Consider the following 228,345-nt stretch of genomic DNA (forward strand, 5'->3'; position numbering starts at 1 on the left):
CATAACTGGTATATAAACAGTTTATAAATGCAATAAAACATACTATCACATAGTTCCAATCATAATGAATTGCCTTCATTAGTTTTAGACCACAGTAAATAATTAGTGCTCGTGAATAAACAGTTAACAAATGCTATTCAACATTGTAACATTATTGTGTGTAATCATATTTCATTATTAATGATTGTAATGACATGGTGTAAAGGTGTACATATCTGTGTCTGTAAGGATTGGCAGAGAAGTCTGGCATCCACCCTCTGAGATGACAGCAAGACTTTCTCATGTGTAAATTTAACTCCCCTCTCTGAGACCAAGCCTTCATCTTCTGACTAATAACGCAACTTGCGTGTGCTTCTAAAATTGGATTAAGGCTTGTAAGCAGTGAAAGGATATCGGTGCCCGGCATTTTAAAAAAAACTGTTGCTCAAGCATCAGTATTAAGCAGATCCCCTTTCCATGCCTTGCATAGCTAGCTTAGCTTAGCATCACTCCATCAGTCATAAAACCATAAACCTATCACTCATCTAAAGTAAACAATTATAAAGAAGACATGCAGTTTTTTTGTCACGTGCTAATGATTCCACAAGTCATTTTTGATACAGTAAGACTTGTCATGTCCTGTTTATCTAACAATATGTGAGCTCCGGTGAGGGTTTTGTCATAGGGGTCTGTAGGGTGAGTCATCTAGTTCAAACAAACAACACGGTGCATTGGCCTCAAGCCATTGAGAGTAAATGCTTGTCAGGTCCATTTATCTGTCTGTTATGCCATTTGAGGCGTTCATTCTGAATGGACAATACACTAACACTGTTTTGGAGAAAACAAACACGTAAATGGTCATCCTATGACTTTGTAAGTATTTTTCATGCATCATTCTCTGCGTATGACTTAGTATTATGTGCAAAACATAAATTTGTGGCTTTTAATATTCATTGTATTACAACGTGCGTTGGTAATGACAATCATAACAACATCGCTGCGGTAAGAGACACAGGTGGGAACAACGAGGAAGCAAAGGTGACGACAATCAGACAAATCAGGAGACATGCACAAGGAACAAGGCACACAGGGGCAGGAAGTGCAGAGACACATAGGATAAACTACAAAACGAAACCGGAAGCCACCCAACACCGTGACAATGTCTGCGAACAGCTCTGCTATCTGGGTATCTATTTATCCAATAAATTATTGATCAAGTGTCACTTTTTTGTTAAGTTGTCACTGTTAGAGCACTTTTGAGGTGCCACTGTCAACAGTCAGTTTCTAACATTCCTAAACTATTGAATGATTTGACAATTTGTCAGATGTTATGTCCATGCAGTAATCACACATGACAGGTGTATTTGCGTAGTGAGTCAGTGTTCAAACTATATCACCAAATTATATTCCTGTATGTGGTGTTGTGATAGCAACGGTAGCTGATGCGCTTCAGCATGTCTGAACCTGAAATCACGCAATAAAGCCAGAGTCTCATGTGTCTTTTTTCACATTATGCCACAATATAAAGACAGTTGTTTTGTCTTTGTAAAGACACCCTGCACATGAACCGAATTCCTTTATACAAAAATAAAAGCAGAGCTCTTTTAAATGAATACACATTCTCAATTGCATTAAATGTAGTCATTTTACCTTTTCTCCAGTGAGATATAACGGTTTCTGAAGTGCCATGGGCTGCTGATGAGGCTCCTCCTTTGCAAAGGATCCTGAGATTGGGAGCAACACGAGGGATTGCAGGGCACTGTGACTCGCTGCAGGCAAAAGGGACAGTCCCCTCAAATCCATTGTGACAGGCCTTTCCCTCTTTTCAGAAAAGATATGCCCAAAGACATTTCTCCCCCATCTTTCCCTACAATGACTTCTGACCTGGTTTCATTAAGGGGCTCTTCGGCTAAGCTATTGTTCTGTTCTTAAATGATCCTGTGTATTCACATTTGACCAACTCATACTGAAAGTGGTGGTAAAAAGAAGTGGACAATTAGGTAGTCAAGTTATTGTAAGGCTTGGTCTACATATCTACCATACTTTACCCACCTTTACATAAGGGTTTATCTTTAATGATGAGAGAGCTTAAACCACATATGAACATCAATTTATGAGTATGTTTTAAAGCCAAAAGGAATGAAAACCATGCTGAATGTGAGACATTTGACTGTCTAAGATGTTAAGACTGTCTAACGTCACCAGGTAATTAGACTACCAAGCATAAAGATGGACAGGTGCCTTTTCTAGCAAGTTAACTGCTTCCCACCATTTCAGGATGGTCTGGATGCAAGAAAGTGTGATCTGAGAGAGTATAGTCGATGTGTTAAAGAGATGGATGATATCCCTTGGCGTGGCATGATCATTTTAATGTATTGTATTGTGTGTGTGTGTGTGTGTGTGTGTGTGTGTGTGTGTGTGTGTGTGTGTGTGTGTGTTTGTTAAGAAAGCCCTGTTCTAAGGGCCCACAGCAGCCTCCCCAAAATAGAGCTGAGAGCAGCTGCAGCGGGGTGAGTCGTATCATAGACACATCAAAGTGCCTGCCGCCACCCGCACGCTCTGATCATAAGCACTAATGGTGTAATGGGGGACTGGAAGGTCAGTGATTGTTTTTGGTTGTGTGTGTGAGTGTCTGCGTGTGCATGTGCGTGTGTGTGTGTGTGTGTGTGTGTGTGTGTGTGTGTGTGTGTGTGTGTGTGTGTAGAAGAGAGTCAACAGGCAACACTGGCAGTCAACAGGCAGGAGGCTACTGGAACTTTCTAGAACATAAACTGACAGCATAGCTAAGCCTGGTATTACTGTAAGACAAATATCAGGTCAGGTGTCACCTCTGCAGAAGTCACCATTGACATCTGTTGTAGCATTGAGCACAGTCAATTGAACCAGTCTGGGAAACAAATTCTCGTTTCTCCCACCAGGTGCAGAACCTTAATATCTGTGTGTAAATGAGCAGCAACAGTATAAGGAATTCCTTACCATCTTCCATGAGGAGCATTAACTTTGCTGGTCTGCTCTTAGCGTCACAGCTCAGATAACTCTGAGTACATATAGAAGTCTCAGATTTCAACAGTCATCACTTTTCCCCCCACGGACAGAACTCCAGGCAGGATCAGGGCAAAGTCACATTCTGAATCTGACCGTGAATACAGTATGTGCCCAACTGCCTCTGATCTTTCGCAGACACACCGTACCGACTTTATGAACTGTAATGGTTGTCTGTAACAACACACTTTATCATTTAGTTTAGAAAATGGGGGCCTTTGAGTGGCACTGTGAGTTGAATACTTTAATTATGGAAAATGTATTGAGTTATAATAACTGGACTTTAGAAAGTATATGATAGTGCAGTGCTTGCCATCTCTCTCTCTCTCTCTCTCTCTCTCTCTCTCTCTCTCTCTCTCTCTCTCTCTCTCTCTCTCTCTCTCTCTCTCTCTCTCTCTCTCTCTCTCTCTCTCTCTCTCTCTCTCTCTCTCTCTCTCTCTCTCTCTCTCTCGCATTCCTTTTTGAATCCAGATTTATGGGCCCGAAAAATGTCTCTGTCATGTCCAATCAGCACCTGCTCTCCCCCATCATAGCTAATGGAGACAGTCAGTGAGGGTAATCTGAAACACAGGCGCCCCCCATAGGCGTAATAGGACAGGATCTCAACTCTTACCAGTGCAAATTTGACAAGTAATTTCTGCTCTTCATTAAATTAAAACATGTATAATCTTATTTCCTCACTCTTATCTAAACGTATTATCTAGTGACACTGACTTATATTGTGCGCAGGACGTGTATATATTAATTATTTAGAAATAGTCTGGGTGTTACACATTATTCTATCACTTATCCATTTTGTGATTAGCGTTACAACAAACGTTTTTATCTTTAAAAAAATGTAAGATGGGTACTAAACAAAACATGTTTAATTGTGTTGTTATTGTATTGCATTGTAATTTTGAACAGGACATGTTTGCGTTGGCAGGATTTATACGGTAAGGGGTCCGTTTCCCTCGAATATCAATTCTACGGAAGACATTTATCGCGGACGAGTGTTCCCACAAACTAGTTCCGGGTAACAGCCTGGTGGCTAACGTTAGCTGAAACCGAAACGCAGTCCTTCGCTCTACATTCTACAACAGGGTGGTAAGAGACAGTGATTTGTTTGTGATTAAATATTTTGTGTTGGAGTGTTTCTGACTGTTTTCTGATATTAATTCTAAACACCAAATCATCGATGACATGAATTATAACGTTATCCTTAGTTTGGCAAGGCGTTAGCTCGCAGGCTAACACCGACAGCTGCGGAGTCACTTTAAAAAAAAAATAGATCGAGAAAGAAATTACCACTAATCCAATTTTAGAGTAGATAAATTAGCACTGTACGTTAGTAGTTGCGGTTGATTGAAATGATACCCAAGTTACATTGTGGTGCATTACTGATGACGTTAACTTCAGCTGTACGTTTGATCCCTCTCAACATTAACACTGATTGTCAGAAATTCTCAAAATAAACAAGACCTAACGTTAGGCAGCGAAAACGATCATTTAAGAGTAATTATTCCACATTTAAACATTAAAACCTTAAAAATTAAAATTATATTAATTAAAACACGTTAACTTAACTTAATTAAAACACATTAAAACCTTACAGCCAGTGACCAGCCTCAGGTCACTTTATATCGTGTGTTTGAGGGTCTTTGTGTCCTTTATTAGGAGTCGTTCATACGAGTGATATCTTTGTAACTTATTTTTTTCCGTGTTTCCTTTCAGGGTTGACAAACTACGAAACAGGATGGGTAAGTGATCAATGAAACAAAGCTTTATTTATTGTCCCGCACCTTCCCAGAGATTCATAGCGTATGTTCCAAATCATGGTGTAATTTGTTAACGTTTCTCTTCAATAGTATAATAGCTGGCTGTTCTAAGTAAAATATTTGCGTGGCGATAAAGCACATGGTTTCCACCTTTTTTGAGATTATCAGTGTGTGTCGTCCACAGACGGGGAAGAGAGAACCTACGGTGGCTGTGAGGGGCCAGATGCCATGTATGTAAAATTGATCTCTTCAGATGGCCATGAATTTATTGTGAAAAGAGAACATGCTTTGACATCTGGGACTATCAAAGCCATGTTAAGCGGACCAGGTGAGGATTTTTCTAACTATACTTCCTTCATACAGTGGTTTTATACCTCCTAATGTTTTGTGCATTTGTATGTCCATGTCTAGCATTTTGAATTAAACAGTTTGATAGCTATATCTAGGATAGAATACTCCTAGTTGTATTTCTTATGTTGCATAAATTCAGTTCTGTCATAAGTTTATTGAGTCTCGCTCATGACACCTTCTGTAACTATCCATCTACAGGGCAGTTTGCTGAAAATGAAACCAACGAAGTGAACTTCAGGGAGATTCCCTCTCACGTCCTGTCCAAGGTCTGCATGTACTTCACCTACAAGGTCCGTTACACCAACAGCTCCACAGAAATACCTGAATTCCCCATCGCTCCGGAGATTGCACTGGAGCTACTCATGGCTGCAAACTTTTTGGATTGCTAAAGTTACAGAAACAATGTTGCAGCTTAAAACAGTTTTAGATTTTTTTTGAATATTTAAATTGTTTTGCCATTTACTTATATGAAACCTGAGTATAAGTATGTATGTCACTTTTTTTTTCTTTTTTTGCACCTGGCGTTCTGTCATAATTTTATTAGTATTAATAAAGGATTCATTTTAATGTAATACATGGATATGGCAGGCTGCATCACTTGCCCAAGAATGTGATAAATGTGTCCCCACCCGATAAATGTTTCCTCACCTCTCCAGATTAATAAAGACCTGTTTGGTGAGCACAGTTTATTGCAAGTTCCTGCCTCACTATGCACGTTCCATGAAGTACTGCTGACTTTACCCTTTTTACAAAAACGGGCATCATACTTTTAATTTTATATTTTGTTCTAGCTCAAGTAAAACAATACAAAATGTTTGAAATACCACGAAGAACTGCAGGCATATTTATAACATGAAAATACATAATTCTGTATTGCACATGAGGGGTTAGGCATAACAGAAAATGGTCTGTATACTCACTTGGTTGAAAGATGAGATGATACCTTGTAGAATGTGTAAAATTCTCTGTTAGGACAATAATGTGATTACAGCAGGTTCAAACTTAAATGTACATCTGTTTTGAATGCATTACTTTTTGATTGCAAACTGTTAATTAGGAGACCAGTGTAATCATTCAATACGGTTGTACACTTACGATTATTGAAAAAAAAAGGATTATGGTTGTTGCATACATTTTCCGTATTGCATTGCAATAGCCAGTTTAAAGTGATCATTCACCAAACAAAAAAATAATGCTCATACTGTAGGCTAGTAGATTAAGGAGTGATGCTGCAGTACAGTACATCCTTTGATTTCTCTAAATTTGGTGGGAATGGTCATTTAGTCAACAATGTGGGTACATTCTGACCCGATGGGCTGGTTAGAAGGTAAATGGAACATATTTCAGTTGTGCCTTTTTCTAATTTACACTAGAGAAAGCGAGAAAAAAAACACTGTCTATGTGATCAAATAAAATGACACATGCAAGTGGATGGAGATGACCCTATACTTCAGAATTCAAATACGGAGCTGCAAACATACACGTATGACCTTAAGCAAACATCAGCAAATTGTCAATGTGATATGTTACTACATAATGTATTGTCACATTATTGCTGATGACCTTAAGCAAACATCAGCAAATTGTCAATGTGATATGTTACTACATAATGTATTGTCACATTATTGCTGATAATGAATGTGGAGAGTTTCTTTTATATCATGTCTTATTCAGACGCTCCATAGGGTAAACCATATCCGATGGGAGCTCATACAGTCAACAACAGTTGTTATTTTACGGAAACCTGAAGAGGTATACTCAAATTACAATTAAGTTCAATACATTGCTGAATTTTGCTGACTTAGTGACATTGAAGTACTTCTTTATTTCATAAAAAAGCTGATATAAGAAAATATGATTAATGTATTTTATATAAAAGGACACGCTATGATAAAAGGCTTAATCCATGTGTATGATTTAAGATAAATAATATTACAAATTCGAGTGTGTTTTCAATATCTCAAATAACTAAATGACAAACCAGAACACTTTTTGTATAACTCTGGATAAGGGATATCGGACAGGTCGTCGCACGATATGCAAAGGTCATTGACTCACCTGGCCATAGTGGATTTTACCGCCTCATTTATTTTGCAATTTAATTATATCCTTTGATAAACGCCCCTTATATAGCCAGTTAACGACTAAATGAGTCAGGTGACCTGACGGTGCACATCGCTGGATTGCAGTCTCTGTCAAAACAACCTCTGCCACGTGACCGCCTGACGTACAGTCCTCCCCTCTGCGCTGAAGCAGGGGGGGTTTCCATCATGGCGTCGATGCAGGTAGGAATACATTGACAGCGATCGCATATTTATAATTCACCTGACCTTCAGTCTGGTCTGTCCTTGTAGTTTATTCACCACTTATTATGCGTACACGTATCTGTTCGAAGTCGTGAAGATATCAAAGTAAAAGCGACGATATTTATGGTCAACTGTTCCGATGTAGCGCCGAGTGTTTGCTAGCAACACAACTAGCTTAGCTATAGCATCATCACCACCAGCACCACCGTCGAGGCGAGGGCAGAAAGCAAGCTTCCTGAGAATACGTTGATGACTGTCGACGCGTTTGTTTCGCTGTAACACGTGGACGATAACTCGAGGAATATGATGTTATGAGTTTTAGTTGGGTTTTAAATATTTAAAATCGATCTCCGGTGGCCGTTGCTCCGTCGTTGACGTCAGCTCGCTCACGAGACAGTACGCAGCAGATTGAGCGTTTCTCGTCCCCTCTCTGGCTGAGGAAGGTGCATCGCTATCCTGAGATAGCTGGGTCGAGATGTTTGCCTTATTTCAGAAAACACGAAGCTGATTTTGTGGTTGCTTATGTGGCATCACGTTTTTTTCTCTTCATACTTAGTTTGACTTACGGAGCTCCACGGAAAATCATCCACACATCACGTCACATTGTTTAGGTTATTAATCTCTTCCTAAAATAAAGGGCGACAGTACTTGCTTTGCGATCATATTTTTCTTTACCCCATACTTCTTTTTAAATATTGTGGTTTGTATATTGTTGTGATTCTGTGTTTCAACATTGAGATGGGTGTGGTAGAAAACAAAACACATTATCTCCCGACAGAAGAGGCTTCAAAAGGAATTATTAGCCATGCAAAATGATCCACCCCCTGGAATGACGCTCAATGAAAAAAGTGTACAGAACACCATCACGCAGTAAGTATTCTCTAGTTTTTAATGTTTTGTTTCTATGTGGCAGCATTTACCAACACCGTTAACATCGGGCAACTATCCAATAGTCATTGAACAAGGTTGCCATCCATAATGAACACAAGTCCAACAGGGCTTTTTGAAGGGTCATGTTTTGATCTCCATGATAAGCTAGTGTGATGAACATGTCTGATACCACATTTGCAACAAAGGGTAACTTTTGCAATAACAGTGGCATGAGGTATGAAGACGTGATGCTGTTGGAGCCCCTGCGGCGACTGGGGGTGAGAAGGGATTGGGATCATTCCAGTGATTGTCAGATCTGCCACACAGTAGAGTGTTTCTATGTACGCTGTCACTTATTATTCATCCCGATAAAATATTTACCGGTTGGCATGCAGGTTGTGCTAGGGTAGCAAGAAACCGAGGTCGCTTTGCTGACCTTTCTGTCTGGGTGTTTCCTTAAACGCCCATGATTGTGTCATCGAAGTGAATTACATTGTTTTTGACAGAAGCAGTGATTTAATTGACATACGCAGTGAGGAATGATGGACTGACTTTTGGTCCTGTAAATGGTGTTAAGACCAATTTTGAGTCTTCAATCAAATGCTTCATGTGATAGCAATTGCTAACAATGAATGTATTTTGATTTGCACGACTGACAAGTCTACGAACCAGTTCTGCTAGCTTCCATGTCTATGCATCCCTGGTTTGAGACACTATGTATGGGTGTGCCTTTTTGTCTGTAACTCTGATCAAGGTTTGTTTACCCTGGGTTTATTTTTGTCATAGTGACAGACTGTGACTTACCTGTTTTTGTGTCCTAGTGGAGTAAGTTGCAAATAGTCATGTCCGGCTTGACATTCAAGTGAGCTGTATCCTTTTTTTATAACAGACATAATGGAAGAAAAACCCACTAGTGACAATTGTGTGTGTGTGTGTGTGTGTGTGTGTGTGTGTGTGTGTGTGTGTGTGTGTGTGTGTGTGTGTGTGTGTGTGTGTGTGTGTGTGTGTGTGTGTGTGTGTGCCAGTGATAAGGTGACTGTGTGTGTTATAGCTTTTGTTTATAGTACACTTCGGCTCTCTCTGCTGCTCATTAGATTACATTGTCTTTCAGCTTGCTGTGTGCTGTTACCATAATGAGTCAGTTGTCATTTCAAACAAGGATACTAATGCGTTAAAGCACTGAAAAATGTCTCTTACTCTCAATAAATGGCCTAGAGTTGTTTTTGTTGACTTGATTATATGATCACCAGGAAATTGAAAAATGTGAGTGAGTTGAGCATAATGTCCTTGGAGTCGCTGCCTCTGATCAGCGTGGGTTGCATCAGGGTTAACTCTGCGTCATCTACAATGGTACTGCCTCCCTCTAAGCTTTACTTCCTGATGAAAAAATGGAGCTCCTTTCAGATGCTTTGATCATTTTTCTCTAAGGGCTGACCTCATATATAGGCCTGAATGGTCATAGGCTCAAGGCGAGATCTAAAAGAGACAAGGCTATAAACCCGAACAATAACCACAAGTCTCTTTGTTGACCTATTTGTACTGCTTGCCTGAAATAAATTAGGCCAGAGATTGTGACGCTGCCATCAGGGTTCCATTTCCTTCTCTAATGCTCAAGCAATCCCAATTAATGATCTGGATCTTTTGCCATACAGGTATATTAAGCAGATAGACTGACCTTCATCCCAATGACTCAGGATCAAGCCACTGTGTTTGCGGTCATCTTCCATTCTTAACAAGTCATTGAATCCCTCCCAGCTCAGTCAGCACAGTTCTGACGCCAGGCTACATAGGCGAAAATGGATTTTGTCCAGTAGATCAATAGCGTATCACATTATTACTAAACCGCTATCAAAACCCAGCTAAATATTCAATGTCACTTGAATAAGGCCGAGTCATAGCGTTCGATTACACAGTTTCTGTAGCATTCGCTGCTCACATTTCGTGCGATGCTTTTCTAATGATCCATGCAATTCATTCTAGAGCTTTCCAACTAATCTACTCTAGAATGATAAGATATAACATACATCATGTTATTTATTATAACTAAATAACATGCTAGCAGCTCTGTGAAGCTTATGGCGAAGGCCATACTCACCATCTTAACGTATACTAGTGTTTGGTAATTAGCAGTTGGACTGTCAACAATATTCTACGTTTGAATATTTAGGTGAATATTAATAGAAAATAGACACTCAAATCTAAAAATCAATCTTTGATTGTGGATAAAAGAAGACCTACAGGAAGCAGAAAACTTTCAGGCGATGTCCATCCAGTCAGCTACCACCTTACTGAAGTTTTTTGTAATGAAGTGAGCAAGTATTGTACAGATCAGTTGAACTTCACCAATCGGGTGTTTCTCGTCCATTGCAGCGCTTTCAAAGTGAGCAACAAAAATAAATAGAAACAGGGGACGATCTGGTCAAATTCAAATTTTAACCTGATGTTAGGCTATTATTTTAAGGCCTACGATGTTTTTTTTTCCAAACTAAGTAGCTATTGTGTCTAAGTTAGTGCAGCTGTTACTGTTGTTTTGTTGACTAAACCGGACCTCTTCTTGTAACTTTGTAGTGCTTAGTAGCACGTATAAATCACACAAAAAGCCTCAAATGTATTCTTATGGACATGTGAAATGTTGTGCTATTTCAACGCTCTCCCATGAGATTGGGTCAGACAAACAGATATTGTCATCTAGCATGGAAAACCTGTATTGCTTTGCCTCAACCCATTTCCTCCCAAAGTATAGTTGAGGTTTGTTGTTAAAGGAAGTGTTGAACCGATGACAAAGCTTGACAGGAGGAATTTAAGCGTTTCTCACTCCATTTTCTTAGACATGTTTGAAAACCGCCTTAAAGTTGTTTGAAGGTTCAGAAAATGAAAAATAACATTGGAAAATTGTCATTCTCTCTTAGTTGGTCTTTTCACACTGCTGGATGCTTTGGTGTTTTAAATGCCTGAGTGAAAAACGCACGTCAAACAACATTTTAAATTTAAAACAAATCTAAATGCTAGGATGTACCAGTTACCAAAGGTAACTATGCTTTGGGTTTGGGACTAAAAACAGAACTATGAGGTCATAAACCGTAATCTAGACTGTTTTAATTTAACACTACATGTATATTTGTTGGGTGATCACTAACTTTTTTGAGTGAAAATGTTTGAGTATTGTGTTTTTCTTTCAGGTGGATTGTAGACATGGAGGGAGCATCTGGCACACTGTATGAAGGAGAGAAATTTCAGCTGCTTTTCAAATTTAGTGGTAGATATCCATTTGATTCACCTCAGGTAAGCACAAGTTACTCCACAGCCATCAATGCATGTTTGTATGTGGGTACATGTGAGGCTCTTTGTCTTCAAAAAGTCATTTTCTGCTTCACCTGTCCTGTTGGCCTTCCTGACTTAATGTCCAATATCCATTTTCCATGATTGTTTGGTGAAAGAATGAAGTTACTATTAAAGTAAACAAAATTGCCCCACTGTTGGAACTCTTGAGGCCCCTCAAGGATCTTCAGTCTTGACTGCTACAGCGTATTAGTGGTTGTGTGAGGAGCTTCAGTGGTCATTCAAACTAAACAAACATTGTGACCACTGGCCTACTGGAACTCAGTTGATAACTTTTGCTTTCACAGCCTGTAGAGATATGATATGTATTATCAAACTATTGTCTATTGTTAATATTTTACTCTATTGTTTCCATTGGGGTGAGGGGTGGGGGAGGATTCAGTAAATATTTGAACACTCTGTAAGCGAGGAGCTTTCAGTTGTCACGATGTTTTGAGTGTAGTGCCGGCTTTACTTTCTGCTCCTATCTGTAACACTCATCCCGGCACCCCCTCTAGCCCTGTGATGCACTCTCCTGTGAGGCCCTGTCTGGTGCCAGACGGCCTCAAACCATTGTTAGCCTCCATTACCCTCTTTGGCCACCCTTTTTTTTGGCTCCCACTTCTCTCTACTCCAGCACCTCTTGTCTTCTCTTCACACACTTCCTGTATCTCCCTGTTTAGCATGACCCTTGTACCCTTCTACTGGCTATTACCCACTTGCCCTTTTTTTTCATAGAGCATGTCTTTATTTTGTAAAACTTGTCTCCTCTCTTAGTCCCCCATGCTTTGTTGCTCTCTCACACCATCCTGGACCCTCTGTCCTAATCCCAGAGCCTCATGTTGCTGTAGAAGGCAAAGTCTAAGCATATACGGCAATCCTCATTATTTTCTGTCGTTAATGAAAAAAAATCTAAACTTTTTCCCAGACAAGAGACTCTCTCAGGTTGTTTCTTTGACAACTGTGTAAATGTTTTAAAAATAGGTTAAGGTGTCCATGTTTTTGTCTTTTTGGAGCGGCAAGTGAAATAACTTCTCTGACTCCCGTGCTTTTTCCAACTATGGGGTCTCTCTCCTGTCACTCCTGTGTGAATATCTCACTTAAGTTAAGGGTGGTGCTCATAGGACAACACGCATGTGATTGGGCGAGTAGGGTCCTGTGAGGTGATTTACAACGTGTGCAATTGGTCAGTGTTTCCTGGACCGCTGAACGCGAACTGCAAAGGCTAGAAAAGCTGCGCCGGTTAAATCAAAGTTATCCATGAAAATGTAATGATTATCAATCCAGAGACAACGACGTCTGGTTCCACCTGTTAGTCACCCCTATTTTATAGGCTTTTTAAAATGTCATATTCAGTGATTAATCTTAATAACTTTTGATTTGTTGTTCTTTGTTTTCCTCTTGCAGGTAATGTTCACAGGTGAGAATATACCTGTACACCCTCATGTGTATAGTAACGGTCACATCTGTCTATCTATTCTAACGGAGGATTGGTCGCCAGCCCTCTCAGTGCAATCAGTTTGTCTTAGCATTATCAGCATGTTGTCCAGCTGCAAAGAAAAGGTAGGGAACCTGTCGGAGGGGAGACTTGTATGTCAATCATATGCTCGTTAAACGTAAAATCTAAATGCTGGTTTGTTTTTTCTGCAGAGACGACCGCCTGATAACTCCTTTTATGTAAGAACGTGTAACAAAAATCCAAAGAAGACAAAATGGTGGTATCATGGTGAGTATTTCCAGCCTCAGGGGGAGGACACATGTAGAAGTAGTTGCTCGTAACGGTGATTTAATTTGAATTATTTTTGTTTGCCTCCACAGATGATACATGCTAGTAAACAAACTTTGTAATAAACGTAGAAGAAAGAAGTCCTACTGACCTACGTAAAGCACTTTTTAATCATTCAGTCTTTGAACTCTGACCTTTGACTGGAACAATGGACACCATACGCTGGATGCTCTTGACTGTATCTTTCCCCTCCTCCCACCCACCCTCCCTCTCCATGTGGGCAGTTGGATGCATGTTTTAGTCAAATGTAATATAGAGAACGAAAATAATGGAACGTTTTAGATGCACCCAAGATGGATAGTTTTTGGCAAAATGGTAGTAAAGCAGCGAGCAAGCAAGGCGGATTTGTAGTGGGATGATTATAATTCCAGTTTTAAGATTATTGTTACTTTTTGTTTGTGTGTGGGTGCATTTTAAGGTCCTTGTGTTGTGCAATAATAACTGATGGATGCATGCTTGGGCCTACAAAGAGAAATCCAAATCTGCTCAAATTCTGGAAGGGATCTGACCATCATAACCCAGAGGAAATGCTTCATTTGTTTTTTGTTTTTTTTTTAAAATTATATGCACTGTGAAAGTATCTAGTTCATAAAAGCACTATTTGTATGTTAACCCCAGCTTGCAGTTGTACTGCAAGCAGTCCTCCACATATTTATCAGGTTAAAGGGTTTTAGTTTGTAACCGCTCTATATCAAGAGTAAACCGTTTTCTTCTTCATCTTCCAACTTGAGACCCCGGTTGCAGCTCTTTCTGCCGTTGGACAACATGTCGATACAGAGATGAATCAGGCGGCTATGACGATGGATCAGCAGGTAGCAGCAGGTGACCTGGGAGTGCACCGCCTCGTAAAGTTGGGCTGAACTTGTGTAGTGTTCACTAGTCCAGCCTTGAAGATGTGCAGCGGCCTCGCTTCCGTTTTAAAGAATGTCTGTAAGAGAACCTTGTTGCATGATCCATTTTTATTTGTACGATACTGATTTATAAATTCATGCGTTAATCTTCTAAAATCTTTAATTTTAATTGAGTTCTTTTTTCTTTTCTTTTTTACTTTTCAACTAGCTCATACTTTGAAAGGGGGTTATTTTGATGGGCCAGTATATTTTGGATTTTTGTTTTGTGTGTGTGTGTTGTATTTGTTATTTAATTTCAATCTTCATTTTGATCTCCAGAATGGTAATGAATGGCGAAATGGAGAGTCTCGATAGAAGCCTTAAGGATGAGGCTTTTGTGATTCCCCCTGGTCAGAGTTTTGGCTCAGGTACTTTTTTCAATGAAGAGATCACCTCTAAAAAAAAAAAAACAATACCTATCAGATATTTTGAATTTAACTATATTTTCACCAAAAGAGACTGTTATGTTGTAAACGTATAACATGTCTGAAACTATTGTATATAAGTCTTTAAACAGTTGGATGATGTGAACGAAAATGAGCAGACAATGCATTTACTTAATAGCAGAATGATGATAGGAGTGCTTTATTTCATTGGAAGTTAGTCTGCATCTTTTGCTAATTAGGATGTGTACAGTCGGCAACAAACACTACTGTTGGTAAAAAAATAAAATAAAACAAAAAAGTTTAGTAGTTTTACAGTGGGGATGCATGCAATTTTAAACCCTACGTTTTCTTATTGGCATCAGACATTGTGACAACTTTTAGTCTTTCCATAGGTAATCGTTTATGTGATGGATACCCAGAGGCTGTGTGGCTCTTTGTCATTTCAGAAGGTCGTCACGTCATTCCTAAAGAAATGTTTATCACCATTCAGTCAGAGATACTTGAATTTTCCATCTTGGGTTGTTTGTATTGCATTTTGCTTTTTTTCCAGGGTCTAGCTGAGTTTCTTGAATGAACTTGAGTGAATGTTATGATACTCTATACTGTAGAGGAGATTACCACGGCACACCGCTATCTCAGAAACTATATTGATAACTTAAAGACATTTATTCAACCAATGATTTTTTTTATTTTTAAGCTTCATTGTACTGGTCTTGTCTGTTTTCACCATGCTGTGAGGAAACGACGATGGTCCTGAACATGATTGTGTAAATGCAGTCACAACAGCATTTGAGTGGGGGGTCAAGAAACCTTCGCTCAGTTTGGCAGTAGATCAGAGGAGATTTAATAAAACATGCGAGTGAAAGTGTTACACGGTTTTGGATATAACATGTTTTTATTTTTCTTCCTCTTTTTTTTCCTTTTCAATGTGGTTTGAACTCTTAGCTTGCAGGTTGTTGTGAGTGTTCAACACTAATGAGGGTGTGTTATTTATATTTGAAATTTTGTTCTGGGATGTGCAAGCTCCATGTAAAAGGTGCCTGTTCATTTTCATAATCAATAATAAAACGCAAAGATTAACTTTTATTCAACCTCTGTTTGCAGCCTCAAAGTCTTTTGTGATTCTATGCTCGTATGCCGGAAAACTGAATAGCCCCATTTTAAAGGGACTGGTGGGTGGGGTTGATCACTGGAGTCCAGGAAGAGGAAAAACATAGTCATGTCATGACACTTTAAAGCGTAGCAAAAACAAGTTTGTTTCAGTGTCAACGCTCAGTCACTTGGTAATGGTCAAATGATAAGATCTCGGCACTGCAACACATTAAAAACATGGACAACTCTTCAGATCAGCGATTAATAACCATGTTCCAAACATCGCCCAAACCAAATAGGTTAACACTGTTTACTTTTATTTATTTTTTTTGTTAATTTGTAATAATTATTATGCTTGCTATGGCACGTTGCTATTGTTTGCCTTCATGATTTGTAAAATTTATTTCATGAGTAAGATGATAGCATTTCATGTGTACAATTTCAGTAAGCTAAAGGTATTAGAAAACGTTTTTCAGAAATATTCATTGTTGTACTTATGTACCAAGGTTAAAAATGCATTTCTTACCTGCCAGCATTTTTTCAACATTGGCCAAACGTCATGCATTTTTTCCTTTTATTTTGTTTCGCATATGCTATTGGCTAAAGTGTTTATCACCAGTTGGTCTTTATACACATTGAACTTTGTGTATGTTAAAATGATCTCAGAACAATCAGATGCTCGATAAAATGCTCAAGAAAAGTGGGCTAGTGGCGCCATCTCGTGTTTACCTGTCGATGCACGCTATTCATGTCAAGTCTCTGATTCACACTTCATTTTTTGGAACCCTCTCCCACACTTGGAACTACAAGATTCACACTATGAGTAATGTAGGGGCCCTCTCCAGCTTTGGGACCCCGGAACCCTCTCCTATCATCTGGCTGGATGTGTTTTTTTGCACCAAGAACTTGGAGGTAAAGGGTCCAGATGGTGGTCTTGTTCTTTGTGAAACACTTAATGTTAGGCCTCGTCAAATTCAAGACCAAGGTAAACCGGTGTCCTCCGAAGAGCCCTTGGGAAAAGGCCATAAATCCTACCAGCAACAGGGAATCCTGTTCTTTGGGTTGTTAGGTGCTCTCTAAAAAATACTTTTCTAATTACCTTTTAATTAAAGTCAATGAAGAAGCTTCTCTGAGAACACAAATAGGCCAAAGCATTATGTTTATAAGCTTTATATCTTTGTGCCTTGGAAATTCATAACATAAAAGTAAAACAATTCAACCAAATCAACCTGCATGCGTGATGTGTGCAGAAAACAAGTTTGCAAAGGTACATTTTTGTTCTCAATCAAAGTTGCACTGCTTCAGGCTCTGAGGAAGCGAACCAGGACTAAACCATTCATATGGTCGCGGGGGTGGCTGATACAGTGTACGATTCATTCAAGATTCGCCTCAAACTGCAATGATGGTACGTTAGAAACAAGCAATGCTTAACACTGACTACATAAACGCAACACAAACTGAATGCGAGAAATATCAAAATGACCAGTCATTTCCTTCTTACCGGACATATTTAAAAACATTTACCCAGACAAATAACGTGGTCTGTTCCCTCTTCCATCCAGTTCTCTTTAGTGTTTGCCAATGTCGGAGGTGTAACTGGGGTCTGGCCCTGGACAAAGGTAAAAAATACACTCTGATATTTGTCCCTTTGTTGTTAGATGGTCTCTGGATGATTTCTCACGCTGTCGTCAGTCCACATATCATGTTGCGGGGGACTGAAACCCCCCAGACTTTCGTGGAGGATGGGGCGGTATGGAGATGCTAGCGAGAGGGGTGCTCGGCCGATCAGCCATGATGAGCGTTAACCGGCTAAACTAGCGTTACTGGAGGTGGCTAGATAGTGTATATTCATCAGGGGAGACCGCAACGATATAATTACAACAGCATGTGTGTCTGGCAGTTATGTTGGTTTGTTCTGAGGAGCTGACATTTGCAGGAAATGCCGTTTTCTCGTTGGCAACGTTAGCTTCGTGCTAAGCTGGGCACAGTAGGAGCTGTACTGTAGGTTCAGGGGTTGCAGACAGCCCTGTAGCTTCTGTCAGTCAACCCCAACGTAACACCGCATACTGTGCGGGACGAGCCCGCAGTCCCGGCTGCTTTCGTGCATGTTACTGTAAAAAGAGGTACAGGACGAGCAAGAAAGGATCGGGACCCCGAGAAACCTCAGGGGCAAGCAGGCAGGATGCACTGACAACTATAAACAGATTGCATGCAATTAATTAACGTCAGAGATCAGAGTGCAACATACCATTTTATTTCGTGGAAGCAGTCGATGTCAGTTGTTTTATAGACGTACCGCTGCTCTGTTGTTTGCACCAATCAAATCATGGCCATTAACTGTAAACAGTGGACACAGGTAGGATAACACCTGTATTCACGATTTCAGGGTAAAGCCCATCACAACCCAGATTTTTTTTTCAGTCTTGCAGCTTTTTTCAAGTTGATTGGATATATTGTCCATCATTTACAGGTGTCAGGTCTAAAGCCAGCATTTCATAAAGTGTCCCCAAGTGCAAGGCGCTGGATTTCTCCACACCCCAGGGGTTCAGTTCTGTCTCTGACCCTTTGCTCTGACCTCTGTGGGGAAGTGAATGCATGTCCCTCATTTCCCTTCAGTGCCTGCCACATATTAATGTGAACCAGTAGTGGAGCCATCTTGGCAGAATGTTGTAATACTAATTAATTTATTACAGTTTACTATCTCTATCTAAATCTTTTGTTGAGGAAAAACACATGGTCGCATATTATGTTACCTGTGGTACATAGCCGGAGTGTAGTTGCATTCACCAAAATATTGCATGCATAAAGATAACAAGGTTAATGTGTTTTTTGTTCTGCAGGATTGTTGGACCCCCTCCGCTATGTTAACCTATGTCTAATTCATGTACCTCACTTTAGTCTCAAATAAAATGTGATTTAACTTCCTTTGTCTTTTTCTGGATGCTATCACAGGATTCTCTCCTTTTTCCGGGGAGCTTAGCAGCAGTAACATGAGCAAAGCTCCTTCAAATAGAGGTTCATTGTCTGGGTGTATTAGCTGCCAGAGGATCAGAATGTGAGATAGGCCTAGGGCTGCTCAGTTTGAAGTCAGTTCTAATGGCTTTGCACGCAGAAATCTGTCAAGTGACAGTGAACAGATCGAAATTGTGCACCAACTGGTGTGTAATAATGATGCACATCTCTTTTTTTTTTTCATTAAACGTTTCAAAGCGCTAGTCTAATATATATGCATCACGTTGGTAATGATCGGTGTGTTTCTACAAAATGTTAAAGTTGCCATTTGGTTTCAGGAATAGAGCATGGCTCAAGTGAAAGTACAGACCTCAGCACCCCTGGCTGGTCCTGGCCTCTCCCCTGGAGTTTCCCCGACGGCCATGGCCAGCCCAGGATCCTTGGGTCTGCAGCCCTCCGTCAACGGCACAGGCCCGGCCCCCACACCCGCCTGCCCTGCTCCTGCAGTCGGATATGGGGACGCCCCTGTGTCTACATCGCCAGGTAAAGCTCCAACAGAATACTTTTTTATTCATGATAATTACTTGATTTTATTTCTACATAGGTCTGTCTCTGGTACTGTTAGCAAGTTACTTAATATGCTGTGTATTGTGCTGTGCTCTGTTTTAGGCCCTCCCCAGGAGAACATGGCAAACCCTAAAGAGAAAACTCCAATGTGTTTGGTGAATGAGTTAGCCCGTTTCAATAGAATCCAACCACAGTACAAGCTCCTCAATGAGAGAGGCCCTGCACATGCTAAGGTAAGGAAGGGGAACATGACACTGGAGATTAATTGTGCAAGATGAAAAAGGTTTTACTAACTTAAAGAAATCTCTGATTGTCTTTCATCTTTCGTAATACCCATTCATTTTTTAAAAAAAAAAGAAGATTAGTCAGTGAACAGTTCCCTTGTTTAACTTAATTTCATGCTGAGGTAATACATACTTCTTTATGGCATTTCTTCATGGCATCATAATTTCGTATCAGTCATGCAGCGAATAGCTCTTGCTATAAGGGATCCAGAGGGATGTTGGTAAAGAAATATAGCTTCTGTCGGGTAATTTCTCTCCCTCCGGGTGTCACTGGTTCAGATCTTCACGGTGCAGCTGACTCTTGGGGAGCAGCTGTGGGAGGCTGAGGGCACCAGCATTAAAAAGGCTCAGCACTCCACAGCCGACAAAGCGCTGGACGAGAGTGTCCTTCCCAGGCCGGCGCCCCGCTCACCTAAAGTGGACATCAACAGCAACCCAGGTACTACAACCACAACAAAATGTCATTGTACTGTTTACTACGAATGTGTGTGAAGGCTAACGTTTAAATCCACGTGCTAGTACCATGTTGGGCCCGGAACAGCTGATGTTATTCAAGCGCAAAATGGCTATTTTAAGTGAGGCAAAATCATTTGATGAAAGCAACAAAGAAAGTTAATGTCAGTCATCGGCCCTAAATGGTAAAAAAATAAATAAATCACCAACAGAAATATCCTGCAATCAATATCTAATTTATGTTTAATACTTTTTAAATTGAATGAAAATTGAACCACTTTTTTTTTACTTTGGCCGTGCCTCAGCTTCACAAGCAGATAACATATGCTGGCTGTAAGATGGAACCTATGCTCATTTATTTTAGAGAAAAACAGCTTGGTTGTGCCTCCTCCTATTTGTCCTGTATTTTACCTTTTCTGAGAATGTATTATATTTGCAGTAAGATGGTGTTTTTAATGAGAATTTGCTCTCAAGTTTAACTTTTTTTCCTTAATAAGTTACCCTTAAGCACCACACCCAGTTCCCATTTGATGTCAAACTACATCTGTCAGGTAATTTACAAAAACGTTCAATCCTCTATACCTGACAGTTAAATTAATGAGCATGTTTGTGTTTTTGTTTCAATGATATTCTAAATTGAACATGGAGCACATCATTTATTTCGTAGTGCCGTATAAATGTCAAAGTAAATAAACTCTGTAATTAGACAAGTTCTCACATGTTTGCTGCTTTAAAATGGACGTCAGTCCAAAGTATCCCAGCATGCCTGGAGCCTGTCAGACAGGACATTTAACAATGACATCTGAAAACAAAATAAAAAGGTGTTCAGCAGCCAACACACAATACAGTGTTTTTAGTGTAGTTCTAATTCTCCATTCACGTCAGACCTCTCTGTGTTATGTAACTGTTCAAGAAAGTATCCGATGGAGGGAGTTATCAGACGGAGAAAAACAGCATCAAAGTTCACTTAAGATCTTAAATTTCCAATGCTGTGCTGTGTTTTTAAAAGAATGTTTTTAGATATTCTGTTTTCAAGAACAGAAGGTCCTTCCATGGACACCACTACCAGTGAAGTTGTAGTGCCCTCTTGTGGTCATCTTCTTTCTGGAGCTGAGTGTATTAGTGAAATATGGACTGTCCATTCGGAGGGAGAGAGAGGCCTCATAAAGTCAGAGGTTATGTCACAACATTTCATGTGTGAGTGTAATCATAAGGAAGAGGGCTGAGTTTAAAGGTAAAGGGGGAAACGTCACAAAGTATTTGCATCACGCTATTGTATTAATGGGAAGTTTCAATATTTAGTTTTTACACCTGCAGGAGTTTGACTTCCAGGTGTACCTCTCAAGCCACTGGATATATTTATTAAAGCCATGTTTAAAAACAGTGAAATAACAAGACAGTTATTTCACTCGATAAAGCCTAAGTGCAGCCTTGTGTTTTTATCTCTGGCCAAATTAATACCAAATTAATACCACTAGCCCCTCTTACCTCCGCTGCCCTCTGTGGCGTTGTAGTAGTGGAAGACCTTAAAGCCAGCTCTTTATTCCTTTTGTTAAGGAAACAAGGGATAGTCTATGTAGCATCAGTGGGAACATGTGGGATTAGATTTGCACGCATCATACTCTCAGAGAGGTCGGAAAGTTCTCCAGTTTTTAGGTCGTATGCAGACATCCTCTTGTGTTAACATGTTAATCGGAGTACAACTCTAAAAGTCGCTTAGTGCTCATGTGACATACTCAAAAAACTGAATTTGTTTTATTTGCTGATTTAATTATTTTTTTGGCTTGGTTTTAATCACTCGGATTTACTGTCATATACAGGCAGTATAACACCTACGGTGGAGCTGAATGGTCTGGCTATGAAGAGAGGGGAGCCAGCTATCTACAGGCCTTTGGACCCTAAACCCATGCCCAACTACAGAGCTAACTACAACTTCAGAGGGATGTTCAACCAAAGGTGAGCTCAAACTGAACTATTTCAGTCCTGAAGCTGTGTAGTGACACTTATCGCCTCAACAATGGGGGAGATATCATGATGAGCTATCCCCAGGAAATCAAATCCAGTGTATTTTTTTTGTTAACTCATTCTTTAAACTCGTCAATTCCCCATATGCTATTTCCACTCTTATGTGGATATATATCTACAAATACAATTTAAATAAACAATCGACAAATAGATATTTCGTTATTCCTCCTCTTTCAGTTGACACACAAACATTTAAAGCATCATTTGTTGGTAATTTAGATCGACACAGCCTGGTAATTCACCTGGATCTCAGCAGGTTGAACATGTAGTTCACATTCAGTGCAGTTCTGCAGCAACATATCCATAAACACAAAACACCTGTACGACCTGATCACCGATATTGGAGTTCAATGCTGAAACTATAAATGTAGCTTTAGAGAGGAGAGAAGTTAGTTGTCTTGTTCACATTACTGCCAAACACCACATAACTATCAAATGGAATCATGTTGTTCTGAAAGCTTTATTTTCTCATTCAGAGAGACAAGTGTTTTTTTTTTTATTTCACCACTTTGGAAAAGCTTAATTTTGGGCTTAATTTAAAGAATGGATATGTGGCAAAAATGCTGTGTAAAAGGTGAACTTTGAGATTTATCTGACTTGGTGTGGACATGTTCTTGATATATTATGGATTGCGTCAAACGGTGTAGTCTCTTTGATCCCACTGGCTCAGATGTGTGGCAGACGTGGCCCTCCACTTCATATGTTTTCTGCACTGACGAATGTGTTGCCCTCATGGGGTCCCTTAGCACTCCATCTTTGTCATCCTTCTTTCTTCCCTTCATTTTCTTTTGCTTTACGGGAGCCATTGAGCCATTTCCAAAACTCCATAAAAATGCCACAGAGGTGCAATTAATGATCACCTCTCCCTCGGTGAGAGAATGTTATGTGGAAAGTGTTTGACTTGCCTGACATTAAATCCAGGTACACTGTGATACTCTCAGTTCACAAAGGGCAGGTTGCCACTTTTTTGGGTTTAGTAGACAATATCAAGAATTAATGAACCAAGAAAGGAACAAAACATTAGAAATTGGTCCTATGTTTAAAAGGCAAGGCATAAACGTTGGCGGTGTATGTCTATAAATAGTAGTATTTGTTTTTGTTAATTTTTTTTCCTGGAATGTCAGATCTTTGTAAATATTTAACCATAATAGTTTATGGTGTTATTGATGTTCCTAATATAATTACATTATTTCAAATAGGTGATACAAGTTATATGGCTCCAGATAGTTTGATACGCATCGGGTCATTTTCATGATCCCCTCCAGATGGCAGTGTTCCCTCATTTGAAAAATCCTGAAGCACTGCTTTTATAAGGTGATTGAGCACCCATTTTGTAACAGGCAAGATAGGAATGTGGTGAATTAATATAGGTTTTTATAGGTACAGATCTCTGCAGTGTAATCTTTAGTGTTTTTTGTGCAATAACTTTCCTATTAATGCACTAAGCATAGAAAACCATAACAGATAAGAGAACCTGTCTGTTTTTCTTGCTGCATAAAGTTTGCCTCATTAAAGTCCGATGGTAAGGTATTCTGATGCCAACAGTGTGGGATTTATTTTTTAAATGTGGATACATTGCCAGAAAAAAGTCTGTGATTCGGTCGCAGTGTTGGGTAACTGAGTGTAGTAGTCAGCAGACAGTCTAGCATCTGGCTCACATCTTCTCCTATTTGATCCATGCAGGAACAAACAGAAGGGGAAAGACAAATGTCTGTGGGGTAGAGGAGAAAATCTGTTTCCCAGCATCTGTCTGTCAATGTCATATGTCACAGGGATGAGTTTCTAAGAGACGGCTGTATCCATCCCTCATGGTCTGTTTTATTTTCTTATGTCGTTGTGTAAGGGAGAGAGTGGGTGAGGGGATGTGTGCGTCTGAAGCACAGAGAAAACGTGGGAGTATATATTATCCCAAGGTCACTTATGTTTTCATTAGGTCTCTTTCTTTCAGTGTAGTCGAGCCCTGGATTAATGAAAGCGAGACCTTCTGAATATGAATTCTCTTCATCAGATGACTGACTATGTGGCGGAGTGACAGGCCATATTCACAATCCGTCACCTTAATGATGCTGCGGTGAAACGAAGGTTTCTATATGCCCATGTCCTTACCTATTATGATGAATAAGAGCGATCCGGAGTCATGTTGATGGAAAATCTTACCATTAAAAGGGCAGCTTGGCTCTGATCCATCAGCGCTCTAATCACCACCAAGACCAGTATTGATTCATTCAGAAAGTGCCCTGATGAGAAAAGATGGCAATAATATGAAATGTGCATTTATCAGCGTCTTAATGAATCTTATTTATGGTGAAGGGCCTGTGCATAATTTCTTACCATCCAAATCCACGTTTAAATAATGGATTCCTCTCTGTTATCCTGCCGTCATAACCACAGCATTGTTCATTCTGAAATACTGAACGCACTCCGACGTGTTTATCAGCTTATTCTATCAGTGACTCAGCTGCTGTGAAACATTATATGGAAATTTAGCCCAAATGATTCAATTGTTGAATCAGGGAAAATATTTTTGTTATCAAGAAATATATGACATCAACCTTTTTCATGGACAATCCCGGACTCGCGTGTTATCATTGGAACACCTGTTTCCAGTGACTCATACTGGACTCCTCCAGTCTATCCGCGGCGCTCCCAGCTTTCCTCCTGCTGCTGTGGTCCTGTGGGGGGGCGGGGTCGCCCGCATCCTGAGTTGGAATTTGGATAGGATTTTCCCTGTTAAAGCAAAGCGGAGCAGTCAGAAGCCGCCCTCCTCCTCCCGGCCCTCCTTTGGTTAGGATACTAACATCATGTTCGCTGGAAGAACAGCGGGTTGAATGACTGGGGGGCTCTGTGACATTTCCTCCTGTGGTTATGATGATATTCAGATACTGAGCTGGCCGTGACTACTTTTTCTGTCGGAAACGGAGAGGAAGAACGGGTCACCTGTGCTGCAGAGCATTCGGTACCCACAGTAATGTTGTATCAGCCAGTCTGGAATTTCACACAAATTGAAGTGTAAATAGGTTTTTGTTTTGTCTTTATTTTAAAGCTTTATATATTGGTTGAGTGAAACAATGATTGTTAGTTATGGGGTCATTTGTAATGACGAACTCTAATATAATTATCACCAAACTCGGCTCGGGTCTCTACGAAGCATTTTTGTCATCATCCAGATCGTAGATTTGATGTTTCGGCTGATATCTTTTACTGTTTTGTTTCATATTGCTCTTATCAACCTTGTTTCCTGCGCCCAGCAGGCAGCAGATCTCACTGAAAAGCTAATAAACCTGCTGTAAGCTACCTGCCCAGCAAGCGGCAGACAGACACAGTTGGTGACTAGCTGGTGAACATAGCGGGTGCATCCCAAGTATCTTAATTGCATCCATGTTTCCTGTCACGTGCGTCTTTTCCTTGCATCTCTCCATACATCCCTGGTGGGAGGGACTAAAACTAGGAAACCATGCAAAGAGAGTGGAAACAAGGAAATATGTTGAAAGAGAAATGAGACATCCCTTCCTTTGTAGCATTACGTGAAGCGACATCTGTTTCTGATGATGCTGATCGATCGGCTTTAACAGCTGGAGAGACTTTTGACGGCGTTTGTATTTGCACAAATAGATCACTGAATTTATACTAATAAAGACACAGTTATTATCCCTGCCAGATGTTTGCTCTCTGTTGCCAGTTACCTGTTAAACAAACTGCATCGAGTATTTAAACACGGTGTGTGGTATTTATACTGTGTTCTCTGTCATTTCTAGACGGCAAAATGCATTTGTCTTATTTATTAATTCTTTGAGTCTGTATGTTTTTCATTGCGACGTCATTGGTAAATACTCCAGAATATGATTTCTGATTTCTCTTGGAACTTGGAATTAATTTATTAAACTGGGAGGGGAATCGAAACGACAAAACTCATCAAACCCGGCGCTCAGGAATGATCAGCCTCGCGTGACTGAATAGAAATGACGACAAATGATGTAAAAAGTGTTTCTTGCTGACAAACTCTCTGACTTTAATTTTATCCATAATAAAAGTTATTGAGGGAAATAACAGATCATGAAAAGACAATTGTTCCAAATGGTGAATCAGAAAAACAAATCAAATACGTAACTTGAGTTTAATCTGTGATCTGTTTTCGCTCTGGTTTGAAACTCCAGTGATGCTGAGAAAATCAGATGAGTCCGATCGGCTGCAGCCTCCAATTAAATAACTGATGAGTGATGCCGCGGGGCGTGTCGGCCTTTAAAACACTTCCTAGGAGCCCGCTCTCGAGCATCCTCGCTCATGGCTCCTCCGAAATCGCTCCTCAGAGCAGAAATAAGAGTTTTGGGACGGCCGTCAATATGGCGGCGCAGAACAACACTCCGGGTTCAAGCGAGGAGCGAGGAAATTACAAAAAAGAGCCTTGTGATGTACCCAGTGTCAGCTAAAGAGACAGATATCACCCTCAGGAGTTGGTGGAGACCAAACTAGAGATCAAATGAGAGTAAATATTAGACTTAGCCGCGAGGTGGCCAGAGACGTGAAACCAAATGTATTTTAATGTTCTTAGGTGTGTAAATAGGCAAGTTTTTCCCAACACTTTGGCACTGTAAGTAGAACATGTGTCAATCTTGTGGTTGCAGTTCATCCACTTGTGACCAAAAAGTAAAATAATGGAGATTTGAAAGAAGTGAATCACCGCTTCGGGTTAAGCCTTTGAATTTTGAGAGTGAGTGAAAACTGGAATTCATCTAATTGAAATTAGGATTTTGCTTCCACAACACGCTGTGACTATTTGCCTTTTATGATACGCAGCTTATTTGCATTTCCTCCCTATTAGTTTGATACTATTACCAGAGGCCATTGATAATCAAGAGAACCTACAAGAATGTAAATTCAGCACAACATATGAATATCAATAGCATTAGATACTTGAGTGCTGAGCTTGGCTTTTGATTTTGGATTCCAGACTTAAAAGTACATAACTGTGTCCTTGTAAAATCAAGCCGATAGGCCCAGGTGATGCTGTGTGTATGTCTATATGCTCATGTAAGAAATATAAAGAGACAGTTGCCATGGAAAGATAGTTATCCTTGAAATATGACTGCCCTTCTCACACAAAAGAGCACACATTCACAGGTGTACTTTGTCATCTACATCTCTAATTGGGCCAACCCGGCTCGCTGAAAAGACAAATCTGCCCACAAGCGTGTTTCTATATTCAACATTTCCTCTCATCCTATCCTTCCTACGTGGACGTATCTGATATCCTCTGAGGTCCTCCACACACACACACACACACACGCACACGCACACGCACACGCCATTCTTTTTCTCGCTCACTTTCTCCCATCCAAGTAAAGTCTTTTTTTTCATACGGCCTACTGGCCTGTTGGGCCTTCGGATCTTAAAAAGCCTCAACGGGACGCTGTGTGCTCTTTCGTCCATTCGGACGTTCCACAGATAGGATTTCTCTTACTCTTATCCATCCCATCATCACTGCTGTCCAAAAAACAAAAAAGAGCTGCCAAAGCCCACATGGTGCATTTATTGCATTATGTTTATTTTACTTTTTTTCAAAATCATCTTGGATCTTTGACGATCAGTAAATCAGAGGCATTCACTCAGACAGTTCATAAGTTTCCATGGGTGACGTGCCAGAACAAAGGACAATCTGTCCAAATTGTAAAAATGGGTGTAAACTCATAAAGCAGCGTTTTATAGAGGAGACTACGGGGGTGGAGGTGGGGAATACAGGTCCAACATAAACAAATGCTTCGAATGATTTGTGCTCAACAGACTTGATGAAAAAGAAGTCTTGTCTGTTCTTTCATCTTCTCTCCTCTGAGTGGAGTTTTGTGTTGTCCATCGCCGTGTGTCCTCCTCTTTTGCCTTGATGTATTGAATGTTAAAACAAACTCGAGACCACTATGTACAAAGCAGGTTACGTCAGTAGAAATACCTTTTGTGATTCTGCCATCGGCATGTTTCGCAGGCAGAGTCGGGCGACTTCAGTGGCCTTCCTCTCAAGAGCTCACGTCAGTATTTTCATACAAATACACACCATGTGTTCCTTTTCCCGGGACATTGCATCCGCCTTTTGCTAGTTGTCAAGGTCATTTTTGTTATGGCTCAATGGCTTATAAGGGCATGTCATCTTGTTGGACCACACCACTTTTCTATTTCTTCTGTGAAATGCCACAGCTTTGTGATCTCGTTTCAACTCGCCCTACAATTTCATTTCATCACATGTGCAATTTTATCCTGCGTGCCCATTTTTCTCCTATGTGCGATGCCATTTTGTTTTGCAGTGCACTTGCTCTGAATAGAAAATTATAGTTCATCTTTAATATTATGCATTGCCACCCAGGATGCTGATCCATAGAAGCATCATGCTGCACATTTAAGTCTTTCAAACCGTTCAGAAATCTCTAAACAAGCCTTTTTCTGTCTCCACAAATAGGCACTTCGGTGTTTCTATTTGTAACCGTGTTTGAACTTTCTCCACATCAGTTCCTGTAATTCTGACAGGAAAGACGGCATCCTTTGCTGTTGGAGGAAAATTGATTCTTGAGTTTTACCTACATAACAATCAACAATCACTCTCCTGTGGTTGGATGTGTGACAAAAAGATGTAATGAGGAAAACAGAAATATCACAAATCTATTACAAATTTACACTGTGTTTACTTTGAATCTTCCCAACGTTTGACACACCGTTGGATAAGATGTCTCTTGCAGTGCCATACAACTGTTAGCGGTCCTGTCTTCCTGCATCATCTTAAAAACTTTCGATGCAGGGAAAGTCAAAACAGAGTTTGTTCTGTTAAGTGATGCTGCACTTCTTCTTTGGTGGTCCTGCCACTTGAGTGCCTACCAGAAAAACAGAGGAATCTGAGCAACTGTATTTTGCATCCTGTAATTGGTTCGCTCTCAGCATAAGCAAACCACACTTCAACTCAAAAATGCAGAGAGTAATGGTGTCAGCATGCTGGCTTGTTTCAACGCCACTGTTCGCACCTGAATCATTTAAAGTGAAGAGAACTGCACCAAAATAACTAGAATGTCCACTTTCTTGATAAATTAACCAATTGGCTGATTCATAAGTTGCAGACTAATTTGTTTCCTATGTAAGGTGTTCCCAGAAGATTACATAAACACTATAGAAATAAAATATGAGGGTTTGCATTCTTCTCTGCTACACATTTTTTCTGGATGTCGGACAATTAAGAAGAAGAATTTATCGGTCAGTAAATATTGTTGCCTGAAAGATGCCTGACGAAGAAAGATCAGAAAGGGTTGCATAGAAACCAAGTCGAAACAATATGGCCAGAACAAATTCATGTTATTTCTTTTTTAGATTATGGTACAAGAGATCTTCCTTCACAAAGCAATTCATTTTCCTCTCTTAATGACAATGAACATAAACCAGCAGGTCACAGGGCAATGTTCTTAATGAGGACAGCAGGGTTTGATTTTAGACTGATCCCCTGCCAGCCTTTCCTCTCAGCCAGCCAAGTCTTACAAGTTGGCACTAGAAGGGCATGAAGGTTAAGAAGTGTGTTTTTAATTATTTTTTTGCCATGTCACATAAATGCACACATGGTGTAATTACTTTGCACTCACTGGCAAGTCTTCTATATGCTTTTATTACTGGCATTACATCAGCCCTTTTTTTCAAATCTAGTAAGCCTCTTTGCATACTTTCTTCTGTAGTGTGTTACCTGCCAGTTACAATGCTGTTAAGCTATCGTGTTTGGAAACAATACTTGATTTTCATCTCTGACTCGGCAATTAAGTGTGACAGGAGAGTCGGGGTCAGTTTACATGGGGCCGTGACTTCCTGTGAGCCAGGCATGGAAGGAGGGCCCGCTGATTACACAGCTCGCACAAAGACGGCTTTAATCTCTTGTTCAAAATTGAAACCACAACAAACAGTAAAAACAATGAACACTGTCAGATTGGACAATTTAATCAAAATGGGTTATGAAACCTTTGTTTTATAAACTACGTCTGTTAGCAATTCTTGATGAAAAGCTGTTGTCTGTAAAGGCAGTGATATGAGTAGTCTGTATGAGACACCAGCTGTCCGCTGCACCCGAGACACAGCAGTACATTACACCGGAGGGATCTGAGGTAAAAAAAGACATTGCTTCCACGACGGACTTAAATGAAAGAAGGTTTGGTGATATTAAACTATTAAAATAGGGCTGCATGTACCCGGATGAAAGCTTTGGATGGTGAGCCAACGCACACATGTACTTCACGTTGACACTTTTAGCATTTCACACCCAACTGATGTGGTGCGTCGTGTTGATAACAATGTCCATTTAAACGTTCAAAGTTTTTATACTGAGCTTCCATCACAAGATTCACATCCGAACGCTGCAACACAGAAACTGTTTACATTCTTCACCTTCACAGTGCATAAGTGTAACATCTCTGAGTCAGAAATGCCTTGGGGACATCTGACTGAAGAACTAGTTGTGGCTTCTCTGAGACCACCACAAGTCTCTCTCTTACACTCACTCACTCACACTCACGCACACACACTCGCACACCACAGTCTCTCAGTATGACTTTAGACCTGTTTGGTTTCACTTTTCAAACACATATTTACACCTACCCCCTCCTCCGTAAACACCCTGAAAATTAACATTGTTTTAAATTAACCTTCTAAATTAGCCATCTTAAAAACATTTAACTTAAAGTGTAGGTTTTGTTTGTTTATAGTTTATGAGTTGTCACACACTCATAAGTCAAGTTGTGTGAGTGTGTGCATCGTTGACCAAGTGACACTATAAAGGCTCTCGGAGTGCAATGGAGAGTATCCACAGTGTCCTCTGAATTAAAGCTCCCAAAGCTTTTGTAGACTGAAAAAAAACGTAATACCAGCAGGTCTCATTAGGCTAAAGGGCCAACGAACGAACAAATTAATTTAGGCACAAAGTTGATACATTCCACTGATGTCGTGTCAATTGATCAAGCAAAAATGTAAAACACAGCTTACAATACAGTCATCAAATGTGATACTGATCCTTTCACTGTTGGCATCATGCTTAGAAATATGTTCTGTTTGTTTCTGTCTTTTTTATTTTAAACATTATTACATTGTTTTTGTGAAGACTCTGGATGAGCTATTAGTTGTCTTTGTGTTTCATGCTGCTTAATTAGCAATGACCTCAAATACATAATTTCATGCGAACCCACAGCGCTGCCATCGCAGTGAAGGTTTCTAACCTTTTGAGAACAATGTTAACTTGACATATAGGCTATCTAACACTACTGTGGATTTTTTTTTTTTTTTTTACATTAGCAATTGCGTGAGGCAGCAGGGGAGGAAAGCAATCAATGATGGACACGGACTGAAGTACGGAAGTGGGAGGGAGAGAAAACAACAAGTACAAGTCTTACAACAGATTGGAAGAAAGTGCAGCTGGTGGACGAGTGAGCCTGTCCAAGTTTTTGCATTCTTTTCTCCCCCCAAATATCTGTCACCCTTTTAATCACAGCACAGCCCCGTAGCCCTTTGCAAGGTTCTGAGTTAGTTGTGTGCGTGTGTGTGTATAATTTTGGGTTAATCCATACTAAACTATTTGTGTTTGCATGTGTGGCCAGTAGATCTCTGTGATGCCTCAAGACAAAGTGTCCACTCCCTCATTCATGTCTTATTTGTTTGTTTGGCCCACTTTGTCCTGTCTGCTGTAGTTGAATACATGTGTTCCCATCCTTCAAGAAGCTTTTCACCGCTGGGAAGATGGTCTTTTCATTAAACTAGGATGAAGTTGAAAGGCACACATGTTTTTTTTCAAGTTGGTGTGGCATGACAAGCAAAAACAGAAATGGGGGCTTTGATTTTTTAATTTTAAACGGAAGAGAAGAGTAAACATCATAGCACAAGCAGGTAAGACAAAATCAACAGAACCCGATGACACAGACCAACCAAAATGAGTGAATATTGTCACAGCAGCAGTCCAAGGAAGACTCACAAAATATATGCAGAAATCAGCAACAAACTATCCTACTCAATTATAAAAGCAAGAGCCCAACCATACAAATATCACATACATATTAGATATTCTTGTGCTACATTATCAAAACAGTGAGGCTCCTATAGATCAAAAACAGTCTTCTATAGCGTAATGAGCATTTTATTGCATTTCTAATGACTAATGAGTAGTTTAGGTGACCACTAATGGGGTTTCTAACTACCACTTGTTGACTGGGCTGATTACAGGAAGCAATATATTCTAAACAAAATTGAATTTAATGTGTTCTCATGGGCAAAATGGCAGGTTTATGGCTAAAAGGAAGTGCTGCATTTGGTTTTGATTCCTGCGGTCTTCACAAGTTTGCAAGCTAAAGCGGCCTTCTCTACACTGCTGCCATCTGCAAATGGTCATGTGTTAAGTTGTAGGCTAAATATTTTCAGTTAACTTAACAAACTACACAGGCTCTTTCTTGCCATCACTGTATTTCGTTTTATAAATTCTACTAAATTCATCTAGCGTGGTCAGTATGAAATACATTCACTGTTGTACATCACTGTAAATGATGCAAGATTTCTCTTGTGGTACACGTGACCATGGTGCTTTCCTATTTGTGAGTTGTTTTTTTTTTTAATTTATACATACAGATGTATTTATCTCTTAGAATATTATATATTACTTACGGGCTATCAGAAAAAATAGTCTAATCTGGTGCTTTTAATGTTCCAATGTAATATAGATGGTGGTTGAGAGGTAACACATGCAGTGTATGTAACAGTGTACGTGTATGCAGTGAGGGAAAATCAGCTTTTTCTACACAGGCAATTAGAAAGGAAATTGTTGTCCATGCCAGAAGAGGAAATAGTTTCCAGCCGAAATGTCATCCTGTCAATTAATAATTGCAATGCCATATCTCCCATTTCCCAGTATTTGACTGTGTGTGGGCTCATAACCTCCGATGTCTGTGAATGGGACTGTGTGTGTTCACACATGAGTCTTTGAAGGATTAAAGACGAAACGGTAACCTTAACTAATGCTGGCCACATTAAAGAGAGCTGCAGGGAAGCTTTCTTCCTCAAAGTCAAATTCATTACTCACCACTAAACGCAGATGAGTTATCATTTGATTGAGTTGTGTTGTGGTCCCTGAGTCACAGCAGATGCACATACGAACATTCACATCATCACACAGACACCGTGGTGTTTTTTTTGGTTCTTTTTTTCTTTCCCTTTCAGCGGTCTCCACACCCTCCCTACAGGTGTCCCGGTCCAATTCCCTCTCTGTAGTAATAATAATAACAATAATAGTTGATAACACAGAACAGGCAGATATCCAGCCAACATGTGCTGATTTTTGTACTGGCCAGAGAGCGCTGACGTGATTTTCCTGCCTTTTTTTTTGTTTGCATGATTTTTGTCGTGTGTGCGTGTGCTCGCCTGTGCTCTTGGCTGACTCGCTTGTGTGTAAGCCACTACTTTCCCACGTTGTGGAGTAGGGTCTCCCACAGGCCTGCCTCCATGTCCCTCTCTCTCTCTTTCTTTCTTCCTTCAGCCTCTCTCTCTCTCTCTCGCTCTCTCGCTCTCTCTCTCTCTCGCTCATCCCTCTCTCTCCTCCTCTCTGCACCTGTACTCGGCGCTCCAGCCCCAGCTGCTTCCATCTCGGCTCAGCGCTGTTGGCTGGAGCCCATGTTGCACTTGGCATGTCCTCTGAGACCCTGGGGCCACACTTGACGTGCGAGGGCCAGGCAGGCCCCCGCCCAGGGAAGGCTCCCGTGGCCAGGAGGAGCTGGGAGCAGACTGTTGTGAGGAGGGCTGTGGGCTGGAGAAAGACCTGCTGGAATTCTGGGAGTAAAGATGCTGACTCATTGTTAGTCTTGCTGGGCAGGAGATTTAGGGAAGACGTGAACAGAGGGGGAAGAAGAGGGGCGATATTCAGAGGAATCACAAATGTGTTAGGAGTTATCTCAGTTACTGTTAGTGAGTAGGCAGCATTTCCTGTGTTTGGGTTTTAAGAAAATGTCAAAAATGCGTCGTAAAAAGTAAACTCAAGTTCAAGGTTATTTCCAGTTTAATTGCAACTTGGGTCATATTTTCAGAGTTCTGGCTGTAGTCTCAATCGGTTGTGATAAGACTGAGACCTGGAAATGTGACATTAGGTTGACATTGTTGTTTTTCCAGTAAAATGTCTCAACAGCTGTGGATCTACTTCCATGATATTAAGTGCAGATATCCACGGTGCCTCAACGATTAACCAACAACTTAGTTGAACCCTTGTTTTTTCATATGAAGCCATCAACAAGTCAAAGCTTTCAACATCTCCAAATTTTGCACAGACATGCATGGCTCTGAGTGAATCACTACCAAAGTCTTTGTTGACCCTGTGACTTCTATTTTCAGCTCCACTATGATGTTCATATTTCTATTTTCGAATGCAATTTCCCAACAGCTATTGGATAGATTGCAATAAAAGACATGATGAATGGTAAGATAACTTTGGTGATAAAGTGACTTTCACATCATCAGGTCAAACTTAAATTTGTCCAATACTTTGTTTAATGCCCAAATACATGTAAAGCTAATGACATTTCCATCAGCTTCAGCTGTACTTTGAGTTGATTTAGCCTGCTTTTATGATTAAATAAGATAAACATTATACCTGCTCAACTTCACGATGCTAAAGTTAGCATTTCGTGCTAAACACAACTGTGTCTTAAGTACAGCCACAGGCCTGCGAGCATGGCTGTAGACGCTTAGTCCCAGTATACTTTGAAGAACATTTAATCTCTGTCATTTAAAATATTAGCATACACTTTATACGGGGAAGTGTTTACAGATAGGGCTTGTTTGGCTCTAGTTCAATCTCGCCCTACAATTTGAGACCTCTTTATTTAATGACGTGTTTGTGTGCAGTGTTGAAAGAAACCGTGAAAGTTTCCAGTGCACACAGGTTTTTCTATCCTCTTGGGTTTTCTAACTTCTTGGGTTCCCCAAATTCCAATCAAGTATTAAATCTCACATCTCACTGCTGCTGCATTGCCAAGTAGGATGTTTTGCTACAGCTGAAAATTAACAGATATGCGATTGCCACATTTGTGAAAGGCTTGTTTTGATTAACTCCACCACATTCAGGAACTACTCAGTCTTTACAAGCTCAATGATTTGGCCAAACATGAAAATATTGAGCATGTTTGGCACTGGACTCTCGTCAAGACACAGTATCATGAATCTCATCTGCAGCAATCCATGTGTGTCTACCACATATGGTGGCTGTATGTCCTTGTGAATATAAGTGTATACTGGCAGAGAAGAAAGAGGACAGGGAGACGGATATTAAAAAGTTTGGATTCCTCTCCTCTCTTGTTAGCTTTCCCACTATTTCTCATTCCTTGTCCTCGATCCGGCAGACTTTCTCAGCCCTTCTCACCCTGACCCAGGAGGGGGTATCACACACGCGGACTCGCAGACCTCTAAATCTGCCCGTTGACAGCTCAGTCCCGCTCTGTCAAGACCCGAAGAAAGAGAGGAAAATCTATGTTCGGGGCTAGAAGAAAGAGGAGAGGATATATGTCCCTGTGCTTTGTTTGCCATCCCTGTGCTGAGATTCAATAGCAAGACATCAGTCAAGTGGTTAGCCAGCAGGCCATTGTGTAGTAATTGACCCTGATGAAGTGGTGGGACTTTAATTTGGGAACGGTGTAAACGGTGTGAATTGATAGCTTGGCTCATAATGTCGGAGCTACTCCCGTTTCTTGTTTTTCATATATTTATGGATACATGTTTATTTATATGATGTTTTCTGTTTCGCTCATTCCAGGTACCATTATCCTGTTCCTAAGATCTTCTATGTGCAGCTGTCTGTGGGGAGTCATGAGTTTGTTGGTGAAGGACGCACCCGCCAAGCAGCCAGACACAATGCTGCCATGAAGGCCTTGCAATCCTTGCGCAACGAACCCATCCCAGAACGGCCACCGCAGGTAAACATACACACAAGCACTTAAAAAACAGAACGGCTTACACTAACAGTGCAGACCAGCAGTTGTTTAACAAGTGCTGTCTCCCCCTCTAAGAATCCCTGCCGACATCTTCTACACAGTCCAATTACTTCTAAAGTTTAAATGGACTTATAAAATAGACCATATTAGTCCAATGAAAGATATTCTATTTCTCGCTGGTCTAAACTAAATCCTAGTTTTTCACCTCTACCCTGCATTGTACTAGTTACATTTTGCAGCTTGTTAGTTTTGGCACTACTGCAATGGTCTTTTTTCATTTAGTTTTTAGACTAAATACATATTGTGTTATTGCTGCTGTGCCAAGTTGCTGTATTTTATTGCATTAATACTATGCAGAGAAAAGAAATGATATATGAATCATGACTTCTTATTAACAATGCATGTTGGACCCGCTAAAAGAAAACCTATGCGTTACACTCTGTTTCTTATTGTCTATAAATCCTATAAATAGACTAAAACCAACCATGCTCTCTCCAACTGTGCTGCTCGCCAATCTGTGCGACTCATTCATACGTACTGAAGAGGATGTTTCATAATGTGTTGCATAAAAAAAGAGAGGCCGGTAATTCAATCAAACAGCTGGGCTGTGCAGGTTTTAGCTATAGTTACTGGAGTACATAGTACATAATACATTTATTTAGGATTACTTTTAGGAGAAGATCGATCCAGATTTTAGTATTGACAGCAGCAGCACGATGTATATGGGATAATATGTGCATCAGTATCATCGGTTGTAGAAATCCAAGATAACACCAATTAGCAATAAAGAAATGCATTTGGCCTATGAAATGTCAAAAGCGGTAAAAAAAAAAATGCCTGCGCTCAAGTATATTCAATCAACACATTAGACAAAAAAATACTCAAAATACACATGTTCGAGAGGCAGTAACAGGACATTTGTGATATATTTGTTTTGAAAATAGTTTAAACAGTTTGTTGCTCCTCAAGTGAAAGAAAATGAATCGGAGCAAATATATTTACGTTATCGATTTTTATACATGCTTAGTTGTGCTGTTTGCACACTTTTCAATCTCATGAAACATCTCGCCCCCCCACCTCACTGCTTTAACTTTGGGTGGTTGTCGATCTGCTTGACCACGCCCCCCCTCACCCTCCACCCCCACCTCCCTCGCACTTGAACACTCTTGCTTTAATGAAAAGTCAACAAATTTGTGCTGCTGATCTGTTAATGTTGTCCCCTCAGAGATTCTATTAAGAGTGTTACACGGTGTTTTTTGCAGGTGCTCAGATGAATGCGTAACCACCTTTCATCCGATTGAATTCAAATCCACTTCAGCTCTAATTATTCTAATGTAAATGTAAGCCTGCAGTCTCCATGGTTCAGTTTGTACCTGGCATGAGTGTAGTTTCTCTTTTTTCACTTTGCCCCTTTGCTTTCTGCCTCCTCCCTATGTCATTTTACCATTCCAGAGTTTCCCCTTAGGCATAGCTGTTAACTGTTGTTATCAGCTCCCACCGGAAATCAAATTACCCCTATCCTCACCGTCTGGCATCGCTGATGGTTATTCAAACCGCTTTGGCTCCTCTCACTTGCCTGACTCGCTGTCTTGTGGCGTCGGCCTCCATAAATGTGCTCTTTGTTTGCTGCTGCTTCTGAGTCTTGCTTTACAAATTGAGGCACATTGTGTCTCCAGTACATGTCTGTCACTATGTCCAAGCGAGTGTGTGTGCTCTCGCATGTGTAAATGTGTGGATGCCCTAAAGCTAAAGGTTTTTATCTTTAACTATTGTATGTCAAACCTTTTATTTTGTGGAAAGCCACGGGTAAATATCAGTAACAATCTAATTGTGTTGTGTTTTTATACACATGTAGAGCAAGAATATGTAACTATAGGAAACACAAAGACCTCCTCCAACTTAACAGGGCTTCAGGCAACAAAGATTATATAATACAACTGCTGACTTGACGCGTAAATCCCTGCCAGTTGGTTTAGATGCTGACAATATTAATACAATGATGGTGTCTGCTGCTAAACAAGTGAGCTTCTTATCTTTACAAAAAAACTTCACAATCACTAGCTTGACTGGGGAATCATGTGTGGAAATCTGTATAATTCTTTTCCAAGAGAAAAGTTGCACATGGGTGGTGTGAAAGAAGATTTATTTAGATCTGTGAAATGATCACCTTTTGTGATAAACAGTGACTTCTTTTCAGAATGAAGTTGTTCTGGCTATTGGGAGCCTCTCAACCTTTGATGTGGAATCCTTTGTCCTGATTAAAAATAAATCAATTGCCCGTGAGCGCACATGTGAATGTGAAGCATTTTGTTCTCCCACAAACACTGTTCATTCAAACAGCTCCTTCCCTGTGAGAGTTAATGTCTCAAAACAAGTCGTGAACTCGCACACTGTATCTTCTCTTGTTTACACGTTTCCCAGGACTCCCTGTCCAGTACATCCATAAGTAGAGGCAGCACCAAAGTCAGATTTAGCCTTCTATTTGTCTTCGTCACAGGAAGGTCTCTGATCTACTTGGTCATTCCGGCTCGTACACACCCACAGACAGATGCAGACGCTTAGACCCGGTGGCTTGTTAATGCAGCCTTGAGAGGGGATTCACATTATTATGCACACACATTAAGAATGCTTGGAGGAAGTGGCAGGGGGATATGTAACCATGAACACCATGAATACATATTGGAATTTTTGTGAAGACACATTTTGGCCTTGTGCATACATAACAAGATGCAGAACATCTATGTCTGAGCACACACACACACACACACAACAAAGCACACAATCACGCGTCGCTCCCCTCACCGGTGTGAGGTCTTTCGCCCGGTGCGGTAGGTGCATTGTACCACGTGACTGTTTTCTATGAAATCCAAGCGATCTCACAGTATGAATCATGCGTCATATCATATCGCACAATGAGGCAGGCGAAAAGGAAGAAGCCCAAAGGGAAAGAGAGCAGACATTCATACATAATCAGACAAAGAGCTGGACATGAGACGATAAAGATCGAGACAGCACTCTGCATTCCCAGAGACAATTGGCACCAAAAAGCTTCTTGTTGTACGTTGTATGGCTTAAGATATCATCGCCATAGCATAAACTACATTTCCTGATCAGTAGAAGGGACCAATAGAAACTGTATTAAGCCATCATTCTTGTAGCGTCTGTCTTCTCCATATTTCAACAATTTAAAAATCTCTGAAGGCTCCAACTGGGGTCATTTAGTATTAATTACTTCATAGTATAATGGGCAGTAAATGTTAATTAATTTAGACATATTTGATCCGTCTAGATCTAAAAAATCCAAATCCAAATTGTGGTTATTCCACAGAAATCCATTGGTGTTTTCCCATAAATCTTTACGTCATCCGTCTTATTCACATCCAGTAGATCAACCGTGTTTCATGCCTGATGAAAACACTAATTTGGGTCTTGTGTCCTTTCGGGGGGTTTTCTTACGGGGAGAGGCTGTTCTTAATGTTCATAAATAATACTTTTGCTATCAAGAACAGGGAATGAATAAACACAAAATATAATATTTAATGGACCCCTTTCAAGAGGCCTTCCTGTGCAGACAGCGGACCACCAGTCATGTCCTGGAATACTGAATCCCATATCAGATCAGGATCTTAGCCAGAAAACAGACACAGCTTCTCGTTGCAGCAGCTTGGCAGGCTGTGTGTGTATGCGTGTGTGTGTGCGTGTGCATGCGTTCCTTGGTTTAATATGTGCCACAGTTTTGGGGTCACAGTTTGGTGTTTTTCTGCTATATATATATATATATATATATATATATATATATATATATATATATATATATATATATATAATTATTAATTATGAAAAACATCATCATTATTGATAAAAAGCGTTTCAAAAGTTAAAGAACTCAGACATTTGCATCAGATCAGTAAGTCAGCTAAGTATAACAAAAGATAATCCAAACAGGAATGTAAATGATGTGAGCTCTTTCAGCGTTGGTTTTTATTTCAAGTTCACCAAATCAGTGAAGTTTGTAATGTCAACCCTAAAAAATATGTATTTTTCTTTATACCAGTCAACAAATGAAAATAGCTCTCCAGGTGACATTTTTCAACATACTGAACAGTTCATGCATTATAGATCTACATTACTTAAACTAGTTTCTACTAAACAATAGACCATTGGAAACGTATAACTTAAAAGTGGCTCAAGTATGAGCAGCAACAATGAGTTTGTCCTCTTTAACCATTTTGACGTGATATTTTCTTTCTTTTTAAGAGCCCAGAGGAAAAAGGGGAGACTGAAGAAGGCACTGACGCCAGCAAATCAGAGATCAGCCTGGTCTACGAAATTGCCCTGAAGAGAAACTTATCTGTCAACTTTGAGGTAAGAGAAAAAATAACAAATATGGCCATTTGGTGCAATTATTATGAGAATAAGGCCTAGCACAATTCATGAGTAGTCCTGATTTACAGTAAGTATTACAAAACTGAAATGACTTATTAGAAACTGAAGGAGTTACGCTGATGATACGCAAATCCTGTGATAAGGAAAAAGAATCCTCTCAAGGACATGCATGTTTCCCATCACTTATCTTAAAAAGAGTACAAACAAATATGTGCACAGAGACAGCTCACTGCCTTGTAACGCTAGTGGAAAGTCTTCTGGTATCAAGTTCCAAGTGTTTCTGGGCTGATCTAGGACATCGGTATGGCTCGAGTCACTTGGTCTCAGTGTATTTTGTGGTGACTCAGCTGATGATGTGCAAATGAGGGTTGATCATTCGCTACTGGAGGATCAATTCCTTTAGTAGTCAGCTTTGTGTACTAAATTAGACAGGCTTATATTCATTTTTATATTTTTAACCAATATTTAACGTCCAGTTTTCTTTTAATTATATTATTTTGATAAAACATTTACACGTACGTAAGGTATATTTGATGCTCACACTTGAGACATATTCTTTTAGGGTGTCAATGCTATCTTGTGTATTTTTTTTTTTCACAAATGTCTGTTTAATTTAAAATGACATGTGAACCTTGGGATTTTGACTCAAATTCAAAATTTGGTGGGCTTGAACAGTGCGCAGCTTCACATCCTAACCAATATGTGTCTGTGTTGCTGAACCCAGGAAAGGTATGAAGCTATTCGGAAATTAAAGAAATTGAATATGAGCCCCGTAATTATTTAAAAAAACATGTAAAGCATATTTTTCTTTCTGACACTGACTGACACTGGCATTGGGTCCCACACAGTTTAGAGGATCACAATATGATTGAATCTAATCAAAATTAGGTACATTTAAATTGTTTGTTTCCTTCATATAGATTATGTTCCAGCTATGTGATCGATTGTGGTAGAAAACCACAGACAGCTGTTGTCTTGTGCTCATCGTCATAAGGCAATCAATACAGAGCTATTGACATCCAGTTGATGTCAAGATGCTCAATATGAAGCATCAAATCACTTAATTTCAATGCATTGCATAATGACTATTTCCCGCTTGAGATTGTCAGTCAAAACCAACTGCTTTGTGAAAGAACACCCCTGCTCTTTTTTTAACACTATATATTTCTGAAAACTTCAGCAAAGTGGAGGTGAACATCTGCAGAAAAAGCTAGTGTTTGTTGAAAAAAAAGTGTATTTGGGATTTTCCTTTTCACGTCAGAACATTCTTTGTTGGTTTAACACCCAGCATGAAGTGAACATTAGAGGAAATTAATCTTAAAACGTCTCTGCATTGGTTTGCGTATGGCTCATTCACAGCTGTGTCGAATAAAAAATATGTTTGCTGCAGAGTGTGTGATCTTGATAAATTCACCTGGTAGCTGCCCAGTGCTGCTGCAGTCTCCCACTAGACCGAGGGCTACCTGCATTCATTGCTCAGTGTTTTAGTTTTGCTGAACAATTTTCGCCATTGCTCGCCTACCACAGCTTTTCTAAACATTGACGTTATTGTCCCCAACTTTTCTAAATCCACAAGGAACTCTAGGTTGTCCTTAAACGACCTACAGGGTCTGTTCTCTTTGGCTTCCACCATATCTCATCTGACTCATCCAATATCCACTCCCCGGTTCTCTTCTTCTTCTACTGCTCTCTAAAAGTTGCCAAAAACAAGGGAGGCTCAGTTTACTCTGTGTGCCCCCTCCCTTCCTCCACAGAATCCCTGCCTTCTACCTCCTTCCATCACTCCCAAAAATCACACAGAGGGTGGTTGCCTGTTGAGGGGGATAGGCGGATTGGGGTGAGAGGAAATGGAGAGACAGGGATGGAAGGAAGGAAGGGAGACGCTTCTCACTCTGTTGACTTTGCTTGCTAATACGAGTTTACACAACATTAGAAAAATTATCTGGAAAGCTGTCCGGTCCTCCCTTTTGTACCCACCCCCTCAAAAAAGCGCTTCTGCTCATCAGAGCATGACATGACTGTCCTTCCTGGAACGACTATTAATAATTTCAGCCAGCTAAATCTGGATTGATGTAATTTGTTATCTGTCATGTCTTTCACCGTCAGCAATTACTTAACTTTAATTTTCTGCCCCCTCAAATTGGACGCCGACAGCGGCGTTTTTTCTAGCAGACCACAGCCTCATTTCTGCAAACCGTTTCTGTTCCACTCACTGAGGCGAGGCTCTCTTCATTACTGCCGTCTGAGGAGCAGAAAACCTGTAACCTCTCTCCACGTTGTCTTCATTTTAATTATCTATTCACATCTCCATCAACAGCTATTTGCCTATTTCAAAAATTGTGATTTGTGGTCCCACTTCGACGGCAGTGCTTAGCTTGGTTCGTTCAACCTTTTCTGTACGACAAATGCATTATTTAAACCACTGGAAACATGTCGGGCTACCATTGTGTTTACTTTAAGGGTAGTACCTTAATTTTCTTCTTTTCCGTTTTGTTTTCCATTTCTGCACATCCGTCAGACTATATTTGTTTTCCTGTGCTATGTCAAAGTAAACTCAACTAAAGGCAAATATCCTCTCCCTCTCCTGGCATAACGCACCTTTCTCTCCCCCTCATAGTCCCGGTGGTTCTCCAGCAGATTCACTTTCATCCTCAATCAGCATGTTGCATGCATACGCTGCGGCTAGAGACCAAATTTAAATTACACATGCATCAATGTTTTCTTTTTGCCCACTGGGTCCATTACATTATAACTCATTAGATGAGGTTTGGCCTCATCTCTCTCCCTGCCATGTCCCTTCCCCTTTGCCGCATTGTCTTTGATGCACTAAGATGAAATGGTACACTCTTGCATGCACAGTTACACATTCATGGATCCTACACAAAACCGTAACGGTCATCTCTCATGTGAACGCCTTTCATAGCAGCCATGTTTTCACATCTTCTCATCCCTGCCCTCACTGGGGCATGAAATTACCCGTGAGTCACTGCTAGCGAGTGTCTGCTTTCCCATCTCTTTGCAATGATGAGGGTCGCCGCCACCCTGAGAGCCAGTTGGCTCATTTAATCCCCCTGTCAGGCAATATCAAACAGATGTCAGCATCAAAGAGGAACCAATCTATAAATCACAGCTTGTGTGTTGGATCTTAGACACAAGAGAAGAGGGTCCTGGCCAAGAACCACCCATCCTACAAGAAGCAGCTTCCCTCAGGGCTTGTCCATCCACCGCTCGTCACAAAAGAGCCTTTCTTCCCTCCACCAGTCCCCACCATTGTCCTGCCCTGCTCCCATAGCCTCCTCTTCCAGAGTACCTGAAGTCTCACATGCACAGATCCTCAGACTGCTCCTGGTATTAATGTCTCTATGAGAAGCCGACGAAAAGTCGCCCCGTGTTAGAGAAAAGATGAAGCGACAAGAAGAGAAAAAAACAACTCAACATTGAATTACCAAGTGTTTCCTGTGTACAACCTGATCCTTGTGATTAGGTGGTAGACGGGTGTGTTGGTGTGTTTGTTTGCGTGTGTGTGTGTGTGCGTGTAACTGAATAGAAGTGCTGAAATCCCATCGGTGTGGCGCAGATCCCGTGTCGTCTGCCAGGAGACTGACTGCAGCTCGTCTGCCGCCACCATGGGCCAAGAGTGTGTGACATGTGTGCACAGATACACACTTTGTCTCATCCTCTTTGTTGACTGTGCCATATACATATACAGGCCACATTTCATCTTTTGCCCCCTGTTAGCAACTGCATGTTTGAACTTTTAGACAGCACAAGTGACTTATCTTATCAGTGCAACACTTGTCTTCTGAAGTTCTGAACCCAAAGACCATCTGGCTCTGTCCACAGATAACACAATTAACTTGCCAGCAACCTCAAATAGTCAACTATTAACACTATATAACTCAATTGTTAAATCGGTACAAACACCAAAGTGTAACACAATAAATAATAATCACACCAGGACCGTTGCCATCGCATCGTCTTGGCCACAAACTCACAAGGATAAAACAAAAAATGTATTTCTGTGATGGACCACAAGACAGAGACAGCTTAAAATAGTGATTGAGTGCAGCTATAAAATTGTCCTCCACATGTCATCATTCACTTCAACAGCATCAGACCCTTTCCGACTGCTGGTCTGTAACTAAACACCAATCGCATCCGCATTCTGTAAGTAGCTCAAGTGACATAGTCTCAGCTGACCAGGGCCAGTGATCCATCATCAACACCAGCGATTGAAGAAGAAAGTTTAGAAATTGGATGTGTCTAGTCCCATTGACTGTCTTATCGTACAAGAAGCTGCCATGTTACGTTTCCTTTTTCTGGTGATGAGCAAGACCAGAGCAGGTCCCCTGAGCGGGAGTGAGTTTGGGTGTTAGCTTGGGCCGCTAGTGCTCCAAGGCAGCCCCTCAACACACATCCTCACTGTACAGTTAAACTCATTGTGCAGGAATACTGATAGGCTAACGGGTACATTGACAGCAAACACGGGGCCAGTGTCGGCCCGCTTAACAAGAATGTCCTTCAGTTACCTCCTTTTTTTAGCCTGTATTTAATACAGTTTAAATTAAATTTCACAGCAAGTCAGTTACTTTAACTACTTCATGTACGTCATATGTTTTTGCAGGAATAAGCTGAGTGTTTTGTCAATGTTTTGGGTGTAGTTTTATCAAATTCTGAACCTTTAATAACTATTTAGGCGTTCTTTCCTTGTTTGGTTTTCATGGGCCAGTCTTACATTGTCATTTATTTTTGTCAATTGAACGAAGCACAAGTCTGTGCCTGTGTGTATAGTTGAGAATACTGGGTATGCACACATTATTCTTTGTTCTCCTCAAGGTCTGGTATTAGTCTGTGTTGATGTGTGAAGCATTCGAGGAATGCTCAAGGTTCCTCTTATCAGTTTAATCTGTTTTATCGGTCACAAGGTTCAAATGGACTGTTTCTAGATTGTATCTGATTGCTGCAATTTGCGCTGTCTGCACCACTAATTGAGCTCAAATAAAGGAGAGCAGAGAAGAGGGGGGTGGGATAGGCTGGTTCTGAGAAAGTCCAACTGGACTTTTACATACAGCAGCTACAGCTTTAGGGAGAGCGAGAGCGAAAGACAGCTATGAATCCAAAAGGTGTCTACATGAGCCGAACATGTACTGCTCGGCTCCGTTAGTGTGTGAAACCTTGTTCTTCCTCCAGCGTGTTTTCCTAAATCAGATTGGGAGTACCCCACCTGCTACACACACACACACACACACACACACACACACACACACACACACACACACACACACACACACACACACACACACACACACACACTTGGACTTCACAGGAAGTGGATGTGATTGCAGAAGCATGACCTAACGCCAGCCGGTGTTTGTTTTAGGTCTCCCAGGTGACCAGAGGCTAGAGGAAGGAAACTGAGCCCTCATCACTAGAGACTGTCATCTAGGAACACGTTCCTCTTTGTGTGTGTGTGTGTGTGTGTGTGTGTGTGTGTGTGTGTGTGTGTGTGTGTGTCTGTGTGTCTGTGTGTGTGATGTGCACGCATATGGGTGGGTAGTATCGTGACCATTGAGAACAGATGTTTTGGACCACCTGGTGTAGCTGCTTGCAGTTTGTACACACACTTTTCACACATCATGCACAACAATAAGACAAATATTTTTTTTTTATCAGTATTCCATAAAACATCTTGTGACAAACTTATCTGGAAGTTTTATTCACATACTCTTTTCCTACCTGTTCCAGGTGTTGAAGGAGAGCGGCCCCCCGCACATGAAAAGCTTCCTGACCCGCGTCAGTGTGGGGGAGTTCTCTGCCGAGGGCGAGGGCAACAGCAAGAAGCTGTCCAAGAAGCGTGCTGCTCTGTCCATCCTGCAGGACCTGAAGAAGCTGCCCTTCATCCCCATCGTGGAGAAACCCAAGACGCACTACAAGAAACGTACCAAGACCATCCTCAAGGTACTGCGGCTGGGCCGGGGGGAGCTGTGGCCTTTGTGTCCAGACATGCGATGATTTCATCCGGAGAATTCACAAGGTCATACATTGTCTGAACATTTTTTATTTTTGTATGTACTAGAGGCATTTGTCAAGGTACAGTCAACTTTAAAGTGTTGCTTCTGGTCAGTCATAAAACATTTTCGCAAGTCATAATTATTCATCGTAACTATTTCAATTACTCCACTGCAAAATGGTTGAAAGTGTGAAATAGGATATTGTGAGACCCTTTTTCCCAATTAATTTCCTGTGTTCTGTTTCTTTATCTTTTGCATCTATTTGTTGCAGATGACTGTGATGTAATTTCCATTTACTTATAGACACAATAATGTTGTATAATACAAAATAAGACACATACACACTGAACTAAGCTCTACAGACTGCAGATATACACACACGCAGACCTGCATTTACTTTGACAGATAGGCGTGTCACAGAGAGACGATAACACATTCACACAGGCTTCATCGAGCCTTACACTGGACAAAATTACCTGCTGATTCCCGTAACCATAGTAACCCCTCCTGTCTGTGTGCACACAGCATGAGAGGAGAGGTGTGGATGCCATATTGCGTTTTGTCTTACCCATTTTGGTAGTCTTTTGTGGGACAGATTTAAAGTTGTGATTGTGTCAGCCTGGAGTCAATTAAGAAAACCAAACTATAGGTCAATCTACTATGGGCCATCGGACAAAAAGGAAAACACACAGGGAAAATGACCATTATGCCAGCCCACCCCTGAATCGTTGGATGACTGGAATTGATCACCCTGTGTCTCCTCCTTTGCTCCCAGACAGGACCAGACTATGGCCAGGGCATGAACCCGATCAGCCGTCTGGCCCAGATTCAGCAGGCCAAGAAGGAGAAGGAGCCAGAGTACCTGCTGCTCTCTGAAAGGGGGATGCCCCGACGCCGGGAGTTCATCATGCAGGTAAACAAGGGTTTTGTTTCATCAAGGTGGAGAAGGGCAAATGGATGGGGGCTATGTATAAAAGCCAAACTATCACCTGCTTAATTTTCCCAAAGACACTGCGTCTACCCAGGAGATGCGTTTTGAGCGGCAGGTCAGCAAAGAAGCAGTAGCTTCAGGGCTCTGTTAGTGTCTCTCAAAGGAAAGGGTTATGAGTTGGTGGATAAGGAAAATGCTCGAGAAGATGCTCTGTAAACTTGTTGAGGGGGGTCTTGAACCAAAGTGCAGGTACAAACTGCCTGTATTTATCAAGAAGGGGAAAGACAGACCAGTTGCAGAACAAGAATGCACCCTCTCTGTCTGGCCAAAGGCAGCCAGCAGCAGCGTTATGTAATCTCTTTACACGAGAACATGAGTGTCTTGGTTTTCTATTTCTGTCATGTGTGTAGTAGTTTTAAAAATTCAAAGCTGTAAAACAGAAAGATATTAGAATGAGCGCTGACTTTTATTCCGAGGCCAAACCCCTAAGGTAACGTCTCACTGGTCCACTTTGGATTTTGGATCATTGCCGAAAATATGCTCTGATACTATGATTTTTATGCTCATGGCCCGAAGCAAAAAACTAATATTAGTCTATAAACGAACATCACAATCTCATGACCACGATTATATACAACAAGGCTAATTTAACCACTTGTCAGTAGCCGGTTCAAATTCCCGAGAGGTATATTTACTGACACATATATTTTTAATAAAACATTTCAAATCCATTGAGCGTGTGTCCCAAAAGAAACAAAAATCATTCAATAAAATCGCATACTTAGAGACGGGAGAACCAGAAGTACAGAAATGTGAACTAATTTCCTGGTTTCAGGGCTCATTCCTGCAGCACTTTCTGTGGTTTGTGTAGTAAGGAAGCAGTATTCATTAACAGAATGAAATGTCATGATCTTGCTGCAGCAACGACCTTTGACCCTTAACTAAGTTATGGATGATTTTCTGTTCATCACTAATCCAGTAAACAGAGCAGGGACTTTGCATGGATGGGGAATCTCATGAGAAACCACGGTTACTCTATTTAGAGTTACTTTAATTACTTGAGGCCACGCATTAAGATAAAGCCACGTTATTACTACATAGGCTCATTCCTCTAAGTTACCCTTAAATTAGATCTTCCTTGTTTTGAAGGGAAGCTGGCATTGTCTCCTTTTTTTTATCGCCTTACCATTCCCATATTTCCGAGTGAAAACTGCCATTTCTCTAGTACACTCACAGCCGTAGTATCTAAATGACGAAATTATTATGAAAAACATCTTCCAGATATCAATGATTACTCCGAAAACAGAACTTGTGATTTGATTATTCTATTAAATTGTGTTTTCATGCTCCCCAGCTTCCTGTGAATCTGAGTTACTGTCTCAGAGAAACTCCTGAATTGAAGGAACTCACAATCAGGTTGTGTTGTCCATGCAGATGTATTGAACCTGTCAGGATTATTGATAAACTATGTTCCAGTGTTTCTCGGCAGGGAGGGCGAAAAAGGGAAAGACAGTAGCACCATTTAGATTTCGCTGAGTTGCGGTTTAAGTTAATACTCTGTCTCTTGTCCTTTGGTTGTTGTTGCTACAATCTGTGAGCATCTACAACCCCAGTCAACAGTCTGTTTCGAGGATGTAAAAAAAACTGGCAACGCCACTGTAGTCCATTTTTAATTCATGCGCAACATTTTAACTGCAGCTCTCTTTGTCTCACGCTTCCTGTTCGTCTTTCTGTGTCTGTCTCTCTCAGTCAAACTCTCGCTCTTTGTCTCTCTTTTCCGTAATCCTCTTCTTTCATAGGAAGAACAGAGCTTCTCTTAGCATCAGGCAGTAATTCAGCCTCAAACCTATTCTCCGGGCCTCTTTGATACACACATTAGGCCCTGCGAGTGTGTGCGTGTTCCCTTTTGTGCAGTCCACTCGCTCTTCTAAAATTTCCACATTGTTTCCTGTGGTAAGTGGCAGGGCTCAAATGAGTCTCTGCTTTCGCATCTTTTTTTTCTGAACCCATCACTCTTTAAAAAAAAGGCACCAGCTTGTGTCGGATGCCTTTTTGGGTGGGTGACAATTTCTTTTAATTTGATTAAAAAAAAAAGCAATTGTGTTTATTTTAGCAATTTGGTAATTTTTTTTCCGGCTTTCATCCTCATTGTATGTTGTGTCCTACTTGATGCATTCAGACGAGAACTTAGAGAGCATTTCAGACCACTTTGAGTGAGTGCACTGAAGTCTGGCTGTTCACAGGCTTTGGCTCCCAGAATGTTATTTGTACAGTGTAATTGTCTGTTTGCATAACATAACAATGTCTGATATTCTCTTGGAAATCTCTCTGCTGACATTCTGTGTAGACAGATTTAATGTTTTAGGATCACTGAAAAACAAACACTTCACTCGCAGCATTTTTGTGTGATGTAAATTACTCGGCCGACTCGACTCAGTGAGCGAGGCGATGTTACGGCCTCAAAGTGAATAAAAGTGTGACAGGAAGTGGAAGGTCATGAGAAAAGACTTTTTAGCCCATTTAATACTGTTTTAGCAAGTCATACTGGGATTCGTTATCGCAGTGTGTATCTGTACGGCCGGAACATTTAATTATGAATCTGAAAATGATGTAATTGTGTGTGTGTCTGTGTGTGTCTGTGTGTCTCTGCATTTGCTTGCAGGTGAAGGTGAATAGCGAGGTTGCCACAGGAACAGGACCCAACAAGAAGGTGGCCAAGAGGAACGCAGCAGAGGCGATGCTCCTGCAGCTGGGATACAAAGCCTCCACAGTCCCTCAGAACAGCCCCGAGGTGATCCCTCTACTCATCTTCTTGTGGTTCATATTGTTCCCATTGTGCCCATATTGTTTGGCAGCTGTATTTTCTTTATCTATTTAAGGGGACGTCAGTGAGTGATAAACATCATACATCAATTAACAATTTAATTATTTGAAAATTGCTCATTTATAACCAGTTTTGTAACCTCACAATACGGGTAGTTATTGTTTAACTTCCCTCCGGCTGTTGTTGAAACGGGGAAAAAGGATCAACACTGTGGAGCCAGAAAGATGTGTCACTTGGTGGTTTTTTGTTGGAAAATGAGAGGGAAGTTCTGGCTGCCAGCAGCGTGGTCGGGAAGTTAAACATTGTCATTTGCATATTCTACCCACATGTATGGATACAAAACTGGTTGAATATCAGCAAAGTTTTAATTATACATTAGAATATTACACATGAGAAATAAACAACTACATTATCAATTAATCCGTCAAACATGTTTTCGATTTACTGTTTAAAATGTCAGTAAAACTAGTTTACTTCATTAATTAATAAATTATAAAATATAATTTAAGCATTATGTGTCCATGTGCCTTTTCCAGAAAAGCAGACACACTGAGATGTATACAGGGTGTCTTACCCTTGGTATTACAGCCACAGCAGCAGCAGGGCTGCTGTGGTAGTGATCTTGGTTGGTGGGTCAGTGATCTTGGTTGGGATCCATCAGCCGTATGCTGATGGATCACAGAAAGAAATTCTGTGCACCAATTCCATTTTGTCTTTACACTCTGGAGAGCACTGTGCAGAATTCAAGACATCCTGATACTCAGTCGATTCTCTGATTCATCACGAGTCCCAGTGCAGCCGACGTGGTCAACCTATTATGTAACCTGCTCAGCTCCCCTGAACCGAATGTGTTTCTGCAAGCAACCATTGATCACATCATCTTTATTCACCTCGTTGGTTCCTTAAACTCAAGAGAGCAGATTAGGATAGAGATGAGGTTACATAACCAGACTCTCTGTAAATATTCATCATTCCCCAGACAGCTCATTAGTTAGATATGTGCTGCAGTATATATAACGTATTCAGACAGCCATACCATACAGCTCGAGGATGACACTTGCTCTTATCAGAGTGTCTGTCAGATTGCCTCGTTTTCTCCACAGAAACCACAATCCGTGCAGTTTGCAGTCAATATTCCCCTGCTTCTTCCTCCTCCTACTCAACAGTCAAGCTCTGCCATTTTTCTTTGACAAACGTCTAAACCTTAAGCATATTAGTCCAGTGCTGAAGTGTTAAAGCATCTGCACACTGGACGCGCTCCAGTTGCATGTGTCGACATGAAATGTCAAATGTTGCACCCAAGGTTTTGAATTTCTGTTTGCATCATTGCGTTTGTGTTGTTTTATGTGTCAGCCCTAGAAACTACTATGTTTTGATGTCTAAGGTTTCAGATTTTTTTTTCAGGCTGCTGCACTGGAAATGAGCAGTCTATTGAGTCTCACTGTTTAAACTAATTCCTGGCAGGAGGGAAGACCTTTCTGGTAACACTCAAGGCAGAATATTTAGACAGAATAAAGTTAGTGGCTGATACATGGCTGTGCATTAGCCTGACAACTCTGAAAACATCTCTATAAGAATGAGTTGGACGGCCTACTTCTCATTAGATCCTCAGACAACCCAGAGCTCTATGGAATGATTGAACCGTGTTTGCCAAGCTCCTGTTTTGTAGGATAGGATGTCTCTCTTTAGATCTCTCTCTCTCTCTGTTTCTCTGTCCTCCCTCGACTCCCCTTCTTTTGGGTGCTCTGTTGCACTACATTCCCACCGTGGGATTGTGGGTGATCTGTGCAAAAGTGTGAAGAGACTTGGGAGGGGTGTTAAAGAGGGATGCATTTGTTTACAACCATGTCATCTCCTCAGCTCTCGCACGCATCAGAAATGATTTGTTTTTCTGTTTCACACACGTGTGTTTGTGGCCGTTTGGGTTTGGTTTGTGAAGGCAATGCGCATACCATAGCAGAAATAACACTGAAAAGGGAGCTTTTTAAAAATAATCAACACTGACAACCCCCCTAATTAAGTAGATGGCCTAGACAGACACTAGGTTCTTAAGCATCCACTCCTGTGAGCGCTTGTCTCTTTGTGGCCCAAACAGTAGGAAGGAACTTGTCTGACATGCGTGAAGAAGCTGTCTGTTCAAGAATTTACATCTCTCTTACCTCCCCCTTCACTCCTTCTCTCCAAATCACTACAGATGGACAACAAAGGCTGGAATGGACAAAAGGCGTCATTTACCGAAGCGACGAGTAACAGTGAGTACCCGCACGTCTCTCTATGTCTCTATCCATTTCCTTCTCCTCCTCCTCTCCGGCTCTCCATCCCTCCCTCCATCCCGCAGGTGGTTTTAGCTGCCGAGATGGCCCGGCGTTTAATCTCTGTGACTGGTCAATGGGCTTCTGACTGTCAGCTTAATCGGCCGTGCGTCCTCGTGGGGAGCCTGCGAATTCAGGCTCATTCACACAGGCTTACGGGCTAGGCACACTGAGGCCCTCCGGGGAGTCCCCCCACTGCCTTCCTGTGCAGAAGAAACTAGCCTTTCACTCAGGATTAACACACAAGCACACTGGAGCACAGATGCACACACACAATCCTAGACACACGGACACAAAACGTTGAAGCAGGCTCTATGATGATATGAAGATATACCACATACCAGCTGGAGATAGCATGCGCTAAAGACCTCATGAAAAAGCACTGCAGCTTTTAAGTTTGAACTTAATCATCATTACAAACAATGCAACAAAGGAAGCTCATGTTAATCATTTACTAATATATATATATAGAGAGAGAGAGAGAGAGAGAGAGAGAGAGAGAGAGAGAGAGAGAGAGAGAGAGAGAGAGAGAGAGAGAGAGAGAGAGAGAGAGAGAGAGAGAGAGAGAGAGAGAGAGAGAGAGAGAGAGAGAGAGAGAGAGAGAGAGAGAGACTTGAAATATCTAGTAAACTAAGCTATTGGTTGGATTGCAATTTGAAAAATTGCAGAGACAATGGAACACATTTAACTGTAGACAAATACAAAATATTTTTGACAGTATTTATGTATGCATTTACATGGGAATGTGATTTTTTTTTAAATTATTTTTTTTATTCGTAGAGGGGTGACCCTTCTCTGAAAGGCTTAAAGATGCAATTTTGTCTGAAACAGCTGGCGTCTCTCACTCGACTGTATCTGTTGAGTTGGCTGACTTGTCTGCAATCAAAATAAAAACAATGAAAAATCCCTCCTCAACAAAGTCAGACACCATTTCAAGACATCGCATTCTATTTTCAGTTGTTTTCCTGGCCTCTAATCCGGCAACAAAGTTGTTTTTCCCATTTATACCACATGGTGTGGTAGTTAAATAGGTTAATATTCGTTCCAGGTTTAATCAGTTATGCAAAGAATTCATAGTCACAATGTTGTTAAACAGATCAACGTGCATTGGATTATATGAGCCTGATTTGTTGTGATGCAATGTGTGGAGTTTCACCCTAGGTGCTAGCAAAGTAAATGTCAACAGCTTGAGAAAGAGCAGTTTACAGGACAAATGAACAGTGTGTGAGATGTAGAGCAGCAGAGCAGAAAACAAACAGATATTATTATTAGATTTGAATGTACTGTCGTCACTTGGGTCTAATGGAGGGATTTGGCAGTGCTCTAACACGGGTATCCAGCTCTAGTTCAGAGAGGGGAATGAGATTTCAGCGTTCTTGTGTTAAAAAGTACAAAGCAGATTGTATTTGCCCATTGCTGGTCCGGACTTGATTTACACAATCCAGATGAGACCTGAGCTCCTGCCACAACTTTTATAGCACTCGTATGTGTAATTTAGTCCAATTCTCTGAAAGATATATCATCTAAATTATGTTTATAGATAAATGGTTGTTTTCTTGCATAAACTATTTTGGTGATTGTGGTTTCTATGGTAGCCCAAGCTCAAGCATTGCCCAATACCTCCAGAGCAGAGCCCCGTGGGAAACAAAGTCTTCCTTATTTGGTGATTATTCCTATTGTTGGTTTGGAGCGTGTCTGTGGTCCCATGCCATTCCCACTCATAGTTTATCTCAGACTCAGCATGAGGCGTAACTATCTGCTAATTATCTCTTTAAAGTTGCCCAAACCGCACAACACTCATACAACGCTAATGACTGAATAATGTTTATTGCATAAACACCATTTACAACTCATTCAAACAGATTCCGCAGGTCTCCGGTTTTTTTTTTCTGTCTATGATTGCTGAAAGGAAGAAGTTTCAGGTTCGTCTGGTGTTTAGATTGACTTTGGAATAACTAGATCAGTTTGCAGAATTGCAACATACACCATAAAAATAAGCTCTGGCATCAGAATGATTGTAACATTTTTTTATATGATAAACAGTGGTCATTTGTGCTTTAGTGTTGTTTTGGAGAAGACAAATGGCAGAACATTGTTTGTCAGCTCTTTACAAACTTTACAAGTGTTTAAATTTCACAGATAAGTTCCTTCTCACTATTAAATATAATTTTACAGAAACTTTAAAGTTCACATTAAAACAGGTGACCATCTTGTTTTTGACTTCATCTTGCTGCAGGAGTGTAAAGTGCACTCCTGGGCGTGCCGGTACACTGACATCTTTGTCGGGTGTGCTTACAGTTTCAGTATTGCACACTTCGGACCACACTTTGTAGTTTATTCTTATTTTTTTTAAATTTCGCATTCCCAATTTTAACTTGTATGTGCAGGTCTATTACATGAATACAAATCAAGTTTACTTTCAGGTTGTAGTACAACGAAATAGGAAAATTGCAAAAGGGTGTGAATACTTGTGCACGGCACTGTTCTCTGTCAGAAAACAGAAAAGAAATAGGAACATGTGTGTGTGTTCTGTTTCACTGACGTATTCAGAAAGCAGGATATTATTTAGCTGCTTCTCTCATAAACAAGGATTTAATGGGTGCCATCTTTGAGTGTGACATCCGGTTGTCTTCTGGTTTGTGTGTATCCTTTGTGCCTGGGTATGTGACTCAAATCCTGCACTGGAAAGGCGGACTCTGCTTGTAACACTGAACACTAGAATAAAATAATGTGTGACAGAATGCAATGCACAAAGGCTATTTCAAGGAAATTAAAAATATCATTTGTAAATAGTATAACAAATGGGTGTGATGTGATGAAAGTATTTAGGTTTATTATAGTGTGGTATATTTACATCAAGAATCGATTAATTGTATCACAGTGGTTGGTTGTACCTGAGCTAACATACAAACTGTTCCCTACACAGCTGCCATTGAGCAGCTATGCTCCACATGAAGCACATTGCTGCATTATGTCAAGCAAAGTGTCCTTTGCCTTGAGTGATCTGAGGGATGCAGTTCTTTAACGAACAGGGTGGCTTGAGAGTCAGGAAGGGAGTGTAAAAAGAAAGAAGAAAAAGAAGTTGGAAGAGTGATTTTTCTCCCTTCTAGTCCCATGGGTGTTGCAGCAGGGCTTTTCAGTCGAGTTGCCACATTTCATTTCCTGCCGTGTGTGTGTGTGTGTGTGTGTGTGTGTGTGTGTGTGTGTGTGCGCGTGTGTGTGTGTGTGTGTGTGTGTGTGTGTGTGTGTGTGTGTGTGTGTGTGTGTGTGCATTTGTGCATGTGTGAACTATGTGAAGGTCTTGCTCCACCGTGGTGATTTATAGCGGCGGGCTCTGGCCCTATCTGTTTTCGATCAGTCTCATGCTTGGCTCTGGCTTCCCTCCAGCTCTCCCCTGGCCCACCGGACGTCGAGTCTGGGTGGGACCCCTCCAATGCTGCCTGGATCCAGCACCACAAACACACATCTCCCTTATGGGTTCGTTCCCCAACTTCACTGTGCTTCTCCCCCTGCTCTCCTCTTTCTCCAACTGGCTCCCACTTCATGTACACAGTTTCACAATCTTTACCCAACGAACACACGAACACACTCCGTCACTCTCACTTATTCTCCCGCTAACTGTCTCTCCTCCTTTGTCTCACTCTTGCTCTTTCTTGCTCTCACGCTCTTGCTTGCCATCAGACACCAGCCTCAAGCACTCAATCACATGCAAACATGCAAACATCCTCACAGGCACGCCCACGCACACTTAGGCAGACAATCACACACACTCACATGGCTTACATTCACTGCCCCTTCCCAACAACCCCCCCCCCCCTCCTCCCTCCAAAAAAACCCACAATTTTCTTTGTCCACAGCTGATGTCATGTTGGCTAACACCTTTAAAAAATTTTGAAACATGCAGAATGTGCAGGCCTGCGAGTTTTACTTGCGTACATTCTAATTAAAGTTGTCATCAGGATAGGGAGGGGGGAAACATCTTAACAGTTGTGTCATTGCTGGCGTGGGGCAGTTTGTTGTAGTATGAGTAATACGTCCTGGACTTCATTGCCGTTTCCTTCAGCTTTTCTGCTCCTCTGCAACGCAAACTTCATTGTTCCTAGTGGGAAATTCTCGTCTAAGAAACCTTAGACGAGAGTAAGCTATAAGTGAGCAAAACTCTTTCTTTGTATGTGTGACGGTAATGTTAACTCAAACAGGAAGTGGCCTGTCAGTCATGCGCTCACTCCAGCGCTTTCTCCCAGCTGTTGGCAAGTACGCACACGCACAAACAAGCACACATGGATGTACGCACAGACACAGACACAGACACAGCTGGTCTTCCTGTCTCTGGTGACCTTGGTGGAGCATCGGAGGCTCCGCGTGGTTTTCACATCCATTCATCCCCACCTCCTTCTCCATCTGCACTGGCTCCTAGCTCATCCTTCTCTTTTATCCTTCCTCTTCCTTCAGATCTCTTCTCCTTCCTTCACATCTAATGTTCCTTCATCTCACAAAGTGTTAGTGTTTCCCCTTCCACCTGTCACGATCATTTCAGGACAGTCATAGCAAACCAGCATAACTGAGGGAGATCCTTACAGTCTTAAATAGTCTGGGTCGGAACATAGTCTTGGACCGCTGTTGTGCTCGGCTCAAGGTGTGTCCTATTAAAGCGGAGCTGGTCAGAGTTGCCTTGGCCTCTTGGATCAAAGTTTGCTCGGGTCGTTTATCCGAGCCATCGAAGTATTCTCACAAGAACTTTGATCTGAGACCGAACCAGCTTCCGAGTTCTGTCAGATCCGCTTTTGAAGAGACGTCATAAGTGAAGCTGGATGTCGAGGAGCTGACAGCGCTGTTTCCCATCAGTGAAGAAGTCATAGCCGCTCTGTTGATATTGGTGGATGCTCCGTTTGTGTCTGTGTGTTTGTGTTTGAGAGTGAGGAAGAAAGAGGCTGTGTGTGTTTCCCAGCAGACACTTTGATAGTGCTCGGAACTGCCAAACCACATGAAACTGTCATCTACGTTCGGTGATGGAATGTCAGTTGTGAAGCCAACACACACACACACACACACACACACACACACACACACACACACACACACACACACACACACACACACACACACACAGAGCGACAGACACACAGCGACAGACAGACACACAGACACAATTGGACACCGTTAGGTACACACATACATACACAGACACAATTGGACAGTGTTAGGTTCACACACACACACACACACACACACACACACACACACACACACACACACACACACACAGTCTGGTAGTGAGTGACAGATGAATGTGTGTGCAGATGATTTCAATGGTTAAATCCAATTTCATTTTTTCTCTCATTTGTCCCCAATCTCCTACCATCATTCCTTTCTGCTCCTTTATAAACCATGTGACCTTATCTCTACTTAAACAATATTTCTGCCCATTCCATCTCTATGTGCTCTTCCTCTCTCACTCTCACTCTCCTCATTTCGGTCCATTCATCCATCCCTTATTGTCTTCTTCTTTTCTCTTCTTCTCTCCTCATTATCTCAATCTTCATCCTCCATCCATCCTTCCTCCCAAATCTCTTGATCCCTGCAGCCCCGAAAGGTCTGCTCCACCTCAGCCCTGACGTCTACCAGGAGATGGAGGCCAGCAGGAAACAAGGGGGCAGTTCTCCGGGCCTTGGCGGCAACGGTGGCGGCAACTACATGACATCCAAAGACATGGGGCCCTGCTCTGCCCCGCTGCCCCCAGGACACCCTCCATACTACAGCAGCTCAGGCTCCTCACCCAGCCCGACCGCTACCATGGCAAGGGAGCTGCTGCTTAATGGTCAGTCACCCACAGGCGACGCCTCCCTGCCAATGAAGGGAAAGAACTCGGCCCTGCCATGCGGCGTCTCGGTGCAGCCTGCACAGCAGCTGGACTACCTGGCTCGTATCCAGGGCTTCCAGGTGAGACACGCCACTTAGAGGGTATCTGTTGTTGAAGAAAAAAGTATAAAATGTGTAGAGTACATGGAAATGATGTTGCATCATACAACCATAGTCTTAATACTTTACTTTAGTTGTTTTTTTAGAGCTACAACAAAGTGCATGTTAGGCAAGCTGTACATTGTAAACACCGGTCAGACTTTACAAACTGACTCCTTTGTTTAAATTTGAGCAATATTTCTTACATAGGGTTTCCCTCCATTTGAGACCTTTGTTGTGCAATCTTCCCTAAAACTTTAACAACTCAATTTGATGTCTCACAAAAATGAGTCGTTTACTTTGCTGGCGATTTCTTTTTTTTAAACATTTTTTTAATTATTTTTTCAGGCAAGCAGGGGCCACTATTACATTTTGCGGAAATCCTGCTTCCTGTAGTCGTCATTCACACAGTTTGCGCAATTGCGGCTTTACTTTGTGTTCAAAACCATTCTGATTGTCTCACTGGTTGTGTTTCATGCTCCATTCGACTGGGCCATGTTTTCAGATCTCAGTCTTCACCAAAGTAATCAGCAGTTACTTTGGAGAGTATAATGTTATTATAACTAATAGAAATGATGACCACAATTAGGTAAGTGAGGCCTTTCTTCTGAGTAAAAGACCCAACGAGAAGCCCCAGTGATGATAAACGTGCAATTGTTTCCAATTTCACATTTATTCCATATGTGGAATGTAGGAATTGTATTTCATTTTAACTACCATAAATTAGATCATAAAAGACTTGATTTAAACTTGCTGCAGTTATCTTCCGCTACAGTTGTACAATATGCGGACATGCTGATGTGATGGCACAGATGTTAGCATGACCATGCATAAATATTACCCCCCCCCACATGCACACACACACACACATGCTTTCCTGCCCTGATTCTCCTCCCTTTGGGCCTTTGCTGTAAATAAGAGTGTGGTCTTGGTCAACCTGTGTGGTTATGAAGAAGAAAAGTTGCACACAGGCGCTTACACACACACACACACACACACACACACACACACACACACACCACTTAAAACCCCACAAGACAGGCTTTCTGTATTGATGTGCATACACTCTCCACAAACAAACATGTAGCAGTTACAGGTGATTCACGGTGGAGACTTTCTATGAAGAAAAGAGTGGTGCTTCTACAGGAAAAGTGGAGTGCAGAACTGCTCAAAACCACACTACCCGTTTCCTGTTTCTTACAGTGGACATTATTGGCAGGCTATGGATTTAGAGCTGGAACTAAACCTCACAGGTGCTTCTGTCATTACCAGACTGGACACACACAGAACAGAAACACACACTTGCTCTTGGCACTCGGTGTGTGTTTTAAAGAGAGACAGCCCGGTGTCTGTTTTAATCAGTGCCGGCCAATCTGTGTGCATACCGTGCCACCGATACCAGCGCTTGTTCATTTAAGCTGCAGATGCTTTTTATCAGTTTGAGTGAAAACATTTTATCTTAACCTGCTGAGGGTTCCTTTGAAAGGCCTTTGTTATTGCTCTGAGCCTTCCTGTGTGTGTGTAACCTGAGAGAGCTCTGCTGCCTGGCCAAGCCCAAATACACTTGTACATATGCACACACACACACACGCATACACACACAGCAGGTTCTATTTAGTGGAAATTGAGGAGTTGGGCTAAGCCCGCGTGTGAAGATTATGCCCTTGTCGTTCTCATACTGCACAAACTATATCTCACTTTGGATAAATATAAGTACATCTATTGTTTGATGCATCTTCATCTGCATTGATCTTATCAATCGACAAATACACACACTTATTTTTGCATATTTCCATGTGCGTTCTTAAGCGAGGAATTCGGGCTGCAATTAAGACATGCAGACAATATGTGTTGTATTGAGGGGATGTTTCATATCATGTGGGTTTGTAATGAGAGCCTCTGGTTGCCTACCGAGGCCATGTTAGGCAGACTATGAGGCTTATGTGTTTTTGTGGGCTAAACCACGACATATTTTTTTTAGGTTTATGCCAAAAAGTGCACTTGACTGCTTTTCCACTGGAGATGTAATGTTCAGCTTTGTGTTGCGTCGCCTTCCTCTCGACCGCACTGTTCAACAAGCTAGCTCAGATCTTTTTGTTTTGTAATTTGATAATAATCGCCTTGATTGATTAGTAACTTTTGTTTTTGTAATGTAATTATGTTATCCAAGTGAGTGGATTACAGGGACCGCCCAACATTGAATTAAAGCAACTAAGAAAGCGGTGAGGACGTTCTCATAGTGTCTGTTTCATCCATCCAGCTACACAGACAAAGACCCGGGCCTACCTGCTAAGCCCTTCTTTTGATTTGATTGGAAAATAGCCTCTGGTGGAAGCTCTGACTGGATAAGCAACAGTGTGTTGTACTCACGCCAGCTTGGAGCAAGGATGCTGGCACTCACTCCAGTGTGTTTGTGTGTGTGTGTTCGTGTGTGTGTATTTCCTATTAATTTGGCTGGCGTGTTGTTGGCACAACGGGTATGTGCGCTGGAAGTAGGGCAGAAACAAAGAAGCAGGAGGTAATAGACAACACATGGACCAGGGATGAAGGACTGAGTAAGAGCCACGTAACAGATTCTCCCTCTTTCTCTTTGTCCCTGTATTTCTCTCTCTCTTTGCTTTCTTGTTATGATTATGTCTTGATCTTTCTGCACGTTCATCATAATCGCTTCCTCTTATTTATTTTTCTTACCTTTTTGCTTCCACAAATTTACTCTCTCTCTCTAATACTTTATTTTTACGGCATTGTTTGCCTCGACGCTCACTGGATTCTTTCATTTGCACCCAAACAGAAGGATGTCTGCACTTTCTCAGTTGTACGTTGGCGAGTGTTGGAGGATGCCAATTTTTTTATATCTGTGAAGAAAAATAAATTGCGCTCACAATTGACGGACAGCTTTGATATTTAAAAATGTCCTGATTCTGCAGGATGTTCAGTGCGACGTCGCGCTGGTGATGATTCTCTGTCTCTTTCTGATCGATCAGTGGTTTTCAGTAGTTTCACTCCAGCTTTTATGATCAGTTCAGCCCGCTTGCGATCACAAAAATGTACCAGCTCCTATTCACAACTTTTTTTGAATGGAAAACCAAAAATAGAACGGTTCCATGCGGGTCCATTAGAGCCGAACCGTGATGTGTAATGGGACGGCATAATTGCTGTCGCTGTTTGTGTAGTTTGAAGAAGTTGAGGGGTTTGAACCCGGCATTGCAGTCACCAGCTGCCCATTTACTCTGCCGTCACATTACTTAATAGAGTCATCACAAACTGCCACAACATTAGATTATTAACTGTTACCTCCCTTTTAAAGTGAGTCGAAGATTTTTCATATAGAAGTCCAATGATTGATGGAAAGTGGATTTTTTCTTTCTTCTCTCTATTGAATGGAGTGGTGATACACACGTGGATTAAGAAAACATATACTGCTTCTGAGCAGATATTCTCTGTCAGCCTTCGTCAGAGTGTTCGTCAGAGCGTTCGTCAGAGCTGCCGTTTTCGTTTATCCATGTCTAAATGTGGACTGGCAGTGGTTTTATTTAGTGGTTAAGCAAGTTGATAAAGAAGAAAGGAGTGAAAGGGGCAGAGAGGAAGGACGAGAGAGAGAGGAAGTGTGGATGAAAGACTTGTCTGTGTCTGTCTGTCTGTCTCATAACAAGCTGCTTTTTGGACCAATAGAGAGAGCAAGTCCTCAGACATGAGTGAGACAGACATTTGTGCGACTGGATGCAATTATTTATTTCTATATAGTTAGTAGCTGTGACCTCTGCTCATGCGGACAAATTGGGTACGTAATTCCTAGAACCAGCACCATTTACAGAGATATTTTAAACTAGATTAATTAATAAGCAGGATTAAGGATAATTGAGCACAGAATGTACCATTTCAGTTCTTTGGTTGATGTAATTTATTGTTTATGATAATTCTGTTGTCTCTTTTATCTGAATGATTTTATTTGTATGTTAGTAATCTTATCTCTTTTTTTAAGTTATTTGGGCATTTCTGCATGGTGGTGAGCGTGTGTGAAGCTGCCATCTTGACCAACACGCCCATGGAAATGAGATTCTAAATCTCAATGGAGTTATCCTGGATAAAGAAAGGTTGAATAAAATAAAAAGATCATGAACACAGGATACCCTGATCCACTCGTCTCACTGGGTAATTTCCTGAGCATGCGCTCCTTCTGAAGCACCGCGTTGGCCCGTAGTGGTCATAGTGGTCATAGTGGCTCCAAGGCCTCCAGTCCGTCAAAACAATGGGCAGACTTTTTCCGTCATTGTGAAAACAAATCCAATCAATGACGGAATATATTTGGTTTACTCAGCCTCTCTCGTATTTCACATTGAACCAACTAACTAACTATTCTACTTTTCATTTGTGAGAGGAAGAATGTATTGTTTCATAGTCCTGCATTAAATCACGTCCAATAAGACGACCAGTTGATTTGACATGTACATTGTATGTCATCACCATTTGGTTATACTGTGTAGAGGTTCGATGCATCATGTTAAACCAAAGGTGCATAAAAACAATATGACACAGAACAGGAAGCAGAGATCTCATTATTTTTGCTGTGCATATAACAGAAAGCCGCAATCCTAAGTAACTGGCATGTACAGTTAATGTAGCACCTTTTTCAGTACGAATTACAAATTACACCCCTCCTGAGGTTGTGTTTTGGTTGTGCAAATGGAAAATATGACAGAACCACTTTGTGTATTGTAGCAGATATTTTAGGCAGCCTGTAGAGTTTTTGATAGCTCGCATAAAGTGTAACTTGATAGTCCAGGTTGTGTAATTTGTGTGCATGTGATGCGTGCACAGTCTCAAATCTGTAGTGCGGGCTCACTCTTGCACTGTGAAAAGTTCCCTAAAAAAAAAACATTCATTGTCTTATAAAGAAGAACTATAGTGCAGAACTTTATGTGCAGTATAACTTAAACGGAAGACAAAGATCCACATGTGCACAGTCGCGATCAGGAGCATCACCATCAGGCCTGACTGTCTGATCTACACTCTTTAATTAAATTACTTTTGTTTATGTTGATGAATTGTAGATGAATGGCGATGATAAACTTAAGTTGTGTTTCAGGAAAGGGACCTTTTTTTCGTATTTAATTTGTCAGGCCTGGTAGAGGAGGCAGAATATTCTGTTGAAAGCCGAGCGGTGAAGTAAACTGAAGCGTAATGAAATGAGTGTCCACTGCAGCTGCATTTTTGGTGTTTTATGAACCCATGAGGGTTGGGCAAGGCATGTGCATGACACATAAATAAAGAAATCCATCAATCATTCATTCATACGCATCAGATGTTAAGTCTTAGTGACACAGGATATTGGACTGTTTCCGAAATTGTTAATATCCTCCTGCATAAGGCGATCAACTAGTCCGCTGTATTGTAACATTCCATGTTGTGTCTAGGAGACTTTGATGGGATCTACTGTACCTCTCAGCTCTGTCCACCTGCTAAATCCATACTCGATAACACCACAGAGATAGCGATCAGCTGAGCTATGCTATCTAGCCCGGGCGGGTTTCAGTTGGGAGATGGATTTAGAGAGGAGGGAGGGCCCGGACTCTTTGCCGTGCTGGAATCAGAACTTCCATGTTGGAAATCCCATGTTAATGAAAACACTATCCTTGGCGGGTGGCTGGTGTTGATATCCATTCAGTGCAGTTCCCAGGATTTCTCACACTTTCACGTTGTTTGCTCTTCCCTCGCTCCGCTTCCTTCTTTGGCTGTGTAGAAAAACCACTTCAAATGGTGCCGGCTACACTTTGTACCCTGCCTGGCACTTACTACGCTCTTTTTTTTTTCTTTCTTCCTCCCTCATTTATCCTCCTCCTCCTCTCCTGATCTCCGTTGCTGACTCTCATCTCTGTATCAACATCAAACCCCTGATCTGGTACAAACGTTCAAAGACTCTAACAGTTTGTTTCCAACATCTTTGTCATCGTCTCATTCCTCTACTCTCTGTTTACTCTGGGATTTGTGTTAGAAAATGCATTTCGGGATGGCTAATCCCACCATGTTTGATTTCTGCGGCAGTGTGATGGCTTCCAGCTGTGCTCTGCGGCATATTTGTGTGAAGAGCGATCTTCGAAAACAAGTTTTGTCTGTGGTATAAATCAGACCGTTAATGCTGTGCTGGCTCGGCGCACGGTCTCTCTGCTTACATGGTGGCCCTGTGTGCGTGTCGGTGCGTGTGTCTGTGTGTGTTTGGCAAAACTGAGTGATGATGTTTTTACACCACAATCAAGCCTGTTTGCAAAACTTTAAATCAAATATCGTCAAGTGCCAACAAAGCATATTGCAAATTTGAGTATGCAGCATAACCTTTTTATTTTTTTTATTTATTTTTTACTTTTGTTCTCTGTATTTTGATAGTATTGATCATATTTAATTCATTCTGGACACTAGGCAGTGCTCGCAGCTGTGTGCCAGCACAGGCCCAGCATGGGGAGATCGGGGTGTGTTAACCTGCCGCTTTTTAAAGAATCTAAACAGTGTTCTTCATTATCTGCACAACAGTCGCTGTAGAAACAGCGAGCGTGGCTCTGTCCAGAGATAACAAAAAGAAAACCTGTCTACCTTAGCAACCTCACAGAAACCTAGAAACTTGCTAGAAATCACTGCGCCCAGCAGAGAAATAGACAAACCCAGACGAGCTCTCTCCCACTGTTTTTCCATTCTTTATGCTGAGCTGAAGGCTGATTTATACTCGGGTTTTACACAGAGACGCAAGCCCGCAAGACACGCATGGCCGCCCTTGCGTGGTCAAATCGGCCATTTTGCGTGCTTGCGTGCTTCACCCCAAATTTCTGACTATCCGTCAAAGCAACGCAAGGCTGTGATTGGTCCGCTAACCACATCCTTTCTGAGTCTCGCATTTCCGTTTCATAGCATAATACCGCTGTTTTTAAAAGCCACAGCAGAAACCCGAACAATAGATCCGGTTGAAGAACGTTTGGCTGAAGAGGTCCACAAATATGAGCAGTGATATAACCCGTCTGATGGAGTATAAGGACACGCGGATGGCGGTGAATTCCTGGAGGGAGATATCGGTGAACGTCGGTGTGCAGGTCGACTCTAAACGGTCGTTGCGTCACCTGCTGTTCTGGAGTATGGAAAACGCACGGGAACTATAAACCAAAACGAGTGCGTCAATCTGACTGCGTGGCCAGCCGCAGTTGTAGTATAGAGTATAATTCACCCTTAAGATGGGACAGCAAAAAGTAGCTTATAACTATATATGGCTTCATATTTAATGTTTGGGTCATCCTTCACCTGCTGTTGATGAAATGGTGTCTGTTTTTCTGGTGATTTGGAGTATTTGTTTTTAACATGTCTTTTTCCATGGAGAAGTTCATGGAACAGATTTTCTAGTGAACTGGCATTCTTCAAACTCTCTGTATCTCATTGTCTGAAAGCTTCTCTCAGCAATTCAGGCAAAGGGCTCTCAGAGTTTCTAGAGTGGCAGCTTTGTTTGTCCTTAGGCCCCTGCCATTAGGAGAAGTGAAACGTATATTAACAGTGTTCTTTAAACACTCTTGACCCCTGATGTCCCCACTGAAGTGGCTCGACTCGGACCCCTAATTGCTTCTCACCAACAATGACAGCGTTCCTCAGCTGAGAGGGCTTGTTTATTATAGTAAAGTCAAAGTTATTTCCGTGCTCTTTGATTCTCCACAGCCTGCAGTCGGCTTAGTCTGGAAACAAGCTCTTAGTCCTGCGGTGCTTGTGTTCTGTGGCTTTAACTGGGATTTATGACAACACGCATAACAAGTGTTTGTTTTCTGCAGTTACCTTGACAGTATTTTGTAACACAGTCCTAATGGCGTGGACTTGTGCATGTGTCTGTGTCCTCAACACGTCTGTTTGGTTTCCTGTTTGTCGGTGTGCGCATGCATATTTGTGCACTTAACATACATTTAGGCACGGCTGCATGCCCACCATGACTGTGATTTCTTTTTAGTTTGTGCATATGTTCGTGTTTGTTCGAGGAGCTTTTCAAGAGGAGCCATCCAGCTTTAGGAGCCAGATGTCAGAGGTCGTTCCACGTTAGTGCCATCTATCAATCGCAGGTCTTGCGTAACTCTCCTGCTTCTTTGTCTCTAAAGGAAGTGGATTAGAGGCCGTTTTCTGAGTTGGGACCTGAGATGATTAGTTAGGCCTGTTTAGAATGCATGCGCTCACAGATGCATACAAACATGCACTCAAAACAGACATCCTGGCTGGGAGAATAGACAGTTTGTTTTTAAGAGGCTCGTTATGTCAGTCTCTGACAAATCATCGCAAATGAGATAATCCCATAATGTTCTTTGTTTGATGCTGGCACATCAGGCAACACTCTTTCCTACCTGCAGGTCAGAGTTGCTGGGACGTACTCAAAGTAACCAGGAACTTTGACTGTTCCATCAAAACACCACCAAGAAAGTATAAGACCTCCAGGTGGCGTTTAGTGATCTGCCAAATGTGCTGTTTTGACCAGAATTTGCTGGTGTTTGGAGCAAGTTATGTTTATTTATATAGTCCAATATTACATACGATGTACCAATAGAGAATGTAGTCCAGATCCAGCTTAAAATTTCAAAGATGAGGGGAAAGAAACGTTGCTTAAGCACAAAATAAACAAGTCAAAGAGTCTGCAGCCTCATGCTAGGGATGCGTGAGTGTGGACTTGTTACGCTCCACAGTGGAATGAGATGTTTTGCGGGTATTTTGTCAAAATACAAAGGTTCAAATGTTGACCTGGAGATGGCACTGGCGGGAAAGTCAAGGGATCAACAAATTCTTTAGGATCTCTTGTCATTTCCAAGACTAAAAAATGGAGAAAGCATCAAGAGGAAATTCACAAAACCCACCACTCTCCATAGAGAGCTTCGAGGGTGAATGTCAAGACCGAAGAATGAATGGAATGTGCAACCGTTGGTCGATATTTAAAATACAATGATCATTAACCCGCACTCTCTTGGTTAGGAATCCTCTTGGTTAGAAAGTTTGTTTACTCTAGTCAATAGCCTCTTCTCTTTTGATTTCCAATCCTTAACTCTGCCAAACAAACATTGAACACAGACTCATTGTCCTCTTTGTGGAGAAACTCTGTTTTTACAAATCTGTTGATTAATACAAGTAATCGATTAGTCGTCAAAACCATACTAGTCTTAGAATTTCATTGGTTTAGGACAACCAATTATTGACATCAATCATTGTACTCCTAAAGCTTTAAAAACACATTTCTCAGTATTCGGTCATTAAATGGTTGATAGAACAAGTTAATTTATTTAATAATGTATGTGTCATCACAACCAACCAACGGAGAACTTTCATGCCTATTTGGTTCCACAAACTTTACCCTGAACTTTGCCACCTCGCGGTCAAAGATACATATAGTAATTGGTAGTTTCCATCAACTGAACATACACATTTGTGTGCATATACACTCACAGACAATGTCAGAAGTTGGAAATTATTAGAAATTTGATATATGCAGGCATATATCTCTTTACAAGGAAAGACTGAGAGAGAGAGCGTCTGTTTCCTCCAGCGCCATCAAAGGGCCTCACCCTCGGCTGGAGGCCTGACAGCTCGCAATGGATGAACCGAGCGGAGTGCCTGCTGATCAGACAGCATGATTACACCATACATCACGTGCTCCCAACCACAGGCCTTTTTGCTGCCCAAATGAACCAGCATACCGGACCATTACACACACACACACACACGCACACACAAAAGTTAATATCTATTCAAGCACAAGCAGTCCTTCACTCACAGTTTGAAAGAGATTATGAAAGAAGCTGTGTTTTCATCACATGTACTCATTTTCAAACTTCTGAAACAGGATTCTTGTTTCCAAACAATGATATTCTCACCCTTTAAAAGCCCCTCCTCTTTCTTTCTTTCTCTCCTTAATGTTGAAGTCTGGAAAATTTATTGGAGATTAACTTGTCAGAGAAGGCTTTTTCCACGGCTAACTTTACTACATCCATCATTCATACACATAACAGATTGCATTCCACAATTTATCACTGTGGGCCCATCTCCTCACCAGCAGGTGGGTGGCTGGGTGTGTGTGTGCGTGTGTGTGTGTGTGTGCATGTACACGCATCAGTAAGTGTGTCTTCTTGCGTACAGAACATCACATTTGTGCATATCTTTGCATGCACAGGTTCATACGTCTGTATGTTTGCACATGTTATGATGGGCCTGTGTCGTAATGGGCAGAAAGACAATGTGTCTGGCAGGCCGTAGCACGCACGCATGCACACGCACACCCACTTTTCCACACATGTTCATAACTCACAGAGAGATGCACACAACTTGCTCTGGAAGCTTTCAGTCACAGGCCATAGACAGCTGCCTGTATGCCTGTGTGTGCATGTGCATATCAGCGTGTATTGCCAACAAATTGTCAGGTATTGTTGACTTGGTCCGGTGAGAAAAGTTACTATGCTCAAAGGAAAATACACACACGGACACATGCTTTTGTGTTGACACATGAATATGTTGTTGCTCAGTAGAAGGTAGGAACTTCTTGCCCCTCAGAAAAGCAAAAACACACAGTCAAACCAACACCCCCCCCCATTATACAAAAATTCAACAGACATCAAAATTGAAATGTCTTCCACACATTTTTCTGTGTTAGCTGTTATGGAAATAATTAATTGATCAACAAAAGTATGTAAAAATGCATTCATCATTTATCATGGTTACATCATGGTATTTCTTTTGTTTATTTTGGGTGTAACAAATTCCACTAGTCATGGCTCAGAAGCATTTTATATGCCTGACTTGTCTGAGAATATTAGAGTGTTGTCCATTTGTAAAGAAGTAGCTGGAAGCTGTGTCACGTCCAGAGCTATATGCTTCTATACCTGCCAGCTTACGTCTTCCATTTGCTCTTTGATGTGTAATATGTGTGATGTGTCTTTGCTCTTGTTCCTTCGGTCCTTTGTGTTTCTGCATCAGTCAGATATTTTTCTTCTTTCAGTTCTCATAGTTATTTTTGCCATTTATTAAGATGCCTGCAGCTGTCCTGGGCATAAGTAGGCCAGGCAAACGCATGCACTCGCATACACAGGCGAGTGAGAGCCAGTGAGAAGTAGGGCAGACAAGCAGGCAATCTTACCAAAGCCCTTGGATCTCAGGAGCAGTCTGTCCCAAAGGAGCATCATGTCATAACAGTCCTGATTGCACAGCATTTAGGAATGCCTGCAGAGTTAACCTCTCAATGATGAGGGGTCGGCAGTGATGTCATCACTACCCCCTCTGGTGTCCCCCCCTCCTCCCCAATCACACATACACACCCTTACATTCATTCCCCTCCATTGCCAACTCTGTATAGTGTGGGGTAATTGTCCACAAATGCTCTGTGGTGGCAATTAGACATGCAAGATTTACTCTCAAGCCAACCACTTCCAAAAACACAAGACTGTATCCCAATGAAAACTTTACACGCTTCAGTTCTCTTGTCTTAAGTGCTTTGATCGATCTTTTCCTGTATTTACTTTTGAGGTTACTCAGTTTGGCCACCTTTGCCCCCTCTTCCAGGTGCAGTACAGTGATGCGCAGAGTGGGAAGGATTTCGTGACCTATCTGACCCTCTCCCCTGTGCAAATGACTTTCCACGGTACCGGGAGCACCCTCCAAGCCAGCCATGACCAGGTGTGTGTGTGTGTGTGTGTGTGTGTGTGTGTGTGTGTGTGTGTGTGTGTGTGTGTGTGTGTGTGTGTGTGTGTGTGTGTGTAGGTGTGTGTGTGTGTGTGTGTGTGTAGGTGTAGGTGTGTGTGTAGGTGTAGGTGTGTGTGTAGGTGTAGGTGTGTGTGTGTGTGTGTGTGTGTGTGTACTATTGAAGGGAGGGTGAGTGTCACACTTGTTCAATGCACTATTGTGATCGATATCAGATATAGATCAAAGTGGATGTTACTCCAGCATAAGATGATCTGAAAATCAAAAGATATAAAGGTATCAGCAATTTCAATGGCTGTGCATGAAGCTGGCTGCAAACACGTCATACAGTTTCTGATTAATACATAAATGCATAACATTATTCAGCTGCCAATCAATTAGACCTGATGATTGTCCCATACCATTTATTTGTCTGACATAAATATGTGCAATAAATTAATGTTTTGTAATAAAGTTATATAAAGATAAAGGTACTTAACAGATGAATAACTGCATTATTATTTTGGATGCAAGTACAGAAGTGTATTGGTAAAAAAAACATCGATGCACTTGAAAATGAAAACGCATAAAACTGAAAAATGAAATTGCCATCTAGAAATAATGTATTGCTGCAGCGTACTGCACGGCCGTTTCTTTTTCCCAGCATCAGTACAGTAAACAACGCCGCCCATATGTCTGCGGCAACCCAACGATGGCCGATTGTATCAGGCGGGCTTTAGTTCTGCTTATCCTTGTTCAGTGAAGTGTAACATGTAGTGTATATAGTGTAGTGTATAGGGTATGTTGTGTCTCTGTGGGATCTCATCCTCTAATTAACAGAGAAGCCTCAGCTCTGTGGCTTTATTATTAATCACCAGGGCGTCAGAACCACCTGTGATAATTACCACTTATTGCATTTCTCCTTGAAAAGCCTCTCCCGCCAGTTCTCTATGATTTTCAATCCATCAAAGTAATCTGTATTCTAAAAAAAATTGTGGCGTACCCTTCTTTCTCTCTCCCTCCCTCTCTAGTTTCCTCAGTCACTCACTTACTCTCACGTACTCCTCATATTCAGAAGGAGGCTCTTTGTCTTGTGTAGACCAAGCAGAAAACCAGTTGCTTACATTCTATCACCTAAACATGGGACACCCCTTTATTTAACAGTCTTCAAAGCTTTAATAAAGAGCTGGCCCAGCCCTGAATGGGACAGCTGACAGGGGGCTAGTGCCGCCACCACTAACTGAGAGCCAATATAGGCCAGGCAGGTCTGCGTCCTCGGGACCTGTTGTTGCCAGGAGCACTGGGGCATGACCGACTGTTGGAGAAGGCCTTTCTTTTACTCTTCTTAGTACAGTGAGGAGTATGACCACAAAGGGAACAACTAACAATAAGGGGTCACCCTCAGCAGCCCCCAAACCCCAACACTTGTTGAACAAAGTACGCCTGAAGCCGTCACACATTTGGTCAACTTTGCAATGATGCTGCATGGATACCGCTGGTTGGGAGGATGGGCATGTTGTCGACGTACTAACACAGCATGTGGAGTTACCTCTGATTTTATTGTGTCGGTTGCCTCTGATCAGATCGATCTCTCGTGTCCCTGAGTTGCCAATTCATAGTTGGCTGGAGATGCACATGATTCTCATTCCTCATGTTCGCCTTGGCACACACAGACACACCTTTTTTTTGTGTAATTTTGTCAATCTGATAAGATGGAGCAGGGGATTGTGTGAAAGTGATAAAAAAAAAAAACCTTTACTGGGGCCTTTCGGTGTTGCTGTACACCCATACACAGTAGTGACTCCGCTGAGTTTTTATTGTACGTCTTTGTGGGAATTTCCTGCTGTGTTATCTGCGCTGCCATAGAGGTTTATGTCAGGTAGACCGAAGCAATTGATTAAGATCAACAGCCGAAGGGAAATCCTCTTCACACCTCTCTCCCCATGATGAATACAGTAAAGATGTGATGGTTCTTAGTGTTCTTGTGTTTGCTTATGGTTTTGTCTTTCTGTGGCAACACAAGCAAGTCCTTACTGGTTGTTAAGTCTTTGTTTTGGCGTCAGAGGTACAACAAAAACATGTTGGGCTGTACATGTACCTATAAGAGTATTAGCAATTGATTATCACACTTGATTAGCCGCCCTGTGAAATGAGTATACAACAATAACAAGAACACACACGGTGTAATCTGATCAGGTAATATGCATGTCTTCAAATTGTGTTGTTTTAGTTCATGGGTCACTCCCACCCCTGGGTGCTCCGTTCTCCTTCTCGGCCCCTGTATGGGTTGCACGAGGTATTCTTATATCCATTATTAAATGTGTGTTGGGTCGCCAGTCATCTCATCATTCGGGTGAATTCTTCATAACCTCAACAGCCACCTTTTGACACCCTCTCTTGCTGCATGTCTTACCCCACTCCCTCTCTCTATGTTTCTAATATCGTAAATTTAATGAATAATAAAGTATAAATAAATTACAAGTCTTAAGTAAAAAAGGAATGCAAGTTCCCAGTAACTCTTTGCTAGTTTCAAACCGGTGATTCACTAAATTGGGTTGCACCATTAATACTTAAAAAATTTAATGAATATATCTATTGCATCATGGAGAGCTATCTAATCAAAAGCAACCAGCTGTGTGAAAACAAAATATCTGCCCTCTGCTGGGTGCGCCTCTCTTTTTTATTTATATATATATATATATATATATATATATATATATATATATATATATATATATATATATATATATATATATATATATATATATATATATATATATATAAATGATGTTTCAATTTCAATGTTTCAGTTGGTTTAGTGTATCTGTGTGTAAGAAGTGTTCGGTGTGAAGCAACCCATTTTTGTTTATTTATATGTACATTTACACTTGAATTATAACTAAGTTTAAACTCCAGAAAAAAGTAAAAGCAACTAGCTACAGACAAACCAGGTCAGGTCCCCAGTTAGCGCGGTGTTAAATAACACTTCAAGTGAGTCTTGACATAAATGGAGGTGTATAACTTTAACATAAAGGATCAGATGTTAAAGCTACAGAGGTGGTGAACTGAGAGTAAAACCGCCGTACGGCCTCCTGTTGAACAGCAAACATTACTGATCGAGAGCAGAGGTGTCGTCGGTGTAATTCTTTCGATGGCCTGCTCTTTATCAGCAAGTGCAAATACACACAGAAGCACCGCCACCGAAACACACACCGCAGTGCCATAATCCTTGGCCTTGTGTAGACATTCCTGGAGGGCCTGTATGTGTGAGAGATATACAGCTGAGTGCTCTTTCTGACCTTCTGTGCCATCCATTCGGTGCCATCTGCCAAACACATGTGAGCCCGCAGGCTGCTGGGCTCGCTGGAAGTCGCCTGGAGCCAAAGATGTTTGTCAATATGTTCTACACTTTGACTCAAACTTATTTTGCTGATAGTTTCAGCCTGAAGTCGCAGTATGTTTAATTACTATCTCAAACCAAATGGATGAGCGGGAAGAATATACAGCGTTGGCAGCTTTTTGACCAATTAAAAGCACTGTGCAAACGACGTGTAACTCAGCTTTTTGAATGCTTTGTCTAAAGCCTGTCTCGTGTTTTCAGTTCCCATATTTAGCTGCTGGTTTATTTTTAGGTAATCTCTTGTTTGAAGCGCCTTTCAAACTAACAACTAATTAGTTACTCCGTGACCGCAAACGTCCAGCTTGTCTCCCTCTGCTCAAACTCTCTGAAGGTCGTATCAGTTTTGCTCAGTTAAATACTCACTCACTCAATTGATATCTGCCATGAAAGGCCATGGCATTGGGATATATTTAGACATTTTTTCGCCAGCGCTAGATGCTTTTTCGACAGACTTTTTTCTGTTTGTTCTGCGGAGCTGAAGTAACTCTCTGGCAGTCCCTCTGTGGCGGCAGTGGGACACCAGGGGGGCCGAGGCCCACTGCGCTGTGTGTAAGGTGTCGCTGGTCCAACATGAGCGGCCTGCAATCGAAGATGACAGGGTGACTGTTGTCTGCCACCAGACTCTGTGTGTGTTTGTCTCTGTGTGTGTGTCTGTGTGTGTCTGTGTGTGTGGGTGTGTGTGGGGTAGCTTTGCGTGCAGTAATGTCCTCAGCTGAGCCACCCCGCGTCCCAGGGGCCCTGTCTCCCACATTTTCAGCTGTGGCTGCTTGGGTTTTCTGCAGCAAGAGCACATCTTTGCTGATTTGATGTGACATGTTGGACGTAGTGTATCGGGATTAAAATGTGTTTTAGACATGCTTTCAGGTAATGAGGCCCACTTTCTGAAATGTCTTAAAATGTCTGCTCTTTGGTGTGCCTCTGGTGTGCTTGTAAATGATATTTTTCCTTCTTCTCCTTGTAGTTTGGAGTCTCGCTAAGCAAAATTCAAGTTTTCACATGCTTGCTCAGCATTTTATAATGCCAGATTCACAAACATTCACCCTGTACCATGCCGTCAATCTCCACAATCCTCCCTACAGGAAAACAACACTCAACAGCTCTGCTGAAATTAATTGGGCATCTGACCTTGTCCCTGGTATGTGGACTCTTGCTGCCAGCAGAGTTACGATGAGGACACAGAGGATGAAGGAACAGGACCAGAGGGGAGTGAAAATGAGGACCACTAGTGAGGAGTCCAATTATTGATATGTTGAACACATTCCTGCCTTCATTCAACAATTGTCTTGTTGAAAATAAATAAGAAATGACACAAAAAAGAATAGACAGTAGGAGAGTGCGTTGGCAGCAAGAAGACAGACATAGCTGGTTCATGGCGTGGTGACTGCTGGGATGGTCTTCAGAGATCCCCCATGGAGCTTAGGAGAACAGCAGGAGAGGGAGCTGCAGAGGGGTGGAGGTTGTGCAGGCCTTGTGTTTGAAGTCTTCCTTCCCGACTGGGGCGCAGACGTTACCCCAGGCTGGGCTTCCTCTCAGGGGGTCCGGCAGGAGTGTTACCCAACCAGGCAGCTGTCGGACAGCCTCTCCTCCCTTCTTATCTGTCTTGGCCGTCTCCTCTTTATGTGCCAGTGTTGTGAAGCCAAACACAGCACCTGGACGTATCCTAAATCACTGTATGTGGGGGACCTAATCTGCATTGACATGGCCTGAAGGTTTTCAATGAATATGGAGCAGACGTTTGTGACGACACTGAAGACTTCAGGGATGTTTAAACCTCCTGGTGTGTCAGAATTTAATGTTAAATTAGGACACAGGCTTCATCAAGGCAACTAGAAGCTCAAACCTAAGACTTGTTCGAGTTTATCAGTAGCTGTATGTCCGTAGTTTTAGTTTTCCCCCTGAACTCCCACTTCTTCAGGGGGTAACGTACCAAAAGCTTCAAAAAATATGGTACATATTTGACAGTAATAAAGTCACAGTAAAGTTGATGATCCTAAGCTTTGGTCTGCATTCATCTGTTTAGCTGAGCATGTTTAAAAGATCCTAAGCTACATGGCATCAGGTCCAAAATAACAGTTAAAGCTCAGCCTGCAAACAATTGTCTTCATGTAGATTGAAATTTAGCATTTAGAGTAAATGTATTGCACATGTTTAATTGCTTCAGTTAATATACATTTTAGGAAGATGACTATAGATCCTAAACCTGTTGCTGTTAGTGTTGTATTCGTGTGTACAGCTCACCTCGCATTCACCCCCTCAAAGATAGTAGCTTTTGTAGGGATTTTTAATTTAAATATTGCACATTAAAAAGGGAAGTGTGCTGTCAAGTGTAAAAGCAAAGCATGTACTATTTAACTTGAGAGGCCTTCGTTCTGTGAGTTGAGGCTGGAACAGTTAGAAATGAATCCCTATTTGAGCTTGAGCTCTTCTTTAAGTGAAACATGAATATTGTAAGGCCAAATGCGTGCCAGAATATAGCTTGTAGTTTTGAACATTTTTGGAAAATTGTCTGATATAAATAATTTTTGGGATATTTACCACTTTAGTTCACGGTTTTGAAATTACTTAAATATAATCAGATGGGTTTGATGCACATGTTTGCAGAGCTCTCATTCTTCACTTAAATGAGCGAGCTCACATCATAAAGAACCAGGAGTCCGCCAGTCACAGAGACCTCCCCTGCTACCCCTCAACACCACCTTTTGAAGGGCGCTTGTGCCTTGCTTCCCTCCCCAACACCACCTCACCCAGCACTCCCACTGTCAGACCCACCCGACCCCTGCTGCTCCTCTTACCCAAACCCACCCGGTTTCCGCCCCGGAGAGGACAGAGTGAAGCATCCACAGAGCGATCCATCACTCCCGTCTGTCTTCCCGTATGCCCTCCTCAGGAAACACCTTTCAGACCAGGAGATTAGAGTGTGACGAGAGAGGAGAGGAGCAGTGAAAGAATGATAAAGGAGGAGGCCGAGGTGGTAAACGATCCAGAGCGGCAGCGAGAGAGAAAGAGAGAGAGAGAGAGAGGGGCCACTGGAGAAGACGAACTGAAGAGAAATTGATTGAGTGGGGATACATGAGATTGATGAGGACAGGGAATGAGAAAATGGGAGATAGATGTGACTATCTTTTTTTTTCGTCTTCTTCTTAGCGCACTAGGGGAAGCAGCGTCCAGTGGGGAGAGAATAAACATGAACTTGCCCATTAGCGGACGTGTCGATAGCTCCAAGTGGCCCCTTGGAACATCAGCATGTCTATTAAGGGCTGACATAGTGTGGAACTGAACACACACACACATGCCAACACTCTTCGGCATATTTACTTTTAACATGATCTGAAAGAAAAGCAACAAACTAGAAGGAGTCGTTGGGTTGTACTGTTTTAGAACACGGCGTCATGGCTCCTTTTAAAACATGCGATTGTTTACGTTAATGTGATGTCAATTTAACATGTTAGTCTTGTGTCTGAAAAAGCACTCGGATCACTTTTACGGGAGGGGGGGAGAATGACGGCAATGTTACGAGGTCAGACCTTGACACATTTTCATATCGCTTACGACACAATTGAGTCAAATTCTGAAGTAAAGGCCGTCAGATTAACTGCAGCAGCACTAACTAAAACATGAAGACAAGCATCAGTTGAATAGACACTGTGCAGGAGATCTTTTTATGTTGTTGGTGTCTTTCTTCTCATATCTGTATCATATTTTCCCATTGTGGTGCGACTGTCACAGTCAAATTTTCAGTGTTCATTCATGCCAGTCTTTTCTTACTATTGATTACACAATCTACTTAATGTATTATTCATATGAGGATATTTCATTTATAATTATACAAAATGGAGAAAATTCAGTAAATCTTTAATCTTAAAAAGCTGTAAGCATCAATTAAATATACATATTTTTTAACTTAACGGTCAAAAATTAAAATAGGCATTGAAAACATTTCTGTCACTTTTATTAACAAATAGTTTTTGCATTAGGTAAAGGGTCGGTTCAATAAAATTACAAAAATAACGTAGTTTTAGTAGTAGTTTCTAGCCATGCAGATCATTGTATCTGCTTTAACCCCAGTACAACAGAGATGAATAGAGTTGTGTTTGTGGTGCCCAAAGCAATGGAATTTGACATTTAAAATATTCAATAGCAAAATTTCTTTCCTGATATATATTAATATAATAACCCAGAGCATTCTGTTCACATTTGCTAAAGGGAACTGTTTATACTGTGTGAAAACATAGAGAGTAGTGTCATGCTGCATGAACAGTGTGACCTAAGTCTGACGTGTCGTACACATAAATACATGACTTTACTCTTTGAGGTCCAGATGCACTCAACAAGCATCAAAGAACTAGCAGCAACGAAGACCGCCTTTGTCTTGGCAAAAAGTTGCACTTGAACACACCATAAAGCCAACAGTCAACTGACGTTTAGCTTCTTGAAAAGGAGAAGAGCCCTCTGTCTGTTTTGTGTTCTCCTTTGCGTGCTTTTCTTGCTTCAGTTTGTCTTCTCGCTTAAGCTGAGCAGCCAACCGGAGTTATTTCTCTCCGTCGGTCGATCCAATCAATCGTTGCAGGTCAAGGCCGCGTAGCGCCAACGATCCCGTATAAAAGCTAGGACCACAAACGTTTCCCAATGGTCCACATCGGCCGACTGTCGACCAAGTATGTCAGAGCCTAGTGGCCTGCAGGTACTCCCCTGCTTACCAATGCTTACCATACTGTGTAGTCAACACTTTATAACTTAATAGGTGACTTATTAAAGAACTTAACCCACTTTAAAGGATGATTCAGCAGGTTGCCTCACAAGAATGTGCTGGCTAAGCAGATGATAACAGATGATAACTTCTGTCCTGCCTAAAACAAAACTGAAATGTCTGCGTCTGCTCTCCTGGCTGTTGGCATGCGTTTGTAAAATATGCGTTAGAAAGTAACTTGACCCTTTTAAGTTGTCAGAGATGAGTTAAATTGTCAGACACTCAAATATATGGTGAGCATGACGGATAGTGTTACACTACGTGCCAATTTAGATTAAAATCCTTAACGTGGCGTTTCTCTGAAAGCTGCATTGAGATGTGACGCACGTGTCCACCATACACTCAAGTGATGGTTTTATTTTATATTTGTGGCTTTATCATCATTCTAATGAGATGTTATGTTTTTTTATTTTATTTTGTGTAAATAGCTAGATCTGTTAAGGACTAGAAGTGATGACAGGAAATGTAATTTGTATCTATATTTATGTGTCTACACATGAATTGCTTTCTGGCTCCTGTCAGACCAAGATGATTGCTCTGAGGCAACCAAAGGTGTTACCTTCATTATCACCTCCATGCTAAGAGGAGCAAGATGTTTTAGCAGTGGCCTTGCAACCTTCAGTGCTGTTAGGCGCTGTGTGTGATTTCCCACACACACAAATTTGGCATGGATAAAGGTTTCCTAACTAATCACACCTCTTTTCACTCATCACCCCCGTGGGAGGCATAAGCGAGCCCGTTTGCTAATTCGCTACCTCCCGCTCTTTTGTAGCGTCTTGGGCTCATTATCTTAATGTCATTTGATACTGAGTGATAGTTCGCCTCGCTGAAAAGGTCCGCAAGATAAGGGCCAGATATCTCATGTGAGATATGTCACCTGTGGAGAAAACACCTTTTCTGACACCAACGCAGTTAAGTTTTCACTCCGCAAAGGTCGACATTTACCTTTTTGTTTCATAATCAACATTATGCAAACAGTTTTTCTCTGTCTCCTTTTGTATTTTATTGTCCTAATATACACACTCTACTGCCTTGGAAGAATGTTAAAGCTGTATTTTGAGAGGTTTTGCTTCGAAGTATATAAAAGTGAGCAGTAATGAATATTTCTTTTTATGAGCGTTGAGGAAACACTCTGTTTAACATGCGTAGAATATGTGTCAAGCTGCTTAATCCCTAATTCCACAGCTCCTTAGGTCACCGTCGTAGGGTATTGATAAAACAGAGGGAGGCAAACCAACACGGGTGCTTTAAGTCTTGTCCTACTTTTAAAATTGCACAATGCATCAAACATCGATTGTGCAACTCTCCGAGGGAAAAGCTCTGGATTTTAAAAAGCCCTTTAACTTGATATGTGACACACGTCTTGCGGTTAAAAACATCTTAGAATTAATCATCATAGAGTGCTCCAAAAGCAAATCACACACTGACAGTAATTGCAGGGATACCTCCGGGGCATAAAAATAACCACACGTACACACACACACACACGTACACACACACACACACACACACACACACACACACACACACACACATTCTGCACAATGACCTGTATTGTTGGTTGTAATTATACTCTTTTGTTGCTTCCCTGTCTTAATGAAATCCAATCCCTCAGATGCTTAGAGACTATTTATTTGTAAAAGTTGTTTTTGATTCCCACTGTACACAAAATGATTACGGTACACCTTTTAGTTTAGTTTAAAGTTTCTGTAATTACAATCTATCAACTCAGATTTCACTGACAGGTCCATAGCCGTGCAAGACGAGGCTCCTCCTGCCTGATACGGAGTTACGAGAAGTGATTTATTTAAACCTAACTGCAACCATGAGGCAAAAAGATGAGGCTTTCAAAAACGAGAACCTTTCTTTCACGGCAGTCACAAATTGGGCCCTAAATGACCCTTACTGTTCACCGGCAGGTAACGACGCTTTCAGCGGTGGGGGTCGGGTCGTTAATGTCCCATGTTGGGATCAGTGCTCTGTGGCTGCGTACTGAGTTATGGAGATGAGCGTAGCGACTGGGGAATGTTTTTCTGTCTGTCTGAGCCCCCCACACCCACTAACTGCCCCTCACCTACACCACAACCACCTTCCTCTCATCTGGATGTTAACGCATTTTCAGGCCTCAAACAGCAGACATTTTGAAACACTCAAAACAACAGCCACATCGGGGGTTAACACCAGTTACATCTAAGGTGTCACACACTCCTGTGGTTTAAGTAAACTGTGTGTGTGTGTGTGTGTGTGTGTGTGTGTGTGTGTGTGTGCGCGTGTGCGTGCCCACCTCATAACAGTGTCTTCCAAATCCTCTGTAAATAAAGTCACAAGTGACAGCTTGTGTTCTGTTTTACATGGAAATTCAGCCCAACCCTTTGCATTTAAAGGAGATAAGGAAAGATTAGGCAAACCACACTGTCACTAGGTAAATGTGAGAGGAAGAAATTGCAGCGGCAAGGGAAACAAGAGATGAAGAGCCTTTTTTTTCTTTTTTTTAAGGAAGATTGACTCCTTTTGCATGTCGCAGCTCGCCGAGCAAAAGGCCGTCCTGCTTGCTCTCCTGTTGCATCTGACAGCTTTCACAGGCTCAGAGGCCTGCAGTGATGCATCAAGCATTTATCTGGAATATGATCTGTGATGAGACAAATTATACTACATTGTACTCTCAGCTGCACAGTTTAAGTTGCATGTATTTTTTATTTGAATCTAGACCCTTTTGAAGGAGGAACCAACATGTAAAAAGACAGGTTTTACAGGGACTTACCAGTGACTTGAAACAGCTCTTTTTACACTTTATATACATATATATATATATATATATATATATATATATATATATATATAAATATGTTTCAGCTTTCTACATTCAACATAATATAAATGTGTTTTGTGTTTATTTATTTAAATTTGATAAAGACATCTACTTTTTGTCTTTTTTATTTCACACAATTTCAATTAACTTGCATGACCTTACAAAATAGTAAAAGATACCATGCACTGGGGGACCAAAGTTCAACACAATGATAATTGATAAAGGTGTCCCTCAAGGTTTCATTTAAGGATTCCCGATAGATTTCCTGCATCAACCTTTGGCTTTTTTTTTCTAATTTATACTGATTGCATCAAAATGTCTTCTTTTCTTTTCCCTTTTGTTGTCCATGGTTTTGATTAAATGCTTTCAGCATCATTTGGATAATGTGTGTTGGAAGACTGAAACAAAACCTGATCTCAGAAAAACATTTATTTTCAGTTTATATCTAACTTATCTGGCAATGATATGAATGCATCGACTACAAGAAACTCCAGAACGGCATTATCTCAACAATCTCTAAATTTACCATGAAGGGAAGGAAAGGGTTTTGATTGCACTTCTCTAGATGTTTCGTAAACTGAACATGTGCACCAGAGGAAGACCTATCACATGTGCCCATTTGCACACACTGTGTTGGAGTGATGTTGTAATGACTTTCCCAATATGATGTGATTTATTGTCCATGCTTTCAAGTGAGAGGTCTAATGCAGCATAGTTACTAAATAAACATTTGTTTTAGAAGCCCCGTTTTCCTCCGGGACATCTTCTCTATTCCTTAATACTTCTCTTCTAACCCGAACACATTCTCTTTCTCTACCCTATGCTTTGCTGTGCGTCTTTCTTTGGGTCTCGCACTCACCCCCACATGCACATCTCCCTTGTGCCCAGTGAGTAAACGTGGAACCGTGTGAGCCTTCAGGAGGACTTTGAAATGAGACATGGCTGGGACATCAGAGGACTCTGCCACTCTCAATGAAGCCTGCTTGATTTATAAGAGAGCAGGGAGTGGGGGGTTGTTTCCAGAGGCACACAAGGCCATGGGGTCCTCCATTAGTCCCCTGACCCCTGTTTCATGGGACCAACCACTGCATAAGAGGAGAGGGAGGAGAAGAATGGAGGAATGGATGGATGGTGGACATGGGGGGGCTTGTGTGTGAGGGGGCGTCTTTTCTTTTTTACCATACAAAGTCTGCTATTTACATTTTCACCGCAGAGAAGGCAGCAGAAATGAGAAACCTTAGCTCGGTCATTTGTCAGTGGCCTGTGGTGTCCTGACTTAAATGTCTGCTTGTTGTACCTGATCCCTCGCTCAGGCCTGTCCATGCTCCCTCTTTTACGATTCTCCTCACAGTTTTACTGTCCACAATCTAATTAGCTGTGTCTTAATCACGTGTTAAAGCGCACCGCCTTCCTGGTGTTTACTGTCTGTTTGCCATGCTGTTAAAATGTGTGAGGTGGCTTGTAAAAACTTGCCCACAGAGGTTTGAGTACTCTCTCTCCTTTTGTGGATAAAATCCCGGCATCACTGCTTGATAATGGGTTGTAGCCTCTGTACTGCACCCGGCAGAAAACTGTAGCTCTGATGCATTGCGCATATGTTTTTGAGAATGTAAGGGATTGACATTGCCATATTTTTTTCAATACTTTGGACACTTGACGCAAACTACACCATTCTGGAAAGTATTGAATTCAACATATCAGTTCAACTTATCTCATTTTAATCTATGCAGTTTAGTTTTTCCTGCAGTCTATGACATAATGGAGAAATATTACATTAAATGGTTTCTTATCTGGCTTAAATAGTGGCCTACATTACTTGCATTACAAACTTTGGAGAAGATCATGTATTAGTGCTTTTTTTTTTTTACATTACGTTTGCATTACGTCAATCTATGTTTGCTCATCACGTCAGCCATTTTGTGTTCACAGACTGAGTCCAAAACATGGCTTTGTTCCACTTGAGATCCGTTCGTGTTGTTTTTTTAACACTTTGTGACAGGCCTGCCGGCTTTCAACTAACTCGGTAATGGCACGATGGTAATGGCATGATGCGTTTTAAACAGACATATGTTTCCAGTGTGCATTACGCTACGTTTTTCCCCATCGCGTTCCATCTTTGCCTAGTTAGTGTGGCCCCTGGACCTTTTCATCAGAGAACCAGCCTGGTTGGATGAGCCTTATCCAGCAAGGACTGCCTCTTGATGTAAGCATGCTGGAATTTATTGTTTTCAGTAAACATGCCTTATACATAATCTGTCTTCATAGTACACACTCCCAGTTGTCATAGGAACATAGTAGGGTTTTCATAACACTTCAAGGGCTCCCATAGGCATAATGGGTCTTATTCGACCCCTCTAACACACAAACTTGAAGACCCACTAAGTATTTTGGGGGATTTAGGTGTAAGACAAAATGTTCATCCATATCTTATAGGCCCAGCGAGCCTGCTAGGTAATGAGAAACAGTCACGGGCCTTGTGGGGATCCATAGCAAATTATAAAACACAGCAACAGGTTTTACTGGCGTGTCCCTTATGTGTTTGAGGTGATTAAAAGTCAACGCCGAAAAGAGCTTAGGGAGCTACAAGGAGGAAGAGACAAGAGGAAAAAGGTGTAAAACGCTGTCTGACTGTGGGTCCTCTCTTGTTACTGGACGTTGTCCAACAGCCATGCTCTCTCTCATACACACTGCTGTGTCTGACAAGGAAATATAAAGGGCTCTTGATGGAGAGTTGGGGATTATTGCATGCAGCTGGCGGCTGTCACAGTAAGACACTTAGCCCCTCACCCTTTATCTTAACCCTTTCATATACTACATCCCCATGTTCCTCTTTTCTTCCTCTCCACACCTGTAAGTCTGCGCTGTAAATCTAGTCACCCTTTTTTGTTGGTCTAAAGGGGTAAGTTTTCAGCAAAGTGCTTATGTGAACACTATGCAGTGTCTGAAACCTCCCTCCCCCAGATCTTTCTGATGTAGGAATTATATTCGGACAACATGTTGGAAGCTGCTTCGTTTCAAGTATATCTCCACCCTGAGGTTCTGAGCGCAAGACATCTAGCAGCTGTTGTCAGTATGAGGGCATCGGAGGCTTTAAAAACTACTCTGTAATGTGAAGTTGCTGCTCTGATGACTCATCAGCTCTGTCTCTTCATTTGTGAGGACCATTTTTAATCCAAATGGTATTTTAGCTTCCATCCCTGAAGAAAATGATGAAGAAATAATTGGATTCCAATTTTAAAGGAAGTGCTGATAACGGCCAAAAAGGCTCTTTGACATCCAGGCTGATATCCTCACAAGTGATTGATACGGCCCACTGCTGTATCTTTTCCTAAGTTTATTATCTATGCAAATAGGGGGCAAGTGATTGATTTACCCTGGATCCCAGCTCCGCAGTGGGCTGCCCATGCTTCCACGCTGTAGACAGACAAGGTCATTGCCTCTGGTTGTGCAGCAGCCAGGCAGCAACCACAGCCATCGCGTTATCATCCCCACCCAACGTCTGCTTGTACCACTGCTCACTTTAACTACGCTGTGCACTCCATCACCAAGCAAACAGTATGAGTTTGTCATTTTGAAATCAGAACAATGAAAAAAGAACAGTTAAAAAGATCATGTGGTCGATCTTTGACACCGACAGAAAAGTGGAAAGGATTAGGAGAAAGAGAAGAGCAGAGAAGAGAGAAATGGGACGCCCCTCGGGACCGATGACTATCACTCGGCTGATAAGAGAGCGAGTGCCTGAAGGCTGGCTTTTCTTCCCACCGCTTTTTGTGCCTCCCCTAAAGCAACTCGAGTCCAATTGTTCAGGATTATAGAAGCTTCTCCCTCTGGCATAGAAACGAGGATCTCTGCAGGTGGAGATGAGGTGATGTAACACTGCCGTGGAGTCACTGGGGAAACTTCAAGGAAGCAGACATTAACCATAGAGGACAGTCAGAAGGATGTTTCCCAAATCTCCCACCATGACTTTACTATTAGCCCAGGAGGTGAATTTCCAGTACATCATTTAATGATCTTTTTGACCATCCCTATTTGTGCAGCATCTTTAATCTTTTCCATGACTTACACAATAATTTCAACAAGGCAACATTATTTCTGTTGATGTCATCTATACAGGAGAAGAATACATTGTGAATGAAATAGTTGTGGTTCGTAAGATGAGTCATAAGGGAATAGTCCACCCAGCCTCTCGTCCTTCAGGCTGCGTCTGTGTATGTTGGTCAGCAGTCATGCTGGTGAGTCACTGGCCTCGAGACGGTCTTCTCTTCCCCACTATCTTCACAGGCAGTAGTCCCATTACCAATGCATTCTTCATGCCCACGTATCTCATCTCGTGCTGTATTTAGTCACTCATTCTTCAGAAACCTCAGAGTTAGCCATATTGAGGATGGACGGTCATAGGCTCTTTGTGGGTGGCAGATTCCTTTTGAAAAAGGAGTTTGAAGATGATACAAATGTGTCATCGTCTCTATTTTAGATCAAAGGGAATCTGAACAAGAGGAGAAAGTATGACAAAAAAATGTGTAATGTTGCCACTGTTTACTCATTTTCAACCTCGATGGTTTTACTGCTTACACAGATACAGCAGCCAAACAGAGCTCACTGATAGCAGTCCTTTAAAAGGAAGAGCAACTCTTTAACCTCCTCTGCTATTTGTTAGTACTATCCTGACTGTAGTTTTAATTGTCAATAATAATAATATATTGGCTTATAAAGACATTGAAGTGTTTTAATAAGTTTTGGGCGTAATACAAAAATGTACAAATCATTCACAGAGTTTTAAAATTGTTTTATTTGTTCTTTTTAAACTGTTTAAGACAATCATTATGAATGATCGCAACTCTTACATTGTGTTATAAGCATTCATTATTGTTCATACAATAAGCCATGTGATAAACTAATAAACACTTAACTCTTTATTGCTTATATACTGGTCATAAATACCAAATAGCGGTATCAGTTAAACTTGCTCACTTTTCATTGCTGTTATTCAACAATAAATAATGATATCCTATAAGTGTCATGTGATGTTATAACATCAAACCACCATAACCACGCTCACCAATCTGTTTCTTGACAAAGTTTGAATGTGGCATACTGCTCGTATGTTATCATAGAGGCTGTATCTGCTTTTCCTCCGAGAAGCTTTGCTGACAGGGCAGGACTAAGGTATGCTGAGGTGCTTCTGCTCCTCGCCCTTTGCCCATATGTTTTGTATTACGCCCTAGGAGGTGCCATGCTCAGCCGCTCGGTGATGGGAGGGGATAAAGCAGGCCTCTCCGGCCCAAATGACGCATGACATGGCGCTGCGCCCTGGGCCCTTATTTATGGCTTCCCATGTCAGCGAAGGCTTGCTCCCCTGGGGAGCCCTACAGCCGTTACCCGCTAACTTAGCTCAGCCAGCCTCCAGTGCTCATCTCGGGCCTGAATACACACACGATCCACTGTAGGAATTCCGATCACTGTGATGTGGCAGCATGCACACATGACTGAGAAGTATGCAGAAATCAAATAGATTTGCTCATAGAGAAGTTTATTTAGCTGTGCGGCGGTCATAGTTGCTACGCTGTTTCACAAGAACGGAAACTTCAGAAGAATTAACGTAATGTCAGGCTGCAGCTCGTCCACACACTGCCTCTTTTATCAATGCCTCTGATGTGGAAGAGGATGTGAAATCTGGAGAGAGAGTGAGGAAGAGATTTGGTGAGAGGATCTAAATACATTTTCTCTGTAGTTACTCTAGAATCCATGTACATATCGCACCGCATTAACAAATAAGACGCATAGACTGCCAGCCCTCATGCACACACAGGTGTTCTCCACGAGCTATGCAGGAATATTCCAGTGATCCCTGTCCAGAGTTTTGATGTGGGGAGAAGGAAAATTAGAAGAATTTAGAAGAAACGAAAGCCAAAGGATGAGAAGAAGTTAGAGCGTAGTTGACAGAAGAAGAAAAAAGAGAAGGGGAAAATCTGCAATAGATAACGTTTGAAATACTTTAATGAACATCAGAGAAAGATGTGACGTGACAACCGGGTTAACACAGGACAAAAAGATGGGCTGGGGTGTTCTCCTCCCTGGATCTCATGTTTCTTTCTGCTTTGGGGAGTGAGCGCAGAAAGAGGGAGCACTGTCAAGGTTTTTATGTGGCCTTTTGAAAACAGAACAAGCGCTCTCCAGAACAATATATCAGCTTCAGAACTTCTCTGACAACAGAGCATTCATTTTTCCAACTTCCCAGGTTTCCGGACTGTAAAACACCCCGTTTGAAATCCACTCTGGTCATTGTTTAGTCTAGTGGAAGTCCCTTAGATCATCCTCATCAGCAGCCGTCCTGCATCCCCTTCATGTCCCAAGTCCCCCCTCACCTCGAAGCAGCTCAGAGCCAGCCACTCGCCTCTAATCTGACTCTTTCTATTATTATTATTATTATTATTAAGTCAAGACAGCCAGCATGTTATTACAAAATAGGAGGATTAATAGTGATTGTACAATTGAGGAAATAAAAGCAGCTTGTGTGGGTTACGGTCGGTCCACCCCAGAGGCCTCTCTGGTTCTAAAAATCCACTGTTCATGAAGTATTTGTGAAGCAGTGCGATGGTTTGTGTTTATATGGTGTCAACAATGCAATGCTGCATTGTGTAGCATAGCAGTGTCCACTGACTCGTCAGGCAGAGATGACTTGCATGCTACAACATAACCCCACACATTCTGAGCTTTTACAACGTTATCTCTTTAACGGTTTTCATTTCACATTTGTATATATGCCCATATGTATCTATCTTAGTGCACCTGTGGAGCTGTTGAGAGGCGGTTTCCAGTCCTGCTAAACTGAACAAGAAAAATTAGTCTGAGGAAGGAACCGAGCATTCCCTCTCTCCTGCGTCTTGCTGCCTCAGATAATGTGGACGTCCAGACACACGACTTAGACAATGGTGCAGGATCAAGACAACGATGGGAGGCTGCCACTGATGCTTGTAGCCTGGACTCAAGATTAGAGCAGAGTCCAGCTGGTAAAGGGAGAAATACCACACTGTACGACTGAGATTGGGTCATTGGGTTAAATCTTTAGCTGGTGTCTGTGCTTTCAAGTTGCTTCCAGCAGAGCAGAGGCAGCATCCGTTCTGATAAAGCGAAGAGAACGTTCAAAAGTTCGACGAACATTTCTCTTTCTTCTACTTCTCTGAAGATTCAGAGTGGGAGGAGAGACAGAGATGCAAGTATGTGAGAGTGAATGATGTGCTGGTGGTCTTCCCCTCATTAGGACCTCCCTGGTGTCTTTGATGGCTGCTTAGGGCCAGAGGGTGAAGTGATGGAGATCGAAGATTTGAAGCCTCCTTCCCCTCGTCGCTCGGCTTCCTTTCCCACCAAACATTTCATTTGTCTGCTCCTTTTCCATCCGTAACCTCTCCTGTCTCTTCCCCCTTGTTCTTTTTCTTTTTTCTTTTTTTTTTACACCTTTACCTCAGCCCGCCTCCCATTCCCCATAATGTCTTCATTAATGCTCTACAACCCAGTAGTCCAGCAGTGAGAGCTGACTCAGGGGTCTGATTTGTCAGGGTCAGTGTGATCCAACGATCCATCAGATCCATCAGGCCGGTGCCAGGAACTCCTGGGGGACCGGATCCTTTGTTTGGCTAAGCCGCTGACGGAAGCGAAGCCTCTGTTGGGGAAGCCATTAACAGCGCAGCAGGCCCAGAAAAATGAGCCGGCCTTGTCAATCCACATCAGGAGCTCGGCCACGGTCGCAGATCCTCCTCAGACGCCGTCGCATTCGACCGCTGTTTGTCCGAGCCTTTGAACTCGGGACAGCGAGATAGATAGATGAATGTGTCAAGTGGCTGTGGGGTGCTTCAGGTTTGCTTCCAGTCTTGGATTGATGGAGAGTGCTGGGTTGTTATCTAACGTTGTGTTGAGGAATGATGGGTGAAGGAGTGATGAGGGTGACTTTAGTACTCTATAGGAAATCGCAGGTAGTATGGGCCTGCTCTCAAAGGTTCTGGCGAGAAGATGAAAAGATGATCCATAAAATCCAGTTTCAGTCGATTGCTCGGTGAAAAAAATCACAATGCTGTTTTTAATATGCACGTGTTTGCATTTTCTTGATGCCAATGAATTGTGTTGCAGCAAAAGGTTTAATATTTTTTTGCTAAACAACCCTGCCCTTTGTTGTTTGAGCCCCCCGCGTCAGCCCCCCCGCTGAGCCAATGCAGTGGTTTCATTGAAGTGAATGAGGCACTGTTTTGTTTTTTGGCGCAATGCTAATGTTGGTCAGAAGCCTCCGCTCTACTCCACGAGAATATGAGAAGTACTCGTCGGACGGTCGGTCAGCTTTTTTTTATTCTCTCACAACTGTAGGCATACTTCCAGGAGAGACTGAAAACGTGTTATTAGACCCATGTTTAAAACGATTAACGGGTCTTGCAGCTCAATGACAGATAGCTTTTTTAAGTGTGGCCACTTCAGACATGATGAGAGGAAACAAAACTTTTCTCGCTCAACCCAACCCATTTAGTAGAACCCTTTGTGGCTAATTCAACATGTTTTCAGAAATTTCCAAAGCCTCACTTATTTGTGAATGACTCTGCATCCTCTCTACACATTGTCTCCTCACGCAGCTTCTACTCTCTCCCTGTCCCATGGCAGAGATGAACACCTCCACCTTGCGTAACTCGGCCTCAGACTAAACATACTCCTCTGGTGTTGATGCGTCAGAGTAGCGGCTGCCTTTAACGATAGCCAACTTATCTCATTAGAAAAATAATGATTTCACTGGCTGCCATTTCCACAGATAGCCCCAGTATTTGTCTTAGGTTCTGTGTCCTTCGCTGAGCTGCCGGGCCCAGGGATTGGCTGCCACGGCCCTCATGCCTGCCTGTCGTATATCAGCAGCGCTGCCACCGCCAAACCTCTGATTTATGGCTGTTTGTCTCCAGTCAGCGCCCCCCACCACCACCCCTCCAACAGATGGGCTCTAACTATTTACTCAGGGAGAGAAAGATCCCAAACCGAATAAATACAACAAACAAAAGGTAATTATGGGGTAGTTGGTTGTGATTACAATTTATTGGTCACCAGAGAAAACGGAGATTGATCTGTGCCTGTTGTTTATCAGGTGTGACCTGATCATGTGTCCTGGATTAATCTGGCTGCGTTAGATTTCCCTCTTAGCTTAATTACTTTTTCCGCTTCAGCGTGTGTGTGGACGGTCCTGGTCATTGTGAGATGACGCCTTATACATATAAATAAGCGGTTATATCAGGAGTCGCGATATGATTTATGATTATGAACAGTGTAATTGTGAAAACATTCCTTCAGCTGTCATGTTCTGCAGGGTTGTCGCCTTAAATCTCTGCAAGTATATCCAAGCTCTAAATCTCACTGGCTGTCAGATCTTCGCAGAGAAAAAAAAACACATTGCACCATAAATTGTCTGTTACAGACTTACAAGGGGCTACAGTTGATTTCTGAGTCTCTGGAGAAAAGCCTTCAGTATTAACCCAACAGTATCAATTTTTCAAACCAGTCCTGCTATATTGTTGCACATTTTTCAGTACCTGTAAGCATCCGTCTTTTTTTTTTTTTTTCCCCTCTCAATTTGATGGATTCAAACCAGATTTTGACCCTTGCACCTGTCAGTTATAAATTATGAATCCTGGTTTATGTTACTCATAATCTGAAGTTAAATGAATTTGGACGTGAGCACACAGGTGATAAAGTGTAACATCCTCCTCTACATATTACATTCCACGGAGACACATTGATACGCTGTGCAGTGGGATTTATATTTTCTCAGGATTGAAGCGTGATATATGCATCCCCTTAAGTGCTTATTAACTTAAATACAGACAGTTTTTCACTTGGAGACGTCTCTGTCTGTGAGAGGAACAGAAAAATGTCCGCCATTCAGATATTCTTGTGGAGAGAATTTAATTCGTCAGCAGCAGCTGAATAAAGCTCAGATTGACGTTGGTGGGCTCCGTAATGAGGTAAACTCAGCCAGTCGTCACATCTCACTCATCTACTGAGCAGAGCCACGTTTGCCTTATCTTGCCCCTGATTAACTAGTGATGGAGTGTAAGAGATCCCGGCTGGGTCTGATTCCAGATGTAAAATAATAAAGTGAAGCTTTAGGAGGTGATGTCATTTGTTTTTTTAATGAGGTTTTTTTTTGTGAAGTTTGTCTTTTGCAACAGTAATGTTCAGTTTATGTAAAGTACTATTTATCCATACTCCTACCTTATTTTGTGTAGTACTAGTACTTTATTTACTATGTAGATAGACCATACAGTATGTTTAGGAACTGCTGTTGGAGGACCCGACATTTAAGCATCAGAGTGTTTCACTCAGTGCAGTTCATCAAAATATGCACCCCAGTATAATGACTTCTAAATCTACAATAATGATGGAATGCATCTATACATTCAACATGACTAACCCTAGAAAGATCTGTGATATGAAACGTGCAAACAAAAATAAATCATTTGCATGTACAAACAATAGGTAATTATGCAAATGACTTTGCTGGATATTCACCCACACTAAATCACACTGATATGGGTCCACCAGTGTAAACTGGTGTGCTTTAGAACATCCTGTTTTATATATTGTTAATTGTTCCCAGAAGGAATTATCTACCATTTAAAAGCATTTGTAAGCATGCAATTAAAACAGTTGGGGGTGCTTTGAAAGGGCGATTAAATCCTTGTTAGACAGCATGATAGCGCAATAACAGAGTTCTTATTACACTGGTACTGAAATGAGAAATAAGCTGTATTTAAACAGCGATCACTCATGATGGTTCGTATGGAGATCTGCAGTGCCAGATCCAGTAGTGTCGGTTCTGGTGGGGGGTGTAATCCCCAGCGACCACGGCTGCTCCAACATCGAGAGACGGAGGGAAAGGGAGAGAGGGCAAACACATCTGGAGGCAATCTTTAGGCCGGAGAAAGGATCTGTGTCAGGATCGGAACTGCAACCTGGTTAAGATCTCTTAAACAGCTCTTCTCTGGAAGTGGTCTGCAAGTGGTTTCTTCTCGTGACATTAATTGGCGGTCTTTACGGTGACGATGGGTTTAGCTCGGTGGTTGTCAGCGGTGTCACTACTTGTGTGGATCACCACTCAGAAGTTACAAAATGTCCAGAGGATTCCACTAAAACACCTCTGCCTCCTCAGGTTTCATTTGTTATTTTGTTTATCTTCCAGTCCCACTTAACATAGCATGTGTGTCAGTCTGCACTGCACCTCTCGACTCCCACACATGTTGCGTATATTGTGATAGCAGGCTGGACCCTCCTCGTATCACCAGCAGCCCCTCTCGCTGGCACAGGCAGGCGGGCGAGGATCAGGAAGGAAATGACCTCATGGCATTTCTGATGGAGGCTTGGCACAAAGCTTCAGTGAATTCTTCAAGTAGCGTGAATTCATGCATATATAGATAGGAGGTAGTTTTTTAATGACATGGCATTAGATTGCTCCACATGGCTGGTTGTGATTAGGAAACTAAATCTGCGACAAATAATCAAATAAAAGCTATTTCCTTGATAGTGTGAGCTTGTGAAAGTCTCATTTAGCACTGAACACTTCCCTTCTCAACCACAAATTGAACATAATTAAATTATTAGACAATTAGCAATACAAATGTTACACACACCTGTATATTTTCACTTGTTTTGTGTGAGTTTTGGGGTGGATTATGTGTGTTGTGTTACCTTTATTATTGATCGGTATTTCAGACCTGATGCTATTTGTTTAGCTGTGGTCACAGAGAATACAGATGTCACTCAGACTGACTGAGGAAAATGCAGAGCAGCCAAAACATAAAGTGGAAATGTTAACCCAATAACGCTAGATAAACAGTCAGCGGAGAGGAGCCAAAAACAACAGAGAACGAAGGGAAAGTGTCCTGCTGGCATCAGGTTTCCCAGAGTAAGTGTTATTTGAAAAGCAGCTGAAGGGTGACACTCACTCTCCTCCCACCCAATCTCCCCGTCTCCCTCCTCCCTCACTCAATCAACCATCTGTTGTTCCCTCTCTTCTCAGGCTGCTCTAAGTGCCTTGAAACAGCTGTCGGAGCAGGGACTGGACCCGGTGGATGGCCCCATCAAGGTACGGTCGGACACGCATCGCGCTAAACGCAGCGCTCAGCGTTGGATGTTTAATCAATCGACCAATCAGGCTGGGCAGATGCTTGTTTAGTGAGGAGCCAGATGTGCGTGTGCGTCTGTGCCAATCTGGCTTCATGCAAATCCTCACCGCTGCCGACTGGTCCATCATCGGCTCCCTCCCCACGCGCACAAACACACACACACACACACACATACAATAACACGTCCAACATTTCCGTCCAGCATTTCTCTTCCATAGGGAAGCAAGAAAAGGCGTCTATATTTATATACACTACACTCCTCCCAGTGCTCAGTGCTTTGCATGATGGCTATCGTGACCAAGGCTCAGTCATGGCAGAAAGGTTGTCTTTTCTTCACGTAACTTCCCTCCACAATGAGCAACAGAGGGGGGGGAAGCCTGAGGAGGAAATTACTGTCAAGCATTTCTGGAGTATTTTCATATTAGGTGTGCCCTGGGAAAAAAAGTTTTTTTGCAGCCCTGAGTCTCCTTTAGAAAGAAAGAGGAAAGAAACAAAGAGAGGAAAGACGATGGGAGCGTTACAACAACTTCATGTATGTCATCATCAGCAGTTAATCATTCATTTTTAGCTCCAGTATTTCCCCTCTTGGGCTCTAAAACTCATCAAGTTGGCCTTGTTGTTAACAGATTTTTGGTCATTAGGCTTCAGATGACCGCAGTTATCAACATGAAAATACACCCATTTCCTCCAAATCGGCTGCTTTTCTTTGCAATCTCACACATGAATATTTTTACAGTCCTTTCTGAGAAAAGCCACAGAACAGGAGACATTTGGTGTGAAACAGACTGAGGTCAAGGACTTCTGAAGTGTCGAGAGTAACAGTGGCAACACTTTTGGTTTTCTTTGACAGGGAATTACGTCCTGAGGTCTTCCCGAGGAACATTACTAACCAAACAAATTACCAACCGTGTGACTGATTATTAACAGCATTGCTCGAGGTCTCTGAGAAAAACCTTCCCTAACCCAGCTCTATTTGTGTTTTCAGACCAGTGAACCATGTGGGAGGGAGGATGGACATTAAACAGACTAACTCAGGCACCACCACTCAGGTCTGCAAGGATTCAAAGGCTGTCGTCTAGGAGCTGACAACCCCGAACCTCTCCTTCGGCATACACCAACCTGACAAAGCCCACCCACCCAACACCCCAAAGCCCCATAACCTACAACCCACAGTGTCCCCACTACCCACAATTCCCCCCACCCTCTCTACCAACCCCCACCCCACGATTGCCACTGTATCCTGCAAAACCTGTCAACACGCAATAGGGTGGATGTGCACCGAGAAATGACCGACTAAAACACCATTACCTGAGTCTATGTGAAGACAACGCTATGTTAACACGTTTATTGATGATTTCAGTCAAAATTTAGAGGACAAAAAAATATAAGAAATGAAACACAAACTAATGAGATAAATGCATGGTACTGTATGAAATTAAGGGAAATCCAAAGTGATACACTGCATAGACAATTTTCCCTTTGGATAAATGTCTTTTGGTATGGTTAAGAACAAATATGTACATCATGCCATTGAAACACAAAAGAAACATTTTAGGGGAGAAACCAACTTGCGTACAGTAGCTTATTTTTTCGGGGGTATTATGTTTCCGTTTTTTTATTTTTTTTTTATTTTACTAATCTAACAATGCTTGAGTACTGTATTTAAAATTAACCAATGCCAGTGCTGTGAAAGTTGTAGTTGTTGTCTTCATATATAGTCACCCAGCTTACCTTGTATGCTGACATTAAAAAAAAAAAAGAGTTCATCTATCTATATGGATGTGTATGACTTGCAAGAGTATCATATTCCGAAAAATAACACAGACAAGTTTTTTTTCATGTGGACAAAAAGAACAAACCTGGTGTTAGCAGTAATCAGTAGAAGTATCGACCACCCACGAGGGAAGGTTGGACTAACCTTTACTTCCTAAAGGGTCTAACTTTCCCGTTTAACATGGCCCCACACTGGCATAGCATCACTGGAGCATCAACTGACCAACAGTGGAGGCAACGGGCCACTGCAGTGTCACTTTTTATCTAGAAATAGAGGCCAGTGGTTAGTATTTTGCGCATATTCTCTGCTACCAGTAAACGTCCAAACTCCAGAGAGTTTTTACGGGCGTGACTGCATGTCCTCCAGTGATTGAAAAGTCCTCTTCATTCCAGTGATTTTGTGTCAGTGGATTGTCCCCCTCTCCCCCCACAGTTTTGTCGATCACATCTACACCCATTGTGTGTGTTGTATTGACCCGCCAACCCATCAACTGGGTGCTTTTAATGCCTGCATTCTGTCTGGAGTGCGTCTTTTGAGCGGAGGGAGTCTGTGTCCGATTCAGACTCCCTTCCCCGAAGCCCACTTTGTTCACTGACATTGAGGACGTGTCTTCTTCTTCGCTGTGAGTACAATGTGTAATAAGGCTGTTTCTGTTACTGAAATGCAGTAAAAACACCTCAGTTCATGTGAAAAAAAAGAACAGCTTCTGTGTGTCTCATTTTCTCCTTTTAAACGCGTAAAAAGACATCTTGCTCCAACACCGTTTCTGAAATGAATCTACTTTTACACAAATGTTCAAAGTGCATCAGCTCAAACCCAAATTACATTCAAGTGAAAATGAGAAACTGGGTGATTTCATTAACAGCATATATTGTAGTGTTGATGAATAAACAGGCTGCTGTTGAACAACCTTCACTCAAGGCCCCCTTACCAGCACTTCCTGGTACTTTTAACCACATCTGCAGCTGTGGATACATGTTTCTCATTTGTCATGAAGGTTTAGTTGTCTCCACATGATGCGATTGAAAGCTCTGGAAAAAGCGAGTAAGGGGACCTAGAGTCAAGATCATATTGTAAAACAAAAAAAAAGTTGCACCTGACACCAAGCCCCGCCTTTGCTTTTGAGTGAAAGAATAAACAACATAAAGTACTTAAAAAATGTCTCAAAGAGAAAAAGACAGAAATAACGTGTATTATCGTTTACCTCCTAAATGCCTAAGCTACTGCATCCATTAGCCATAATGACTACTCAGATTTAATAAGCACATAACAACAAATTAGGTTGTGCTCCAAAAAAAAATGCACTAAAGATTTTTATTGTGTTGTTATTCCAACTTTCTTCATAAAAGAGTATAAGTTATCTCATGCCAGAGCCTATAAATAATGACTCCAAGCACACTCGCTGTGGTTCCTCATCTCCTCTGTACAGGTATCCCTAATCTGAGAGATCAGTCTACCTCCTGTCAATACATCCTGTGAAAAGACCAAAACTAGCATTGCATTAGTCCGTTTCACACTACTTTCTGACTGTTCTACAAGGTCTTTGGCTCTCAGCCCCAAACACACTGATTCCTACAGAAAATTCAACTCTTATTATATATACATATTATTTTTTAAAGGTTTAGTAATTTGTAAAACAGTTAGGCATTGTAGTTGTTAAAAAAATGTGGTTTGACTTAAAATGACCGACAGTGCCTGTTGATCATAATACATTTGGATAAAAGCGTCAGCTAAATGAAATGTAATGTAATAATGAAGGAACATATTGCCCACTGAGGGAAGAAGCTTTGGCTTCAGCAACCAGACTTGTGAGTCGGGTCAATTATTGTTTATTTGTGTTGGTCTTTTCTTGGAATAAGTTGACAATAGGAAAATATAGAACATCCCCAGACTTAAAGCCCTGTGCGGCATTCTCTGGACAACCTGCTGGTTTACCGCTAGTTTCTCAGTTGAGTGTGTGGACATGAAGCCCAGAATATCAAATTACTTTCCGAGGACAAAGACACAGTTTCATGTTGTCCTTTACTCGTGCTATTTGAGCTTTACAAATGAATCACGACAACTTTTGTAATGTCATGACATCCTGTTAATTCATACTGGAGACACATGTCATCCCGGAGTCAAAGTCCACTGTTTGTTGGTGTTTTCCAAATAGAGAGACTCAATCTTTGACTTTATGAGTGTGTGCGCCTCATCTGTCACGTGCTGGTGTTGCATCATTCCATCACTTTTACTTGTGCACGTCGCTCCACCACCTGTGCTGTCCTCCAGCACGCAGGCCGCCTCTGCACCACCAAACCCACTCTGCTCTCTCCCATTAGCGAGATGAATGAGCGAGCGGGACAGCGGCGTTCCAATTCAACCTCGCTGACTAATGGACTCAGCTGGCAGCTACATCTGCTAGCCATTGAGGAGCGCCAAGGCTGTTCACACACATTAGCAGCAGATCTCTATTCCAGAAGCTTGTTCAGGTAGTGGCAGACCAGCTTGGGGCCGTGTTAGACCCCAGATGAATTGCCTTGCTCTGACCAGCCAATATTGGAGGTGAAGCTTGCTGCCCAAAATAGAACAAAATCAATGGGCCCGTGGAGCTTGTCCGTGCGATGCAAAAGCAAACGCCTGAGTCATCGATTTTTCCATCTGAATGATGTGCCATCGACCGAAGTCCTCTAAATTAGAGCTGTATTAACAGGAGGATAAAAGAGTGCAGGGAATCCTATAGATGTAGATTAATGTCCAACCAATGCTTCAAGCCAAAATCCTAATAGTGTTCTTTCTTAGATGAGTCAAGTGTGTGTGTGTGTGTGTGTGTGTGTGTGTGTGTGTGTGTGTGTGTGTGTGTGTGTGTGTGTGTGTGTGTGTGTGTGTGTGTGTGTGTGTGTCTTACATAAAGGGCTATTTCACACAAGGAGGCCGTTTTGATCTACACGGGGTCCCAACAGGAGCTGGAAGTGGCTGCACTTGGTGCTGATTGCTTCGGTACACAGAGGGATTGAAGCTGTCAGTACAACTCTCCTTCATATTAGGACTAATCTGCCACTGAGCAAACTTTATCCAGCCCCGATTAGTCACGGCAGAGGAGCGCTGTGCGCTGAAGCCCTGACATCTCCGCGCTTCTTTGTAATCCACCGAGGAGCTCGCAGCGAGCAATCAGAGTCTGGAGGATGGGTGTATTCTCTGACACTGACCAAGAAATCAATTGGTTCTGTGGAGAGATGAGTGTCTGCTACTTGTAGATGTGTGGAGGAGCACTCGATTCATTTTGGATTCAACAGCTTTAAAGATCCAGTAGAACTTTGTTCAGATCAATTAGTTTAGTTCCAATGTAAGAAACATTCAAAATCGATGAAGAAACCTCATTTACTCTCATGTGCTGGTTGTGTGACCGTCATGCTGGTGGCTAACAGTGTGCTCAGAGGTTCAACAGCTCAAACTAGCTTCGAGAAAACTTTTTTTTGTATTAAAACAAATGCATGAATTGACATTTATAATCTTTCAGCTCTGAATTTCCTGCGTTATCAGTGTTTGATTCAATTTTAATGGCGTGTAGAATTTATCTTGTGGTTCAGGGATCAGGTGATAAGGAAAGGTAAACAGGACTCAAAAAGCTTTAAAGACACGTCTGTTTGTCTGACCCAGACTAAGATCTACAAAGTTCAAGCATTTTTAGCTCATGACATTCATAGGACATCAATTTTTATAATTCATTTAACGGCAGTTGTTTTCCTCAGAGTTTAAAAGACGTCAGCACACTAACAGGAAGCCATGTCCGCAGAATAAATATGATTTGTTCTATTGTTGTAACAGTAATTGGCCTGAAAATAATCAAATAGGATCTTTCTTTTATTAAAAACTATGTCAGCTATCAATTACTGTTCAAACATGAATATTTTTATGTGTCTAAATAAATGCCTGGAGGAGATCTTTAAGGATACTAAGTCTACAAATGTTATAAAACTAGCAGGATTACATGCTCCTCTCCTCTTACATGAGCAACCCCTTTGAAATGTGTAAAAAGGGGGCCTTTAATTAGGCTTGACAAATACCAAAGACGTGACCTTTGAAGGCAACTGTAGCCATGTACAAACAAATCAGCTGTTTGAACACGAGAGTCCAAACCCAGCTCATGACATCTTAATGTGATGCTGACACCAATTAGGACATTTTGCTTTTCTCTTGCCTTCATTGAGGAAAGTAAAAGTTCAGGGTCAGCTGCATAACAGCTCCGTTGGAAATGGTAGGAATTTCATTGTTGTTGCTCCCAGAAGGACAGACCGTTGCCAAAACACGGTTTTAAGTAGTACCATTAATGAGTATTTCCGCTCATGCATTACTTTTATTCTGTATCTAAGTTAAAACGAACAAAAGGCGAGCTGTTGCTAATCTTTCTGGAACATAACTTTGTGTATCTTATCATTTTATGGACTTTGACTTCCCATATTTGCTTGTCCTGTATGTACTTTCAAAGGCAAATGGCTCTTGACCTCTTTAGCCAACACCCATATCTAAAGGCTGCCTGAGTCACGGCGTGCCACAATGTGGGAGGACAGTGACACTGATACCAGTCAAAAGAGGAGCGCGAACGAGGAGAAAAGGCCGGGTGGGTGTCATACTAACAATTCAGTTCATCATCATTGCAGAAGATCCTCTTTCCCGTCACTTGATTCATAGAATAACATACGAGCCACTATTGTGAGCGGCGACGGGAATTTTACGCAAGTGTATGTGTAGAAAGACTGAAAGCCAGGAGTAGATGTTTTCCTTCCAATACCAATTCAGGTTGAGATTTCACATGCTGACTACAGCTGGTAATAACGACACACCATTTAATAATCTAAATCACTTTTATTAATTTAAGTTAGGTAGAGACACTAAACATTGGAACCACATTTGCTCTGCTATAGAGCAGTCTCTAAATTACAAAAAAAAGAGGCTTATGTCATACTGTCAAAAAAAGAAAATGGCAAAAAATTAAGAGGTAGAGAATTTAGGCTCGTCGCTGTGACTGAAGGGATGAAGCCTATTGGAATGTAGTTGAAATTCAAAAACTCTTGTCATCCCAAAGTTTATATAAAATATTCATACATCAAATATGGTGGACACAGTCATTTGGGATATTGGGGTATTCACAACATTTAAACATTTACATTTTACTTTAACTGGACAATGAATAGGAGTTAAAGTTTTACTTTGGAAAGAATAATGGAAAGCTAGTGTCTTTAATACATTTCCCTCAACCACACGTCAGTGTTGGGACAGAGGTTTGCCCGAAGTTACAGCCTACGTTGTTGTTTTTTTAACAAATAATATTGGTAACATAAATGTACAATATAAACACCACAGATCTTGAAAATAAAGACAAATGAGAGAAATACAAATTTATTTCCTCTCCGTTTCTCCCAAAGCAGTACATTCTGAATGTCACACATGCTTGTTCAACCCAGGACGCCGACCCCCTCGTGCACCTTTTTCATTCGAGAGGTTAGTCAATGCAGACCTGAAATAACAGGACAACGTTGAGTCCCATTACACTGGAAACTCCCGTGAAGATTTAACTCGGCCACAATCTGGCCTTTAAATGTCCCGGTCGGAATGCGTGCACTTCATCATCAACACACCGTATCTGCTACGTGTCTGTAACTTAAGTATTTAACAACAACAACAGAATATGCTCAACTTTAATAGTGACATTTATCTTGCTTCATTTTAAATGGCACAAGCTATAATCAGAGCCTTGTTAAGCTGCAAACCGATTTCCTGACTGCCTGAAGAAGAGCCTCTGCTTGGGGAGACGTTGGATGGTTTGAAATGCTGCGTTGAACCTTCCTACACACAGAATGCTGGCAGTGTAGCGAAAAAAAATCTGAAATTACAGTGCATGTCTACAAAAATTAAATAAAAGTGAAAAACATTTTTTTACTGTTTGTACAGTAACATACTGTATATTTCCACAATGACACTAGATAAGGCTGGTGACTACATTACGTAAATAGTTAATTATAGGATAGCTTTTCTGTATGATTTCAAAAACTAGTGACATAGTATATAGATGTTGGTTTCCTTAAACAAACTTAAAAAAAAAAAGACAAAACAAAGTCAAATAAATCCTTTGTGTAGTACACAGCTTTCTTTGTTCCAGAGGAACCAATATGGTAAACCTTTGCATTTGCTCAATGCAAGTGCACCAGTCTAGATTCAGTCTTTTCTTCTTTTCTTCCTTCCCATGTTCATCCTCAGTGGTTGTTTCCTCATGCTTGCAGGTTTATGTGCCTCTATTCGTGATACAAACAGCGCCCCCTAGATCCCATTCTTTGCCTCATTGTTGTTCATGGCCTCCTTTCTCTGAGCTAGGAAGGGGTACATGCACTTGTCGGCGCCTAGGAACCGGTACATGCACACAATAGCCTCGAAGGGCAGGATGCTGCAGAGACAGGACAGAGATAAGATTAATGACACGAGATACTCCTGTACAGTTTACTGAGAGCCGACACAGTAAGGAGGGGGGAGGTTTGTATAGGAGGATACAGTTTAGGAAGCTGCTCACCTTTTCATGAAGTTGACCATATAGACGATGCGAGGTGTACAGATCATAGGCTGGTCAGTGAGGATGGCCCTCATAACCTGTTTCACACAGAACTCTGGCTTCAGGGGAGGCAGGAAAGGCTCGATCTCCTTCCTTAATGGAAAGAAACATGGTTATTTATAGATCAAAGATGTCAGGGAATTTGCAAAACAATGGACAAAATCCGTAATGTCTTTCTTTTTTGTCGATGAGTGAATAAAGTGATACTGGTTTAAAAAGGTTGTGAGGTTGCACACAGTCATGGTGATTGCTCCAAAGTGGAGGCGCAGCAGAGAAGAACGTGCCACCTGCTGACTGCAGACATCAAACAAAGTGAGGACTATTAGAGCAGGAGAAGGGGGGAGTTAGCCCAGGTGCACCTGTTGGTGAGCTTTTTCCCTGGGAAAATCTTTGTATAAGCGGAGTGCCAACCAATGTCCTACAAGGACTTTAGAATATCTCTGTTACACAACACAAACCATCAGCTGCTGCTGCTGCTGCTGCTTTGATCTCCGAAATGTGTTTGCGAGGCAATTTAATAAGGTGCAAATTATAGATGACAAGCTCATCCCAGGTGCTAGAAAGCTTTTGAAGAAATAACTGCGCACACAAACACAATCACAGCGGCCAGTGTGTGCAGAAGCTAACCTTATCCTGCAGCCTTTGAACATTCCCGTGTCAACCAGGTAAGGGCACACCAGAGTCATGTTGATGCCATCCTTCTCGGAGGCCTTCAGCTCATGGCTCAGTGACTCGTGGAACCCAATGGCACCGAACTTACTGGCGCAGTAATCCTGTGGGAATAAAGAGAGAACAGGTTAGCCCTGTAAAACTCTGCCCTTGCCCGCACCCAGGGACCACAGAGAACATTATCAAACATGCCCCTCGGGCGCAGAGGTCTCTCCTTGCCGTTAATGATACAGCCACAAAAACCTGAGCGAGCCCGTCCGCTGTTCTACGGTTTCATTAGCATTCTTCTCCAGTGCATCAGGAGACCGCTCGGCTTGGCGGGACGGTTTTGATGTGGTTCGCCATGGAAATAATCTTTTTAAAGGCTTGGGCAAACACAGATGCATGTCGATAAACATGGGGAGGATAAAGAGATTTGACTGTACCCACATGACAGATGAGGGCTTTGGTTCCCTGGAATTAATGTGCACGTCTGAAATCACAGCAGATGCATTTCCAGGAGACATAATAGCTTAACAAAAACTGACTAAACGTCAGTCCCTTTGAAGGGCGGCTTAATCATTATGGATGAATGCTTGTGCAAAAAAAGCAAACATGCAGCTATAAAAACAAAAAGGCATATGAAGTAGTAGTCCCTAAAGACCATCTGAAAATGACACCATTTTCAGCCCGTTTCGCGGAAATACCAAAATAAAACCTTCTCGGAGGCCTATCAGTTTACTCCCTCTGTGCGTATAAAGATAAATGACTCCACTTAATATTTTAATATGCATTACCATGCCAAAAGTAATCTGTACAGGGGGAGAAAAAAGAAAACTATAGTCAAGAAAAACGAAAACTTTATCCATTGAAAGCTTGCGTGAGCTGAATACTGAGTGAGCGCAAAGTTGTTCACAAAGCAGTGATGAAGATGTCTCCGTCCCTTGGGGAGCTGTCAGCTCGTTCTGGCCCTGGGGCCAGAGCCCAATAGGGGCCCCACACCCCCACTGCTGCAAATAGAGAAATCTATAAGAGGCTCCCCAATGCTCATCTGTGTCCCTTAATTTAACGGGTGGAGGGACAACTAGAGAAAGGGGGCCTAACCTCCCCCGGCGCAGTGTGCTAGCTGGCACGCTGAGGGCTTCGGAGGAAAAACACTGGTTTCGGATGGTGGGAACGATGGGATGTGTATGTGTTGTTGTGTATGATACTAACCTCCACTCCAGCTGTGCTGAATAAACCCAGGGAGCTGGCAACCGTCACAATGTGACCATGATTCAGCTCCAGCATCTTGGGGAGAAACGCCTTGGTGGTCTGGGGGAAGGACAGAAGAGACAGAAGGGCAAAGAGAAAAAAAGGAGGAAGGTTAGTTCACTTGTGCAGTTTGTCTGTGCCAAAGCCCTTTGATCCTCTCTGTCTCCCTCTTATTCCCCCTCTCCATCAGTTTCCCCCTTTTCTCCATGGTGATGCAGAGAGAGGCATCTGAATGGGAATTCATAACATGCATAAAAAAAAAAAAGTTTGAAAAATCTGACAGCCTTCGAACGTTTTTAAAGTTGTTTTTTTCCTTTGTGGTAGGTGTGAATTTGATGTCGAGGGAAGAGAAGGATGAGGGTTTTCCCCTCTTAGGTATTCAATGAACAAACAGGTGTGTGGTGTGCGCGCTGCTGTACAATCTGTTCTTTTCCCACACGGATCTGGTGCCCATCGTTGGGCCTGGCTCTAAAGACTTGGTGACAACACCAATCATAGGCCTCCGTTCACTCAACAACAATACAATTCAGCCTCTCGTCTACCCGCGCAGCCTTGCGTCCTGCCCGAGCAGCAGTCAGCAGAACAATTGGCAGCGAGGTGAGCGCAGAGATGAAAGAGTTTCACCGGAGTGCCACGTGAGAGCCTGAGTGGTTTCACCGGCCAGCCCATTGAGAGTTAGTGAGGTGGTGAGAAGCGCAACCCAGCGGAGGAGATACGAGGAGAGTTAGCGGTTGATTGACCTATGGATCCATTCCTCATTCTGCCCGTCTGCTGACTTTGGTCTCAGCATGAGCCAATCAGCAGGTGTGACATGTGACGGCAATGACAGGAACTGACCAATCACTCTCCCACTAGGAGGTCTACAAACAACCAGCAGGCCTTTTGTTGGGAGCACTGCAAGATCAGAAGGGAGATGTGCGCTGCCATAGAGAAGAACTATGCATGGAGACTACAACACCCTGTTAAAATGACAATGAGGCAAATCAAAAATGCAGAGGCCACCTTAAAATCACAACGACATGCTACATACAGTATGTAATGTAACAAAACAATTGGTACCTCTGGGTTTTTGTAAGAAGACTCACTTTGGGTTCAGCAAAATTGGGGCTGAACATTTGTTATTACTTTTGACAGTTTAATTCGGAGTTTCCAATCATTCTGCAGTCATATAAATGAACGGTAACAGTTTCATTGGTTGGTACAGTATGTAAGCCTGGCCAGAGAAATGATTCAGCCTCCTTTGTAAACATTTGCTGGAGGGGAGCACAGAGCCAGAGAGCGCGTGGTACCAGGTAGTACAGCCATGAAACCACTGGCAGGGGAGGAAAAGCCTCATTAAAACTGCTCCCAGAGATTAACTGCATTGGACCTACTGACTTCTCGTGTAATCTCTGCCATTTAAACATTGTTGTCCTTGTGTGCCGTAAATGAAACCGGAAGCAATGAGTCCGATCCACGCAGAGAAAGCCTGGGGTAAGGAAGATGACGTCACCGTTTTATTCTACAGCGGGCTACAGTCTGACTCCGCTCCAAACATCTGTGCCTTTCCAGGACATAAATCTTCAAGTTGCGGCAATATTCGACTCATCAAATGACGGGGCCCAAAGAGAGGGAGCGAGAGAACACGAGGCCTGGGCAAAAGCTGAGAAAGCCTTCTGCAAGCCAGAGTAGCAGTGGACGAGGGAGAGAGTTGCGTGCAAATGAAGCATTAACTTAAGATATGCCCGTACCTGACTTATGCCAAAGTTCTCCACTCCCACAGCAACTTTCAGAGAGCAGGGAATTACTTGATCTGGCACAATACTCTATGACCAAAGCCAACACTACGATGCAAGTGGACAATTTTGCTGAGTGGTCTGAAAACAACTGGAACTGATGGAGGAAAGGCTGACTTCCCTCCGCTGGAGGTCGGGGCTCAACGTGAACAAACGTCCCATCTCTCTTCCACCCTCCCGTGATGTCCCGCTTCTCATGGCAGCTCTGGCATGTGGGTATGACCCCCGCTGACCTCTCGGACACAAAATGTGTGAAGGCAACCAGGGGCTCGTGTCTTACATCAGAGCTGCCGTAATTGGGTCTCAACGCTTCCTTGTTACGCTAAATTACCCGCCGACACAATCGGGCCTCCTTGGCCTATGTGGGGGTGCTTTGCCCGCTGCACCCCCTAATTGGTGGGTGCCCCCAGGAGCATTTAAGCCAAACAAAGCTTCTTGCAGCTGGGGTGTCAGGCTGCATTAGTGCTAGCGCCTGACCAACAGGAATATGAACAAAATATTGGCCTTTGCGTAGGACCAGATGGCCATTTAATTGGGCTGACTTCTCCCTGGACGAGAGAAAAAACGCCTTAGCTCAAGAGCTCGTCTGATCCTACAACACATCATGGAATTTGAGTGGGTTGGGTTTACAGTGCATCAGGGATGATGGATGCAGATTGGTCGCGTTGTGGTGGCCATGCTCGTCAATAAGAAATCCAATTTACCTGGAAAGCAGCCACATCGATAGGCCGGGGAGGAAGTAGCGTCAACGCACTACGAACACCGAGCTTTCTGGTGTTCTATAAATAAAAGCTGTTTTGAAAGCTTTGTATGAATGCATTTTTAGAAGTTCAGGGTGATAGAACCAATTAGTCATACATCCTAAGATAACATATTAGTCCTCAATGCCAACATTTAAAAAAAAAAATATTCATGACCAAATCGATTTCTTGACTTTTCTTTCTTATTACTCCCCCACCCCTCCCCCGAATCCTTTCCCCTTGAGATGTGAACAGGTACATGCACAGGGAAAGGACCAACATGGGGGTAGCCATGGCTCGCTTCAGTGAGGGGTACAGGTGCACCAGGCATGAGGAGGGGCCCATATAAAACCAGTCAAGTAGGACCCTTCTGCCTGGCTGCATCCTTTCTCTGACTACAGCAGGAATGCAGCCTGCAAAACTTGGCTCCTGTCGCCTGGCATCTTGTCAAGCTGATCCACAGACAAGAAACCAATTGTCAGATAAAGTGGGTCAGCAGCAGCTTACCATTACCCTCTCGCCTCGCCTGTGGATGGGAAGGCATTGCCTTCCTTCCTCTTTTCTTTCCGCTGCTCTTTTCCCGCCATGTCACTGTCGAGCGCTCCGCGCTTTCATGTAATTGCACAAGAGCGGTAGGATTTCCACGTGAGGGGAATTGCCGCTTATTGTTCACAAACCACCTGATGGATAATCAGCTCAAGACGCAGGGGACGATTTCCTTTCATGGCGTTTTACAAGATGCACTTATGATCAAACAACAACTCTGGTGACACCTATTAAGATGACTGCAAATTCCCCATTCTGTCATGACTAAAAGCTGAAGCTCAAACATCACAAATCACCAGCTGGTCCAATCAAAGTGTCAAACTAGTTAAATGTTATGAAGCCCTGCCTCATAATAACTTTAAAGGAATGAGGGACTGAATCATAGATGTTTGTGTGTGTGTGTGTGTGTGTGTGTGTGTGTGTGTGTGTGTGTGTGTGTGTGTGTGTGTGTGTGTGTGTGTGTGTGTGTGGCAGAGCCGGATGAACAGAGCAGGCCTCCGTTGTGACGGCCATGCAGCTGCAACTACTGCCTCCAAAAAGGTTGGGAGGAGTCAGAGGGGCCTGTAGGAGGACCACAGAAGAAGTGTGGGGTCTGGTACGATTGTCTGTGTGCACACACACACACACACACACACACACACACCCTGCAATTACCATCCTTTTCCTGCTTACGCCTCCATCCCTGCCTCGTTCCCACTACACTGTCCAACAAATGAGAAGCACACAATTACAAGTCTGAATCTCTTTCTTCATCTGAACTTGATCATTTTCCACTCTCCTGTGCGGTTTAGAGTTTGAACCTGCCGTCATGAGAAGCTGGTTTGCAAATTCAATAACCGGTTGGGGAAAAATATAGGGAGGCTGAGAAGTTTCAGAGGTTAACAAAGCTTCTCTTATGTCTCCCTAAGTGGCCAAACTCACTATGATGCTTTGCCAAATAGTGACTCTTAATGAGGTGAATATGATGAACACTCAAGAAGAATGCACACCCGATAATCTCTGTTTACTGCTGAAGCATAACAAAAGAAGAAATGACAAGGTGGAGCTTGTCATTTGTCAAACTTTGTGCTATGAAAAAAAAACTATTCTTTTGTAACATCTTTTTGGTTTCCACATTCGATAAAATGCATCGAAAGCATGAACCTAAATAAAGAAGTTGTATTTATATTTGCCTAAGGGGTATCGGTTGAGTCATAAGCCTGTTGTTCAAAAAGGAGAAAGAAAGAAAAATCTAATGTTTGTGTACCACCTGAATGCATTGAGTAACTGTACTGTTTGTGTAAGAGAGGAAAGTGGACAGGTCCCTGTTAGTCTAAGCTCTATTCATCTAGCTTGTGTCTTTAATGAACCACATCCTCTATTCTGGCTGTCGCCATTCATTAAGCCCTTCTTTCATCCGCCACCCCCCGCCCCGAAAGGAATCACGCTCTCCACAGAATATGGGAGAACACAAACACAGATGGGAGAACACAAACACAAAACCCTATTAAAAATCTGAAATCTGCCACCCAACCGCTGGATCCTGACTCCAAGTCCTGGATATAAAAGAATGTGGTGATGACCAGCCGAGAGGCACATGAATAGTTGAATGGGGCATCCATTAAAAGGAGGAAATACACAACCTGTCTGTCTGACAACACAAGAGATGTCATGCTCAATTAGGGAGCTTCCAATCACTGTGGTTTCATGGTATCATTGAGAATGCGGTCCTCCGTGAAAAGAAGAGCCTGTGGCCAAAATCTGAAAATGAACATCGTCCGCTTCAGACACATTGCTCAATATATTGTGACAAATACAATCAAAGATTAAATTGTCAGCTTAGAGCTATGTCACCGGGCAAAGGATGCATTCTCAAACCTTGAACACAATCACTACAATTGTTCCACAGAGGTGGTCGTTAATTTTGGATCGGAGGAGAGGGGCTTAAACGCTAAACTCTCATTCTCCTCGGTGAAGTGTCTATTAATGGCTTTCTAACGGCCAGACACATCGTCTTTCTACACACACAAAACCTAGAATAGCACCTGGCCCGTTCAACACTGCAGCTAATGCTTAAATGAAGTGCAACATATTCTCGCCGTCAAGTCCATGTAGCCTTTCAGATAAATATTTACACAAAGAAAAAGTTGTTTTTTTTTATTAAAAAAGGCCCAAGAACAGAGTTAAAGGAAAATCTGATACAGGAAAAAAAAAAAAGTCAAATGAATCACTGCCTGCCAACAAAATGTGGTGAGGAGAGCCGACACAGATCCGATACCTGCGTACAGAACCCCCCCTCCTCCGCCCCCCCACGCTTTCATCACGCAAGTCAGATTTGTGCAGATCTGAGCGGCAAAGGGGAGGAGAAGGAAGGGCTGACATACCACGGGGATCATCACCGACGAGGAGCTGCCAAAGAGCAGCAAAGGCAAGACTTAAGAATCCAAACCCGTGACTTTCCTCTGGCAGATATAAACTAAGTGGAGCTGAAATTTTAACATGCAATGCAACCATTTATGGACATACTTTCTCAATACTGGAGGCACACGGACGGGCACCTTTGATTCTTGAGCTTGGCACGCACAGAAGGATAAGATTATGAAAAGTGATGAAAGTCAGACCAGAAACATTCCTGTGGACCTGGCATCACAGTAAACACATTCAACACTGTGTGCATGGAAACTGAGGCAGATCTATTCAACACATCACACCGAAATCTTAATATCATAGTTCACTCTTTACAGCCAAGATGACGTCCTTAATTGCCTGTGCATCAACTCACCCAGAAGTGTGCGTGGCAGTTGACCACCATGGTGCGCTCGATCAGCTCATCGGGGCACTCCAGAAGGTGATGGCCGGAGACGACGCCGGCATTGTTGATCAGTATGTCCACATTTCCCACCTCTCGACGCACCTTCTCAGCAGTAGAATACACACTCTCCCGCTTTCCTACATCACAGGCGTAGGTGTAGACCTGTGGCTGGAAAGGAGGAACCTCCTCTACCCCTCCAACAGGTCCTGCAGAGGAAAAGAGATGACAAAAGTGGTCAATTACAAAGTGTGTTCAGCAGGCCAGTTATTGGAACTGACACATCCGAAATATTTAGGTTCAATTAGATGGACTTAAATATGTAAAATTATTGGTCTGCATATTAATTATTTGTTAATTTGTTATGATGCATGTTAAGGTATTTTTTCCACAATTTTGGAAATGAGGCCACTTGAGCAGAGGACCTACCTTGAAGTAAGCTTCTGAGATTGTTTGCAAAAACATGATCTGCAAAGCCCAACTCGCCATGTGAAACATGTCAGTGTATTCATTGCAACACTCTGCACTACTGCAACTTCTATCCTTGCAAAATATTATGTCACTGCCAAAGCTAAACTGAACATGCGTAAAACCTGGTGACATCCCAATTGCAGAAAAAAGAAAGCAGACTTACCGTCTTTGGTTATGGGAGTGTCCAGTTCGTGGTATATCTGCCGCACCATCTCCGCCGTTTCCTCATTGCTTTGGCTGTTTATGTCCCATAACACCAGTATCGCTCGTCTCCGGGCGAACTCCTTGGCGAAGAGCCGCCCGAGGCCGCTTCCAGCCCCGGTGATCACGCACACCTGTCCCGCCACGCTCTTCTCCTTTGGCCGCACAACCCATTTAGCCCCGGCAGTTACAAAAGCCCAGAGCACCTTCAAAATGACCACGAAGAACTCCGCAATTATGATCATCATCTTTACCGAAGCTCTCAAAATCTAATTCAAACAAGCAGCGGAAGCAGCGCAGGGAATGTTTCCCTCTAAAAACCTGTTTGCAGCAGATAAGTGGGCAGTGGCACACCGACACAACTTGGACCACAATGCAGGTAGGAAGCCCTAACAACGCGAGTACACACAAGTGGCGAAGATGGACCACAACTTGAGAGTGAAAAGATAATTCAGATGCTGTTAAGTCAGAGTCCAGTTGCAGTGAGTTATTAGCAGCTACCACGAACTGTGCCTCCCACTTCCTCTGCTGCTGCTGCTCCACTCATCTCATCCTCACTCGCATCTCACTCGCTATTTATTCAGTCCTCCCATCAATGCTGGACCCAATAGGACTGAGACTTGAGCGCCTGTCAGAATGAAGCGCCAGGTTTACGCGCAGAGGTGATGTAACCTCAAAGATTTTACCTAACACTAATCTGTTGCGATTTCCCCATCGAAAGTAATAGCCGATCGGAAGATTAGAGAAGCTTTCATATCTTCTTAAAAGCCACTGCTGTTATATATATATATATATATATATATATATATATATATATATATATATATATATATATATATATATATATATATATATATATATATATATATAACACAAATTATTTATAATGTAATAGCTGATTACTTCAATCAGGTATGTCCAACAGTTGCCCAAGAAGCATGTCAGGTTAACTGTTTTGCCGGTCTTGATTTATTTCATGAGAAATGTTGTTTGAATCCTATTTCATGGTTATTAACCGGATTGAAATCAGCATTTCATGAACATTCAATACACTTACACCGAGTTTTTACACCGCGAAATGCGGATTTAAAACAGCCACAGCTCAGGCCACATACTGCAAGTCCAGGTCAATGTCCGTCCACCTGGAAAAAGCAAAACCACCGTCGTTCCTCCAATATCCCGACTTGTTTGCATTTAAGCTGTTTTTTTCCACGCAATCCTGAATTGAAATCCTTAATCAGTCTCAGACATCACAGCAATTAACTGGCGGTGATCCATTGCGATTTGCTCATTGCGTAAAGTGAAAGTGGATCGACAACGAAGGCTGCACCCACACACGTGTGAGAAGGCAATAGTATTACACGTGTTTATATGGGAAAATAAATTGCCAATAGTGTTTTTATTTTTGACACGATGAATTATGATTATTAAAAAAATAGCCCAATGTAAAAATACTTCTTTTTTTTCACCGGTTTGCAAAATGATTTCCTTATTTCACGTGCACTCACGACACCTTTGAGATACGTTTGATGGGCGTGTCAGAAAAGGTGCCTAATTATCAACAGCAACATGTATTACAAACTATTCCAGCCTATTTAATCTGAGGGTCCTTTACAGAGCTACACATTATTGATGGGAAGGCTATTATTGTGGATTACTGGTAATATATGCAAAAGATATACGCCAATAAGCTCATATGTGATTTTGCATAAAAGTACATTTGCAAAAGATCTTACAAAGATAAACAAAAACCGCTCAGCATTAACAAGCCCAACATGGAAAGTAAAGTGTGGCAACACTGTACTTGGTCTCACTTTTGATGTAAAATGTGCATCTTCAGATGCATTTGTCCATATGGGTGATATGGCCTTTAAAATCAGTCGACAACATATTTTGTATTAGTATTACCTTTCTTCGCACCACACTGCCTGTGTTTTCAAACGTGAAATAGATTGTCTTTTTTCAGAGAGATACAGGATCACGCGGAAAGGTTCAGCGAATGGAACTTCCCCCGGACCATGGACCTGTGATCCTGCTCTGCAACATAAAGCGCTGGCTCCCTCTGCCGGGTCAGCGAGTGCACAAACACCACTTTCTGGGTTATGAAAGTTGGTAGCGCCACAAACATAGTGGACAGATTTTTGTTTTAAAGACACTTTCTTTGATGACCATAATTTATACTTAAATTGCTATACAAGTACAGGTCCATTTTTACCATACTAAGTATGATGTATTTACTTACTACGCCCACAACTGCGAATTAAATGGTATTAAACCATTCTTTCCAGTATTTAAGAACGAACTCCGTGGATATGCTATAAAATATTCAACTGATTTTAGCGCATCGTTGACTGAAGGTGAATCTATGGTTTATTCTTGAGAATGAAGATCCTTGTTGTCCTTGGTTATTTTCCTCTTTCTCTGGCTGTACCTCTTGGCCTTGTGTTGATGTTTTACCGTGTGTGTGTCTTTGTGTGTCCTAGCCTATATGAATTGTCATAAATTAACATTTAGAATCTCGTTTAAGTTATCCGTTTATTCTGTTGAAGTTGTAATACCGATATCTGAATAAAACAAAAACAAGTTTAATGAGATATGACACTGTAAATTACCGGGACGTTCAAGAAAGTACTCTCGCAATTTGATGCCTCATTTTATATACAACAACAAAAAATACACTGGCATTTACATTGTTTTTAGAATACGTCTATCATGGAAACACATGGCTTGCAAAATAAACGAATGCAAAATAAAGTCAGGCAGCTGGAAGGACACTCAGTTGAGCTCTGAGGTCCTAAATCCTTTAACCCGGACATGCGCAGAGGAAAAATTCTCTTTCTCGGTGGACGCAATGGCGGACGCAGAGTGAGTGTTTTGTGCCTTGTGAAAATCTAAGCACATCCACTGTTAAAATAGACATATTTGTTCATTCTTCGTCCTTGGTGGATTGTTTAGTGTGCATGCACTTTAGTCCTGGTTGTATTGATTAGAATTGTGATCATTTTGGTAGTTATTGTCATTTGATGGGTTCGTGTGTTTAGTCGTAGCAGTGCGACATGTCTTTCTCTGCCGCCTCCCTGCACTCAAGACGAAGCTCGCTGAAGTGTTATGTTGCAGAACAGACTGCTTTATGTTCACTTTCGTGCTCCTGTTAATGTTTTTTTAAGACGTCGGCTAGTTTTCATTGGCGTGGGATAACAAAGTGTAAGGGAGCCGGTAAATGGCGGCTAGCTAGCTAGCATCTACCCGAGACTATGCGTTATTTTATCATGTTAACTGAGCCGTATGAGGAGGATACCCGGCGTTGTCAATGTCTTTCAATTTGGTGTTAAGTTGTGTTTCATCTCCAACAGAAAAAAAGTACCGGCGGTCCCTGAGAGCCTTTTGAAAAGGCGAAAGGCCTATGCCACCATGAAGGCCATGCGGATCAAGAAGCTCCTGGCGGAGAAAAAGGTACGTGGCCAACATGTGTCTGAAGCTTCAAAGTGGGGCTTTTTACTCGCGTATGTCTGTGCGGGTAATTACGTCAGTAGGTTTTTACATTCTCGCATTAAATATTATTCCTAATGTTTTTTCAGACCCGCAAAGTGACCAGGAAACTGATCTATAAGAGAGCTGAGAAGTACCACAAGGAGTACAAGCAGATGTACAGGCGTGAGGTTCGCCTGGGCCGTACTGCTCGCAAGGTGGGAAACTACTATGTGCCAGCTGAGCCCAAACTGGCCTTTGTTGTCAGGATCAGAGGGTGAGTATTGCCCATCTAGTCACAGGAGTACCACATGGCAAACTAAACCTAATCAGTAACATTTACATGGATTACTAGACTTCATATAAGACATGATGCTCAAGCTTTTGACATTGATCAGTTATAACAAGAGTTTCAAAGGGGTGGAAATTTTCCGGAAAGTTTCCACGGGAATTTTGGCTTGGAAATTTTGAAAAAAAGAAATGTGCCTACGTTTTTTGCATAAGCATAGAACAGGGAACTTGTAGTTGAGAACAAGACTATGTACGCCTACCTCAGCTGGACCCTGAATGCAGCTGGTTGGGAACATTGTTTACCAGAAACATAAACGTAAACATAAAACGTTCTGTTTTTGACGTTTTTGTCATCAATGTTGCATCTGAAAATTTTAGCCCAATGCCTGGCAAGTGTGAAAGCACCGAGTTGTGTCGAGGCCAAGCGCGGTACTGCAGACAGAGATTTCAATTATAGCTCGCAACATATTGCAAAAAATAACTGAACTAATTCATTTTTTGGAGCTGTGATCTTAGTTCAAAATTTTGAATTATAGACTATGAACTGAACTAGTTAATGTAGAAAGTGAACTTTCCCAAAACTGATTATTAGCATAATGATTACTTGGTATTAAAATGAACATGGCTTCAGTTTACCAAGTTTATTTGTATACAGTAGACTTTTTATAGTAGTGAGAGTAGGACGTATGTATGTCCACACAAAAGTACACCATCACCTCCATTATTCGCGACTTTCGGAATGTCAAAAAAGTCAAGTTTCCAACTTTGAGTATTCCCGGAATGTTGCAACCCTAGTTATAACTGATTTATATTGCTGCTTACATGCTATGTTGGTTTGTCTGTCAGCTAAGTGCAAATGGCTTTTACACATTGCTGCAGGTTGTCTTTAGTATCAGCCTTAAACAAACTATGGTGACTGTTTTGAATGCTAGTTCTACATTGCTTCAAGCTGGTCTGTGTTGTGGTATGAGAGCATGTGTAACAGTTGAGCCTCTTGCTTCAAGCCAGTTAAGGTATATATTTAGTTGGGATTGTGCAGCTGTTGAGGCATTTTCATTCAGTAATCCCAACATTTGGTTACTTTAGCAATCCATGTAAATGTGCTGTCTGTAAATGTTGTGTGGTTGATGATGAACAATTCTTTCCCCGACTTATCGACTATGCTGATACACTCATGCAAAATAAGCCAATTATTCTGAAACCACAATCGATAAAATTGATGAGAAAGCTGTACATTATTGCTAAGCTATGTGCTAATCATTATGCTTGTTTTACAGTATCAATGGCGTCAGCCCTAAAGTCCGCAAAGTTCTCCAGCTTCTTCGTCTGCGCCAGATCTTCAATGGTGTATTCGTCAGACTGAACAAGGCTTCAATCAACATGCTCAGAATTGCTGAGCCTTACATCGCTTGGGGGTGATTAAGGCTCTTTTCTCAAACTTGATGTTAACCTTATGATGCAGACAATTATTAGCGACTACAAATGGTTCATCTCTGGAATGTGGTTGATGATGCTCAACTTTTTTCCCCATCTTATCGACAATGGTGATTACTGACTTAAACTAAGCCAGTTTGGTCTGAAACCACATTCCATAGTACATAATTTATAGAACAGTGAAGTAAATAGTTTTAACAAGAACTGCAGAATTGTAGGTATTCCTCTTGCCCACTACTTCTCGGTTGCTTTTACAAAAAATATGTGTAAATATACGGCATCAAATGGTAATCTGCGAGCTGTTTCAAGGGATCTTAAAATGTCCAATCTCAGCCAACTGGAGAATATTATAGCAATTTAACGGTACACTGGATCCAAAAACAAGATTCAGATGGTTCTAAGTTGTTAATCGGAATGTTCAGAACATTTATATTTCTATTTATAAAAACAATCTAGGTATGTCATAAGCTTGCAAACTACATTGCTCAGAACGCGTCATAACTGTTCATTACCTGTTGGTCCCCCAGATACCCCAACCTGAAGTCTGTGCGTGAGCTTATCTACAAGCGTGGCCACGGCAGGATGAGGAAACAGCGCATTGCCCTCAGTGACAACGCTCTGGTGGAGAAGGCCCTCGGTATGTAAACTTAGTACTTTTATTTCTTTCCCATGTGTCATTATGTTTGAGTTGTCTGTCTGAGAGGGCCAGTCTATTAATCTTCAAATTTAGCACAGATGTCCACCTGAATGAACTGAATTTCTTGGGCAAAGCAAATATGACTTAACAAAAGAACATGGATGTGAACTGCAACATTACTTATTGGTCGGCGGAGTCCTTTAACCGTGAGAAAGTAATTCTAGTTTGCGTCTACATTCATAACAGTTATGCGCTTCTGAGGGGAACCTCCTACTTCTGACCAGTTAAGAGTTAATTTCTGTGGGGAAATGATAAAGGCAGTGTTTTGGTGTTTAGTGTTGCTAGTATTTAAAATAAAAAGTAGAATAATTAAGTATCGCTACACGTGGTTAATGATGCACACTTTTTTCCCCGTCTTATCGACCGTGGTGAGAAAACTTCTAACTAAGCCAGTTTTGTCTGAAACCACAAGCCAGTCTAACGGTGACTTTTACATTAGGATGCATTTTTGTTGTTAAGAGACTAATCCCTAATCAAACTTTGTTAATTCAACCTTATTGGAACTTTGTCACAAAGTAAAATGTATGTTGAGTTTAGACTCTGGTAAACTTGCAATATAACTTTGGAGATTATTGTATCCAAACATTTCAGATTTCTCCCGTCTGGATTAAAATGCTTATCAATTAAGCTATAAAGTTGTCCCGATTTTCACAGTTTTATCAAAACATTTTAGTAATGAACTTGTTTTCGCTATCTCACATTTTTAAGTGTACCAAAAGTTATGCAGTTTAATTTGTTAAACAATTGCTTTTTGTTCCTAAGGCAAATATGGCATCATCTGTGTTGAGGACCTCATTCACGAGATTTACACAGTTGGAAAGAACTTCAAGCCCGCCAACAACTTCCTGTGGCCCTTCAAGCTGTCGTCACCCCGTGGTGGTATGAACAAGAAGACCACCCACTTTGTGGAGGGAGGAGACGCTGGCAACAGGGAGGATCAAATCAACAGAATGATCAGGAGGATGAACTAAAGCAATGGTAAGTTGTAGGACAATTGCAGGGCAATGAAGTATAAATGGCTTATTAGATGTGGTTAATGATGCACAATCTTTTTTCCCCATCTTATCGACTATGGTGAAAACCAGCTGAAATTAAGCCAATTATGTCTGAAACCACATCTTAAGCCATTAAACTTAAAATAATCTACCATGTAATCTTCAGTCTGCAAGATATGGCGACATTGTAATGTTAGGAAAACTACATTGAATAAAGCGATATGGTAATCATTTAATTCCTAAAGATATCTTGGTAATGGCAGTCTTTTATTGGAAACAAACTGGCCACTGTAAATAAGTGTTTCTAGAGTTTCCAAATGGTAATTTCAAGTTTCCCTGTCATGTTTATACAGTTCCAAAGAGCACACTTAAGGAATAGACACAATGTATATGTGTACTTGTTTGCCTTATGTATTGGATATTGCTTTGTATCAGGTATAAAAAAAAAATCCAGAACAAGTTTAGTTTCTCCATTTATAACGTTTTCTTTGTGTCTTTTTTTAGGTTTTTCAAAGGACTCAAATGTACAATAAAAACTTGGAGGAAAAAAAAACCTGTCTTATTCTGATTATTAATGTGTTTGTGACATTTTAATTAAACAATATGCCATCTTGTGCATATCATCTTTTTGTTTGGTTACAAGCAGAGTATCCACTTTATTTGCTAGGCTCAATGTGTTTTTAAAGCAGTGGTGTTGGCGTTTCCTTAAAGTAATAGTCCCGTTTTGATACCCGGAAGGACGAGTGGAGGACAATATGAACAGATGTAAAACATCAGGCATGCACATCAATAAACTGTGGGCGTGGCTACTCCGTAAATTTTCAAATAGAACTGAACATGGAACGGTTTTGTAGCAAACCTACATTCTGGGTAACTAATGACGAGTAACGGTTTTCATGCAGTGTTTCCATAGTGACGCGGTGAGTCGGTCAGCTGCAGCCTCTCAGATGTCTCGCGGGTCCGAGTCTCCCGCATTAACCGCCTAGTGTCGTATATCTGCTCTCAAACCACGCTTCGTTTCCGACGTATTGTATGGCATCTCCAACATGATGAGTTTCCATATTAATGCGTCGCTTCCCGCCATAGAGGCTCTGGCGTCGGAGGCGGGCTCGAGTTGCAGTGCGCGCGACCCTCATGCGGCTAAATATCTAGCGTACAGGAACTTCGGGATGAGAGCTGGTGCAGGGCAGCGGGGAAAACTGCCCATGATACAACCCCTGAGCAGTAAGTAAACGCGCTGCATCCATTCAGATGCTGCTGGATTATCGGTTCTGTCCAATTCCTGATGAGCACCGTTCGTCTCTGTTGTAGAGCCCAGGAATTGGACAACCTTGGTGAGCGGCTTTATGGTTGGAGGGTAAGATGCGTCAGCATGTGGACAAAATCACCTTGTTTTATGATGCAAAGCTTTACGTGTGAAGTGTTTCTACTTGACAAGATGTGCAAGCAAATATGAGTCCAACACAGAAGTACAAGTGTAAATATGTTTAGTGGTAATGCAGTTAATAGCATCCAAGAATAAAAGCACGAATGGCATGCTGTGTGCCTTATTCTGGCTGGTATTCCATGCGTGCTGCCATGTCACTTTCTTCGAACCTGTGTTTAGGTCACCTAACGTGACCAGTGAGGTCCGACTGGAACCGGAGAGCAATGACCTGAATAAGGACATCTGTGGGAGACACTTCCTTTTTGATAAACCGTGTAAGAATCACAGAATGGAAATACTTCCCTTTCATTGTTACAATGTAGAGTGTATTTGTAGGATTATTTGTATATTCCTAAATTGATGAATTTACCTTAAAATTGAATTGGATACACATTGATTTTGAGGCTACTTCCTGGATTTTTACTGGACTGCCAGTAGGTGGCGTTCTCGTCATACATAATGAGCACACTTCTCATAACTGCAACAGTGATACAAGAACGCAATACACGTGATTAGGTTCTTTGAAAGCAAGATCATTGATGTTATAGAAAATGAATGGCTTATGTTGTTAGCCTAATCATCTAAATCCAATTATTTTTAGGTGCAAAATTAGAAAGAACCAGAACTGTGATTCCTCAGCTGTCAAGAAACTACCATGAACACAGACCTGGCAACCTGCATCCCTTCAGCCTCTCCAAGGAGCTTTCCCACAGCCATCCAGGGCAGCCCTTCACCCTGGGGTAACCAGTGGATTAATGTCACTCAGCCCTGTAGTTCTAGTTCGACTCTTCACAGCATATTTCTGAGGACAGCTGCACAGATTCTCATGTATGACAAGACGAACAAACAGAGAGAGACAAAAGTAGCCAGACAATGTTTTGACACGCATCATCTGTCTGTCACAAACAGGAGGATTTTAAGATGATTGTTTTTAATTTTTAATATTCTGGCAACATTGGGCATATGATTATAGCTAAAATGAAATCATTGTGCGCTTACACAATGATGAGGTCATAATGCATTACTCTTAGTCCTCCATTTGCTGGATCAGTTTAGTTTGATGGCGCGCTGCTTTCTCTTTCACCCTTTAAACAATTTGGGAGAACATGCATATCTTCTTTTACATGAAAAGAGGTGTGTCTTCTGAAAGATAGATGTCAAATAACTATTGCTTACACGGGAAATAACCAAAACAAATCTAAAGGCTATATCCCAAAAGCTGTATATGCAGCCCAATGTTTCATATGTTCATAACGTCCTCAACTCTGTCTTCCAGCTACCTTAAAAATTTCGAACTGAATACAACTCCAGCCGTCCTCTTTCCCTCCCCTTTAGTCCTCAATGGCAGAAACACTGTCACAGTTGAAAACTGCAAGCTCAGCAGGTAATTGTACCCTCATAAACTAAATCACACCAGGCCAATTATATGTTCTCTTAATTATGTCACACAACTATTCCTCTTCTGCGTTTCCTCTCTCCTGCAGGCCTTTGGTGAAGTATCCCATCACCTCCAACCTACTGAACGTTAAAGACCATCAAAAGAGTGAGTTATTTTGATGCTGTGAAGCCAAGACGTTGAGCACCAGTCATCCATCCTCAGTAAACTTCACAGTTTGTGTCAGAATGCCCCTGTTTGTGTAGCGAGGAGAATACAACATTCAACCAGCACCCAAGTTTATTGTTCAATTTATTGGCAGCAAACATATTAGTTTTATGGTTTTTCCTACTTTAAACAATGTGTGTTTTGACATTGATTGTATCAAGTGTATTCTACGCTGGCCTTAAGCTCTTTGCTTGTGTGACATTACATCGTCTTTTTGTTTTCAGTGTCTATATCGTATCATAGATGTCATCCTAACATTCATTCTTCTCTCCCCCCACACTCTTCTTTCTCTGTCTCTTTCCCTCTCTCAGTCCAGTCCTATACCGACCCGGTGGTGGGAGCCTCTCGCTCTTTTATCCACAGGGTATGTGAGCTGTCTTCTTTAGAGGGTGAGACAGTGAGACACGAAAAGATCAAGAAAATAAGGAAACTTAAAAAAACTCCATCCTGACAATCACCGTCCTCCCAGTCACACTGGTCAAGGATCAGAACTTTTGAGTCTGTGCCAACATTATCTGAAAGAAATAAAACATTCGGGGCGCCGTGGTCATTTCAGTGTCTTGTTGTGACAGCGTGTTCGTCCTCAGTGGTATTAGTTTTCTGCTTAACATGGCTGCTCTTCACATTTTGGGATTCTTGACCTAAGATCCTCTCTATTAGTTACGTAGTTGTATTTACTGTGGTAAATTGCAGCATTTGCTCCACACATGGTGATGAGGAATATGTTCGTTTCTGACTCACAGCTGTTATTATTTTCCCACTCAACATATGTCTGATAAGATTATTTTATCTTTCTAATGGCTTGTAATGGCTGTTATGTAATACTGCCATATTTCTCTCTCTGTATGATGCACATGTTGCAGATGCTGGGATGCTTGGATCTCAAACATTGCAGTTATATACTTAAACTGTGTTGAGAAATTGTAATGTGTATATATATATGTACATATTAAATAGTTTAGCAAAAAAATGTTTGTGCCTTGTTAAATGTCTTCCTGAATTAAATACATTTATATTTGTTGTTGTTAATCCTTTTGTGAAGAATGTTTCCTATTTTTTGCTCATGATTTTTGTTCTTCAGCTTCTCGGGGGCTAAAGCAAAGGGAGCTTTCCCTTATTTTTGGCACATACACTGCATATTGACGAGTGCAGTAATCAGAATGCCTAAAAAATTGCTATGAAACATAATCTGCATTCCATATCTACAAGACAGATACAAAGCTGTGCCCCCAGATCCCAGAATGTGGTACTTTCCCACATCATGCATTGTTTTGTTGTGGTGCAGAGGGCAGCTCATGTCTCTGAATAGTCTTGTTCATTGTATTTGACAAAGACAACAGTCCATCTTTTTGTTAAGAGATATGAGAACTTTATTATTATTTGAAGATGTAGCAGCTGGAGTCATGCTTGTTTAATATGTGATAATTCAACTACGACAATGGTTGACCTTGTTTTTTTATGTCTTTCATGAAGCAATTTGTATCCCTGTTGTCACAGTGTGAATAACTAAAGTGAAAATACAGGAGACGTGATTTATTATATTAATTAAACTGTCATTCATTGTAAATGATTGATCGGTTGCCATCCGAGTGTGTATGACAGATGTTAATTGACACAAGGTACGATGACAGATGCCACAGCGGTAGCAAACACATCCACAGACATATGCTGGAGGCCAGAGTTTTAAAGTCATAAAACAAGCACATTTATTCACAAAACAACTGTAAAGAATCATGTCAGAATGTACAATTTGTGAACATGCCTGCAGCATTTTGGATGATAACACAGAGAAACTCTGGAAGGACGAGCGCTCTCACGGCCACACCAGATGAGCTCAGGCTCATCAAGTTGATCTGGATCCTGCAGAAGACAAAAGTCTTCATAAAATAGCAGAAGAAATGTTATAGTTTGCCATGACTTTTCATGATTGGTTTTAATGCAGAATATAACATTACTTTTGATGGTTTAGGACATTCGAAATAATAATTTCAATTACATTTTAAAAAAAAACAAAAAAAACATGGCTTGGTATGCCACACAGAGAGCTACAGAGGAGGATCCATATAGTCGATCAGGATGGATATGAATAAAGTAGATGTCATGTGTATCCCAGGATGTCCCCCCAGCAGTCTCGGCCTGCAGCAGCATATCTAGGGGCTGGACCAGGGCAACCCTGAGCCAGCCCTAACTATAAGTGTTACAAGGGGGAAAATCTTAAGCCTACTCTTAAATGTGATGACTGTGTCTGCCCCCCGGACTGAAAGTTGAAGATGAATCCATAGAAGAGGAGCTTGATAACTGAAGGCTTTGGCTCACACCATACGTTTTTAAGACTTTTGGAACCACAAGTAGCCCTGCATTCAGTTAGTGCAGCTCTCGTGGGGTAATATGATGCTATAACTTCTCTAGTGAGACTATAAGATCATTAAGGTATGATGGAGCTTTACCAATTAAGGCGTTGCAGGTAAGGCGAAGGATTTTAAATTTGATTTGTGATTTTACCGTTAGCCAGTGCAAAACAGAATACAGGCGTAATATTACCTCTTTTTAAAAGGTTTTTGTGAGTCATAGTGTAGTACAGTGTGCCAGGCAACTGTTCCATTCTAAAATAGATTTGGTGGATCACGCAGCATTGATCCCCATCAGGGCTACACTAATCGTCTTTCGACACAGAGATGTAACAATCGAGACCGGCTTTAGCCGTGGTTCAAACTCAACGTGTTCTCACAGGAATATGTGACACGACCTCGGCCTCAGTGCGTTACGTGGCACGCAATGTCTTCAAATGAGATGTTGGCACCACAGAAACAATGTAACGCTAACCGCCAACTAAACCACTTAGTTCGATTTAGGAAAAACGATCCGCACATAACTTCACAATGACTCATCAAGACCACGTAATGCTGTCAAGTGAAGGATGATGGTGTCCTGCAGTGTGCCACTAAGATCACTTAGAGGAGCCTGGTGGACGATCAAGGCGTCTCAATGATCTGAACCAGTTTCCAGACTAAGATCAAGGTTGTTTTCTTCAGTATTTTCTGTTTTTCTGTTTTCCTCTGATTAGACACAGTGGAGACAGAATGGGCAGCAGATGGACGGGAGGCTAGTCAACAAAAAGTAGAGACTGTCATCGAGATGCGCTTAAGTTTCGGGTTTATGGTCAATATGCCACATTGAAACTCAGCCGGTCAGCGTTTCATTTCAGGAAATGTATCCCGAAGCTCTCTATTAAATACAAATGTGATGTTGTCAAACGTTGAGCTCTGTTTGTGTTCCGGCCTCCCTCCCCGCGGATAGTGAGGTGTGCATTTCAGGGACGCACAGTGACCTAGAAACACAGAGCCATCCCCTTATTCAAGTGAAGGGGTTGTATTCACGCTCAAACGGTCAGGGTTTTTACCGTCCCTTTCAAGTGTACTGAAACAAAATGACCTGGAACAAACAGGTCTTTAATAAGAGCTGTACTGGGGCCTGCCCACAAGTGGTTTATCGTTTCACTGTAGTTCCACAACACTCTTAACCGGGACAGCGGCAGGCGGAGAGCACAGCGCTCTGCGCCATTGTTTCATCATGCCTCAAATGGAGTTTGAGAGTTCAGGTGCACTTTTGTTTTAATGTGTAATGAAAGGTTTTTGCTTATGCAGTATTTGCCACACTCATTTCTTTATGTCATACAGCATTATTATTATTGGTTGGATTTCTTTCTATCAGAAGCAATTATGTGAGGGTGAAAAAAAAAAGAAGCCGGGTTGTGTTACTGTTTCCTCCGACTTGATGTTGTGCCAGTTGACTCTATCAGCAGGGATCAGAGAATGTAGCCTGTCTGCCAAATTATAACTTTGCCAACGCCTTAAATCCAAAATGCCCGAAATATGTTTGGGTCAGTATGAGAGGGAAAGAGACAACTTATACCTGGGGACAAAGATCAGTGCTTTATTACCTGCCGTTAAAGGTGCCACTGCATTAACTGAAGTTAACACTGTTTTATATACCACAATGGGTCAAACGAGTAATATGTGTATGGGTTATTTTGGTTATTTTTAATGTGACTGTTTTAGCTTTTTTTTTTAGCTTCTCAGATGTGTCGCTTTTACTTGTCTTACATTTTAGTAAATTGAATATTTGAGGATTTCAAATGAACATGAGCTCTCGGATATAATGTATGTGAGCTATCTCTCCTCCACACACCGCGTCATACAGTATCTTCTATTCACAAAGAAATTAACATAAAAGACAATAATAAAAAACAATGAACATTCCTGCTTGATGAAGGCTTAAACCTCCCAACTGATGGCTCCTGTGTCATGAAAGCAGTCTGGGCTCCAAAGAAGATCGTAAAAGATCCTAAAAGATAGTTACACAGTGATCAGAAATAAATGACAGAGCAAACAAGCGACATGTGTCAACAGTCCCTGGTCCCATAGTGACCTGTGTGTCTGTGTGTTCAAGTGGGGCAGTCGGAGGTCAAATCTTTGTCTTTTTCCCATCACAACAGAGCCAAAAAAACGATGACAAATCTATGGCAACCGGGCTTATTGTGCGGCAAATATCCCCGAGTTTCTTTGCTTGCACTTTGTCCAGAATCTCAAGATACATTTGTTTTGTAGAATCATTTTAACGTAAGAAAGTTTCACAGCTGCCAGGAGAGTAAGATTTTTGCCAACAATATGCAAGTCAAAGCATGAGTGGGATATTTTGTAACATTATTTTGAGCTATGGGTAGTTTTTGTGATATTTCTACACGTTGCCCTTGGCAGAGCAACACAGACAAATACTCAGGAAGAAATCTAACCTTTACAATGCTCTCTGACATTTCACAATATGATTTATGGAACCCACAGTGATAGAGGCAGCTCGCTCATCGTCATTACCATGACTTGGCGTCTCATCTCTCTCAGAGGTTGGGGCCAGTGTCACTACTCACCCACACATCTGGCCTCACCTGCCTCGCCCCTACTTCTAATGTCCGCTTTGACGTTCACACATGTGGGACTTTAGCGGACCGATGAGGGGGACAATGATCAGTGATGTCGGGTTCGGGGGCGGGCAGCAACCCATTTACAATATCCATATCACGGTTTGCCATGGTGTCATCAGTCAAACTGTAACTCCCTCTCATGAATGGAGCATCATCAGTGGGATGCAGGAGATGGTTTGTCAAATAGATGATGTAAGTGCGATGGGAAGAGACTCACTCAGGGTCATGATTTAAGTTGCAATCCTCCGGTACAAAGCGGGCACCGCCACATACGCGTTGATACTTCTTTCTTACACAATTCTGTGTATTCTTTGAGGTACCAGCCTGTTCCGCCTCACTTATCAGTCTCCGAGACGAACCTCGGCTTGAAGACTGTTCTGATGACACAAGCCAAGTCAAACATCCGACTTCACCTCTTTAAATAATGACTCATGTTTGTCCGGATTCACCATTCACAAGAAATAAGATAAAAGACTTTCTCAAATGCCACCGCGTGGCAACAAAGTGCTGAAACTCATACACTCCCTTACCGTCATGCACACACGCCAAATGTACAGATGTGAACATAAAGGCAGGAGGTTGAGTCATTTCAGATCATAGTGGACAAAGGCTTCCATTCATGGGACTCGCTGACTGGACTTATCAGGAAGAAACAAAGTCAAGCTAATTGTTATTAATCTTTTGTTAAATACTTGAGGCCATGATATGTTTGCCTTGAGGTTACATTTTCAGTTATATATTGGATTTTTCACCAGACCGAGGCTGAAGAACAGTGACAGCTCAAACATACTGAGCCACCATGTACAACATGTTTGCAATGCCGTGAGCTAACGTCGTCACTGCGCTGTTCTATCATGTTTAATGCCAAGAAAAAACAAAAACACTTCTGTGTGTATGTTAGATACAGAGTTCCTAGGTGATGTCATCCACGTACCTTTACGACAGGTGTCGAGCTGAGAAGGTGAACATTTGTCAACAAAGGTTGTGAAACTATAGCAACCCAGGTCAGCGGTTACCATGGGGACAGCCAAAGTTTGCATTCCCCACATAGGCGAGATTGAGCTGGGATTCACCAGCACCCTGCCGTCTGCACGACGCCCAACTCCAGAAGGGGTGGCGCGCGCGCACACACACACACGCACACACACACACACACACACACACACACACACACACACACACACACACACACACACACACACACACACACACACACACACACACACACGCACGCACACACACACACACACACACGCTTTCATTCCAAACTAAAACCAGTGTCTCTGCGTCTCCCACCAGCTCTCTTGTTTTGTCAAGTAAACGTGTGGTGTGACTTCCAAGAGTTCAGCCTCTGACGTGACAGCTTGTGACAGAGTTTGAAGACCGTAAACACACACACACACACACATGCATACACACACACAGTTCACCAACTCAAGACAACTTCAGACAGCGACCACGGGCGTGAGCTCCTTTCCGCTCTACTCTCGACTCACGTACACGAAGGAAACCCGGAGCGGGGTGTGTTACTGTGGGAAGGCTGATTGTCTTTGACAAGTGCACAGTGAGGGCAGGAGGTCCAGGGTTGGGGGCCTGTCAGATGTAAAACACACAGGCTTTGATGTGCACTCGCAACGTGCTCGAGCCACAGCAGACTGATGCAGCTGGAAGACTTTCAGTGGGCCGATAAAATCAGCACCGAAAATGCTCTCTCTCTCTCTCTCTCTCTCTCTCTCTCTCTCTCTCTCTCTCTCTCTCTCTCTCTCTCTCTCTCTCTCTCTCTCTCTCTCTCTCTCTCTCTCTCTCTCTGTATGTGTATGTGTGTGTGTGTGTGTGTTAGCATTAGTGCCATTTTGAGGAATTTTGATTTACAAAAATGAAATGTCCATCATTTGGAAAACAGACACCTCACCTTCTTAAATTGATTGATAAGTGATGTTTCATGGGAGTCCTTTAACTTCTTAGGTCAGTCCGGGTTCAACCCCCTCAAACTCGACTATACACTGATTCAGACACATGCTCCTCAGTGATGCTGCTGCTGATGATTATGGTGAAAGATGAAGGCTATTACTGCTGCTTGACCTACCTGCTTATGGCGAGAAGAAGAATCAAAGGACCCAAACAGACCCCCCTCCGCGCACCGCGGGCTGTTTTTTCAAGACAGCAGAAGAAAAAGCATCCAGATTATTATCAATATCTGCTCCTTCTATAGCAGGAGGCCTCATCCCCTGCTCATGCTCCCTGCAGAGGACTCATTTGTTTCCCATGAGATGAAGGAGGAACTGCTCAAATACAAGCTGACCTTCTGGAGTTCACAACATCCTCAGACATTCAGACTCCTTGAGCAAACATAACATGAAAAATGCTTTTCGCCGGAGTCTTGCTAAATTTAAAATTAATATGCACGAAGGGCAGCTTGCTTTTGAACATTGAGGTTTGCAGTGATATGAAGATTATCTTTGTGCACCACATGAGTAAGAGCAGGCCAATAGGGTGAGGGAGCATTTTGTGATCAGCTTTTATAAATCTTAACTTCAGACATCATAATTAATTTCTCCTTTAAGCGTGTCTTAATTTCCTTGAGAGCAGCAAACATAATAGTCGTGGTAATAAACAATAAAAATTAGATAAGGTTGTCATAGACATGCCTCTCCAGAACTGACAGTATGAAATTAATCTGTCAAGCATTAGAAATGAAGGACACACCCTGGTCTGCAAATAATGGCATGACCTCTGCAGCTGCAGCTCACGGATTCACAGCCCCGATACTTAACAAAGTCACCTGTTGTATGCCTTCGATCTCCTGGGTTTTGAATAAATAGTTAGACATTTTAGAAAACGTTTGCTTTCTTGCAAATAGTTAAATTAAAAGATTAATAGCACTTTCTTGCCTGCACGATAAATATAAAGCTGCACCTGTTAGCTTAGCATAAAGACTAGAAACAGGGGAAAGGATAGCCTGAATGAACAACATCTGAAGATGTGTCTCTAAAGCTAATTAACATGTGTATATTTTATTTGTTCAATCCGTTTAAAAACACAAGTGTAAAGACGTCAGGTTGTAGTTTTAAGTCGTGGTTTATGTGCTGGACTATTTCTTGGAAAGGTTAAGTCACTTCCGGGAATCTTGTCATCGTGAGATTGCCAAGCAATAACATGTTGCTTCTGCACTTCAAGAAAAATTGGTGTTAGTAGACAGATCAATATTTATTTATTGGTTCTGCCGTAATGCTAAGCTAAGCAGCTCCTGGCTGTATATTCATATTTAGTGTACAGATATTACATGTCTCGAACTTACAAGAAAGCAAATAAGCCTACATTTCCCAATCTATCAACAGCTAAATAAAATACGAGATATCTCAATTACCTGATCACACAAAGGTGCAAAGCACAACCTGAAAGAGAAAGAGGAAAACGAGAGAGGTGAGAACCAAAGGGTGGTTTTACAATGCTCAGAGGGCCCCTTGGCACAATTGTCTGGAGACCTGCCAACTGCTCACATTCCTGCCTTTCTTTTGGGACTCAGAAGTCTGGGGTGGCAGAGTGGCCGGGCGAGACTGGCATCAGGGTCACACTAAATCAGCAGGGAGAGGGCAAGAAAGAAAATGGGCAAACAACAATAAGACAGGTAAGAAGAAAGAGAGAGAGAGAGAGAACAGAAGTAGGAGGCGAAACCACTCACCCCTCCTTTGCCCTCATTGTCTCCTCCTGTGTGCGATCAACTGAGGGAGGTGCTCAGCTGGGAACAAGAAGAGAGTCATCGCTCTGAGGGAGCGGACGCACACACAATATGAGAGACATGGGACTCTGATCGGCGCTGGAATGGGTCGTTCCGTACTGTAGATTGCTCTGCAGACCCGTTCCTGGAGGGAAACAGAGGGGCTGGACACAGGAGACGTACACAGGAATTCCAGGTCACAAGGGCTCCTGTGGCAGAGCGAGTCTTGGCTGGGTTGGTATTCCAACCTCTCCCTCTCACGGTCATGAGTGTGACAGATGTAGAGTAAGGACCAGGGAGGGATAAATCAGTGAGAACTAAGAGGCTATAGTGTTTAACTTCAAGGGTCTGACCTGACATCCCCCCTCAGGATGGGATCCTCCGTGGAGTTTGCCTGTTTGCTGTTGGCCGTTTCCACTCTGGGGAAGAACCACTTGGTGTCTGGGGGTTGTTCAGGGAAATGCTGCCGAGGGAGAGACCTGAGCTGTCTGACCACTGACTGGAGGATGGACCGTGCCTATGGGACATGCTACTGCGACGAGGGCTGTGTGAGGACCAAGGACTGCTGCTTCGACTACTTCACAGAATGCCCAGGTGAGGGATGATGGGAGGGATCGCTCTCATTGTGAGTCGGTCACAAGTGGAGGAGCTGTTGGGTTTCTTCTGGAGCGCACACATAACTATGAGATACCAGGGGGAGATAACCTGTCGCATGAGATAACCTCAAAGATAGAGGAGCAGACACAAGATAAAGATATCTGTGGAATAAAGATTATTTTCAGTACCTGGGCTTCTTATCATATAATGTATCTCTGATGACACAGAGCTGTTCCAAATTCATTGGTTGTGCACGTCTACCTCCACTGCCTGATTTTTGCAGTGTCCTAAAAACACTGACAAGTCACATTTTACTTCTGGGGCTGCTAGCTACATCACACAACTACCATAATCAGTTCACCAAATAACCCAGGCAGCTCTGTGTCTAACCTCATTTCAGTGGACTGGCCCACATAATGGAATTAGTCAAAATATTTGAAGAATGTGATTCTGTCAATCAGTTGTAGCAATTACAGTTCCAGGCACACAAGCCGAGCGTACGTAATATGTGTTATAGGCCGATAGAGACTAAGTCTGCACGCTTAATGCATCAAAGCTTGATCATCGAGAAAACGGAGCGACTGAGAAGGAAAAAAAAATTCAATCACAGGACTTTGTTTGAATGTGTTGCTCACTTGGCGTGCGCTCAAACCACAGGAGGAGAGCAGGAAACACCAATTATTCTAAGTCACAATCAATGCTTCATTAATCTACAGTTATTTCATGCATATGTAGCTCCATTACACTGCTTCACAGGAAAATTGTAACGCTGCAAGGTTTTACTGTTGCTGTGCCTCTTAAGTGTCACCTCTGCACACACTAAACTAAACAAATCACTGTTGGTGTCTGGTCCAATTTCTATGAGTTGCACTGCAGTATGATTGTTTGCTACCACCATAGGATGTCCTGTAATATGATTTCTCCCACAATATGGGCGCCAACATCCAGCTCAGGACTGTACCGTGAGCGACTGGAGCTTTTGGAGCGGCTGTGCCAAGCCCTGCCAGCCTTCAGTGCGGGTCCGTGTTCGTCACGTAGAGCAGCAGCCCAGCAACAGTGGGGAGCCCTGTCCCCGTCTGGAGCAACAGAGCGGCTGCAGAGAGTACCGAGACCGCAAGGGGGGCCACTGTGGACTACACTCAGGTATACCAATACAGGATCATTGCCTTGTTCTACTGCACCTTAAATGTGCTCAACCTCAATTTACCAACTAAATACTAAAGTGTTTTTTCTTATCAGGTCCTGCATTCATCACCAGCATGGAGTTTGGCAAGAGAAGGCCGAAGCATGACTACTACGGAGACCCACTGGACCCTGGGTAGGTTTCACATCCTCCTGCTGTGAAGTAGCATAGAAAGTATTCAGAAATATTCATGAATGCTGCCAGGGGTTAATTTCATTTAAGCAGGAAGCTGTGTAACCCAAACCCTTAAAAAAGAAGAAAAGATAACAGCTCAGCTATGTCTCCATGTACCAGTAGGTGTTTGCACACCTGGACGTCTGTCTACAACCGATTTAAATATAGCAAACGCTGCCCACAACCCTTTGAAACCGAATACTATTCTTTAATGAGGACCTTCACATGAAAAGCACATGCACAAAAGGCCTCGATGACAGTATGTGAGGTATTGTGCGCAGTTTACTTGGTCCCCATTGGTTGAATTATCGTTCCTATTTTATTCCATACTCCATTGACTGGTGTGTAAAACAATTCTTGCGTCCGTCACAAACTATCTCCTCAACATCCTCTCATGTTGTGAATATACTCACTGGTCTAAACATCCCTGGATCCACTGTGTGACCTTCGTGACGCTGCGTCTATGCCCCTCAGGTTCTGTGTGGAATTCACACTGGAGTCCCGGACACCCCACTGTACAGTGGAGAACCGGCCACACACACACTGGATGCGCTACATAACAGAAGGATTTAGAGTGTGTGTGGCATGTGAACCTCCTGCCATGCACAACAATAGTGGCAGCTGCCAAGGAGACGGTCTGGAATCAGACAAGTATGAACCTTGATATATATATATATATATATATATATATGTGTGTGTGTGTGTGTGTGTGTGTTCTTTCAGGTTCGTATAAACCTGGATGTTTTTATAGAACAGCACTTTACATTACAAGTCTTTTCAAATGTTACTATTTTATAAATCCCACTTTTTTTTTGGTTCAAAGTGAAAATAATCTAAGCTCTTGTAGACGTGAAAGTGTAAAAGTATGCCTAAACAAACACTCGGGTCTGTGAATGTTTTGCAGAGAAGCTTTGCTCCACTGGCAGGCGGTGGGAAACCATCAGTGCAGCGGGACCTGGAAGAAGATCCAGAAAACGCAGCAGTGCAACTGCCCGCCACAACACAGCTTCGTCTTCATCTGATCGAAACAAAGCACCACAGAACATTCTCTGATCTGGTGTCCACAATGACATTTCAAATCGATGCACGTCAGTGAGACTGAAATACGATGTTCAGATCAGATGCTTCAAAAAGCTTTCTACTCCAAGAAGAGACTCACGACTTGACTGTGGTGCAATGCAATTTTGTCTTTAATATATAATATTCTACTGGTATAAAAATAATGTTTAACTCTCTCCAATCACCATGCACGTTTCCACTGCTCTGTGTAACTTTACAGCACACTATGTAAAGACACTGTTGTAACTTGTACAGTATTCTACCCTTTGTATTACACATTAAGCACCTATCAAAGAAAATAATGCATCATTTTAATTGTACCAAGGCACTGTTGTATTTGTTTATTACAATTTTAGAGCCAAAATGTTAAACTTAAAATTATAACAATATTTTACATTTGAGACATGATTTCCTGCTCAAGAAAATAAAACCAAAAAAACATGAAATGTTCCTTATGAGACAGGCGACACAAAGAGGTTCATTATGTTGAGTGCCCTCTAGTGGTGTGAAATATATTTGATCCAAACAAAGTACAACAGCAGAATAAGAGGATCCATTTCCAGAGTTTAGCCAATGTGTTGAAATGGTTTGAAGAGCGTGGCAGCGAATCCCATGTTTCACTCACATTCATTACCTTTCATAAGTTAGAGGCGAATACTTACATATTTTTAAAAAAAACTATCAAATGTAACCCATCATAGACAACTCAAATATGCAGTGTTGAGCGCCCTCTTGTGGTTTATTTTCTTGGTGCAAACAAAACAGCAGCAACACACTGACAACAAAGAGTCACCTCTTCAGAAATGAAGCGGTTTGCTGATAAAGGTTAGGTCAAGCTGTATTTACAGGTGCATGTGAGATAATGTAAAAGTTAGAGAGGAACTCTTCCTCTTTAGCCGACTTTATGAGTCTTAGTTAAAATTCTCCAGCGGTCTTTGAGCATGGTGCCAGTACGTCCGTCAAAGTCAAAATCCATTAATATGCGAGACCAACGCCCCTGGCCGTGACGTTTAACTCCAATCACAAGGTATCTGTCCAGCTCGTGGGTCCATTTCTAAACAAAGTCAAACAGAAGGAATAAAATGTTCTGTAAAACACGACCCAAAAAGGTAGAATTTGAGTGATGCTGCAGATCTTCACTTGGTTTGGGATTATTATACTGATCGTGAATGAGCTGTGTGGTTAAACTTACCTGAGGTGGTTTTCTTGTTTTTTTGACCTTCGCGGTGTCCTCTGACTTTGCGGACATCACCTCCGAAAACTCTGATGGTTGGAGGAGGTTTAACATTGTCTTAATATTTTTTTTGTCATGCTCAGAAATGCGTAAGAAATATAGAGGTGGAAAACTTTATTTTATATGAAAAAATGAACACAATGCTACATCAGATCAAATCAAAATCCTATTTTTTTTTAACAGTAAAAACAACAAAAAGGCACTTAAAAGATAAAACCTACCGTTGGGGGAGATTCTTCTGAGAGAGACAAATGACTTCTTGCATGAATCCACTGACCATATATCTGAATTTTTTGTTGACAGTAGTTTCCGTTTTGTTCTGTGGAAGTGTCATACAGTGCAACATAAATATTTGTGACCCCCAAGGCTTGCTGAATTCTGCTTTTACCCAAACAGACAGCAAAAGATACATTTCAACACAAATTTCTACTGACCTCAAACTAACAGCCTTCTTCTGCTTATTTTTCCTGTTAAGACATAAATGTACAGTATATTGTTCGCCACAGAACAGAAAAAGATCACATGCTGAATCCAATAAATAAAACTGAAGGTTTTAAAAGTTGTTTCATACTTTCCGTTCTCTGTTGAATTGTCGGCTTCCTCGGACACAGAGCTCTCAGGTGGCCCCTCGTCCTCCAACGGCGCCCTTTGTGACGACTGCACCATCTTTATAGCTTCCTGATAGAAGAAGAGGCGACAGACAACAACACACAGACTCACATATTAGTTACTAAATGTTACGTTTTCATACTCCACCAAAACAATAAACTTCCAGTCTTTAAAGAATACTTTACCCACAAAATGACCAACAGTCGCACACCTGCACAAGATATGGTTTGCAACGTGTGCATGCAAATCTGAAGTGAAATAACACTAAGGTTTAGGCAAAAAATGGGTGCAAATGTTGTTGATGTTTAATATTATCTTTGGTGGTTTTAAAAGTAGCCCCTATCTACTATTACCTCTATTTAGAAGTTCTCAGATTTTTTTGTATTTCTTTAACATGGAGGCATGCAAAAAAAAACATTTTTCTTCCCGATGAAGCGAACACGGGGTGAGTAATTAATTTACAAATGGTAATTTTGTGGGTGAAGTATTCCTCTAAACATTGCTATAATGAGATTGTAAAACTAACGAGGCCCGTCATTAAAATACCCTTCTAAGTTCAACCTTGGTCAGCGGCTTCTATGTAAATCATTTTTGAAACTTTAATGCATAAGCGGTTTTGTTAGACCTCGAGGAGGACTCTGATGTATGTAGCCATTTGTCCTTCCTCCTAATTTTGATGACAAATTGTCAATTAACTATGACTGATAATGTCACATCAGCGCCTTCAGTTGGTCAAAGCACCATTAATCAGAAGAACCGGAGCAGCACACAAGATCAAGAAAATGTGTGTACTGCTCTTTGGTGAACCTTGCCGGTAGCTGTGGCAAAATATTAGTCACCTGCTATATTGACCAATTAATTTAAGTGTAACCAAAAATATTCAACAGCAGAGCAGCAAAGAAATGCATTTCTTTTCATACAACATCAAATGCAGCACTACTTAAAATATTAGATTAATTATCTAATACAGAATGATTTATTGCAGCTATTCTACTCCTTAGTTTTTTCAGCCATACAAAGTCATAATTTATTTGCATTAGTCATGCAGGGTCAGCCCTGTATACATGTTTACTGTCATTAAGAGACTGAATAAACCTACCATGGAAAAACAATGTTCCATATAACAGTCAAAGACTTGTGCTTTGCCTTTCTGCACAACCAACTTTCAGAGGCTGTGTTAAATTATACGGAACAGCACATGTCAATTATTACTCCCACCGTTTCCAAAAAGCCTAGTGGTGTACGACATGTCAAAACACAGTCAATCAACTTAATACAAATGTAGAGGAAACGTACGGCGACATTTTTTTGCGCTCCACTTCATAGACCCCATTGTCAAACTATAACTATACATTGTATGTGCTCAGCTGACCTCAAGATATTTTGACACAGGTTTGGGCCGACAACATACTAGCTGAGGTGCTGTACCTTGAGGATGTAGTCAGAGGGATTCTTCTCCAAGTAGGCATCCAAGTAAGATTTGGTTGTCTCCAGCAGGCGGTTGAAGCTGAAGCTCACAAGGAAAGGGTGGTAGGGATCCCTCTGTGTCACTATTGTTGACAGCTTGACAATCAATTTGTGCTGAAACACATTTGTTGTTGAGCAATAATATTAATCATTCTTGGCCAGAAAATAATCCAGTATCAACCTTGTGTTATAGAAAAGAAAAGATACAGTAAAAGACACACACACACACACCTGTGAGAATTCACGGTTATTCTTGAACCATTTGAGGGCAGAGGAGGCAGAAGATCTTTGGCCTTTCTCCAAGCACACAGCCACAGACTGGGAACATAGACAAATGCATCAGAATCTTAATGTAAATTTGGACAAAGCATCCCTTTGTGACACCAGGACTTTAACAGTAGAATTTAGCGTTCTCCAGAATTAATTTTATTTTTTCAGTCACACCCGGACATATTAAAGCAATGTCAGGACATTTTTTTGATCTTGTTTCAAGACAGGCCCCCAAATAATTGATGTGATTACCTGGACAAGCAAAAGTTGGGTGATGTTTTTGAACAAACTCTCGTCTTCCACGGTGTACTTCAGGTCTGACCATACTTTGGCAGCAGACATCAGAGGCGTCACACAGGCTTCCTCTTCAAACTCGACATCTGGGGAAATACAGTATATTATTTGGTTAAAACAGGAAGTTGCGGGTTCGTGAAGTATCGACATGTATACTTATGCATGTATGTAGATTAAAGAAGCACAGGACAGATTTTAAAACCATGGATTTCAGATTGAAGTTACTTAGCTATAGTTAGTTATTACAGCAAACTATCTCATCAAAACCATGACTCCATAGCTGTATTATCTATGTGTCTTACATGAGTTTTAATGTGAGCTGGGATCAGTTTCAACTGGTAAACATCCTCAGGTATAAACTGTAAACAGCCCTAAAAATCAATAAAAAGCTGAGTTTCTGTGGGAAGCTTGCTGAAGGTTCTGACCTCCATATAGTACTAACTTCAATGCAGATGTAAACAGAAGTTTCAGAGTGAGGCCTGAGCAACAACTTACCCAGCTGGTTTCCATGCACGACTCTCGTTAGGAAGCCACATATAGTCGCTTTCTCATGATGGCCTTTTCCTTTCAGTGACGAACAAAAGGCTAAAATCGAAAAGGTAAACACATTCACAAAACCGTGTTAGCTACTAGGTAATCACAATTAGCAAAGACGTTAGGATCTGCGTTAACATCAGTATAACAAACATATTATTTCCTTCTGATAACAAAAAAAATAATAAAAGCAGGACCCAGCATTAAAGCAAAGGTACATAAAGCTATATCCTCAAATAAATGACCGTGTATTGATACTTTAACTTAGCTAATCTTTCCTTTCAGCACCACCGTCTATATATAACGGTTATTTTGTCCATTTATGTGCACGAGTTATTTAGCTAAATTTATTCGAATTAACGAATTAAAACAACTTTTGTTTTATCCCTAACGGCAAAACTTACCCCTATATGTATGCCCGGGTACTTTGAATAAGGAAAGTTAATGTTGGTTCACGTTAAGCTAACTAGCTTACACATTGCTAGCTTTGAAAACTTACCCTGGAAAGTCGAAAGCGTTTCATTAAATTTATCGAAGTCGTCTTCCTTGAATTGCCGACACAGACTCACAAACATGAAGTCCAACATCCACTGATTAGCAACATCAGAAACTTCGGCAAAACTGACACTTCCATCTGTATGACTTTCAGCTGTCGCGCTTTTATTCCTAATTTCAGAATCCATGTTTGTTTTATTTATTTTTCTACTTCATTTCAATTCTCCTTCTTCCTTCTTGTTGTTGTTTGATTTCCGCGCGCTGTTGCTTATTTAGCGCCTTTTGAGATGCTGCACCGCCCCCTGGCGTTAGGAGGGATAACTACTAATTCTACTTTTAAACAAACGGATGTAATATGGACCAAACGTCTCTCTTATTAGGGGGGTTGGGCTATGTCAGTGCATTGACTCTAAACTATTAAGCGACTGTCTTTGGCTGGATTGTAGTGCAATATGTGAACGTTAACACTTCTTGTCGGGTCGCCAGTCCAAAAAAAAGAGATTAACTGCACTATACCATTTTCCTCAAAATGCGACAGAAATTACACATTTTTGGGGTTTTCAGCGGACAATATTGACACAAAATAAAGCTTGTACATGTTTTAAAACTATATAACTAATTGAACATCTTAATAGCATGGGTATGTAATCTAATCTGTGCTAATTTTACTTTTAAATATCCTTAATGTGAGAAATGAAGATGAAGATGCAGTCATTCTAGCCCCATGAGATACAATAAATACAGTGACAATAATCCAATACACATCACTATAATGCATATCATGTTTACTTATTTTAATAGGTCACAGCTTCCTTTAGTTTTTTTTTTCACAATTAAGATGTTACATGCCAGAGATTCTGGTCTTGAGTTTTGGGAGGGCTGTTTGGCAGCGGTACACACGAGCAATGTGGAGGTCCATTAATTGCATCTAATGGAATTGAATACATTTCTCTCCAGTGGTAAATAATTGATCAGCCAGTCTCACCAGACTGCTTTGTTGTCTGCACTTCTGGATGTAAAAAAACATGCATACCTTCTTGCTGCAAACACAAAACTGTATTTCTAAACTGATATATTTCTATTATGCAATTATTCTTATTGAGCGAAACATGCAGAAAATGCTTATTAGTTTTAAAACAACAGCTCACTTGTAAAGTAGAAAACACCAGGCACACAAACACGTGAGTTATATACACATTTATTTGTTATTCTGCATATGCTAATAGACGTAATGGGGAACAATGCTCTACAGAAATGTTGACATACATGTACCATAACGAAGTGTTCTGTGGTCACATAATTGTTCGGAGTACTACATGCATAGGCCTACAATGATGTTGCTTCTTACAGAAACAATCTGTAGCGCAGAATGTGTCTAATGATAATGTTCTCTAAAGTTGAACAGAAATAAACAAAATCAAAAACTGTAAGAGGCAGAATACACAGAGACTTAAGAAGAAACAATGAAGCTGTATGCGTTTCAGGGGGCAAGGTTTGGTAAGCACGCATGAGTGACGCAGACAATACCCATTCTCCCAGAGAAAATAAAGACACAGCCTTTCCACTCTGTACGGTGTCACAGAAGATAATGCCAGTGTGAGACAGTAAGACAGAGCAGTCATTTCACTGTCAGCTCACAAAATTCATTTCAGTATCCACACAAACATCATCCCAAGGGGATTTATCGGATCAATCCCAATCCCTTGTTTCTCTACCCTATCTGTCAAAATGAAGGATTACTCGAGGCCAACACAGGGACATGATCACTACAAACAAGGGATGAAAGACAACATGTTAAAGTGAACGTACAGGTACAGAAAAAAACATATCTTTAACGAGAAGGTTATCATAAAAAAAATGAGAACCACAACAACCTACGCTGACCCCGTATTTGACTTTGGAGAGTACCAGAGGATCTATGTTTCCAATGAGGGATCAATCATTTCAAAAATAATTGAATGCGCATTCACATGAATCTCTGATTATTAAGTTAAATGATGTTGGTCTGGGCATACAGGATGTAAACAGACAACGAAAAACATGGACCACAGGGGCTCACTAATATGATGGAACCATTTAGGAGGACTCCATTTCATCTTGGCCTTCTTTTCAACCCATTGATCCCAGCACCTGAGGGCATGCCATGGACTTAGAGCCCCTGGAGCTGCAGGGATTGGAGCACTTAGTGCTGTCAGCACGGGTATTAGTCAGATGACAGTCTAGGGATCTCTGCCGGTCTGTCTGTGGTCAGACACATTCTCTTTCTGTCTATTTATCATGAACTCTAACAGTCAAATTTCTTTCCCTTTGTTGGGGCTACTTTCTGTCTCACTGAAGACGGATGGGGGGTGGATACTGAATGGTGGTGCACAGATTACCCAGGAGGAGGGAGAAATATTGCCGCTCCTTACTCCAGGAGCCAAGACATCAATGTGGATTTGACAACATCACCTTTCAAAAAGTACAGAAGTAACTACTTGACAATAGCTGTTAAAGAAAAAAAGAAGAAAAAAACAAAAAAGAAAATCTATCCAATCGGAACATCAGAGAGTTATAGAAAACCTGAGAACTCAATAACATTACTTGTGTGTATTACATAAAGACCTGATTTCTCCTATAAAATTAGAATTTTTCTGTACAGTGCTATATGAACAAAGCAAAATGACTTGCTACCTTCTCATAAACAGCAGTGTTATGAAAAGGCACGCATCATTTCAACCACCATATGGCAGGAAATTGTGGTCGTGCTCCATTTTGGTTTAGAAAAAATAGAATTATTCTCAACGTTAATTCACAAAAAACATAAAATCCTTTGTGTGGCCATTGGAATTAGATTATTTTAATATCTTCCTCACATTTGTTAGATTATGTAAATCTAACAGCAATATAAAAGGCCCAAAGTGGTCAATTTGGATCCCTGTTTCCACAGATAATCAAATTTGAGGTCCATTGATATTTGGCATTAAGATGCTAGACAGCATATGCCAGCCATATAATACGAAAAAGAAAAAGTCAAATTCTCATTTGCATTGTTTGTTGAGATTCTGGTAAGTTGTAATACTGTTTTGCCTCGTATTAAAGATATAACATTTGAAAAATACAAGTAATTTCTGCCTGTACACTTACAAATCCCCTAGACAGAAAATAAAGTGCCACAATTCTTGGCCTGCATAGATTGCAGTATGCGGTATTGCACATTCCACACCTCTCTGTGAGAACACAAAAACATGATAATGATGCGGAAAAAGAAAGAAAACAATAAAACAAACAACAAAGAATTCACCCACGTATTTACTGTCAGTACCATTCTGGTTTGTGTGGCTTTCACAAACACACTGCTAGTACACTCATCCAAGTGTCATGCCGAAACAATAAATAAATATTCCAGCAAAAAGATTGGAATCAAAGGCAACATACAACAGATATTTTCAGTCAGTGTAAAACAAAAAGCAAGAAAGAAGAAAAGAGAAAAAAAAATAACTCCTTTGGGTTTAAGTTTGACTGAAAATAGTTTTGTTCACAATAAAACACAATAAATTACAGTCCAAGACACTACGGATATACAAAAAAAAAGATGCCTTAAACTTCTCAGCAGAATGGGATAAACTTGCAGTAGTATTGAAAAAAATGTCAACGACGACATCAGGGTGCTGAGGAGAGGATAATGAACACGATGCAGGTAAACAAACCATAAGGAAAACAAAACAAAAGCCATAACTTCTGTCATAATACATGTTATTACTGTCTATGTTACTATGCAGCTGAGATAGTTGAACGCCTGTCAGTGTGCTTGATTTGGTCCATTGATATCAGAAGGAATATTGTCATTTTTTAGTGGTAGTTTATCCCTTTTGAATCGCTAAAATAGACAATTGTAGTGTAAAGCATAAATATGAGTATTAATGACCAGATCTACTGTGCTGAATAAATAAATAGTCTTAACACTGTTTTATGGAATCTCACTTACCTACTATAGATTTTTTTTTACAACCAATCTAGACCTACGTATTTATTTACTACGTAATGTATTCTTAAAACTACTTTTAGATGTATATATATGACGTTGGAGAGTAAATAAGATTTATTTTTGTGATTTGGATGGAATCAAAAGGCTTGAACAAGGAGTAAAACATCTTTAACCTTGTTGTAACTTCTGACACCACATAATAAATAATGTTCAGTAGCAGTAGTAGCTGCTCGTTCTTGTCCTTAGTTACATACATATTTGGCAACTATAGGTGTATGCGTGTTAGGGGTGGTGTTTTTCAAAGACTGAATATTAGATGCTCAGCTGAAAGTTCAACAGTCAATATGAAAACCAAAAGCAATATGGTCAACATTACAGTTTCATACACCATTTTTCACACACAAAAAAATAAAACATTACAGGGTCATCATGGGAACACTTTGCATTTCCACAAAACGTAATGATATGTTTTTTTATAGGTCGCTACGATGCAACACCCAGTCTGAGGGCTCTCAACTCAACCCCCTCCACATCCCTCCTTTTCACATTACAAATATTTGTACCTTCAGTGACAGTTTTCCGATGCCAGCCTGTGCATTGTCATTGCTTTAGATGTCCTAGTATTTACAGTGGAGCGCTTTCAGCAAACTAAGCACCGTAAAATATCTGTCTTTTTCAAATGCATGCTTTTTACAGATAAGTCCCTCTGTGCATTTCCTTCTTTTGCTAGAAAAAGGAGACTGTCATTATGTACAATGGGGGGACCGAAATGTCAACATAAGTTGATGAATTCTCACTGTTTTTCAAGAGCCTCCTCCTCGAGCCCACTGTTTGCCCCAGAGTCATTCTCAAATCTGCATGGTGCACTGCAGTTTCTTTTTCAGCAAAATCACAACAACACAAGTAAAAGGGACTTGTCATGCCATGCAAAAATATCTCTCACTACAACTAAACCCTGGTCTTTTCTTTCCTGCTCTCCCACACACCAGGCTGAGGTTGCAGTGGGTCTGTAGTCCTTCTGAGCTTCTCTTACGGTCACATTCTGGTTTCACAGCTCGGAGACAGGCTTCCATCTCCGGGTATCAGGTGGATATCAGATGTAAACATGTGGTTCTCTACTTTGTGTCCACTTTGGTTGCTGTCAGCATTGACTTCCCCGTCTGCCTCGACCACAGCTTGGGTGCAATTTTGTGCTGCTGTCTTAGGTGACAATGGTGCAACGGCAGCTCCCGCCACTGCCATCAGATGCTTCTCCTTGTGGTTCTCTGTGGTTGGATCTTCATCGCCAGGTGGGGTGTCTACCACCAGCCTCTTCGGTGACAACGAGCAGGTCTCCTCCTCTGTGACTGGGAGCTGCTCCTCTGTACTCGGGATGAGCGGTGATGCCTCTCCCTCTGGGGTCTCGTCTTCTAGGATGCTGGAGCTGATGTCTCCAGGAGAGGTAGTGCTGGGCGGTGTTAGCGGGCCTTCAGCAGAGGTCTTGAAGTTAACCTGTAACTCCTTTATTTTAACAGGGTTATTCCCTCTTGGAGATTTCTGGATATTCTCCACAGCACTGTTAAAGCTCGCCCCTTCCTCTATGTGGAGTTCTGATCCATCACCTGGGTCAGCGGATTCATAGAGGCCATCTTTGAGTATGGTGCTCGGAGAGCTGGGGTCATCAGTGGCCCTCAGGTGGCTTAAATCAAGGAACGGTGGGGCCCTGGGGTGTCTGATTTGACAGCGCTCAGTATTTTCTTTATCAGAGTTAGAGTCCTGTTCTGTAAAGTCGGCTGAGCAGCCTTCAAAATTATCTGGAAAGGAAGGTTGGACCTCCTTCATCTCCAGCTCTACTTCCTTTTTTAATGTAAATTCGGGGCTTTGAGATTTCTTCGGCGAGACAGGGGCGGTCATGGTTGTGCTCAGAGTGCTCATGGAGCTTGTAGTGTTGAAGTTGGTGAAGGACTGTGACCTGGTCATATGGTTGTACATCTCCTCCAGTTTCAGCGCATTAAGGTGCTGTGGGGTCTGGCTTGTCTGCTGGGAACTTCCAGTAGTGTTGATGGTGATGCGAGGGGAGCTTTGCGGTTCAAGGTTTCTTTTAACCGGGGATTTCAGGTCAGTCTCTGAGGAGGCGTGCCTGGTTGAGCTGCCCCATCGGCTCGGCGACATGTGGTTGTCCAGGGAGGTCTTTTCCTCTCCTTTCTCCACCACCACATCCATTAGTTCCATACTGCGGGCAAAGGCATCTTTTAGGTTCATTGACACAATGCTGCCATTCCTTTTGGCTCTCTCCAAAGCCTCCCTCCTCTTGATGGCCTTCTCTTGCCTCTTCTGCTCTTTGTAGAACTCAGAGAAGTTGTTGACAATAATCGGGATGGGTAGGGCAATTACCAGCACTCCTGCGATGCAGCAGAGCCCACCAACAATTTTTCCAAGTAAAGTCTGTGGGTAAATGTCACCGTAACCCACCGTAGTCATAGTAATGGTTGCCCACCAGAATGAGGCGGGGATACTGGTGAATTTGGTGGCATCTTCATCTTTCTCAGCAAAGAAGACCAAGCTGGAAAATATCATGATGCCCATGGCAAGAAATAAGATGAGCAGCCCCAGTTCATTGTAGCTCCTTCTCAAAGTAAACCCAAGAGACTGGAGCCCTGTGGAGTGCCTGGCCAACTTCAGGATCCTCAATATCCTCATGATCCTGAATATCTGCACCACACGGCGCACATTTTGGAACTGCAGCACACTCTTGTTGGACTCAGTTAGGAAGATTGTGACATAGTAGGGCAAGATGGCCAGCAAGTCAATGACATTTAGCGGGCCTTTAAAGAACTTCCACTTGTTGGGAGAGGAGAGGAAGCGAAGGAGGTACTCCATGGTGAACCAGGCGATACACACGGCCTCCACGTGGGCCAGCTGGGGATTATCGTTGGCCTGGCCAAACTCATCTGTGACCTGCAGCTCTGGTAAGGTGTTGAGAGACAGAGCGATAGTGGAGAGGACGATGAACAGGATCGAGAAGATGGCTAGAATCTGTAAGAGAGAACAGAGAGGAATACACTATTAGCAGGCTTCCAAGAGATGTGTCTATGTTCATGTGAGGTCTTTATTAATACACAGAAAAAAAAGGATACATATTCACAATTATTGTAAAAACACACAAGGCTTCATCCATTAAATGCTAGGTTAAGATATATATATATTGTGTTGTCCTTCTCAATTAACATGTCATGGCTCAGTAGTGACACGCACACTGTGAATCACCATGGGTGTCTGCATGATATATTATTGTTTATATTGACAAAGGTATATAGCAAATATATATTTTTAAATGACAAAATAAGGTAGCAAATGACTCAAATAAACAAATAAAATGCATTTTTGAATGAATGCAGCATTGCAGAATAGACTATTTAATGATTGAGATATTTAAATAAAGGGGAAATAACTAGGCCAGTAGTCTATTTTGGAAGAAGAAGAGTGTGTTTGTGTGTGTGGATCCATCTACAATAGATAAACAGACTTTGGCTCCACCTATTGGCAAGAGTCTAAAATCCCCTTTATCTGTCTCAGAATATCATTTATTGTTTTCATTGTTAAAAGAAAAGTAACTGCAAGCCAGTTTTTTAAAACTTCTGTGTGTACTTGTGCAATTTCTGATGCTTTGATATTGTTTTATGTGCCTTCTGCTCAGTAAAAGCGATAGATACGAATATCCTGCATAATCCTATGAGGTTAGCACAGCGTGAGGCTGTGTTTTAGCTCTTTACCTTGACCAGGATTTATTGACATTGATATATTAAATCTGACTTCTAACTGGGGTTGTGTATTTATAAAATGAGTTTGTGTAAGCAATATATGGTGAGTGTTTGACTGTAACATCATGTTATGTGATGAGTATGCGTGCCTTGTTAATACAGAGTGACAAGTATTAATTACATAGTTCTCTCATCATTCGTCCCTTCATTTATATAGCCCTCCCTATGTTTTATTACCGGTGGAAAGATATATCCATACAATGCTACAGGGATTAGCTGAAGTCCTTTTCCCACAGCTCAACTCAGTCAGGAGTCTCAGCCCACTCAGGGGAAGGGTGTCTGTCCTGCATACTGTAGTGCAGCATAACCACAACAATCAACCCAACGCCAGTGCATTCTTTCGGGTAAAAGCCTCTTAGACCCACGAAACATATAAGATATTAAAATCTAATGAACAAAGATTGAAAAGTCTCAGTCCAGATAGGAAAACAAGGCACCCTGAATACTAATCATAAACCGCATCAGGTTGCAGAACACACTGATTATCTTACATAAATTTACACAGCGCAGTCTGGAGACAGTCAGTGTGTGTCCTATAAGACTTTGACAAATGTCACGTACGAGTGAATATCATGCAGGGATGGAGCTCAAGGATTTTTCAAAGGTGTTCAGCTACTTCTATAGTCTATCAATTAGCCTTGAGCTAACACTGCCATGTTGGGCCACAGCCTTGTGCCGCTGCCTGAAATAGATGTAAGAAATCCCTTCTATTAGGCGGGAAAATTAGGAGAAAATAGGGATTGAGACAGATTGCAAAATAGAGAGAAAGGGGTGTCGTGGCTCAGCAGAGGACGTGTTATCACAAAATGAATGCTCCCGCTGATTAGGTTAAACCTATTAAGGCTAAGTGAGACAACCTGGGCCTGGCCTGCCAGCGAGTTGAAAGGCTGGAGTCACAGTAAGGACGCACACAGTTTCCATACCCAGGAACTTTTTGGCAAGCACATTTGAGGCTCCCCCCCTTTTGGCTAAATTCGATCAGAGGACCTTTGCTTGTGTTCCTGCTGCTGAACACCTCGGCACCATGTCAGCACCAAAGGTAGAAGAGTAGATTAGAGCATGAAATAACGATTGTGATCAGTTTACAGGCTTACATGGTACATTGTGTTGCTCATGCAGCTGAGTTATTCAGATACAAGTATAAGAATAAACATGAGTTATGAAAACACAGGCTAAAGGTCAATCATTCTTTTGAAGGCCAGTATGCTTTAAATAGATTTGCACTACCTGCCTCAGAAGAGACAGTTAATCTTCTACTGTTCTACACTTTGGAACAAATGGACCTACACTGTGTGGCTGCATGGATGGACTTGAACACTAACACACTCACAGACAAAGAGAAAGTGATTAATGTTTTCATTGACCCACACCCATGTAATCTCACCTTCCTACACACCCATGCATCCCTTGCTCATGGACACCACCAAATGGCATTTGAACATGAGGATGAGCAATCCTGAGGTGGCTTGCATTAACCTGCTGTAATTGCGTGGGAGTAGTTAGGAAGATACATTACTTGGACTCAGTCGTCTTTGCCCCTAATTTGCATGTGCGGTGGCATTCAGTGTAGCATCTATTGCCCGGGGTGCTGTCTTAAAAGAGGGAAATGAGTGCAGCTACGCCAGTTGACCTGGAAGTGACTCAGCAGAGGAAAACTACCAGAGACAATTCACAAGATACTTCATTGAACCGGACAATTTCAAATAGCTGGGAAAGTTCTTTGAACAATAGTTCAAAGAGTAAAATAACTGGGATTACAACTCGTGAATAGAAATTGCTCAATTTAAAGTAAAAAAATACGAGTCTATCTTTCCGGTCCCGGTGGAGGTTCCAACCTCAAGATGCAGTCAGGTCTGCGTCAGGTCAGTCATGAGTTTAGAGGTTAATGTCTTTAGATGATTAGGTCATGTGTGATAAGCTTTAGCTGTCTGTGTCTTTTCAGGTGCTCTTCTATCCCTTTACCAATTCTACTGCAAAGATTGCTGAGCATGACTGTGTTGAAAATTGCTTCACTTTGAGACCTACAATGAGATGAAAAGTAAATGAAGAAAGAGCGAAAAGGATTTCTCTGAATACTTTGGTCTTTACTCCTGAGGAAATTAAAAAACACACCAAGAAAAAGTAAATCACTTGACGAATGTCTTCACAAAAAGAAAAAACACCCGGCTAAATCCCTCAAGGGACATTTAAAAAAAATAGTGCCTGGGCCAGTGTCGGCAGCAGTTTACGAGAATGTATTTTGTGCACGAAGGGAGCGAACGTGCTTTATCCACCAACACCCACCCTCATAATTTCAGTTCTGCAGCTCCTTTAATAATAGATCCCATGGGAGACCTGAGCAGGGAGTATGAAGTTGATTCAGAGGAAAAAAAAGACAAAAGAGCCACTGAGTTAAGAGTCCTCTTCTCTGGGCCTCTGATGCGAGAACCAACTCCCCACTCCTCTCTTTCAGTTCCCACAGGAGGGACTCAACGGGCCCACTAACTTCTGTCTAACTGTCCTGTCATTATGGCAGCCCTGTGGTCGCACATTGACACCCCTACGTCTGCCAGCATCCCCATCATTCCTTAGTTTGAGGTAAAAAAAGATGCTATGTGAAAAGATGCTTCACCAGTGGCACATCTGCCACCTATGGGGAGCCTATTGATTGTGTACACCTCACATTATGGCCAGCAAGCCCTATATTGATCTCCTTGCTCAGAGCGCTTATGGACCATGATCAACCTCTGAGGTCCCAACTGATTCTCTCTACTTCCCCTTGTGTCATCAATTTGTGCCGGACAAATTGAGCCATTCCTAAGGTATGATAATTTTTCCCTGCAAAATCAATCCAGATGATTATGGTTATGGTAATGTGGATTGATCCCTGGACTTGTGCACTATTTTATCTCCTGAGACTGTATCTTTTCCAGTTGGATGAGCCCGTCAACGCCACAGCTCTGTGCATGCTTTAAAACAAAGAATAATCTGGTAATTCGGTCAACTATCACACTATGTTTACATGAACCAGTGAGCAATTTCATTTCACTTTTCAGACCAATGGCTCCCTTCATATGCTAGAAATAGGTTTAAAATAGGTTTATTACATCCCAAATGGCAAACTCTGACTCTAATATGTGCACAAATTCTGTTCCCAGCAATTAATTATATTCAAGATGTAATATAGCTTCTTAGGGAACTTGGCACACATACTTTAAGATAGATTTATAAGGCATGGATAGTGAGCGTATGACTTGAATACATGCACCTTTAGAGGGAATGGTCATTAATCAACCAACTAGCAGAGACATCTTCCCTCCCACTCTGTCATTATTCTTCTGGTTGAGTGCCTTTTTTATGGCTACTTTCCAAAGACTTCACAGAGCGAGAAAAGCAGAGGGGGAATGTGATATTTGGTGGTCGTCCACTGTTTTATCCCACAGCTCCTGCGAGGTTCAGATAGGTTTGGAGGAATGCCACAGTTATTACAATTTAGGCCTCAATTCTAAAGTCATTAGTCTATCGACAATATAATTGAGCTCATAAAGCACTGGAGAGAGAAAAATAGCAAAACTGATTTGATTGAATCCCTTGAAACTGATGCAATATGTGTGTGGTCATTGAAATATGTCCATTTTTATTTGTTTTATAACTTTGCAATATGTGATAAAAGAAAACACTCTGGTTTCCATCTGGCCAACTATATTAGGCAAGTCCAGTGGGAGGTCAGTGCAAGAAAAACTATTGAGCTCTTCACAATGTCTCTGACAGCTGTCAGTGCAGTCAATAATTGCAGTGGATATATCGCATTAGTCTTGCATAAAGCAGCGTCACCGTGTGTCACTTACAATTGAATTTGTCATTAGTCAGTTAGACTCTATTACGTGTCCTGTGCTGGGCAACCTTTATTAGGAGTATTAGCATGATCACAATTTTGATCTCAGGTGCCTTACGATCAGGATGACGTATGAACTTTGCAAGTGAATTATTTTCTCTTGTTGATTTTTTTTAACAGCACAAAGCTTTACACACTGAAGTCTTTCTCAGTTTTATATTATATTTGGTGGAGGCATGCATCAGCATGGGACCTGAGGGCTCAGAGTGCTGAGAGTGTGAGGTTCATTTAGCCGCACAACAATCAGTTGATTGGGCTGACAGCCTTTGGGAGGAACCTTAATCAATAACCAATTATTATCAGTGGCATTACAGGCCTTGCACACATATTGGTTACAAAGTGCTTCAGTTAATTATTCACCATGATATTATAGGAGGAAGAACAAATAAATAAATAATATACAAATACAAATGGCCCATCTACATTACTGCATAATGCCCCTCCGCCATGCACACATTCTTCAGTGTTCCTACTGGTGGAGTGTATTCCCTCATGGTCACTGTACTGTTTCATTTCATCTCTTCATTAAACTTCATCATGTTCCCATTTCTTCCAATTCTCGTAAACACATTTGTTGTGTGCTTTTCACTCTCTCTCTCCCTCAAAGGCCTTCTTCTCTTTTCCAGGCTTTATTTATACTGATATTTGTTTGTGTGTTACTTTTTTTTTTGTAGCCACAGGGAGGAAAGTGGGCTAGTATGAAATATTTATAGAGTGCGATCATGCGTCCGGCCAGTACTTGCACAAAAGCGCCTTCTTAGAACAATCAACACAGCCGAGTGGATAAGCGTGTGGCGCAGATGAGTTTTGGTTAAACGATTATACATAAAAAAAATTACGTATAAGTGAACATATTGTACACATATGACCAGAATCCCAATGAAGACTGTTGATAATTTACAGGGAAATGTGCCAGTGCTTAAATCCCTGAGTGCTGAGATTTGGCAGCAGCATAGAGAAAACAAATCTGACTTTGATTGTGATGTTGCAGTCACATTGTGGTGGTGTGAAGGAGAAACCAGATGTTTGTTGTTTTCAGGGGAGGAGTGACACTGTTAGAAAATTCAGACTACCTGCAACTAAACTAGATACGCATGGGAAGTTGAAAGGTTCAGCTATAACAATGTTTTGTTTGTTTGTTCATGCACTTAGTTGATTAAATTATTTATTGGAAATAAGTCATTCAGTAGGACATCGTACTGATTAGTCTAATTATTAGTCAAAACAATGGCTCTTTGATTTCACACGAGAATAAGTAAAAGTCTTTATTTAGCTGAAATGACAATGGTTTGCTAGCAGATTTAGTTAACTAAAACTGAGATGTTTTTATCTATTGTGATTCTAAAAAATCATGTAGTTGGCTAAATTAAAAACTACGAGACATTAAATGTAGGCTAATGTTAGCGTACTACTGTGTCAGTTAGCTGTGTATGCTAACATTTTCAAGTTAATGACCCTCCAAACTGCATTCATCAGCTGGATGGAAATTAAATATTCAATCGTCTACTGTGACTTTTTTTTCATCCAAGTTTGTCAAGTTAATAAACGTGACATCCAGCTATGCTGACCACGCAGCTTTTTTAGGCCCTGTTGCATCACAGCATAACAGCACTCAGGTAAACTGAAACATTTATAAACAGGCTGCCCAACAATGCTTTTCACAGTCTCACGTTTGCAACAGCTAAGCCTCCAATGCCAAACATTACATCACAAGCTAGCGGGGCCATTTCTGAGCTCAACCTTGGGATAAATTCCACAACTCTGCTTCTCAATCAAGTGTATCCATTCATTTATTTATAGCTTTGATATGATCCTTGAGCCATCTGCTTACTGAAATAGATAACCTAATGCTTGGTCCATCCTATTATATATCCTATAACATAGCCCTCTTCCTCTGATATCAGATTTATACTCCCAGTAGTCTTCGGCACAGATATGATTGCAGTTCAACAATACTTCATCGGGGTATGAAAAAAAGGATTCCCTCAGTGTGCGGATGCTATTTCCGTGGACGACTCAGCAGTTTTGTAAATTAAGCGTTGGATGTAAAAGCCTTACAAGAAGGGCGGTGAGGAAAGTCAAGCACAGTGCGCAACAAAGCATTTAAAGCAAAGAACAAACTGACATTCAAGATGTCTTGATTGGTCAAATCACGTCAATCTGTGTCGCTCTCTTTATCTGGCGCTCTCTGTCCGTTCTCTATAATCTGTTCATCACTGTTGCCCTCTAAGTCACCTTGCAGCAAATCACGGGCCGTGACTTTCACAACACAAATGTCAGGAACTAAAGCGAGAGAGCGAGAATAAGCGCTCACAGGCAGAGGGAGACAAGGGTGCACTAAATCTGAAGCAGACTGAAGCAAAACTATATTTCGTACTACACAAAATTACAAAGATATGGGAGCAAATTTTCTTTCATGAAGCAAAACACATTCCTAATAGGTTTAAGCAGTAATCTAATCCTAGTGGGCGAAATTCCTTTAAAAGTAGTGGTAAATGTTCGTGGTAACATTTGTAAGAACTTGCCATGAGCTGGGAGACAGCCAGGGCTGAAGGTCTGCTTGTTCCTCGGCCTCTGTATTCTGTTAACATTACTTTGTTGCTGTGTAATTGCTTTGGCAGTGTCTTACCATCACAATAAATCGTTCTCATGATCTAGGTATATATATATTTACACAGGAAAACAATTTAAACAATGTCCTTGCTGCACGTCCTTTCCCCGCCAGGAAAGATGGTGGTGGATGTGGAAAAAGTATGTGTGCGTGTGCATATGTTTCTGTGCATGTGGAGAACAAGCCTTCGGCCATCATGGCGTGATAACATTATTAACCTATATGCTTCTGACTCCCCCTGAGAGAAGAGAACAGCAGGCAGACCAGAGATACAGCCAGTTCACTCCACACACGTATGCACATGTACATGCACATGAGGGGTTTTCCAGTATGTATGTTCAGTATTTGTGCAAACTATACAAACACGTGGCCATTATACTCTATCTGCAAGCACAAAAGATGAATCTTTCAAAGCCATAACACCAAAGGACAACAACATAATCACAATAGATAACTTTCTTATGTTGGAGTAATTTTCAGCTGAACAGCTATGGGTTTCCGCAGGGGTTTGTGTCTTCATGTGTGACAGAGAGAGCGAGCGAGAGAGAGAGCACCAGAGAGAGCAGTCAACAGGGCTAAGTGTAATTACCGCTAAGTGCGATCACTGCGGTAATCATCTGGCCAAGGCCACATAATCAACACTTCCTCGAGCCACAGACCAGAGAAAGGAAGGAAAAACAAACGTGCAGCTCAGACCCCAGAAAAGTTCATATTCCTCATGATGCTCTGAGTGCTGCAAATAACTCGCTGGGCGCTCGGCTGCTCCAGAGATTTGTCTGTACATATGTAGATAACAACACAGGAAGGATCTCTAACAAGCTCCTCCACCTCTGAGTCTCCTGATAACATCATCCATCTGAGCTTGGAGGCTGAGGGAGGATGGGAAGGTGGTGAAGAAGTGTGTGTGTGTGTGTGTGTGTGTGTGTGTGTGTGTGTGTGTGTGTGTGGTGCTTTCCAGAAATGTACTCAGCATAAGAATTTCTCTCTTGCCACCTCTCTGGGGTGCTTTTCCTTCACAAAAAAGTTTGGGTAAACCTCACAGGAAAAACTCTCCTCTCCACCTCCCACACATAAGCACACACACACACCACACACACACACACACACACACACACACACACACACACACACACACACACACACACACACACACATCCACACGCACACACACACACAAACAAACCAATACATACAGCACAAATGCTTGTAAAATGCCTCGTACTTTCTCACAATCCCTTTTCTCTTATTTCAAAACACACTGTCACATTTAGCCACACTCAGCGGGCTCGTACAGCTCAAAGCATTACATCCTTAAATAAAAAAGATAATCCCCCCCCCCTCTCTCTCTCCTCTCCTCTCCGCTCTCTCTTTCTCTCTCCTCCTCCTCTTCCACTCTCTACTCGTACCTCTATCTGTTATCCTCAATGACTACACGTCACCTTGCCGTCTGAGTCAAACTCTGTAACCACGGGCATGTCTCCCAGCACTACTAGCACAAGTTGAGCAGAAAACAGCTTTCTGACTTTAACATTCAGCTGAGTGATCCACAGAAGCCCCACGAGCAGCGGGATGATGCTGACAGATTTCAGGGTAAAGAGAGGCTACTCGGTCCATTGGAATTCAAATCAAAACGCTCCAATGAACGCTCTCATGAATTCCAACAACATGAGATAACATTTGCAGTTCAGGGGAAACTTTTGTTGAAAGTTGTGTTTATTACGTTGGCTTTAATTTCCCCCGAGTAGTCCCTTGTGGTTTAGGGAGAGCTTGACAAGGTATAGCCACAAGAGGGAGCTCCTCCCTGTAGCGCTGAATTCTACTAGTGGAAATGCCTTTTTTATGACTGTGATTTGATTTCCTCCATTTTTTTTGCAAGGTCAGTTGGGGGTGGAGAGAGATCTCACTGTCAAGCTCCTGAGTTTTGATGCGCAAAAGAGGAGTTGAGATAATCCCTTGTCTACTCTATCCTTCACGCAGAGAATTAAAAACACAAGCTTTTCCTTCTTTCTCTGTCTCGTTTGGGATTGCAGGAGGAGTGGTCACAGAGGAGTCAGCTAATCCTAATCAAGTATGAGAAATAAAGCACAACCATGAGTCCTGAATGGCACTCCATTTCATTTATATTCCGCACCACATCAGCATCCACCCCGACACCATCGCTCCAAAAATGTGAACTGTTGACTATTGGCTTCAAATGTACACATGTGCCAATCTCAATTGTACGTCTCACAAAGTCTCTTTCAAGGTATGTGCTTGTGTTGCAAAGCCCTCCAATGTGGCTTGGTTGATTTATTGTTATTCAGCATCACTTCCAAGGACAGACCTGCACCTTCATCACTATCTGTCTTTGAACACTTCACTCACACAAACACACACTGGGATGTCTTTTTCTGTCTTTCCTCTGGGAAACTTGGGTGAATATGAACCCAAACTATGTTTACCACGAGAAACACACCAAACTGACACAGGGTTTCCTCTGTAATGAGATGTACCCTGATGATGTTTGCATGAATATATTCATGAGTGAGACGGACACATAAGGAGATACATGACATTCCCAATAGCAACAACAGACAGCAAAGCCAGCAAACAAACAGCAAAGAGGAAAACTAATTAACAAAGAGACATGAAACATCCTCTTTTAATACAACCGTTACACGTGAATTGATTAATATCAGAGCATGAATACGGATGCTTCAAATCCCGCACCATCTTCCAAAGTCCTTTTTTTAGAACAACTTCAGTTTGGTCCTCTTCATCCCAATTACCAAAAAACACCTTAACATTTCCGTCTGCTCCCGTGAAAGAGAGAGGCTCAGCGGCCGTGGTGTCAACAACATCTTGACGCCGGTCCCCGTAACCATAGAAACTTGTGAACGGCATCCCCGGTTCTCATTTCTGAAAGGCGGCAGTCATCACAGAATAACAGCGGAAGAGATTTTGCGCCCGTCAAGGCTTAAGCTATCTTATTTTGTCACTGAAATAATTTTATTGAACAAAAACATGCTGCTCTCTCCCTCGCCGTCACGGTGTGCCACTATGCCGACTTTAGTAATGACTCGTGCTGGATCATACTCAGTGGTCTTCAGCAACAAAAGAACAGCCGACAAACCACAACAGAAATGTGACTTTGGAAAAAAAAAAAAAGTGGTATGAATGACTGAGCGATTGAGCTGAGTGCTGCTTCATGGCAGATGAAAGCAGGGAGCGCTGATAAGGGAGCTGTAATAACAAACAGACATTCACAGCCTTTGTTCCTCTGCAAATGAGCGTGATGATCGTCAGGCTTGGGAGCGGCGCTGGGTGACTGTTTCCATGGCGTTAGAACGAGGTAAGCCGCTGTGTGTGTATGTGTCCATCTGAGTGGGTGGTAGCGCCGTGTGTAGGTTGGGGTGGAGGCTCGGGTATTATTGATAGGTTGCCCGTCCTTGAGAAGGCCAGATTGGGACGCCCCCACTCTTCACGGGAGATTTCCTTTAATTAATCCAAATGAGGACACACTTGCATTTGTCACACACACACACACACACACACGCACACGCACGCACGCACACACACAAACACACACAAACACACACACACACACACACACACATAAACACGCACAGACGACTGCATGCAATCAGCAGCACAGAAGTAAGGTGGAGGATGAACATGTCGGACAGTTTAAACGGATTTTACAGATAGTACTCTGAAAGTCACATGATGAAATTAAATTCAAATGAATTAGCAAATATGTTGTAGCTAAGAGTTTACAGTTCTGTGGGATGTGAGGCTGTACAGGCATTTACTATACATCTTCTGGGAATCATGAATGTAGCAAATTGAATGGCAATCCATCCAATGGTTGCTCTATTTCAGTCTGGACCAAATGGGTGGACCGACCAGCATTGCGCTCATTAGAGCCATCCTACTAGCAATTTGCATTTGGCGTGAAGGATTTTGACTTCCAATATGAACAAAAATGAACAATACGCCTCCACCCGGAGGTGATTGAGATGACCTGGCTACACTTTTGGGGAGCTGTCATGCTGCCGTGGGTATCTTGTCCCTAAAATCATGAATAATGGTGATAAATCATTGCGATCTCAACATTAATTAAAATGTATCTGCAGAACTGCAGAATAGCCTCGATTACATTTTCCTGCAATTCTGACTCCCATGAAGTGATTTGATTTAATAATAATTCATATTTTTTATTTGTGTATCTGTGTCCGTCACTTGTGTTGGCAAGCATTTCAGTGTGAATATGAGTCAGCGTGGCCATCCGGCTTATGGCCCAGTCAAATCAGGTAATCAGCACAGCTGTGCCGGAGCAGGTATACGATTAACAAATCTGTGTGTATAAGACGATAAGCTGCCGAAACATTTCCGCAAACACCGAGAGTGTTTCCATGCAGGTGGGGGGGGGGAGACGCTGAAAATGAAAAGTGAATTGTGCAATCAGATATTTTGCCTATCACCTCTCATGTGAGGGAAGGAGAAAGTAACTGCTCACAACCCCTCCCAATATCCTTACTAAAGATAAACTTCAAATCCTATTAAACCTATCCTCAATCATCCTGAGTTTGGATGGTATGAATGCCTATGTTGATTCAACACCCAGAACCACGGGTCCCCGCAGGAGGCAGAGGAGAGGTGAAAGTACAGTCTCTGGTGTTGCAACACGGCAACGGTAGATTCTCAACATGGGTGAAGCACCCTGCTGCAGTTATGACAGTGTGGGGGCTCAGGGTGTGAGATAAGAGAACGTGAGAGTTAAGCATACACGTGGAGACACGGCAAAAGACACAAGATTATAGCAAAGTACTGGCTGATGATAATATAATCATCATGCCGTGACCTTTGGGTTCAGTTGCTTGGAGGGGCACAAAACAGGACAAAATGTAAAAGTAGTGAGTTAGAAGAGATGCTGCACTTCAAGCGGAAGACCCAATTTAAGCACCCGTGTTGGCAAACGTCTGCACTGCTGCTAGAAGACACACAATCCCAACCGGCTCTGTGGCTGAATGTGACCTTTGGACTCTTTGAGGCTCATGCAGTTTTCATGCTAATAGCCTCTCTCAAAGGCTGTGTAGTACAAGAACAAATCCAAATGAAATCCCATAAAAGTCTGACAAACCAAGTCTAAATTGAGTAGATGAGAGCAGGCATGTTTACATGCATACAAACGTTCTGAAAGCCAATTCATCAACAATAAACAATTATTATCATTATGATAATGATCTTTTTCAATGTCTCAGCTTTTCATATGTGAGGATCTTCTGCTTTTACCTTTACCTTAAATTAAATGTATTTGGATGCTGGGCAGATGGTTGAACACAACTAGAAATCTTTCACTATATTCTGATATTTCAGACTAAATATTGAATCAACAAAAAGGAGCACGCAGTAGAGTGCAGATCTCCACCAGGTCAGTTTGCAACGACCACGGCAATAACATCTCACCTCTATCTCACGGGTATAACTGCGATGTTAGGCAATTATTTAGATAATTGATCAGATAAAAAACTTGAAAGCAGAATCAATAGCTAAAACAAGTCTTGCTTTGCTACTATAATAATCCATTCCGTGTTAATGCAACAAGTGTAAAACCATTTACAAGACACCACCGAGCAGAATGCACAAAAAAAATACAGAAACAAGTGGAAAACAACATAATCAGTGCTCATGCTGCTGGGAAGATGTGTGACATATTGTGCTTCATCCAAAATCCAATGAAGAGTGAACACACAATTAAATTGTTACACACCGCCATCCTTGGATGTGTAATCCAATTACTGAAGGAACTCCTGTGCTCCTTTAGAAGACTGTGAAGTGGATCAGCAGTGTTGACAAAGATGATATAATCTCTGGACGTAACACTTGTACAGTTCTGTCAGAGCTGAGGGTAATGCTTATTAGAAAGGGTAGAGATCATGAGAACATGAGCTCTACGCTGACTAATGCTGCCAGCCAGCTCCTGAGAAGCTAATGCAATCAGGATTCCTCGTGAGCCTGGTGCTGACCATGGCCTTGACGTGACCAGGTCAGGGAGTCTGTTAATCATTGTTATTGCAGAGACTAATAAAATACAAAACACTGCTATATTGTAGGGAACAATCACATTTTAAAAGCCTAATAATTCACCACGGAGAGAAAACACTATAAACCCGGCTAGTGGTGAATTTATGGTAAATTATATCTTGATTAAGTAGCAGCTAGGAGCATTGCTTCTTTGGCTTGAATAAAGGTTGTAAAATAGAGACCTTGTCCTGTGAAATAATATTCCCTTATAAATCTGTAAGCATCTTTAAATATTGTCTCAGTCGAAAGAACCAATGAGGTCAATTTATATAGAAGTTGGATTTCTGCGATAAGCATTTGCAGCTGTTTCCTATTCACAACATAAATATACATTTTTGTTTGTTTCTGATGTAACAGCTTTTAGACCTAAACACAACTATATATATATATATATATATATATATATATATATATATATATATATATATATATATATATATATATATACACTTATGTTCTTGTATCCATGTTTAAAATTTGAAGAGGAAGAGCTCCCCCGCTGTGTGTGTGTGTGTGTGTATATATATATATATATATATATATATATATATATATATATATATTATAGATACATAATTGCCACATTACGTTGATTTGAGGGAGGCAAGAGCTTTCGTCATTCTTTAAAAAGGGCAAAAAGTGATGTATAATTTATAACCATGGTTTCAGCTCTTAGTGAGCATGAGACAGTTGAGAAAGTTGAGAATTATTAGTAAGAGGTTGCAAACTTTCAGTATTGCAGTAATTGGCCTGCTTTTTTAAACTTGTATTTTTCCCTCATTTGCCCCAGCCCTCCAAACCAAAGTAAGAAAAAAGTTGGACCACACACCGCACTGTGATGCTGCTTTAGCTCCCTTAGCGGGAGAAACTCAAGGTCAAAATAATTGTTTGTCTCTTCTGGTGTCACTTATCTTGTTCTTTTTTCCGCTGCGTTGCCTCAGCGGTGTGGTAGCAGGTAAACTATTTATTACAGTTACCCCCTAAACAGCGGGGGAGCTCTTCCTCTTCATAATTTAAACGCGGATACAAGAACATAAGTCCCTTCTCTATCAGCCTGCCACTGATGCACATCGAGCTAACACCTCGCGAAGCAATTCTTAGCTGAGCAAACAAACATAGCCACTCTCCACAACACTCAAGTTAACACAATTGATACGCTTGGGGCAAGTCTTAGGTAACATCAAGATCTCTCTTGCAGAACGCACACACACAGAAACTGAATAATGTACAATATAATGAGTGTAAACCTCTGCCCCTGGCTTACAAGGTTGAATACATTCACATTTTATTATGAGGAATAGCATAGCTAATTACTGAAGTCCTTTTAACTACACATCTTGTTAAGGGATACTTGTTATAGGATCTTTAAATGTGACTTTATTACACAATGCTGACAGTATAGTGAGGTACTGAACAATATACAGTATTATTAGGATTGTCTGTGTGAGAATACTACAAGTACATAATACGAGTACATGTGCTATTTTGTTCGGGTATGTGTGTGAATGACAATGAGAAAACTGCAGTAAACGCAGCTCTTAGCGAAAAGCCCATTACTCAGTCCTAATGAGCAGCATTAAAAGCCTCTAACTTCCTGTGTTGATCTCACCTTACTGTTCAGCTTCATGTTCCAGTTAAAATACTAAATGCCACTAGAACGGCCCATTGAAGCACACCGTACTCTCAGAAAATCCCACAATCAATGTCAAATATTGATTCTTTTTTATTAAGTCAAGTCACAAAGCAGCGAGGGGCTTTTACTCTGAAAAGCCCATCTGAAATCTCCATCAGAATTAATAGGGATTGGTTGGTAATGGTGGTCGCATGAACTAGTAGGTGTGTGTTTGGAATAATGGATTCAGTGCAGTGGTATAAAATCTCAGGTGGACCACAGGGATTAGTGGTCCAATGAGTGAGAGTTATTTTTGCTCCCCAAATCACAGTTTAAGCCCTCTTTATGATGACTTTCTTGCAAAGCAAACAAATCACATCTTTGTTTCCATCAGCTTGTGACTGCTCCCATTTCTCCAGTAAAGAAGAAACACAGGCTGGGCTGTGACATGACACCAGTGTAACACAAATAACATCGACAACAATTGCAGCAGAAGAAGATGATATTCCTGTAGGGATCCTGAATGCCTGTGTGCTGATGTATATGTCTGTGTGTGTGGTTGTGTGCATGTCTTTGGTTTAAAAGCTTTCCTGTGCATCTGAATGATGATGTCATTGCTGGCATGAGTGCTCCCTGCTTGACATACAGGAACAGTGGATCCCGTGGCTGCCAGTTTATGTGGCTAAATTAGGCTTGGGGACAACAGAGCACACACTGATGTCACTGAGGCTCTAAGAACAGTTGCTACATGAACAGCGGTTTTAACCTTGGCAGCAGATAACATTACATTCCAACATTGCATCGAACTATCCCCTCCTTTCTCCGTCTCAATAAACTGTCCTGCTACAACCTCTACGAGACACTCCCACTTTTATTCTTCTCCCTAATTCATCCACTCAATGTCTTTCCTTGTACTTTTCCTCACTTTGGAACTCGAGCTGGAAACCTATTATTAAACCCCACAAAAAATAAAGGGCTCCCCACCCAACATACACAGCTTTATCAACACCGACAGTCAGAGAGGAGCACATACTGAGGGACTGTGGACAAGACGATTAGAGTCGTGCTGTTAGACCCTCCAAAAAACTGTATCCAGCCAGTTTGTTTTTTCAAATTAAGATCAAAGTTGTGTGGTGAAGGCTAGATAACAGTGTGTCGACACAGGAGAATGATTCTGCAGTATCATGGATTAGAAACAGTATCAAGCTTTTTCTTTACATCCACTGAGAACGGTTTAAAAACTCGAGACTATCTATAATATCTTGGAACTACGGTTAAGGTTAGTCAAATATTACACGTTATGAACTACACTCTAGGTATAATTAGGGACAGGCCACTTAAACACACAGGGAAAGAGCGTGATGAATGAAACGTGGAACAAGTCTGTGACACTATGTGAACTCCAGTCTTCTGCAAGGATGTCTGATGAACCGTTCGCCCATCCATCTCTGCTTCCCCTCCCTTTCTTTTTACCATGCTATGTAAAAATAGTCAGCTTAATTATGCCTTGGTGTCATGTAATGGATGTGCCCCTCTTAATAACACTGTAAGGGTTGCCTCCTTCCCTTTCTGCTCTTGATTCATCTCCTCATTTCAGTCCAACCCCTAACAGCCGTGTCTTGCAACCAAATAACACATCATCACTAGCGACTGATGGAGTGGATGAAGGACCAACACAGTGTGACACTGTCTTTGTTTTTCTCTGACGTCCCTGTTCGGGGACAAGAAACGAGACAAGCCATGTGTAGGAGGATTAGGAGCAATCTGCGCCTGTCAAGCAAACCCATAATGACTGTGTGCCACAGTGAAGTTTATTAACATCAACAAGGCAGATATTGACGATAGTAAGTGGCACCTCTCATATGCTGCATTGCGCCGCAGACTGTTTGGCTTCAATGTGGGCTGCTGAATAAACACGCACTATTCTTTTTCTCTGATGTCTGTGTGAGGATGTGTGAGGCTTTGCTGGGAAGTGAGGCAGGCCAGAGAACATAGAACAAGTGGATGCCTATGGACCAAAGGGGGTTGCAGCCTTTTAGGCTAAGTAAGCATGTAACCATGCACACATGAAAACCACCATTAATATGCTGAAGCATTTGCTACGTCTGCTATAGTCTTTCTAATTAGGTAAATTGCTTTCCCACAATGACATTCAAGTAAACTTTTAGATCCTTCAGCGAATCGAAAACTGATAATCAGAGACAAATGACCATTTAAAAAAGGATTGGAGAAACATTAATTACACGAAAATCTATCTCTCTTTATTATTAATTTGGGACTTACTCTATTCGCTATCCTCAAAGTGTGCAATTACTGTGGCTTCAATGGATACACAGACATATATAATGCTAATCTTCCTGTAAGAAATTGTTATGAATACCCTCGACTGGCTCTATCTGTATTTGGAGCTGCTTGTTTGGGTCAACATGCTGGAGGAACTAACAGAGGCGGATCATTAGTTGTTTGTTAACTAGACATTTGCAATAGAGACATATTTGAAATAAGGCTATGATGCAAAAGTTTATGACAGTCTGCAGATATATAAATGAAGTATAAAAACAATCTCCAGGAAGAATAAACTCTTACTTCTATGAATGAGATGAGGGTGAGAGAGAGTGGCAAGAATCAAAGAAAGAAGAGAAGAGAAGCACAACTGTCTGAGGAAATTAGTATACTCCCTCTCTCTGACAAAAATAGACCCATAACTGGAATGTGTAACGCACAAACTCACACACTTACAGGCTTGGACTAACAACTTTTTAAGCAAATTTCCACAGTTTTTTATTTCATTTGTAAACACCAGAGAGTACAGCCAAATGACCAAATACCTGCTCATAAAAGATTTGCACAAGGCGTGATAGACTTCCTGTCGTGGGCTTTGTGCTGTTTGCAAATGGACATGCACTCTTGTACACAAGTGTGTGTGAGGGTTGGTCAGGAGAAGTAGGGAGTCACAAGTTACTACAAAATACAGCAGAGGGAAGTACATGTGGGAGTACCACAGATTCTCCCCAAGAGTCTGTGCCGCATCCACGCCATATTTGGTGCTTCGAAGTATCGCTGTCAGTCAAGCCAAGTTTCAAGTACAGTGTGTACGTCCAGTGGACCTTGAATTAAAAGGCCGTTCCAAATTATCTCTAGTGTTTGTTTTATCCTGCTTGGACGGTCTGAAGGTTGGTATTTTCAGTATCAGCAGTATTTAGATGTGCCAAATGTTGCCCCTTAAAGAAATGTACATTAAACTTACCAAAAAATACTTTCCAAGGGGACGGCTAAACTCTCTGACTCCAGCTGGTGCTAGGTGCCTTTGTGACAAATACAACCCATTTGGCAGCTTAAACACAACAAAGTCAGCTCAAACAAATCATAACAAGCCTTTGTGCGACATCACACCACCTTCAGCTGTAAATAAGAGGCCAGACCGAGCATGCGGGCCCTCCTCAAAGACCCACTGTCCAGTTTATGCTCCAGGCATCCTGGAGCCTGGCTTATGATCCCTGACCAGAAACAAGCACAAGCATCAAGCATCAACTTTATGCTCTACAATTCCCAGCACACGCACAGACGCAGCCTCCCTCTCAACAGTTTTTCTCTTCCGAGCGAGTGTAGGAGCACAAGTTAGTATCTGTATGTGTGTGTATACTGCAGAGTTCCTCCTGCCTGCTGCTCTCTCTACTGATCTGCAGCAGCGTTGGTGGGATCGCCTACACACCTTCCTCATCATCAGTTGCATCCTGACTACTCTAAAGTAGTAAGTCCTGTGAGTGAGCCCATTACCGATGCCAACATTTTGCCACCGTTAGCCTTCACAGCGGATGTTTGGAGGGTGGAGAGTAACTTGACATCGGGGGAACTGTTTCATTTTTAGATACTTGCATAGTCACAGGGCATCGCTGCTCCTCAGGAAGTACTGAGCGAAGGATCATTTCACATGGGAATACACCTATACAGACTGGAATTGAAACCTATACCGGGAAACACGGACTGCTCACACCCAGCAGCGATGAAAAATATTCTGAGATGGCGAGCTCCTGTTACTGTTGGTGATGAAAGCCTGTGAGAGAAAAAACATGCAATGAAAGGGGGAATCTACAGCAGTACAGCTGCAGCAGAGGGAGGACAGATCCTGACACAGACACATTGCCTCTCCGCTGATGTATGGAGCATTATGGCCCAGGGAACCTCCTCTTGACTTCCATCAACTCTCTATAAAGACAAAAAGACATTCCCCCTGGATAACCTCCCTTCTATCAGCCTTCCATCCTTTACTTCTTCTTCTCCTTCCTTTGAAGAGGCAACCTTTAACCCGGCAGCTTGAATAGGATCCATTGTTTTTCTCCCTCTTCCCCCACACCTGTCAATGTTGGAGCTAACAAAAAGACCTCGGTGATGGGGAGATTGCTGCCTTTCATTTGTCTAGCCCACTGCACTGCTTACCGTGAAGCTATAATTAGTGTCAAGAACAAATTTGTTGGTGCTAATAGGGCTGCAAGCTGTGGTGCTAGCAAGCACTACATAGCTGCACACAGAGCGGAGGGACCAGATGTAAGTGGCTGATAAATAGGTGGGCTGGGAAGCTGGAATTTGAGGAGGTGCAACGAGCACGGCTAAAAGCTGCATGGCTCAAGGGATAGCAGTGTCAGTTTGAGGGCTCTTTCACGAGTCAACATTGAGTGTGTTTTGATGGAACTCTGGTGCAGTTCAACCCCTGGTGTCGTTTGTTTGGGCAGTCGTGAACACAGTGATTGTTCTCTGGTGCCAAAACAACCGGTCCGAGGCGCTCGCCTCAAATGGTCTCTTACCGCTTCCAAGCGAGCGCATATGCGGTTCGATTGCAGTGTGAACATCAACCAACCTAATAGCAGGAAAGTGAAGCAAAATGAAGGCTGTCTGCGTAGGTATTTGTTGAGATGTACACAGGAAAACAATACACGAGTGGGCGAAGGACTGACTTGGACATCCAATGTTTGCTCAACATCTAGGCCGAAGACACCCTTCCAAATATGCAACTCAAGAACAGTGAGGTTTACGAAGTCAAAGGTCATAAGTCAAATCCTCACATCCTCAATTTCAATCTGATGCGGATCACCCATATGAAATATGACCCTGACAGTCTGATGGTTGGTCGCTTGGTCGGGCCACCACTTTGATCCTGATTGAATTGTCTCAACAACTGTCTGATGGATTGCTATGACATTTTGTACAAACATTTATGGGCCCCTCAGGGTGAATGGTAATCATTTTATTTCGCCGTAACTTTTTTTCGAACGCCATCATCAGGTCAAAAATGTTAAGGTGATTTATGACAAAACACCTACAAAACTATTGACATTCCTATCAGTCTCAGCTGTCCTTTTTTCACAACACACTTGTGACATCTACTCTGCTACTAATGGCATTTTCCCCGTTGCCATTGTTATATCTTCTATTTTAATTGTCGCAGGGAGTATAATTATTTGTTTTATGTACATTTTTACTCTTTTACATTTTTTGACTGAAACAAGGCACATTTTTACATGTGTGACATAACAGTTAATGTATTGTACTTGACTGTCTTTGTTCCTGTCTTGAACACAATTGTGTTAATTATCATTGTATATGGGGAGAATGGCACTCAATTCCACCTTGTACCCTGTGTTTAGTGGTGATGAGAAACTGTGAGCATGCTAACACGCTAAGCTAAGATGATAAGCATGGTAAACATCATACCTGCTGACATCAGCATGAACGCATTGAATGTGTCAGCATTGTGACATTAGCATTTAGCTCAAGTGCAGCCTCACAGAGCTGCTAGCATGGCTGGAGACTCTTTTTCTTGTTAAAGGAATTACGGTTTTCTCACATGACAAGACACCGCTGCAGCCTTGAATAGTCACAATGCTTGAAAGGCCTTATTGTGCCAAGCATGTTTTACTCACGCAGACGGAATTGAATCTGTAATGAAAGATTAGTCTTTCTTTTGGATGTGGCAAAAATTGTACAATGATAAATTGGATACCCAACAGAGATTTCACATAAAAGGCAAGTGAGAATAAAATATGATAATGATGCCATGGGATGAAGCGTGTAGATGGCTGACTTAGTTGATTTAGGATTACATTGTGACACAGACAGAAAGGCCTTTATTGAAGAGATTGATGTACACTGAAATTTCTTCGAATCCATATAATGATCCACAATGAGAATGCACACAGACTGGCTGAAACCAGACAATGTTATTGGAAACCCTAAAAGGAGATTTTTTTTTGGGTCAGAAGAACATAATTTTATTTCCTATGAAATATAATGGCCAAATCAATCATTCCTATTTGCAATGAGGAGGAAAAATACAGGCGCAATCTATCTCTCTTTAGAGCTTTAAGCTCTTTCAACTCTCCTCACACCTCAATATGGTTTGCTCGCCATGAAAAAAGATTTACGAATATTTCCAGGAGAAACGATATCAATGTCACACCTAGGCCGTCTCACAGAGGCATGCTATCAAAGGGGGTCTTACTTCAGCATATTCAGAAAGAGATAATCCATATGCTGTGAGTTCTCAGCAGATATATGCCTTAAGAAAAGCCATTTCACACACCTATCACAATTTTATTGCCTATGAAAGAAGAACTCAAATCCTTTATTGTAGACTGAGGTATAAGCTCCTGTGTGTTCAACTGAGCAAAAGCAACCGTGTTTGTGAAGCTTACTTCGTCTGGTTATTTGGGAGATAAAAATGATTTGTAAAGGGAAATATTATCTGCGGTATAGGGTAGTTCTTCAAAACAAAACTGAGCTTATTGGTTGAAATAATTACTATAATTCACAAGCCTCATTTAAGTAAATAACAGGGTTTATTCATGCAAACTATTCATGCAGTTCCAGGTCTATATGCTTTCTAAATATACCTGATTGTCTATTATTTCTTCATCCCTTCATGCCACCCACAACTGCCTCCTGTCATCCTCCCCTCCGTATCTGATGTCCCTGTCTGCGCTGTCCACCTCAAATAAAGTTAGTCTGTTTATCAGATAAGGGAGAGTGTGTCAGGGCTGATTAAAGCTCTGCTGAACAATCTCTATTTCTCAGGAAGGCAAATTGAACTGTAGATTACAGCCTGACCCCTAGCCTGAGGAAAAAGGGGGTTCCTAAAAATGAGATACTACTCCTGTATGTTAAATTATACTGCACATTAAAAATAATGAGGATAAGAGTTCTCCACTGAGACACGCAGTGAAGCTAATCATGTATTATTAATATAATAATAATCTAACAATATGTCTTTCCTATCATTGATTAAAGTCTGAGATGATCTCTGCTCGGTGAGGAAATGGACTTCTTTGTCACTGCTATGTACTTAATTGGAGGGCAGAAAGTGGCTCAGTATCTCTCATACAGACGGAGGAAGAAAGGAAAGGGCTTCTACGTTTTGATTGTCTGCAGATGTAAAATTTAGGGATTTAACCTATCTATGAGGCTGCACACTCATACTATAATGTATGCTTCGTGTACATATCTATTTGATAAGGAAATATACCCATAATGAACAATGACAAGGAGGAAGAAGAAAAAATAGAGCGGTGTGACAGCGTACCACCTGGGAGGAGACAAGTGAACATTACATTCACAAGAGGGCCGGTCAATGAATGAAATCGACTATCAAGATATATGTAATTTTATTGTGATTAAGTATATTAAATAAGTTGACCATTTATTGATAAAATAACCACATGTGAAATTATTATTTTAATACGTATATTATTTATACAATACATATGTTGATATTACTTTCATAGCCAGACTACGTATCAAGATTTTATTTTAATTTGTTTTACAAAAACAAACAAAGATATACTATTGGCCAATATTATTGTTGAAAAAGTTAAATAAATACTTCATGACATGATTATTGGGTAAGTCTCATGATCCAAGTTGTCTCAGTGCTGAACAGACTGTAACCAGTCAAGGATGAACAATTTTCTGGGGCACAAAGACAGACACTCAGCATTACTGGCATCACTGGTGGGTTATTTGTACCACACAGAAACCAGATGGCTGGTGTGGATATATAAAAAAAAAAGAAACAGAAGAAAAGATTTAGACAAGGTGGCTGGAAGGGCAGACAAGATTATGTCTGTTAGTGGTATGTAACAACTTAGGGGCAGCGATGAAGTTCTGATTCTCTTCGTCTATTTATTTCCCTGACCTGTGCCCTTCTGCCATCTCTCAAACATCTGCCCACGGGGGAGAAAAGCAGATTAATTGAAAGATTTGGATTTCTTTTCATTTAGCTTGGCTGACTCCAAGACTTTCTCCTCCTTTCACCCCCTCCTGCTCGCGATCGCTCGACCTTTACTCACACAGCCGCATCCACCTGCACAAGCTACGCATATCACTGCGAAAGTCTGAGGCGAATGTACACAAAAATAGTGAGACAGGATTGTTTATAGCAACATATCCTCCTCTGCCTCGCGCCAGGAGTGTAGAATGATGTTTATCATTTATAGTGGAGATAAAAACAAGCTGGCAGGAGAAATTACAAGCCCTGTGTGCCTGGGTGTATGAGATGAGGACACAATGAGCTATATAAAAAACCTCACCAGGGACATAAATGTATAATCAATCCTTATGTCCCCATAGTACAATGAAATGCTTGTTTTCCACATTACCGATGTGCTAAATTAGATTTTTTACGATAGTTTCTGAAACAGAGCAGTGAGATTGAGGTTGCAAAAAAATGACACTATTTATATCAATATGGATCTCAAGACTGGCATCCCTGATACACACCGTCCAATGAGACTGAAGGACACGATTCTTAGAAGCTTTTCCTGCATTCATTGCTGTGATATTCCCAGACAGCGAGGTGATGGGTTTCGAGGACATGCATGAATTACATCAAAGGTAGATGGAAAAACTGTGGAACGGGTATAAAAAGAGCCGAGGAAATCCTAAGAGAGGAAGAGGTACAACTTGTAATCTGGAGTTTTGAAGGTGAACCTTAGTTACTGTAGGCTCGGGGCACTTTGCTGAACTCTATTCTGCCAGCTGACACGTGATGCTGTGTGTCTACACACACGCACAAATCCAAGTGCACTGAGACGTACACACATGCACCTACATGTAAACACATACACACAACCACAAAATCTCACTTATGCATAGAGTTTACGGAGACTTCCCTTGAAAAGGAAAGTTTCCTGCTCCCAATGTGTCAATTGATTGTCATTTAATGAACATTTAGAGAGCTTACACTCAAATGTGCTGATGAACTGAAGAATGGTATCAAAAAAAAATCAAATGTCATAGCTTATAAAAAGTATATTTTGTCTGAAAATCCTAATTTCATACCATGTTAACACCGCCGAATATATTGAAATGTCAAGTGAGACAAATACACCTTAGCGACCTTAAACCGCCTTTCATTCAGTACATTCTGTGCAAGCAAAGGTCTCAGCAAATAATTGCATTACCAAAGTGTGGGATATCAACATGCATGTACAATCTCTTTCTCACACACACACACACACACACGCACACACACACACACACAATCAAAACGCACAAACCTCGACCAATTTTATGTAAAATGCTCATAAATACGCAATAAACTACATCTTGCCCAGAGTAATCCTGCATGGCACACATGTGCAGACTTCCACACAAACACATGCTCATTGGTGCCATAATGAGTCTGATTTAGTGTATTGATCAGCCGCTGAAGGCTGCAGAGGATCCTTGGAGAGCCTGGCATCACATAAAAAACAACATTACAGCTTATCAGCTGGGGCCAAACACAAGGTGACCTTCACTTTACTGCCTCATGGTCCAGCCTGTAACAATTAGTTGCATGAGTGGAGAGATACGTGTGTGTTATAGGATTTATCTGTGTGTGCAGTTTAGGTGTGCGTGTACACGTCAAAAGCATTTCACAAGCAGAATTTGTCAAAAAGGTCTCACAGTATGATATTGAGAAAATACAATGACAATGCAACTGTGTGTGTGTTTTAGGGACATTTTGTACTTTTGCATACGTATTAGTAATTTGACATTTTTCTCACTGAATTATGCAATTACTTAATTGTAAGGCAATATATGAGTACTCAACAATAGATTCAGGGGACATGTTTTTCTCATATCACCACATATGATCTTGTGAAACTAAAAAGTGATTTCCCTAAAGCCCAAACACAAAATTGCAGGAACACCTGCAGAGACACAACATCCTCCAAAAAGAATGCATTCACAAACATGAATGTTCAAATATTTGAACATACAGCACATATTTCAGCCAATAGTTTAGCTTAGCATAAAGACGCAGTGTGAAACAGCTGAAAGAGCTGTCCAAAATTCCTTAATTTGACCATTAGCAACTAAGCTAAGAGTCATATTCATCCTTCATATTTATCTCGCATATATGAGATTTGAATCAATCTTTACATTTAAATCTGCAAATTTTGTTTGCCCCAATGTCAGATTTCTCCTTCATAGTTACAACAGGTGTGTGCATAGTTGATCATACAATGTGCACATGTATTTCATAAAAATAACTATAGGTTTTAAATGCATACTTAAAGCAACCAGTAACACTGACACACAAAGAAATATTATCATATGCAGTATCAACATGGTCCCAGCACAGCCCTGTGTTGGCCCTCACATCATGCACAGACTGGGCTGAACAGCTTGTCCAGACAACATCCTTGCACTACAAACAGCATAAAGTAGCATCATTAACCAGCTACTGCAGGAGGGCCGAACAGTTTTGTTCTGCACCCTCCTCTCTTGTACTTTCAAATGACCATATGGTTTATGGATAAGTGTTTATCCATTTTGGATTTTTCACTGCCGCAGAGTAATCTTGTCCCACACTGACTGTACATCACAGTGTGGGAGAGGAACAAGATGTTTCTACTTATCCAACCAGTTACTCCAAATTTGACATTGTGACACTACAAAGAGATTCAATGTCAGGAAGCAGAGACAACAGGATTGGAAAATATTCCAGTGTTCAGTCCAAACATTGAACCGCCTCGCGTAGATTTTCTACTTTATTTTTCTACAATTTCTTAAAGTAAATGATAATCATATCTCGTTGTAAAGCTGCACATTGAATTGCCCAGTCCCTGTTCTCTCTCACAAACACGTTGACAGCGGATCAAAATCAAAAGATGTTAATACACAGGAGGAAGGATTATTGTTGTACATTCCTCACCGCAAAGACAGGTGGCTGGAAACACTGTCAGAATCAATCCAGAGTTCATAAAGGGCGAGCATCATGACCACCCTTGCCCACATTTGTCAAAAACGGATGCATTAATCCATCTATGTTCTAAACACCACGCTGACTATCTCTGAGAACCAGCTCTCCAATAAGTTATTAGCGAGCATCTGTAGTTCTAAGTTAATGTTAAAATACAGCTGGGTTGTCAAGGTTAGCACGCTGTTCATAGCTGCTTCAGAATGTGTGAGAGAGCCTCCTTCCACGCACACAGGCACGCACCTCCTCGTCCCCATGTCTGCTACCACCACAAAAATAATCTAATTCTGTCGGATAAACTATAATCCTACTTGTAGCATCCGTTGACATAGTGTCGCCTAGATAGTATAAGTATATATCTTTCCTTAACCTTACTCTGACAGCAGTTTAGATAACTTTATAACCCTCCCCTGGGAAATGACAGCTCTGAAGGGTCATCAAGAGAACACATTTTGACAGGAGGGCCGTGATGATGAAATACCTGCGCTGCCAATGGGAGGTTTGGGTGATTTTATTGATTGCATGCACTGTGCTACTATATATTCTAACTTTTGTGTTTGAAAGGACCTGTTGTTTTTTCATCTGGATGACACTTTGCTGGTACGGTGTCATTGGAGTGCTTTAGGTATTGAAGACCTTGTTGATTAGTGGAAATGCTGCAGCTGCTATATATATATATATATATATATATATATATATATATATATATATATATATATATATATATATATATATATATATATACCAAGGTTCAAATATATTACAGCACATCACATCAAAGTTCCCTTTTCATTAGCATCTTTTTGAGCTAATTTTGCTTGAAAGTTTTCTACTTCCTAATTTGCCCACGGGGGCTGATTAAACTTTTATCTAATCTAAAAGTGGTGAGAAATACAGACAGACCTTTAAACTTCATCCATCTTGATTTTCCAAACCCAATCAATTATTTACCAGTTGTCGAGCAACTGAAGCAGACTCATAACATCCTAAAAGTAGCTTTACGTCAACATTAAACCAATGACCTCACTTTGTAAGATCTGACAACAATTCAGATAATAAGATTCACAATAATTTCTAAGATTAAAACCCCCAAAATGGATTCATATCATTGGACTGCAAGTTTCTTTTAGCATGTTGGGTATAAAGTATGAAGGATGGTGTATTTTGGGGCAACACTTTTTGAGTGTTTTGTCCTCCAGAGTGAGAAACCGGTACTTCTTGCCAAAAAACAAAAGGATACCATGATCAATACTGCCACAGCTATTCCAGGGACAATGACGGAGTGGGTGTATTGAATTTTCCACATTTTGGAGAAATAGTGTTTCCCTAGAATGATTCAAAAAAGCGGTTCTTTTGATTTGCTTCTAAAATAGCAATCCATTGACACACACTCCTTTTTTAGGTCAACATTGCACTAGCTCAAGATCTAATATGTTTGATCAAAAGCCTTCAATTAGCAGCAGAAATATCCCTGACCCGAAGTCTCACCACATTCAATACCTGTAACTATTTACTCAAAATAACTCACATTTAATACTGTGGCAGTCATTTATGAACTCAAAGAGTGCTTGTGAGTGTGTAGGTGTACACGTGTGAGTGGTGTTTTGTAGAGCTATGTATATTGTTGTCTCCTCTGATATGTTTTTCCTTTTTCTTCCTCTGCTTCTTTAATGAGGGGACCATGGTTACGCTTTTCTGCAGCCTCCAGTGCAGGAGGATGGAGATGGTGTTCAGAGTACAACAGTATTATATATTGTTCCATATGAACTAGTGGAAACAGTTGACCATTACCGCCTGGAAGGATGAACGAGTATCTGAAATCATGTCATATTTCTATGAATAACAAACATTCTATTGCTTCCTATATCACACTGCTGGCAGGGTATATGTGAGCATAAGGTAATATCAAGCTGTAACATTGTGTGCTTTATCTCCTTATACGAGATAACTATATTCTATACAACGGTGGAAACGTGAGTACGAGTTGTAGACTCTGTCAGAGTTTGTTGTGTTGGAGTACAGAACGCGTAGTTTAGTGTCATCTGAAGATTCTCAATATTCAGTCGATGCAAATTTACGGGAAGCGGTTTCCCAAAGCAATTAAGTTGCAGGCTGTAAGTTAGTAACTTAGCGTAGCTTACTTCCTCAATACTGGACCAAATTCAACTAGAGCTACTGCCACAGAGTAGTATGCCTCCACCACGCACAATGTTGCACTTTACATCCATGTCTGTCCAAAATAACGTCACTTCATCACTTTATCATACATTTGTGTGAAATAGTAGTAGTGGTAGTAGTATAGTATTATAGTCATAATACATGTTTGAATTTAAGATGTATGGCCAACAATGTCTTTGATGAGAGCACGGTGACATTTCAAGCAAGTGGATGCACAAAAACATGGGGAAATGTGGACAAAACTTCAAATCTTAACTCAAGGTTCACTTACCAGTTTGCATATATATTTGGCTTCTAAGCAGATGAGTAAACCTTGCATTAATTCAATAATTAAGTCATTATTATTAAAGTTTAGAGTCAATATCTAATAGCCTCGTCTGTAATAATCATTGGCTTTCCACATGAATAAAAATAAATGGAGTAATTGAAAATCAAATCAGAATGCAAAATAATATATATATAAAATATAAATACAAATAATTTGAATGCCTGTCTTTTATATCTCTGTGGAAATATTTTCTCTGCCAATGTTTCATTTTTTAACTCCAAACTATATTTTCGATGCCACATCTTTCTCTCACTGTTCTAGTTACACATATCCATACTTTTTATAGCTGCACTAATATATCCATACTTTTTTAAAGCTGAACTAAGCAATTTTTTTCAAACTACAGTGAAACAACCCTTACACTGCATCAGCTTAGGTAGCATTCAACCAGTTTATGTGGGCTTCTGCCCTGGGAGCGGCTGCCCTGAGCTTCATAGGATCTGGCATTGCCTTGGTTTGTTGATTTTTAAAGGGTGTCATTTGACTCAATGTTGATAGAAGTAGAAATATAGCTTAATGCAGCTTTAAATATCAGAGCATATTGCCAAGACACATCATGCTTGCAGGGTTTGTCAGAGCAGATGGACAGACAGACAAACACAGCTCAACCCTCTAAACCCAGCACCAGACGATCATAATATAACACAGAAGTGACAACAGTCATGAATACAGATTTGTAGCATGACTGGTAGTTACTCCTCATATAGTGCTTTTATCACCGGCATATATATCTGGATCAGTATTTAACTTATGAGGCACAATACGGCAAAACAAAACACTCAAAGTGGTCGGCTTATTTATATTGAGAGGTCTTTAAGCTTTCAAAAACATTGTACATCTCCATTTGGCAGTTTAAATCAAAAGTGATGGTTATAAACAATACGCAACCAAGCAGCAATAAATAGAATGAGTAGAAACGGCTACGATGCTTCATGTCAGCGTGGTTGTATAAAATTCTGCATAAAACTGTCTGGTTTAATGACCATAAGCTCGTCAAAACCAGCTTGACAAATGAAAACAAGAATAATATTATAGCTACAACAGTAAAAAACACAATTCCAGGTCAAAACATAACTTTGAAGTCACAGAAGACTTTCTTTTGCAGGTTGTGGATGCTACATACAAAGAAATTACTCTTGGTGGCTTGCCTGTCTTCAAGAACACAGCGCCGGCTCGCATCTGTCTGATATTATACTGAAGAGCCACATGGATGTGTGTGTATGTGTGTGTGTGTGTGTGCGGTCCAGTCATGTGTATTCATAATCACAAAAGATGTAGCCATTGTTTGTGGAAGCCCAGCGAGTGAAAGGTACTGGAAGATAAGGATGACAGATGGCTGTAGAATAATTCAGAGGTGAAATGAACCCGCAGGCCAAAGAGTACATGAAAGGTTAGGAGGTTGAAGCAGGTCAGATTGTCAGTGACATAACTGCAGGGTAGTGATTAAGAAGAGACAGTCAGCAATATGGAAATCGGTGAAGGATTAGGACGTTGAACTGTGTTGTTTGATGTCTTCAGGTGGGTCGGGAACAGTATAAAGTATCTGGGTAGGCATGGCTCGACATTAATGCTTAACGCCTGCCTGGGAAAAGTACACTCTGTGTTTGGGCAAAAGGGAATATCTCATGCAGTAAAAAAAAATGAATGTGATCTTAATGAAGGTAAAAATGTCCAAGATTAGAATCTGGAGATTAATGCTTTTAATTTGGTGATCCCTGATAGTGCTACAACAAATTATTTTAAATTGGCAAGCTCCATGGAAGAGAGCCCAAACAGACTTTTTCCCATAGACTTCGACAGTGCTATTTATATCTGTGTTCATACTTTTCAGTATGAACACAAGAATAGCCCATATTTCAATCATTAGTTCTGAAAAGTTGTAAAAACGGAAACGCTACATGCCAGAAGATCTGAATAAATCAAACTTTGCTTTGCTTTATGTGTGACATTTTCTATTTCCAAGTGAGTTTGGCTACATCAGTCAGTTACAGTGTTCCTAAAGCTTCTTTTCATTTGTATTTATTTTCTAATTCAGTTCTGCGAAGAAAAAAAAACTCTCAAACCTATTCATAGAATAGAAAAAAGGAGATGACAACACACAGCTAATAAGCTAAAATACAGTACTTTCCTTCATTTTGGACTCAAGCTCTCGCTTACCTCAAAGGTAAGCACTGTCAGGACAGGTTGCAGTTGGGACAGTGCAAATCCACCAAATTCACCGGTGTTGAACTTAACATGAAATGTGTGTAGATTTCCTGAACGTTTGACAACTCTTAGTTTTAGGAAATAGAGAAGACGTAACAACTTTCACTCTTTGACGAAAGTGAGAAAACCTGACATAAACAAAGCCTAATCTGATATGACACCCAGCATATTGCCTCTGCCATAACATGGCTTTTACACGCCTACATTACAGCCTCTCATGTATGTGATTACATTAGGAGTCTAATGCAGCTCATGTCACTCCGGCTTTGTGCTTGCTGAACTTCCATTCGGCATCCCAATGCGACTATAACGAGCTGAGTATGTTTTTCTTTGTTTGGAGGGACAATTTTTCTCTCAGTGCATTTATAAAATTAATAAAATCAAAAAGAAAATGTCTGTGTCCCAGAATGACAGCAGGGTTATGATGATTAAGAACCATTTACTCACTTACGCTTTTCAAAATCTGAAAATAACGTCACAACACAAGGTTAGTCACTATGGTGGTGCAGTAAGACCAGCACACGGATAGGGAAATAACGCCTACTCATCCTCCTCCGAAGGTCCCTCAGCGCACACACCATGAATTTGAAAGATAAATAATCAGATTGATTAGGAGCCGATCAATGAGTTTAAAAGTTGGCGGAGACAAATTCCCTTTGCTTCCCACACTGCCACCTTCTATCAAATGCAGCTGCCGTGCTTTGATCTAAAGAAGAATGGGAACGTCATGTTGTCAGCATGCACCGGCCACACACACACACACACACACACACACACACACACACACACACACACACACACACACACACACACACACACACACACACACTTCCGAAGTAGAATTAATGAGGTAAGAATGCCAGCTTAAGGCTTGCTTGGGATAAATCCATGTATAGATAAAGCAAAGCTGAGGAAATTCAATCTGCTGTCTTAACCTTTGCTGCCAAAGCTAACACGAAGGCTTTCCTCCACTCTCCTTTTCATTTGTGATCACCGGCCATCGGACGTTGGAGAGTTTAGCCAATACAGCTTCCATCCATCAAGTCCACTCTAGTTATAGGGGGAGAACAACCAACCAAAACATATCCTAAAACCTAATCTGAATGGTCTTCAGACTGGCTAACTGAGGCCTATACTGGAAACTCTTCTCTGCATTATTAACCTCTCAAAGAGTGATCGTGTTATTAGAGATTCAAGAGGGGCGTTGCCATTGGAAGCAAACAGAGGGAGCAAAAAGAAAAAAGAGAAAAAATGTAAAAACCTTCCAGCCTTTCACTTTGGAGACAGCAGTTGAACACTTCAGGTCAGTTACATACATATTATATAAGCGCCATGTTGTCGGAAGTCAACAAGTCCAACATCGATTTGCACTTGAGAACAAGCAGTCAGCTGAGTAGATTTAGCATACTGAAGTGAAAGGTGTGGTCACAAGGTCGCTCTGGTGTTCCACTCAGCTGTCGGTAATAACACATTCACCCAAAACAGGCGACACTCCAAGGACAAGCATTTATTTAAGCCGGGCTCCTGAAATTTGATGGCAAAGAAATGAGGTGCAATGGAACAGCAATGGTATCTCGTTCATGACATGGTCGGTCAAGTGTTCAGTTGCAGAGTTCAGTTTCAGATCGAAAAGAAAGCCAACTAGTAATCCAACACATTCTATTTAAAGGAAACGTAAATGTACTGCGGAGCTCATTACATCTTACAACCTCTCCATCACAACTTTACTTTTCAATCTGCTGCTATACTGCGGCTGCATTTCTCCATAATTAAAATGTAAAAGCTATTGAGAAATAAGAGTTATAGCAGATTAATGAAAGTAAATTAGACGCCATGCAGCTATGGCATATAAGTCTATAAGAAGCTTAAGGTATTGTTGAAATGTTTACATGAGGGAGCTTTCTTTTCTGGACAGCTTTTCACAAACATCTGGCCACATCAGGCCAGGAGGAACAACTAAGCCGCTGCATGATGCACTCACATGTGCGTACGCACATGCACACGGCTGAGCACAAACACAAGCAAAGGTGGCTTGTACACAACAAGTATGATTGCACAACCAACTACTCCTGTACGGTTTTGCCATGCCTCACTTTTTTATTTCCAACTTGATTTCATGCTTTTGCACACCACCAGGCAACCTTTCCTTCGACCAAGCGACGGTCCAAGTATTACTGTTAAACAATGGACGATTCATTGTTCCGTGCCCTATGGAAACAAACCGCTATATCTCCCACTCCTCAGTAATCAATGGTCCCTTGGGTTCATTTCACCAATCCCCGTCTTTTCGCCCTCCTTACCACTGTGCCTCCCCACTGCTGAAATAAAAAAGAAAGCCTGCGCTACCAAGCGTGTCTATGGATATGTATGCATGGCAACAGTTGCCCGGAGCTACCAAAGCTAAGAATAACTCGATTTTGGAGCAAGGGCTACAGAAAATCATTCACAAGAAACATTTGCTGTACTACTTAATGAGTCTCGCCTCTCTTGTTGACAGTTCATTTTATTGCATGCAGTCCCTTCAATTTACATAATGATCCCTTCACGACAGAATTAATAAAACAATGATCAATCATCAATCATTCATAATTACGATACCTGAAATGTATTTGACTCTTTTTCTTTATGTAGATATTCATATTCATATGTGATGTGACCTTGCTGGGAGCCGTTTAGAGGACACAGGAGAGCTTTGAACTGACACACGATCAAACCGTTTCTAAAACTTGATTTGACACATCTCAAATTACTTGCGAGCAGTTCAGTGCTGAACACAAGAATACACGAGCAAACACAAGCCCAGCCCGGGCTTATATGCACACACACACACAGCTGTCAGAAACACACTGTGGCCCGCAGTCGGTAAATAAGGTACACGACCATAGCAACGGCTAAATGCCACAGCACAAGTCGAGCACATTTTACCCACCGGGAACGCACACCGCAAATCTAACTAAATGTCAAAAGAATGTTCAAATTAAAAATAGAGGAAAAACACTGCTCAGACTTAGGTGCTGGAGCTTTAGACTAGAGTGTTTGGTCAGAGACCCTCATCAGGGCACGAGCAGTTCTTGCCCTGAAGGTCTCCGACCGAAGGCTCGCGAATCAAAAAGACATTTTGCACAGATTTGAGTGTGCGGAAACTTTTTTTCTCAAAGAATATTCAAGGTTAGTAAAACACACATAGGGCATAGATTCAGGAGGACTAATCAACCAGTTGGACTCCAAATTGAGACTATAAGGTTGTTTCAGAAGAAAAAGACTTTCGCACTAAATCCTGATTATTCAAGACGGCGACACAACAGCAACACTTATTGCAAACCGATGTGTTTTGAAAACTATAAATCCATATCAGCGCTGATGCTGTTGACCTTTCCCCATCTGTCCCTTTTTCCCCTTCTGCCCTCTCGCTTCCGACACTGTTCTGTCCATGCATGTTTATCCATTGTTGTGCTGATTCTCCAGTCTCTCCACCAGCTGCTGTCCGCGCCGTGAAGGTCCGTGTGACCGAGGCTGGAGTCTCTGGACACTCTTTGTTGCTCATTTACCAGTCTGAGTAGACCGGGTAGGCCAACAAATGAATACCTGGCTGTCCTTCGGCATCCGTGCAGCTATCATTAGCCTTTGTGAGAGAATTCCCTCCCCTTCGCCCCCTACATCCACATGGGAGCTACAATTAGGGAGGAATTAAACCAGAGCCAAACCCTCCTCTGTCCATGACCTCCCCCATGGGGAAAGCGGGTGAGCTTGGAGAGAATGGAGAGAGCAGAGCTGAAAAGGCGCCAGGACACAGCTGCACCCCTTCCTGGAAGGCTGAAACCTTCTGAAAAAAATTAAACCACCAAAATGAAGCTGCCTACAAAAGGAGAGAGAGAGAGAGAGAGAGAGAGAGAGAGAGAGAGAGAGAGAGAGAGAGAGAGAGAGAGAGAGAGAGAGATCAGACTGTGGCGGTCCAAATTTCCAACCATTCCACAGTGGAGGGGAAGTCAAGGGAGCGACATGGCGTCCAGCAGCCACAATCTGACCTCGCTTGTCTGAGTACAACAGCTACACCGAATCACAACCTAATCGGTCTGGCTTGAGCTTTTTGTTTTTGCTTTTACTCTTAGGAATTCAGTTTTTTGTTCAGCCATAAATGGAAACAATCATGAAAAGGACTTGGAAAGCTTCCTGTGAGCCTTCCCTTTTGAAGTTAGGAGGACAAGAGGGAGAGCCAGGGTCTTCACGCTAACTAGTCTTCTAATGTTGTCATTTCACCATCTCAGCATCGATGAACACTCACGTCTAACCGGTCTCAGTCGTACCGGAGTAAATAATTGAATAAGTACAACTGAAATGGAAAAAAGAGTGGCGATATTGTAAAGCACAATGTAAAACACTGACACCACGAACAATGCAGGAGCACAAATCAAATGAAAAATGCCTGCAGGTGCACTACTCAGCCCTGGCTCACTGGCATTACTTTGACTTTAAGCATTTATTAAGGCTTCAAGTTCATTTGTTTAACAATAGTGTGCGTAAACGTGAAGTTGATGCCCGATAAAAGTTCCAGAATTAGTCTCTGCCTGTTGAGCAGCGGCGATGCAGTCAGCTGTGTGTGTACTGATAGTTCTGCTAGCTGGTAGCTGATGAGTAAACACATCATCCCAAAAAAGTTTAACGGAGCAAAAGGTTTTCCTCCACTGTGTCTGGCTGCAGAGCAGTTGCAGTGAGTGAGTGAGGACTCAGCTGTCAGTCAATGGCAGTTTCAAACAGGCAATAAAGAGCAAAAGAAGCGTAATATAGCATACTGTATTATACATACCATGATGGTATGCGTTTTTCAGTATTGTGAACACTAATGATTATTTTAGTTCCAGATTAATCTGTTGATTATATTTTGATTAATCGTTTACCCTTTCAAGTGCCCAGAAATAGCAAAAGATATTTGAATCAGAAGAGCCGAAGATGGAGACCCCAAAGATGTTAAAAAACAACATCAGATCCTCATATTTGAGAGGGTGAAACCAGTGAACACTTGATAAATTACTTCACCAAACACTTAAACAACAAAATTGGAATTGTTCAAGCATGATATCCACGATGATGCAGATTCAGCTTTAATCTCTAAAAAATATAGTGGTATCTGAACGTGCGAGGCAATCTGTCAGGAGGTGAGAAGTCACTTATTTTTTAACTGAATGCAGCCCTGAGGCTCATTTCCCTTCTCTGCATGGCTCACTCTCTATTATTTGGTCAGATTTTGAATAGCATCAGAGGATAATTACAGGAGAAAGCTTTACTTTGCCACCCCTTTCTCAGAGAAGGCTGTATGACCTGAAGGCGGGGCGATTGCCCTCCACCACGAGACTTAAATCTCTTCATTATAATTAATTTAGCGGTCCTCGTTTTCAAATCTGTTGCACAGTTTGCTATGTTAATCATGTTTACGTAACTCTTTTCATTTACATATTATTGTAAACAGGCTTTAGCTTACTCACAGACAATCTTAAAAGATACGCGTAAACCCTCACTAGTCGTACATGTGACCGAACTCCCCCTTCTTGCCTCTTCCCAAGCTCTGATGCACATGCAATCACGTACATAAACATGAGCACTTCCCCAGCCATGTGCAGTCATACCCATCCACACATCCCACCACGCAGATTTCACAACCTCTTCAAGCAAGGAAGTCAAATGTGTTCAATGTTTCGGAAAAAACACTCAAAGGCCCACTTGACTTGACTGCACTCGGAAGTTCGAGAACAGGTAGCGAAGATGCAGATCAGCAATAAGGAAGAAATGTAAAGGCGCAGAGGAGTGAAAACTGACAGCATAAGTGCAAAGAAAGATGATGGGCCAAGAAATGAAAAAGAGAGGAGAAATGAGGAAAAGCGGAAAAGAACATTGGAGAGTAGATGGACGAGTAGAAGAGTGGGTACAGTAAAAGCTCTCCTCTGTGATGGCACGCTGCCAGCCTCTGGACAGCGATGCAGCTCGCTGCTCCCCGCCTACTGACCGCCTCCTCATGTGAACGCTCACTCTGCATTAAGGGCCCCAATCAAGTATTCATTCTCCAAAACCAGCACTTATATAACCAATACAACAAGTGTGTGTCCTTACTGACCTGAATGATTAGAACAATGTGTTACTCCAAGCGAGGAGCAAACAAGCAAAGGGGTCAGCAGTGTTCGGCCCACTCAAAATAAATGATATTCTCGCACACCAGCTAACAAGCTTTGACTCTAAAGGGCACTAATTAATGAATAAATTAATTCAGAGGAAAAGTACGAGGTTCAATCTGTGGAACCGAGAAATGTGCAAACACGGGGGATGCCTTTTTGCTTTTAATTGATTTCATACTGAGAGCAAAACATCCACCACATAAATAGTTGTTTTCCTCTTACAGGTAAGGTAAATGTGGTGTCTCTTACAAACCAAAAATAAAAAAATAAAAAGATACTCCTCAGTATGTGTATTCTTGAGGTCGAACAAAGCAGTAAGGAAGCACATTCATCACTCAGAGAGCAACTTTCATAGAAGAAGAAGAAGAAGAAGAAGAAGAAGAAGAAGAAGAAGAAGAAGAAGAAGAAGAAGAAGAAGATATGAATGGGGCAACATCTTTAAACCTGTTCTCTAGTTCTTCTTAATATATTCATGTTCCTGACCTTCAAATCACCAATTAAATGCTTCTTGTGTTGTGTCTTTAAAATGACAACAAAGTAAATCTTTCGTGTACTACATTGTCCCTTCAACAATGGGGCGCCGTGACTTAATCTTATCACGATCCAAATCATTAGAAAATGGCACAACTCTGGGGCTATTACGTTTGTCACCATGGAAACTAGCCTTATCAGTGCACACCATTGAAGGTCTTTGTTATTTGTCAATTCACCTCAATTCTTCTTCAAGGATTTGACTTCTGCGGCGATGTCATCTCAGCATAAAGGCACTAATCCAGGACAAGAGGCCAGACTGGAAACAACAGCAGCTAACCTGCCAAAAAAACACACTTTTTTTTCCTCTGCAGATCATTCCTGCTGATGGAAATTCACTCGCTCTTGACAGAAATTACACTGCCCTTAGCCCAAATGTCGCAGGAGTAGATTGAGAGGAGTTTTTTTAGTGTGGTTAGTGGTCACGTAGAAAGAGGAGCTGTATTTAGTCTGAATAAACAACACATTTCTATAAAGATATAGAACGATTTCTAGTAGAGAACGAAGACGCTCTCCTCTTGTGTGTGTGTATGTGTGTGTGTGTGTGTTGTTATCCGAGGTCCTCTTTGCTTTATTCAAATAGCCGGGCTGGCCATGCATGATAGTGCATGTTCATGCATGGTCTGCACGGCTCTCATACAGCGGTTACAGCTGATGATGCCGTCCAGACCTAAACACTGTTAGCTCAGTCAGGACTGTTGCAGTTTGCAGTATCCACTGTTAGCACTGTTAGCATTGTTAGCGCTGTTAAAGGTGAGACACTGGCTTACTGTCGCCATGTTGACAGCCCAGAGCCGACCGACATGCTCACCATCTTGTATCTTGTGATTTGTGGGTTATAATCGAAACACTTACGGTAGATTGAATTGACTGACGTAATGGATGCCACATAATGAAACCCGCCAGCCACCAACCATCCTTTCACATCAATCAACCAAAAACCACAGCTCTAATGCTTTTTGCTCATCCTCTTCAAGAGCAATTTAGTCATAATATGAATGAAACATTGATACTTTCCCATGCAATGTTTCCAGAAGTTCTTACCTTTATGGTACATCAGAGAATTTCATGTCCCAACAGTTGACTGAGGTGGTTGATGCGTATTTCTTACTTTTCTGTCTCCAACCTCTGTCTTTGGAAAGTGGATGGATTAGAGTGCCTATCATCGAGACTTTCATAACCTAGATGCAACTCTGTGGGGGAAAACCAAAGTCTCCACTGTTAAGTGGTCAGTAATGGCAAAGTAATTCAATTCGAGTGGGTCTTTCTCGATCCACTCATAACTTCCGGAACAATCTCTCTATGTTATGCGGGTGGGCAGCTTTCCGGAAAATACACCAGGACATCTTAGTGACTTGGCAAACGAGCCAGTGATTCAATGGCAATTAGAATACTATTAGGGTTGCAATTGTTCTTTAATTTAGTTGGTTTCAGGTTTAGAGAGATGTGAGAATAATCCATAGAAGCCACGTCTTAATCTTGTGAAGTAATGTGTGTGGAGCTGCCCTGCTGAGGCAAGACGGTGATGCCAGGGTTTAAGAACTGTCTGAATTTGGGGCTAATCCCCATCGGAACATAAGATTATGGTTTTGTAAGATGAGCTCAAAAAGCATGGGAAGAGAAATAAAGAGACAGACAGTGAGACAATGAGAAAAACACCTCAAGTTGAAGTAGATAGAAGCATTTTTTTGTTCATGCACTCATAAAGTTTAAAAAGATTCTTCCCTCGCTCCTTTTTTGCTCCTGCATAAATCCCAAACGGCACAAATATACTTTGGTCTGCCTGTTATACTGTCTTCCTTGTAATACCTTACTCCAGGAATTCAAGTACTATTTGATGACATGGGGCTTCACTTATAAAACTGCGCATTGATCTCTGTGTGAACAGTGTGCTGCTGCCAGAATGTCAATCACCTCTTCTTTTGTTTTTCCCTGAGTGCAGGCTTAGCCTCTCCACACACTCATGGAGCAGAGAGACGAGAGACAGGCGACGTGACAACCCAGTCTCACCACCAACTCGTCATATATACCGACGGATGGCCGGTGCCCCTCTGCGAATGGAAGCGACCGCACAGAGACAGCCTTTAGCGTCTGTATGCAACGCACTGGGCTTTCAACTCACTCTGTAGTGACCCCGTTGCCTATCAAAAATAAGGTCACTATGTGCTCTTTGCTAACTTTATCCTGACGATGCAATGTCCAGGTGTTAACGTAAAAGGTCATTTATTAATAGTTGCACATTTCTTAACATGAACCAAAAGATAGCCACGTCCTGGCACAAACACATTTGCCTATAATCAAACAATAAAATAATACAACATCTAGATTACCACACATTGTCATCTGCTCGTGCACGATCAAAACACTGTTTACCTCTTCCAATTAAGCAACCGGTGGACGTCCAAAACAACACAAAATGGCTCTTAAAAAATCCAACTGCGTCATTATTAGACAGTCAGAGTCTAATACTGACGCAGTATGAAGACCAAGATACTCCAAGAGAGTGGTGGTGCATGGGTCAATCAAACACACAACCTTTGTTCAGACTGCTGTTTACATCACTAACACACTTTGACATTGTATCGCGTCAGAAACACGTAATGGTTAAATCAATTTTGTGTGGAATTAGACATGTGAATTAGTGAGCTCTAGAGCTGCTGATTGGCAGCAAGCTAAATATGCTACAGAAGCTAGCGGGCATGGTAGTAAACGATCATTTAACACTGCATGAAAGCAAATAAGCATTTCCCAAAATCTCAAACCGTTCCTTCAAAAATATTACGATAAAAAAAAAAAAGCAATGCTTTTGGTGTTTGTGTCATTGTCGGTTCCGTCGACCCCCCTGAAGCTGTAATAAACCTAGAGGAAACACTGTCATAGTTTGCAGGCCATACTGTTCTTGTCATAAGAGAAGGTTTATGAGGTGACATAACGTCACAGCAGCTTTGTCACTTCCAGCTCACTGAGCTGGAGCATCTGCAAATCAAGAAGAAGTGGTAGGATATCCGTGTAGTTGCCAAAAAGCTCACTGCTGCGCACCGACAAAGCATAGCTGCCACTGGTTCAGGGACACCTGAGCTCAGTCCCTTTCCTGGTGTTTGGCATCTATGATTGGCACCAGTCTCATCTGAGGTGTTGTTCCACTGGAGGAAGGAGGACAACGATCTTTTAATGGATGAGGCTGCTGCTTGTAAACCAGAGAGATTGTTTTATTGTGTGTTAAAAAGTTCAAAAACAGTCAATTACACATTTTGTAACAGTAACACATTTATAAATGTGCGTATTCATTCTTTGTCGGAATGGAAGCATTTTCCTTTTCCATCACATCAGTTTCCAACTTATTTCTCTGAAATCTTTTATACCAAACAGCAAAGCAGTAAACGCGTCTATAACCACATGCATACACTGTGTGGTGCAATCCCGTTTAACTAGATTAATCTCAGGCAAGCGCTTACTGAACATGCAACACTGACTCAGACAGGCTGCACAGCGACTCGGACCGTGATACTTGTTAAACATGATCCAACTATCCCACACACACATACATACACACACATACGCGTCTAAAGAGAAATCAAAGTAAGTATCCTTCTATAAATGCATAATGATTTTATGAATTATGGATGTCCTGCACCATTGTCTGTAGGGAAGGTAGAAAAGGCAATGCAGTGCCAACTAGTGTGTCATATCACAGAAAGGGAGGCAGAGGAGTCTTTAAGTCTTAAGTTTTAACCTGTCTGATATAGTACTTATCTACTGTATTTATATGTATGTGTACATTTAAGAAAATGTATCTTTGCATGTTTTTTGTAAATACTTGTGAATTAGTTATGATACACTACGTGGGTTTGGTGACTTTGTCATGCTGTGTGCACATGTTGGGTGTTGCTTTACATCAAGTAAAGTGACGCGCAGGCTGAATGCCAACACCCTCTTATTAACTGTCAATGTAGTCTTTCTCGGGAGGGCACTCAGTAAAGTACACATAAAGACATGATGAACTTGGAAACAGCACCTGCCTCAACTGAAAAGGTACACCATGACATTGTTCTCCATAAACTGTTCAAAGGATCACTGAGAGAGGAACAATTTAAACTCTCAAAGAGTCCCTCAAGTGACTGATAAGTTCAATTCAAAAATAGTTGGGTAGTTCTTTACATTGCATCACCCAAGGAACAATAAACTACACTTGTAATATCCTGAGAGTATAAGAATATTGTTTTGGGGAAATGCACCTCAAGATAATAATGGAAGACGACGTAATATAAATGTAGTAGTAAATGAACAATCAATAATGGACATCACTTTTGAGTCGTGAGTTTCTCCATTTATGTGATTGGAATTCCTAATTACCCATAATGCTCTTCCCCTCTGTGTATGTCTTCCAACAGTGTATTTAGCTTTTGACTGAAGAACACACTGAGCAGTTGTACCGGCGAGTGAGGAGGGCCACTCGTAATGAGAAAGCTTTCCCCTGTGATGGCAGTGATCTCTAAGAGCTTTTACCATCTCTATTTCCCAGAACATACTTTAGGGAGGCTCCAATATCTAACAATTAGCAGCTTCCTCACAGGGATACCAGAGTGCATCATTAATATCCACAAAAACATTTTTGTGGATTAGATAATGCTAATGCACATTTTTAGGGATGGACGATGTATGATTCAATGAATTAGCGATCGATGAAAAGAGCGGATAAATGAAAACCAAATCAACTGTGTGCACGCCTTGCTGTCAGAAACTCCAGTAAAATACAATCTGGTTTACAGAAACAGAAACACTGGCGCCTATGCACACAGCCTTTATATAACAAAAAAAGAAAAACAATGTATTTGAGTAATGATTTAGACATTGATTCTGAGGTAACTGTCAAAGCGTGGAAGCATTCTGTCCACATTACTTAAAGACTCACAGCTGCCGCTTCCCAGAGCGCCGGTTGCTTATTTATTTAAAGTCTATTAATATTGAACGTAGATCGGATGAACAGTTCCTGAGACATGCGAATGACATACTCACATTTACGCATTTTTATTGATTATGGGTTAGGGTTAGGGTGCATTTGATCTATTTTGAATTCTGAATTCATGAATGTTTGATTTATGTGAGAGCCAAAGTATAAAAAAACTACCTCAATGTCATTTATTAAGAGTGCCATCGCTGTCCAACCTCTTCCATGTATTTATTAAGCATAACATTCTATACGCTTTTTATCAATGTTTTGATCTGCAGACTAAGCAACCATATAGTAGTCTTTAGGTTCTATAAAAACCTTTGTTAGTTTATTTAAGTGTGATTTGACATATTACTACAGGTTATGAACTTGTTTACAAAAATGTGAGAATTACCAGTTACCGTATTGGTATCAGGCATGAGAAAGATTCATATTGTACCACCCCACACATCCTAATGTTGTATTATACACAAACCCAAAAGGTGCCCAACTGTCAATATATTTCCAATCATGTTATATCTCTCCTTACTCCATAACAAAACAGAGAATAACGGCTTGAATAAATAAGTCTGTGTTACTCTAGGTACATGATGTGGCACACCAGGATACTAAATTGTGTGATGTATTAACAATGTTAAGTTCTACCACAAAAGCAAATCAATACATATTCAGAATATGATTTATAAACCCAGGCAGTTACAAGGAGTGTGCCAGACTCCAGCACGCTGCATGGGTTTAGATAACAGAGAGCCATGAATCATTTTCTTATGGCAAAAGCCAGGGATAAATCATAATTGGCTTGCGCTGAATCAAGCGCTGGTTCTGGCTGCTGGACTGGATCTGCAAAATTGCTGTGCAGACGGACAACGTTGCCACGTTGTGATGATGGCTCGCTTTTCTAACTTCCTGAAATGGATCTCATCACATGAAACAGACAAACTATCTATCTCAGTTAACAGATCCTTTCACGCGGTGCCACACCTGCTGCACTGTGTGTCGAATGTGCTGGCGCACCCTATATGTCAACACTATGACAAGAAACATTACGCGCACACACACACACACACACACACACACACACACACACACACACATACACAGAAAGTCATCAAGTCCTTGACACTGGCAAGAAATATTTTCCCTGTAGACCTTCACACATACATCCATCTATGCTCAGTGTCCATCCCATTGTGATATGCATCATCAGTTATAATGGCCTTGTTAATGAAGTGAGACGTGCTTGAGACCAGCGGCTGATGCAGCTGATGGTTATCAGTGGGTGGAGCCATCAGTGGTGCAGTAATAAAGCCAATATTTCCTGGGACACGATGCTGAGACAGGGATGAGCCTCACTATGTACAGTACCTTTGCATTATCTTTGCACTCTGTCTCTGTATGTGTGGTTTTGATTATGTGTCTGGCTGCATTATGTGATAATCCTGTGTGATGATGACCCAATGAACACATGATGCACGTGCTTTGTGCGCTTGCATGTGAATCTATTAAATAGAGCATTGCAACAGTTAGTTATTCCGCGCTGTTTCCTGCAACCAGCAACAAAGTGTCATTCAGCTACTCATGTTAATGACAGCTTTTATGTAGAGTACAGCAGATTACAACATTCAATAGTAATAAGAGATCACAGCGGGGCCTTTTATTCATTAGCCTGCCAAGCACACATCGCACATATTTAACTCCCATCATTGAGAAACAACCATATGGATGATGTTACCTTGATTTGCAGCCAGCAATTTAGGTGGGATTGGTTTGAGTAATGTTCTATGATGTGTTGAATCTGTGTTTGTATCTGTCTCTATACTGACCCTCAATACATCTCTCAATCCTTTGCTCAATGACAACACTGCTATAACAGCACTGGACCTCAGACACTGGCTATGGGCAGAACCCACAAAATCCGCTCAAGTCCTCTTGTCCAGCAATGAAACCTTTCAGGTGTGTCAGTGTGTCATATAATCAGCTTGCGTAAAATTAGATCAAGGCTAATGTCACCCCAATCTCAACAGGGAGGCTAATTACTGTCACCCATCCTCTCATCTACAGGCGATGTGAGGCCATGGGGAGAGAGAGACAGTCAATGTTACTTTAGCAGAGGAGCTTCTTCTACAAAACAACAAAGTCAAAGAGTTTGAAAGGAGGACAACTTTATCATCCTACAAAATTAAATTGGATGTTGGACTATGGACCAGTCCTCATCCATTTGACAACTCTAATATATTGTATTTGAATTTTCCCAAACCTCAGGCACCACGGTGTTCCTGAAATGTCAAATTACCCTGATGGATTACACTGATAAGTCCAAAACGGGGCGTGGGACATCATTTATTTGCCAATATGTTCATCGTGCAATTTGAACTAATCTATCTATCTAGGTATTTAATATATGCTCTACAAGGTGACTGACAGTCGTCTGCCCAAAATACACTCCTGAGTGTCATCAAAACAGCACAAAAGACACATCATTGACCAGCTGCTCACCTGTTTCTCTCAAACAGAGCATGCATACACAAATAGAGTGAGGACATAGTGAAACAGGAGAAAGGAGAGGGATTACATAAAATAAAGACAGGAATGTAAGGGGGAAATTAAGTAGATGTGCACACCCATATACAGCCCCCGTTAATCACAGGGCTGTCCTGCACGCCTCATGAGACAAATGAAAGAGAACAATGGTTTCCATGATGAGAGAAATATGGGATAGAACAGTCCCAAAACCCTTTCTCCATAGCCCACTGAGGCTAATTTGTGATTTTGAGCAATAACAAATAAACTGAATTGAATTGATATCAAATTAATACAAGCTATAGAAGCCTGGTTAGAGTCTACACCACAGTGTGCCACATAAGCATTTCAAAATGAATCACACAACTGCATTACATAGAATTCATATGAACTAATTTGTAAATTCTGTTCTGCAATATTTCAGCCTCTACTGATGATTGTATTTGCACCCCAGACACAAGTAAATTGTTGAGCCTAATGATGATAACAAATATCTTATCACATGCACCTGGCTTTTCCAGAGAGGGCTGCAACTTAGAACTATTACAGCAAAAACACAGGTTGTACTTCATTTCACTGCAATTCACTGTTGTGAGAGGTCTCAGGAGATACAGTGAATCTTAGTATTAATAATGTTATGCCTGCCAGCAAGAAACACACTGAAGATCCACACTAAAGTAAGGATCGCTTTGAAATACTGCAGGTCTAAAACCCAGCAAGACATAATACGATGATGAAAGACCAACAAGCTCTTAACTTGCAATACCTTTAAACTCAAGCTTAAAGGGTAAAATAGAAGTTTTTTTTATATTAAATAAAAAAAAATATATAATCTGATATAACTTTTCAGAATTACATACTTTAACCTTAAGTTCAAGCAACATCTAAGCTCAAATCAGTGTTAACTGTGCAACAGAGGCCGTAACATATAGTTTTACCTTGAATTACTTTTACTTAACGCATTACACATTAATGTTACGCTTTAAAACACATTCCATCTATTAATCTTACTCACTTTGACAATTTGGGTGTTTGCTTGTTTGTTGTTTTACCACTAGTGATGGAGGGTCTATATTAGTTTGGAGTCTCTGTGTTGAGTGGAGAGTCTGGTACTCCGGTACGAGCTCGCTCGACGTGGGCTTGAGTGAGCGCTGGTTAACTTCTTGTATAAACGTCAAAAAAGTGAAGAAAAGCAAAACTGCTTATGAGAAATGTGTCGTCTTATTTACACCTGAGCTTACCTTGCTAACATTTGGAGGGTTTGTGAGCCCTGCAGCTTCCAGTGAGAGGACGGGACTTCTGCGGTGAAAGCTAACAGAGCTAATGCTAATGTTTAGCTAGCTCAGGAAAGTTAGCTGCTCGTTAAATCATAATAATTTCAAGCAGCTAAACCACAGGTAGCCTCAATTTTGATGTCTACTTGTTAAATACAGAGTATGTGTGCATGCGGATAATTTGTATTAGTTTAATTCATCTTTGACTGAGCTGGATTGCGTAACAAAAGTTGTAGTTAGGCTTAACTGTAACTTAACTTGTAGCTATTACCTTTTGCTGTTGACTAAGCTAAACTAATGTAATTAAAATGACAAAAGCAATGTGTACTATGTAGCCTAATGATGAGAAGCCTAACTCATTTTTAGATGAAGCAAATTCTTCCAACACTTGACTATGAATATGCCCATCTTATGTAATAGTCTATATCGTGATTGGTATCTTACAGTCCTCCACATGATTGAGGTGAAGCAAGAAATTCAGTCTGGGGAAAAGCCGTTCTTTCACACTACACAAAGAATACCAAATTTGGCAACTCTTCTCTTCCATCATATCCAGCTGTTCGGCTGTTCAGCACCATCATCAAACTCCTGCCTTTGTTCATAATTGATGACCTGCAGTATTGTGAGATATGGAGGAGGAGGAGGAGGAGGACACAATGTTGTCTCATTGTTTGGTTTTAAACATGAGGATGGTGCTTTCAATGCGTTTGAAGTGGCACCTATCATTGACTCACATCACAAAGAGGTGGGGGGGACAAAGAGAGAGGCAGTATACAAATCAGACTTTCATTTGAAAGAGAAAGTATCTTCTAAGTGAGAGATATAACAGCACATGATACACAGTAATTGATTCCAACTTTCCTGGGGATTTCAGATAAAAATGTTTGAATATTATGCGATTTGATGAGGTGAGGTGACATACTATGTGTGTGTCCGTTCACCCTGGTGTGTGAACATAAAGGAAACACTTAATAGGGGGGCATGTGGATTTTTACAGTATTAATATATAATCTCTTTGTATCACTGTAATTCTCTGCAGTATATTATAGGAGCTTTTATCTATTTCTACATATAGGTGTGGGTGTATATCTATGCGGATCTCTGTGTAGGTCTGTGTATGTGTGTAAGCCCCAGCTTTGGTCAGGTCATGTAATATAGAGTTATTGTTCTCTAAAGTAAATAGAAGAGAAGGGAATAATCTAAGGGTGATTGCTTTCCAAACCGCCAACACCATCTCACTGAAAACAGGTTTAATACTCCCAGTCAGATAGAGTATAGGAGAAAACATATATAGGTCCCTTTGCACTTTCACTATCTTTGCCCTTCTGCTAGTTGGACTGGCTCACTGATCAACGACATGCAACAAAATAAAAAAATAAAATAAAGAGCCATGATGATGTTGCAAATGTCACGAGGAAACAGTGAACACATCTCCAGCTTCCCTCAGAGTGCTTCCTTGTGCTCCGAAAGAAGTCCATTAGCTTGTCATGCGCTTTCTTTACAGTCATTCAGCTTTTGCACATGGCCCGTGGCAGTGTGGAGCAGCTTGCTCCACATGAATAACAATATCTGATTATTCAGACAGAAGCCAAGTGACTCAGCTGTCTCTACTGTATTCTATCGTCTCATGTCTTCCTTTCTTTTCTTTCTCTATTCTGCCTATCTGTTTATCCACTGAGGTTCTTCCCTTCTTCGTTTCTTACTTTCGGCTGTCTTTATCCTTTATTAATCTTGCAGGTGATGGTTCATCTTGTTCATTTTCATTGTCTCATACTCTTTTATTTCTCTCTCTCTCTCTGACGTTTTTTTTGTGTTTCGTTTGTACACTTTCTTATGGATGCGCAAAAGCTAACATTGCCAACGGCCATGTCGGCTTGCTGTTGTGTGGGCGGGATCACAGAAGGATGAGGGGGAGTCTGCCACATTCATAGGACAGGTAGAGCGCAGTAAAGTCAGTCCTGCTGTCGAGACATAAAAATAAAACCTGGGACAGAGTGCCCACAGGGACAACCTTGGCTGTTTCCACCTTATACATATATTTAGACAGGCTTGCTCATGTTTCTCCTTATATTTCTGCTTTAAACTATGAATGACTGACACTTAAATGGCAAAACGCTCAGACAAAAAATGAAAGCCTGTAATTAGCTTAGTAATTTAGCAACTGGATACAGAGCAGGGATAGACCAGGCCTCAATAAAATCAGCTTTAATAAAATCCATAATCTTGAATTTATAAACCATACGTTTTCAGCCCTGATTGCTTTAGCAACCCGATTGGTTGCTGCTGGTAACAGTGTGTTCCTAAAACATCTGGGGACATCAAATACTCCTTGAGCAGCTTGGCCATTAGAAGCAGTAATTTAACTTCATGCTGGAACTGTTCGGTTGGCATTGACGCTTAAGCTGTGATACGGCTGCAGTGTGTGGAGAGTAAATAGTGAGGCTAGTATCAATGAGATGAAATTACACGCTAGAATTCAAGCAACCATCGATTCTTGTGAATACCGTGTGCGTATGAATCCAGGAGCAAGGAAAACTACTATACAGAGAGATAATAACGTTAATGCTTATAACTGCAAAAAAATCATGACCATAAATAGGATCAAATGATGGATTGTATTTCATGAAATTACATGTGTTTAACAAGGGAAGTAAATATTTTGAATGCATATTTTAAGTTACATTGCCAGGCATTAGTGAGGCGGATCTTCATTGTGACGACAGAAATGGAAATCTTGCATAAAAGATGGATTAATTTAAATAAACAGAGCAGACAGTGTGCCCGACCGACAGTTATGGTTTCTAAGAGCTTTGACAAGGAAATAAGCTTCATGGGATTCCAAAGAGACGTCCGGCCCGTTTCAGATCCGGGCACAGGGCACCTGAACAATAAAGGTGAGCCTCTCACCAGAGCCAAACCAACTCTACATCAAAAGAGCTCAGTCCTTTACATTTCGTTGTCACTTTTTTCCTTTCCTTCCTCCCTGACTTCTCCCTCTATTTCCCCCATTAATTTAATTAATTTGATTCTTATTCCACTGATTAAATACCCCCCTCCCCTCAAATACTGTGAATGACTAAGAAACTCTCTATTAACAGAAATGCAAGGACATACAATTCACTCCTTGAATGTGCAGCCGCCCTCCTTCCATTTTTCCCTCAACGCCTGCTTTTCCCATGACCCCGCTTTAACATATACAGTAGTGTCTTTCATTTCATCTCCTCCGGAGCGGAAGACCTGGCAACGTGAGACATGAAGCTTTAATTGTGGTGGTGGAGTGCTGCCCTGCGATGATAGGGGCCACGAGAATCCCTCTTGCAGCAGGGTCACTGTGTTATTAGCAAATGAGGAGAGGTAGGGGCACTGATAGCGCAGCAACAGAGACACAGCGTTGCAGGTGTGAGAAGTTTTTTCGAACCTACAGGAGACTAACCAAGGGAACAAAGCTGAGGCAGGATGGGTCTAATTAATAGAGCCATGATAACAGAGACATCCTGTTCTACCAAATGTTGTGCTCCAGTTCTGTATCTTTGGGCTTTGTTTGATAATTACCCTGCTAATGAGAGGGAGGAGGGACCAGATCAAATCAGTGCAGATAATGAGGGTTAAGTGAATTGAAAAGACCAGAATGTCCCTGTGTATTTTTCTGATGTACTAATTACTCTAGTGCTCACTGTTAAACCCAAACCCATGACATAATCTCTATTGTTGTTGCTCTCTCCAACACAAAAGATGACAGCGAGAGAAACACGAGGATTAGGATCTAAGAGGTATCAAATATCACGCAGGAACAAAAGATTCAATCGGAATAATCCATGGTAGGATGGATCAAATTTGAAATATGATGCACAGGTCATGAACTGCCTTCAGCTAGGAAAGATAGTTGGACATTTCATGCAAAGCTTTGCCTCGAAAGGACACCTATGATCTATGACTGTCACTCATGGATCAAGACAAGCTGGCTGAAATCAGTAGCCGCACAATTCCTCTGAAAAAAGGCATAAATAATGAAAAAGGTCTAAGAGATGAGATGAATAGACAAGGTAGTTTAGTTGCATTAACCATGAGAGGGTCTCCCTCCCTTTTCATCCCATGTAGCTTACTTTATTTACTGTAGGGAATTTAGAAAAGAACAGGTGCAAATCGGTCCCATTAAGAACAGAGAACAGGTGCTTTGGCTTTGGAGAAGGAATAGCGATTGATTCGGGAAATGGAGAGGAGGCTGTGGGCACAAACCAATGCTTGGGCCAGTGGCCAGAAAGAACGCAGCTGCACAATTCCCACTGTCCCGGCCATCTTGTGCTCTGTGTGTCCAACACGCTTGATCTGCCAAGCGCTCCTGTTAATTAACCACTCCACACAGCTGCATAATTACTCCTCTAACCTTCGCTCGCTGGTGCATACCATATTTTTCTGCCCTTGTTCGTTGTCCATTACCTTGCTCATGCTGCTCATCCCTAGTGCAAAGCCAACAACTGACAACGGGGATTGCGTGCTACGCCGACAGCAACACTGCTTCGGAGAAGTTTGGCTCTAACTTGATACACAAGCAGTTTCGAGACGGAGACAAACACTGGCGGAATTATTTTACAAGACGTTGTCTGAAAGGTGTTTACATGCTGCACACTCTGTTCTACGGTCGCTCCTGTTTGGATGTATCCACCAGCTTGTGCATGTTCTGTCTCTATAATCAGGCAGCTGTATCACAGTACGGGAATAATTGTATGCTTTCTTTTCCATTCAGCCCAATCCAGTGTGAAAGTATCCACTGTTGTCTTGGTTACATCTTCCCTCTTGTCTTTTCTGCCTCTATAAATAACACTGAAGGGTGTGAACTCGGAGGAAGCCCCCATTGGTATGAGTCAACAGTTGGAACACAGAGTGAAGCATCAAGTAGCAAAAATGAATGGCGGAATGGGAAAAATGAAATTTGTAAGCAGGTACATTGAACATCCTCAGATTAAGTGTATTTATTCAGATTAGAGATGACTTGTGGCATAAGAAATCTATACAAACCACACAATCTGTCACCGTATCAATAATGCAGCTTAGTTAATGAACATGGACGCGTAGTGTATTGCAGAACAAATAAACAAAGCAACGTGACACAATGGCATGGAATTCGCATACTTGAGGTAGCATGACCTTCTCGCAAGCCTGTGCATAAACAATCCGACACTGGAAGCGAGCCGATAGGATTCCAGTGTGCGACTGTTGATCCGGGCTTGCAGGTAGGATTTAGCGCAGAATTTTAACTGCATGTTGTATTTAGTCGCTCTGCTTTTCGTCCAAGTGTTGCTGGTTGAAATTGTTGTAAAGAAACTACACCTGTTTTCCTGTGAGTCGCAGGCTGTGAACTTGATGTGCATCAGGAAATGGTGACGCTGTGAGATGAAGACACAATTGCACACAAGGTTCGCTCCAGATACACGTTTATGCTAAATCTCATTATTATCAAATTATCTTAGCGTATCAATTAGTCAACCTGCACCTGTAGGTTCCACCGCTGGTGAAACTACACCAGCGCCAGTGGAAATGTTGTTTTCCCCCCAGTGTCACGTGGAAAACATGCAAAGCAGCAGTAAACATGCAGAAACCCCAGTGGTTGCCGCATCCTGCAGATCTGCTGCTCCCAGCATTCCTTCTGAGAGTTGTAACTGCCTGTCTGGGATGGGTGGGTGGTGTCACTGATGCTTTCCGGTGCGCTGCTCCTGTAATGGAGTCAATTTAGCTTCACGCTGAGCCGTTTCTGTCCAGCCTCACCCCATGAAGGACACATTAGTCCCCCCGCCCTCCACCCCACCATTTTGTTTTCTTCTCCCATCTCTCGCTTTCACTTCCTGCTGCTTCCTCCAATCTTTCTCTCCACACCTCTCCCACTTTATATATTATATCCCCACATGTGCTTTCTGTGCTACAGTTCATCGGACCTCACCTCTCTTGTGCTGCAATAAATATATGCTCCACAATGATACAGCCCCGCATGAGGATACAAGCGTAATTATATAAATGAACACTGCATCAAAAAGAGATAAAATGCCTAATCAGAGGCACCAGTGAGAGCAGCGATAGGGCTCAGAGAAATATGTACACCGCACTCACGCATAGACACAACCTCGTACACACATCCCAGTTGCCTCGGAGTGTATTCTTTAATAAAGTAAACATGACTTTCACTGGGTTGTTCAGTTTCTTGGAAGCCGTTGTGTGGGAGTGTGTTGTATTTAAACGCCCCACTATCTGAGGCAAGCACTCCCTCTGACTCCTTTGAAGCTGCTTCAACTTTAACCCCAGACAAGTTTCATATTCTCTCTGAACATTTTTTGGTAAAAACAAACAACAACCCTGTTTGAACCAAGAGCATAAATACAAGTCGCCGTCCATTAAAGAGCGGCCATCGCCATCACCTTCCTGAATCACCAGAAGTATTTCAGTATTTTCCTTTTGCTCTGCTCCAGAGTTCCATGAGCGTATTAATAAACACCAGTCACACCCTTGCAGCCTCCAACTCCATCCCCTCCATCTCTGTCTCTTGCATGACAACACAAAGAGGGGATTAAGTTATCAGGATGATAAAGTGATATCCATGCACTTCTGTAGCTGCGCTAAATTTGACTTGTCGCGATGGAAACTGACCTTTAAATAGCCAACTCTGTGTTTACGCCAGATTAGTACCGTCGCACACACGGCTCACATGCTAATTTGCCCACGTTGTTTTACGCTGTGGCATCAGATTATGTGGTGACTTGCACTGTTGGTGCACGAGCCTGTGGTTTTGTCGTTCAGAGTTCACTCAGGGGTGGAGGAGGCACACACAGGAGCAGGGTCACATTCTAAAAGCAACAAATTCAGGCTCTATTTCAATTGCATGAAATATTAACCAGCTCAAAGTACAAACGTACCATACTATTTGGGAGGATAGAGGTCACGTGCAGTGTTCTAAACAGGGGAAGAGGTAAAAATGCAGGGCAGTTTTCTCTGCTGGGTAGAAGAGCAGAGGATAGTGGGTGGGCGTGTGGGTGGAAGTAAAAAGAGGCCGAGAAAATTGGCATCAAGGGAAGAGAAAGAAGAGAAAAATAGATGAAGCAGCAGGATGGGGAAGTTAATGAAAGGAATTTAAAAGGGGATTTAAAGAATTGATGGTCTGGTGTTTTATGGCATCAATAAATTATGGGTGCAGGTACAGTGAATCACTGCCCCACATTACAGATCGTATTCCCTGGTGTAAAGACAGCTCAGTGTCCCAGTTCCAAATTTAATCCAACATCTTGACTTGGCTTTGTTTGTACTACTGTATATTATGCCCTGTCATACGTTGGGCCTAATCGGTTCACTGCACACATGTCTAGCATATACATAAACACAGATATGAGCTATAACCTAAACTCTGAACTCTAAAACAAGAGACACCACCAGGACTGGTCAGGTGAAACAGAGTTCACATGAGGGAGGAGAGAGACGTACAATGGGAGGTTACTGTACATTCACTCGCGGTTATGGAAATGCACAAGGTTTCTGTTGTGCTACTGTACAAATCAAGGGTGAAAAATGCACCTTGCATAGACTGGTGCACTCCAAGGCCCAGGAAGGAACACACATGATCATTAAACATTTATCTCAATTTGAAGTGACCAAGTAAGAGAGAGGGGCAGTCGCCAGCTAACGTCGTCAAACACAACATTATTTCATTTGACAGCAATATTGATGGGACTTTTGGATCAAACCAAGCATCAAATAAATAAGAGTTAGGAAATTATTTATGGGCTATCGATTTTTTGTACCTCAGTCGTGTGTTTTTTTCCCCATATTCCGTCTTCGCAGTATGTGGCCTAGCAACAAACAATGTGAGGGAGTCTGGCTGCAGTTGCAAGCAGGAGAGGAGACAAGGCCTGAAGCTATCTGTAAAATCTTGTGGATAGGATCTACCTCTCTGTTGTGGTCACAGAGTCACAACCTTAACCAAAGCACCATCCCTGTGAAGCTGTGTCTGTGGCTCTCCTTTATAATAGGCTTTTATCCCTCCAACTGCTGCAGTCTGTTACTCTGATACACTGTTGCTCACCTCTCTCTCTCTCTCTCTCTCTCTCTCTCTCTCTCTCTCTCTCTCTCTCTCTGCTTGTGGTATTTCCCTGTTCTTGCTCTATCTTTCTTTTCCTTTTCTTTAGCCAAAGCTCCTTGTTAATGTCTGCGAGCACTTTGTTGCAATTCAAGTAGATGTCCTGCCTATCAATATTTCATATCAAAATGCATCTCCCTTTACTCCTTCCTTTATAACAGCACCTCGCCGGTGCCACCAAATACCAAGGAGTGCTTTGTCAGAGCAGGAGGACTGATATCTGTGGCTGATGAGATTGAAGATTTCATTATCATACAATTCAAGAGCACGTAGAAAAAAAAAAAACTGTCTCAGCAAAACGTCGGCTCAACCAGAGCTCATGTTTAATCAAAAGGACAACGAACTAAATTCGTTTGACATTTGCTATTGAGATGGTTTTTAATGTATTCTTGTAAATGGTGCCCCACACTTGCTGAGCCATTGAATTGCAAGTGCTTTGCATGATGCTGTCCATGCAATGTTCTACATGGCTGGCGACAGTGTGCCGCATTTGCAGTCCTACAGAATCATACGCACGTGTATATACATGCACTATACCCACATGCATGCAGCGCACACTAATGTTCTCTGCCTGTGTGTACACTGCATCATTCAGTACAGGACCCTGTGGGAACCGATAGGAGGACTCTTATACACCACCTGTCTCTGCAGGCTACACACTTGAAAACAGGCAGAATTGTGGGCACAACACACACACACACACACACACACACACACACACACACACACACACACACACACACACACACACACGTTATCAAATACAAATGAAGATGCGTGGATGCTCCCATCCTCAAATACATGTGTGTATTTTTTTTGTCTTATCAATCATCACGCCAGAGAACATTTTGGACAATTCTGCAAAATCCAAAAACAATATATTGCAATAGATTGTTGCAATCGAGGTAAGCATACTAAATGTATGGCAGAGTTCAGGCAACTCAAATACAGAGGATTACTGTAATTTGTTGACCATGTCATCAATGAGCTAAAAGATGCTAAAATGGGCAGTACAGTTGAGGGAAGATACAAAATTGGGCGATAATTGTCTGTGGATTTGTCACTACAAGTGACGTCTTTCACGTGACATTACGATTATTATTACAATTATCATCTGATCCATTGTTAATAAAAAAAGATAGTGGACGAAGCAGCTTAAAGTTAAAGCAGCATCCATTTTTTTCTCTACATGTTCACCTCCACCTGTTCCTGCCTGTGCTCTGATTTTTGTTCAGCCTGGAGACAGAAAAGCCAATTGCTCCAGATTAAGCCAAGAACTCCGGGCAATACACAGCGTCCCTCAACAACGCTAAGCCTTTCCTTGGCCCTTCTAACCAACAGGCTAAACAGACAACCGTTTTAATGAGCCCGCCTTTGGCCCTGTTTAGCTTAAACTGATATATGCCAGCAACGCTAATTGATTCACCATCGTCATAAGCGTGTGATTGTTGCGTTGAGAAGCAGACGGGACGTGGCAGCTGACACTACGTTACTGAGCTGTCTGACCTCAGTGTCGTCAGAGGGGATTATGGTAGCAGCACATCAGGTTGGGGGTGTGTCTGCCTGTCAGTCAGACAGACAGTAGGCTGTATTTATACCTCGCACCAGAGTTAATCCTAGCAAGAAGACAGACTTGGTCTTTCAATTAGGAAAAGAGTAATTTGTGGATTTTTCTTGTGTTCAGCAAGACAAATTACACCGTCATGATTAAACCTTTTATACACAACGAAAATGGAAAACATTTTGAAATGAATATTTATTAAACTTTCAAACTATTAAACGTAAACAGCATTCCTCTGTCAGAACTTTCCGCTGCCAAAGTGTGCGCTGTTCCTCCTGGCACATTCCACCAACTCTGAGGAGATCCATCCGCTGAAAAAAAAACTGTAAATCTGGTGGTAAATTCACAGATATGAGAGCAGGGAGTGAATCTCAAGTAAGGCAGGATACAAATACAAAAACACTTTGAATGTAAAATAAATTGTTATGTCAAGAAAAATACAGATAAAAATGAATCTTTTGATAAATACAACTCTGTACTTCAACTGACTGAGAGAGAAAAAGATCAAGTTGTCAAAATTGCCGCCTGAGGAGTGGAAATGAAACTGACACATGTTATCTTGTTTGTATTTCATTTGTCATCATCTGAATATGTCTTAGCCGGGGGTGTCATACGTGGTGTATGTACTCTTGTATGCTTGAGACTACTTTAAAATTCAATTAATATGCCCTCGGAGACATAGTAAGGCACACGTAGCCAAAAGGTCACCCTGGAAGTGCGTCATTTGATAAAATTCCACATCTTAACTCAAATTAAAGGCCAAGGTTTTGTCAGCTGTGACATGTGAAGAAAAGGAATAAATACATATTGAAGTAATACCAGAGGAGATGAATCATGCATCCACGGGTGGATGATTCACTGCCTTACCCGATTTAATACTTCACATTATAATCCGCATTAGCTTTTACCCATTCACAATGCATATATATGTCTCAATGAGACCTCCTAATCTCCTAGAGACGAACCAGTGAAGATTAAAATCTAGATTTTCAGGTTTTATTTTCTGCATGATCGCACACACTGCTGCTTACTCTCGCTCAGTGTGTTGTGAAGTAGTGAGACTTGGTGGTATTTTTAGAAGAGAGCTTTCCTTTACATCTGCCTTTAAATGTTAAGACTTTATAATGCTAAGCTTAATGATTTCTATCTGTGGCATAACATGACTTTTATGGCAACATTAATGCAGTTATATAGCAGTATTAGTGTGATCCAAATAGAGCAAGAATACGAACTGCAGAGTGGGTGAAAGTAACCACTCAAAAAGGCGAGAAGAGCAACACTGGAAACGTGACAAAGGCCGCTGCTACTTTGCCTTGTATCAACAGTCATCCATCAACATTAGTGTTGTTATTCACATTCAGGCACCTAATTCAATACCTTGGAACAGGAGGTGAAAACTAGGGATGCTTAAGAGTGCTAGGTGGCCTTTAGATACTGTCACGCTACTTAAGGGGGATTTATTGCAAAACAAGTATACTTTAAAAATCTTTAGTTGGGTCAACTCCAGAAGCAGTGGCCTCCCCGGTAAGTCTGGGTGCACAGTGGCTGATTCATATCCCGCCATTGATTGTAAATTAAATATATATGGGTGGGAGAACTCCCATGAATGTTTATTTGTTTTATATAAAATAATGTCTGGAAAGATAGGAGACTTGAGAGGAAACAAGCAATATGGGAATGATAGAAGGACACCGAAGTAAGATGAAGGCAGAGAAGAGATACACAAGCATATTTCACACCAGAGATGTGCATAATCAATGAAGGGTATAAAGAGAATAAACTTACCAGTGAGTCACTGAAGGTGAATCACTGAAGAAAAGAGCTGAGCTGCTGTAAAAGTAGCACAAACTTCAGAAAAAAAAGAAGAAGATCCAGACATAAATACACAACATCAGCTGGAGCCGAGGGAGTGAAACAGCAAATATCAGCAACACGGTAAAAGCATCGGGACAACCACAGTGAGCTAGGCCGATGGTGTTTCTTGGTTGACACTTGCACTGTGCATACTACACAGCCTTGTACTCAGGAATACAACCAAACAGTCGGGCCTTTCAACACAGCGGTCAATACCTAAGAGTTATCCTATCGATTGGCAAGGCTTCAACCAAATGTCAACACCCAACAGACCAAAATCTTCCCTGGTCCCACAATAATGGAGGACAGATCTTTCTTTAGCTGCCAGTGCCTGATAAAAACTCAAACAACGTCGTTGCTGTGAGTTGCTGTGAGTTGCTGTGAGTCTTTAACAGACTTTGTGGACACATACATGTCTGACGACTGACAGGGGACCAGACCCACATCTGTACATACAGCACACCAGAGAAAAGCAGATGGCAAAATGACCTTTCTGGTGTCAGTCGCTGATCTTTTGGCCCATAGCGTAGCATCCTGACATTGACACGGAGCACGTGCTCTGAATGTGTGTCTTCATCCCTGTGTGCCCTCAGGCCAGCCGTGTCATTTCCTCCAAAGGCAGTAAGCTGATTAAGATCACACTAGGGAGCCGAAGGTATCAATGCCGCTTGTCACCTCGTTTCACTAGACACATAGATGGACAGCTCCAGTTGAGTGCACATTTAGTGATGTGTTTCACTGATTTACTGGTTTTATGAATGGCTTTGGTAAAAAAACTGAATGGCAAAAAATGAATGAAATAAATAGAACATATACGGTTTTGTTAATTTTTTAGCTGAAATATCGCACACTACAGCTAAGAGGGGGGGGTATGCTGAAGGTACATAGATAGAGGAACTGCACTATAGGGATTTATTCAAACTTTTATTAAATCCTAAACAATATTGTGTAATCGAACATGATATATTTAGGATGTTTCTAATCAGAATTGAAGACGAGTGAAGTAAGTTGTGAAGTAGTACCAAACGCTAACGTCGGCATGCTAACATGCTCGCAAAAAAAGAAATGCTAATGTGCTGAAGTTAAGCAACGTTTCCCCATGTCCATCATCTTTTTTTTCTATGTCAGCATGTGAACATTTACTAAATAGTGTTAAAGACAATGTCCAGCTGCGGCTGATGGGAATGTCATTCCCTTTGAAAGGCATTTGGACAACTTAAAATGTTGACCTGCTGATGGCGCTACAGACAAAACAATAAAGAAATTATCGTTAATTCCCCAGACATCATGGATATCTGTAATTGTTGAAATATATATATATATTAAGCTGAACCAAAGGGGTGGATTGACTTCTCAAGAAATTCAGGAGAAATATCTTGCACCACGGGCAGAAAATGTTAAATGTTGTGCTTAAACTTTAATGACTGAATATGAGAATGCACTATTTAAGATTAACCTCTTGCATTATGAATGTGAGCTATAGGGGAACTGAATTTAAGGAGGGTTGACGCATTTGAAGCCAGGCAGAGTTACTGTGGTCAGCACTAGATAACTCCTGTGGCTCAGCAGAAGACGCGGGAGGCTCGAACACACATCAAAAAGCAGGAAATATCATCATTTCTTCTGTCACTTCCTGGAGTGCGGGGAGACAGCAAACAGCTGGCAGCCCGGCCCACAGTAACGCCAACAGCATGATGACACAAGAGAAAAGCAAAGCGAGAAAGATGGGAAGACAAGGTATAAGAACAGAGGCGGTCCAGCAGAGGAGCAGAAATAGGAGAGAAGAGCTTCTGCTTTGTCCCTCAGTGTCCATGAGCAATAGCTAACAAGTGGCTTTAACCCTTGTGAACCTCTAACTAATCCGTCAGTCTATCAGTTTCTTTTCTCTTGTACGTCCTCAGAGCCTCTGTCGTAGGGTTTTTTAATTAATGTACGCGACAAAACCAATTCCCTGTTCTGCTGCTGATGCTCAAGAGACTCTGTGATCGGCCTCTTCTTCTTCTTCTTCTTCTTCTTCTTCTTCTTCTTCTTCTTCTTCTTCTTCTTCTTCTAATTCTTTTTCTTCTTCTTCTTCTTTCACTTTCTTTCTTCCCTTCACATGAACACGAACCCAACTTGCACTTGGAGAACAGACTTTTCCGTCACATAGCAATTAAAAAAAGGTAATTAATAGGTATGCTCATCATATCACTGCAGCTCCTGCGCTGAATGTGACTGTGTGTGAACTCATATCCGCCACACAAACGCAGGTCATTTCACTCTCAGTATTCAGTAGAAATTACACCACCAGAGAAGTACCAAAGATACTTCATCGAAAAGAAGAAAAAAAAGAAACTCACCCTTGTGACAAAGCATACAATCGGAGGGCAAGTTTAGTGAGACCTGAGCTGTGCTGATAAGTGTTTCCCTAACATTTGCATACGGGGTTGGTTGTGGGGGCTGAGGTACCAGCTGCTCTGCCTCTCACACAGCCTGTGTGGAGATGAATTGCTCCTCGGGTGTCGATAAGTCACCATGGCAGGCCCACCACGGTCACCATGGAAACTAAGCAAACACAGCATTTCTGAGGAAACAAGTAGAATGAAGTTGATTACACATAATTTTTTTTTCTCATTTTAAGAGCTCCTTAGAGGGTTTTTATTGGTCAGAGGAGAGTGCCAGGACTCCAAAGGATATCCCTTTTGTTAGGGAGGACTCGCAATATGCATAACTTAGTCGTTTCTTTCAACATTTTTGTATTGTTTGATTATTCATCGCATGTAAAGCTGCGCAGCTTTTATATCTAGAAGCCGAGGAGCACCTCTGCAAGAAGCGGAGACCGCCTGAGAAAGTACTTCTCCCCGACCACTGGCACTGAATCATAAACATGATTGATAAAGAGCCAAATGTAAAAACACCACAATGAATACCAACGCAGTCTCATATCACTGCTTCCATGATGGAACGGCGGGCAGGTTCACAATTCAGCCTTCACCCCCGCGAGGAAAAACAGCAGAGAGATGAAGGGGTGCAGGAGGTCGCAGTTATGAGGAAATTGAGGACTGTGGGGCGATGGTGATAAAAAAAAATGTAAAAAAAGTGAATGTAAAAAGAGGCGATGAAGGCAGCCGTGGTGGTAGAGGGAAAAGGAGGTGACGGATATTGAAAAAGAGACGGCATGGGGAGAGTGAGGGGGAAGACAGTGTGGCACTCACTGTGCTGTGGCACCCACAGATAGCTGGCTCAGCAGTATTTGAAGGCTCTTAGATAAAGAGAGTGTGTGTGTATGTGATGTGTGTGTCTGCATACGGGCAAGTCCGTTCTTTTGCTGTACTCACGAAGGGCATAATGTGCACGGTATCATATGTCTGTGCAGACTTGTGGAAGACATGTTGAGAGCACATAGTGTGTGTTTGTGTGCAAAGGAGGTTCACTGAAGCACGTAATAGAGACCTGATGCTCAAAGTGTTTCGCATGATGACTCTTTTCCCGTTACCATCCTAGTCTTTACATTTCCCCCGATTTCTGATGCCTTCTGGGACGAAGAAAACCACACAAAAAAGAGCAAACCTCACGTGGCAGCTGTGGAGGTAATGAGCAGGGGGACAGGGAGGGAGAGGAGGAAGGCAAATAGAGGGAGGAACACATTAGCCTCTTACCCAGTGTGTCACTCAAGCTGGCAGTGCCAGCCAGCGCTGCTCGCTGCTGGTCCACGGCGACGCCCAGCCTTCAGTGGGATTTATGTCTCGCTTTGACGGTGCACAAATCTGTGGATTTATGTCAATTTACATTTCCTGGACTTTTTTTTTTTTTTGTCTGAACAGGCATGATCTGTACAACTCATTGTGTGCGACAAGAAATAGATAGAGTAATAATTAGTGCCTACTCAAAGGAGTGGCAATTCATATTTTACTACATTTTGAAACATTAGTGATGGGGATGAACCCACAGAGTTTACTCCTGAATCTGCAGTTCCCCGAAGCTCTTCAGAGCTTTCAGATTCTTTTTACTTTGCATCTTTTGTTTTTTTGGCAAACACTTACACTTTTTGGTTCACTCTGACAGCCCTCGCATTGTTTTCAATAAAAACAATTTGTATTGTACGCCACTTTCTAAGCACCAAATGGTTAGTTAGTTGTGATATCTATTAGTTCAGTGACAGGAATCTTAATTTATTAATCATGTATCACGACCAAATGCCAAACATCCACTAGTTTCGGCTTTTGAGTAATGAGAACTCGCTGCTTTTTTAAATCTTTTCTATCATACAAAATAATCTTTGGACTGTTGGTCAGACAAAAGAAGCTATTTTAAGATCTCACCTTGGAAAATGAACATCTTATGAATGATCACTTGACAGATTAAATAATCCTTAGTTGCAGACCTCGTCATAACAGTTTTGCACGCTATGTAAATGTATTGGGATGACAGTAGACTTACTAATGAGTTTTCAGCCATCAGGCTTCTCACACCATCTGGCCACTCATTAGCCTCGGCTTGTATTGGCCGTGTTGTTTGTATTAGACTTGTGCTGAAGTGAGTTTTTCTTGTTCCATTTAAATTCCACTGAATCCAGTTGTGCCTGTTGTTCTCTCCCTTCTCTATTCTCTAAGTATACTGTAGTGTATATTCGTCGTGGCTCATGAATTTTACTTAATGATGTCTTTATTCATGAATCACCGCATTCATGGTCAAGTGCAAAAAGCCTGAAAAAAAGGCCAGTGGGCTCTGTAGGGACACCATTGCCGCTAAACTGCATCCAGAATTGTAATTCCTTTGCATGCGAGTTCCCACTGGTAAACATGAGAATGGATGGAAAAAGGCAGCAGCGGGTAATTTGTGCAAAGCAAAGCAAAGGAAAAGAAGGAGATGGATGTGTGATTTGCAATTACTGCACACATTAATCAATGGCCATGTGTGGAATTATTAAAAATGTACAAAGGCATGGCTTCAACAGATCGATTGCAAGGGTCAGCAGCATCGATAGCTCTATCTAGTTCATCTTCAGCAACTTCCTTTGCCTCGCTTCAAATGTTCCCTTTCAACTCTGTGGAGGAAACTCACAGTTACAATGCTTTAGTCAGATCAATAAAGGGTTGCAGTGTTCTAACCTCCTCTTCATTTTAAACATGACCTTGGGATACCTCTGCTGGAAAACCCACAAGAGATCAAGTCGGCCTCGAAACAGTGTGAGAGAATCCGACGCAGGCATTTTCAGAGCATTTGAATTAAGAAATGCTTTTATGATATGAACTGCTGGTTTAATGTTCCCCTTGTGTATTATTTGGCACATTTTGTATATATAGTGGTCTATCAACGCGGTAAGGAATCAAATGCACCCGCTGCGTAAGTGTAAAACTGAGCTATAAGACATCAGTCCATAGATCTGAAAATGATCTTAGTGGTTCAAAGCCAACAGATATCATAATCCCAGTAAGCGTGCAGTGCTATTGTTATGGAAGTTGATATTCGCTGCTTAGTAACATAACCATATATTCAAACAGCACCAACTGAGTGGAAAGTGCTCTACCCACTGCTTACACCACTGTTGTCCATATGAGGAAAGTTGTGTTTAGAGTGAGTAAATAGCAGAAGAAACTAGTGAGTATACACAACAAATCAGACCCTTTTCATGAAAACAATAGAAGGCACTATTACAAATGTTATTAAAGTTCAAACAAATGAAACAGCAAGAGCATACAAGTTATGAAACTGACACCGGAGTGCATTTTGAAGGTACTGTCATTTCAACCCTAATATTATATAATAACCATTTCTGATCTGAACCAATACAGAACTGATTTCCACTGAAGACCAGCCTTATGTTGCAGGTGATGAAGAGAGACACAATGTTGAACAGGTGTAGTGGGTTAAAGTGTGTCCTGTTAGATCCAGATGATGCATGTTGCTGCCTCTGCCCATGCAGGGGCTATAAGAACGCTTGCCACCAATAATCTAGGAGGTTATCTTATCTGATTATGATTGCAGGGTAAAGAGGATTTAGGTGCTGGTGCCTAAATGCTCGGCTGTACTGATTAGAGGCCCAGAGGAAGACTTATGTAACTAGGAGACTACAGGAGGGAAGATGGAGTGCTTATACCTTAATGACACTTCAACCCTCTTTTAATGCATCCTAATAACTTGCCCAAAGCCAAATACGACCATTCAGTTACATAATACCTCCTATAGGGTGGAGTTTTTATCGGCCACTCTGCTTCTTGCACATCACCTTCATAAAATATGCAAAAGTAATAACCTACAAATTTCTTTTACTATAAAATACCAATGTGTATCGATTTAGCTTTAGCTTTACCTCTGCAGACTACCCACAATCCATGCAGCGATGAAAGGCTGATAATGAAACACAAGGTTGCAGACCTGCTGCTTCAACTTGACCAAAGGGCGCACACTGCACAGAGCATTTGACTTAACGCTGACTAAAGGCCTCTCCCTCTCTTTTCCTATCCCCGCCTCCCTTCATTTTTGACTCTCCCACTATCAGAAACTACATCAATACACACGCAGAAGGCCAAATACTTGCCTCAGCGCTATAAAAGCCTGGAAGGAAACGGACAGATGGAGAGTTGGAGGCTGTCTGCAGAGATCTGAAACAACAGCCAGCTGTGGAGGTACAATGTGCTCACTGAATTTGCTCCAACTGATTCAACTAATTAATAAACAAAACAAAATGGTGTATTGTGCATTAAGACGTGAATGTCAAAATATTGTTATTTGAGGTGTCTGTTACAGTACCGTATTACACTATTATGTCATCATTATAAACAGTGTCTCTTTAGTCCTCAAAGCGTGGGAGGACCAAAGAGCTCAAGTCTGCACCCATACAGGCCCATTGCTCAGCATTCCCACTGGCTTGGCTGGATTATTAGATAAAGAGGAGCATAATGGAGCACATCCACATTAGGAGCACACAGGGGGCTGGACATGGCTGATGGAGGAGAGGGAGGGGGGCGGAAAACCCAACTTGAAATGTCTGGCAAGTAGAAACATTGATCTCTTCAAAATGTTTTGAATACTCTGCCCGTATTTTTCCCAGACTGGAAGGACTCTAATAGGAAGAAAGCCCTCGACAGGGGAATGTGTTCTTATCTCGAAGCTTTGCGTGGACACAAATTAAAATAAAGAGATGCTGCTGTCGCAAACTACGCTTTACATGTATTATTACTGAGCACTGTCGGCATCCATGTAACACTTAACATTAATGTAAGATGCCAGGAACACAGCGTGACTCATATGCTAATGTTGATGCACTCACTAAATCAGTAATTGTGTGGCAAACGGTTGCGTCCGGGTATTTATTACAGGCTTTCTAAATATCTCTGTGCGGACCCGAAAGAAATGCATCTAATTACATTTACCGTCACACTGACAAAAGACGTCTCCAGTGGAATTACAAAGGCAGGATACTACATCTACAAGTTATATGCACCATGAGCTGTCTTTGCAGGAATGACGGTCCTAGATTGAAAAAAGTCACTGTATTTCAGACTCTGTACAGCACTCCAGCAATTTGGATATGGCTTCCTTTTATGAGCTTGTGCTAAGTGTATTTGCTGTACAACTCGTGACTCATTGTAAACAAAAGAGGGTCAGGTCAGCACAAATCCTTCTGGCTCAATATCAAGGATGAACCGTTCTACTGGATTAATATAAATTATAGCCCACAGTAAAAAAAACCCAAAACAAAGGCAACATCACTCTGATGTTTTTTCTAAACACTCTAATCTTGTATAACTTAATAGCACGTGACAGTATTGTACTAGTGTCTTGTGGAGATGCTCTAACAGAACGGGGATGTTAAGAAAGTGCATTTTTTTAAATTGCCTTTTCAAAAAGGTTTCCTAACTAATGATATTCCAGGTGCAAGAATCCTGTCCGTGTACACTACAGGCCCACCTGTAACAAGCCAAGCACCTGACAGAACTGGACACAAACTTATAAGTCCTCCCTCCTCCTCTTACTTAGTTGGGGGCACTCAACCATGAGACACGCACTAACACGGAGAAGCCACTGCATTAGCCAGTGTCCTTTTTGTTTTGACCATTTCATTCATTATTCATTGGGAAATGTTTGCAAAGATCCAGCTCAGCATCCTGAGGCGTAACTTACATGACTGCATCTCTTACATTTCTCTCTCTCTCTCTCTCTCTCTCTCTCTCTCTCTCTCTCTCTCTCTCTCTCTCTCTCTCTTTCTCAGGGCCGGCCTAGCTCGTACTCCCAATGTGTGCGCGACTGTAATAGCCGATGAATGTAATCCTAGCTTGATTGACCCGGCTGAAAAGGTCAGCCCTCTGATGCGTAACCTTTATATAAGGGCAGAGAAGGCCATAGGTGCTGTATACAAGCACAATGGGCTCTAATATCTGATTAAGGCCGGATAAGAAAAAAGGAGTGAGAGAAAAAGACAGCGAGGAAGAGAGAATGTGTGTATGCCAGAAGACTCTGTGATTGCATTTGACAAAGGGCTCAGGTTGCTTTGTAGAAAAGTGCACGGCTGTGTACCAGCCCAGTAATGGCATTTCCTTGGTCAAGGGCTTTCAAGGGTTCTCACTGCACAGTACGCGCCCCATAAAAGGTTTCCCTGACCTCGGGGAGCTGCCATCTGACGGTCGAACGGCCCCCGGCAGTCCATTTCCAAATGTTCTTTCAGCTGTAGATAACGTCCGTGCGATCGCGAGGGTGAGCCATTAGAGTCACGTTCAAGTTCTCCACGTAGAGCACTAAGCGGTATGTCAATTTGAATTAGGGTGGGATATCCCTTTAAGGCTTCCCCCACACGATAGTGAACAGGTCAGCAATACTCAAGTGTTTCTGGAGAATTACTGTAACTGTATTGAGGAGATGAATCACTTTAAATATTGCATAGAGTATCAAAGTACTCCACTGATGTCACCTGACTTTGCCTTAAATTAGATAGAGGCAGGCTCCTCATAATTGATTCTTAAGATATACAGCTGAATACAATTACTATGCTGAGGAGGGATCCTTGTCAATCACAAAGTACTGGTGGATGCAAGATAAACAAGTCATGCAGGAATAACACAGGAAGGAAGAGAACGCATGTAAAGTAGCCATAAAAAAAGGGATTGGAAAATTATGTTATCAGTGTTACCATATTTTTCCCCTTTTTTTTAAAGCTGAATACTGCACTACTAGCAGGATTTCAGAACTGCCTCAACACTGCACAACACATACAACATATCAGGAGATCCCTGATATCCCACAGAGACGATGATCACACACACACACACACACACACACACACACACACACACACACACACACACACACACACACAGACAAGAGACTGTGCTTATGGTCCTGACATGGAATATAAACCCGGCCCTGCACTACCACGATGATGAGATTAGGATACTGGAGACCAAAGGTAAATTTACAGTGATTGGATTTCATCAAGGGTGACCTACCTAATTGGGGAGCGAGCCTGAGAGGGGTTGGGATGAGTAGGAGGAGTCAAAAGTGATGTTATTACGTTAAGAGGAACAGCGTGGACATTGGTACACCGTCATGTGATTTGAGGAACATTCATCATGTACGGATGAAAGCTGCACGAGACTGAAACGCGAGACTGAAACGCGAGACTGAAACGTGAGACTGAAATGCGAGACTGAAGCACGAGACTGAAGCACGAGACTGATGCACGAGACTGATGCACGAGACTGATGCACGAGACTGAAGCACGAGACTGATGCACGAGACTGATGCAGGAGACTGATGCAGCAGTTATCTCAATGCATGGCACATGAGGAGAATCATTGATGGCTACCTCATCAAACAGCATACATTGTCTAGTAAACAGCTCCAGAATCAACAGTATTCACCTGCAGTTTGGTGCACCTGCAACAAACTTTTGCCAGCATACTGTAATTTCGCTGACTCATCCAATCAGTAAGGAACACTGACACGTAATAGCACGGCACGAGAAAAGAGACTTGACAGATCTACACTGACTTACTTTATTCCTACAAAGAAAGCCACACGGGTACAAGCTGACGCAACCACCAATTATTGTGTCAAAGCAAATAGAGTATAAATCCAGCTCCTGCAGTGATTCCACTATTAATTTATCACCGCCAGAACAAAACAAAAAAAATCATATTTTTACAATTCTTGCACATCGCACACAAACATCCACTTTTCATCTTCTGGTTGTGTTCATCCGTTACATCCACACACATTGTAGCCCAAATGCTACAGCTCGCTCTCTATTTAATCCATCCGGAACAACTGTTGCTACTTAAAAAGATGGAAAGCAGACAGATGGCACAAGAAACCCGCTGAGGGTACAGTGCACGTCTGTTTAAGATTCAAAAGGATAAACTTGTGGTTATTTCCTTACAGGTTGGAGTAGGCCTTTAATGAGTGTGCTTGTAATGCTTTATGATCAAGGCAGAGTGTTCAGCTTTGGATGTGATCAGGGAATGTGAGATGGGGGCGGTGTGATCACACTTCCAGTTTCGGTTCCCTACCTTGGCAGCCACCGAGGAGCCGGGCTTCTCCAGGAGATCCCACAGCTTCTTCCTCTTGTCTGGGCAGCAGGTGTTGTCAAACTCCGTCTCTCCCTCCCTCTCCCTCATTGTCTCCGCCTCCCTCCGCAGCTCCTCGTTCATCTGCTCTTTTTTCTGGTGGTAACGGGCCTGGCAACAGGATTCCAGGTAGATCTCGTCGATCCCCCAGTAGTCCAACTCCTGGCCGAAAGACAGGGCACACATCTCCTCCATCATGTGTAATTTGCCCGTGCGGTAAAAGTTCAGAATGGAGGTGAAGGCCCCCGGGTGCCGGTCAAAGAAGTATTCGTTTTCGTTCAGGCTGTAGTCGTCGCAGACTTCCATCAAGGACTCGTGGGTGTTGCAGTCTCGAAGCTTGCCGAGCCGGGTTCTGGGTAACCTGTCCAGGGTCCGCCAAAGGACTTCGTGGTTCAGACCCCCGACGTTAAGGCGGACCCTACGGGAGCGGGCTTTGGTGCGGATGATGTCGATGGGCTCTGGGGGAAGGGAGGGACCGGTTTCGTTGTTGGTGGGCTTGAGCCCTGCTGGTCCAAGCTTCTCTGCCATGGTGATGGAAAATGAGACTTATCGGGGAAAAAGTCTCAGGATGCCAAAAAAAAGAAAGGAAAATAGAAAGAAAAAAAGTCAAAAAGTTGTTGACTATGTTGGATCCTCTTTAGGCAAGTCCCTCCATGGCTGAGAAAAGAAAACAGAGAGTTTGTGAGATGACTACATGTTTTATTTTTATTTTCTGTGAAGCAAATTTGAAGCAAAAACACAAGTCAGCGCTTTTTCATGAAGAGTCACCAAGACAGTGATTGGTTACTTTAAATTGTCAGTTAAAAATAGTAGCTGTGCAGTGTTATTGATCCCTTTCATCACATTTCTAAGAAGGCAGAATCAATGATTTTGTTTTAACAGTCAATATGGCTGCTTTGATTTGCACTCCACTCAGCGCTGTTGTGTTGTAGTCTGGCCATGAACTCCTGCTGGATGCAGCCCCATCAGCAAAAGATGGGACTCAATGGTAGGTCAGGAAGCAAATGTACTAAAAGAGGCCTCTATTCATTCATTTGTTTTTAATGGAGGCGATGTGACTTTTCCGGAGTAAAAAACAGTATTTTCAAATATATTTTCCCTTGCCTCATCTCGTTCATTATAATCACGTTGTCTGACACATATAACCTCTTGCACATGAACAAAGTCACTGCGTAGTATTTTTATTTAACAGAATGAAAGAAAATAATGCCCCTCACACTTCAATCAATATTATATAAAAAGTTGTCCACATTAGAATATTCCATCATTTATTGAGGCAGCCAGGTTCCCATTTTAATTAGGAGTAAGGCTCAACCTTGTACATAATTGAAATAAGCACGCTTCTGAATGCAACAGTTTTAGTTATATTTGACACTGAGTATTTTGTACCAAACATTAGCCACAAAAAAAAATACAAATGTCCGATGAAAATGAGCTAACATTAGTACATCTAGGGAGAGAGGGATGTAAAGCAGCATCCCATTGATAATCTAAATGTCTTGACTTGTTCTGCAGTCCCATGAATCCAAAAGCACTGCAGCCTGTTACGCTACATCGTATTTAAATTTCAGGGGGATTTTTTTTTTTCTTCAACCCGACACGTAAACGCACGAGTTCAGCTTTCGACTATTTCCAAAGTGTCCGAATAATTAGGAAACCGAGTGTCACAGACACAGAGCCTCTCTCACCTTGCCGAGATAAACCACCTTTTGCATGCAAACTCCTGTTGTTCCTGTGGGAGTAGAGGATGGACCGGGAGCCGGGATCCCCCTGTAGTCAAGCGGCCGCGACTGAAGAGAGCACTCCGCGGACGCCGCGCACTGAACGCGCGTCCCACATTCTGCTGAAAATGAGTCGAGAAGAATGCAGAGAGGAAAAGAAGAAAAGAAGAAAAGAAAAAAGAAGAAGAAGAAGAAGAAGCTTGAATGTCTTCCTCTACAAATAATCACCGGGACAGAAGCGGCTCTGTTTCGCCATCAGAACACTGTGGAAAGAGTCCTGCCTTCATCCAAAAGCTCGACTGGCTCACTAAATCACGGCGCTGCAGACGAGACGTCGTGCGCGCAAAAAGGCAACGGGAAGGAACGGGATAAGCGAACTGCGGAGGGTCCCGCTGTACACTACACGAGCAGGAGCAGAGGGGTGCACGCGGGCTGCGCAACATCCGAGAGGAGAAAAGCTGTATTCAACTGGGTGGCACGGCATAATCCATAACCCAGCTGAACGAAACCAGCGCGGTACATGTCGACATGTGCGACTTGGAACTCTGGTAGGTAGCAGGGTGAAGTGTGGACGCAAAGAGAGTTGATTAAGAGATGTCATAACATTAGGCTGTTGCTCCAAACACACACACACACGCACGCGCGCACACACACACACACACACACACACGCACATACACGTGCAAACCGGCCATAACCGAATCCCCATCAAGGCTGCATTTCACGTGTTGGTGGAAAATGGTATTAGGTGCACTCTTTGCCACAGGCTACTTTTAGTGAATTGACCATGAAGTGTCATGTTGCCTCTGATGAGAAAAGCACATTAGCGCCCGGGCTGAACTATGCAGGGCCGTGAGGAATCTCTTCTAAAAACTGACAGAACATGATATTAAACTTTGCCTATTTTCAGATCATAATGCATTGCTCACTCCTACACACACACACACACACACACGCACACGCACACACACACACACACACGCACGCATGCACACACAAAAAGCTATTACAAGTAAAACCTCAAAGGTGACAACTAACCCACCGTCTGAGACGTTCTATTTGAGACACACCTTATTGACTTATCGAACTCCATCTTATATACAGTATCAATATACAGGTATAATGATCCTTCTGCGCTCTCTCATCTTAAATGAATAAATAGAGATATTCAATTATGTAGCCCTTATTACATCTTCAATCGTTACCTGCTCCGCTGGACTGTTCTCTCTTCTCTCTCTCTCTCCACCCTTCACTCTAAAAGTAACTCATAGAGTTCAATACAGCAACATTTCCTTATTGAGCTTATGTGTCAGTTGGAAATTTCCCCTTAGCCAAGCGTTTTCTTTCCAGAAATTTGATTATACACCGCATACGTGTAATTGATTTCCTCGCCATGTTCCTTCCTTGACAAGTGATCAATAATGCAGCATTGACTAACCGGAGCCTCTGTGCGCACGTATACTGTGTCTTAACGGTGTGGGCGCTGTTGTTTGAAGGTCGGAGGCGTCGGCACTGTCCAGATGTCACATGTGGATCTGCAGATATGCAGATAGAGAATCCCACAGCACATTTATGGCCATCACATATGGACCTGATGAATAATTGAAATGTGACTTGAGGACACTGGAGCACATATAGGCTCTTTGCCATGCAAATTTGATTTGAATATGGGTTTACTTAGAGGAGTTGTGTGAGAATATGCATCTATGAAGAAAAACTTGAAAGTTGAGTTTTTTAGGGACAGCACAATGTTTATAAGATTAAGTTCTCCCCCGTCCCCCACAAGATGACACTTATTTGACAGTAAGTACTCTGGAGCACTTTGGAGTTGTGATGCATCTCACTGACCCCTTATTACATTAGTACATTATTCTCTTGATGACAACAAAAGTCCTGGTGATTGTGAAATAAAAGAGAGTGCTGAGAAATGATTAAGAGCAATTGACTGTGTCCCCTGTCATTAATTATTATCAAACTGGCAGCCAATCAGCCACCCTATGAGTCACGGTGTGCGAGGTAGCAGTGATGCGGTTGCAACATAATCAGCAGAGCAGGATTGTGCACCACGGCAAATGTGTTGTGCGGAGTAATGTCATACTTTGTGCAGTAGATGCCTCCAGCTCTGTACTAACACCATCTGCATGCACGGCTACACCGGGGAGTTGAAGCCGGCTCGGACTCCTCCATGTGGGTGGAATAACTTGAGCTAGCAGCTTGATATCTGTAATTGCTAACTTTCCATATAGAAATGTTTTGATGCACTGCAGGTTATAAAACACTACAAAATATCTTATTTTTCCTCGAGTGGTGTTCATGCAGATTTTTAAAAAAAATTCCTGTGAACTATGTGGGCATGTGTGCCTGTGTGGGTTGATGCCATAGCAAGCCAAATTGTAGCATCATGCTCAAACACTTTGGGCAATGGAGTCGGATAGACTTGCAAGCTAACATGGCTGACAGTGATTGAGTCAACTGTTTAGTCAATTAACCTTTGCTGTCTGTATTTATCAGAATATATCATTCTCCCTGACAGTGATAATGAGACATGATAATGGAGACTAAACGCTATGCAGGAGATTATTACAGGTTTTCCTGCTTGAGAAGACAAAAGAGATCAAAGGAGAACTCAAAGGTGAGGAGCTACCAGCAATATCCGGCTCCTCTCTTTTCTATGCTGCCATCCATCTCGGTCCAAAAAGGGTTGACTGACTACGCCGGCTGCCTCATCCCTGAGCCGTCACTGCCTGCTGTATTTTCCCTTTTCAATTTGTCATAAAATGTGTCCACTCCATCATCCAAACAACACCGCGGACACACTCGCACCCCACAGCTCCTGCTTCTGACGCTGTCAGCACATAAGAGAGACACACCATCATCTGTTCATAACGCCTTCATTAGCGAGATACACTTGTTACTGTATATTCACGTTTAGCTGTATCGGGCTCTTAAAGTATCAGGTCCTGTATTGCATGAAAAATATACTAAATGGGTTTTTCTTTACAAAAGGCAGAGCAGGTTTAAGCCAGCAATCCGTGGCGCCTTTAATGTAAAAAGCCTTTGTGTGTGGTGGAAGAGGTGGAGAGAGAGAAATGTACCGTGATTTACTGTGAGCTTGTTTGCAGGAAGGGGAGAGCAAATGTCATATTCATTTAAATTACAAGAATACGCATTCAACCAATGTGGGACACCTTTCTATTGATAGAAAACTGCAATACATTTGAATACTTGTAAAGAATAAAAGGACACGGCAAGGTTACAAATGCATGCATTCTCTGCCACTCTATTCCTCTCCTACCTGCAGCCACTGCGGAGTATTTTATAACATCATTTTCAAAGGTGTCATTTATTATTCTGTAAAATTCAAAGTTGGGGAAGGCCCATGACTGGGCTCAATGTGAGGCTGCCAACTGTGAACTTGAAGACTTTGTAAGTATGCCATGGCTCAGTACAGTATGTTCAAATGTGTGTGTGTGTGTGTGTGTGTGTGCGTGTGTGTGCTTGTGTGTGTGTGTGTGTGTGTGTGTGTGTGTGTGTGTGTGTGTGTGTGTGTGTGTGTGTGTGTGGCCTTGTGTTTTTTTTTTGTCAATAAGTGGGAGGAAACACACCGTAGCAGCAGCCTGTTTATTCTCTTTGGCTATTTTTAGAGGCTGTCCATGTCAAGGTCCGCTCAACCACCCACCCACAGTGGGTATCTGTGGCCTTAATATAATGGTCTGCCATAGACCTGAGTCATTAATCTATGTCAACTCTTCATTCATCCTGCAGAACACACCTGTTCACTTCTGGTGCTGCCAACATCACATGTCAAAAACACAACACAAGACAATGAACATACTTTGCTATTTGTTCCCGCAAAATATGATCATAGTTCTATGTGTAAGGGGCTTATCAGCCGGTAAAAGGTAACCATGCATCTACTCAATCCTGGTTCAAACCCACTCATAGACCTTTGTAATATGTGATGGTACACTTTATGTGCCTACGGCCATCGATAAAAAGAGGCAACAATGCCTTACAAAAATCTATAAACTAAAAATATTCACTGTTTTCTCAAATCAATTCTATTTAGTTTATTTTGGATAGCTCAAAATCCAAATAACAAATTTGCCTCAGAGGGCTTTACAATCTGTACACATAAGACATCCCTGTCCAAGGACCTCACATCGGACCAAGAAAAACTTTCCAGAAAAAAACAGGAAGAAAAAGGAAGAAACCTTCGGGAGAGCAACAGAGGAGGATCCCTCTCCCCGGATGGACCGAAGCAGTAGATGTCATGTGTACAGATTGAACAACGTAACAGAGTTACAGCACATTCAATGAGTATGACCGAAATGATTCATAGAATGAGTAGTAGGCATGGAGCACGATCCAGATAACCCCGATTCATGTCAGCAGAAGGAGGTAGAGAGGAAGGACATCAGCAGGGCCGCCATGGCAGGAAGCATGGACCGACTCCAGACAGCCAAGATCCATGGAAACTAGAGGTGAGAAAGCAACACAACAAACATACTTTGTGTGTGCAAAATATGATAATAGTTCCATGTTTAGGGCTTATCGGCCGGTACAAAGTAACCATGCATCTACTCAATCCTGGTTCAAACCCACTCACGTGCCTTTGTGATATGTGATGGTTCACTCTATTTTGTGGCTGCATACTGCGATCAATCAAAATGCCTTGAAACAATCTTTAAAATACAAATACTCACGATTGCTCTGGCTGCAGAATTCTACTGGAGACAAACAAACATGATTGATTACCCGTCTATCCTGCTGGTTATGTTTACGTAATACATCCAGGGCCATGGATCACTAATTAAATGGGTGTTGTTTTGTTCTTATATTTTTATTGGAATTTCTTCTGGTCAATTGGTCGAGCAGTCATGCTGTCCAGCACAGCCAAGCACGCAGACTGCTCTAGGCAGACAGAGGGAAACACAAACACACACAGACACACACAGATGCTTTACTCTGCGTTGACTAAACACAGCATCAGTTTATCAAACACCGACTGGCACGTCCCTCGCAGCACAACTTCAGTGTAACCTCCAAATTTCAGGAGCTTGCGCCATACTCATCAGCATTCATCAGTGGGAATGATGCTGCCTTGCAGTGTCGACAAGACGCTCAGTGCTGCACCCCAACCCAAAGTGCTTGTGGCAGCATGATAATGTGAATATAATGTACTCGGCGGCTAATTGCTCTAAAAACACCCAGGTTGGCAATTTGACCCGCTACTACTCTCAAGAGCTGTCCTACGAGAGTGAGCATTTATGTAATCAGGCCAGGTGTGGCACCTCCAGCGTGTCCCAGTGATCACTGTGTGCTGTACATTTAAATGGAAGACCGAGAGGAGAGAACATCGTATAAATAGCAATGAAGTCACTTGTGGTGGAGCTGACATATTAGCTGACTTGCGCTGGACAATTTGGTATGTCTGAATCTGACCAGTGCCATTTTTAACGTCTATTTTTTTTCCAATGTACAACCTCGTGGTAGTAAAAGGATTCTAGATTTGTCATCGGAGAGTATATGCTCTTACTTTATTGCAGCACAGGTATTATTTTGTTTTCCATTACAAGCCCTGTTTACATGTCATTTATATCAGCCTTCTCTCTATTTGGCATCTTTAGGATGAGAAGACATTACCAATATACATCTGCTTCCTCACTGGCCTGTTAATTTATGCCGACCATTTCTGTATATCCCTTGTGCTGATGTAGCACAAAGGTTGGCTCGTTCATGTTGCCATAAGTCAGAGTGTTGCATTGATACTGTTGTCAGTTGTGTAATTGGGTCCACAGGTAGTGGTAGGGTGTTATGAGTCCCTCTGCGAAATAATGTGAAAGATGAATCATTTGGACAGGAAACCAAAACTTACCTGCTCCAGGGAGGGATATTGTGACGGGGAAATTCTTTCTTTGTCTCACAAATGGAAATGTAGAAAGACGGAGGTCTATAAATTGCAGCGTAATGCTGACTGTTTGTATCTCGTCTATAAAACTGGCAGAACTGCACAGACTTAATTAATAAAATCCTAAACTCTGACGAGTCGATGTCACAATGTTTTCCAACATAACCAAGTAATGATGCAGATGTTTTTTGCCGCTGTGTTAAATTCATACTGTTCTTAATGGCACATGTGTTGCAAGTTGAATTACTTAGCCTTTTGGAGAGTGTCAAATGATTTGAGGGCAACTCTGTCCTCACACGCACATAGCCCTCGCTCGTGCTTGGATTTGCTTTAACTCTGCTCCAACTCTATGCTTGCACAGATTTACAGCATCAGCCCTGAAAGACTGCACTCTTGGATAAAGATAGGAAAAAAGGTCCTGTAACCGCAATTTTTGGATACCGTGTTACAAAAATATATGGTAAATTGATAAAAAAAACCCAGTCACACTACACACCTCGCCGGCGGTAGCAGTAGATTACTGCTTTTATTTCTCTTTTGACGGATGGTTTGTTTAAATATCACAACACAAAGGTCTCTTCTAAAATGTACAGGGTCCTGTGGTTATCTACCTTTTTGGAATTAAAAAGCTCCACAAGCGCCTGCAGGCGTAGCTGGCTTGGCAGACGGCCAGTCACAGTCACAGACCGGCTACACCGCAGCAGGCCGTGGCGAGGGAATAAGCAGACTGACAGGGCAGCGAGGTATTTGTTAAGACGTGACCCTTTTGATCCCACACTCTTTAATATTCGTAGGGATAGCATTAAGCACATAACCCTTGTGGTGGCCTGTTCCTTGTTCTTGTCCTATTCATTCTGTGCCACGTTTCTTGACTCACACGTTCAAAGGGTAAAATAATAATTCTGGAGACTCTGATTTCATAATTTCGTCGATATATTTTCACTTTTCTCAAACTAAACAAAATCATAAGTTCTAGCATGAGTTTTAACGTGAGGTCAAAGACTGTTCCGATGTCCCATATTTAAGGGGAGCTAAACCATAAAGTAACTGGAGTATATAAAGTAAACAGACATTGGTCTTAAATAAAATGGGACAGAACAATGTCTACGCTCAATTAGTCGTGTTTATGATACAATTGCAAAAGTGGTATAGTTTTTTTTGTTCAGCGCTTCAAGAACGTGTTTAAAGATTAAGCCTGGCCTACAGCAGAAATAATTGATTCAACAGTTTCATAGTACGAGCTTCGTACCGCGGTGATCGGAGCTGTGTATACAAGGTTGGTCATTTTGAATGCAGCCCTGGATTTTGACCTGTTGCTTGTTCATCACCTGTCGGATCCACATTGGATATGTGAGCCTTTTTTTTTTAAAACTTTCTTCCTGGTGTTGGGTTTTACCTGCCTTCCCATTCTGTTAGCTATGTTCCACTAAATCATTGAACCTTCTCTGCCCGCTTGGACTGTCTGAATTTGATTCCTGCTTACTCTGCTGCCCAGAGTCACCCCGTGACAGTTTTGGAGTACGGCAGATGCCGTTGCACTGACATCCAATCCCCTCCGCTAACTGGACGTTGCCTGTGTGCATGAGCGAGGGATGACCGTGGACATTTGCATTTACCAATTTGTCAAGTCACTCGACATTCAGCAATCCAATGTACACAATTGATATGTTCAATCCCGACCAGTGTCTGTTGGGGACATGATATCATTTTGTCTTGCTTGTCAAGGTTACACGTATTGGATTTTAAAGATAATAGTAACTGCCGGAGATGTCAAGGCTCTTGATGGCACAGCTATCTGGAAGCGACTTCTAATTTAAACCAGTCTATAAAGGAGGTCACTCGGGCTGGTCTTGATTTCTGTCCTTGACAGGAGAAGATCCCCTATATGTCCCACAGTGATTGATCCATTCAACGTTAGGGACCAGTCACCAAGTCTGGATTACCAAGCGTCAGATATACTGCATGTCAACTGGCTTGTGCCAGATTAATTTACAATGTGTTTGGGGATGTGGATCACGAAAGCACATTATCAACTGACATGATAGGGGCCTCAAGGTGGCTTTATTCCCTGATCTTAGAATCAAAATCTAGTTTTGAATTCAGTCATTACATAATTCTGTCATAATGTTTTGAATCAAACTGAACCACCCACAATTTGAGGCCGGGCAGTATTTTGGTATTTCTATGAAACCTGTGCACATTGCATAACACGTCTTCTTTGGTAAACAAAACCAGAATGCCACTTGTCCTAGATGGACATTTAAAAGCCGTGGCTTTATCTATTCAAGAATGGTTTCCTCTTCATGTTTTTGTACACTTTGTACCCTCACTCCAAAAAAGCCAGACTTTGCTTATTTCTGTGAAATAGACACATTGTGCTTGTCCTGCTGTGCTTTTTTCTCTGCACCCTCTTTCTTTCTCTGACTTCTCACGCACGGAAACATACAAACACACAAAGATGCTCACAGATTCAATCTTTTGTGACATGGTGCATAGAATCCCCTCCTCCCCGTTATTTAAGGAGGACATTTGGTGGGATTCAGAGTTAGAGGACAGCAGCAGTCAGTAACTTAGCCTGAAATTAGAACAAGAATGCTAACAGGGCCGTCGGTATTAAATCAAACAGCCACGTAGTTTTAACCAACATTTGTATTCACGGTAATAATGCCTTGCAATTCTTTTCACCACCCCATTCACTTCCCTGACACCCATTGCAGTTGCATCACTCAAGTCTAAAATACTGATTCAATGGAGTCGTCTGTCATTCTGTTGACATGTCTTCTCATTTAATAATAAACGTGTCGACCTGACAGCTTACGTCTGTGAATACACAATGAGAAAACACTTCGCTTGCCTTTCAGAGCACAATGCCAGTATGTGTGTTTTGATCTTCTAGTTGTGTGGGCCAGGTCATGGGTTTTAAACACAGTGCTTTATGGCTTGGTACTTCAATACACTTAAGCATTAGGACAAGTCAATAAAGTTTCCTCTGCCTTGGTAAATCTGAGACAGGCTATTTAGGTGCTGTCTTTTCTACTTTATTTGATTTGTCTACTTACGGACAATTGGGAACAAAGGTTAGACGCTGTTTGGGTAAACCATACATTTTCAACACAATCAACGTAAGCCACACCTTTTCACATGCCATGGGCCCTCTAGATAACACCAACATGATTATCATAACTATATTTATTAAAATCATCCTAGTCTTCAAAATTATTTAGAGAGATGATCAGGTGCCCTGATTGACTTTTAATTTTTAAATATCTCACGCTTCCATATCCCAAACAGACGTGGCAGGCTGAATGAATCCTGTCTAAGATTAAGACATCCTTCTTCTGATCCATCTCGTTCACCTCTACCCAGCCCACCGGTCCAAGACCTTGTCCACAAGCGGAGTCGTGATGAGAAGTATCAAAATGAGTTATTGCTGTCACCATAAAAGAGGACCTCTAAGGACAGGTGGCAGTTCTTGGATCGGTGTACCCACATTAACCTTGCTGTGAAGAGATCGACTGCAAGCTTACTATCACAAGGGAGTTGATGTCATTGTTCGAAGAAAACCTTTTCTGGTTTTCGGGGGCTCCGGTAGAGTCTTACGTCCAGTAGCTCCTGTGGCGGAAAAGCCCTTCCGGACTTGGCAGATAAACGGGAAAGGAATGAAGCCCTCAAAAGAAACATCAGACAGGCCCTTGGCAGTGGTGGTAACATTATTCCACAGGGGCTCAGTAACTCACACCTTAGGGAAAGGTTAGAGCGGCGCTGAACCCTATCCATTTAATTACCGTGACGAAGGCAGAGGTAATTAAGTTAATACAGTTTAATTAGGTTAAGTAGGAGTCAATGAATGTTTCATTGTTGTTCTTGGTGAGAGAGCCGTGCCACCAACAAGTGTGGCCGGATGCTGGCTTGGACGTGGTTCCCGGCATAAACTACTCCACAACTCAGCCAATGAACATGTGACGGCAAAAGCCACCTGAGAGGAGCGAGCCATCTGTTTGATAATTCATCTGGAAAATGTATTGTGTTTCTTCACTGATTATTAAAGTCATTAATAAAGTTACATTTTTGAGACATTAATCAGGCTGTATAGTATCTTTAACATAGGCTTAAAAAAAATGTTGCTGTTTAATTTGACAAAGCAATTTAAATGCCGTCATCCTCCATGCTGTGACGATAGATGAATCCCATTACTTTACTACATTGTGTGTATACAGCACAGTGACTTTTATGTCAAGAAACCAAATGACATATTTTTCAACCACGCATTAGCCATAAAAGTCAGCATCTTCACTGTTACCTTCAGTGTTGAGTAACACACTCTTTATAGAACAGCTTGATCCCGAGTACACATTACAGCTGGGTTTTCTGAACCATTTTGCGTCAAGGTTGATTGTGTGTTTTCTGTGCATTGTTGGAACAGTATTGAACGCTGTCTTTTTTAATGGCTGCATTCATCAGGTTAAGCTTTCAGTCATTTGAAATACAGCTTGAGTGGGTTCTATCCAAGGTGTTTAATTGTCTGCTCTCTAAGTGCCCTCTTGTTATTTTATTGAACTAATTTATTCTGAATGGAAACCCTAGAGGGTATAAGGCCATCTGTTTGACAATGCCAGCTGGACGCTGTCCGATAACAGACATTTTTACAGCCAGGTTAAGCTTCAGGGTTTAAAAATACACATTGTAGTGTGGTTGGTAAGTGTGTAAGGTATATAACTGATTGTGAACTATGAAGCTACTGAATGCACATCATAATTTATTATCTCAAGCTCGGTGTCCTAAACTTAAGACGAGGTTTGCAGGAATCAATAATCGGCAGAGTGCAGGAAGAGATGCTTTCAAACAGCTGAGATAACAGTTGAACACCTAATAGACAATAGAGCCAAATTTGTGCAATGCCAATGAATAAATTATTGTCTTTTTTTTACTGCAAGGTCAGCTCTGGTGCTTGGCTTCTCCTGGGAAACCTCCGCCAACACATATGAACTCACTCACTCACAAAAATCCAGGCCCACACACTGGTCAATTGTAGGCGCCCCACCAACACATGCGTCGCTTACGTCTTCCTACACAAAAATGCATCTTATGAGAGCATGTGCTTGCAGCACATACTGCACACGCATGTAGTGTACAAATGTATGGACAAGTGATGCATTGCTGCGTGACAACACACATACACACTGAGCCCAGTGTGTTATAGTGAGTACACAGGTGACACCTTTACGGTGAATTATCGTGACCTGAGCGTGTGGAAAGCTGTTTGCTGTGGAGGAGGAGGAGGTTTAGGGGTGAACATGTCTCTCAGCAAAGACACTGGAATTACTGCACAGAGGAGACAATCAATATCAAATGCAGTGACACAATACTTGTCCAGTGCTGGCTTCTCGCAATCTTTCACGCACAACATTCAATGTACAACTTCACTAAAATCCCACATATTTGAAGGTGACACATGGGGTAAGATGGGCGGAGAGTGTAAACCTCTGCCTTGGCTGTACTGTCCTGGACTGTATGTACTTTGCAGTACATGTGAGCTCACATAAATAACCCCCAAATAAATTGAAAAAGGATAGAGGATGATTAAACTTTTAAGGATTATTTATCGTGTGCTGAGCAGACATACTGGGAGTTATTTATTTGTGAACCATCAAAAACATTTATGAGTCTGTTTCAGCAGTATGCTCCAAACAAGAGGCCATAAATCTACTCGTGTATCCTCACTCATGTCCTCCCTCTCCACTAAGCTGCCTACACCTCGCCACCTCCACCTCACTATCTTTCCCTGTACCTCTTCTTCCTCTCATTTCTCATTTTTCAGTGGCTCTCATCACCAGAGTAAGGGCCTGCGCTCATAAAGATTTGCCGTCAATTTCAAATTCATCAGTCCTGATTGGATTCTATGGGGGCGTTGGGAGCCGGCTGTGTTTGATTTGGTGTTGCCTCTCAAACAGCAAAGTGGGATACAAAACTAATGTCCTTGATACAGCAATTCTGGGGAAAGAAGTGGGAGAGAGCGTGGCCACAAGGTAAAAAAGATTAATAAGAGTGGCAGTAGTTTTCAGGATGATACTGCTCTCCAAAAGCATATTCAAACATTTGCCAGATAAGCATTTCCTCTTCACTTCATAATGTAACAGCCTGCCTCTCTAAGCACACTGTCATGTTTGTAAATGGTCTAAACAGCTTCGAGGAGTTTTTCTCTGAGTCCCTCAGCATGTGTTCCAGTCAGACGTTTGTGTTGTCTCCACAAGGTGGTGTCATGTTCATTAGCTATATGTTGCAGCTCATTTCCACACTGACTGATATGCACCTCGTTGTGTGGACGATACGTCCTTTGCCTTTCCCACATCTACGCCACTCGCTTCAGGGAATAAAGTAGTGTAAAGTAGAGCTGTAATTACCTCTGATTTAACAACAAAAGTTAAGGAAGCTTTTTTTCAGAGAGCACCCTGTTGTTTGAGGAGCCAAGTGTGATGGTACAGAACTGTTTACTGCCCAGCGCAGTTCAGTGAAGTGAGACGGGGAAGCCAACCACCACTCATTACCACAGTTTGGAAGGTATCGGCCCATGGAGCCTGCTGTCTTGACCTTGAAAACAATGGTTGCAGTGGACTGGAGACAGTTCATTATCCACAATGCTTGTCAGTTCACTAAAGCTCATGCGTCCGCAAATGAGGCCAAGAAAACAGAGCATCCTATAGTGGTCCTATATGTCCTTTTTTTCCCCAACCGATCAGCCCTCCAATTTAATCTCATCCTTCGTCTCTTCCTGTGACTTTCACTTGCTGAAAAAAAATATATAGGAGGAATCAGATTATCACTTATAGATTAGCTGCCCTTGTAATTCCCAGCTGTGTGCAAAAACAAATGAATGCTTAAGCAAACATAATTATAAGTAAATTGCTTTGCCCGCAGAGTGACACGTTGCCCTGGTGGTCAGCTCCGCCTGTGGCTGCGTTTACCAGTCGTAATCCCCTTGGTGTCAGGGTTAACAAGCTTGGTCTGGGCAAAGCAAGTGGAACTAACCATGGCTTATGATCGGTTTACTAATCTACAACCATCGTTTTGTGGAGGTGTTAAGAACAGGGGCTTTGAACTATTGACATCGCTCGGTCATAATGTGACCATATGCACTTCGCCAAAAACTGTGGATCCAAGATTTCTTTAGCTCTCTTTCATACACTGTAGGCACGTGGAAATGAATGTTACACCTGTTATCTTCACATTACGTTATCCTAGTTTCCATTTTCCATATCCTAGTTTCCACTCACTCTCAAACAGTGCCAAATACAGAATGCCATTGACAGCTGACTTTCTTTAGCTTCGATGTATACAAAGTTATTTGGTGAAAAACTGGTGGGCCGGTAATTTATTTTCGAATATTTTTAGAAAGCTACTTTTTTTAACATCCATCATCCAGCAACCAACAGCTCCTCATAACAGGCCACTGGCCACTGCACAGCATGGACACCCAGTTACAGGACAACACGTACGCTGAGCGCATATGAATGAACAGGTCGATTATGTGCAAGTTGCACTGAGCAGAAGCTGCAAGGTGTAAGTCACACAAAACGGTTATCCTTCTGACAGCATCATTCTTGTGTGCAGAGCTCTAACAGGATGTAGCTTGTAATGTCCGTCACGCAAGAGAGGAAAAAATATTAATTTTGAGTCCATATATTAAATTATGTAGTACAGTGACTTCCACATTGCCCATTACTTTGGTTAATTGTACCATGCTACAAATGATAGTGACTGATTTACACGTTCCTTACATCTCCACTAGCTGTCTTAAGAATTATTGATTGAGTTTTATACTAGCTAATTACTACTTCCACACACGGGAGAATATAAGAGTAGCTAGTGCAGCCCAGAGAGGCTGTTTATGGACAGTTTTCTCCTGAACATAGTTTTCTTGTAATGGTGGTAATCGCAAAATTGAAGCTTATTCTTTGTTGCAGACACTATAAGCCACTGTGGATAAGAGGACTCCTCAAGTTCTGCGTTGAAGTGTAAATTCAGTGTTAATGACAGGAACAGAGCACATGACAGATGGAGGATTAAAAGTCGGCTCAGGGGAAGTGGTCCTCCAGGTACGCCAAGGGATGGAGTGGAGATAATCACATGAAGTGCATCTCTTTTCATAAGCTGCTGCAACACACATCCTTCTCTTTTTTAGTTCTTTGTCTGAAGTTATTGCTGATCTGCGTGAAAATTTAAAAAAATATACTGTATATTAATATTTATCACTTTATCTAGCTGCAAAATTAACTTTAAAAAAATGTGAAAGACTTTGGAAAAGCTGCTAGCTGCAGCTATGCACTTATCTATTTGTGTACTGATGGTTTTGTTAGCTGATAGCCAACCAAACTAAGCACAAAAATAAAACCGAGCAAACTATTTTCCCTCACTGAGCCTGATATGGGCTGTTCGATAGCGGAGAATAAGCTATACTGCGTTCACACCAAAAACGTTTGATGATCGAATGGTTGCGAACAACGCAAAAATTATGCTAAGCGTCAGTCACTTCAACCCCGAGAGGTCCTTGAACATGCAGCCACAAATGAGCAGCCACTATATTGCACAGTTTGATGCAGCAGTATGCAAGATTAGCCGTAGACAGACACAGAGGTGCACACACTCACTCACATACGCACACACATCAACCAATCTCATTATCTCCTGGCGGAGGATAATAACTATTGTGTGAGGGGATCGCTTTACAAATTGAGCAGATGGTGTAGCTGGGATGGGATAGCAATGATGCTGTCTCTGACCTGACAAGCAGCAGCAGCCTGTGTAGCT

At 41.7% G+C, this 228,345-nt stretch overlaps 9 protein-coding genes and 4 non-coding genes across 14 annotated transcripts; 10 read left to right on the forward strand and 3 right to left on the reverse strand.

Moving 5' to 3' along the window:
- The first annotated feature begins 4,008 nt into the window (after window positions 1–4,008).
- Window positions 4,009–5,813, forward strand: eloca (elongin C paralog a). The gene is made up of 4 exons (XM_068581882.1): window positions 4,009–4,107; window positions 4,735–4,760; window positions 4,963–5,106; window positions 5,328–5,813. The coding sequence occupies exons 2-4, from the start codon at window positions 4,757–4,759 to the stop codon at window positions 5,516–5,518; spliced, it is 339 nt and encodes a 112-aa protein (XP_068437983.1). The 5' UTR covers window positions 4,009–4,107; window positions 4,735–4,756; the 3' UTR covers window positions 5,519–5,813.
- Window positions 5,814–7,287: 1,474 nt separating this feature from the next.
- Window positions 7,288–15,776, forward strand: ube2wb (ubiquitin conjugating enzyme E2 Wb). 2 transcript variants are annotated; one of them, XM_068581751.1, is made up of 6 exons: window positions 7,288–7,414; window positions 8,214–8,305; window positions 11,485–11,587; window positions 13,031–13,186; window positions 13,274–13,349; window positions 13,442–15,776. In XM_068581751.1, the coding sequence occupies exons 1-6, from the start codon at window positions 7,400–7,402 to the stop codon at window positions 13,453–13,455; spliced, it is 456 nt and encodes a 151-aa protein (XP_068437852.1). In that variant the 5' UTR covers window positions 7,288–7,399; the 3' UTR covers window positions 13,456–15,776. The 2 variants fall into 2 exon arrangements, with proteins under 2 accessions (XP_068437852.1, XP_068437853.1); XM_068581752.1 differs by having other exon boundaries at window positions 13,112–13,186.
- A 1,562-nt stretch (window positions 15,777–17,338) lies between these two features.
- Window positions 17,339–94,841, forward strand: stau2 (staufen double-stranded RNA binding protein 2). The gene is made up of 15 exons (XM_068582033.1): window positions 17,339–17,396; window positions 19,068–19,272; window positions 19,399–19,529; window positions 19,860–20,019; window positions 21,854–21,989; window positions 35,839–35,998; window positions 40,274–40,381; window positions 46,148–46,360; window positions 47,189–47,326; window positions 50,007–50,135; window positions 52,363–52,420; window positions 58,065–58,420; window positions 69,986–70,099; window positions 93,102–93,167; window positions 94,193–94,841. The coding sequence occupies exons 2-15, from the start codon at window positions 19,077–19,079 to the stop codon at window positions 94,226–94,228; spliced, it is 2,001 nt and encodes a 666-aa protein (XP_068438134.1). The 5' UTR covers window positions 17,339–17,396; window positions 19,068–19,076; the 3' UTR covers window positions 94,229–94,841.
- Window positions 94,842–99,806: 4,965 nt separating this feature from the next.
- On the reverse strand, window positions 99,807–110,504 carry rdh10a (retinol dehydrogenase 10a). Its single transcript, XM_068581614.1, has 6 exons — window positions 109,950–110,504; window positions 109,289–109,524; window positions 103,428–103,526; window positions 102,192–102,337; window positions 101,526–101,657; window positions 99,807–101,402 (listed from the first exon to the last, which is right to left on the reverse strand). Exons 1-6 carry the CDS (start codon window positions 110,233–110,235, stop codon window positions 101,279–101,281), a joined length of 1,023 nt encoding a protein of 340 aa, XP_068437715.1. The 5' UTR covers window positions 110,236–110,504; the 3' UTR covers window positions 99,807–101,278.
- A 2,290-nt stretch (window positions 110,505–112,794) lies between these two features.
- rpl7 (ribosomal protein L7) lies at window positions 112,795–117,486 on the forward strand. The gene is made up of 7 exons (XM_068581615.1): window positions 112,795–112,852; window positions 113,341–113,440; window positions 113,566–113,732; window positions 115,024–115,161; window positions 115,708–115,817; window positions 116,640–116,855; window positions 117,377–117,486. Exons 1-6 carry the CDS (start codon window positions 112,839–112,841, stop codon window positions 116,846–116,848), a joined length of 738 nt encoding a protein of 245 aa, XP_068437716.1. The 5' UTR covers window positions 112,795–112,838; the 3' UTR covers window positions 116,849–116,855; window positions 117,377–117,486.
- Window positions 114,864–114,954, forward strand: LOC137789140 (small nucleolar SNORD12/SNORD106). The gene has a single exon (XR_011077807.1). It is a non-coding gene; the product is annotated as a small nucleolar SNORD12/SNORD106 (small nucleolar RNA).
- On the forward strand, window positions 115,244–115,335 carry LOC137789137 (small nucleolar SNORD12/SNORD106). Its single transcript, XR_011077804.1, has one exon. It is a non-coding gene; the product is annotated as a small nucleolar SNORD12/SNORD106 (small nucleolar RNA).
- LOC137789139 (small nucleolar SNORD12/SNORD106) lies at window positions 116,200–116,289 on the forward strand. Its single transcript, XR_011077806.1, has one exon. It is a non-coding gene; the product is annotated as a small nucleolar SNORD12/SNORD106 (small nucleolar RNA).
- On the forward strand, window positions 116,904–116,996 carry LOC137789138 (small nucleolar SNORD12/SNORD106). Its single transcript, XR_011077805.1, has one exon. It is a non-coding gene; the product is annotated as a small nucleolar SNORD12/SNORD106 (small nucleolar RNA).
- A 292-nt stretch (window positions 117,487–117,778) lies between the features above and the next one.
- On the forward strand, window positions 117,779–120,930 carry si:ch211-171b20.3 (uncharacterized). Its single transcript, XM_068581991.1, has 7 exons — window positions 117,779–118,096; window positions 118,184–118,229; window positions 118,479–118,573; window positions 118,900–119,038; window positions 119,575–119,682; window positions 119,783–119,841; window positions 120,213–120,930. Exons 1-7 carry the CDS (start codon window positions 117,919–117,921, stop codon window positions 120,350–120,352), a joined length of 765 nt encoding a protein of 254 aa, XP_068438092.1. The 5' UTR covers window positions 117,779–117,918; the 3' UTR covers window positions 120,353–120,930.
- Window positions 120,931–128,689: 7,759 nt separating this feature from the next.
- On the forward strand, window positions 128,690–132,072 carry LOC137788724 (somatomedin-B and thrombospondin type-1 domain-containing protein). Its single transcript, XM_068581756.1, has 6 exons — window positions 128,690–128,831; window positions 128,968–129,191; window positions 130,143–130,337; window positions 130,434–130,512; window positions 131,026–131,202; window positions 131,456–132,072. The coding sequence occupies exons 2-6, from the start codon at window positions 128,969–128,971 to the stop codon at window positions 131,571–131,573; spliced, it is 792 nt and encodes a 263-aa protein (XP_068437857.1). The 5' UTR covers window positions 128,690–128,831; window position 128,968; the 3' UTR covers window positions 131,574–132,072.
- Window positions 132,073–132,330: 258 nt separating this feature from the next.
- On the reverse strand, window positions 132,331–136,764 carry terf1 (telomeric repeat binding factor (NIMA-interacting) 1). The gene is made up of 10 exons (XM_068581755.1): window positions 136,518–136,764; window positions 135,980–136,069; window positions 135,443–135,570; window positions 135,152–135,238; window positions 134,882–135,034; window positions 133,416–133,522; window positions 133,279–133,311; window positions 133,066–133,163; window positions 132,803–132,873; window positions 132,331–132,664 (listed from the first exon to the last, which is right to left on the reverse strand). Exons 1-10 carry the CDS (start codon window positions 136,699–136,701, stop codon window positions 132,503–132,505), a joined length of 1,113 nt encoding a protein of 370 aa, XP_068437856.1. The 5' UTR covers window positions 136,702–136,764; the 3' UTR covers window positions 132,331–132,502.
- Window positions 136,765–137,751: 987 nt separating this feature from the next.
- Window positions 137,752–214,213, reverse strand: LOC137788722 (potassium voltage-gated channel subfamily B member 2-like). The gene is made up of 3 exons (XM_068581753.1): window positions 213,597–214,213; window positions 211,852–212,565; window positions 137,752–143,495 (listed from the first exon to the last, which is right to left on the reverse strand). The coding sequence occupies exons 2-3, from the start codon at window positions 212,434–212,436 to the stop codon at window positions 141,516–141,518; spliced, it is 2,565 nt and encodes an 854-aa protein (XP_068437854.1). The 5' UTR covers window positions 212,437–212,565; window positions 213,597–214,213; the 3' UTR covers window positions 137,752–141,515.
- Window positions 214,214–228,345: the final 14,132 nt, after the last annotated feature.

This window comes from Clinocottus analis, unplaced genomic scaffold (genome assembly GCF_023055335.1).
Source record: "Clinocottus analis isolate CAN_PGR_092001 unplaced genomic scaffold, fCliAna1.0.p SCAF_18, whole genome shotgun sequence".
NCBI lineage: Eukaryota > Metazoa > Chordata > Actinopteri > Perciformes > Cottidae > Clinocottus > Clinocottus analis.

Excerpts from the sequence above, each read along its gene's own strand:
- eloca (XM_068581882.1), top strand. Across the intron at positions 5,107-5,327 it reads AGCCATGTTAAGCGGACCAG|GGCAGTTTGCTGAAAATGAA; the intron begins GTGAGGATTTTT and ends ATCCATCTACAG.
- ube2wb (XM_068581751.1), top strand. Across the intron at positions 11,588-13,030 it reads ATCCATTTGATTCACCTCAG|GTAATGTTCACAGGTGAGAA; the intron begins GTAAGCACAAGT and ends TTCCTCTTGCAG. Across the intron at positions 13,187-13,273 it reads TGTCCAGCTGCAAAGAAAAG|AGACGACCGCCTGATAACTC; the intron begins GTAGGGAACCTG and ends TTTTTTCTGCAG.
- stau2 (XM_068582033.1), top strand. The coding sequence starts at position 19,077 with ATGGCTCAAGTGAAAGTACAGACCTCAGCACCCCTGGCTGGTCCTGGC. Across the intron at positions 19,530-19,859 it reads GAGGCCCTGCACATGCTAAG|ATCTTCACGGTGCAGCTGAC; the intron begins GTAAGGAAGGGG and ends TCACTGGTTCAG. Across the intron at positions 46,361-47,188 it reads GTACCAAGACCATCCTCAAG|ACAGGACCAGACTATGGCCA; the intron begins GTACTGCGGCTG and ends CTTTGCTCCCAG.
- rdh10a (XM_068581614.1), bottom strand. The coding sequence starts at position 110,235 with ATGATGATCATAATTGCGGAGTTCTTCGTGGTCATTTTGAAGGTGCTC. Across the intron at positions 109,525-109,949 it reads CACTCCCATAACCAAAGACG|GACCTGTTGGAGGGGTAGAG; the intron begins GTAAGTCTGCTT and ends TTTCCTCTGCAG. Across the intron at positions 103,527-109,288 it reads ACTGCCACGCACACTTCTGG|ACCACCAAGGCGTTTCTCCC; the intron begins GTGAGTTGATGC and ends TCCTTCCCCCAG.
- rpl7 (XM_068581615.1), top strand. Across the intron at positions 113,733-115,023 it reads TTTGTTGTCAGGATCAGAGG|TATCAATGGCGTCAGCCCTA; the intron begins GTGAGTATTGCC and ends CTTGTTTTACAG. Across the intron at positions 115,162-115,707 it reads GAGCCTTACATCGCTTGGGG|ATACCCCAACCTGAAGTCTG; the intron begins GTGATTAAGGCT and ends TTGGTCCCCCAG.
- si:ch211-171b20.3 (XM_068581991.1), top strand. The coding sequence starts at position 117,919 with ATGATGAGTTTCCATATTAATGCGTCGCTTCCCGCCATAGAGGCTCTG. Across the intron at positions 118,574-118,899 it reads CTTCCTTTTTGATAAACCGT|GTGCAAAATTAGAAAGAACC; the intron begins GTAAGAATCACA and ends AATTATTTTTAG. Across the intron at positions 119,683-119,782 it reads GAAAACTGCAAGCTCAGCAG|GCCTTTGGTGAAGTATCCCA; the intron begins GTAATTGTACCC and ends TCTCTCCTGCAG.
- LOC137788724 (XM_068581756.1), top strand. The coding sequence starts at position 128,969 with ATGGGATCCTCCGTGGAGTTTGCCTGTTTGCTGTTGGCCGTTTCCACT. Across the intron at positions 130,513-131,025 it reads GGAGACCCACTGGACCCTGG|GTTCTGTGTGGAATTCACAC; the intron begins GTAGGTTTCACA and ends TATGCCCCTCAG. Across the intron at positions 131,203-131,455 it reads GACGGTCTGGAATCAGACAA|AGAAGCTTTGCTCCACTGGC; the intron begins GTATGAACCTTG and ends AATGTTTTGCAG.
- terf1 (XM_068581755.1), bottom strand. The coding sequence starts at position 136,701 with ATGGATTCTGAAATTAGGAATAAAAGCGCGACAGCTGAAAGTCATACA. Across the intron at positions 133,312-133,415 it reads AATTCAACAGAGAACGGAAA|GAAAAATAAGCAGAAGAAGG; the intron begins GTATGAAACAAC and ends ATGTCTTAACAG. Across the intron at positions 132,665-132,802 it reads AAACAAGAAAACCACCTCAG|AAATGGACCCACGAGCTGGA; the intron begins GTAAGTTTAACC and ends GACTTTGTTTAG.
- LOC137788722 (XM_068581753.1), bottom strand. The coding sequence starts at position 212,436 with ATGGCAGAGAAGCTTGGACCAGCAGGGCTCAAGCCCACCAACAACGAA. Across the intron at positions 143,496-211,851 it reads GCTCCTCGGTGGCTGCCAAG|ATTCTAGCCATCTTCTCGAT; the intron begins GTAGGGAACCGA and ends TCTCTCTTACAG.